Source organism: Lepisosteus oculatus, chromosome 24 (assembly GCF_040954835.1).
Source record: "Lepisosteus oculatus isolate fLepOcu1 chromosome 24, fLepOcu1.hap2, whole genome shotgun sequence".
In the NCBI taxonomy this organism is placed as follows: domain Eukaryota; kingdom Metazoa; phylum Chordata; class Actinopteri; order Semionotiformes; family Lepisosteidae; genus Lepisosteus; species Lepisosteus oculatus.
This window is the reverse complement of record NC_090719.1, coordinates 5,267,525-5,535,601: the sequence shown is the minus strand read 5'-3', so window position 1 is coordinate 5,535,601 and position 268,077 is coordinate 5,267,525. Positions and strand designations below refer to the sequence as shown.

General features: G+C 38.0%; 10 protein-coding genes across 41 annotated transcripts; 4 read left to right on the top strand and 6 right to left on the bottom strand.

Annotated features, from left to right (window-relative positions):
- The first annotated feature begins 34,798 nt into the window (after nt 1-34,798).
- Nucleotides 34,799-47,780, top strand: tor1 (torsin family 1). Of its 2 annotated transcripts, none has more exons than XM_006640635.3 (5): nt 34,799-35,290; nt 39,763-40,028; nt 41,903-42,078; nt 42,503-42,630; nt 44,700-47,780. In XM_006640635.3, the coding sequence occupies exons 1-5, from the start codon at nt 35,092-35,094 to the stop codon at nt 44,942-44,944; spliced, it is 1,014 nt and encodes a 337-aa protein (XP_006640698.3). In that variant the 5' UTR covers nt 34,799-35,091; the 3' UTR covers nt 44,945-47,780. The 2 variants fall into 2 exon arrangements, with proteins under 2 accessions (XP_006640698.3, XP_015222118.1); XM_015366632.2 differs by lacking the exon at nt 34,799-35,290 and adding an exon at nt 35,869-36,145.
- An 843-nt stretch (nt 47,781-48,623) lies between these two features.
- On the bottom strand, nt 48,624-161,846 carry fnbp1b (formin binding protein 1b). Of its 26 annotated transcripts, XM_069183362.1 has the most exons (20): nt 128,393-128,496; nt 124,292-124,407; nt 117,747-117,803; nt 116,795-116,942; nt 104,483-104,545; nt 99,993-100,097; nt 93,457-93,471; nt 84,586-84,714; nt 83,119-83,265; nt 78,304-78,498; nt 76,059-76,241; nt 69,425-69,511; nt 62,957-62,971; nt 62,744-62,779; nt 59,322-59,431; nt 58,872-59,004; nt 57,130-57,254; nt 56,438-56,577; nt 55,989-56,147; nt 48,624-53,065 (listed from the first exon to the last, which is right to left on the bottom strand). In XM_069183362.1, the coding sequence occupies exons 1-20, from the start codon at nt 128,432-128,434 to the stop codon at nt 53,058-53,060; spliced, it is 2,013 nt and encodes a 670-aa protein (XP_069039463.1). In that variant the 5' UTR covers nt 128,435-128,496; the 3' UTR covers nt 48,624-53,057. The 26 variants fall into 26 exon arrangements, with proteins under 26 accessions (XP_069039463.1, XP_015222092.1, XP_015222094.1 ...); XM_015366606.2 differs by lacking the exons at nt 48,624-53,065; nt 128,393-128,496 and adding an exon at nt 161,629-161,846 and having other exon boundaries at nt 53,072-56,147; XM_015366608.2 differs by lacking the exons at nt 48,624-53,065; nt 128,393-128,496 and adding an exon at nt 131,040-131,174 and having other exon boundaries at nt 53,072-56,147.
- A 1,307-nt stretch (nt 161,847-163,153) lies between these two features.
- On the top strand, nt 163,154-169,821 carry rexo4 (REX4 homolog, 3'-5' exonuclease). Its single transcript, XM_006640633.3, has 9 exons — nt 163,154-163,431; nt 163,765-164,116; nt 164,520-164,851; nt 165,769-165,921; nt 166,235-166,428; nt 166,620-166,708; nt 166,914-166,988; nt 167,293-167,367; nt 167,952-169,821. Exons 2-9 carry the CDS (start codon nt 163,889-163,891, stop codon nt 168,114-168,116), a joined length of 1,311 nt encoding a protein of 436 aa, XP_006640696.2. The 5' UTR covers nt 163,154-163,431; nt 163,765-163,888; the 3' UTR covers nt 168,117-169,821.
- LOC102687109 (serine/threonine kinase-like domain-containing protein STKLD1) lies at nt 169,082-178,873 on the bottom strand. 2 transcript variants are annotated; one of them, XM_015366629.2, is made up of 19 exons: nt 178,784-178,873; nt 178,286-178,372; nt 177,879-177,923; nt 177,080-177,154; nt 176,499-176,603; nt 176,142-176,212; nt 175,347-175,462; nt 175,115-175,230; nt 174,493-174,626; nt 173,781-173,911; nt 173,334-173,408; nt 172,449-172,565; nt 171,941-172,081; nt 171,293-171,421; nt 170,755-170,883; nt 170,530-170,658; nt 169,949-170,089; nt 169,633-169,712; nt 169,082-169,175 (listed from the first exon to the last, which is right to left on the bottom strand). In XM_015366629.2, the coding sequence occupies exons 1-19, from the start codon at nt 178,796-178,798 to the stop codon at nt 169,128-169,130; spliced, it is 1,884 nt and encodes a 627-aa protein (XP_015222115.2). In that variant the 5' UTR covers nt 178,799-178,873; the 3' UTR covers nt 169,082-169,127. The 2 variants fall into 2 exon arrangements, with proteins under 2 accessions (XP_015222115.2, XP_069039486.1); XM_069183385.1 differs by lacking the exons at nt 169,082-169,175; nt 169,633-169,712 and having other exon boundaries at nt 170,000-170,172.
- Nucleotides 178,874-182,817: 3,944 nt separating this feature from the next.
- Nucleotides 182,818-192,774, top strand: slc2a6 (solute carrier family 2 member 6). Its single transcript, XM_006640631.3, has 10 exons — nt 182,818-183,019; nt 184,125-184,278; nt 185,275-185,481; nt 185,732-185,831; nt 186,853-187,064; nt 187,477-187,626; nt 188,001-188,109; nt 190,000-190,194; nt 190,679-190,824; nt 191,259-192,774. Exons 1-10 carry the CDS (start codon nt 182,964-182,966, stop codon nt 191,418-191,420), a joined length of 1,491 nt encoding a protein of 496 aa, XP_006640694.2. The 5' UTR covers nt 182,818-182,963; the 3' UTR covers nt 191,421-192,774.
- A 237-nt stretch (nt 192,775-193,011) lies between these two features.
- On the bottom strand, nt 193,012-204,454 carry cacfd1 (calcium channel flower domain containing 1). Its single transcript, XM_006640630.3, has 5 exons — nt 203,768-204,454; nt 199,937-200,009; nt 199,106-199,231; nt 198,543-198,650; nt 193,012-196,427 (listed from the first exon to the last, which is right to left on the bottom strand). The coding sequence occupies exons 1-5, from the start codon at nt 203,877-203,879 to the stop codon at nt 196,337-196,339; spliced, it is 510 nt and encodes a 169-aa protein (XP_006640693.1). The 5' UTR covers nt 203,880-204,454; the 3' UTR covers nt 193,012-196,336.
- Nucleotides 204,455-204,708: 254 nt separating this feature from the next.
- On the bottom strand, nt 204,709-211,910 carry LOC107079846 (uncharacterized). Its single transcript, XM_015366827.2, has 9 exons — nt 211,401-211,910; nt 211,028-211,156; nt 210,110-210,257; nt 209,488-209,621; nt 206,907-207,010; nt 206,629-206,721; nt 206,150-206,390; nt 205,145-205,224; nt 204,709-205,013 (listed from the first exon to the last, which is right to left on the bottom strand). The coding sequence occupies exons 1-9, from the start codon at nt 211,619-211,621 to the stop codon at nt 204,760-204,762; spliced, it is 1,404 nt and encodes a 467-aa protein (XP_015222313.1). The 5' UTR covers nt 211,622-211,910; the 3' UTR covers nt 204,709-204,759.
- Nucleotides 211,911-212,024: 114 nt separating this feature from the next.
- Nucleotides 212,025-226,288, top strand: pmpca (peptidase, mitochondrial processing subunit alpha). 5 transcript variants are annotated; one of them, XM_069183180.1, is made up of 14 exons: nt 212,025-212,152; nt 212,730-212,932; nt 214,293-214,372; nt 214,471-214,553; nt 214,665-214,759; nt 215,316-215,416; nt 216,544-216,807; nt 217,777-217,869; nt 218,117-218,235; nt 218,690-218,780; nt 219,509-219,571; nt 221,170-221,314; nt 222,757-222,882; nt 226,162-226,288. In XM_069183180.1, the coding sequence occupies exons 1-14, from the start codon at nt 212,106-212,108 to the stop codon at nt 226,164-226,166; spliced, it is 1,515 nt and encodes a 504-aa protein (XP_069039281.1). In that variant the 5' UTR covers nt 212,025-212,105; the 3' UTR covers nt 226,167-226,288. The 5 variants fall into 5 exon arrangements, with proteins under 5 accessions (XP_069039281.1, XP_069039280.1, XP_069039279.1 ...); XM_069183179.1 differs by lacking the exon at nt 226,162-226,288 and adding an exon at nt 225,515-225,777; XM_069183178.1 differs by lacking the exon at nt 226,162-226,288 and adding an exon at nt 225,497-225,777.
- A 671-nt stretch (nt 226,289-226,959) lies between these two features.
- inpp5e (inositol polyphosphate-5-phosphatase E) lies at nt 226,960-235,293 on the bottom strand. The gene is made up of 11 exons (XM_006640629.3): nt 235,226-235,293; nt 233,138-234,338; nt 231,873-231,996; nt 231,679-231,776; nt 231,009-231,133; nt 230,492-230,611; nt 230,085-230,192; nt 229,660-229,821; nt 229,226-229,341; nt 228,371-228,507; nt 226,960-228,270 (listed from the first exon to the last, which is right to left on the bottom strand). The coding sequence occupies exons 2-11, from the start codon at nt 233,995-233,997 to the stop codon at nt 228,138-228,140; spliced, it is 1,983 nt and encodes a 660-aa protein (XP_006640692.1). The 5' UTR covers nt 233,998-234,338; nt 235,226-235,293; the 3' UTR covers nt 226,960-228,137.
- A 986-nt stretch (nt 235,294-236,279) lies between these two features.
- sec16a (SEC16 homolog A, endoplasmic reticulum export factor) lies at nt 236,280-267,493 on the bottom strand. Its single transcript, XM_015366748.2, has 33 exons — nt 267,341-267,493; nt 260,769-263,359; nt 259,518-260,054; nt 258,381-258,529; nt 257,442-257,536; nt 257,207-257,348; nt 256,234-256,423; nt 255,579-255,768; nt 255,022-255,164; nt 254,325-254,386; nt 254,019-254,157; nt 253,293-253,535; nt 252,480-252,577; nt 251,923-252,004; nt 251,017-251,134; nt 250,588-250,699; nt 250,375-250,480; nt 249,425-249,565; nt 249,218-249,331; nt 248,215-248,413; nt 247,198-247,476; nt 246,003-246,091; nt 245,722-245,769; nt 245,123-245,296; nt 244,612-244,692; nt 244,326-244,382; nt 243,800-243,920; nt 243,023-243,148; nt 242,239-242,333; nt 241,060-241,131; nt 240,342-240,401; nt 239,282-239,359; nt 236,280-238,449 (listed from the first exon to the last, which is right to left on the bottom strand). Exons 2-33 carry the CDS (start codon nt 263,298-263,300, stop codon nt 238,381-238,383), a joined length of 6,741 nt encoding a protein of 2,246 aa, XP_015222234.2. The 5' UTR covers nt 263,301-263,359; nt 267,341-267,493; the 3' UTR covers nt 236,280-238,380.
- Nucleotides 267,494-268,077: the final 584 nt, after the last annotated feature.

The following is a 268,077-nucleotide window of genomic DNA, read 5'->3' as shown; positions in this document are numbered from 1 at the left end:
TAAAAAATATTTTCTCATAGGAAGGATTTTCTTCCTCTAACTTTATTTTCATTCAAATTGGTTTTAATTAAGAAAGTCATTATGAGTTTGCCAACAGTTGTCTTTTTGAAAAAAATAAATAATTTAGTGTTATTTTAGTTTAAATTGATCAGTTGATTCAATATTTATCTTCAAGATTAATACTCCTAGTATTCAGCATTCAGTTCTTAAACTGCTGTATTGATGAGGTAACTGTGTAAATGTGTGTGTTTAGTCTAAAGGAATTTAAAGTATTAGAATGGGTGTTCAGTTTCAACGCCCCAAAAGCCACTAAATGCCTCTGATGTAACTGAAATAATAATTAAATAACTTGGTCAAATTAATCACTCAGCATTTAGCTCATTTGTACAGTCAGATTTTGTGTCTTTTCTCTCTACGATTTCTGGTGCATGAGAAAAAAGGGGAAACGGTCTTTTTGTTTCATTGTCTTTTGTCACCATGATGGCATTTACAAATTGCTGTGCTAATGAGGTTAATAGGGTAAGTATTCCTCTGTTGTGCTGGGATTGCTTTGGCAAGTCTCTGTGGTTGTGCTTTACTATCTAGCACTGCCTCCTAAGACCTGAGTTGGAGAGGAATTAAGGTATATTTCATTCATTTACAAGCTCAGAAGACTCAAAATGAGCAAGTCTGATGTTTTTAGCATGAAATTAAATTCACATTTCCCGTGTGTGGCTTCCCATGCAGCTGTTTGCGTAGATCTGTGTGTGGCACAGTATTCTGAAATGGTTGGAGTTGCTCAAATGGGGGTCAGATGGGACCAATGGCAGATGAAGCCTCTCAATATTTTGTACTTCCTGTGTACTGTTTGGAAAATGTGTCTGGCGTTATGAAACCATGACCTGTTAGTTTCTTGGTTAGTAGTGTTGTTGCTTTACAGCCATCAGGGTTAAATTCTAATCTTAGATTTCTGTGTGGAGTTGATCTCCTTGGGTTTAATTCCAGGTGGTCCAATTTTCTCCCATAGATGTTCTGGTTAGGCTTCAGTGGTTCTTTTAAAATGTCTCTTTTGGCACTGCAAGGGGCTTACGTGTCTTGAGTCCTGTGCTTCCTGAATATGCTGTGGCCTGCTCTGAACTTCACCAGAATAAGTGTCTTACTTACACTGGACAGCTGACAGCTTTACCATGCTTATCCAATGCATTTACTTTATTAGGCCATTATAACTATTATTATTACTGTTGTTACTATCATGCTTTTGCCCTGATTTAACTGTGCTTTACTTACTCTGCTATTACCTCACTTCACTTTACCACAATAAACTTTTTAAAAAGATGCATCATTTTAATGACTTACATAGAAACATTTTTATCATTGGATTAAAAGTAACTGTTTAATCAACCTTTTCTCACAAAAAGCATTTTGCTTATTCATACAAACAATAATTGCTGACCATTTTTAATATAGTGTAACAGTGCCGTGAGGGTAATATTTACATAAAAATATGGTGTGAAACACTGGATATGTACCATAATGATAAAGCAGAAAAAACGGTATTGTAACACGCAGATAAAATAGATGAGCTTGGTATGGTTTACAGAATAGTATTATCACTATTCCCTTATGCAGATAATGTTAATGCAGAAAGAGGCGATGGGGCATTTGTATTTGTCAGTCCTGTTGTAGACAAACTATTTTTAGTCAACTAAATTCTTCCGATTTGCTCTCAGAGCAATCCATTAAATCCAATATGGAGCCACCCATGAGGCCAAGTGCTGGAAAGCTCTTCTGAAGATGGCAAACAGAATAAGGGTTATCCATTTGTTTCATTTGTCAAGATGTCTTAAGTAAGCCTGTAAAAACAAATTTCTTTCCTCCATCGGCTACCTTTAGTAGATCACATACTAGTGCTGTATTGTTTGAAAACCAAGGCTAACTTTGAAAGCATTCAATATTTCTGACCTGTGATGTGTTTTAAACAACTAAAATCTGAATTCACTCAGGATGCAGAATAGATGAGCATGCTTCTAGGAGTGCTTGTAATAAATCCAGCAAGATAATTAATCATTTTCTAAATTCTCAAACAATATACAGTATGCATAAAAATAAAAAAATAATTGTGAAAAAAAGTTTATACATAGAACATGTTTTAACTGCAGCATACAACATTTACTAAGGTCATTGCATGCTGAGATTTATGAGTATTTAAGGTTACATTTTGTTAATGTGCAGAAAAATGTGCAGTACACTAGTCTGGTCTTCATTGTGTATCAACCATGTTATGTTTTGCACATGAGGATTAGGCAGTATTGAGTGCTACTAGGTGAGATTGGTTATGAAAACAGCAACTGGCATAAGGAGAACATGCATTCCTATACCACACATATGTCCTATGAAGACCTTGGCAATAAATTGTACTGTAGGAACAAACTGTACTGAATAGTACTGAATCTGGAGGAGCAAACTGTTGATTAACTGCCAGGCTCAGCTATTTTGTGGAGTTGTATTTTTTTACAGATGTACTGTATATGGTAACTTTTTATCATATACCTTTGTATCATATACCTGTGCTTAAAGGTTCAGAACCAAGAATGAGAAGGATTTGCTCTTGTTTCTTAAAATGAAGTAGAATCTTCACATCGCCACCAGCACTTAGTTTATTCCTTTACTGTTACAGTGGAGAAGTAGTCAAGAGGGATAAAGTGGTACAACAGCTCGGTTATTGGGTGAGAATAAGTGAGAATTATCTCAAGTAAGATGTTTGGGTGTGGTTTTGCCTTTGTTTTCTTTTCTTTTTAAGGAATGTGATTCTTTTCTCTTTGAAATCAAATCTGGACAGATCCAGTTTAATTTAAAACTCAGTTTCGCAGATTGACAAAAAAAAAGGAGAGAAAAAAGCCCTAGCATTTCCTGTCAGGGAGGAAGCAGGAAGCAAGTGGTGGAGACAGATTCTGGGGCCTGGCTACAAAGAACAATTAAAATCTCACTCGCTGAGGAAACGGATCTGCGTCAAGGGGAACTTGACAGATTTTTGAAAGGGCAGCAGCAATGACCTATTGAGGCACATCTAAATGACCATTCACCAAAGCCTCTACAACAGCACTTTCTACCAAGGGCAGTATTTTTCAGCAAAAACACTTTTTGTATTTTGGAACAATAGTAACACTAGAAAGGTTTCATATCCATAAACAACAGTACTAGCATATGAGGTTGTCAGAGGAAAGAACAGAGCTTATTGTAAATGTTATTGTTTCTGATGCAATGCAATAATGTACACTGGAATGTTGACTACAGGGAAACCTCAAATGCAGTATTTATGTTTTACAGAAGAGAAACATTAGCTTTGTTCTCTGAGGCAAATGCTCCTCATAATAGATCCACTTAGATTGTTCCTATGTCAAAATTGCAACCACTTAAAAAAGAAACAATTCAAACTTTGTTAAATCAGTTGGAAAGTGATGCTTCTCATTATTGCATAACTGTATTGCATTGTGGTGCTACAATAAACTGAAAGTTGTACAGCGTACAATTGTCTTCAAAGCTGTGCACCGGACTGCATATGTCATGAAGGCCTGGACCAGACCATGTGCGAATGACGCCACAGGTGAGGTGTTTGCCTGAAACGACCAACAAACAAGGATCATAGTTTAGCAAGTTATCCTCTGTTGTTATATGGATCTCATTCTCTTTTCTTTCTGGTTTCAGGAATTATTGGTGCTGCAAGAAGGGGAATCATTATAAAATTAAGCAATTTTATATAAGAAAAATATATAATGCACTTTGCAGGTCTGATAAAAAGGCAACACAGGAGCAAGGCAGATAGTGCCACTGTATCACAGATCTTGGGTCCTGGGCGCAGTCTATTCTGCATGTTCCCCCTATGGTTTGCAAGGGCATTCTCTTGGTAATTGTTGTAGCTAATTTATCCCTGTGTGTGTAAATATTCTGCAATGGACCGGCATCCTTGTTAGCCTGTAGTCCCACTTTCTGCCCTATGCCTCTGGGATACACCCTGGATTGCCACAACCCTTACAAGTGAGACATGACTTTCTGATAATGGATGGATGGTTGGGTCACCAGATATACTGTATTTCAAAAGAATGACCTGTATCCTGGCAGTCATGCTAAAGCAGGACAGACTTTTATAACATTTGAGCCTTATCTCCACAATGTGACTAATTTAAATGCTTGAAGATTCAATTCAATTTATTTTGCTGGATAGCACCGTTAAGAAAGATACTGGTAATTTGGGCCTTAAAAAGTGAAAATCGTAGAATATATATGATATATATACAGTTTATATTGCCTTGTTCAGGACCAGAAGAGATTGAGATTATCTCAAAAGGTGTCAGTGAAGATGAATGCCAGATCTGTGTGTGTGTGTTTGTGTGTGTGTGTGTGGTTTAAATGCTTTCTTTAAAACTGTGCAGTGTGAGTCATTAAAGAGGTACATTTTTTTGCAAATTAAAATCATGTTGCAGTTTGTTTCACATGCTTATCCTCTTAGCCTCACCTCTAGCTTTTTCTACCCCTGTAGTGACACTGGGCTCTCGTTACATGCACAATTCCCAAGGACTAATTACCCCTCTTGATAAAAAAATAAAATGTCATGAAATTGGCAACCACCACATCTGTCTTGGTTAGATAAGGAAAGCAAGATGAACCCTTTCGATTTGAAGTCCTAGCTTGCAGGCCATCAGCCTAAATCTAAGGCTCTGACATGATTTCCACCACTGGGAGCCAAACAGGACATCCTGACTCGTATGGCCTGAGCCCTCCTTCCTCTCCGGCAACTACCAGACGCACTCACCAAGGAGACACGTTTCACAAACACTGCAGCCTGTGACAGCCTCCCCTTCTGAACTAGCAGGGCCCCCTGTCCAAGTGGGACCCCTTATCAGTTCTGTTCGGCGGACAAACATAATTATATTTGAAGATCTAATAACTCGAAGCCACCGCACCCAAAAACTCCAACCCTCCAAAACTATCGTTCTCCCTTCTAAGTCAAAAAAACTTACTGTTGATAACAGCTTCTCACTATATTCAATAAGCTATTTTCTTTGAAAAGCTAGAGCTTAGTCTATTTCTTGTTTTCTTTATTATTCTGCTGACTGACAAAATTGTATCTCACTTTACATTTCATAATATAAAATTTAAAACCAGGAATGCAGAATGCCATGTGGATATAACTGAATTTTTCTGTCAGATTTTGATTTAATTAGGGAGGACAAATTCTCTTATGTTGAAGCATGTTTGGCCAAAAAAGATGTTTTCCATATTTTCCTGATGTTGGCCACAACATCGAGTTATTTAAATATATTTAGTTTTATCTTATATTTATCTTAAAACATATAACATAAAATCTGCAAGTTACTAGCTACCATCAGCCTTATTTGTAGCAAAAACTACTCATGTACAATTGAAATGTAAACAAAATCTTTAGAAGGAGTACTATCGAAACTTATTTTACTACACAGTGTATTTAACTGATCCTGATGACAAGATTATAGTTCTGTTTCATTTTTATGTTTAATTAACTAAGCAAAGAAAGAAATATATGTGAAAGCCTATCAATCAAAGTTTATTTATCAAATGCACAACAATACAGCGTGCAGCAGTAGTTGCTGGCAATGAAATGTCCTTAAATGTCTTTACTCCTATGGAGTATTTACTGTTGTAATCAGATTCAGTTTGTTTGGGTTCTCTTTTAGGAATGGTAGTTACACTGCCTTCTACTATTTCTGACACAACCATCAGACTCATGATGTGATTTTGAAAGGTATGTTTAAAAGAAGGGCAATTACATTAAACAAACAAACTGGGTTGTTCTGAAAACTACACTGTCTGGCTCTAAAATGATGGTTAAACTCTCAGTAATCGTCCCCATAACCAGTCAGAAGGCATTATTTTCCAAAATTCTCAGATTTTATCAAAATAAATTATTCAACATTAAACATTTTAGACTTGGTGCAGGCAGGGTGTTGATTTTGTGTGAAATGTTTGCTGTTCCTCTCAAATAAACCATTTTTTTTCCCTCTAAAGTCACAAGAGCACATTGATATTTAAGGTAAAACAATGAACCAGGCCTTCTTCTTTTAGTGAAAATAAACTTGGCATTAAATAAAAAACACAATGAGTTCTGATCAACACAATCCTAAAATTATTCTAACAGCCTGTTATGAACAATTCCTCAAGTACTGTAGCAATCCAGAATGCTTTCTAGCAACCAAAAGATTAACCTTTATTTGTACTTTTACATTTCCTCTGCTTGTGTCCAGTTGAGTTGTTTTCCAACTTATGGAACACTTTTGTAGGAAGGAAATAAAATAGAGCGAGATGAGTTATCTTCTGAGGGTCTTCCGACTTTTCAAGTAGAACATTAATAACCACCCCAGATGTTCCACAATATATGCTCAATTTCCAGAAAACTTTGAGGATTTAACCAGTCAGTAATAAAATCTGTTTCAAGAAACTTAGCCATTCAAAAATTGTTCCCATATTCTCAGAGCTGTCTGTTGAAGAAGACTTGGAGTCACTTGTGATTAGATTTAGTTTCTCTGAGCAGTCTCTAGGTTTTCAGATTACCTTTCATGCACTGTGGTATCCTGATAATGGAAAACTTCACAACCATTAAACCCAACAGATCTGGATAATGTATTTCATTGAATTTGCTCATCTGATGTGGTTCATTCCTGAACTGGCAAAGACTCATAAAGCCATGTGTGGGCAAGTCTGTCTTCTATTAGGTCTTAATGAATGCAGAACTGCCTTGTCAATACTTACAAATTCTTTTTTTTTTCATTCATGGCACTTTCAGCTACTGCACTGAAGGCAGTTACAGAACTGGAACGGCAGAATTTGTAGAGGTTTTTTCGGAACACAAAGCATGAAATACAACATTGGCTTTGCAAATGTGAAAGTCATGCTCAGTTTTACACTCTTAGCACAACACATTTATAGATTCAATAATGTTGATAGAGATAAGTTCCTTGTAGCACCAATAAATAGACAGTAATGTACTGACCAATAGCAAAGGCATGTATATCAACTGACAATTTTTGTTTGTCCTTTTTGACAATTATTCACTATGGGTACTGTAGGTCGAATGGACAAACCAAACAGATGAGTTCATTTTCAAAGGGTTTAATAATCTTGCCAACAAAAGCTCACAGACAATGAAAGGGCTTCAGCCATGACTTAATCTCATGTGCTTTGTGTTAAGACAGCTAAGAATATTCCACTTTTGTGGTGTGATCTGGCACTTACAGATGCAAAATCAGAAGATACAACTGATCTTGAAATTACTTAAAGCTTCAGCACTGTTCTGTCATCCTGTTCATTATGAGTTCTAAAACCACATGCCACTGCTCCAGCACAGATGGTTCAACAAATGGAGAACATGACAGTTAAATGGAAATGGGTGTGTAAGTCCAAAAGGTCTACAGGTTCTAAACAATTCACAAATGGCCCCTCTTCAAAGTCTGTTTTCAGTTCTTCCAGTGCCAATTTCTTCAATAAAGAGTATTGTGTTTCTTATGTGTTGTGCAGGTATGTTTAACTTGTCAAAGGCCATCACCCCAGTGTCCTAATTAAGTGTTTTCCAATCAGATTCCATGGCATTCCATTCCAAGGCAGACTATCATGAACAGTTTAGCCAGGGAATTTCTGGAACAGTCACATGTGAGAAAGATAATGAACTTTTCAAACAACTTAACTATTCTTAGACCCAATCACTTCCCTGCTGTGATCCTTTTTGTTTTTTCTTTAAAGTAGGCTAGTTGTGAAAACTAAGTCTAAGCCTTTTTCCAGACTGGCTTATAACTGAAGCAAGAACTGAACCAAATGTATCTGCATGTGATGGAGGGCAACCTATGACTGTCACAGTTCCTGACAAATCTCCTACCTGCTGGGTGGTGTTCATTCCTCCTCTTCTTAGGTAAAATGCCTTTAATTCAAACCTCAGTCCTTGTCTTATTCTTTGTGCCTTGTAAGACTAATTTTACTAATTAAACTACAGTAGCTTTAAATCTAGATTTTGTCAGCTCTATCTCTACTCTTCCATTTTACCCAGTACAAGCTTTAACAAAAGTTATATCAGTTTACACTAAGTTTTCAAAGTCAAACAATCCCATTTATCTTTAGTCCCAAAATTTTGTGTTGGCTACTTTGGGGATTCTGCGTACTGTTTTTCCTGGTATGATGATGGAGTGTCATTAGGGCTGATTAAGGATTTGATTTAGATTTGTACTTGGTATTACAAAAAAGTAGGGTTTTCATTTCCACTTTAAAGCTGACTAATTCATAAATGAGTATTTGGCCCTACCCTAAATTATGGTTTCCTAGAAAATGGAGCAGTGGTGTGCCTATTAACACAAACAGGTTTGAAGGAGAACTTTGGAAGAATAATTTTACCACCACACATACAAACCTTATGATGAATAAATCTTCCTTGAATTAATAATCTGGATCTATTAGCAAGAAAACAGATTGAACCTTATCCAGGAAAACTTACAAAGATGACGATGATGATGATAAAGTGGTGTAACTTAAATTTACAACAAAAAATCAACAAGGAAAGTGCAATAATAATGCATAACATACTGTACATCAAAGTGAATGCTGCTTGACTGTGGTCAGAATGTATAATGTGGCCTTCATCATGCTTGATGCATCATGCCACACCTGAAGAAGGCTCCATGGCCGAAACGTTGTGTTTTCTTTCTTTTATTTAGCATGGAATAAACCTATTACTTGTTCCTTCATCATGCTTGCTCTGCTTAAGATCTGAACTTAATTTATATCAATACAGAGCCTAACGAATTCCAGAAGTTGGACCTGCAGTGGACATTAGTTGTTGCAATGTACTAGTCTTGCATTGTATACTTTCTCAGTACAATGTTCTAAAATGAGCTACTTACCCTACATAAACTTAAAAATGCAAAAATATTTTTATCACCTTCAGATGTCTTCCTGGATACCCTTTGGGCATTCCTTTGGTGTATCTGGTGGAGAAGGGCTTTAACACCCCACAGGTTTCAGATATTGTGCGTACACATTTTCCTCTCGTCTGTTTACGAGAATGGGGCCTGGCAAAGGAAAACAGAGAGAATTACAGGAAATCTGTTTTTGGAGCTTGTGACTCTTTGTAAACCGTTTCAAAACTGCCCCTTTCAAAGCCACTATCAGTTACATTTGTGCTGTGTGTGTCGGCAAACCAGTTCACAAGTTTTTCATTTTGAATTAACAATAACAAAACTTGAAAATGTAAGCAAAACGGTTTATTTATATCTTTGTTTGGATCTTCTTTTAAATGGAACTTGCAAATAGAACAATGTGTTAATTTTTCCTGGAGAGGTGGGTTTTTACCAGGGCATTGTGGAATACCAGTATAAGGACACCACTGGGTCTTTAATATTCAGAAAGGAGGCTTGGTTGGAGGAGGGTTGGCTCCAGGATGTTTTCACTGTAGGGTGTGGTAGAGCAATTGAAGCATACTCACATACGCTTTGTAAACATTTTCCCCTGCTGCTCTTTATGGGTTAATGTACTTGTTTTGAATTCCTTCTCTCTGACAGGAATTAACATTCCAAGCCTTGAAAATAAAGTCCAGAACAAAAGGAGGAAGTGATGTGTGCGGTCCCCTGCGTTTATCTCACCCCTGCAGTTGCAGGCTGGCTAACTGATTCCACCCCTGTACCCCCTACCTCCTCTCCCTTCTCTCTTGCTCTCTTTTTACACCAATAGGGGAGGAAAACATTCATCTCTGTCCTGGAACTTCCTGCTGCAAACTGATTGATGATAAAAACCTTTATTCTGTTGAAAACTGTAGGGTATACAGCACAGTTGTAGAGAAAAATGGGAGGCTTAAGTTAGGCAGCAGATGTTGTAACTTGTGGCAGTAAAGTTGTCAGAGAAGTTTCCCCATGATGATACAGCAGTGACAAAATGGTAACTGATGGGCAACACTATTATTTACTGGATTTTTTAAAATCTTTATCATATTGTTCAGTTACTTCTTTTGCTATAATGAAAACGTGTTTTTTGAATCATGTGTTCTGAATACATTTAATGAGTGGCTTTGTATCGCTTTACATGGGTTCTTTCAATGGATAAAAGCACTCATATGGATTGCGCGTCTCCCTCTTCAGAACACAAAGAGGTCCACTGAGGCTTCACAGACAATGCTTTACCACTGCAGTAGAGAGGAAGTGCAGAAATCTGAGATTATGAGAATGCTGTATAACAATCAAGGCAGGATACAAACAGTGAAATGGTTAAATACTGTATGGACTTCTTCCAGCTACCCCTCTAAATATACTGTATATATACAAATATAGCTAGAGATGATCAATAGCACAGTTAGCCCGAGTGAATGCTCATTTTAATCTGACAGGGTTTTTCACATTGTCTAATCATTTGCAGCAGGTGTCCTGCACTTGAGGACAAGTGGTGTCCTCCACTTGAGGAGGTATTTTGAGTAACAGCTGTTGTGTTGGGTTTCGAGATAAAAACAATTAAAGATGTCATTTTCCATTGCTTTTTAAGCTTTGTGAACAAAAAAAGCTGTGCTCTTAACTTCAAATATGACAAAATATTGCATTTTAATGTACATTTTTTGAATAATAAGATAAATGAAAGATCACTCTGTATTTGTGTCCTACAGTGTATCAACAGATAAAAGACAAATACTTGTCAGCTGCAGGTTTTCAGCTACGTGACTCCTTTCATCTGAAGAACATGGAAATATCTGATATTATTAAAGCTGTTGAACTTCACAAACTGCTTTGCTTTTCTAGCTAACTTCTCAAACACTGCTTGTTTTTAGATAATATCTGGGATATCTGAAATAGGGTTCTTGAGACTGTTATCACTTTATTTGGTTTTTGGAACATAAGTAGTGTTAATTAGAATTATAAAAAAACATTATTTCTGATACATTACCCACACTCAGCTTTAGATCTTTTAATGAACAAGGAAACAATACCTTGTCAAGGTGCGGATTTAGGAGCTTGTATGAAGAGCTTAAATATTTCCTTTCTAATTTGGCTATATTTATTTCTATTTTTAGAAGAGGACAATGTACGTACATCAACTATGTAAGTACTTGTGCAGTTAATTGTGCAATTTGCCTAAGTATTTCATCTCAGTATGGTAATCACTGATTTAAAGTTCCAGCCTAATGGCACATCGACATTGGAGGTTTTACTGTGGAATGTCATGTGTGTGTGTTTTCCAGCTTATTATGTGAATTACTGGCAAAGTTTGCTATGGCTGAATCATGATCTATGTTAAAATCATCTATTAGTTTGATTTTTTCTAGTACGGCACCTTTTGTATCTTTCTGTTTCTGTGTTGACAGATACAGTGTATCTTATTGCATAAATTGATGTGACGTTTGCAGCAAGGTCAGTGGTGCTTCTGTCCCAGCTGTCCCGGAACACTGTTTCTTTTACATTTATTCCTTCTATTTTTCACAGTGTTGATGCACAAGTAGTGTGGGGATCTAGGACTTTGTACCATCACTGTTGGATGGCTATATTACCAAATCTCCCTAAAGCAGACTTTCCGGCAGACACACCTGTGCTCTTGTTTCAGTATTTTACTGGAATAATAAATTATCCAAGCCAAACCTAGGAAGGGGCTAGCAGATAGGAAATTGTGCTGGAAAAAAATGTTTGCCAAAACTACCAAGCTTTGTCTACAAGGTTTGCGGCTTTGAAAAAATGGGGCTTTCCAGGGTTTTAGAAAAACCTATAAGTGGTGCTGCCATCAGTGGAGCTGTATGTTTATATGATGTTTTGAAGACTTTGCAGTTATTCATATGACTTGGCGTATTGCCTGGGCACTCTGATACCTGACTGTCTAAAGAGAGGGCTGTGAGCATCTTCTTAGACAAAAATCATTTTGTTATGACTATGCAACAAGGGTTTTTCTGCTTTGTAAAAAAGATCCTCAGTTGATTTATTTTAAATAGGATTTAGGAAAACAAAGAAAGTTATTTTCCTTCAACAGGAATAATCAAGTTAGTTTCAGAATGCAAAATTTGTCACCAATTAAATTTCCTGCTGTACTACTGCTGTACTAAGTACAGTATTTTACTTTTGTGCTTCTGACTGTTATTTTTGAAAAGGAAGAGTTAAAATGCATAGGAAGAAGTATATGCTGTTTTGTCATTGTGTGTCCTGTTTTCAGACCCAGTTTCGACCTACCAATATGGAAGATGGACTTTTCAGACTCCTTTTTGCTTTTAGAGGCTTCTTAACATTAGGCAAGAATGGAGGCAGCAGTCTTCCATTAATGAAAAATTAAATACAAAAGGCTTTATGAGCTGGAGAAGGTTAATGACTTGATTGGTATAATCACTGAATCTTATAATGTGCATGTCTAGGCTGGTTCAGTAATCAAAGTTATTTCTAATCATCTGGCTCCACTGCATGAGTTATTTTAACAAATGTTATTTATGAAAACACAAAATTTCATTTTTCCTCTAAATATTTCTAGAAACTATTGTATTCCCTATATGCGATATGATTTGTTCACAGCATTATGCATCTCTACTTGTCCATTAGGTAGAAGATATTTTCACTTAAATTCATTCTCTTAATAATAAGATTACTGGATTGGCTACTTCCCTAAAAAATGATATGATATGAAACACTAAACTTATCATCAGACATGATACAAGATATGAATTACTTACATATTTATTATCAGCATTGTCCTTTATTCCTTATATTTGTTGTGCTTTTAATCTCAAGTAAGTTTCTGAACGACAGTTTTAAATTTGTTTGGGGAAGCTGGGAGGCTTAGGTTCCATTCAGAAATTGTATACCTAAGCACAAATAAAAAAATTATTGATCCCAATATTTTACCTGTCATTTTCTCTAAAACATCCACAACGCACAGCTGAATATTAGCTGTTTCCAATATGCACACTCACATGTTTCAAACACATGACTAGAGTTTAGTTCACAGAGAGCTAAATTAAAATAAAGCTTAAAAAAAATTAGTCATCACCCTTTGGAACATTTGTAATGTAAATTAAACTACAGTTAAACTACAGTCATGGAGCCCTAAAGTAAGAGAGAAAGAAGATATGCCCAGGATCATGAATGACATTACACTGTCACTGTGGATGTCTTTCATATAGTGGTTGTGCATGTCTGTGAAGAGAAACATTCCTTGTTACAAGGTTTGTAAACACTGCTGTTTTACAAATCAAACACTCCCTTATCATTCCCCATTGCAGGTCAGGATATCCATGTCATCATTTTTGCTTCTTCAGTTTTTAGCAGACAGTTACAGCATCAATGTTGTCTGGAGGTTTTTTCAGATAACAGCTAGTGTGAACAGTGCTCCTTTGGTCTGAATTGACATTTTGTTTTTAACAGATCAAGCTTTTAAATTTTTATTTAAGGCTGAGCTGTAATGTAACCTAACCAAAATTTAAGATCCACATGACACATTTTGCAGATCTTCTTCAGCTGCATACATTTAAAAGTCAATTGCAAAAATTGTGTTTTTTGGGGGATTTTATTTTGGTTTGGGTATTCTATTTGACAAAGCGTTTTTTGAGATTCTTTCTATTGAATGTTAAGTAAAGTAAGAATTGAGTGTTGGCATACTGTATAACATATTTCTCCCTCTGAACTACAGTACTTTGTTTTTTTCATCTGGTGTAGCCAAAGATGGGATTTTTTACCAAGATTTTAACTACACTTTTAAATTCTCAACATTTTGAACCACTGCAACTCACTCAGTTTCACATTTCTCTACTCCGTTATTGTCTGCTGTTTTCTGCTGAACCCTCTTTATCCTTTTATTGGACTGTTGTTCTTATGTATTGTTGCTGCATTCCACAGAGTAAAACCTCACAGATGTTTGAGTGTCGATAACACTGTTCTCTCCCCAAGGAGTCTTTCTGTTGAGCTACTAATTGTCTGGCTAATATTTATTTATGTTCCAGAAAGGAGGGGGTTGAAATGTCTAAAGGAGAAAAAATAGGTTATTTAAAAAAATGTATTGAATTTACATTTACTGTCAATCTCATCCCTCACAGGTGTACATCAAAGTATAATGCATTCTGTATCAGTAGATCCTAAATCCCATCTCCTAGCAACAGGCCAGCAGAAGGAAGATGCACAATGGGTTTCAAAAACTTTGCTTTCTGTCTCCTGCTTTCCCTCCACAGTGAAGCTGCTATATCTCCCATGTAAGCAAAGGTGCACGGTTGTTTTAAAACTTATTAAAATACTTATTAATGACATTGACTCTCAGGAAATTGAGAGTTCAGAATATGATTTTTGCATATTAATAGGGTTTGACAGTTATATTGATCATCAAGTGTTCTCAGACTTTAATAAAATGAGTTCCATAAATAGTTGGTAGTTATTTTGCTTCCTGTTGCATTCCTAACAGTCGGCAAGGTCTCATTCATTTGTTTCTCCATTTCTCTGTTCTTGTATGTTTATATGATGTAATGGCTCATCAGCAATGGCAAAGATTCTGCTTTCTAGTCTGTGGAAAATTCACAGAAAATGAGTTGTTATACTTTTTCCTCAGTGGTGTGAGTCCCTGCAGAAGATTGAATTTGAAATGCTTTTTTAGCCACAAGATTTTGTCTAGTTTCCAACTAGTTTTCACAAGCAGTATTCTGGAGGTGAAAAGAGAGGCCTGTCTGGTTTTTCCACAGAAAGAGTGCAGTTGACAGTACTGTACACATGTGGCAGTTCATGTTTCTGTAACCATCTGGACACTTTTTGTACTCAGACAGTCTGAATGTTCTTGTGTACTTTTTTGGATGTATATATTTTAGAGGTATACAAATGATTTTCAAATTGAAAAGCCTGCAGCAGAGATGTCAAGCCAAGTAAACCTGTCCTTTGATCAACATTCGTGAAGGTATTACCATTAAAGAAGAGAGAGAGAGCTGCTGTAATATCTTAAAATATTTTGATTTGCATTTATGTAAGCAGTCTGCCTCCAGGTCTCCATGTCTGTACTACAGTGCTATTATTTCAGCTTGGAGAGACCTTTTGCTAAAAGCTCATATTTGTAATTCCTGTTGGGTGACCTGTATTAACAGGCCTAAGATTGACATTTTACTGAACTATTTCTTGAAATTTCTTCTCTTGCCTCCTCTGTACTACTGTACTAGAATTCTAATGAAAATTCTATAAACAATGTTAGCTTTGTCATTTAATGTGTATTTCCAATTAGAATATAATGCTGTAATGATGTAGGATAATAACCAATTAATGATTAATTTTCATTCTGTATTTTACTTATTGCTAATGTAACATGACGGCCTGTGGCAGACAGAAGCTATTCCCAGGAAGCCCACAAAACTTTTGCCATGTTTTTAATTTTTTTTTTCATTCTGTTTTATTTCTTTATAAATTTTCTTTCTATTTTTATACTTATCACTGGAATTAATACTAATTAGTTTTCGCTATTTCACAATGCTGGCAGGGAGAACAGTCTAATCAGATTTCTGATATCTGTGTTTGAGTATTTCAAGTCATCTGTCATGTAAAGTGAAATTTTTGGCACTAATGTGGTATTTACTATCACCCAAAGCATATCTGTGTAATTTTAATACTCATAAAACTGGTGTCCATCATGATAAAGTCTCCAGGTGTTCTGAAAAATTATACTTTGCAAAATTATTAGTATTTACTGTGTATTCTGCCAGTTTGAAAATGATCTTTTTTTCACTGTTGTCGCTGTGCTTCATTTTATGTTCTCCTACCCACTTTGTCTTATGACCATTAGTAGATATGATTTAATATCATACATCCATCTGATAAATCATCATACATTTCATAATACAGATTGTAGTGAGTTCAATTGGTTTGTCATTTCTCCCATGTCTGCTCTCAATGAGAAAGCTCATGTCTTCTGAGGCAACATTAAATAATCTAAATATGTTTTACAAGTGTCTGAAAATGAACTTCTTGGTACAATGTATAAATATTAGCTACTTTGTAATTAACTTGTGTTGGCATAAAGTCAGGCAGAATTGTGAATCCTTAAATAGATGTTTTTTTTTACTTCAGTTGTTCAGTGAGTTGACATGAATTAGAACTGGTGATTTACAGTATAATGTCATTATTCAAGTCCTTGAAACTTTCAGTCCACTGGTACTGAGTGGTGAAAAAGAGGATTAGTACCACCTAAAAATGTTAATTTAATGTACCTTTGGTTCCTGCAAAACCTTCCATTAGTGTCTATCAAAATTGTTCAAAAAGCAACTTGGTGAACCGCTCTGAGCTGTAGATACAAAACAGATCTATTAAAGAACAGTTTTACATTTTTACTAGAATCCTATAAACAATGCCAGGCAGTAATGGAATTCAAATTGACCTGGCTTTGCTGCTCGTCCGTCTGTTGTTAACCAGGTGACTCAGTAGCTTGGTACTTTTCCAAATGAAAGTTGACAAAAAAGTAAGATTTCTGCTCAGGATTTTGCTTTCTAATTTCAATGCATGGTAGCACTTTCTCCTTATAGTGCTTATGTAAATATATTTTAATAAAGTGGTTCCCCTTCATTTTTCTTAAAACAATCGATATTTTTTTATTACATGTTATATGTTTACCCACCATCTTCTTTGTTGCAGTTTCATATAACACTATTTTTATACGACTGTTGGGAACCGTGTACCCATCTCATTGTTGAAGCTGGCACCTTTGGGTCTTTCTACTGTCCATTGATTATTAAAAATTCATTTACATCTGGGAACAGCAATCCTGAAGTGTATCCCAGAAACACAAGGATTACCCACTGTATGTGATACCCACAAACAAGCATACCGGGACAGTTTAGATCGCCCCTGCTAGCATAAATATCCAGACACCACACAGAAGATGCCCCAGTTCAGAATCACATCCAGGATCCAGGAGCTCTGACCACAATGCGTTCAGTCCACCCTTGGGATCATTAACAAAATATAAACATGGAAGCTGCTTTCTTATGTTCTGTATTTTAGCTCTAAATGTGTTAAGTCTTACTCAAAGACAAAAGCAAGATGTGGTTTCCCTTTTGGACCTGGACGATAGCATATAATATTTATTTTGAGCTAAAAATAATATTCCCAAACAATTTTATTTTGAAAAATAAAGCTCGAGCAATTCCACCTCTGTTACTATAATAGTTTGTTAATCGAGCATTGAACAGTGTGCCAGTTGTAGTTCACACTTCAGTATAGTGCACAGTCAGGGAGACTCGATAAACCCTGGGTGGTCTTATATAAATGTTCTTATTATAGAACATTTTCTTCATCTGTGGGATTTGGTTCAGATCCAGTGATTGAAAGCCATGAATTGAGTTCTAGTGGTCCCAGAAAAGATCCTCTAAAAATCAGATGAACAACATAAAACCACTTTTGCTCATTGCCATGGGCTTCAAATTAGAGAATAGTCATCAATATTAGATGGTCATACAGTATTTGCCTGTACTTGTGGACTTATTGTTGAATTGAAAACAAAACTGTTTTGTAATAAAAATAGGTCATAAATGAAGCAGAGTAAAGTGATTTGGGGTCTGGTAAAATAGTACAGTAGTTTCTGCTGGGAAAGAAGGAAATGACTTGTTAGAATGAGATAATGCTGTTCTTGCCAGAAAAGGAAAGGCTGTTGTTTTGCTTCTAAAGTTAAGGCAGGTCTGTGTTAGATGATGTAATAGTGCAGCTTAAGAAATGCTTTTAGGTATGGTATATTTTGGTAGAATTTCCTTGCAGAGTATAGTACTTGCATCCTCCAAGAATTTCCTTTTCTTTTGTAAAAAAAAGTCCTCACTTCCTTTTCTGCTGTGTAAAATCTGTTGCCACATGTTCATAACAATGCCTATAAACTTACACAGAACACACCCTCTCTTCTTCATTAGTGAACAACAATAATGCTAATGGAAGGCCTAAATCACAGTACTGGACTTTGTTTCGCCCTTCAGGCTCCACTGACATGCATGCTTTTTCTTCAGTCTTTCCTGTTAAAGCAACAGGCTAGTATCAGAGTTCGCTGCTGTGCACTTCCTGTGTCATCCCAGTCTCTTTTACTTTATGACTGCAGTATCCTCAGTTAGATTGAAGTGTTTTCTTTTTGGCTAAAATTGGTTTAATACAATTCACCACCTGGGCAGCAAAGTCCCAAATCTGTAAAAGGAAACAGTCCAGACATGCGAAGATAACATGCTGAGAAGCGATTGTTGCACTATTTTATGAGCTGAGGTTTTACAAACCAGCTTTGAAATGTTCACACGAAGAGCCTCTTGGAGCTCAGGAGTAAACAGGTCAATTCAGTTCTAACTGCAGCATGATAACCTGACTGTATCCAATATTCCAATAGCAAGGGAAAATTCAAAATATTATTTTATAAGTGGTTTTCACAGAAACAGTTTTGTTTTGGTATTACAGTTACATAAGGTACAGTAGTTCACACCTGAAGAAGGCTCCACGGCCAAAACGTTGTGTTCTCTTTCTTCTTTTTTTCAGCATGGAATAAACCTATTACTTGTTCCTAAGGTACAGTAAGTGCACTTATTTGTGGTATTGTTGATGAGTACACATCGTTGTAATGCGGTAGCAAACTGGTACATACAAAACAGCATACAGTACATTATTGTCATTAGTTTTAAAGGATGCACAGCATGTCAAAGCAACTATTGTTAAAAACTCTTTACCAACATTTCAATTACTCTAACCACATGGTAGTAAAGATATAACAGAACTAAAACTAATTTAAGTTGTTGTTCAAACTGAATTCTGAACATCTACAGTACATTATAATTTACTGTGGTATTCTATCAAAATAGCATCTCTTGCTGGAAATACCTCAGTATATAACTAAAAATCTCTATGGTAAGCTATTATGGTTGTTTTTTTCTTGCTTTAACATTTTAATTAAAATGTATGATGGAGATACATCAGAGGTGCTTTTCAGTTTCCACCACCTAATATTTCTTGTTTGTTTACAGGAATCCCAACAGACCCTGACAGTAAAACAAACAATAGGATGTCAGTATGTAGCAGATGGCCCACCTGCACATTTAACATCGCAGGTGAACTGTCTTTTCATGAGAATTAGCTCATGAAAACTGAACAGAGCCTGCTGTGCACCCCAATATAAATATACATGGGCCTAGGGAACAAGTGCTTATAGTATTTCATGTGAAGTTACAGAGGGATAAGTAAATCATTTTAGGATGTGGCAGTGAAGGCAGGTGTTGAATTAATAGAGACTTCCTTCCCAGCAGCTCCATGCATCATCCCTGACTGACGTGCCTTATACTCTGCCTGGCTCTCTTGCCTAATTCCCTATCCTGCTTAAGTATTAAACTAGTAGACATGGTCTTTCGAAATGGATGGTTTTTATCAAAATGGAGCCTAGTGAAAGTGGATAGAGCAGTGTAGAGCTGCAGCTATTGCAAATGTATGGCAGCTGAGGAATAAATTCAAACTATCTGATATATAGACGGAAGTAACACCTTTTTTCCAGCCAGTGTGGACATCTTTCTCATAGAAAGCCTGACCTGTTGAAACAATGGATCAAGGCTGCACGCAATGTGCTACTGTCAGCACATAGGCCTCGCTCCTTTCATGGAGCTCATGATGATTAATCTTGGCTTCTCTTTTCACAGACTGGGGTGGGGGCTGGGGGGAAGCCTCTGCACCATTAGAGAAAGGAACTCTGATAGTAGAGTTTAAGTAAGAAAGACAGAGGGGCATGGATCAAGGCTCCTGTTCTGTTCTTTCAGTTTATGTTTAAAGATAAACAGCAAGATGGGGAAGCGACTGCAACAGCACTGGTACACTGTATGTAGACAGAGGAGCTTTCCTGTTCTCCACTTTGACCTCCGTTTTGACTCTTGCATTGTGACAGTATTTATAATACTGAGTATGTTATGTTTTGTAATCAAAACAAGTCAGGCAAAGGCTCAAACAAACATTGTGTGAAGACAGTAGATTAGCTACACCATAGCTTCACTTCACATTAAGGTTTTGAAGTACAATTTGTTAGTCAGGATAAAATGTACATCAGAACTTCACAGGTTTTTTAGATGTGACTCAAAAATGCATTAAAACTGAAGTCATAGTAGTATACTTAAGTAATAGCGAACATTCCCTAAACTACAGACTTAATTCCCTTTAATATCACATGTAATAGTCATTCACCACCTATCAGCTTAGTAAGTGGAGGTCCCTTTTTCTATTATCTTATTGAAAACGTTCCTCAATGTCCAGTCATTCAAAAGCATACAGCCGTATTTTATTATGGATAACTTGACCTGTGTCCTTACCCCCACTCCCCTATCCAACATAACAAACAGCAGACAGTGGGACTCTCCTTTCCCGAGCGATTCATAAATCACTGTCAAGCACTAAGTGGAGATGCTGGTTATTTATTTTGTGGAAACCCTAGACTTTGTCAGTACAGCCAACACATGCTCTGACCTCTTGGTTAATTCCAAATGCCCTTTGCGTAGAGAGGTGTTTGGAATTTACATCCTTGTGGGATTTGGGAGTTATGGCTATCAAGAGGAGCAATAGGATCTTATTCATGTCCTTACAAAAAAAAGTGTTGATATAAAATGTGGAGACAACAATGAGTCTGGATTTGGGAGGCCCTAGTCTGCTATGTTGTCCAAAGACATTCATGAGGAGTTGTGCTTCCAGGAAGAACAAAGAGGATGCAGGTGGCATGGGAGTTAGCACTGCTGCCTCAGAGCTCCTGGATCTTGGGTTTTCTCCACATTCCCTGGTTTCCTCCTATCTACCACGTGCTGATTAGATTAGTTGTCCCTCTGTGTGCATGCCTTGCAATGGACTCATATCCTAACCAGTATCTAGTCCTGTCTTGAGGCCTACAGTATGCTTATGGGATAGGCTGTGGTTTACCGCAAGCATGACTATGAGTAAGTGGCTTTCTGATAATGGCTCAACACATAGGAAGCACAAAACAAATTATACAGCTCTGTTTGTGTCTCCTGAAACTTTTTCTCTTAGCCAATGCTTAAAAAGTTAGAGACTAAGATTCCTCCAGCGCAGCACAAGTAGTCGCTCACAGCTCAGACATAAATTCATCCGCAGCTTGTGGGCTACTTACTATAAACTACAACTTGACACATGATAAAGAAACTGAGATGCTGAAAGAGCTGATGCCCGTGTCTTGTGTGAGGATCAAAGGATGCAGACTTGCTGTGCTGTTTTCCTCAGCAGGAGGGACCCGGGATCACATTTCTCAGTGGTGTGGACGGGGTCCAGAGACTTGAGCGACTGGAAAACATCTCCAGTCCTGGTGCTCCCTTTTCATTCATTGGAAACAATGTTCCCTGTGGTTTTTGCCCTCAGCTTCAAAAGAAAAGTACTATATCCCCCCATTCTACAAAGCTAAATTCAAATGTTGCAAAATTGGGAATGACTCCACATCTGCCTCATATTCCTTACATCATTTTGTGTTTCTATTTTTGTCATGTTATGGGCAACGTATTATCTGCTGCTAAAAGTTATTTTCCTGGGTCTATCTTGCACTTTTTGTATTGATAATTAGTTTGAAAGGTAATTGTAACGATTAAAGGAATATGAAAAGTATTACTAAGCATTTTCAACTGTCTCCAACAAATGAAAAAGAAATTAACCCCACCTGCTGGTATATTGTATGTATTGCATTCAAAAATAAACAGGCGTGTCATTAATGTTTCTCTGTGTGCAAGAATATGCAAATAACATTAATTACAGCAAAAACAAACACTACTATATGAATAACAGTAGCTAACAGGAGTGAGTTATGCATCACCAGCTGTGCCATTCAGAACGTCGAATTTGAACTTTGTCAGAAGTGACTGTCTAAGTCAGGGCTTTAATTTGATAAAAAAGGCAAATTCAAAGAGTAGTCATGGACGTGACTGATGAATTACAGTGTTGCCCAAACAATATCAACTAACAAAAAAACATTTGCTTATTTGACATGTTTCCAAACATTTACTTTAAATTCACTGGATCACCCAGCCTCCTGTTCTGAAGTTAACATCTTCAGATACCCACCCCCACAGAAAAGAAGATACAACATAAAAAAACATAAACCTCTAAAAAGCAGATCATGAGAGAGAAACATGTACTATAAAACAAAGTGCCAGACAGAAGTCATTGGAATAATAAGAGGATTCATTTCCATGTGTCCTGCCAATCTGAATTTATTCAGAGTTGGTCTCAGCATGTTTCCCCTCCTGAACTGAAGTTTTAGAGATCAGCAGCTTCTTAGGTCATGACTGCTGAAAGAATAAGCAGCTACATTCAGCACTGGGATTAGCGCTCTATTACCTTAATTTAACATGAGGAAGAAGTAAAATAAAGCCCATCGCCCTCTCCAAAAAATAGATGAATGGATGAATGGAGGCCCTTCATTGATCTCAACATATGTATTGGCATTGAAATTAAAAAACATTGCTAACAATATTTTTTTGTTTGTTTTTCTACACTATTGCTAAGCATTTTGTTAAATGATGTGCTAGTACTAAACTGCTTTTTGTTATATTTTTATGTTAATGTCATTAACAATAATGGCAATTTTTACAATGGAAGATACTGGTGGAAGGAAGTGTTGACCTGGCATCATTCAAGAAACAACCTGATGGCACCATTATTTGAGGATACTATTAGAAAATATTATACACCTTCATCATAATTGTAGCGTATTTAAAGGTTCTTCTAATGTGCTGAACTCTTTAAGGGTATACATTGTGGTATGTATTGAGCAGCTTTATTTTAAATTTTTAAAAGCAAGGAAAATGCTTTCTGGGGACTGCTGTTAACATTAACACTGAAGTCATCCCTTGTATGATGGTAAGCTGGTTTTAGCCCTCAGAGCTGCTACGTTGCTGCAAAATAATTAAAACAATCCACAAGTCCAAGCCCAATGAATTTCATATTCATTTTTTCAAATCTGAAACAATGTCCAACAGATGTCCTTTGATGTATCCTGGTAGCCATGAGCGGTTTATTTAAAAGGGGGAAAAGGTCAGGACACTAAGTGCTCAATAGACTCATTGCAAATTCATTGAAAGACTTTCGTTAAACATTCTGGTTCATATTTTCAGGGCTGTTGCATATTTAATATTGATTTAAAAGCCATGTTAAATTTTAAAAACCTAAAGCAGCACACTGCTTACCTGAAGTGTTCAGATGGAGTGAAGATTTTACAAAACTCATTTAAAACACGTGAAAAGCAATACTTGCTTAAACCTGCATTTTAAACTTAGGGGGAAATCAATCCATGAACACTATAGCATGAGAACATCAAATCTTAAAGAATTCTGTTGGGAAAGTCCCATTAAGTCATGTGAAAGGAACATTTCTCTTGAGTCTTGACAGTTTCTCAGCCAACAAACACACTTAGAGTAATTATATTACAAATTCTTATGCAACTTGTAGTGTTCAAATCAAAGGAAGTTTTTTTTATTTCTGGCAAGTAAAAAATGTTGAGTTGTTTCTTTACAAAAGCTTAACACTGTGTTAACCGACTCACGGTTTTAAGCTTGTATGTCTCTGGTTTATACATTTTTACCATGGTATCACTGAGCATTACTGCAATGTACACTAATTTTACTCCTGCAAGGTTTTCAATGGGTCTGTCACCACGTTTACAAACCCTTGACTTCACAGGAATGTTCTTCAACATGAAAGCTAACAATTAGGGAGGTCCTCTTTGTTCCTGTAGTGGGCTCTGTTTAATTTAAGATTAAGGAACCCAGGTCTGTCCAGTATTTGAGCCTGTGGAAAGGCCTGTCTAAAGAATTCAAGTCATGGAAGAGGTGACAATGAGAATCCCATCCTTTCAAATGACAGCTCTGACCTTTCTACCCACACTACTCTACCAAGGATTTATCGTAGAAAAATAGTGGGACAGGGTTTGTAATTTGGTTTTAGTGGCTCCTCTACATTTTATGAAAAAAACAACAGTTAAAAACAGGTGCAGCTCTGAGGTGGCGTGTTTGCGAAATGACAGAATAAAATAGAAAAGGCCATTGATTTAAACCTTATCCACTGAAAGGTCAGTAAACCTTATTTTAAAGCCTAAACCCCTTCCTCAATAACAATAACACTTAGCGATTCATTTACTATGGTAGTCTTAATTTATTTTGTTTGGAACATCAAAGCAATTCTTTTTCAATCAGTTTGTGCCAGAAATTTGCACCACAAGACAAGTAAAAATAAAATCCTGTTGATTTTATTTTCTGGAGAAAAAGTATCTGCATATATGATGGTTATTTAAGGTATTATTTACTTTGTCCTCAGACAAAGTGTGCTTGTATTGTCTTAATATAAAGTTAAAAAATCAAACATTTTAAATCGATTTCTACATTTTGAAAAATTTAATTTTTCTAAATTTGGATTTTTTACTTTTGATATAACCTAAAACCAAAGTTGAAACTATTTGCACAGAACTATTTTTCCAAAATTACTTTGACTGAGGAAATAAAAAAAAATTACCATTCAGCGCTGTTAGAATAGATCTTAAAAGGTATGATACCCTAAAAATGTAGAGATAAATAAATAGGTTTTCAAGTGTACACTCAAGTGGTATGGTGCATCTGTTAAGGATAAAAAGGTTTGTATATACCTTTTTGTAGAATATGAAGGCACAAGGGAGCAAGGCAGCTCATTAGTTCAGTATTATTTTCCTTTGAGATCTGAGATCCTTGATTAGTTTCCCAGAACAACAAGGATGGCAAAGGATAACATGACCATGTGTTTGATAACTATTCCATCCGAATGACATTCAATCACTGCAGCTCACCAGGAGAAAAATTGATTTCCATGGATGGGGCTTGGTTGGTGTTCTTACAATGCTCACGTTTCAGGCAGCATGCTTCAGACATAGTGACAAATTAGTCCACCGCAGTCTTTTGTACAACGCATGTGCCCCTGAGGCAAGCACCAGACTGTCCCTAAATTAATCATGTGAGACAGAGTAGCCATGCTTGCATACACACTGGACATTTGGATCGACCCATCTCAAGACCAAACAGTGTACATGCATAGAAGAGGTTTTTGGCAAATAAACTGCTAACCTGGGTACAAAGGAACAATCATTTGGTGTATAGAATAATAATTCTATGTATAGATACTGTAATTTAAAAACCAGTATAAATTACATTTAATACTTTTTTCTTTTTTATGGCTTTTTCTTTGGTCTTAATATTATGTAGTTAATTTGCTGTGTTACTCGTTTTCTTCCTAGTATTTATTTTTTTCTTATGTGTATTAATTATTTCCGTAGGTTTACATGGTAGTTATATTTAATATATAAACTTAAAAAATATTTTAAAAGTATACATATTCATTGGTGTTTCCCTGGTGTCCAGGCCAAATTTCCCCCTGGCCCCTGGCCTTTACCAGTCATGTCCTGCTTATAATCCCCCATCTCTGAACTGGCTTCATCATTCTTTTCTCCTCCCCACTGAGAGCTGGTGTGTGGGGGCTGTACACGTGCACTCTGGCTGCCGTTGCATCATCCAGGTGGGGCTGTACACTGGTAGTGGTGGAGGGGAGTCCTCATTACCTGTAAAGCACTTTGAGTGGAGTGTCCTCAAAAGTGTTTTATACAGTAAGTGTAAGGATCAGTATATATATATAGTTTATTTATTTTTATTTTCTCACCCGTTGCACTAAACTTATATTGCACTAGTATTTTTGGAACTTCCTTGTACTATATGTCATGCCGCTCTCTTGAAGACAGTGACAGCTCTCCTCTAATTGCCTCATTACTTAAGAGTTCCAGCAGGGGGTCACTGTGAGTCCTGACTCTACCCTTCTCAGTGAGAAAACATGTTCTGAGATGCACTTGTACTGTACATACTTGCAATATGAAAAGAGTAAAACATTTTTGGTGAAATGAATCGACGCAGAGAAACAAAAAAGGTTTTGAATTTCACCAGCCATTGTCAAGACGGTTAAATCTAAGCCATTTTTTCTTGTCTGTAAAGGTAGACTCAATGATATGTACAGTATACTGTTGCAGAACAACAAAGAGAACTTTATAGTCCCCCTGTGCTAACATTATTACTGTAGAGACATTCCCACTAGTCTAAGATACAAAGTACCCTCTCATTACTAAGAAAATAATAGAGCAAAATCTAACAACATAAGAGTACGAAAACCAAGTGGAGTTTGTGCGGTTGCTGGTAATTCATTGGTTAAGGATCTCATTCAGTCGTTTTTTTAAAAGAAACATTGCATCACTGATATGACTAAGTAGTTCATTTCTGGGTGACACAACCTTTAAAAAAATAAGTATTTTCTGTTTTCAGTTTTAAATGCACATCCCCTTTTTTATAAAAGTCCATTGGGTTTACTTTATTAGCATCTTTGAGGATTTTGAACACTTGAATCAAGTCCTACAGTATATCAAAAGATATTCAGTTCTTTTGACCCTTGAGTGTAACATGCTGTATAAACGTAGCATTCACCACCCACTGGTGAAGTATCACAGCTGCCAAAAAACAATGGTTTAGTGTTTCCATTGCAAGATTCTGTATTGAAACAGCAAGAGTCAAACCTTGGTCAGAAAAAAGGAAAGCAACCACATTGCCGCAGGGAGACATTTTCTGCTTTCCTAGGAAAAAAGGGGGATATTTATCCTGTAGCCAACATGCAAAATGTTATTATTGTAACATTTCCGGTGTAGTATCTTTCCATCTAGTCTGTAACAAAAAGACGGTTTTGTTCATTTTGATTTGGTACCCTATCCTCTCCTTTGAACTTATATGAGACAATTTCATCATCATATTACCCTCTGAAGCTCTGACTCCCCCACGATCATGTATTGGATAAAGAAGTTAGAAAATGTGTGGATGGACATCAGAACTTCTCTTAAATAGGAGCAGTCATCATTTTTTTCCAAGCATCACTATGTTACAATATGTAAAATTATGTTTAAAATTAAACTTTAGTACAGAGAGTCGGTATGCAGATAAAAGCAATGTACAGGCGCATCAGCTGATCCCTTAAATATCTTAAAGCCAGAATCACTGGTCATGTAAGATCTTACATCAGATTAAAAAGCTAGAAGGAAACTGAGAAAACACACTTTCTCTGCACTGAGTGGTAGTTGATTATTTTGTGGGTGACAGGGAGGGGAAAATGTTGACCTCACAGAAAAGTTGACAATTTGAAGAGTCAGAGACACCTGAAAATGATACGACATAAAAAAAGATTGATTGGACAAGGGTCTTTATGACTTAGAGGCACTTGCTTAGAATGAATGATAGCCAACAGGTGATGAGATGTAGAGGGTTTTCTACTGAAGGGGGTTGGATTAGGGGTAGTAGAACAGATTTCTGATACTATGGGAGAGGTATTGAGACTTGGAAATTTGAGGGTGTCTGTTTGTTGATAATTTTCCATATGTTGATCATTTTCCATATTCCATTTTAATCTTTTATAATAATAATTAATAATTGCTTACACTTATACAGTGCTTTTCTGGACACTCCACTCAAAGCGCTTTACAGGTAATGGGGACTCCCCTCCACCACCACTAATGTGCAGCATCCACCTGGATGATGCAACGGCAGCCATAGTGCACCAGAACGCTCACCACACATCAGCTATTAGTGGGGAGGAGAGCAGAGTAATGAAGCCAATTCATAGATGGGGATTATTAGGAGGCCATGATTGGTAAGGGCCAATGGGAAATTTGGCCAGGATGCCGGGGTTACACCCCTACTCTTTTCAAGAAATGCCCTGGGATTTTTAATGACCACATAGAGTCAGGACCTCAGTTTTACGTCTCATCCGAAGGACGGCGCCTGTTTACAGTATAGTGTCCCCATTACTATACTGGGGCATTAGGACCCACACAGACCTTTGATAAATTCTCCATTTATCATTCTGCAAGGTATCCCATAGAGAGGTGCTGTGATATTCTCTAGAATGAAATTATAAAAGACAATTAGTCTGTTTTTCTGTTACTTTACCTTTTAAAGTATTACTTAAATAAAAGGTAAATAATACAGTATATACTGTATATGAAATATATTAATTTGAATTGCTGCAAGCTCAGAACTCTTTCCAATCAATTTGAATGAAAGGTCTGCATCAATAACATTATGGAAATACCATTCATATGTGGTCTTATTTTTTGTAATAGAAGTAGTTAAAAGTACGAACCTGTTCTAGCACACACATGGAAATAGTTTTTCTTATTACCATAACATAAAGTAGCTATTATTTATTTCCAGTCATTATTTTTTTCTAAAGCCTTCTACTGGAAAACAGTCACTCCATAACTGTGGTATAAAGTAGTATAATTGTCTTTTTCACAATAATGTGCACTTCTCAGCTTGTGGTTTGTGTTTTGTATTGCCCTCCTGAATAGCAGTGGATGTTGCCAAGTGTGGATGGAAATATGTCGTTTAGTTGTGCAGCTTCAGCTTGCAACAAGTTCATTATAAAAAGGAAGTAAAATCCCCCTTTTCTGTTATCTCTGAAAGCAAGAGTCTCTGTTCCTTTTCAGTGTCTGTGTCCCTCTTTAGCCTGTACCCTTGGAGGGGGAGGGAGAATGTTAGGGCTCCTGCTTTCTTAGCTGAGCCTGTAATTAATACCAGTCAGACTGTATATTTTAAAAATGGCCTTCCAGTCATATGTTTCATAGCTTGAAAAAAGTTCCCTTTGTTTGAATTCTACCCCAGGGGTATCTGAGCTGGCAGATTTATTCATTAACAAAAAGGTCTATTTGCCAGGAGACTTTAGAACTTCAGATCATCTTGCCAAATTTGATTTGCTTATTTTTTTTTCACCTGTCTCAGGTATGATGGAATGCCTCATTTGTAGAGTATCAGGGGACATAGTGCAGCTATATTGTGTAATATTTGAGTTGCTTTACACCTCTGCAGTAAAAAGGTTCATGGCAGGGTCTAACATGTTCAAGCAACAGTTGTGCCTTTTAGTATCTGTAACTTTACACACAGCAGAAAGTATTGAGCAGGAGAAATAGTCTGTTCCAGTGAACATTTAAAGAAAAACAAAACATGTTCTTGGACGTATTGGTCTGCTTTCTCTCTGTAGATCTTTAAATGTGCCAGCATTTTCCTGATGACAACCAATAATTATATCTCACTGGAAATATCAGCTACATGGGAGGCCTGTCCAAACTTTCAGTGAGTTTTAGTTGGTTTTTAATATTTCTTTGAATACTTTCCATGATGACTAAGATGGAAGAGTAATGTCTTCCTTTTATTTCTTACACTTATTATGTCCAGAAGCCTGTTTGAAAAAAAGAAATACTGTCCTGTTATATCGGAATTTGGGCTTTAGACAGCCCAGTACTGCAGTTTGCCTTCTAACCTTTACCCTTTAACTTTCCACAACTGCATAACCCAAATAAATCTTAATTTTGTAAGGATGTTATATTACCCAGCCTTCCCAGTTTCAAGCTCCAGTGAGGAGTGGCACATTGATACTGGGATCTCTTTTGTTTCAGTGTTTCAGTGTGTTTGTGTTTGCTTATTCTCTGTTTCCTATTAGAAACAGAACCTGCAATCTTGTCAATCCTAAGAACAGTCCTAAGAATAGTTGCTGTGCAGTGATTGGCAGTGAGTGTGTCAGATTTGTTTTTATACTGTGTACCAGGGTTCAATATGAAGCATCTCATGGGACAAACTGGTGCAACAGGGCCAGTGGACATCTTTCAAAGCTTCCTTCCTTCATGTGAATACCAGACAGTGATTGAGGGGAAGAAATGGAGAATGTTTGGTTGTCTTTCAGCAATGCCCTGCTTCCCAAAACCAGAAATGTATTTCGTGTAGGCCTAAAAGGAAACAGAATTTCAAAATGATAAAAACAGGGGCAAAGGTAATGGTACTTTTCTGGTTAATACCATATACAGACTTTGTTAACTGCATGTTTCAAGGTACAAAAAAATGCTTTACACCCGTAGAATAGCAGGAAACAGGCTGTCAGTATGAGTTAATAAACCCTTGCTTTGTTGTGGACTTTAGCTTTATTCTACGTTTAACAATTAAAATGCAGAACAGAATTACCCGCAGAAAACTCCTCTTCATTTTGCATATGTTCAATTGCTTTAGGATTCATATTCCTTTGCCAGTGAGACCAAGATAAACAATCCACATTTACATGTAAGGCCATGCGCTTGCTACTTTTCAGTTCTGCAAGTAGAAAAAAATTTTGTTACCATTCCCAGATATAATTCATGGAAAACCTTTGACTCATATACAGTATAATGTCCAGATTCCTTCTATTGGACTTGAATGAGCTTGTTTTATTTTGGCATCTGTCCATGTGGTTCCCCCACTTCAGATCAGCCTGTTTCTACAGAGGATTATCAAGCCTTGTACAACAGTATGTGTTGGAACAGCCTTGGGTCACAGCAGATATAATGAATTAAGTCACTGTTGTGCTAGGTAGGAACATGTGAACTGTATGTGGGGGTGTTCTGTACCGGTGGTATAAGGTAGACCACAGAGCCATAAGCGGTAGTGATTTTTCAAAGTACTTTTGTAAGAGATACAATAAACCTTTTGTTTTATCACATTCCTCTATCACCAACATTTCCAACGGTCACCACACTATTTTTAACAAAATGCTGTTTCTATTGCTATAGCTATTTTTGTGTAATATAAGATGTGCAGGAGTTTTATATTATAACACAAAGTACATGAGGTACAGGTAACATGATCACTGTGTGAGTGTGTCAAGAGAATTATAACTTCAAAATCATGACACACTGAATGCTCTGCACAGACAGGGCACATTTATAAGATTTACAAACCAGAAAAATAAACACAGCATCCACCCGTGATACTCTCTTGGAGAATGCCCCGAATAAAAAGTTAATAAAAATCACAGGCGTGCTGTTTTATCAATTGTAATAAAAAAATAAATAAAGACAAATCTTTCTTCACAATTCAGTTCCAATACTGTACATCTGTGTTTCCTTGTGGTGGTGTACAGTAACAGCCTCACCACAGGTCCTACTGTAATATTCCTGTTTCATGTTTTATTCATCAAACACGAATTTGGTGAGTGAAGAAGCCATTAAACATATCTTCTGCTTCTTGATTTATAACTAACATTCCTCCTGAGAGAGAGGTATCATGAGGAATATGTATTCTCAGGCTATAGAGCCGCTGTAAAGGCTGTTTGTTTTGCTGCTACTTTTACTGAACCTGAAATATACTGTAACTTCTGTAGCTGTTGGTTCGTTTCTGCAGAACTTCTGTTGCAGGAGTCATCAGAGTCATCAGAGACACACTAAATACCTTGGATTTAAATAAAGTGGGCTTCTTTTTCCATTGCATCTTGCCATGTTTTTGTCTGGGAAATTACAAGATTGTGGCTGCATATCTGAATAGCTGCCCATCCTGAGCAATTATAAAGCATCAAAGAACCAGAAAATATAGGCCTGCATTAAATTGTAATGGGCTCTCCTGTGATTTCTAACTTCTGGTAACACCATACATGCATCATTTGAAATAGTTATGTTCATGTTGAAAGAAGTACTTAACTTAATTCCTACATATGTAAATATTTGAAAACCTTCAAGAGTAATACCTGAGGTATTTAGCTGTAACATTCAACACCACTGCAATTAAACAGAATTTAAATGAACTCATTCTTAAAAATAAAACTCTCCTCTGGAACCAAAATTCTATTGATGTTTGACCATTTGTCTTGGATCAAATTGTTCTCAAATATAAACACATGTTGTATATGTAGTGATCACTGAAGTAAGTTTATATTGTTGGGGAGCCTGTGGCTGTGGGACAGAGTATTGTATCTTTACACACAGTAGGTCAGGAGAGTTTTGGAACTGCTGCAGAGAGGAAAACGAAGCCTGGACTGTCTCATTGCCCAACATTCAAACCATAATGTTGTCTTGCGTGTTCTGGGGCACGCGCATCTGTGGTGTGTGTGGTTCATCTCTTACCCAGATTCAACTGGCATCTCTCAGGCATCTCCCAGACCACAAAAGCCACATGTCCACAGGCAAGCTAACAAAATCTGCTGAGCCAAAGGATTTGTCATTGCTGCACAAGCCTTGCCAGTTCCAAACCATAAGGGGTTGATATACTGAACGAGCTCACTTGGCATATAAAGAGTAGTGAAAGTCTAAGCGTTGTCATGTCGGCCAGTTGTGACAGTAGGAAGGGTGGCCTGTGAGACTAGTTAAAGAAGAGGAAGGTGTCCTTTTTAGTTATATAGCTCTTACCTTTGACATACTGTAGATTTGTCGGGCTTCTTGTAGGTTCACCTTGTAGTGTGGATAACAACCACCTCCAACACATGACAGTGTATGCCCCAATACAGATATCCAAGAATGAAAGATAAAGTCTTCAGACCTTCCTTCCAACAGAAGGAGATGGGTGAAGTGGATTCCCATTCATTTGTAAAGAGCATTTGGATCCTCTGGGATGAAAAGTTCTATGAAAATGCTAATAATTCTTAATTAATCGTTTGCTAGAAATGGCACGTATGTGTGGGAGGGGGGAAACCAAGCAGTTCAAGCAGAAAAAAAAATGGTAGGAGGCAGTCCTGGGCTAGCAAATTATTTATGATACAGCACCTCCTACAACTTAATTTATCGTTCAGTGTGACCCTTACCAGGAGTATGCGTCTTTGTGCTAATAGATAATGGATGGATAATGAGTCTTTGATGAAGTGGGGTACAATTGGAGTGTGAATTGAATCCTGCAGGCTGTGATAGTCAGGTTTATTTGTCTTGAGGCTCTGCACATTCTTCTGAACTTACCATTCATCTATTATAGACTGCTTGCTCTGGTCTGCTGGGGGCCAGATGGAATCAATTACAGCTATTTCAGGTCTTATTCCAACATTGTTAACGTGTGCAGAGGATGTAACAGCAGAACACAGGAGAAATGTGACTTGACTTCATGCTTTTTATAACTAACACTCTCCCGCTTTTCATTCATGTAGAAAAAGAAAATGGTACGGTTTTTAAATTATTACATTAAAATCCAGTTTCAGAAAAGAAACACATTGAATGCGTATTAGACTATTAGGATCTTGAAATGCATTTTACTACATTTTTTAAATCTAGATGATTTCCTGTTTTCTTTTATCTTTAGAATGATGAAGATCTACACACACTTATTTTATTGCTTCAAAATGGAAGTACTCTACTTCATATATAGCACAAAAGGTTAATGTTAATTTAGAATGAGATTAAAAACTGAGCATCAATACAGAAATCTGAAAAACAATGTTTGGCTGAAAGCCTTATTTTAATTCCTACTGCCATTTTTGTCTTCTCATTTTAGTTTATTTTTATCATTTTTCTTTACATTCATTTCTATTAACTATTTAAAACAAAACATTTTGGGTTAAAGTCGGTTGAATTGCTTACATCACATATACATGTAGAAATGTAGGGAATACAAATTCCAAATAAAAAAAAACAACGTTCCTAATATTATTTTTAGTATACCATAAAAGCAAAAATAGTTATAATAATTTTAAAGCACATTAATCTTTGACGCTTTAGTGACATCTAGTGTCAATAACAGAATTGGTACTGTCAGTTAAATAATTTGAACCTATAGGAATCACGGGAATGTATAGCTATGTTTCCCAAAAAGCAACGAGAAAACCTAAAAGTGCTATGTCGTGTTTCTATACAATCAATATTATTGTACCGGTTGTCGTTTGCAATAGATGTATTCCTTTTAATGCCTGAGTAAATTCAGTCGTATGAAAGCACATGTTTTTCTTGTGATGTAAGTTAAATTTTGTGGCCGTCAAACTGAAAATTTCGAAGTGTTTTTTTTTTTCGTTTAAACATTGTGATTCTCATGGTAGTGTAGAATGGAAAACTACAGAGTAACCTTGTGACCGTGAACAGTGAAGGCCCAATGTAATTTCAGCTCTCGACCTAAGAGCACATGATTGATAGTCTGTGTGGTGCTTAAATATTATATTAGGTCTGTATTACTACATGTGCCTAATTCAATTTTGTTGTTAGACTTACTGTAAGTATACAAATTTGTAAAAGGTTTCAAATAAGACAACATTTTGATTTTAGTTCTGTCCTTACTAAACTGCATTTTTTCTTAGCTTTGAGTTCATGCAGGCGATAGATTAGCAATGTTTGTCTGGTCATTTATCAGTTTTAAACACTGTGGGTTAAAAGTCACTCAGAATTTGGTAACATCTCTAGGCTGCCAAATAATTTCGTTCTGTAGTAATAGCGGTATAATTCAACCCTGGAGTCGACGTTCATTCTGATGTTCAAAGTTCATTCAGGGCAAAGATGGGATGATGCAAACCAAATGTTTACATTAACCTTGCCATTTCGTTGGTATTATGTTAACATTTTTAAATAAGAAAAAAATATTTCGACGTCTGGATACTAATTTATCAATGTTAACGACAGGTTAATTAAAATGGACAGTATGCTCTGAAGTCTGTTCCCGTTCAATGCTGTTATTTATTGTGTAAAATAGTTGCCCATTTTAATTATTAATTCCGTCTTTTCCGAGATAATGCTAGTCTTCAGTGATTTATGATAAAGGTTGGCTGTTTTAGGTAGAAATTGTAGTTCAACAGTAGCCACACATACATTGCTATGCGTTTTTAATTAAAGCTGATGCAAAGATCTCTTGCCGCAATAACGTGGATGCCGTGTTTTTTTATTTATCTTCATTATCACCATAATAAAAACTAACACGACATACTGTATAATGATACTTTCTCAAAGGATAAGCAGCTCACTTCTGAACATGCACCTTGCCCCTCACCTTTTCCCCTGATAAAGATGGCGTCGACTTCGGGAAATGACGTCATAAAGATTAGTGAGCAGGCAAGCTGTCGATTCACTGAAGAGGATCAAAGATTGTACTGGTATAGTGAACTTATTTCGTGTATGTGAGTTAGAACACTCCAAAAAAAACTGAAAGTCCTGATATTGACAGACCACGTTTTTGGAAAACTGAATATATACTAGAGTAAACTACACGTTTTGTGTTTTAGAAGTAAATGTTTTTATAACCTTAGCACAGTACAGTGACTTCTTCAAGAACTTTTTCCCCCCAAGGAGTTTATTCGGTTTTTGTTGATAAGGAAAGCAACAAGAGAGACAACAATGAAACTTCAGGGTCGAGTTTTTTTTGTCGTTTGGACGTCTTGGAGTGTGATGATGGCAGCAGCGATTGAGCCCATCACTACCAGCATCGCCGTGGGTATGGCGGCAGCCCTCACCGGCTTCCTCGCCACCTACCAGAATGTGCTCTACTACTTTCACGAGTGCTGTAGAGAAGAGTGGATCTCCTTTAAAAGATCTGGTAAGGTATTTTCTATTAGTTCTCAGGTCCTACGGTATTTCTCATTCGTACCTGGTCTTGGTATACAGGTATATTTGTTATAACTACCTGGTTCGGTTTCTATTGATAAGAGTTAAGATGTGCGTCTCCGGCACAAATGTATTCACGTACTGCGATTTCGTTAAGTAACTTTGTACATAAACTGCGTTGAGTTTAGCATTTTTGTTTTTCAAGATCACAAATGCTTTTACAACTCATTATATTCTACTAGGATGTCCTATTTACAAGGACACTATTGTATTACCACAAATAACTTATAATGTGCATACACTGCAACTGATTAACGTTGGGATAATATATTTTTGCGTGTCATGATTTCTGTAAGTTTTTCATTTTATTTTTTACTAGTTTAAGAATCTTTCTTACAGATAACGTGATTATTGCAGTTATTATTTTTAATAGGCAAGTTTATTAGTAAAAGCTGGTGAAATTAGATTTTAGTGATAGGAAACTTTCATGTGCATTGGTGACGGAAGCGTTTGGGGGTTTACCGAACCGCCCTGTCGCACTGAAAGGACGTCATTTGCGGATGTCAGTTAGCTGACAGGCTCTGTTCTCTTTTCCATGCAGGCTTGTTTTTGGCTACACTGGAAAAACTGTTCTTTACACTCTATATCTTTTGTTTAAAATATATCATGAGAAATCTGCGCCAGGGTCTGCTGCTGTTTTTTTATACTTCCTTCGTGTGTATTCATGCATTTGAGCCCATCTCTACCACTTTTATAGTTGGGGGCATAAGTGCATATTTAGGAAGAACAATATACAATTACTTTAATGAAAACTGTAACGACAAATGGATCGCATTTAATTCCACCGGTAAGGCAACACCATTCGTAATTCTAAGTTTCTGGGTTGATTTAGATTTTAATTTAAGAAATAATATCGACAAAGATAGTTTCGATTTCGACGATAGCAAGATGTCGGCGACAGGTAGAATCCGTTAATTATTTTGTTGAATTTCTGTTTTTTTCAGTCACTATACCAGTTTTACCATCTGGTTTGAAGTCTTTTGCATCGCAAAAGACATTAAGAAATTATTGTTTCATGCAATCAAATGTAGTTTATTTTTCATATAATGTCTTGTGATTGGTTTTTGCTTTCTATTTTCATTGAAACTAATTCGCGCTTTTTGTTCTATAAGTAGCTAAAACATTGTAGGAGTCCTGTTGTAAATAACGGAGAATGCAGTTTTTACTGTATACAAAATGCACACACTACTGTGGCACACAAAGATGTATAATACAAAATAAAAAAAATACTTTAGTTTCTGTTTACAGAATAGTCCTACATTCGATTCACTATTTTATCACATATTTAGTGTGATTGTGATTAAAATACTTTAAATATCCATAGTGAGCTGTAAAAAATCTGAATCTTATGTCCTGGTTGGTACCATAGATTCTTTCCATTAAAAGAAAAATGTGGTACATACAGTATAACTGTGTTTGTGCCAACCTGAGGCGGAAAATTAAAATCATACTGTATGTCTCTACTGTAAAAGAAGAAGACCCACCTAATAACACAGACTGTCTATATATGTTTTGTGGTTCTTTTGCTGTCAGAAATAATTTTAAACAGCTTAATTGATTCCTTTGGCAAACCCAATGACAAATGATGCATGTATTCTTTTTAACAAAAGGTTGTTTTAAATTATGCCCCCTGCCTATTTTTTCACCAATCAATTTGTCTCAGTAGGTAAAAGTGTGTTCTATTGTCAGAAGATGTATATGTATAGAGAACCCAAGAATGGGGTTTTCCTAACTCTGTGGTGAATTATCCTGTGAAAGAGTTTGCATAGCTGGTGAGTTAAAGAGCGCACTTGCTGTGACAGGGAGGGGATCAGCTTCTGCTAGTGTCTGATAGGGATTCCAGCGTGCTGTTGGTGTTGTTGTTTTATTAAAGCACCTGATGTGTCCCATGTCTTTTGACTTTGATTCATTGTGTTGGTTTATGGCTACATCTGGTTCCGTCTATTAATAATTTTAGTATTTGTGTAGCACTTTACAGATTTGAGGGAAGTCTCGTCATTCATCCATAACTGAAGCTCAGCTCCAACCTGAGAGATATGTGGCAGGTGTCATGCACAAACAGCCCCACTTCATAGTAGCAGATCAGGCAAAGAAGAAGAGAATTGACTACAGTCGATCAAGATTTTAATTTTGTATTTGTTATAGCCCTTCACAACGGTTTGACACAAAAGCATGTTGTAGAATTATATAGCAGTTGATAACAAATCAACGGTAAGCCATGTGGGCGTGGAGGAGAGGAAAACTAGAACTCCCAGTGTGAGAAAATAAACTTCTGGGCCCTATAGTGCCTCCCCCACCATGCAGAGAGCTTGTGGTATCTTAACTTTGAATACATTTTGGACAATCTCTGTAATAGATTGTCTGGGGTATGCGAAAAGATCATTTCTAATGCAAGAAATTGTAAAGGGTTAATAAAGTAGTTATATATTATATATATAATATCAAGGGCTGGGATTCTGCTGTCCTAGATCTGATGTTGCTGGCCATCGAGACATGTATGCTTAGCGTGAGAACCCAGAACCCAGCGCTGGGATCCTGACAGTGGAAATCTGAAAATGATGAGAAGTGTGTGATGGGGTTTAGGGCCACCGTTAGAAGTAAATAAATTCATGCATCATGCTCTGAACATTGCCCTGTGATAGTATAGGCTAAGAAAAACCAAATGGACTAAACAAATAGGTCTTGAGCCTATGAGGGGCCTTGTAAGTTGTAGATTAAGGTTCAGGTGGGTAGCTGCGTCAGCATGCGTAGGCTGCAAAGGAACAAGTAATAGGTTTATTCCATGCTGAAAAAAAGAAGAAAGAGAACACAACGTTTCGGCCGTGGAGCCTTCTTCAGGTCAAGAAGGTCAATTAGGTTTGATAGGTAAATGTAATAGATTAGGTACTAGAACAATTTGTTGTTTTTGAAGATGTTGATCAGTGTCACCTGAAGAAGGCTCCACGGCCGAAACGTTGTGTTCTCTTTCTTCTTTTTTTCAGCATGGAATAAACCTATTACTTGTTCAGTTGTAGATTAAGCCAACTGTTATTTTGGAGATTCTTAAGACTACTACAGTAAGTACCTGCTGTCCTCAGACCAAAGAGCTCTGCTTGGTGTGTTTGTTGTTAGAAGTTCTTCTAAATATGGTGGGAGTGTGACCTTTTAGTGCTTTGTAGGTCTAAAGGGTTGCTTTAAACTACTGTATGTCCTGTAATGATGTGGGAGCCAGTGTAAAGGTGTTAATACTGGAATTATATGCTTGAGGTTTTTTTAGCAAAGAGATGTGCAGCGACATTATGAATGAACTGAGGTCTGGATATAGCTTTCCAGAATATAGCCCATTATCTTTAATCGTCTTGTCTGCATGTAAGAAATGAATGTGCCAGTTATTCTGTGCTGTTCGTTGAGAGAAATCACTTTATCTTGAAGATGTATTTTTTAGATGGGGGGAAAAAAGCTAATTTATGCATGTTTATGTATAAATCAAATGAGAGTTCTTGATCAAACAATACTCCTAAATTCTGATTTCAGTAAAATTGCACTGTACATTGTTTTATGATGATGTCTCATAGTGGGAGCATGTGTAATGAAAACAATAGGCCTGAAAAGGGAACCTTGTGGGACTCCAGATGTGGGTATAATTTAAAAGAGAGCACAAATCTAGAACAAGAAGTGTAATGTTTCTAAACAATTAATATTTGGTGGCCAAAGGTGTCAAAAGCTGCATTTATCTAGTAGTATAAGGGCAATGCAATTCAGAGATTAAAGGACACTATGCTATGAGCAGCATGAACACGTTTGAGATATCACATGACTTAAGGAAATCATGTAGTTGGTTTGGAACCATTTTCTCTAAGATTTTAGGTAAGACTAGGTGATTAGACATAGTCCTGTAATTTCTTAGTCACGGAAGTTGGAAGATTTTAAGGTATGGTCCTCATTCCCTTACCTACCATAAGAAATACAGGTTTTGCAAGAATTTAGGTAAACTAAAAATGGATAAGCCATAAGGTGAAGGAAGCTTATATTGTGTAGGTTTTCTGTATTTCTGTACCTTATGAGTTATCTTCACCACTACAGTAGTCATCCTCAACAACAAGATGATGGTTTAACGTAGTTGTCTCACATCCCCTTAAGGCCAGATTCAGCATGTTTGAATTTTGAGATCTAATGAGATCAGGCTATACTGTAAGTATTTGGAACCTGGGCTTTAGCATTGAGAGTACAAGATCCTACCGACATGCTCTTATAATTTGAGAAAATTAACCAGGTAGAGTACCTGAAGAGTAATTTGGAAAGTTTCTGCATTTTGTCATTAATTTAAGGTTCTAATTGAGCCCTTTCAGGAAGGAGCATGTCTTATGTTAGCTGTCAAATGTTTCTTGAAATTGAGGATTTTTTTCCTCATTTTTATTCCCCCAGGTCTGGAGGCTGATCTTGAGAAGAAACTGTTCGGCCAGCACGTGGCCTCCAAGGTTATTCTGAAGGCAGTGACAGGCTTCATGAACAACAAAAACCCGAAGAAGCCGTTGGTCCTCTCCCTCCATGGGTGGACTGGGACGGGCAAGAACTTCGTCACGCAGCTGATAGCCGAGAATGTTTACAAGAAAGGCATGGCAAGTGGCTATGTGCACCAGTTTGTCTCCACTGCTCATTTTCCCCACCCCAGTCACGTTGACCAGTATAAGGTAAGTGAGTCGTATGCAACACCTGCTCCACAAAAGTCTAACTTAATAAACCTCTATAGTGTCTGAAATACCATGTTTGAACAGCCTTTTTAGTACACTGCAGTACACTTTGTTCTAAAAATGTTTTTTTTAAGTTACATGATTTACATGTTGGCAGCGCTGTAGTTAGCATCGCTGCCTCACAGTTCTGGGGCCCTGGGTTCAATTCTGGGCTTGGAGTTTTTAATCTGTGTGGAGTTTGTATGTTGTCCCCATTGTGGTGTCTCCGGGGGATAGTTTATGTAAACGAAAGTAGTACTTACACCACACTTTACTGTCCTCCGATCCGTGGCGTTTCTTCCAACAACTGTCTTCCTAATACAGTCCGTAATCCGTTCCCTTAGTCCTGATTCATTCCGAGTTCCAAAAGTTCGTAATAAAGACAATCCGCGATGTATCCTAAACCAGTGTCCGTAATCCAGAACCATAAACCTTTCTCCTTGCAGTCGTTCGTTAGCCCGATCCTTAACATCCACCTCTTTCCACTCTTTTCCTCCAAAACGCATTCACCTTACCGGCTTCCGCCCTGTTCACTGCCTCCGGGCCACTTATATTCCGGTTCCTGATGCGTCTCAGCTGTGTCTCGTTGTTTCTTAAGGTAGACCCTTTCCATCTACTGGTCAGCTGATTCTTTTTGTCCGCCATCTTGCTAAGGTCAATCTCTAGCATTTTCAGTGTTTCGTTTCGGAAATACCTGTTAGAGATGACCCTTCCCCGGGTCCTCTTACACCATGTTCACGTGGGTTCCCTCCTAAGTGCTCCGGTTTGCTTCCACAGTCCGAAGACATACTGGTAGGTTCATTGGCTTCTGGGAAAATTGGCCCCAGTGTGAGTGTGTGTGCGTCTGTGTGAGTGTCCTGTAATGGACTGGCTTCCTGTACAGCGTGCCTGTCTGTCCTGCCTTGTGCACCTTGCTTGCCAGAATAGGCTCTGGCTGCCCCTGCAACCCTGAATTGGATGAAACAGTAAAAAAAAAGGATGGATGGATTTACATGTTACTTTTTCTTTTGTGATTACAATAATCATAAGAAAGGACTGAAAACCAGCTGGAATGTTGCCTTACCTACTGTATGTGTCTTGTCTTTAAAGCTCCTTCTGGTTTAATTGATGGCTTGCCCATCAATTTTAACCCACTTGATGCTCATTAAAGCAACAAGAAACTGCCCGACTAATTTTCCTCAAACACTTAAACTCCATTATGCCAGTGCTTATAGAAACTGTCAGGCTGCCTGATACATCTTGTTTGTATAGTAACCTGTTGAGATGTTACCTTGTATATATTGTGACTCAATAAAGATAAGTGACTTCAAAATGAAGGGCCACTGGGTTCAAGCTTAGCAAACAGGACTTTGACCTAAGTCAGCCTAATGTGGGAGAAGGCAAACTCTTAAACAAACTTGCTCATAAAGACTTATTTTCCATTTAGTTTTTGCACTATTGCCTTTAAGACAGCTGAAATATTTTAATTTAATTCTTCTGGCTACTGAAAATATTCTGGGCTTGATGGTATTCAAAGTAAAACCCCCAAAATAACCCATGTAATGAAAAACCTAAATCCTTCATTTTAGAACTTGAAACTTCGTGGAGTCTGATGGCAACATTCGGTATACTTTTTCTCCAAACAGCAGTACATGAAGGGCTTCAGAATTTTTTTTTGCCTAAAGCTTTTTTTCCCAGCTTTCACTTTGTGAAATGCAAAACTTTAATTAAAATTGCTGTTTATGTTTTGGATTGCTGAAGAAATTATTAATATTTGTTTATCTGACTTTGGTTATGAGACTCAGCTGTTGGACCCTTGCTCATTTGTATCATCTGCATCTTTGCCTTCTGTACAGGTGCAACTACAGCAGTGGATTCGAGGGAATGTGACCAATTGTGCTCGATCCCTGTTCATATTCGATGAAATGGATAAAATGCACCCTGGACTGATTGACAGCATAAAACCATTCCTTGATTACTATGAAAATCTGGATGGTGTATCATATCGCCAGTCTATATTCATCTTTCTCAGGTATATTAGAAGGTTTACTCTATTCACTTTTGGCTTTGTTCTAGTGCACTCAGTATGTACAGTCAGCACCTTTGTTCATAAATTAAGCTACATCAAATAGAAGTCCTTTGAAAGAGTACTACATCCCTCAACACTTAATGCTATGAATGCAAAATATATAGTTACTGTCAAAACAAAGTCTGTCTCCTACCTTGGATTCTTGTTTTCCTACCATATTGGATGTTTTTGTTTTAATGAAAATAACAGTCTAGTCAGGCATAAGTGCCTACAGAAGCTCTTCAGTTTAAATAGTTTTGGTTCATGAAGAGTCATAGAAACATTTCTTGCCTTCTGTGTTTCAAATGAATTTGATGATACTGTCAAGGAGCCTTGACACCAATCAGTTCTCTCCTCTGCTTCTCCCCCCATCTTTCCATTTTTACAGCAATGCTGGTGGCGAAAACATAACGAGAATTGTCCTTGATTTCTGGAAAGATGGGAAGGAGAGAGAAGACATTCAGCTAAAGGATCTGGAGACCCAGGTCTCTCTTGATGTCTTCAACAACAAAAAGAGTACGACACATTTGTTTCTTGTCTTTCCTCTCACTTTCTGCTCTCCTGCCTCTCTTTTGGTTTCTCTGCAAAATTTAGTCGAGATGTGACCTGGGAATGGCAGCATGGAGGTGTGGTTGGGACGCTGGTTCAAATCCCAGGTGGGATTGTTGGTACTCTGTTGGTGTCCCCTTGATCAAGATGTTATCTGTATAGATTGTTACCAGAAACTCTATTGATATAAATATATAGGTAATTGAAACACATGCAAGTTGATGTGGATAAAAGTGTCTGTTAGATAAATTAATAATGTTACATTTTTATCTCATGGTGTTACATTTTGTTTTCTGGCAATCTTGAGGTCACTGATTTTAAGTCACTTTGCAGTGCCAGAAGAGTAACTTGCTTTGACTTCTGATTTCTTGATTTCTGTTTCTCATAAGCTTTTTAAAACTCTTTACATGTGACTTTAAGGATAAAAGTAGAATTCTGTTTTGTATTGAGGATTTTAATAATCTTTGACTGAATTGATTCTGACAGTTTTGACATTTGATTCTGAGATGTGAACAAAAAGGTAGCAGTTGAAAAGAGAACAACTGGCCTGTCCTTTTTGACTGGTTGCTGTCAAACCTCTCGAAGGATCTCTAGAATTTGGAACTTGCAGTGACAGTGTCAGTACTGAAGAGGTGGCTGTTCCAGATCACCATACCCCTTTGTGTAAATACAGTGCCTTTAGAAAGAATTCACCCCCTCACCCCTTTCTTATTTTGTTCCTGTTACACCTCCAAATTTTAACACGTTGAGTCAATACTTTGTACATAGTCCTTTAGCAGCAATTACAGCCACGAGTCTTCTTGGGTATGTCTGTATGAGCTTTTCACATTTAGATTGTGGATTTTTTGCCCATTCTTCAATGCAAATTTGCTCTCACTCTGCAAAATTAGATGGAGAGCATCAGTGGACAGCAATTTTCAGGTCATACCACAAATTTTCAATTGCATTCAAAAGAGCTCTGCAACTCTGTCAGTGTTGTAGCTTGCCTCTCGGTCACTTCTCTGACAATTGATCTTCTTGTCTGGTTATTCAATTTGGTAGGACAGCCTGATCGAAGTATGTGCCAATATGTTTCCATTTTGCTACAATGGACTTCACAGCGCTCCTAGGAAGGTTCAAAGCTTTGCCAATCTTTTTGTAACCTTCTTCAGCTTTTTTCCTCCTAACAACTTCTTATCAAAGTTCCAAGGGCAGCTCCTTGGTCTTCATGACAGCAGGACTGATCTGATCTGCTGTTTTAGTTGAGACCTCACAAAGTCAGTGATATTTATTGTGAAATCAAGCAATTGAACACAGGTGGATTTGAAATGAGCACAGGGTGTACCTTGTTAATGTATTTAGTGTGATCTCTCAAGATAATTGAATACATCAGCCAATTTAGGTTGTTAAAACAAGGGGGGGAATTTTTTTAATATTATTTTTAATATAATTCTGAAGACATCAAAATACTTCATTTCATTTTAACATTTAGATAATTACTTCTACAGGAGGGGAAAAATCACTTTTAAATAAGCTTTAATGTGACTTTGAAACACAATAAATAATCAATGGGGGGTGAGTACTTTCTGAAGGCACTGTATATCCCTTTGATTTTAATGCCTTTAAGCGAACACCCTTAATGTGCTCTTGTCCCCTTATATCCCTGTTTTATTATTAGATGAAAAAGACAAAAGTGATAAACTAATCATGACATTTTGTCTTGTCTGCATATTTTGGTAATTTAACCAAAAAATAAGAATTTATTAATGATACTCTAGTCATAAAACATTAGAAATAGGCAAAGTGATGGTGACATGCACATTAAATACTTATCTTGTTGTACATATAACAGGCTAAGTGGCAGTAAATCCATTATCATCAGTGATATCAGCCTCTTAGAACCTGGATATTGCTGAATTATTTGGCTTTGAAGCCAAATGTGCCCACAAACAGCTAGGAACATCCCAGCACACAAATTCACTCAGCACATGTAGATACAATGGATTTCACATTTGAAGCCTGTCATAATTCCTGCTCTGCCCCCTGTGTTCTTCTAGGTGGATTTTGGCACACCAGCCTCATCGATAAGAACTTGGTGGACTTTTTCATTCCCTTCCTGCCCCTGGAGTACAAACATGTGAGGATGTGTGTGTTAGCGGAGATGAGAGCCCGCGGAATAGAGCCAGATGAGGAAGCAGCCAGCAGTGTTGCCAGTGAAATGAACTATTTCCCCAAAGATGAAAAAGTCTTCTCTGTCAAGGGCTGCAAAACTATTGGAGGAAAGCTAGACTTCTACATCTAGAGGTCTGGAAAAACATCATTGGATTCCACAGGCCTCTAAAACTGCAGGGGAACTGATATCTGACAGTTGGAGTTAAAAAGAAAGAACCTGAAGGCATTGATTATGCCTCCCTGTTCAGTCTCGTAGCTCTCTTAACCCAGTGCTAAGGCTGGGAAGAAGATGGACTTTGGAGACAGTGCATCCAAGTAGTTCCTCTCTGGATTGAAAGACAATTAAGGATGATAAAAACTGCTTCAGTGTCCATTTCTTTCTGTCATATTGAAACAAGTTGTGATTTGATATGACATCTTGGGCAACATGACAGTGATGATGTATATTTTAAGTTCTGTTCAAATTCATTTTTGGAATTAAAACGGGATTTTTTAAAAATGTGAACCAGATTTTTTAAAAACAACATTAGAGGACTGGTTTATAGTGTAAACCCGTTGGTGCCGTCGTATGTATTTTCATAGACAGTGTCATTACAGTTTCATCTTTTTACTTTCAGATTGACATGCCTTTAAACCATGAGCTTATAGCACATGTTTGAACAAAACAGCATTTGTCACATGAAGCTCTTTTATCCAATGTATAATACAAGTCTTTTTAATTGGCTGTATCGTATAGTAGATCATTGTGCCACATAGCCAATGCTAAGTTCTTATTTAATTGAATTGAATTTACCAGTGAATCGGTGTAACATTTTGAGGCCTTCATTAACCGAGGACCTAATTTTTCAAGAGCAATGGTGGGATTTCTTGATTTTGTGATAGAATTTTTAATGAAAAGGGGACTTTTGAGTGGCCCAACCTGGAAAGCCACTTGCTGTAAATGTAGTATAAGCCCAATAGGTCCCACATACAGTATCACTAGTTTGGACCTGGGCTATTTTGTCAGCAAGCTGACAGTTTTGATTCACTAAGCACCGCTGCATAACTGGCTCAGCACATTTGGAGGTTGTTGGGGTTGAATCAGCTAGCTAATCCAGAGACCCCTAAAACTCAACAGCTACTGTATTAGTAAGTTCTAGTGTCATCTATGAGAGATATATCTCATCTACTCCTTCAATTGATGGTGACTATCCTGCAGGGCACTGTGGAGATTGCAGTGGGTTAGATGGTAAACCAGTCCATCGCTGGTGTGCTGGAGACCTTTGGTCTGGTGCAGGATCATTTCAGCGAACTCCACTGTGAAACAGTGATTCCATTTTGGGAAGGTTTTGAATAGAAACACATTTTGCAATTCCCCATTGCAACATCAAAAAGCTGTTCCTGGGACATGCTGGGCTGAGAGATAGAAGACTGAGGCATAGCTCCTCTTGGTGACTTTAAGAATAAACATATGAGAATAGCACTTTAAGATGTAAAATAATTGATTCTTTTCAATGTATCAAAGAAGTTCCAATGGCCAATATTTATATTCCATTACCTGTTCTAGAACTATATTGTGCATACTGCAATTTAGCAGCCCTTTTGAAATTTTCACTGTCAACAAAATTTTTCTGCTACCCCTCAAACAAGTTTATAATACAATCCCAGTTTTGTAGTGTACTGTGGGAAAAGAAAATGAAGTCCGTTGTGTGGCCCTAAAATAAATATTTCTCCAGGGCTTTTTATAATGTCCTGTAATAAGGGTGTCATGGTGGCACAGTGTTGCCTTGCACCTCTAGGGGTCTGGGTCCAATCCCAGAGCTTGGGTGCTCTCTGTGTGTAGTTTGTATGTTCTTCACACATTTGCGTGGGTTTCCTTCAGGTGCTCAGGTTTTCTCCCACAGCCCAAAAACATACTTTAAGGTGAATTGGCTTCTGGGAAAACTGGCCCTGGTGTGTGTGCGCCTTGCAATGAACTAATACCCCAACCAGGATGTATCAGCTTTGTGCCACTTGCTTGCCGGGATAGGCTCCGGTTCCCCCATGACCCTCTACTGGATAAAACGTTTAGGTAATGAATCCTGGAACCTGTAATGGAACTGCTGGGCAGAAGAGTGGTGTAAGCACGCTCTTTTGTAGGAGAGAATGTTGTACTCCGTGGGAGCACAGCACTTTCAAGCACTGAAGCTTTCAATTGTAGTGGTGCAAAAGCTTCCCAAAAAAAGCTCATCATTAGGTAATCTTAATTTTGGAAAGAATGATTTAATATTTTTGGTGTACAAATTATTTTTTTGTTAAAAATGTTTGGAAATGCTTTATTTTGCTTGGCACAAGGGAGCAATTTTGTGTTATTTTAATTGCTTTAAATTAATGTTGTACTAAATTGAGCACTGTTTTCAGAAAGAGAGAGTAAGCTAAGTAATGGCCATCCAAATCCCTGAACCTAATTTTTCTTTTGAACCTTTTTATGGAATAATATCTCCTACAAGAGGCTTAAGAGACCAGCCTTAACACAATTTACTGTACATCTTTTCACTGAAATGTGTAGGAAATGTAATATCTTTGTGTTTTTATAAGATTATGATTATTATGTTAAAAAAACTTAATCACATAATTTAAAACTGATGTGCAATTGGAAATCGAATACTAATACAGTACAGTATATGCCATGCAAAATAACGTTTTCCTTTAAATAAATCTCAAAATGAGGAGAAACATAATTGTTATGGAAGTAATTTAAAATAGTTAACACTCTCATCATGAAATACAAGCAGGTTATAGTGATTAGAAAAAAATATTTTCTGAAAAGAAATCAGTTGGAGCTTTACCTAAAAACGGAGCTTATGATTGTGCAATTTCTAAAGACCTGGGTAAAATCCAGGTCTGATCTTAACTCATGTTTTCATTCGGTCTCTTTGTGCTGTTAAAATGTCCTTTTTTTAATTTGCCAAACATTAAAATATGAGTCTTGTTTTGTAAAAAAAAAAGTTTAAAAGTGTTCACATTTTTATTTGTATGTACCGCACTCTTTACTTGCAGTTTTCTGCTTTTAAATTTTGTCAAATTGACATCCAAAGAGTGAGTCTTGAAGGTAGGGGTGCCAAATTTCAATCTTGGAAAGTCATTGTGCCTACAGGTTTTTAGGCCAGGGCTTTTAACAGCTTATCCCAGCTCTTAATGTGCCGCTGATTTAAAGATATCTATAAAGCCTGTTGGACCAGAGCTGGGCACCATTGTTTAATGGGCACAGGATTTAATATTTTCTTATTTTATCGTGTCCATAAATCAAGAAAATAACTTCTCTGGGCAGAGGTAATTCTTTTACAGTAGTGGGTGCTGTAATTTAAAAATGATTTTGTGCTGCATACTTAATATCTACAGTCCACTTCTCTGTTAACTCTAGTATCCTGAAGTGGGACATGAGTGGGACATGAGAATTTACTTAATATAACACCGTTTCTTCACCTGATGTTGTAAAGAACCCAAATGGATGGACAAAGTGGGTCCCCTATACAGCATGTAAAGTGATGTAAAGTGATTTGAGATCCTTCAGGGTCGAAAGCAGTATATAAATACTAAGAATATTTAGCATGCTTTATTTTCAAGTTTGCATGGATGGACTCTTCATTGGACAAGTTTTAAGCTTGTTAGATGAGTAAGTACTCTAAGACAGTTATTTCCTCACACTTGAATGACACAGTAGTTGATCTCTCTTTAATAATCTCAAATGATTGGTTTAATTTATATATACATAATATTCATCTCTGAGGTACAGTAACTACAACAAAATCGAGATGCATTGGCAGGACTACAGATGAACAGACAAAGACTTGTAAGTGAACAACATTGTTTTTTAATATTTTATTCTCAAATAGATCTCTTATCTTTACCAATACAATGTATGAAAAGCAGAGGGCGCAATTGTAACATGAATAACCAGGCATCTGCTTTTGTCATGAAAATACAGGACACAGCAAGGCAGACCAGATTTTTTTTATATATATATGTACATTTGTGATGATTTTATGTGCTACTTCCTCTGTCACAGAAATTCATGCAGTAAGTGTATTATGCAATAGGAAAAAAAATACAAATGCCACAATTCCAAAACCCAAAGTCAGAAATTTGACTGAAAATGAATTGAAAATGACTGAAAATGAAACAGAAATGAATTCTATTTAGAATAACTGGATACATTTTGAAGCACACTCTAAGATGAAATAGTAAATGTTTCAGGGCTGTACTCTCATTTCGAAAGTATCTTTTGCTTGCCATATCACGCCATCACGATTGAATTCTTCTATCAGGGTCAGGCATGAAGCTGTTTTCTGGACTGCAATTTAAAACTGAGCTAATTCAGGCTGATGGGAAATTCTGGAGCAGTCAGGTGCCTTTCTCAGAAAGGCTCATTTCATTTTTGGAATTTTTTTTTCCACCCCCTTCCTGCTCTGGGAATCATCATTCAAGAAAATGATTTAAGACACATTTTACATTCATAAAAGTACATTAGGGGGACTATGTTTTTTAAATAAAATATCCCCGTTAAATACTTAATATGTGGCACCCGTGTAAATTACAATCTGTATATTTTTAAATGTTTGAAGGATTTAGCAGACTTAATCTAGAAAGTCATAGTAAAATACACGTTGACAGAATTTGATTTTGAATTATTCTGATTATGGTATTATACATATTATGATATACTGTAGGTGTAGTGGCTACTTTTCATTACAGTTGACCATGGAGCAGTCCATTTTAATGTTGCTAAATTCTGAAAACTTCTTGTCTGATTAACTTTTTTTGAGTTCAAATCATTCTTTAGCCCTTGAGTTCCACAAGTTTACGATGATTTGTTTTTGAAAATACACTTGCATGAATTTCTGTAAAATGCCAAAGAGGAGAATAATCATAAAAATTGGCAGGGGACAAATGACAGCCCAGACACAGACACAAAAGATTACACTGCTCCATTGAATTTCATTAGTGGCTTAGAAACTACAGGACTGTAAAATTAACAGCACAGACTGCTTCATTTCATTGTCACAAATTAATGAGATTAAAACAGGAAACAGCTAGAACAACAGAATACTCACTGTAACTGGTGATGATGTTCATATCATGGAAAAAAAAATTCTAAGGTACTAAACTTTCTGTCTCTGTTCCATTTTAAGTTACCCTGCTATAGATGAAATGTACACCTCAAACATACATTAAGAAGAAAACCATTGAGAGATTTAGCCAATTTAGTAAGAAAAGGAAACTCTTTTGACACCTACTCCCCTCACAACTAAGAGACTAGTAAGCATTATGAGTACTTATTTACTTGACAGAAAACATTTTTGTTTGTTTTAATTGGCACAGTTAATGTAAAGTATCCTGTAAAAATAACTTGTGAACTTCAATGCTCGGACACAAAAGCTTACTAAATGTAACAAAAAAACAAAGTGCAAAACCATTCAGAACATTTGGCTGACTTTACAAAACAATGTCTCTTAGCAAAGCAAAACTTATTTTCAACAACCGTACAATTACAGTTAAACCTCTTAAAAATAGATTTTTTTTCAATTTGTTTTTAAACTTTTTATTTATATATATCATCTGATTCTGAAAACATCTCCTGTACATATTAGGATGAGTTACAAACCACAGCAACTTAACTTGAGGTGACCGATCCTTCATCAGCTCAGGTGCTGTTTCAAGTTCTCCTTTCATCATGCATACATTATATCCGAATGTTGTGTAACCTGTTCAAGGCTTTGCCATTGTTTTTCATGCTTGTTTTGTATTTCTAATGCACAGCCATTGGTAGACTACACTGCCAACATCTGGGGCTCCAGCTCCTAGGTAGTGGTCAGAATCTTCATCAGAGACAGATGAGTGCCAAAGTAAATTCAGGCTTTCTCTAAGAGACTGTCTCACTACTGCAAACATACTGTATGTCACGTATTATTATACTACAATAGAACTTCCAAAACTGAACACTTGTTTCCCTAACATTTATAATGCAAGAAACTGTGGACTTGGAAATTTTTCTGTGCAATGTTCATGATAAATGAGTCTCATACGTTTCAGTGCTGTTAAATCTGTTTGATCCAACAATCATAACCCAAAAGCTGTTTGTACTAAATTTCTGTGATGATCCTCATCATTCACTCAAGCTTAGCCATTGCACTGTGCTGATTTAAAATTTTAATTTAATTACCAGACTTTAGGGAATCCTTACTTAAAAAATCATCAGTCTCATCTTTAAGAAGTGTTTTTTTAAACAAACAGGCTTCATATAGCATTAAGACCATTTCAAAATATTCCTATGAAAGTTAAGAGCTGTGTTAATATGAATTCCAAACTTTATTTAATGTTCTTCCAAAATGTATTTTTGGCGAGGGTTTTTGTTTAATAGCGATTGGTGTGATCAGTCTAGAGAGAAGAAAACTGACATTTGTGTAACCCCATAAAATTTAATAAAATCATTATGTGCCACAAAGAACAGAATATATTGACATATACTATTTGTACTGAGCTGACAATAATGTACTGTCCGGCTCCACATTACAAAGGACACATATTTTTTATATATAAAAAAGCTGTGGCACACAGAAGAACCTTAATGGGAGGCTGCTAATCAAATAATTACTGCTGACCACAAACAGCCCAGAAATGCCCAATTTTGCTTTATAATACTCTAATTATGCCTCTTCAGTAGGGAAAGTCTTCAAGGACCAGTTTAACACAACTAGCTATGCAGATAATCACCTTATTTCATAAAAATTATTACACAGATTGCTCATTACTGAAACAGAAAATGATTTCTCTGTGGGTCAGAGCCTGATAGTAAAAAAAAGTATAATGAGGTAACATGGACTTGTTTGTAACACTGTTCATGGAGATTGGCAGTACTTCATTTTTGTTTTCTTAAATAAAATAGGATATTTCTTCTCTATCTATTCAAAAACAAATTGTGATCCTCAAAAACATTTCCTCATCAGCTGGAGGGAAAATGAAAATTCTGGGAGTGCGTAAAATTATTAAATTCAACGTAACACACACGCAGGTGATCATGCGAGATGGGGGGGGTATAACACAAAATGAAAACACAGGCACAATGTAGAAAAAAAAACATCATAAAACATTTAAAACTGTACAGGCAATGGTTAAATTAAAACAGGCCAAAGACTCCAAAACCATTTAGGTTGGCAAAGGCAGGGAGACAGGGCGAGCATGCAAGCTTAGAAAAACGGCGAAATTAGGAATCAAAACACACGGCCTTGTAGCCTGGGTGAGAAGCATGTGGAGTCCTTTACCGGAGGGTGCATCACAGGAGAGAAAGACTGGGGGAAGTCATGAGTGACTCATCTACAGCACACTGCCTACAGGCATAAGAACGTGAGCAGAAAACGGAGTCTGTGTGCTTCCATGTAGCAACACAAGTTCACGTTCAATCCTGTCTTTGGTACAGTATGCCGTGAATTGTGTTCCAGTGCAAGATGTCCAATTCGGGGGTTAACTTTTTTATGCTTGCTTTTCGTGTTTGAGAAAAAAGCATGAGAAAAACAGATGCACAACTGGCTAAAATGTCTTCTTTTTTGCACTTATTGAAGCCACAGAGTGAGAGTAGCACAACATGCTATGAAAAGTAGTTAAATCCCATCCTGCAAAATCTCTTTCTTTCTAAGGCTGTTTGTAGTATAAAATGAAATGTGTTTTCTCCATGCAGTATGTTCATGCTATGCCATTAAAATCATCTGCAGGGAATAGTCCTGCAGGTCCATGTAAAGGCAATGTGAAAGATCTACAGTATGTAAACTTTATAAACCAGGTATGCGGGAAGGTGGCTTGGCTCTGCAGGAATAAAATGGTTTCAAAAGATATGGTTTCTGATCCTGTGGCACACCCTTCTGGTCAAGATCACGTTTTATGTCTTTAGCTAGGAGCCCTGTCAAAAGAGCTGTGAGCATTAGCAAGTGACCACTGCTGACGAAGAAAAGGAAGCCAAGTTAGTATGTCGAGAAGCATGCCTTGCAGCAACAAAAGAAGCAGAATATGAAAATATGATGGTTGATAAATTTGGTTTCTTTACTTTTCTTTCTGCTACCAGAAGGAGCGTTCAATCAATTGCTTTTTTTACTTTTGAGTGGCGAAAATCAACCGCATCCTAACTTGTCCCCTTTTCTGGCGTCTGTTTTCCTGACTAAAAGCATTTTAAGAGGAGGACGGGTTTCTCCAGAAGCAGCTTGCCCTGTGATTCCTGTGCCAGCCCCACACTTTTAGGAATCTGCAATTTAAAACAAAGAAAAACAAAAACACAACACAAATAACAAGAACATGTTAGATAGGATGCAAAAAAAAATTAGATATGGAGGGAAGAAATCACATTCCCCATAAGACAGGCAATGCAATTCTGTGAAATTATAACAGCAATAGCACTGGCCATTCAGTTTTTAACTACAGTATGTACTGTATAAGTATATTTGTTCAGTCCTGATTGTTTTTGGGCTGCAATGGTTATTTTGTCAAAATATATCTTGTGAGTATAAAAGCTGTTTTGCAGCTCTAGTCTGATTTTTAGTTTTATTTCAGTTTTGCAAGGTTAACACAAAAAATAATACAATTCAGACACATTGCTTCAAAAGCAATAACAAAAACCTTTTAGAATGCAACAGAAGCAGCCCATGCACTCGGTAAACTTGGGACGATAATGTCTGACAAACATTTCATTCCTGCCCTGAACGCGTCATATTCCAGGTGACCGATTTGTGCTTAAGGAAAATGAAATGATTGCAAAACTCTCTATTTTGTCGCCATAGTGCAGATGCAGTTATTATTATTAGCACAGTAAACTACATATTGGCAATCTGATAAAAATGGAAATGTTAAGTATAAGTGTGTACTTTTTCATATTGTATTACTATATATGAATCCTCAGTAACCTTAAAAAAGATTAAATATTTTTACACCACAACATTTTACAGCAGATCACACAGTATTTGTCAATCTCATATGCTGCACAGCACTTTAACATATTAATGTGAACAGCAGCTCAGATGGTTTATAGCAGGACTGTATAGTAACCCACTCTGTTTTCATTTACTGTTGGTATGCACCTCTTAAAAATACAAGTGCTTATGGGATTTTTAATTTTCAAATAACATTTCTTCATTCTCTTCCGAAACCAGTTTATAAGTATACTTTCCCTTACGTCATGCTTGTGTCACTAGTATTTTGTTGATTATTTATGGTCATTGTGTATGAGGATGTTAATGAGAATGTTAGGTTTTTGTTGTGGAAATGTTGAAAAGAATGAATTTGTTGATTCCCTGCCCAGCATGAGCAATAGAGCCAATAGTGATATTTTCACTCAAGAAATGTACTGAGTTAGGAGAAAGGGGAAAAGGGTGTTACAATAAGGGCACCTTATATACAACAATTGTTCTTAAAAAGGCAGAAAGAGAATAATATAGTGCTCAGTTTAAAGAACAAATCTGGCATGCATAAATAGTGCTTAGTCAGCCACAAATCGTTTTAGATTGTGAGTTGAATTGTTACACAAATACCATAAAAAACAAAAACTAAAATGTGGAGTTCCTGGTGTTGCCAAAAAAATCGAGACATTGAAATATGTACTGAAACAAAGAACGGTATCTGACAGATACGCATGAAAGCAAGTTGTTTCTCATGCACTTGGTAAATCCTCTTGATGAGATGCATACATTTTTGAAAGATAAATATAAAATAGATTATTTAAAAAAAAGGTTATTTTGCCGAACAGATTTGCACTTTTATTGCAAATATTTGCATAGCAAGGATGTCTTTGCCTGCCACAAATACTATCTGACGTCATTTTTGCAGAAAGTGAGGGATCATGCATTTCAGTTCATTTACCTGTATTTGGCAACTTGGTTAGTTTTCAATCTAATTAGAAAGAAATGTGTTAAAGATTTTGCTTCTTTTCTTCAAATACAATTTATAATTACAGAACTAGAAACTGCAGAACATAGTGTACATACTGTCTGAACATCGAATGATTAACATAGTCACCACATTTTGTAAACTAAGTGCTTTCAAAGTCTTCATTTACCACTAAAAGAAAGTATGGATTGTGTTGTCTGTTTAAATAACCAAAACAGCACTGTGCAAAAACAGCAGTGGAACACTGGAGAGGGGAGAGAGAACAAGCTGTTTTATTTTTTAAATCTCTGTCAGGTATTAGTGTACTCAATTTCTGTTTTTGTGTTTGATTTATGTGGAAGTAAAACCTTTAGCCAATACTACAAGTTAAACAAATAATGTTAAGAGAAGAGAGATTTGTAGGTACTGTAAATGTATCTTTAGAAGAAAGATATGCAGGAAAAACAAAAAAAAAACCCTCTCTGTAACTAAAATACAAATAAAAAGCTTTTTGGCAAGATGCACCAAAAGATTTTTTATTACAACATCTAGCTTTCTTTCCGCCAAACAAACAATTAAGTGATATTTTAACGATGCAGTAACATTTCTGAGAAAGCAATACTAACTGAAATGGTTTCATATCAGTATGACTTGATAATTCAGGAAAACATGCATGTAAGTGTGAAGGAACCACAAACCTGTCCATATTTTAAATATGTACTGTATATACATCTGTTCAATCATTTATGGCACCACTTTGCTATATCGTAAAACATTAAGAACAGCTGATAAAACAGAGCAAACATTGTCCCCCATCAGTTGTGCTTATGGAGGTAACTATCACAGAAGTTAATCAGAAAGCCTTACATGTGGACCAGTATAACCAGCTTTACCACAGGAAAAGGATGTTCTTTTTGTGCTTTTCACTCTCTGGTGGCATTCTCCCACAGTTACCAGCACTTAAGAGCTGAACGCACAACATAAAGAATTATTTTAAAAACACAGACGACGCAATAGTGTGTGCAGAAAACAGTGAAAACCCTTCTTCGCTCCCCCCCACCCCCAACAAATTCCAGTGACCCCACCCCATTCCTCCTACAATGCAGTGATTTGAGAACAAGGACATCTGTACTCACTGAAGAAGGGTTTTAAATTGTCCTGCATTGTAGCACAAGCTCAAAGAGAAGGTGCAGCTGGCATTAGGGCTGCCCTGTTCTGCCACCTGAACTAAGGACTGGCCCTGCTTGGATTGAAGAGATAGCACTTTGGATGCTCTTCATGTGTCTACTGTTAAATGTATGTCATAGCACCTTTGGCATTTGTGTCCAAATAGACCTCAACGTATGACGTAGGCACGTATCCCTCGTCATCCTCGTTCCTTCGCACCCGGGTCCAGCCATCCCCTTTGTCTTCTTCAATTACGTACAGCATCTCCCCTTCTGCCACTGTGATGGTGCCTTCATTGTGTCCTGAGTAAACAGAGAAAGGAGTCTGAATGCGTTCATGAACGGTCCTAATGACGCCCATGTATTCTCAGTCTGATGCAGAAGGAGGGATGAACCAAAGGCCGCTGCACCTGTTTGGAGACCAAGAAGATTCTCAAACACACAAGCCAATCACGTGCTAGGCAGCTCTGTTCTTCACAGCTGAGTGTGTCTTTGGAAAGGCAAACTTAATGGATGCTGAAAATAAAAACAAAACAGAGCTTGCCTTTCCCCCTCCCCGGAGCTTAACAACAGTGACTCGCGAGTTACTGTACCTTCGAATGGGTAAAGGGCTTTGCAGGTGCCGATAGTGGGAAGGGGTTCTTCATCATCAAACTCGTCATCAAACTCTGTATTGGGCACCTTGATCTGAGTCTCGGAACTCTGCTCTTCTGTGTAACTGCCATCCGGGCTGCTCAAGGGAGGAACACATAGAGTAACTATAGCAACGGCTCAGAGTGGTCAGAACAGGGCAGCCTTTGTGAAGGACGAAGGTTTTACTTCCGCTTTCAGAAGCTTAGTTCTATTTGTAAAGTGAATTTTTCCTAGAAGTTCTGTTTAATTAGAAAGTAAATTCTTAATTTGAGATGTATTATTAATCACTGGGGGCCAAGCCCCAATGGATGTGCCACAGTCTCCTAATTTGTTGCACACAAAATCTACATTTTATAAGTTATTACAGTAATTGCTTAGAATTACTGTCCTGATACATTTTTACCAGACATACATTACAGATTAAGAAACATTGATAAAACCTGTTGGACTTTTGCACTCCAAGGAGGAAGACTGCCCTTGAGTCCTGTTTCCTTTATTCAATCATATTAGATAGGCTAATAAACTAAAAATACAATTTGACCTTTTTATTACATTTTCCAATTTGCGTTAGCTTTTGAAACCTTTTACTAGTAATAATTCGGAATCTTTCACCTCCAGCATCTTCCCTCTTTCCAGATGAGCTGTACTGTACCTCTCACGGTCCTGTGCGCAGTTGTTATTGACAGGTGTGCTGTTTTGGGTCTCATACAGTTCACTCTGTCTTCGTGGGGGCTCACTCCTCGTAGGCAGCCTTCCTTCCACCTCTGCCAGCCAGCCCTGGAAAATTACAAGCCATCAGTCAACCAGACTACCACACTACAGGAGCTGAAATTCTGCCATTGTTTCTGGAAGACGCTTGGACTGTTTCAGAGGATACCCCTCAGGTACCGAGGTCAAAGTTAAGAACTGCCTCTTTAAGCTGTCTTGGGAGTATGATTCACACTCCACAGTCCAAAGGCCCCAGAAACATTGAGAAAATTCCTCTAGTCGTGTAAAAAAATATTATATCTTCTCTGATGCTTAGAGTGCTGCTCTTACTGTTTTCTGTACTGCTTTCATCTTGTTCTACAGGAAGTAATAGTAGCCTTATTTATCACAATCATATAAATTTGATCAATTGTCTTATCTGTTGTTTTTGCACTCAAAATAGGTATTTTCTTAATTCTGACTCAAAAACTAAATGGTGGAACTGTTCCTCCCACAAACAAGTTTTGAGCACAAATTATTTTCAATCTTCTACACTCCCTGATGAAATCAGGTGTGCAGGTTAACAACAGGTTAATGAGACTTTTAAGTCAAGCAAGGAAATTGCAAACAAAGTAGGCAGTAGTTCCATTTATGCCTTGAATGAAGTTCCGCTCAGTACATTCTAGTGACACTGATCAATTAAGGTTTTTTTTAATGCTGTGGTTGGATACCAGGACTGGTGATTTTAAATATTGTGAAAACTGAAACCAAAAAGAATTCCTTTCTGATAAGACCAGCTTAATGTGAAGAATTATGTTAATGAAAGAAGACAATTAAATAGAGCACTGTGAATAGAATAAATTGAGTGTGTGAGGTCCCCTATACAAAGCTATGGTGAGCTAATACTCCTATGAAGTATTAACTCTTGAACTAGATATTATTGCTTTTACTGCATAAGGTTTTATTAGTTCATACAAAGTAAAATTGTTTACTTCTTTTAAAATGACTTAATTGTTAATTCAAATAAAAATAATTGGTCAGGATACTGCTACACAGCACCCTGTGATCAGAATCAGCTGGCAGAATTTCATATACACCTTCTGTTCTGTTTAGTTCATTTTGGATACTCCCAATGGGGAAATCCTTTAACTTGTAATCTGTAAAGAATTTAGATAAAATTGAGGTGGGTGAGGGATAAGCATTCAGGCTTTGGCGTTAAAACTAAATATCAGCCAAGATGCAAGATGGAGTTTTTTTCAATATATTGTACAGCTGCTCTTTCTCAAGTGCCAGAAGAATGTCATCCACAGATAACATTCTCTGTGCTCATGCCTTATGCTGTCTCCTTACAGGCAGCAGAATACACATCTGCAGGAATTGGAAATGGTTTCCTATGTTGGGGTAGGACCACGTCTGTTTTCTGTTTTATTTATACAAGCTCTGTCCTCTGAAGGCATTTTCATTCCAAGATACCGCCTGAGTTGCCTTAAATGATCGCTTGCATCTTGGTAGGGCTTAAAGCGAACGCCTTCTGTGAGGTTAGCAAGGAGGTGGGTGAAAAGGGGAAGGAGAATATGAACACAACACAGCTTGATTTTTTCAAGCCTGTTTCTGAGAAGTGCACTCCCTTCAAGTGCAGCTAGATCCTCTTTGTGGCAGCAGCCTCCCACAGTGCTCAAGATGACACGAGCAAACACTGGGACTCACTTCAAATTTCTGCGCCTCCAGTCGCAGCTTTTCAATGTTTTGCGAGATTTCAGCTAATCGCGGGTCAACGCTGGCTGGGTCTCCCATCTGGGGATTCTTTACATAGACGTCTTTCATTTTGGTCAGTGCATCCCTGCCACAGAAAAATAAAATGAAATTCCTGAGATACAAATTCAGTTACTGAACAGGGCAATCTTGATGTCGGTTTTTGTTAAAAACTCAGTTCTCCTAAAATATTTGATTTGATTATAATACTTCTCCTTACAGAAACCTGTAAATACTGAGATAATAAGTTAACAAAATAGATCTTTGTCTTCTCATCGCTATTAAACTCTTACATAGCTGTAAGAGTTCCTTACAGCTATGTAAGCTGTTCCTTTAGAAAGTGTTCTGAAATGAAACAAATAGGCAAGGTAATGAAGAATCCTCTGTAGAAAAATGGGATTTTACTTCTGATCCATCTCTTTCTGTATTTCCTTGTTGAGGTCGTCAATCTTTGCCTGAAGTTTCTTCCTCCTCTGCTCCGGTGGCAAGTGGCTAAAATCTTCCGGCCCAGAGCCCTGGGAAAGGAGAAAATCGCAGTTAGCATCTGCACATTTCCTACCAAACTGGAGAGACTATACACCCATCTACCACCAATAACAGATGCAGTACACCCCTCTTTAAAACAATTTAGCTAAAAACAATTCAAACCCTGTGCCATACAGCCAATTGGACATAAGGTTAAAAATGCATTATTGTCTTGTCAATGCTGAGCTATTACAATGAATAAAGCTCCTGCCATATTTTCAGCTACGGATTTTTGTATTTTAGTCAGTAAATGAAAGGACTTCTCTGTATTACACCAGTATATTTTCTACATAGTTCTAACACCGTTTTTACCCACAGATATACTGTATATAGTTTTTACAACGGTGAAACTGAAATATAATTTCCTCCCACTCCGATCCAGCTTTCGATTACTGCTACTGTACAGCCCTCCAATGGATTTCCCATTGCAGTCACTTTGTCTGTTCCCTGCTGGCCATGGCCAACTACTAACTGCAAAATTTGCAAAATCTGCTGGGACTCAGACAAGCAATAGCCTATCTGTAAGGCTTGCTACAGTAAGTGCATCATTACGCTTGGTTTGCCATTAGGGTACTTCTTTGATTTATTAGCACTTGGACGTTACATCCACCTTCACTGCCTGACACTGACCTTTTCACCTGTCCTGGCACTGCCACAGCAAGGGTATAAAACCTCAGCACTGCATTTACAGTGCATGCCACAAGTAAGGATATTCATAAATAACAGCTCATTAAAGCTGGATCTCAAGGGATGGAAGGCATCCAAGAATGCTCAGCTTCATCTCGGCCCTACTAATTGAGCACTTATTTTTCACAGAAATTATGTTTTAAATCAAGGGGAGACTGCAGCTTTCCCACTGCTGGCCTCTATAAACCTTTTCAATCTCTGGCCTCATCCCTGTGCATTAGCAAAAATGCTATTAGAAGCATTTTCTTTTTTTCTCAGGAGGGTCACCTGTACTTGCACTCAGATTATAATTTACAAATATCCCACAATTAAAAATACAGTGCTGTTTAAAGAGCAGAGTTCTCATTGTGAAATATTAAAATAATCATTTCTGCTGACCAATTGTTAAAAGTATGTTGCATGTTAAAAGTATTAAGTCATTGCAGATCATTTTATTATTATTAACAAACTTGTATATGTCTAAAGACCAGCCTGCGCCCAACCACTGGTACATGATTCACATGTGTGGCAGCTCAACGCTGCACCAGATGGTGGCACTAGTCATCTTTTTTTCCCTGACAGGTACATTTGTATGCTTCATTACAAAGACACCCCACATAATGGGGAAAAGAGCTTCAGACTCAGTCTCTGCTGGGCCACTGGGTTATATATTTTGTTTTTACTTGAGTCAGGAAATAATGTTTAAGAAGAGATTTCTCCCATTTTCCTAGGCAACCTCTTTATTTATTTTATACCACATACTTCATGGCATACTTATTTAAATTAAAAGTGCACAATGGCTCTTTTTCATTTTGAGACACATTTCTGGCACCAGATTCACAAACGTTATCTACATGAAACAGACTGGTTAACCAGGGCTTTAATCTAAATCTCCTGTTCATTTTTCAGTTCAAGATCTCAGCACTGGCCTTAAGAGTTTTGATGTTGCTGCTCAGACTGAAAAGGTTTACAATCAACTCTTTTGCACACTAACAGATCACAGGCCTGCTTATTACAGATGTCACCACACCATCATAAACATGAAGCACCTTACCCCATCTCTCTGCATGAGAACCCAACACCTTAACCAGCCATGCAATTAACATATTATTTAACAGTAAATTAAAGAGAACATTATTTTTAAAACAATTTATTTTTTATTAAATAAAATACATCACACTCATTTCATATCTTACTACTGGTGCTGCATGTTACCTCACTATTTGTAAAATATGTAAGAAAAGGCCTAATGTGACATTAACAGCATGATTTCAAAAATTCAAACTAAGGATGCCATTCATGTCTTACCTGTAGTTTCCCCTAAAAAGCACCCCCTTAAAGCTCTTAATTAAAATTCTGAATTGCACTATTTTAAAAAAATGTCACAATAATTGTTCAATGTAAGGCTCCTCTAAATTAAACAATGCTTTCTTTTACAAACACAAACACTTTGATATGCTTTTTGAGCTTTTAAGTTTAATTTTTAAGTTTTTAATATGTTTAACATTACGTTTTTAAGGATCTTATAAATGCACTTAGATTGTAAACTACAGTAATTACCAAACCCTTTATATGAAACACTACTAAGATATAAATGAATTAGTATGATTTGATTAATTTCACATACAGTACTTGGTTATTGAATAAATAGGTTTAAGAACACATAATGATTGAGATGCTTTAGGATTATTAAACTGTATTAGAGACGTTACAGTATTACTCTTGTACTGTAGGTAAAATCAACAGGGCTCTAAACAGTAATGACACCTGTCAATGCATTTTAGCATGATGCTGCGAAGTCTGTCCACCATATAACAGAGCTAACACAGTGGACAAATTCACAACAATGTCTGACAAATCGATATGCCACCTAACAACAAAGTTTTTTTTTACATTTATATTTTGAAGTAAAAAAAAAGGGAAAATGAACCATTGACCCTGGGCAACCAAGAGCTCAGCACTCTAGCTCAACTTTGAGCAAATCAAATTCCATAATGGTACAATGACTATATGCATTGACAAACTACAATTGAGTGGAATATTAAAAAGCAGAACCTGCTCTTTCCTTCGCTGTTGTCAAAGCGCTGGAGCATTACAATAGCTTCTGAACTCTAATGGAGTGAGCCGAATCAATTTCCTAAATGTAATCTAGAATCAAAAGCAGCCAGAGTGACTCAGAACAGAAAATGTTGGTCCTAGAATAAATTCAGAACCCTGTTAGCCTTTTTTTAGATTAGTAATACTGGCAGTAACTGGCTATGTAACACTTCCTTTGATTAAAAACAAAAAAGGAAAATTAATCTGCTCTCAATAGTTTGTTATGATTGCTACATATGAAAGTTTTCTGTTTTGTTGCTTGGTGTCAACGGAAACATAACAAGCCATTTGGTACCAGGAACTGACTATTTTAAATATTTCTCTACTGCAGGTTGGTCTGAATGGTTCATTTCCTCCTTTGATGAACGACTTGATCTGTTAAACCCCATCCCTATCAGCCTCTCATCATCTGTAGGTTTAGAGCCCTGCTGTAATTTGGAGAAAAGTGAATGTTCATTTTAAAATGGATTTGTTTTTTAATCTTAAATATTAAAAGCAACCAGAAAACAAAAGAGGAGAGATTATATAAGGCTGATCACCTCGATTAGACTCCGGACCTGTGTGTTCAGAGTTATCTGACAGGACAGAGACAAAAAGCAGGACAAACAGAAACGAGACAAAAACACAACAAAAAAGAGACAACAACATGTTTTCACAATTAATTATTGTGTCACAAAAAAACAAAAAAAAACAAAAACACTTAATTATTCTGATTAAAAATGTCAGGATGAGCATGCTATATTCATGCTTACCAGCTTGAGAGAAAGCTTCACGGGAGAAGGAGAGAGTTTTTTTTTAAAAAAAGAGAGAAAGACAAAACAATAAGAAGTCGATATCAGCAGGAAATGAACTTTTCATTTGGTATTCTGGATATGCTCACACGAACTGTTAACAGCTATATTATGGCACGCGCACACTTCATCACAAGGAAAAAAAAACATTCTAAGAGCAGCCCAGCGCAGAACATCACCACATGGAAGGCTTGGGGAAATGGTTTGTTAAATATTGAAATGGCTCATTTGTTCCATTTTCCTAAAATTAAAGAATGTGCACCCTTTGCAGTTTGAAATATTGCAATGATAAACAGGGTTCAGATTAAAACAGTTATCCTACAAAACTAAAAAAGAGTTATATAAATGCAACAACTATGTTTATAGTAATCATAATTATTAGTAAGGAAACAAGGTTAAGAGCTGTAATAATAATACTATTGCATTCATATAGTGATTTTCACCTCAAAGGATCCCAAAGCATCTTGCATGTATAGTACAAGGGGCAGTCCCACTTCATCCACCACTGAAGTGCCTTGTCTACCTGGCTGACACATTACGCGCCAGCAACTCCACCACATAGCCAATCAGGCAGAGTGAGAGCTGTCCTGCTCAATTCAGTTCAGGAGGAAATTTACATTGTGTCTACATTGTGCAAGCCCCAAAGTGTAATTTAGCATGGATAACTACATTCAGGAACAGTGGAATGGGGCCTTTAATAATCAGACTGTTAGTACTTTCAACATCTCATCTGAAGGAGAGCACGTCCTAAAGCACAGTGCTCCCATTTACCACAGTGGGGGAAATTCTGGTCTAAAGTGAAGAGTAACTCCTACACCAGCACCACTTAGAGCTGTAACCTGGTTTTACTTACACGTCTTCCAGATCAGTACTGAACAGGCCAGGCCATGCTTAGCTTCTGAGATTTGATGAGTCAGGATACAACTCAAAAATGTTGCTGTCATGATAGAAGGATTCTAATTTTCTAATTCAGGGGTTGCCAGTTCAAGTCTTTTATAGATTTTCTAGTTCTCGTTAAAGCTCTAGCACTAGGAGAATTTGTTCCAGTCAAGCCAATAATGAGCTGATTTAGTTCAACAGAATTTTCAGACATACAGGTCTTCTGTGGCAGGGATTGGAAAATTCTGATCTACTTTTTCAATTCTGGGCATTCATACTGTTACTAAGCAGAGAACAAAAAGCATTCAGAGGCAAACAAAGCTCTTAGGTGGTATTTAGTGGGAATTAGGGTAAACTTGCTCTTATTTAATTGCAAAGTTTATTCAGATTAGTGGACTCACGTGAAACCAAATACTTACAAATGCTAGTAGCACCTTTGCAATATTTCCAATGCAGTAATAACAGTCCATTTAGTTTTATTTTATAAGTCATCCAGTGAAGTTCAGCGGAGGGCTCATAAGGAAACACCCCCCCTCCCCCCCACCAGACACAGAAGATAACAGCCACTGGGCTAAAACACACACTAGTCAGCCAACAGAGTGGAGAGGTGGAGGGTGTGATAGAGTGAAGAAAAGACATGATATACACACAGACATACAGGCTGATGATACAACAGATCACCACTTCACCTTTCTGCTCATGACACAGCAGGTTGTATGAGGAGCCAACAGGTACAGATAGACTATTGGCAGGAAGACACATAGCAGGTCAGGTCATGACTAGACTGGTCATCCAACCCTTCAATCCAGCCAAAGTACAGCACAGCTATGAAGACTGGGGGGACTATCTGGACCTGGACCGGTCATACTGAAGCAGGCAGCACTCATTCTGCACAAATGCAATTACACGTCTGCACAGATTCCAGCCCCATAAAATGTCCCTAATGCACCTAAACCAGACAATACGTAATGCTTGGCTCATCACTTTGTGCATTTCAGTACACTGAAACCAGAGACTCAACCTGTTAAACTTTTTTTTTCTTTTGTAACATTAAGAAAATGTGGATTGTTATTCACATTACTTGTGTCAGAGAAGTAGATCAATTCCACTCTGTATACAATACTCTATAGAATGCAGGCAAAATCCATAGTGAACTGATTAAACAAAACACACAGATGTGTTTTGACTTGTAAGAATATGGGGAAAACTGAAGCCTTTCTTCCTCAAAGGCTGATGAGCAACTACGGATGGCCATTGCAGGTGACAGATAATTTAGAGGTCTAAACCACTTCCCTTGTACAGATTAACGCGAGTTCTCAGCCACAGTGAGGGTATTTGCGTCTGCCAGAGCAAGAGAGCTACTGCCAAAATTATAAAATAGGTGTAAAATATGTTGAACATCTCTGAAGGCTTATGTATTCTGTATCATGAATATATTCTCACCTACCTGCAAAGCACATTTGGGACAACAAAGGAAGTAAGACTGACTAATTAGAAGCATACATATTTTTGAGATTGGAATGTAGTCCAAAAATAGTTTGAGATTTCATTGTACTGAAATGATTTATGGAAGTAATTCTGTACAGAGATACTTACAGTATAAACCTTTTATGATAGTGTGTACTGTATATACATATAAAACACAGTGCCTTTTTAAAATTAAGTACAATAAATTAATGTGTCAGAGCTGTTTTAAGATACCCTTTGAAATATCAATGAAAAAATCATCAATGCTAATGAATTAAAAAATAACTCCAAAAATAAAAGAGTCATGAAACAAATTTTCTGATGGATTAAACAGTCAAAAATGGAAGAAAAGTTTAAAAATACAGAAAATAAAACTGTAAGACAAGCAAAAAAGATGAAAAACATTATTTAGGGAGTATTTTCCTGGGTAACTGTGTGTGTGTTTCACTGTGTGAAAGTGAGGGAACGTACAGTAGCTGATCAATATATGAAAGTAATAAGAGGTAGTTTCAAAATAGGAAAAAACATGCTGAAACATTTGGCTTTGGCACAAGTTTGTGCTCTGAGAAAAGAAGAGCTGAGCAGTATTGTTCAAACACAAGAGAGATTAAAAAGATGGAAGCTTTAGAAGAAGAAATTCTCAGACAATGTAGACTGGACTTAGTTTCTTGTTGCTTCTGTTTAAATGATTACAGCATATTACTTCCTGCAGTTCTGTACAGGGCTATGAAACGAATATAGCACTGTCATAAAATAACACCATCAATGTGCAGAAGAACCAAAGAGAGTGAGTGTTTTACAGATGCAAAGATCCAAAGGGATTTCTATGTCAGAGCAGTAATCCCTTTAGGTAACTAAATCTGATGTCTGGGGATAAAAAGAAGCAATTTGTGCTTCTATTTATTTAGCGTTTGGAGTGCAAACTGAGACTCGGTCCAGATTCTGCTTTAAGTGATCTTTAAGGCTTTGCGTATACCTGTGAGCTTGCAGTGCTGTCAGTGAACCATGTCAATCCTCCAGCAAGGTGCTGGGCAGCGGTGTGCAAAATGGCAGATACTGTAGCTCTGGCAGTGCATGTCTCAGAGTAAGGTGTCCTACTGTAGGTGCTACAGTGCCTTGCGAAAGTATTCGGCCCCCTTGAACTTTTCAACCTTTTGCCACATTTCAGGCTTCAAACATAAAGATATAATTTTTTTATTTTATGTGAAGAATCACCAACAAGTGGGACACAATTGTGAAGTGGAACGAAATCTATTGGATTTTTGAAACTTTTTTAACTAATAAAAAAATGAAAAGTGGGGCGTGCAAAATTATTCGGCCCCTTTACTTTCAGTGCAGCAAACTCACTCCAGAAGTTCAGCGAGGATCTCTGAATGATCCAATGTTGTCCTAAATGACTGATGGTGATAAATAGAATCCACCTGTGTGTAATCAAGTCTCTGTATAAATGCACCTGCTCTGTGATAGTCTCAAGGTTCTGTTGAAAGCGCAGAGAGCATCATGAAGACCAAGGAACACACCAGGCAGGTCCGTAATACTGTTGTGGAGAAGTTTAAAGCCGGATTCGGATACAAAAAGATTTCCCAAGCTTCAAACATCCCAAGGAGCACTGTGCAAGCGATCATCTTGAAATGGAAGGAGTATCAGACCACTGCAAATCTACCAAGACCTGGCCGTCCCTCTAAACTTTCAGCTCAGACAAGGAGAAGACTGATCAGAGATGCAGCCAAGAGGCCCATGATCACTCTGGATGAACTGCAGAGAACTACAGCTGAGGTGGGAGAGTCTGTCCATAGGACAACAATCAGTCTTACACTGCACAAATCTGGCCTTTATGGAAGAGTGGCAAGAAGAAAGCCATTTCTCAAAGATATCCATAAAAAGTCTCGTCTAAAGTTTGCCACAAGCCACCTGGGAGACACCCCAAACATGTGGAAGAAGGTGCTCTGGTCAGATGAAACCAAAATCGAACTTTTTGGCCACAATGCAAAACGATATGTTTGGCGTAAAAGCAACACAGCTCATCACCCTCAACACACCATCCCCACTGTCAAACATGGTGGTGGCAGCATCATGGTTTGGGCCTGCTTTTCTTCAGCAGGGACAGGGAAGATGGTTAAAATTGAGGGGAAGATGGATGCAGCCAAATACAGGACCATTCTGGATGAAAACCTGTTGGAGTCTGCAAAAGACCTGAAACTGGGACGGAGATTTATCTTCCAACAAGACAATGATCCCAAACATACAGCAAAATCTACAAAGGAATGGTTCACAAATAAACGTATCCAGGTGTTTGAATGGCCAAGTCAAAGTCCAGACCTGAATCCAATCGAGAATCTGTGGAAAGAGCTGAAAACTGCTGTTCACAAACGCTCTCCATCCAACCTCACTGAGCTCGAGCTGTTTTGCAAGGAAGAATGGGCAAGAATTTCAGTCTCTCGATGTGCAAAACTGATAGAGACATACCCCAAGCGACTTGCAGCTGTAATCGCAGCAAAAGGTGGCTCTACAAAGTATTAACGCAAGGGGGCCGAATAATTTTGCACGCCCCACTTTTCATTTTTTTATTAGTTAAAAAAGTTTCAAAAATCCAATAGATTTCATTCCACTTCACAATTGTGTCCCACTTGTTGGTGATTCTTCACATAAAATAAAAAATGTATATCTTTATGTTTGAAGCCTGAAATGTGGCAAAAGGTTGAAAAGTTCAAGGGGGCCGAATACTTTCGCAAGGCACTGTAGGTATGCAGTGTCTTAATAATAAGGATTGATTAATTAAAAACTGGTATTTCCAAATTAAAGGGTGTATAATAAAAAATGCTCATTCCATTTTTAAAAAAGGTAATTTAGCTAGAATAGAAATTCGAACACACTTGAAAAAACTTGCTTTTAAGTATTTTTTTCCATGTTGCTGCTTAATTTGAGATTGAAGTGGTCAAAGTCTTGTATGTCTTGTAAAGCACTACATTTAACAAATTCACAACTTACTGTATGTCTGTGGTGAAATACGTATGCTATGTGGCTACATCTCAGAAGAATGCAATAAAAGACCTAAAACTTTAATGTGTCTCTTCTGAACACAATGCCATGACCAAAGCTCCACAAATGCAGTATAATCGCGCATGATCTACAATGCTGCTCTACAGGCACCTTTAATTTAGGGGAATCAGGAATATGTGCACAAGTTTGAAGAATTATGGATGCCGATTTGCCTGTACAGCTAACAAAGCAGAGTGAATTCCAAAGTGTAAACTGAAATTATAAATCTTCAAATTAAGATAAAAAACATATAGCAAAAACTAAGAACTGTAGGAATTCTTGGCTAAAAAAAACATTTCCAATGGTTACTTGTGACACACTGTGAATTCACCCCATCATGTCAGCTGATCTAGACGTTAAATGCAGGGGCTATTGTCTGTGAAGACATAAGTCTAATCTATTAGCATGTCACAGGTATGAGTTACATAGCCACATGTTTCAATAACACATGAGACACAGAATGAAGCCAGCACATGATCATGTGTTATTGGGCACCCAGAGACACAGACACTAACCCCATTTAAAAAGCCAGCAAAACGTAGTCTGATATAGAATTTCAATGCTAACTGAAGAATGTGGAGCATGCGTAATAACTAACTAAACAATCAACAACCAGCTGTTCTTGTCATAATACAGTACAAAATATTAATTTTTGGTGTTTTAATAGAATAATATATTCAAATTGGAAGACAACAATTTATAATCAAACAAATTATTAAACGTCTTCATTCTACTAGGTAAATACAAAACATTATAGCACCTTCTAGGTAATTTCCTTATAATATGCATCTGTATTATTTATTTACATACTAATGTTTTTATCCATTAATAGATAATTTTTCTAACAGTAATACAGTAAGTTTTTAGAAGCCAAAACATTATGTTTCTTTTTGCTGAGAAAGTAAATTTTGACAGAATTACATCTACTTTATTATATTTATATACATTCCTGGATTAAGACATCTGATTCTGATAACACATTTAAAAAATGCAGTTAGTGACTGTGTAGCACCTGTATGGCCAGCTCACCATACATAGACTTACAACATATTGTCTGGCCTCATACGCGTATGTGGGTCTGCCTAAAGTCCTCTTCATGAGCTCTTTGTGATAAGAGTAAGTTCGACTCTGCTGCGGCATTAGTGAGAAAAAACACATCTTTAGTAATCAAAACAGTGCTACAGCCCTCCACTAGGACACCTCAAAGCTTTCATGATACAGGCTCGAGTTTTTGCCAGTAACTGGCAACACATCACTGTGGGTACAGCAGAGCTGGGATTGGAAATATGTGATACTGTACAATATCTACACCACTGACTTGGTAACATCGGTCTCAGAATGAGGAACAGTGGGTTATTTCAATCCCAGCAGGACTGCAGACCTTCGTAGTTGATACCTGCTGAACCTGACTGAAAGAAACCCAGTTTTCTGTGTTCCACAGAAATGCCTCACAGTCAGGAGCAATGCCTGCAGCTACACAGTGCACATGTGCCACCAATTTCCTCAGGCTCTTGAAAATCCTGTCAGGGTATGCCATACGGGCCATCACTAATGGGGATCTGTCTCGGAATCTGGCTAGTTATGCATCTGATTAGGAAGCTGCACTGTGCACTTTCACTGACACCACTGGATTTTCAGGAAGGAAAATAAAGGCAGGAACCTCAGTTCCTTGCAGGATCTATTCAGAAGCATTAGATGTTGCAGGCCCTAGCTTATTTTAAGACAGTTTATAAACTAGTTTGAGTAGGTGGCTGCATCAGCACACGTAGGCTGCAAAGGAACAGGTAAAGACTTATTCTCATACCTGAAGAAGGCTCCACAGCTGAAATGTTGTGTCTCTTTCCTTTTCCTTTCAACATGCAATAGACCTTTACCTGTTCCTTTGCAGTATCTAAACTAGTATGGTCACAGAATATCTCTCCACTTTGAACCTGGGTGGCTGCAGGAGTTCCAGGTCCATCTTATATTTCTTATAAATTAGGATGTGTAGCTTGCTGAACCATAGACTTCCTGTAATGCATTTAAGCCATACAAATACATTAAGTTATTTGATACCAGTTATTTGGATTGCATTGTGTGCACCAGCTGTTAAATCACCTATAAAAGAAAAAGACACAAGAAAACTAGAAATAAATAATAAAAGTGATCATGCACATTGTGAGCAATGAAAATGAATGAATGGAAAGGAACTTTTCAGTGGGTACAGTTCTGCTTAAAAATAATTTTAATGCATGACTGGAGAGCATGAAATTGAAGTTTAAAATATTAAGACTTCCCACAAACATAACTATACTGCAATGAGTGCACTTTTTGCACTTATTAACTGATGTCCATCTCAAGCTGCTACTCATTTATAACACACATTTGAGTTTTGGGCTGATCAGTTCTTCTTTACAGATCTGCAAAACCAAATACATTTTTCTCAGTTTACTAAATTCAATCAGAACAAGAGGGTGTCTAGTGTAGATTAGAGGAGCCATTTGTCTACAGAATGACAGCGAAGTCATGTCTGTTATCTCTGAGCTGTTCCCTCCCTGGAAACCACTGGATATGGGGAAATGTTGCTTTTCAAACAGCGTCAATCCATGTTAACAAACACCCAAGCAAACCAAAGGTCTTTGTGCACCTTGATAAAAATGAATGGATTGCATTTATATAGCTCTTTTCAGACAAGGCTTTTCCAATTCATCCACCAATGAAATGCAGTACCCGGATAGGTTAGCAGATTGGGTTCAGTACCATTAGCAGATCAGGCGCAGAGATGCGAGAACACTGGCTTCAACATTTTACAAAGGATATTTATAGAGGAGTCCAAGTTGAATTTAGTCAGGACATCAGGTTTAACACCCTTGTTTTCCTGTACAGTGCCACGCGATCTTTAATGACCAAGAACCTCAGTTAAACATCTCATCAGAAGGGCATCATCTCCTACAAACTGTCCCTGATCATCGTACTGAGGCACTGGTTTGGAAATTCTGGTGCTGTCATTAGACACTCTAGGAATAGCTCAAAAGCTACCAAGAATCAGAACAAGAGAATGTCCAGTGTAGATTAGAGGAGCCATTTGTCTACAGAATGACAGCGAAGTCCTGTCTGTTATCTCTGAGCTGCTCCCTCTTGGTCCAGATCTTCCTGTGTTTTCAATGTCAAAGTGTGCTAGGAAAGGCAGAGCAATGCATTTGGGAATGCACAGTAAACTTCTGCTTACTGGTGCTTTAAAATTTTAGTATAAGACGATGTCACAATGTTCCCAGTTGCAACAAAATACGTTGTTCCCTTTAATTTGTCAGATTCTGATTGACAAGATTCCTTAACTTCATTAACGTTGATTGGCAAGATTCCTACATTGTATAAACATTAATTAGTCCTGTATATGTAAGTGATAACTGGAAAATACTAGATATGGGGAAATGTTGCTTTTCAACCAGCGTCAATCCATGTTTATAAACACCCATACTTGATTATGTGCTAAGGAAAATAAAATTAATTACCATCTTGATCCATTTTGGGAATCAAGTGCAATTTCCAGTTCAGATGTCAACCTCCTCCCTTTCTTTAAGTAAACACTGAATGACATATATACAGATCTTTTATTCCAATTTATAACATTACAGTTTTAAGAACTTTGATAAACTTGCTTATTTCTAGAAGGTACCAAAGACAAATGCATGTTCTTTTCTTTTAAAATTCAAGCAAAATAGGGTTTTCCCTTCCTGTTTTTATTATATCATTAGCAGCCTAGTAGGGCATTTCCAGAGAATAGGAACAATAAAGGACACTATACAGCATGTGAAGGGAAGAGGTCCATGTGATGTTCAGGAAAGGCCAACTGATAAGACTGTTTTGTTTTACTGTCACCAACTGGATGACAACAGTGACAACAGAGTGTAAATACAGATAGACAAAGGCCAACAAAGTGTCACCCCCTGACCTTGAATTCACAAATTTTGCCTCTCTGCAAGGGTCATGGTCTTTGTGCACCTTGATAAAAATGAATGGCTTGCATTTATATAGCTCTTTTCAGACAAGGCGTTTCTAATTCATCCACCAATGAAATGCAGTACCCGGATAGGTTAGCAGATTGGGTTTAGTACCATTAGCAGATCGGGCGCAGAGATGCGAGAACACTGGCTTCAACATTTTACAAAGGAAATTTAATGAGGAGTCCAAGTTGAACTTAGTCAGGACATCAGGGTTAACACCCTTGTTTTCGTGTACAGTGCCATGCGATCTTTAATGACCAAGTAGTCAGAACCTCAGTTAAACATCTCATCAGAAGGGCATCATCTCCTACAAACTTTCCCTGTCCAAAATAGTTTGGAAATTCTGGTGCTGATTAGACACTCTAGGAATAGCTCAAAAGCTACCAAGAACACAGTGTTTTCAGGTGTGTGACGTTTATATACTTCCAGGGCAACTTAATATTCTTTTAATGCTCCTATACTATTTACAACACCATCCTCCTCACCCTAGTTTTGTACTACCAGGAAACTTAATTTTACTAAGCTAGGGCCAAGTATGGTTTTAAAGTAATGTTCTGGTTGGTCTCATATATTCACTAAGGTGAATAGATACTGTATGGTACAACCAAAAAAGGACGTAAAGTGTCTCTTCATGGACCATATCTCCATTGTGGATCATATATCTATACTGAACTGACACTGACATACCCCGTGAAGTGACTTTAAATACAGGAAAAACTGGTCCTTCAGACTAGCTTGGATCTTGTGATTATGGGAAATAATAACTTCATTCATTTATCTAGTTCTGAAAAACTTCTGAGAAAACTACACAAAACAGTACTACATAATTATTCTCAATAAAATATAAAATATTCCACATTTTCTTATAGTCATGTAACTGAACAGATTAATCAATGATTACAAATATGAAATCTGCATAATCTATTTCTTCTTTGACACTGTTTTAGGATAAACGTTACTGTTACTGCAACAGTAACGAGCAATGGGTCTGTTGCTTAGATATCTACAAATTAATAAACTGAAGTGTTTTAGAGTGTGAGAAAATATATAGCACAAAGTTAGTATATACTGTACTGTGTATGTTTTTTGGCATTCACAAGCAACATTATTCTGTATTTACCAACTGTAATGGTGAAAAACAGCTGCAATTGCAGCCAAAATAATTCTTCCAGAAATCTAGGTCATTTAGAAGATAGGCATGTTAAAAATGTTGTGCAGTAAGAATACTCAGTTTGTGGTAAACACTATATTTCTTCTTATGTCTGTTATCTTTTAAAACAGGTGATTTAAACCAGCCTGCAGACACAGAAATTCCTTTCCTGAGGTATATTCTATCCCAATGAACTGAATACAGATTTGGAGTAAAATATTTCTGTAGAACAGGGAAAAACATTGTGTTCAACCCCTGTGGATTAACAATTTAAACAACATCTTAAAGCTATCTCAACAGCACTTCAGATACCTTTGACCCCAAGTCTGACTAGATATACTGTTTAAAGGAAATTCAATAAACTGCAGGGGGATGATTGCAACCAGTCAAAATGCTGCTGTACAAATCTAATATGCTTGAGTGGAGTAGCTCAAGCCCACCCTAGGCTCTCTCTGATTCATGAGCGGATAGCTAGAGGTGGTGGGATTGCCAACACCAAGTCAGTGAGTGTGTGAGCGTTCCCCAATGGTCTGTAATGGCCATTTAGTGCTTAGTGCTGACTGTGCTTTGAGCATACATTCAGTGACATACAAACGGTGAAGGATTTGGAGTACCATTGTCTAATTATTCTCTCATTGTAGTCATACAGACAAACCTCAGTCAATGTGATCATATACCAGATTTCAGTAAGATATTTTATGTATATTGTCTCATGAAGCAGAGCTTTCTCTCTGATTCGATTAATCACATGTATTTTTCATGTGCAGCTTAATCAAGTCAAATTAAAGTCCTTCAACACTTCAATTGTAATTGGAGAAGAAAATAAGATAACATATTTTGCTTGTGGAATTTGCTTTTCCTATTAGTCTAGAAATTGAACAAGATGACAGAATATCTGCCAAATACATATTTGATTAGGAAGTTAAATGAATGGGATATTATTTCTGTTAAAAACTATGTACAGTATAATGATTGAAATAATGAATAAACTAGTTAGTGTAAGGGTTAATATTTTTATCATTGATAAAATCAAGGTAGGCAAGAGAAACAGGCAATGCTTAAGTTTATGCGAGAAATCTTTTGTACTAATTGAAGTAAGAATTACGATGTAAATAAATAGCTAAATATATTAAATTATTTGTGTGTTTTGTTGTTAGCATTGTTGTTAGCATTTTCTAATGAAATCTAGGCTTAGGTATGTATTTTTCCTAATGGCTAAATGTTAGTTAATTAACAGGTAAACAGGTATTTAAAGTATACTGTATACACATATTATGTATGTCATAATATCATATATGTATATATATTTCAATATATCTCAAGAAGGACCATTTATAAATTCTCCATTCCTTCTACACTGCAATGACTTGCCACACTATGAGAGTTGAGAGAGGTTTAGACAATATCAGAAACTCCACGGCAGAAAAGAGAAACTGCAACCCACAGTTAGTATTTATATTCTTTAATATGTCAAATTATTCTAGTCCTACAGTTGTATTTCCACATCTCTTTAGAAATGCAATTACTCATAATTATTTATGCTGCTGAACACCGGGCCTCTGTGGGTAGGTTCATAAACTTTGGCAAGACACTGCTTCATTTTTGACAATTTTTTCAACACCTGAAAGACACTCAGTTGTTGATAAATTTCAGGTACAATTTTCATATTTGAGAAACGGTAACTAGTAATAAACCTAACATACACAAGAGGAAAATTTCAGAGAAAATAAATTTGTGTGACTTGTATAAAATGGAGTTCATACAGAAGACAAGACCTATCTCACTGACAGTCACTTTTGATTCCTCAAGTGAGTGATCTCTTATAAATCATCATAAATCTCTTTGTGTAAGGTTTGTCTGCAGATTGAAAGGAAAGAAAAACGTAAATAGGACAAAAAAGACAAACTAGTAAACGTTCCTTAGGAAACGAACACCTACTGCACTATCAAGTTAAGGCCAAGTGATAGATCGCGACTACAGGAGCGTGCAACAGCTAGCCAGAAACAAAGACCAAGAGGGAAAAAGCTGTGTGAACAGAACAACAGTACTGCCACTAAAATCCCGCCGTACATGGCGTTCAACACAATTTGCATGTTGCCAAATTAATTTCCTGCAGTAGGAATGGGAAGCTGTGATACCATTTGGAGTGTATTACAGTGTGTGCAAAAAGAACACTTTTTTTAAATGGTCCCATTAAAGTATCAGCTTTTCTTGTGTATAACAGCCTACCATTTAGCATTCTTCTGATTTGAAAATGTCAAATTTGGTACGAAATAGGTGTGGCCCTTTATAACATCATAGCATTCTGATATAGAGGCCTACTAATTACGCACTCTAGAGAGAGACATGCTGTTGTTTAATTCTAACACTATGAAGAAAAACAGGTGCTGGAGTTTTGCATTAAATCCAGCTGAGACTAGAATGTGACCAAAAAAGGCTTCGTTATAAAAACAGTGAGCTTTTATTTTATTCTCCTGGCGGTACTGCGAGAACTCTTCATACAGCGAGGGAGGGCAGACACAGAGATATCCACAGGACAACTTACCCCGCGCTTTAGGCTCCGGAAGCAGTGCATTTTGGGTTTGGAGGTCATGAACTCGTTGAGGCGGTGGGAGAGGGGCTCCTTTTGCTGCTTGGGAGACTGGGGGCCGTTGGGAACAGCAGAGGGTGAGGCAGAGGCAGGGGGGGGAGGTGGGGGCTGATGTGGGGATGTTAAAAGGGACATAAGCTACGAGTGAGAGATGGAGTCATGGCAGAAGAAGGAACAAAAAAAGGATAAAAGAAACACAAACGAGAAAATAAGGCTCAAAAAGAAACACAGGGGCAAACAACGGAATATCAACCGAATATTTGAGCAATGGGTTTTAGTTTTGGGGTTTTTAATAAAAAAAGGTTAAAAGAAGTTAGAAAACAAAGAATGTGAAAAGCATAAGTATGTTAATGTAAGGCGTTACGATACAAGAAATATGTTGATAGTAAGTCCATGCAGACTTTATGTTTGTTTAATTTTACATGCAAGCTCTCGGACTAGAGATTCATAGACATCTGTGGGTGAGCCACACTGAAATCTCAAGGCAGCTTCAATTAGAGTGCAAGAAAGTCCTGTTTCTCACTGTCCCAAATCAGTTGAAACAGCTTGTACTTTTAATTAACTAACTCCAAATGCAATTAATGAAGCAACATCAGGGAATAAGTGAGGAGGTCCAGAAAGTCTGATTTTGTAGTGCAGGATGTTTTTAGAACATGTCACAGAGGTATTGTAAAAAGTATTTAAACTAAAGAGACGTCTTAAAAAATAAATGAGTTTTTGCATTTAGGAAGTAAAACAAAAACATGCACTGCTCAGTAAATGAATCCTTGGCTACTGTATACAGAGGTGGTGGCTCAGAACTGTGTGAATTAAAAAGATGCCCAGATGATAATACTCTACCTATACATACAGTACCCTAAGGTCTCACATTCTCTTTAATACCAGGGATTAATTAACAGTGTTCAAAACTCTTCATGACTGTTTGCTCCAAATATAAATTAATTACTCCATAATACATTTTTATGCCTACTTCCCTCACTGCAGTCTTGTGCGCAACTCAGGTCACCTTGTATTCTACAGTGGTTTTGGTTCCTTTGCCCAATTCTGTACTATCAGATAATACAATCCCCTTTATTGTTAAGAACTGATTCTGAGCTTGGCTTAGAATAAGTTCTGGGTATCATTCTAATCAAGCCTTCAATGACTTAATGGATTCAATTACTGGCTTAAATGGTCTTAAAAACAAGCGTTTCTGAGACCACAGTCACTGACGAATTTGCTGTAGGAATGGCACTTCAGGATCATGGTTAAAAGAAGTACATTAAGTAAGTACATTAACTAAGACTTAAGAAAACATGGTCATCTATTCTAAACTCACAACAGAAGAGGTTATCTATGTGAATAACCTGCATCTACATGTCTTTCTGGTTACATAAACCAAGTATTAAAGCTTGGGATAAGTGTCTAAACCTTAAGAACCTGCACAGGATATGTGGGAAAAAGTAAGACAACACATTATGTACAGGATGGAACTCCATACTCTACTGTCAATGGCGAAGAGATTTGAAGCCTGCATATTTGTACTGTAATACCACTGGTAAACCATGTTCCCAGAGGTCTCCGAGAGGAAATTAAAGATTTGATCATGTTCTTTGCAGCATTAGGTGCCTTTCGGTTTTTATAATGAATCCGTCAGGACTTCAAATGCACAAAACCCACATTATTGCTAGTTGCCAAACATCAGCTGGAAGTTGTGGGAAGCCCAAACCAGAGAAAAATAAATAATTAAGGGGGGACTGTTATAATGGGCTAAAGTTAGATTCAGCAGAGATGGCGTGTGAAGACCGAAAGGGAAAACAGACGGAACGGAAACAAAATTACCGTAGAACTCAAGAGCAATCGTTGCATTAGTGCATTAGTGTTTCAAGTCCGAAAAATGAACATGGCACGTGGAAAAGAAAAAAAAAGGGAACAAGGATAGGCAGCAATCACAATGGCATAATGTGACAATAAAACAAAAAAAAACAATCACATAGAAAAGAAAAACAACAAATATAAAAACGCCTGCACTCAAACGCAAAACCAGATGAACTGAGAATAAATACCAGAGCCCTGGCAGAGTGAAAACTGCTACAGCAGGATATCATTAAGCTGCAGTTTGGTTCTACCCTAAGCACCTCCCTCGATAATACGTATCCTGGCACTCGCGGGCCTGTCCGGGGAACTGTAGGATGCCTACCGTAGAGGCCGGGGCCCATACCTTGTTCTTCTTCATGAAAGGCCACAGTTTGCCCTTGGCCTTGCTGCTGGGCTTCTCTGGTTTCCCTTCCCCTCGAGAGTTGGACAGGCTGGATTCTGAGACGGTCCGCTTCATTGCCTGGCTGTAGTCTTCAAACTCCACATCTCCCGGGGGCTCAAACCCCGATTTGAAACATTCTATTACCTGCTTAGAATCCTGCAGAACAGAGCCACGCAAGAAAACGTCAGGAGATAAAACGTTTAGGCAGACATCAGTAAGGCATTTTTTTGCAGGACGGCTGCCCTGTTCATTCAAATGCTTTAACAGATGCAATGAAATAATATTTCAATGAATAACCTGTGGACCTACAGGAGAATATGATACTACTCTATTGTGATATACTGGAGAGATTTTTTTAAATAAAAGACATACATTCAAATATATAGACAGCATCTAAATGGACCATGATAAGGAGACAACAAACCACACTGCAGCGAATTTAAGTACAGACAACAGAATTCGAAATGGACAAGTTTCTGTTTTGAGGATTTGAGGAATGGAATTAATATTATTAGAAGTTGTATATACTATATGATATTAACTTAAAAAAATAGGTATAAGGAAGGTAACCCACTTTAACTAACTAAGAAGCTTTAACTATTGCACATTAAAGTTTAAAAAACACCATTTAAACAAAGCAGTCTCTTTAATCAGGAAAATTTAAAGCATTTTGAAAAGCAAGACTGGGGTAGATGAGGGATTAAGGATGGCCGCTTAAAAACAGTTAAAAGAGAAAGAATGACATCATTGGTTTCTTTCTATTTACAGCTTTCCTTGCAGCTGGAATCCAAACATCTGGAAGAGCAGCAGCCCTGGCTCTGCTCCACGGATTGCTGATTCATCCAGCCTGCTCTTGAGTGTTTACACCGCTGGACCAAGCCCTAATCCAGCCCTTCAACAGGAGGTCTACTGCACTGGCAATACAGTGTCATTAACCCCTCTCACAGGACTCTTAAAACCTGTCACCACAGCGTGGCTAACCCAGCCTATTTTTTCATTTTTTTTTCTGGATTTAAGGTACCAATCTTATGTCCTCATGATTACTAACCTCTATTTAGAATTTAGATTTCTTTAGTCCTCAGTCCTTCCTCACCAACTTTCCTTATATTGCTACAGACCAAAATCTACTGTCATAACCAAGAACATCTGACTGAACTCATCAGCATCTTTAAATTTAAACTCTGTCATCTCAAGTGAAAAGGAATGACCTGTCTTAAAGCAATACATAATAATATGACTCTGTCACCAAAGAACACCTCAAATTAACAACTGACACCTCAGTTTAACAATTGTTTCAGGGCCTGAAATAAATACTTCACAGATAACTAAATCTGTTACTGCTCTTGTGAAAATGTTAACAGCAATTTCTTTTTACTGGAAGTAACAGTAAAATAAAGGTACACATCTTGAAAGTTAAAATACAGTTGTAGAAAAGTTTTTTTTTCCATAAAATGTTATTTTGGAAGTGTATCTGTACTGAACACGAGTCAAAAAAATTGATAATATTTTGGATTGTGTGAAAAACATTTAATGAGCTTGTCAGGCACTGCCTCACATTGTGCATCTGTCTCAGGAGCCTTGAACTGTAAACGCATACACGTAGGCAGTTCTGATAGAGGAAATAGACACTTTCTTAGCTAGAACAGAAATCCTCCCACACACAGAGGATTTCTGTGAGTTCTTCTGTGCAAATCTGTGTCAACATCAGGAATCCAACATGAATCTCTTCCAGTTGTAAAAAATATACTTCTATTGTAATGTCAAGGATGAAATCAGTTCAGAATTCAGTTCAATTAAAACAGAAGTAGCAGTAAACTGATACAGGTTAAGGAACCTTATAGAATAATTATAGTGTCTGTTACAGCCGTATTTTTGTCTGTAAAGAACTTGAACTTGAACTTTATTGCCATACAGTATGTAACCGGTACTGGTACAATGGAATTCTTACTTACAGAAGTCCCTCGATTGTAAAACAAGTGTAAAAAACAAAACAAAGTGCAAACAGTGCATCAAGACAATGTACAAACAGACAATAGACAATGTGCAAGTAAACATGTAGACAGTTTGAATGTAAACAATACAGACATGTAAACAATGACTGGAGATGTGCAATAGATAACAAATCATAAAGAGGTAGATGGTGATGGTGTAGGTGTGGTCCGAGGGGGATGGCTAAATGTGTTCGCCAGTCTCACTGCTTGTGGATAGAAGCTATTGAAGAATCTAGTGGTAAGTGTCCGTATGCTCTTATATCTCTTGCCTGAGGGCAGTGGGGTGAAGAGCTCATGCCCAGGGTGGTGACTGTCATCTGTGATGGCCAGAATTCTACCACGGCAGCGGTCCTCATAGAGCTGTTTAATCTCGGTGAGACCGCAGCCGATGATCTTCTGGGCCTTATTGACCATTCTCTGCAATGCCTTTCTTTCTCGCGAAGAGGTGTTGCCATACCACACGGTGATCCCGTTGGTGAGGACGCTCTCGATGGTGCAGCGGTAGAAGTTCACCAACACATGTATTGGCATCCCCCATCGCTTGAGGCACCTCAAGAAATAAAGGCGCTGCTGAGCTTTCTTCATGATAGAGTCACTGTTCACAGTCCAGGTTAGATCTTTAGAGATGTGAATTCCCAAAAACCTAAAGCTGGTGACAGTTTCCACTTCCGTTCCATCAATACTGAGTGGGCTGTGAGTGTATGGCCTGTGTCATCCGAAAGTCCACTATTAGCTCTTTCGTTTTCTTTATGTTCAAGTCCAGGTTATTGCTATGACACCACCTAAGCAGATGTACAACTTCATCCCTGTAAGTGGACTCATCATCATCACTGATCAGTCCTATTGATGTCATCTGCAAACTTAATGATGCGGTTGTTGCTGTGTCTTGCTGTGCAGTCGTGAGTGAATAGGGAGTACAACCTTGGACTCAGACAGCAGCCTTGTGGGGTTCCAGTGCTCAGGGTGAGTGGTGTTGATGTTTTATTGCCTATCCACACCACCTGTGGTCTCTCGATAAGAAAGTCCAGCAGCCAGTTGCAGACAGAGTTGCACAGACCTAATCCCCTGAGCTTTGTCACCAGTTGACTGGGTATGATGGAATTGAATGCTGAACTGTAGACCACAAACAGCATTCTCACATACGAGTTCTTAGTGTCCAGGTGTTCCAAGGCTGTATGCAGAGCCAGGGAGACAGCATCATCCACTGATCTGTTGTTCTGGTAGGCGAACTGCAAGGGGTCCAGGGACTCTGTGATGGAGGAGTTGATGTGTGACAACACCAGCTACTCCAGGCATTTCATCACCACAGATGTTAATGCTACTGGGCGGTAATCATTCAGGCATGTCACTTTTGTCTTTTTGGGGGTTGGAACAATAGTGTTTTTTTAAAGCAGGTGGGGACCATGGACTGTGACAGGGAGGAGTTAAAGATGTCCGTAAACACTGTGGTCAGCTGGGCTGCACATGTACATTTATTGAATGGTATGTAAATGGTAGCTGACATTAAATTGTAAACTAATTTACGATATGAGGTACCAATAGTTACAAATTATTTTTTTTCTGAAATTGAATTATTGCACACCAAGGCCATTTAACTGCATGACCTTTCAAAGTAATTTTGTGTACCTGAACTAAATTCTTTCACCCACAGAAGTGTTTTGCTCAGTTTATGATTCAACATAATGTGACATCACTGGAAGGGTGTAAACACTTTTTTAGGAACTGTATGTCAATTAAATATTTCAAATTACTTAGATGTTAATAGGAATTACAGTATCTTGTCATAATGTTATGCTTCTGGTTTCAAATGAGGACTCTTCATACTTGTTTTTAGTCCAAAAATATACCTCAACAGTTTCACAGATAAGCTCTTGCTGTGAAGCCAAACGGTAAGAGCTTCACACTTCCTCTACAGCGCTTATTTCTAAACCACCAGTGAATATCAACACATTGACAGCTTCCACATGGTGATTATCATATGCACTTTAAAAAAAAAATATGTGTTTGATTTTTGCTTATTGTTCATGGCTTTTGCAATGTCATAAGGGTTTTGGTTAACCTAGTAAAATCAATCCATTATTTACATAACACAGAAGTCCCAAATCATCACCCTTGAGGAGCCTTTATCCACTTAGTTAACTGCTTCTGAAGGTTAGGAATACTTAAATATCAGAGTGAACTCCAGTTCTCAAGGGTTGAGGGTATACAGATTCTCGGCCTAGATCTTGCTCTAACTTGGTCACATCACCCGTTTATTTCATCACAAATAATTTGTTTTCAAACACTTCAGGATAAATGGTTACCTATAAAACCTGCAGGACTGAGGCTCTCCAAGACTGGAGTTGGAAACCCCTGCTTTAAGATACTATTTATTTTATACAAATCTCAAATCAATTCAGGAACAAAAAAATGTTTTTGTAGGTGTACTGTAGGTGTATCCATTAGCAGTAAGACTCTTATCCTAGTAAAGCTCATTGATAAGCTTTAGGACATTCCTGGAATGTGAGGTGTAGGATGAGGCTGATTCCCTCTTCCCTCTGGATAGGACACCAGTCCATTGCAGGGCCACGGAGAAAGAGACAGCTCTGGATTGCTGAATGAAATTAGCCTGCTTGTCTTTGGGACATGGAGATAAAGTGGAACACCACCAAACATGAGCAGAACATGTTCATGCCCACACAGACAGAGACACCAGTGACTAACTTTGCTGATTATGGTTTAAGGTATGATGGATAATTCTTCAAATACTCATCTCTACGGTAAGATTAATGTTAACTGTACTTACAGTTTTTGGCTCAATGGACTCTGCTGCCTTAGTCATGCCATCTAGACATTTGCCCACGATGGGCAGCACTTGACGGTCAACCTCTGCAAAGGTCTTCATTGATTCTCCTACTCTCTCTATCCGCTTCTCCTCCATTTCCTGGATTTTCTGCAAGAGTTCCAGAAAGGAGTCATTTTTCATAGCTGTTCAATCCTAACCCAAATAAATGACAAGAAGATTAAAGGAAAACGTGATGATCACACACTAATCAGACAAAACTGTAAATATAAAAAAAAATAATGACTATTTACTCAGTCAGATACTTAATTTGATTTGATTGTTGTGTCACACTTTGATATGGTGAGTTATGCCCAATAAAAGCAAACTGATATAAGTTATAGCAGTTTAAGTATTCATCTGGCAGGAATTAATAAACATGGATTTCTCATTAAACCCAATTGTTCCTTCCTTGTCTGTGACTCTGAACTATACTTAATTTTTTTCAGAAATGATATAGAAGTATAAAATAGACCACGAAGCGAGAAGAGCACATTTGGTTTACTTGCATCATTCAGATCCTGATCACTAGCTGTCAGTCAGTGATGGAGTGACACTCTGTGGAAAGACATTCCTCTTACTATCAATCCAGCACTTAATTCTATAGTCCCAGTCCATGTGCAGGATTTGAAGTGGTTGTATGGTTTGATTGCTACTTCCATTCTTGGTCAGAATAATTCAAATATTTGTTTCCTAAGATCTATGTGTTTAAGACATTTATTATTTATTTCTCAAAACACAGGCTAGGATAGTGAAGGCTGTAAATGGCTTTTACATGTGAACCCAATATCTTTCTTCTGCACTTTGACGTTTCTCTGAACAAAACAGTTAATGTGTTTGTGAGTCCAACACAACTGTCAAGCCACTTTCACTGACAAATTGTAAATAAACAAAATAAATAAACTCCTTAAACTCATATCGTGCTTTTTGGACACTCTAGTCAATGTGCTTTACAGGTAATGTGCAGCACCCACCTGGATGATGCGACACCCTGACCACATTTCAGGTATCAGTGGGAAGGAGAACAGGATAATGAAGCCAATTTATACAGTAGATGCGGATTATTAGGAGGCCACGGCCTGGGGAATTGGCTTGGACACCAGGTAAACAACCCTGCTGTTCTTGAGAAATGCCCTGGGATTTTTAATGACAGAGAGTCAGGACCTCAGTTTTAAGTCTCATCCAAAGCAGAGTGCCTTACGTATAATGTCCCCATCACTGTAATGAAACATTAGGACCCACAGAGAACGCAGGGTGACCGCCCCCTACTGGTCACACTAACAGCTCTTACAGCAGCAACCTTAGCTTTCCAAAGAGGTCTCCTATCAATGTACTGCCCATGCTCACACCTGCTGAACTTTAGTCAGTTGCTAGTTGTGAGTTGCAGGGTAATACAGCTGCTCGCTATAAGGTAAATGGGGGTCAGCTTACCTGGAAAATATGTGGGATGAGGGTGTAGTAATGCTCATTCTGCTCCTTGTTGAATTTCTGCAGATACACTGAATATTCTCCCTTACTGTCAGCTGCCATCTGGTGTCGTAGCTGGGCCTGCTGCCGAGCCTGCAAAGACAAGCAAAGCGGATTCACCAACACCACAGGGGACAGCACGCCAGGTTTCCAGTAACACATTGCGGATTGCATTTAAACTCTAAAACATCACATAGACATGGGAGCTGGACTAGAAGATAAGATGGGCAGCCATTGTGAAGGATACTCTTCCTTCCAGGCGTAAGCATTCCTCAGTCAGTGCTTTTGATATGAGGGCTAACAAAAATAGGACACACAAGCAAGGAAATGGAAGTCCAATCACTCTTGCCCAAGTTTTGAGACTGCTGGATGATCAAAACAGTAACCTGCACTCTCAACTGACCTACCATCCCAAGTTCCAGCTTGCCTGTGGCTATGCAGGAGGAACTGTTGCTTGTAATCTTTCTTGCAGAAGATGCTGGAACCTAAATTACTTCACTATGACAACGACACTCTACTGTATTGCTATGATCCACCAAAATGCTTTCCTTAACTTACTTTGCTACCACTAAACATTGCATCACTGGTTGTAGAACATGCCCATGGTTGAAAATCAGAGATTAAATGCAGATCAGAAACAGATTTTGGGTTGGGCTCATGCCAAGCATCAAAAAAGATCTTAAAAACTATTTTAGAGTAGTCCCAATCTCAAAGGAATGGAATACATGCTTGCATTGAAATAATAACACAAGGATCAACAGCTTAAAGCAATCATGTTGTGAACTTTGCTATCACAGCTGACGTTGTTTAAATGTCTTCATAAGAAGCATACATAGAAGTAAAACCATCCCCTGGACTAAAACTCTAATACCTGGCTTCACAGTTCTTTGTGTAAGGTGAAGAAGTTCAAAGATTTCCAAGCCTCCCTTCATCAAATGTGTTATAATTAAATCACCTCTTCAGACTACATCTGGCGATATAACTCCTTCTGCCTTGCCACTTAAAAACTCTTTTATTTAGTACTGCAGAACGCAACATTGCCTATATTGAATCTTTGCTTTCCTTTCCAGTATAACTTTTGCATTATTTTATGTTATGTTGTAGTATTCTACCTAATAATGTACTATTATTTTTTCACAGTTTATAATATGCAGCCTCCAAGCACTTTTCAACCAAATTAATCAACGAGGTCTTTATCTGTAATATAAATTCAAAATATAAAGAATCAAGTTAACTGAAGTAAAGCTCAGCTTTACTTTACCTGAGGATAGCTCAGGGGAATTTTTTTCATAGTGTCCAATGTTGAATTAATAATATTTGTTTTTCACCAAGGGAATTTTTGCAAACAGGACAACATGGGTGTTCTCCATAGAAGTAGAGGTTTTAATAAATTCAGAGTCCAGAGTAAGCATCTTACACTGTTTTGTTGATCTTAGTAACAACTGAGTGAAATCAACTGCTAGCACTCCAAAAGAGTTATTATTAATCACAGGTGCATCATATTTTTTAAGCGAATTCCCCTGACTTCAGTTGGTATTTTATAAGACATGACTCAGTTTTAATTGCCTTCATGAAATGAAATTAAAAAATGTATAGTACACCCTGTTCTGGTGATGACAAAAAATAGTTGCTTTCTGTGGACCTTGTGATTCAGGTAAATGTAATTTCTAAAGTGGTCTAAATGTCAGATATAACCCAAAACCTTGAAACTGCATTTGCTTTGATGTTCTGCTGCAATTGCTACTTCTACTTTGTTTTTGCAATCATGACTATTATATTTCATTTTAGCTCCACAGTTTTGCAGAACATGTTCACCTGCGTTGGACTGCAGGAGTTGTTTTCCTTTGGAAGTAGAGCACAAAAAACACATTTAGTTTTAAAGACATAAAATACTTTTGTTCATTCAGGTTTGCAGGTTTGCTTTTATCTGTTAGACAATTATGCTTGTACTTTAGTCTGTAAGCATGTATAGTTTCATGAAAGAGAAGGCTGAGACAAAAAATGAGCAAAGACTAAATGCAAGATGTTGAAACCTATCTCTATATTCTTAAATGCGTTCTTAGTGCTCTTCATTGACAATCTGGAATCTCCCTCTTTTACCTCAGCAAACCGTTGCTGAGGGTCTCAGCTCTTGCACTGCAGAGAAACTTGTCTGGCTTCATGCTTCCAATTCCTCAGTGAGTACGGCATCATCTGTCTCTCATCCATTCACTACTGGCCCCACATCTCCATTGCCTTTGCCTGCCTGAGCTATTAACGAGAACAACATCAAAGGCAGGCTTCTCCTCTTACACAGGGTGAGCCAATCAAATTGGCTGGAGACGGTTACTTCAGAAGCACCATTGCCGTTCTCTAATTCTCTGGATATTTTAAGAGATATTTATGCTGTGGATTAATGTGGATCAATGACCCTTAGCTGGCTTCCTCAGTGGCTGTGCAATGTCTCCCATTGAGAACTGAGGTGGGCTGATTTGTTGTCAGCCACGTTTCTTCGAATCTCTAGATTCCCAAAGGGCTCCATGTTGAGTTCATAACAGGAAGACAGTGAAATATGCCAGACACATGGAGAGCATTTTATTCCCCCTCAGCAATCACGCTGTAACCATACCAAGTTCCACGTAAGACAGTTGAAATAGTTTAAGTCCTAGATACAAGTCCGTGGCACTATGGCAAACCCATTTCTAAAGTTGTTTGTCATAGCGGAAAGGCAGATTGCCACCAGCTGTAGAGTGTCAACCTGCACTGTACTGGAAAGGAGAGCATTTGTTCTTATCTGTTACTTAGTTCCCTGACTCCAGTTTTCATTTGGGCATAATTTCAACAGAATTCATTTACTCTGGCGTGCTATACATAAGGTACCTGTCTTACTCGTCTTCCTACAGTATGTCAATTTAGGCCAAGGGACAATATTTAATTAATGACAGATGAAGCTGTTAGGACTTACTATTCATATATTTATATGTAGTCCTTTGACTATTTTTATGAAATTTCATTTTAATAGCTACAATTTATATAAAATCTTATTGACAAAGAAGAGGTATGATACCGATAAAGAAGAACTGACCCTTATATATGCATCAGAACATCATCCTGAGTACTTCTTTCTTTCAACAGACTGACAAGACATGTTTTGATTGAGGGTTACTGTTTCTTAGTTTGCACTTGAAGTTACCTATAAGTCTCTACCTCTTAGGGATGTTCAGACTTCAGTCAACATAATATTTTACATATGCACTGAAAAAATGCAGCCACAGCCATATTATTTTATGGTCAGCCAGAGTAAGTGTCAAATTTGAAAGTCAAGCTCAGCAGAATGAAAGAGGCAGTTCTGCATTTGCATCTGTCTCAGCAAAATGCGTTGCAGCCAGATCAGTGTTAACTGGCCCCCTCTGTTTTTTTCTATGAGCAATGATAAAGCTGGGCTGGGGGTGTACATTTAGTAACCCCTGCAACAGTGTCACCTTGAACATTATACAGCTGCCTTCCCACCTTGGTCAAGGTCCTCGCTAAAGCGGATATCTTTTTCCATGTTAATATCTCCACTGAGAGTTGTGCAGGGCGGCTGGGGGCGTGCTAAGCATGCACAGACACGTGTCGATGTGAGGCGCTGCAGAATTAATAATGCATAAGCATCATGTGCACCAAGCCTCCCGTATCTTCATCAAGGAATTTGCATCCAAGCGCTTGTTATAGTAATTTCTGAAGGGAGAAGAGAGATCCCATCACCTGGTAACCAGAGAGTTTTCTACATCTTGCCATTGTTAGCTACCCTGCTTACCAAGGTAAACAAAAGGGGAAATACGGGTCAGTGTCTTTTTCATTTTTAATGATTTTCTAATGATTCCAAGGGCTACCTGACTTTGGTTATTCTTGACTTTGGTTATACCTTTGTCTCATTAAGAGCTACGGTACTTTTTATATTTCATTTTGTACAATACATGGGAGTAAATCGAACACTTCCTCAGTGGATATACAGTACAGTACAATTTTCTTACTGATTGGCAACAGTACAGTACAGTATGTGTGAGGGAGCTTAGGGAACTTTCACCCAAAGGCTGTGTGCTGTCCCCACTGCTTTTCACATTATACACTAATAATTCCATAAGCCACTAGACAACTGCTTGATTATTCAATCTGTGAATGATTTTACTTTGGACATTTAAAAGATGATGAAAACAATTACAGACAGGTGATAAAAAATTGTAACTGGTGTCAGGATAATTCACCGTTTTTAAACACAAAACAAAATAAAGGAATTCATTTTCGAAAGAAATGTTCTATTTCTATGATGCCTGTACCTCTTACTGGAACTGATATTAAAATAGTAATTGAATATTAATTCATTAACCTTGGCACTACTACCGATTGTAAATGGACTTGGACTTACAATATGGGAGCAAGGTATTTTAAGGCGCTGCAAAGGTTGTAATTTTTAAGGAAGTTTTAATGTAGAAAGTAAAATGTTTATATAAGAATTTTATTTTATTTAACCTTTTTGTATTTAGATCTGGGTGGTGCACTGTCCTTGCAGAATAAAAACAAGTTGAACAATGTGATCAGGACTGGTGACAAGATTACCAGTGCCTCCTTGGACTCAATAATATGTCTAACAGAGCGACATATTATTAATGTTCCACATACAATCTTAGATGACTCCTCTCGTCCACTCTTTTTACAATATACTCACCTATTATCGATTGTACCTCTGGGATGAGGTACCGGATAAACTGTATAAAGACTGTTATATCTAAATAATTCACTTGTTGAAAAATTGAAAAAAAAGTTTGCAGGTAAGGATCTTATTACTATTATTTTTAGACTCTTCATAATGGGGTAATTAAAGATCTCATGACATCTGCGTTTGTATTTTAAGTATTATCTGCAGGGCCTTGGTTGAATTCCCCTTCATCTTGCACAATCTGGCTGATATAAAAGTCACCCTTTATTCCAATTGAGACGTAATTTCTCCCATCTCTGCCTCATCAAGTGTGCAGTGGGGCTGCATGCATGACCCAGGTTTGTGCTGCACGTCTGTACTGGATTAAGAGGGTTCCTCTGATGTGTTAAGCACTTTGGGATCCTTTGGGATGAAAAGTGTTATATTGCATAAGGAATTATTCATGATTTTCCATTGTCTCTAAGTAACAAAGCAGAATTGTTGAAATGATCAATTCAGAGAACTTATTCATGTAATGATTATTTACAATTCTTATATGCTAGAGATATTTTTACTGCACTGTCACATTTTTCTATCCATTCACTGAGCCTGATGCTTGTTACTGACATTGTGTTATGCTCAGTATTGACCGTTCTGGTTAGCATGAGAAACAGACTTTCAATCAAGTAATTACTATTATTTGCTCACTGTATACTGCTTGGTGCACAATCACCGTACCTACTACGTCATTAATGAGCTCGCACTGAGGGTAACAGTGTATTCATATGGTAGTCCTTCTTCTGCACCCATCTGACCTTACCTGCTCACAGCTCTCTGTGCACAATTACGTTGACTATGGCAATTATTGGTGTGGCCACATGCAAACAATGAAAGCTGCATTCCTTTAGCTCACTGTAACAGTCATGGAAATCATGAAATAATGAAAAAAGCAGGCAATTTATGCAAAGAAACAGAGTAACGATGCAAAGTACCAGGAGATAAACTTTATATTAATCTAGTGAAGCTGGTCTCCATTGTCAACAACTGATCCACTCTCTGACTCTCCTTGTCTTCCAACCCTGTCAGGATTAAATTCAAGACTGGAGTCTGCTCTTTTCAATTTTGTTTTTCAGACAGACTATCTGTGATTTCTCCAGCAGACAGAACAGTTGGCAGGACTGAGCAGAGACGGAGCCAAGAGAGGTGCATTTACAGAACTGCCCAGCAACTGCTTTTTTCTTATCCCACTGAGTGGCGGTGAGTCAGGAAGGTCTATTGCTGTTGAAGTCTAAATCCAATTGAAAATGCACTTTGAATATATAAAGAGGACAAAATAATAGTATGCCATGATGCTCTTTTCCATTCTGCATAATGCCCAATTATGAAGAAGGAGGGTGTAACATTTTCTGCATCACAACACCACAGTTTATTTATTATCTCAGTCTTTGTTCTTTACCTTCTAACATTTCTACAACAGTACACTTATATATGAATTAAAAACAGACATTTATGTGTGTTCAGGCTAATTAAAACCTTATTACATATAAATGCTTGCATACACTGCAGTACCATGTATGGTTGTTGCGCATTGCACATGCCTACCTTGCAGAGGACAATCAAGGATTTCTGGCATCGAGTTAAAAGCAATTGAACTTAACAGCGCACTGGTTCATTAACCTCTGGAGGGAGATAAAACTGAGCAGATGTGTAAGGGATTTGCCAGCAGAATAACTTTGTTAGGCAGCACTCTTAGTAATTGAGCTTGCACACTACATGATTATGCAAAGAGATGGACAATTGTGGTGCCAAGCAAAGTATTATAAGGCATGATAGCAATCAAGCTCAGCTTTGAAGGGAACAAAAGGGTGGACTAAGAACACAGTAAATCCCACATTTCCCTTCTGATAATGGGACTATATCTCATCTGAGCGCCGAATAAAGTCATTGCTTTTGATAATAGTAATGTTTCTGGAAAGCACATATACGGTTGTGCACTATTCCCATAGTTGTTAGTGCTTGAAATATAGTGAAGACATTTTAACATGAGATATCACTTTAATGTTAATTTTTAGAATACCTCCTAAACAGACTTGGAATTTCTGGTAGATCCAAAGGAAAAAAATGAGATAAGGATAGCATGTCACAGTTTGTAAATGCCTAAAGATTTGTTTTACTGAATATGTATGCTTGTGATACATCTCTTTAATATGAATGTTGTGTTATTAATTAAGGCCATAGGGATGGTATTGTACCATCTATCACTGAAAAAAGCCACAGAGGAGAATCTGAAGTATCTGATTACTTTAGATTACTTCCAGGTTACAACCCCAAAATATACTGTTTTGAGAATACCAAGACAACACTATTTCTAGAAAGGATTGAAGATTCATAATATCTCATGTGAGAATTTAAAGACTGAAAACTTTTGCTTGCAAGCACAGGTCAACTTTCATTTCTGCCATTGTTTTTTTAAATACTTCTATCTTGTATGTCAGGAAAACCTGACTACTGCCACTGGAAACATACTTTAAACGTTTTTTTATTGACACAGCTAACATTTTAGCAGATGTCCTTTGAAAGACGATATTGTCATTGGCATGATTCTGCCCAGGACTGTATCTCATTACCACAAAGATGCCTTAAGATCTGTGACCTTCTTATCCAGAACCCTTTGCGTGGTGTCAGATATGTCATTAAAATATTGCAAATGCAGATTATTCTATGCCTTTCAGAGAAAAGCTGTTATCTACACACAAATAAATTTTCCCACTATATAAAGGTTTGGATTATTAGCTAACTACCTTTTAAACTGCAAAATTTAGATAAGAATCAGAGCAAAAGGACAGATGAAGCAATTTCCATTACTTGAAAATGTTATTTCTTGATTATGCCCAACACTCAACTGAAACACTCCGTGACAAACATTTTATCTCAGCTTCTTATATGAATCTCCTGGCACATGTTGCGATGGGCAGCAGACACACACGAATGAGTGCTCAGATCACAATTATAGAGTGATGAAAATAACAAACATGGATGAAAAAAGACAAACACTATAGAAGACTACTCCCAGCAGCACCAGGTAAGATGTGCAACGGTCATACAAAATGTTCCAGTGAGATTTCACTTCGCATGCACAAGCATACAAGAACAGTTAAGAATAAAGACAGACATCCACTACACACAAAGTCATCAGATGTAAAACTATGTATTTCCTAGTTATGAACATTAGATGTTCAAAACTGAGCCACTGCTACCTATTGAATCAATCTATAGTGTTTAAAAACCGAAGTACTGTTAACAGGCCTGGTTGCAATACACAAAGGCCATATAATTCAGGAAACACATCTCAAGAAAGACATAATATACTGTACTGTACATTCAATGTTTCCAAGCATACCTCAATTAAGCTTTATTTTTCAATAAACTATTAATGTTAATGCTTACTTTACAATGAAAAAGTACTGGAATGCATTTTCCCAGTTTTGTAAAATGGAGTCTCTCTTCATTTAGTACATCATTTTACATCTTCTGAATGCTTAAACAGAACAGGGAAATAATTTGAATAGTTTTAATATGGCTTCAGAAACTCCAAAAGAGACTTTGTGCCATTAGTACTCTAGAAGTCAATAACACTAATATTAACTAAAGTACTACTCGTTGTGTTTTTGTTGTCGTTTCTAGCTAGATGGTATTTTGCCACCCCAACATAATTCCAGAAGTGTAAACTAAGTTAAATGTTTTCAAAACCCAATGACAGGAAATAACACAAGGAAGTATATCAGTGGTGCACTGCTTATCAGGCAAGAACCACTGCACTTCTGATTTATGTCCCCTGGACACTTCCTGCAAATGAGATTCAGTAACACTCTTGAGAAGTTCCCCTGGAAAAGATGTATGGAGTGACAAAAAATGACAAACACAAAAAACAGAAAGTACATACATCATTTCACTACATGCCATAAGATTGAGCAAATAAGACACAATAAGACATAAAACATGGGAGGAGCTGTGTAAGTTTATTTTAACTAGGTGTGATTAATACATTACTTTTAGAATCAATCGGTTTCTATTAATGATTTTCTGGAATTCTTCTGCCTAATTAGCTTGTGACTAAAGGTATATGTTTAACATGTATACAGGTCCCCACAAACACGAAAGACGCATAATTAACCTACCTTGTGGGAACATCGCTTCAAGACATGTTAGAAAACAAAAATAATTAAGTTAGCTTTAGGGTAGTGTGTAGTGAAAGCAACAACAGAAAAGGATAAACATTAAGAAAAGGATAAACTATGAATACCCTTTAGGCAGGGTAACAAAATAGTGATTAAAAGAACTGCAATGGTTAGTTTTTCTCATTCATCACATGAATGGGCAAAAAAGGTTATTGATAGAAACACATAAAAGGAAAATTGTCTATGAACACTGTGCTCTCAAAGTAAGGCGTACTGTATGAAGATAAAATGTTCTGTAAAATCCTCTTTATAGATATACAAATTTCAACACTGTTAAGTTCTCTTCGGCATGGTAATAATAAATACACTGCCCTCAGCTGAAGCACAAGAGCTACGAATGTAAATATTCAGTAACCATGTCTGGTTTCAGTTTATCGTTCACAGACGGTAGATTAAAAGAGCAGGCAGACTAAACTGTACTATAAGAATGTGATAATGTGCATTGACGATCTGAAACCTTAAACACTGTACTGAAACCAATGACAAAGAATTAAGCAAAGACAGCTTACTGATAATGAGTTTGTCTAATATTCAAACTTTCTCTCTAACCCTGATGTCTGACTTGTTTCTTTTGAAATTCACAGTCATATCCTTTTGCACATTTGCCTTCTGACATTCTTTATCATAAGGGAGCCATAACAGTGAACAAAAAGATGCTGCATGCATAGCTTTACCATAGTGTTTTTTTTTAAAGAACTATACAGTATATAGCTCAATTTTTATATTCCAATGTAAGATTCAAAAGCCAGAAGGAAGACAATGAGCAAAAACAGTTGTTACTCCTTTCAAATTATTTTAACTGTTTTAACTAAAAAATACAAAGTCGTTCAGTTGTAAAATCATAAAAGCCCTCCGTAAGCTTACCTATCTTCTCCATAAATAGATTATGACATATGATTTAAACAGCATTGACTTAAAAAAATGTTGTACTTAATTTTGTTGGTAAAAAAGAACAGGACATTTATGGATTGGGTACAAAGGTCAGGAAAAGAAAAGTGTTGATTTGTTTGCAGTAATTTAGACTCCATCTGAAAAGCTGTACTGTATCTGTATGTATTACTAATACATTTCTGGCATAACTCAATCAAAATTTCAAAGGCAGCAAAGAAGCATGTCTCTCACCCACACCAGCCAAGGCTAAGAACTATATTGACAGTAAAGAGAATTTCTTCTGAAAGCACAGACGCAGAGAATGTGCACATTGAAAAATCCCTTATCCAGACAATTTAATTTGTACCAACTGCATGAGTAATGAGGGATGCATCTTAAATTCAGCTTTGAGTCATCTCCACCCCACAATGGATGCCTTTTTGAGAATTCAGTGAACTTAATCTGCACTTACAAAGGCAGGCTTCTGGATTCTCTGAGTAAGCCCTGAGAAACACACTGTTTGCTTAAATAAAATAAAACATCCTCAAAAGATTCTGGGGGGCTCAACTACTTATCTCGGCGCATTCTTCTGATTGCTTGTTTCTTCCAACAAATTTCTTAGCCAGTACATCACTAGATCTAAAGCATTAGTTCATCATGACTTATTTATAGATTATTCAAATCTCGTTTGCAAATTTCAATGGAATATCTTCTGCTAGTTCACAATTACAAACTTTAATTATGGGCATACAGGTACAGTACATTACATTATTTGGTTCTGATATGTTTTTATAAAAAATGGTTCTTCATATTCAGCTATTGAATGTCTTTTTTGTTTTAGTTCAGAATAAATATTTGTTGGAGAGGCAGCTGGAGTAAATCAAATCAAGTCAACCAGATCCAAGACTTTTAACTTCAATAAAAGCCAATTCTGATTCATTTTGCAGGACAGACAGAAGATGATAAATATCCACTCAAAGGTCAGGATGATGCTTTACCCACTTTAGTGATGTTTCATCTGTGAAAACACCTGCTGAAAAGGAACTGTTTTCTTCATAAAGCCATTGCCGATCCCTGAATTCCCAGAACAGACATTTACACTTTATTTTTCCTTTCAACAGCTGGAGAGTGAAAGAAAGCTCTAAAACATAAATAAAGACCTTATTCTACAGCCCAGCTAAACAAAGGCAACTTTCCCTACATACACTGCTTTAAAAGTTTTATTTTAATATATTTTATTATAAGACAACAAATCTGACATTCTATTTCCATTATTTAATTTGCTTCAGGAACCCCTCAAAAAACTTTAGTTATCAACCAATATTATTAATTATTTAAATAAAATGAAAAGGGGGAATGATTAGTTTTATTATGTTTGGTTAGACTGGATTATTAAATATCTGCATCAAAAATGTTGCATTTTATAAATATGGGAAATTAGATTTTTTGAAGATCTATTTTGGAAACTAATCTAATTGGATCTAATTGGAAACAAACCTCCATTAGTGTACTTTAATTTGTAGGTATGGGACTATGACTTCCCTATAAATTTAAAATACAATTATAAAGTAAAAGCTACAGTTCTACATTGTGGTTTAATGCAATGCAGACTAATATTTAAATAAAACAATGGATTTTAGTATAAACCTCTCTTGAAACTGACAACCACAGGAAAAGATCTACTTAAATCTAAGGTTTGTTGTCTCAAGAGAAAATTTACTCTGTATGTACTGTAGCATCAGGAAAAAATAACACACGTAAAGCACAAATAAAATAAAATAAATTGACATCCAAACACACTACACATCTTGAAAAAATAACACGTGTGACATTAGGCCTCTAATGTGCCAAACAAAAAAAGCTTTGCAAAACTGCCAAAAATGTATGATTCTACTCCCATGACAAGAACTAACATGCTGTATATACTGTAGCTCCAGTTGTACACTATAAATAAAGATCTCTTTTCATAATGGAGACTTTCTTATCCACAATATCACAATCATACCAACGGTGGCCTTTTTCATTGCCCCTTCTGACCTTACATAAAGAGGTAAATGGTGGGGAAATTGCTGTACTTTAAAATCCAATTTGTGACAGCAATGTCTTCACTCTGGCACACAGATGTTCAGTCTGTCAAAAATTTTAAACATTTGGCCTGCACAAATTCAAGATCAACCAAACCAAAGTCTGCTGTGTGTCTGAAGAACATCAGTGCAACTTGACTCTTGCTGAATTTTCAGGCTTTTCTATGAGCTGTACCTTATGCATGTGTTTTTGAAGTGCTTCACTATGTCTGAATTGAGCCACTGCAAAACCCACAATAATGGAAATCACTTAAGAGGCAGAAAACATAAAGCTGTGTAATTACAGAAGACATATGACAGGGTAAAAAGGCTTTAGTGCCTGAGTGGCAGGCTGACTTTAGACTCCCCCATTTTAAAAAAAGGAAAATCCTTTATGAACAATACTTCCACATGGCATGTTGAGCAAACAGGGAATTATGTTCTCTTGAAGGCCTATTTATTAAGGCAAGGGGCTTTCAGATATAAAAGCAGCCATCAATTTTTATATCCACAGAACAAGACTTCTATTCTGTAGTCTGAAGATGTGTAGCTATCACTTGAGTCACATGGCACTGGGCTGCAGGACAAGGGGAGTTTGGGAGGGGGTGACTATAGAAAGACTGTTATTCATGAGCTTCGAGGATGAGGACAGTCAGCCATGTGTTTATCAACCCTTGCCCCAAGTGATCCCTAAATGTTATTGCACACTCCATGTGCTACGATAACCCTGTTGTAAGTGGACCTTTAAGCCCTGTGTGCTTTCCCTCTGTGATACAAGGCTGAAAATAAACTTCTCCTGTGTCCCGAACAAGAATGTGTGATTGGAAAGAACCACATGCCTTTAAAGCAATGCCACAATTTATTTATATTTAAATGTGCTTCACAAAAGAGGACCTAATCAAATAATACATTTTGGATTCTTTCATGTATGTTATTTTTCTAGGGTGTAACTACATGTAGGTCAATGAACTACAAGAGTCGATTTCACATTCGAATCCTTCACAATTTGTTTTTCCCTTCCAACAGAATTAAAGAGAAATTTGAAAGCATCCAATCATTGGAAATTAGTCATTTAAAAAGAAAACATCATCTACCCATAAAAACTGGTTATTCCATGGGATCTTACAAGGGATTGCCCGACTCTCAGAGCATTGTAATGATTCTTTTTTGAAGGAAGCAAGGGGATAATTTCATATTTCTACCATCTAAAGTTCTAAGGGACTAAAAACAGACAACAAAATTGAGCAAAACTCAGGTCACCACAAACCAGGAATGTTTTAATATAGTAAAGACAAAAGACTACACTTAGATAATCTTAATGTATGTGGTTAAATAGGTTTTTAATTTCAAGAAACAAGAAGATGCCTTCATTCAAAAGATACGACAGAACACCGCACACCTCTGCGATCGGTATTAGAATACCTGTGCACTGCTCTCTCCACAGTTCACTTCTCCACCTGAATGCTATTTTTAATCCAACGCCAGAGAACACTTTGAACAGGCTGCAAATTTGCATTGAATTTCACTTCCAGGTTTACACCAGATTTGTTTATTTAGCCTTAGGGGATTTTTATCATATGTGAGACACAAAGGTAGCTATGTTAAAGATAGCTGTTCTGCATTCAAACGAGGCATTAAGAACAATCTGTGAAAGATGAAGAGAAGCTGCAACTATCCAAATAACTTCTCCAAATAACTGGCATTCTTGCATTAAAAGGAGTCTGTGGTTCATTTTAGCTATAGTATACAGCACCACTGTAAAAGAAAAAGGAGGAATACAATTAGGCAGAAATGAATAGTGCCTCTCACACGAACAATCCTATAATGCAATGCAAGATTATGACCAGAAAATATGAGAGTATGAACACTGAGACTGTGCCACAGATTGAAAACATGGACATCACAGAAGCACGACAATTTACTTGCACACACTTCTCAAAAGGCACATCTTTCCCAATGTGCTTAGGACTGGCTGACCTGATAAGAGTCTTGTACCCGCTGCATAATTAGAAGGAAATCTTCCTACCTTTCAGCTGAGATATAAACAGACAAAAAGTTGAAGCTTCTCTCCATTTAATCAAATACTTCTTCCTTTTCATTGCTTTTCAATATAGGATATCTTCAGACCGTAAATAACAATGTGTGAGGTCCTGGGTTCATTCTCCGGCATCTCCACTCGGACTTAGGCGGCAGTGCGGTGGCACTGTGGCTAAGGATCTGCGCCTGTATCTAGAAGGCTACTGGCTCGTATCCCGTGGTCGGCAGAGGAATCCTACTCAGTTTGGCCCCTGAGCAAGGCCCTTAACCCCAACTGCTCCAGGGGCGCCATATAAACGGCTGACCCTAAGCTTCTCTCCTTGGCTGTGTGTCTCATCGATAGAAAGTTGGGGCATGCGAAAAGATGAATTCCTTATACAATAAGTTGTACAGTATATGGCCTATAAAATGATCTTATCTTATCCTATCTTAACAAGGGAATGTATCTTTTCCTATCTTAACAATGACATCAAGATCCTGGCAGGAAATCTGGCAGGCTGGCACACAACAGAAAATCGTGGTATACAGTCACTATAATGAATGGCCACTGCTAACTTCTTCACGTATAAGTAGGAGGAGGATGATGTTAAGGTCTCATTCAAAGTTGCTAGATTTTTAGAACATCCACTACCACTAGAAGGGAAAGTGAAATTTATATGATTTTGAATTGTATTCTGTGATCATGAAGTCTCTTAAGATAATGTTTGAACGCTCAAATTCATTACAGGACTACACACAACATATACTATTTACCATACCATTCGATTTTTGTTACCAACTGATGACTGTCAGAGGTCCAAAATATCTGAACTCCACGACTGTTACTGTAAATACATGCTGACAAAGTGTAGGGCAGATTAGTACTGACTTGTATTGATTTCTGCCAGTAAAAGGCATCAGTATTTCTAAGCAAAACCCCAATGTACTGTACAGGGTAAAGAGAATAGATTGCAGATCACAGTCACAGTCTAACCCTGATTATTCTAGAGTTGGAGACAGTCAACATAAAGCACTGGGATTGTGTCCTGTGACAGAAACTCCTTTGTGCTACAGGCAAACACTGACTATACTTCCCTAGTCACAAGCCAGTAAATGGATTTTTTGTTTGAGGAATGCTGGATGCTATTAAAATTATTTATCTTAAACAGACTCTTAAACAAAATTTTTAAGCATAATGTGTGCAAATAAACAGCAGTCTTTTAACTTTGTGTGGTGTGTACAAATAGAGCATTCACTATGTAAGACTGCCAGCCCCACAGTTTTGTGTTTCTGATATGATGGCGGTGCCCATGTACCAGTACAAAACACTGCTTTAAGATTTCTACTGCACTGTCACATATAACATCACTACTTTGGTTTCAGAAATTAGAAGTAAAATAGATTAATAAATGCTTTAAAATTTTAAACCTTAAGTAAATAAAAAGGAGTGAAAAAAAATGTAAGGCAGTATTATACGACTCCTCTACTGCTTAACCATCAGACGAGAGCTCTCTGTCAGTGACTCACCTTTTCTACATCTGCCTTTGTCACGTTGATGTCGGCGTCCATTTTCTCAAAGTACTGCTGTGCCCGGTCTGCCTCTTTACAGTCCCTCTCAAATCTCCTTTTACTCTGACAGAGGACAGGGAGAACCAGAACAACACAGCATTAATGAAGGGGGAACCGAATAAAGAAATACAGGAGTGTAAGAAAAGACAATGAGAAGAACAGGCCATTGAGCACTTCAGCACTCATCATTTTTCTTATACACTGACACCCTTTTTACAACATCACACATGAACAGTATGTGAGTGGTTTTCTAGCACAAAAATGAACTGTGGTAAACTGAGCCATGAGGGTCCAGTCCTGAAACCTATCTGAATCTGAATCAACATCTTGATCTAATGTTTCCTACTGTCTTATACATACTGTTCATTACACAGGACATCAATGGTTTGACTCACCTTTAAAGTTAAAAACTACTCAAGAAGATTCCTGGCTTGGCTTGTCTTACTAATGTAAATGGGGTATACAGTAAGTAAGTGTGATTTCAACACATTATCAAGACTAGCTTTTACAGCTCCCAGCATCTCTTTCTCTTCAGCCTGCTCCAGCAATCTATTCCATGTGCTGATAACTGCATGTTTTCTAGTTCATGAACCAGGATGAATGCCAGTTTAGTACAGGTGCAATAAAATGTATAATGTATAAGATCTCAGACCCTCGGCATCAACAAGGTTGGAGACCATTAAAACCGTAGGACAACAATAACATCTGAGTTGGAACAAACTCAGTTATCTGTACTAACTGTATATATTAATTGTAGAAAGAAAACACAACGTTTCAGCCGTGGAGCCTTCTTCAGGTGTGGAGCCTTCTTCAGCCTTCTTCTTTTTTTCAGCATGGAATAAACCTATTACTTGTTCCTTTGCAGCCTACGCATGCTGACACAGCTACAGTACCCACCTGATATGTTAATTGTATATACTTTACATGGAGAAAACAGAAATGTATCACTAATTAAAAAGTAATTTGAAGGACACTTCAAAAACACAAAGATTAGAAGGCATGGCTGTGCTGCATATCACTATTTTGACAGAACCCTGCCACAGTGCAGGAAGGCTAAATGGTAAGTGATAGTTTAAATAAGCCAACATATCACAACTCTTACCAGGACAAGCGCATTAAAGGAGGCTGGCTAGACAGGATAACTGATACAGCTGCTCCAAGCTGTTTGGGATTTCTGGAGTTCTCAATGTAGACACTATTCTTGTCAAAGAGATTAATAAAACTGTTTTAATGTAATTTTACAAAAGGAACACTCCTGGGGGACATTTAATAATTAAAACAGTATCCTGGGGGATATAGTGAACCAGATGTATTTGCATGCTGATTAGAGCTCCTACTCCATGAGAAGAGACAAGGTACCCCTATTAAGGCCTGACAGGGCACTCTGTCAGATGACAGTGCTCTTTTCTTTACCATTACAAAGATTACAGTAAGAAAGGCACAAAAGTCCAGAAATCTGTACTCTCATATAATCAAAGGCAGGGAAACAAACCAGGCACATTAACCTTTACAAATCAAGAAAGTGCATCTTCATCTTTTAAAAAAACAGAAAGAGTGATGGGAATAAGCCAAGAGGTCATTTCTGTATTTGAAGAACATGATGTAAATTCCACAGATCACAAACATTGATTAGGAAAGACCTACATACATTCACACAAACAGTTCACATAATCAAAGAGTGTATGATTTGTGTACAGCACACAGGGATGTTACCTTGCCTAGGATAAAGTTTACAATGCATAGCACTGGTGCCTCACTGCAAATTATTTTATTTCCATTAATTCTGTTAGCCTTCTGAATCGATTTTTTGTTTTTGTCATTTTGCAAAGTCCCGCATTTCTGTTTAACTGATGGAAATCTTATTCCACAGAAAATATGAAATATTTCATGTGGAGATCAGATGATGTGGATGAGAAGACACAAAGAACAGTGTCTGCTCCATGAAAATATATCTTGAACAAACTGTATCTAACCCCTTACTTGCTCACAGTATGAGCTCATTAAAGGTCTTATGTCCCACAGAAACATCAAATGATTTACTTTACCCTTGCAGGGAAACTGAACAGTGAGGAACAGTGCATTCTGAATAGTATAAATGTCCAGAGAACTGAACTCCCACACACCATCCCCTCCACCCCACACACTGCTGATGCTATGGCTGAAATACAAGAACTAATTTTCATGTACAATATATTGGAGATTAGGCTTGGAGGCTGTGATACCAAACCTTTCTGCATTTATGCTAAAGCCAAGTACAGAGCTAGTTCTCTATGGGCATATAGTGAGGCTTAGGTTAAAATACATTAATGAACGTTGATTAAATTCACTACTGTACAAAATCTACTGTATTTATATTCATCAAGGTGGGAACTCCCTGTCAAGTCCTGATCAACTTATCTATTCAACCCCATCAATCTCAACTAATCCAGAAAGATCTCCTCAACCACTTCAAACCACCTCAACCACTTGGGCAGAGCGGTGGCTCTGTGGCTAAAGATCTGCAATGGAAGGTTACTGGTTCAAATCCTGCAACTGGAAGAGGATTCCTACTCCGTTGGGCCCCTGAGCAAGGCCCTTAACCCCAACTGCTTCAAAGGTGCTGTACAATGGCTTACCCTGTGCTCTGACCCCATGCTCTCTCCCTATCTGTGTGTCTGTGTGTCTCATGGAGAGAAAGCTGGGGTATACGAAAAGACAAATTCCTAATGCAATAAATTGTAAAGGGTTAATAAAGTGATGTTATTATTATTATTAAAACCATCACCTTCACAGGTCGAGAAGATGTTGTCTGATGTAGTCTGATGGAGTCGAATGGATGGTTTTTGGTGGGGGAATGATTAGCAAGTCTCGCCTTGATGAATAAGGCTGAGCACAATCTGTTAACTATTTGAACAGTGTGAGTAAATGCATTGAATCCATGCTTGCATGACAGTTAAGGTGCCTCAGCTGTAGCAATGAACATACTGTACACCTTCTTTCCACATTGTCTTCCCAAGCTGATACAATTTGTTAGAGCTCCAATACAGTGCCAGAAAGAGGGACTGTTAAGACCAGAAAAAGAACCAGCTGCCTTCTCAAATCAGCAGGAAGAAGGGTCAGAGCGTCATACAGACAAGCATAACCACAAACAGGAAACACGGCACACCGTCAATCCTCCGGAATCAGCTTGACAGATGCATGTCTGATTTTCAATTTGGAGTGTCTACGGTGCATTAAACAAAGAGCCCATTAGTTGTTATTTTGAAGACCTGGTAATTTAAAATCTAGATTGGAGGGTATCTTCTTCCTAATTTTCATTGGCAGGATTTGGAGTAAAACTCTTCTATCAGTCTGCTTTCTTTGTCTCCAACCTTTTTCAGATGCTTGTAGTTCCTGCAGATATAGTTCAGACTCACTAAGATGAAGCTAGACTTGAAAAATAACCACTTTATTATTGTTGTGGATTTATTTACAATTCTTAAAGTCTTCCTAGGTTTACTGCAGGTTTCACTCAGGCCTTCATGAACATGCAAAGGTCTTACAACATCTTAAGACACATTTAGAAATCACAATACATGCGCGTTATAAACATCAACATTTTTTACAATAATAATAACAACAACTTTGTTATTAATACAGTTCAGTCTAGGAGAGAAGAAACCAAACTTGTTATTCACTAACAATTAACTCACACTGATCAACATCTTCAAAAACAACAAATTGTTCTAGTACCTAATCTATTACATTTACCTATCAAACCTAATTGACCTTCTTGACCTGAAGAAGGCTCCACAGCCGAAACGTTGTGTTTTCTTTCTTCTTTTTTTCAGCATGGAATAAACCTATTGTCTAATTGGCCTATTGTCAGCTAGTGCTTCTTATCATTTTTTCCCGTTAATATAACCATCAAGCTAACTCTACTCTGAAACAAATCTGTCACAATGAACAATTAGCTGAAACAAAATTGCTAGTGAAAATAGTAGAACAATGCAAAATATAAAATGTAAGATGTTTGCATGCCTTACAATACTGGAACTAACATCTTCCATTTATGATAAGTAGTCTAATTATAAATTAATATTTTGGGATTTGACACTCATGCATATGAAGGATATAACCCTTAATGTTTAGTAATATGTAACATTTCAGTTTCAGTGAAAGCCCTACATCCAGCTCCACATAAAGGGACATGCTTTTCCCACGAAAAAAAAACAGACAGAAAACAGCATTCACTGCTGAAGAAAATCCATATTTAAAGTTTCTTTAAAAATGCTTTGGAAGCAGTTTAAAAAAATAATCCTGTTAGGACACTCCTCTTTCATGTTTATTTCAAGTCCTACAGAGTAAGACAGCTGAAACCCATCAATCCAAAATCCTATGTGCCAATTTCATTAGCTATTCTACAACAAATTCATTACAGCTCTCAAGTGAGTGCTTCAGAAAGAGCCCTTTTTATCAAAGAAACTTACCGATTCAAGCTGCTTCCAGGAGTTTTCAATATGTTGCTGCGCCTTGCGTCCATCATGAAAATGCTAAAAAACAAAAAGGGAAAAAAGAATATTAACTAAATGCTCACAATCCCCCTCACTGCCTAAAGGTCAAGTCAGTTCAATCTTCTTTATACTGATGAATTCCCTCTAGAATTTGTCCCTGCAACACACTGGCAGATGATCAATGACAGATGAAGTTCCTCTATTGAAAGATGCATTGAACAACATGAAATCCAGTTATTTGTATCTTCTTTCTACAATTTCTGCTTTCCAGGATCAAGAAGGCAACACATGCCACCAGCTTTACACAAACTATAGTTCTCACTTGAAAGCAGAGCACCACTTCTTAGACTGTAAACATATCATGTCAAGACAATATAAATAAACCCCACATCACAAAACAAAATGCAGGAAATTCATTCATTGTTTAGTACATACCCCCCACCAAAAAGCCTGTGTTTAGTAATGTAAGATTTTTACCAAAATATAAATTGAGCACTTTGGTTTATATGTATAAATCAATTATCTGGCACAGATTATAGACTACAGAGGCCAATCAGAAACAGAAGACATAACGTCATTGTCTAAAATATGAGTTCCTTAGTGTGTGGGTGAGGAAACCAAAATGAGATCAAGCATACCAGCTACATTTCATTATATACTGGATACTGTCATCCACAGTGAATATTGTTTTACATACATTCTATATAAGGGTATCTCCTGAATGATGGAACCATTTCAAGAAATCCAAGCTAGTAGGTCAGAAATTATTACTAATGAGGGGCATCCTTGGATTTGTAAGCAGACACAAGGGATATGGCCTCTGCGTGTCTTAACATGCATGCTATTTTCAAGAAAAAAACAGAAATAAGATTAAATGAGCCCATCTGTCTATCGTGATATAGAATATTGGCTGTCCCAACGCAACGATGATTTCCAAGCTATTATTGATCTAAAGGCACAGAGTCTTTTGTTTGCAGTTCTAACTGTAGACAAGAAAATTGATTTTATTCAGCTGGATAGACACTGAAACAGTCTTGCAAGAAGGAAATGTGGCTAGATTACCGTTTGTTCGTGTAAAACCTGTGATAACATGCTCAAGCGCATTCTTAAGAACGTGAACCTTTCCCCCTTCTCCCTTTTTTGTGTGTGTTCCCTACGTGTTTTGTTTTGCCCTTGTTATCTTCAATTGTTTCAAAATTAACAGAAACAAAATGCAAAAAAAAGTAACATTACTCAATACAACGTCACCTGTGTGTTTGCAAAAGACCTATTAGAAGCATGCCAGTTATTGCAGCTCAGCAAGAATTCTATTTATGCAATACCAGGCTCTCATTTACTGGATCTTGTAATACACCTGTAAAGGAAATATTAGGCCATTCAAAGCTTCCTCTGCTGGCAGCATACAGACAGGCCAAGCTTGTTTGTGACTCACCATCTACTACCATAATGAATAATTGTTTTCCATTCTGCCGATGCAGCAGTACAGTGTTACAGTATATGTGAACCAATGTTTAATTAGAATGGAAGATATGTCATACTCTCTTGTTAGCATGTGTCTTTATTGTTGTAATAAGGGCAGGGCACCAGATCGCACCCTGAAAGCAGGAGCTGTTCCCTTGCTAAGCTGCTGCTCTCAATGTGGGTTCTTCTGCAGTACAGCATTGGAGCTGAAAGCACTGCAGATTGGTAGCCAAGGCAGCTCCCCCGCCAGGCTCACATATTGCACAATGGAAAAGCGCAGCTGCCATTTTTGCCAGATTCACTAAACAAGAGAGGTTTCTTAAGGAGTCACTCCAATCATGTATTTTTAAAAACAATGTAATTACAAAGCAAAAGCTTATTCTGATGGAAAACGTTGCCTGAATCTGCAAGGCAAGTTATTAATTCAAAATAATGAGACATGTCTTACAAGGTACACAAAGGCAAGCCGCTGTTACTGAGGACCTTTTAAGGAAATGTTAACATAGGACAAACCTTTTTCTTTGGATAACAATCTGTTTTTAGTTTGACACATTCCTTTTCATAGATGTTATTATAAGTAACACAATGGGAGAAACAAACAATCCAAAAATAAATTGCATATAAAAATAATTTAAATTAATAGAACAAAACAAAATTGTAACATGTACTGTGAAAGTTGTCAATAACAGCACACATCGTGCTATCCCGTGCTATTCAATATTAAGCTTTTAAAGACTGGAAAAAAGGCTGAATCTGCAAGGAAACAGAGCTGGTCTTCCACTGAATGGGAAGCGCATGCCCTGTAATTTCCATTGGCAGTTGCTAGAGCCAATGGCTTTATTTTGCAGCAATACATTCTTAAATGCACACATGTAGAGCATAATTAGAGGGAACAAAGTCTCCCATTAATTACTGAAATCACATGTTTACTGTAGCATTTTTCTTCACTGTTGTTAAATAATGCTATTTCACCCACAATCTTGGCAGATCAAATCTTTAATGGCAAATACTTAGTATTGTACATTTTTAATTTCTTTTGTAGCAATATTTATTCATGACAGAAGATGAACAACTGTCTTAAATCAAGATCAGACAAAAAACATGAGATGAGCAAGTTAATTTAATCCCATAAAAGCTAACTGGCGAGTATACTGTACATGCACTAAATATGTTTACACTGTAAGAAAGAAGATTTAAGCTACAGTGAGATCCAACAATAGAAAAAATGTTTTTAAGCCCTGCTTATTATTGCACTTTTAAACAGCACACCACATTGTGTGCACAATTAGTTAAGAGGTCAAAAAGAATTTCTCAATGCTTAGAAGAGGAATATGTGACATCACCCTGATAAGCGGAAATACTCAGTTGAAAAAATATTATTCACCATGACAACCTTTACTACGCAAGATTATGCTAAATAAAAACAAATGAATCAGCGAAAAATAAAGGATACGTTTCAGCTGAACTTGAAGTGTAGATGCACTCTTGTAAAACTAAAAAACAGTTTTAAAACAGGTGATAAGAGACACCACCGTCCACACCAACGGAAAAACGTTTCTCAACCATCTTCACACTGAATTTTAGGTCATTAATGTGAACCAACATATAACCATACAACAGAAAAATCTTACATTAACTCAAAATGGAGTATAAACAACAAGGTTATCACATCTTTACTAAACTGACTCTGTTCTTGAAATGTCATGACACCTCTGGACAAAATCCCACAGCACAAACTTGAAATACTTGGAGTAGACCCCTACCAATGCTCCCTGCGCTATTAATAGTGCAAAGAGCTCAAGCTCTAGTGCAAAGGACCTGATATTACAGCGAGCAACAGCTGGGAGCCGATTAAAAACACTGCACCCAAACTACCAGAAAACCAGCTGCTGCAGCAGAGTTAAAAATTAATTTAAATGTACTCTGAATACACAAAATAGTTTTAAAGTTCTATTACTACAGGCACCTGGGAAGTATAAATCACAAAAAAACACAAGCGCTCCCTGATTGATGGTATTGGAAACAAGATTCAGCTGAACATTTCTTATAGAGCTAATAAATAATTCGAAAAAATAAGACATAAAACGTCAATTACGATAATGTACCAGCCAGCGCTGAAATGCTGGCAGCATTCCTGATGTGTGATTACATTTCCGAGGGCACACTGGACATAGTTGTGTTGTTTTCCTTTTTTTGACAAGCCCGTAACAAAAGGACACAATGATAAACTGAAAAGGCGGCCATAAAATCCACATCTATCCAACCTGTCCCACCACAACCAGATGGTGCTGTTAGCGTCACGAATGGGCCCCAGTCTTCAGTGGGGATGCTAATTAGACCCTATGCGGTGCGGTGTAACCCGGGACAAACAGGAGACAGACATCAGGGAAAACACACAAGGGTTTATTCGCAAAGACAGCGCTCAGTGACAACAGGTGCTCCGGTGAATAGGGGAAAACAAGGCATCCAAGTACAAGCGAATCCATGGGGGCAAGTCAGGGCGCAGTCCAATAATCCTAAACCAGGCGATCCATCCAACCAGACAGACACAGGGAAATCAGGAACAGTCCAAGAACATACAGGCTCAGGGGGGGTGATGCCTCTGGCAAGCCCTATGCCCCCAGACGACTCTGGTTCTAGGTGGGCCTCTGGACATCCGTGTCCTAATGCTGAGCCCTGAGTATCAGAAGGTCTAGGCTTATACAGTATATCAACACTGATTCTTAACACCTGGAAATAATACCAGCAATCAAACTAGGACTCTGGAATTTGGAGCGCCCCCTAGGTGAAAGGATGCAAAACCCCAACAGTAAGGTAGTGCATAGCGAATACACTTCCAGATGATATGAACAACCAAAGCACAGAGCAGCAGCCATACTGGCAAAAGGTCAGGTTTACAGATGGGGACTAGGCAGTCTTGCAGTTGTTTTGTTTTTTCAATTACCTAATACATAGCAATGTTTCTCAAACTTCGTGAAACACTTACACTGGGGCCACTCGACAGGAGCTGAACCAACACTCACAGGTTAGTCAGCTGTGAAGTGGTAAATAACCTCTCTGTGACATAACAAAATAAAAAGCAAGTATTAAGCAGAACTGACATTCTGGTTAAAAACAGGCATTTTGGACATCATAGTATTTAGGACCTAGCCACTCATAAAATGCAAATGGGAGTGTACTGTAAATGTAGAAGTATCAAAACATTTTAATTTGCGTACTGTGCTACTGTGACAACTAGAATTATTACAGTATGTATTTTCTTTATTAGTTTCACTGGGTTTCTGCTTTTAAGAAAAAAAACATAGCAGATTTAACCATCTCATCAGCATAACTTGACTCTCAGAGGCACATACTGTATACCTATTATTTGTGAAGTGCTCAGAGACATTCTGTGGGTTGACTTTACTTAGTTTGAAGCAGTTTAGGATTGTGTACTTGTAAGGAGCATTGTGTTAATTTGCATTACTGTATGTCATGCATCTTTTGGTGAAAAAAATTATCTCAGCAAAGGAAATAGTTTGAGTAGATAATTTGTGTTTTGTTTTTAATGGAAGTATTGTAAAGACTGACAGAACCAGTCTCTCACTCAACACAAACCACTTCAGTGCAGACACTGACACAGGAAAAACCTTTCCTCACCAGACTCACACTTGGCTCTGCAAGCAGAGGGAATTTTAATCCTTGCACATGGCATACCAAGACCAGTGTCAGGAAGATCAAAAAAGCAGAATGTATTTATAGTCTTAGCAGAAATTGACAGCGTCATAATGTTGGATTTGCTGTTAACCGAACAACATTTAATCCCAAGAACCCCAGACAAAAATATTAAAGAACATTATGTTTTAAGAAATGAAATCATGAGATGAATTCTCCTTCTTTAAAAAGCATCAGAATTCTGATAAATAAATGTTTGTCCTCTACCACGTTTACTCATTTTCACTGTGTGCTTCCTCTGGATTTAACAGCCTAATTCATGATCTTACAGAGTTCATTCCAGTCCAGCCAGTACAATGAGTTTCCATTTTGATATTCTAGAAGCATGTCTTCCTGGCACTGCTCAGTGCAAAATGCTCTGTTTTAGGATATAAATCCCTTTTTTCAGGCAGCTCACATGATGCTTCCTCACATAATCCTCAGGCTTGACATTACGGCACTCTCTAAAAATTGGCACTAAGAGATCCAATGCATTGCACCTTCTATAGAAGATCTCCCACATAATTTCAACTAAGGATTACAGCACAGGTGTCACAGTGTCCGTTTTCTAGTCTGCTTGTGTGAAATATAAGGAACAAGACAGAATAGAATTACCAGCATAGAGAAACAAAAAAGCACAAACTGAAAGAATTAAGGCTTCTCCAAAAGCACATTTTTCCCAAGGTGAATAAAAAAAAAGTTTAAAAGGATACACACAACATAAAATGTCCCATACATCCTTTTTGGATGTTATTTTTTTCCATCAGTAGTGAAGTTAAGGCATCCAACATAATTTGTGAACTTTTTATAGTTTTGGCATATTAAAATAAAGACAGAGAGACAGAGATAAAAATACAAATAACTTAAAAAATAAATCAAGAAGCATGATTAGAAGCGTGTGTTCCATGAAAATGAGTGAAGGAAACTGATCATATAAACTGATCTGAAACTTTTCATTACTCTGTCAAAAATGCTTGAGTAAGGCTCATTAGTTAAAATACACCTGGGATGTGTAACAGAGATATTGTGAGACAGCTTCTCCTTACACTGAGTGTAAAACAAAGACTTTTGTAACAAATTGCTTTAAGTAACTCAGACATACTGTACGTACACACAGTTCATTTATCTGAAAGGGACTTTGAGAACATCCAGTTCATCCCAATGTACAGTTCGGCATGCATTCTGTATTGCAGATAGCTGACACATGACCTCTCGTTACCAGTAAAACTACATTCACTTTGCCAGGCAGAGCAGCTCACCTTTGGGCCTCCAAATGTCTGTAATGCTGGCATGAGATCTAAGAACAGACATTTGATAACAGCTGGGGATTTTCATTCTCCATTATAGCTGAATAAAGTGGTCTTAATGGAAGGGAATTAATTTAATGGCCCCTATTCCTTCAGATAGCATCTATGAGAGGCAAATCTGTAAATTCAATATGAAGCCTAGGAGTGCATCCTAATCCTTTGTCTGCTGCCCCATTGTTGTCATGTGACAGCAGCAAGTTGCAAATACACTTAGTATGTTATATATCTCATGTAAGACACTCTTTGGTTTTTCAACAGTACAAAAATATTATTTTCATTATAAAAATGCTACAAATTCTGAACTTTAATAAGTAGTACTAATTATAAATCCAGCCTCAGGGAGTCTGTATGGAGTTTGCATGTTCTTCTTGGATTGACATGTTGGCATGAATTTGTGATGGGCACTCTGGATTTCGCTCCTCTGCCAAACACGTGCTGTTGAGGATCGATGGGCTGTTCTGAGTTGTGCCTTGTGTTTCCAGGACAGGTGAAAGGAAACTCTCACCAGGATATGACCAGGGTATGTACAGTATATGTGCCTTCGTGGGGTCAGAAGATCTGCTTTGCAAGTCCTTTATTTGAAATCTGGGGACAGATTTGCAGCCCTCCGACAGTGTCCATCCCATCTTTTTAGAATGTGGAGTTTTATGCAGGAAATATAAAAAAGACAAATATAACAAGCAAGCAAACTTTGCTGCTGGTCTGTACTGGAAACTCCCAGGCATGCAGTAGAGGTCTCTTATAAAACAAAAAACTACCATTGCACCATTGCCAAGGTCTTTGCCCTTTGTGGCTACTTGGCACATGTTACAGTATATTGCTGATTAAATATCTTGCACCATTTCAAGTAAAAAATGTCCAGCAGTTAAGTCTCCATAAAGAGCCTTTATATTTTAGATGGCCTGTTAGCAAATGTTTTTTTTTACCTTAGCTTTATGCTACCCCCCTGACAGTCTCAGCATAAGCTATTAATTATTAAATTAACATCAAAGCGGTGAACAGTCTGTGGCTAGGTTCGACATGCAATGACCTTATCACTCAGCATCACTGTTGTGAAGAAAATTAACCATTGAGAAGCTGAAATTCTTGGAGAAGTATTTTGTGAGGTACCTTTTCTACTATCATCTGAAAGCACAGATCTTAACCACGAGCCTAACCTTTCAGTTGCAGTCAAAAAGCTCAAGATGAGGAATGTTTCAGTTTAGGACATCCAAATGAAAAAGTTCAATATTAAAAATACCATTCTGCCTATCAAGGTTAGAGAAAAATTGTTTTAAAACATTGAATGGTAACTTTGAATTATTCTAGAATTACTCCTTGAATCATATTGTTTTATTCATGGGAGATTTTGAATTAAATATAAATCCCCTCGCTCAATATAAGAAACATTTTAAAACTGAAAAAAGGAATGTGATTATCTACCTTCCTTTTGTTTCATTTTGTACAGTACGTGTGACTGCGGTTTGGAATTAACACCAGTCTGCTGCCACATCCAAGCTGGCATATTCTTCTAAAAATGTAACTCAAAGTGCCCACACGCATCTCACCTCGTGTCAAACACATTTTGTCAGGCACCAAACGCGAACCAGAAGCACTTCTTAGGGATCACACTCGTTGCACAGAGTGTGAAGAGTGAAGAACTGAACTGTGAGCAGAAGTTAGATACTGTACTGCAGGAATATTCAAGTTTGAACTGTGTGATTCTGAGCCAAACAGAACACAAACTAGAGGTCCTACCTGTCAGGGGGAGGAGGAAGGCCTTTGTTGAAAACATATATATATAAGAACTAGTGCACAGGGGAATGTGTAGTAGAACAGACAAGCACAAAAGAGACTAAGTGACTAAAGCATTGGAAATCAACCGCAAAATGTATCTTAAAAATACTTCTCGTATAACAAAGGCACTACATGGCAACATTGAGTAAACACTTAGGCCTACAGCATCCCTTCAAGACATTTGAGGGAACTACTGTAGCACCTTGTTCTATAAAAAAATCATAACTCCTATTAACAATTCAAACTTGTAATATCTGTATCTAAAGTACAGTACAGTAAACACTATTTACAGTGTTTAGCTCTAAAAGTGGAAATAAGAAACAAATATCTAATTTCAGAGATTTACAAACAATTCCATGTGATCTTCTCAAGAAAGGGGAGCTTTTACAGTATGTAAAAGGTTGGCTTCTGGACAGACTAGCCACTGTTTGAGCTACAGATTTCTCCTTGCCTTATCTTGGACTCTCCAGTGCCTGATCTTAATTACCCTCACCCACACAGCAAGTGCCTTTTTCACTCTTTTTTCTTTGAGCTTTCAGTGAGAAAAGAGTTATGGCTCTGGTAGATAGCTGTGCAACGGGAAGCAGGCCTGTACCATTCTGCTGGCTTGCAAGCAGTTTCTTGGATGATGCACTGGAAGGAGGCCAAGCAAACAGGAGAAAAGAACTCAGCAATGATAAAACCAAAGATCATCTCAGGGAAAAAAAAGAGAAGAAAAAATATCTTGGCTATATCCTGTCTGCTTGGTAAGCGACATGTTCTTCTTGGAATAAGATAAAATTAATCTGAACTCCCAAGATATTTTGTTTTTGTGTCAACAGCTGAATGTATTTCTTTTATTTTAATTTTATTTATAATCCATGAAAGCTCCATTTATCATAACTACTAACTAATGCTATTTTATCCAAAGCCTGGCTAATTTATTTTTCAGTTGTGTATAGAAAGCACTTAATACAGGCAATAGTAAAGTGCCCTCAACAGAATAAGCACTTATCTCTTGCTTGACATCCATATAGATTACTAAAACTCCCCTTAACAAATTGAAATCAGGCTTGCTTAAGACTGAATGTGTACCATATAAGAGAAAACAAACACAGCATATGACAAGGATTTGAAGTGAAGTACTTCTCTTCTTCATCCACTTGAATTTCACAGTCTGGGAAAGTACTTCTCAGTCTCAGTATTTCTTCAGTCCAGACATGTCACTTTTGATGATTCATTTATTTCGTTGACAGGCAGCATGGTAGCTGAGCAGAGCACCATTGCTTCATAGCTCTTGGGTCTTTGGTTCAGTTCCAGACTGGCAAATTCTGTCTGGAGACCGCATTTTCTTCCCATATTTGTGTGAGCCTAGGATGCTCCCATTTCCTCCCACCTTCAGTCATCGGCTGACTTGTGTTAAAGTTGTCCCTGGACAATTTATGGACTGACATCCAGGGTGCTGTCCCAGTCCTCACCAGGAAAAGGCAGCTTTGTGATAAGCGATAGCTGCTTTGGTGACATTTTTATCCAAATTGCACAACACATTTTCTCAATATGAACTCCAAGAAAAGACATGTTCAGCGAATTACAGACTATACCAGGAATACACATGCCAGACCATCTCATTGGCAATGCAAATAGACACAAGGTTCTGCTAAATGATACACTAAAGCAGCCTTTTTGTAAACGTAAAACGAAATTATATTCTGTCTTAAGTGGACTACACTTAAAAAACTATGTAATGATTCAGCTATTGATGACTAATGTCCTAGGGCATGTATATTATTTGTTATGCTCAATGACTATAAAGATCCCTTGTGCTACAATCAACTGTGAACAAGCAACATAAGAAAACCTTAAAACAGTGGATTCTATACTTTTTACAACCTGTGGTGTTAAAAAAATTACCAGGGTGACCCATCTGTGTTTTGTTTCTAGGCCCCTTTAAAGCAGTAGCATTCGAAGACCTCGGTAAAGATGTTAAAAAAGTTCAATTAAGTCATTAAGAGTTAAACAAGAATGAAAACCTACAGACACCAGGACTGGACATAGGCCAATCTGATGTAGACAATTAGTGTGGAAATTCCAGCCATGTACTTAATCTGAGTTTGTTGACAAGGCAAGACGTATGACAAGTTCCCAGGTTCAATAACAGCTCTCATTTCTGTAGGCATGCAGATCACTTTGGAAGGCTTTTTTGACACTACTTTTAATGTTCCTCCATTGCTACAGTAGCTTCACTAGGAGAAGATAAGTCTGAAATGCTCAAAAATGTTTGGTTCCCTTAAAGTGGTTTTAGGCTTAGACAAATAACCAGATTCTTTCAGACACTTACCATGTTTCAACTGATGTCCACATGTTTTGCATCTTTATATTTTTGACAGTAATGTAAATAACAGTATATTCCAATACAGGAACTAACTGATATACAGTATGCAGTATCTTGAGTATGGTTAAAAAAAAATCAAATGCAAAAGTTAAAACCACTTCAACAAAAAATCTTCTATTTTCCTCAATATACACGGAAAGAAGACTTCTAATAGACAAGCATTTTAATGTGATATTTGAATATATATATATAACCATATAAAATGTGTATATTTTCAGCAAGCTCTGCATAGTGAAAGCATAGGTCTGTCCCAGTCCTTATATATTGCTATACTAAAAAACAGAGTAAGAGACTTGTATCTTTTAGTGTAGAAAAATGAATTACTAGCATTAGTTTCTATTAGTTTCTAGAATGTAAAGAACCTGGATCACAATACAGAACACTTTAACGACAGTAAAGCTACATCAAGACTTTCACTCTGACACCAGGCAAGTTTGTTGTCTGTTGTACTGTGTATGTCCAGAGAGATCAGCGCAAATAAGAATTCCAATGTACATGTACATATGGCAATGAACTCCTCTACCTCCTCTAAAAGTGGCTTCCTATGGCACTGTAAGACAGAAATCAGTCTACAACCAGCCTTAAAGGAAGGTTTATAGGAAGTATACACATTTTGTAAAATATTCAAGGTCTACTAAGTCTACTATTATGTATATATTCCATATGATAACGGGAATGAATATTATGGTTTGAAGATTTTTAGAGATGACATCAATACCTAACACCTCAGAAGGGAGCTTGCCTTCTTTGTTTTTCTACATTGCATTACTTCCAGTCATTTCCCCCAGACAGAGCCTCCTGCTTTGTGACTGCCAGAAGACTGGATTTTATTGGACACAACAGCTGACCTGGATGCTTAACCCAATTTCTTTACCAGATTAATTGGACAGTGCAATGCTGATTTTTTTTTGGTGAAAATTCTCATAATCTAGTAATTGGAAGTGAAAATGGAAAATCCGCAGCTTCAATGTGAAAATTAACAGGAAGGCATTGTCTGCATGACAAGTTCTTAAAAAACTCTAATTACCTCACAAAAGGCTGCCGTCAAAATTAGCTGCTGATAGAACAAACAGACTCTTATCATGGCGGCTGGGATGACTCAGTTCCCATGAATGATTTTAACAGCTATTTCCGATGACATTGGCACCACTATTACTTGCACAGGAGTCAGGACTGCATAAAATAAAGGTATACAGAGCTCTGACACTATTTTTAAGTCATTAAAAGGCATTTAAGGTTGCCCCCATGCAAAGGAGTAAGTCACAAAGCTTATTTTTCCATTTTCAAGTAAATTGACAAATTAAAGATCACTCTTTAATATGGATCGCTGCGAGTGATACATAATATCAATTACAAAAGTTGGCAGAGATTTCAAAACTTGAGTCTCTCAAAATCTAACACATCACACAATAGGTGCAGCCCACAGATGTATACAGTCTGCTGTATACTTTAGAGCAATGTCTAGTGGCTGAGGTGACTCTAGCATGGCTCTGATACCATGGGTTCCTGAGTGTTGTCTAAGTTTGGTTCCAGTGACGAAGGAAACTGGGCAGCACATTCCCAAGAGAAAAATGGCACTGGTTCCTCTCTCCTGTGCAACTTATAAAGGCTACGCTACTGCAAATACATATTTAGCTTGGCATGGCCTATGTGGAAATATTCAAGGCAAATAAATCTTACCGACTTCCTCTCTTGTTTCAGCTCCTGAATATACCGCGTCAGTTCAGCAATGATCTGTGAGGTTAAGTTCTCTGCGATGACCTCATGCTGCCCGGCATAGTCATTCAGCTCATTCAGGGTAGATAAGAAAGCCCGACATGAAGTGAATCTGTCAGGAGAATGAGAGGGTTTTGTTATGAGTACAATGAAGTGCACAGAGCACAGTGTCCAATTTGTTTTAAGACCCTGTGAAAACTCTTGCAATACTACGAGTTGTCAGGCAGCACAGAGCTTGTTCTGCTACACTACACATGTTGATATTTTCACTGACATTGTCAACATTTTTTTTTATTTACAGGGTTTGTGTTCATTCGCATATGTGAACGTCTTTAACTATCTAAAAGATGTGAGCACAAAGCACTTTAAATACAAATTCCTCACCTTTTAAAAAGTAAATATCACAGCCAAGATACAATGAAATGTGAGCTTTTACCAACTCCCCCTCATACTCACACACATTTTTTAGTGGCTAATACTGTAGGATGCATCTCTCCCAGAGTGACAAAATTAAGTGATTTAGTGGCAGTGTTACTTTAATGATTAATCCCCATACACAAAATAAACCGTTTTTTATTAACAGTTATTTTATTAAGGAGAAAGCAATTAGCAGGAGTCAAACACATCTTAAACAAAACCGCTCACATTAAAAGGTGGGTGATTTATTCCAGTAAAGATGCAAACATCAAAACATATAGTAGTACAGTAACTTAATTTTTATATCACAATATGAGTGACACCGTACTGTAATTTCAATGAGTGTGTAGTAAATTTATCATCATCTTCGTAACCAGGAATTCCTTTGATTTACAATAATTCAGTGTTTTCAGTCAATATGATTTGGTACAATTACCAGGAGAGTTATATTGATAACTTGAGATCTGATATACTGTGAAGGTACAGAATCCTATCTTACTTGTTTTCTTCCTCCTCTCTGGAGTTCTTCTTAGGCTGATACTTCTTTGAAAGATTCCTGTGAAACAACAGCAAAGCGTATTGTTAAGGGGTGTCTAGCATGAAGGGGCGGGTACTGTTGCTGTCCAGTTACTGCGAGACTGGATTATTCAACAGTGTTGCAGTATCAATATAACAGCATCACAGTAGACGGCTGGATCTCAGCCACTGCTCAACCATAACTCAGGACGAAGAGCCTGTAATTATCTTTTCATACCCAAAAGTGACATGCTGTTACTGTATGCAACCGAAATAAACAATAAATAGACACACAGAAGACTGGGGGAAATCAGTGTCACAAGATAGCTAAAAAGCAAAGTCAAACCATCTACAAAATACAAAAATATAAATACAGTACAGGATATTGGTGGCATTCTGCAATGCAATATATGAAACCCTAATCCACTGAATTCTCTTTTGGCACAAGTTAAAAAACAAAAGAATTAAAAGGCATATTTCAAAATCTCAAGGCCTTGAAAATTGCCATTAAAAAAAAAGGTATTCCAACCTGGGAAAGGGTTCTATTAACAAAACCGTGCTAATTAAGGGAATATTACCAGTTCTTCTCTCTTAAGAGTTATGTAGATATTTTCTCTCTTTGTGTCTGAATGAGTACATGAAGAACTTAAGCTGCAGCACCTTGCTTTTAAGGTTAATGGTCTTGTAGATTTAGAAAGTTAAATAGGTTCAATATGACCCCATTTCTCCGTCACACAAATCTTAAGCATCTCTCCAGATTTTTCACTCTTCAGTGTACTCTCTTAGTTTAATATGGGGACATCTACTGAGTGACAAAAGCTAATAATACGTAGTAGCAAGGACTACAACAATTTGAAAAAGAATATCTCTTAGTGCTGACTAGACTGTGGTTATTATCTGTCATAATGCTAAAATCATAGGGTGGGGTTTATCATGCAGACATCTTCACTATGTTCATACCATGCCACTCTCCTTCGGAAATTCAGAAGAGAGGTTTAAAGGAATTCATCCGAACTGATGATCCAAATTATTTAGATTTTAGATCAAAATATTTGTCTTGTATAATCTCACCATGTGAAAGACAAATTCAGTTAAAACCCTGATAGAAAAAAGAGCAATGGTGTCCTGAGAAAATTAAAGACAAACCCTCAAGAGGTGCAATTAGAAAGCCATAACCTTGAGAGTCAATCTATCCAGTACAGAAACAGCTAGACATGGCATCAAAGTGTAGTTCAATGTATTTTCATATTCCCAAAAAATAAATGGAAAAAGAAGATATATCCGATTATTAAGGATCATTCTGGTTGCGTGTTTAGTGTAATCAAGGCGGTAAGAGACAGACTGAGCCCACTGAATCTTTTTAACATACTCGTTCTTCAACACCTGAGCCCTGTGTGCTTTGAATAGGCAAATGCAGCAGTATTGTTTGCCCCCTTTCTCTTCCATAATACTTCCTTTTCTTCTTGTTGTGGAGAATAACACCAATGCTTCAGATCACACCCTCCCTTTGTCAAATTATTTTCTCTGTCAGAGCAACAAGCCATATTTATTTAATATGGCAATGCAATCAAATCAACAGACTCAAAAGCTGAGGCACAGATTGCCCTTTTTATTATCTCCTGTCAATGGTCAGTTGTCAGAACAATTTCCATTAACAACACAATGACATTAGCCATGCTTGTGTTTATGTGCAGTTGTAATTTTTCCCTTTGCCTTTTCCTCTTTTTTTAAGAATGATGTGCTCACTCAGGCACAGCAAGTGGCACATGGTTCAGGTGCCCCAGAGACCACATAGAGCTGATCTTGTTCCTGCTCCACTAAAACCACAGCACAGGGATTCCCTTATCTCTGTCTCTATTTCAACTGGACTGGCCAGACAGGCTCTAAGGTCTGCAGACTTTCACCCAGACAGCCAGTTCAGCACCAGCACTCACTGAATAAAATGCTACAATTCCAAAGTTGATAAAAAAAATGCTTCATGCAGTATATTTCGGTTGCAAAATGCATGCAACTTAACAATGCACAACCTTATAAAATATTTCCATGTTTGCAGAAATCACTGTAATTACTACTTCACCACAACATAACTGCATTCTGGATATCCTGTGGCTTAGTTTAAAAGTTGACTATCCTGAGTATAAATCTGCAGATACGCACCACTCACATGGAGGCACACTACAGTAGAGGTTTAATTACCACCATTTATTCTTTGCTAAGCTTTTACTGTACATGCTTTTTAAATCTTGCTTTTTCACATATCTGGGATTAATCTGAAAATGGCTTGCAGTCTCCCAAATGTGTCAAGAAAATGCACAAATGCTGCTAAAGCTTGTATGTAGGCTGTATTTTTTCACCTTCTGCCAGAAATAGCACTTTAAAAACACCAATTTCTTAACACTAAAAGATTGAAGATTCAGGGCAGTCCTCCAGACTGCACACACACTGGCTGGCCTGTTACTAGGCAGATCAGGATCTCCTTGTTTCATGATCTGTTTTCTGTGCTCTTAGCAACCAGATGTCATGTCTGAATAGGCTATTACGATTTGAAAATATTTAAGCAATAAGACAAAATAGAGTAGGAATTAAGAAGGATTAGGGATTTGGTTTGGTAAGTACGATATGTCTATTATGGTAAGAGTGTTTAATCAACAGTGTTTCAGGGTGTTTGCAGTCTTGGATTGATGATGATACGGTATAACCAGGAAGACTAAGGAAGTTTCTGTAGATCATGAGAGATTGTTTCAGTTGCATTTTTGGCTCAAAGATCATTGCATTGAAAACAAATTTTCTCAAACATAATGTACTTCAAATCAAACAGTCCACTGGAAAATCAGTGAAAATCTAAGAAATGAGCTGACACATAAATGCAAGTTCTTCAGTGTTGAAAGTGTTACATATATTTCAATAAAAAAGCTCTCGTAAACCATGCTTTTGATGTGCTCTCAAACTGGGCAAGTACGAATTACATACAGTATAAGACTCTACATATTCTCTATAAATTGTATGCAAATTACGGAAATACATACTGAACATGAGAAGCTATGAACTGCAATGTGGTAATATATTTGAACTCTCAAATCAGTCAGTCTCAGCTTTAATGCTACATATCACATCACAGAAAAACACAAATCTTGATATCAGCAATTAGCATGTGAACATACAGAAATTTTGAAGAGCAAGAGAACAGGGAAATATTTTGCAGTTGTTTACTGGTCTTTGCAGAAGAGAGGACTCCAATCTCTCCCTTCAGGCAGCTCATCAAAAAACATTATTGTTTCCTAGATCTCTGACAGACAGGCTGCCAGGATTGACTGTAGATGCAGAATGTAGGTCAGTGCTGCGAAGAACACAGACATGTTGCATAGTAACGTATCCTCCTCTTGTTAATGATACTTCCTGTCAAAGCTAATACTTTTGCATTTCTTCGAGCAGGGTTAAAATAAAGCATTTGCCACAGACATGTCTTATGAGACCTTACCTGTGTCATTAAAGAGCATCTGGAGTTTCCGTAGAATTTAGTACATGTCTATCGGTATATATTATAATGAACTATACCCTACACTGAAAAGGAACAAGGAACAAGTTGGTTTATTCCACGCTGAAAAGAAAATAAACCTTCGCTTTGTTCCTTTGTAGCCTACGCGTGCTGATGCAGCTACCTATTTGAACTGCGTTCTGTATTTTCACACTAATTAAAGCTGTTGTATTCATTAAGGTCTCCCCCTTCAACACCTTCCAATACAATCTCACAATGATGCTGTGATAAATATCTTTGCAGCAGAGCAAAAAACAGGATATTCAGCAGAAGGGAATGAAATGGACACCGAATCTAAGATGGGAATACTCTAAGATGGACATACAAGAATCTCTAACCCAATTTCCAGTCCAAATTCACCCCTAAGTAAGTATGTAACAATTTATACACTGGCTGTAAAACATGAGAAAGGTTATAAAAAAAAAGAGACCTTTGGGCCTATCTTGCCAATTTGCTTATTTTTGGCTTACTGTTTTAAAACCTCCGTGTCACATGTCACATCTCTGACTTGGGGTCCTCCTTTATAAAGAAATGGCTCTCTGTCCAGAATGACCCTAATATTCACTTGCATCCCTTGGTCCTTGTGTTGCTGCTGATCTTGAAAAAGTTCTCCCAGTTGAATTGGCCCATGTCAGAGAAAGAAATGGTCATCTGTTCTCCTACATTCTCCTACATACTGTCTTTCTTGTTGTGTAACCATAACCAACTACAATAATCCAAGTAGGCCTGACTAATGTATTCGTTTTATTGTGACTTAATTCATTGTTTTAAGTTCTACGCTCTTAATTATTAAAGTATTATAGTAGCGTTTTTAGTTTTTTAGTATTGGTTAGCTATAATCTAGTCAAATAAAGTGACGAGTCAATAACTCCAAGATCGTTCTCATATACATGTGTTATATTATAAGAAGGTTTAAAAAAACTAAAATATTAATTACGTACTGCCACTGTTACATTATGGTATTTACCAAACTAATTTCTCACCTGGATCCGTAATTCATAAATGTCACTTCTGCAAAGCCTTTTTTAGAAAAAGAGAGAAGACCTACATTTCATAACAGGAGAAATAATGCAGAATGTACTGAAATTTTTAAGTTCTCATAAATCAAACTCCCTGCTTGCTTAAGGCATTACAACTTTTCTTGTCTGCTTGTTCACCAGCCCACCACTCTAATGACCCTATGAAACAAAAGCCTCACAGCATTTTCTCTCATGGCGATTGAGCTATTTGTAACATGAGAAAAGCCGTTCTCATTAGACCTGAGCTTGACTTTAGATTGTAAATATTCCTCCACTCCCACACAGCAACCACCAGCAAATAGTTTTCACTGTCAGTTTGCCCTCAGCACTCTGGAATGTGAGTGGTCAAAAACTGAAAATATTCATTCAGTTCCTACACTCCATCTTTCAATCCATTGAAATAAAGCCATGTATTCCCAGTAAGGATAACAGCCTATCCTGGAAGCACAGGATGCAAGGAAGGACTACACTCCAGACAGTTGCTAGGACTAACATGAAAATTGCAAATACTGTAGAAGATGCTCCTGTCCTGAACTGAACCCAAGTCCTCTGAGGCCTCTGAGGTAGTGGTGGGGACTCCCCTCCACTACCACCAATGTGCAGCCCCACCTGGATGATGGAACGGCAGCCATAGTGCACCAGAACGCTCACCACACATCAGCTGTCAGTGGGGAGGAGAGCAGAGTAATGTAGCCAATTCATAGATGGGGATTATTAGGAGGCCATGATTGGTAAGAGCCAATGGGAAATTTGGCCAGGACACCAGGGTTACACCCCTACTCTTTTTGAGAAATGCCCTGGGATTTTTAATGACCACAGAGAGTCATGACCTCAGTTTTACGTTTCATCCGAAGGACGGCGCCTGTTTACAGTATAGTGTCCCCGCCACTATACTGAGGCATTAGGACCCACATGGACAGCAGGGTGAGTGCCCCCTGCAGGCCCCACTAACACCTCTTCCAGCAGCAACCTTAGTTTTTTCCCAGGAGGTCTCCCATCCAGTTACTGACAGGGCTCACACCTGCTTAGCTTCAGTGGGTTGCCAGTGGCGAGTTGCAGGGTGATAGAAATATCTGTTTTCTAGTTTATCTTGCAGGGTATCTCTAAACTTTGCAATCTTGCTTCCCAATGGGGTGATGAGTACCACCAGAATCTGTATCAGGACCACTGCTCTTCTAAATTTATATCAGTGATTTTGATTCCGGTATAGTTAGCAAACTAGTGAAGTCTGAGGATGATTTGCAATCACTTCTAGAAGGAGCAAAATAAAATTCACACACATTTTGATAAAATACAAGCAAAAACCAATTATAAATACAAAATGAAAAAACACTGAGGTAGAGGAGGATACCTATAAAAAAGACTGAGATGTTTAATTTGAAATTTTTTACATCTTCTACGCAATGTGAGGGAACAATTAAAAAAGAATATGATATATAGTTAGAGGCACAGAACGTAATGAAGGTATTTTTTGTTAAAATTACATTATGCTCCATTAAGACCTCATATGATATGGTCTACGTTTTCGGTCAAGGGCAGACATCTTCACAATGAACAATCAAACATGACCCAGAGGACACAAGTGGAAACTACTGTAGGTGGAAGGACATGTAAAACCAAGAACAGGAGGCACTTATTTATCCAGGGGGTTGTGAGAGAATGGAACAAGCTGCCCAGCCATGTTGTTGAAGCCGATAACCTGGTTCAAGAAATGGCTGTATGAGATCCCTGGATCAATTAGCTACCAACCACCAAATGTATTAAATGGGTCAAATGGCCTTCTCTAAATTTAATGAGTCTGCCCAATTCATGAGGTCTGGTATGAACAGATGCAGAAGATTTACAATTATCAGCAGTGATTAAACACTGTGATTCAGGGTGGAATTTTAGATAATACATACTGTATGTGAATGCTATTGAAGCACACAACTCCTTCAACACACTGAATTAAAAAAGGACAAAAAACATCCTTACCTAATTTGCTTTGCATAATTGATTTCAATTTCTGATCTCTCTTTCACAAATTTGGTGTATCGCTCCACAAACTCGATCCCCCACTGCGTGTGCTTTTCCAAGTTGTCAAACTGGTCCTGTGGAAAAGAAACAGTATGGTAAACTTAAAACTCTACATTGCTGCCTTTCTTCAATGTAACCGCTCCTTCTCTTTAGCTTAGTGGCATCTTTGTCTCGTCAAAACCTCCAGATGTGCCAAATACTTAATTTAATAAAGGCTTCAAGGAAAACATAGATTGGCCTGTAATGCATTACAAATTAATATTGTTTGTCATCTGACTTACAAGTGTTTGCATTTTTTAGATTATCTAGAATCAGTATCTCCTATTCCGATAGGCCAGCTGCTTTTCTCTGAAGTTTAAATTGAACTTAAACATTCCCGATTCCAATGTATTTATTTTGCCTATAAACTCTGCTACAGATTCATTTTTGTGATCAACATTTTGTACCACTTTACAGGAGTTGTCTGCTATAAAATGTTACTCCTTGTAAGAGACAAATCAATAATACTCATTATGATAAGGTTTTTTTTTCACATATTACAATTCTTTTTGTTGAAAAACATTCAGGATTTTGTAAACTGGAAACACTGACAGGTCTTTTCAGATTTCCCACAATTCATTTTTTTCCAAAAAAACATTTGGGAAATAAGAACTGAATTTTAATATTAGATTGGCAAAAAATGTTTTTATAGATTAAAAGGTTTTAGAAAAAGACAATTTTAAGCCTTCCAAAATTCAGCTGTTAAAATTTACTATAGAAGTTTAGTATTTTTGTCCCCTTAACAGTTCCTGCGGTAACAGAATTAGTGCGAAATTGTGCACACCAGTTTGTCTGAAGGTGTTAATTGTCAGTGATAATCCTCAGGGTATTAAGATAGATTTTTTTTTATTTTGTTTTACCAAATTCTGCTCTCGTTCAGACAAAATCCTGTCATTTAGGAGTATACAAATAAAATATACTCATATTTTAAAAACAAAGAGGTAAGATTGCTACAGAATTGTTAATAATGAGGAAAAAAACAATGCAACACCTGTCAACTCTAAAGCACAATCATAAATAAAAAATGTTCAGTAGGTGTTGGCCTGTATAACATTTGTTCACTTTGCCTCCTGGTGTACTTACAGCATAATCAGCTTTACGAGCCATTCAGAGACTGAATTATTCATGTCACTCTATTAAATAAAATGTTGCATCACCTATTCCTCCTAAGCAGGGTTTGTGTGCTCTGTATCCAAATGCAGACCAAATACTTGCCAATAAATTCTTCCTGAAATGTTATATATCGGTTAATAGTGGGTTTAGTCTTGAAATATCACATTTAGGAAGGAGTGAAAACCAGTCTTGTGATTTGAGGAACTGCTTTGATTCCCAGCTAAGTAGTCTGCTAGTGTTTTCTGTTAGTGCTGCTCTGTCTGTATCTTCTATACTCATTAAATTGGGTGAGGCAAATGTCTGTGTACAATCACATTTTTGGCAAATCCAATCCTGGCCTAGAAAATCCTCCATGCCAATATGAGAATTGCTGGCCAAAAATACAACAGAAAATCAAACTCAAGTTATTTTGTTATACAATAAGCAGCTGTAAAAGAGGTTAACAATACTATTTAAAGGGCACACAAAAGTTGTCTTTTTCTCAGGCCATTAATACTACAATTGGACAGCAGTGATGGCAACAGCAGGCAAGATTTATGAAGTAAGTTGACTTCAAACACTTCTTTTTGAATCTTAGAACATGAAAGTACGTATTGCTACATGTATTCGGTGATTTATAATCAGAATACTCCAGAGCACTGGAGAGATACTTATCTTATCACTCTTAACAAGAAAATTCCATCAGGGTGAGGTGTATGACATCTAAAACTTTTGAGATGCATGGATTTTATGAACAGTAAACCCTTCTCCAAGGTGGATTCGTCCAATGCTGATTTCATTACAGACAAAAAAGAAATCAATAACAACAAATATGCTAGAAAAATGTGACTAAGGATCGCAGTGCCAAAATCCATGGTAACGCAGGTACTAAAGTCTTTCCTACACTTCTGCCCCAAGATTAAGACTCTCTCAGTCTTGTGTATTCTGTCACTGCGAGTAGTGTGGTGAAGTCATGACTGACTTTATTCAGCATTTTGTACTTGCTTAGTACCACGACAAAGCAGTATGGCATCAAAACGCAAGGCAAAAAGTGGTCGCATGGAGAAGACAACTTGGTAAGGTTCATCCTCACCATTCAAAGAAAAGACTTACTGTAGTTTATACAAACTGATTGCTTCCCATCCTTGCCAAACTACTTTGAATGCAATCCTTGAAGTAAATGCAAATGTCATATTTATCCTTTTTATTATACTATACAGTATTTAGTCTTATTATTTATTTCATTTCATACACAGTTCAGTACAGATATAGCCATTTATTGCTGTGCAATCATACATGTATGTAGGTGTTAATGGGTGACTTCAGACAGCCTCATTCACGAATCCCTATTCAATACATAAAGTGTTTCGTTTCCCCAACAGAAATTTGTGTCGAATGTGCTGCTTTGGAGCATCTGTACTGGAGATGGGTCTACTGCTTACATTTCACTATTGATTGAAAACACCGACTTCTGCAGAACAGCACCAGGGCTCCATACAATAATTATGGCACACTGTCCAACATATTACCTGCTCTCCAAAAACTGGGCTCTTCTAAATATATAAACTAAATATGTTTTTTAGTTTAATTCCTGGTGTTTTTTTTTCTTGCAGATATCCTGGACTGCTAATGCCATATCTGTATATTCAAGAATGTTTAAGTCACAGATATTTTGGAGCTCATTTAGAGCTTTTTAGCAAGAGACTCGCAGTCTTGAACTGCATTGTAAAAGAACTCAAACTGCACTTGTAAAAGCAGAACAAAATAATCAATGTATTTCTGGTCCAGGAGGAATAGGTAAGCAGTTTACTTTTATCTGGATGTTGTTAACTCATCTTTGAGGACAGGAAACACTGTCTTATTATCAGACGGGAAGTGGTTTGCAGTGATGTGATCTGCAAGTCTAACATTTTCCTTTTAATTTACATTTAGAAAATATGCTTTTTACTGGTGTTATGTATGCAAATTGTGAAGGATAATGATATCACAAAAATGCCTGTACAGTGATATCACTAATGATATCACTAATCATCAAATAATGTAACAAGTGACATATATCAGTCCTAGATGGATACTGGTCCTTGGACAACAAACTGCGATCAGATAGCCTTAAAAACATTTTGCAAAGAGCATAAGGTATTGATCAGTTAAGCATTCAGACAATATTTCTTTTGTCTGGAGAGGTCACCTGAGAACAAGTCAATTACAGTAGACGCAAGGAAGAAACCAGGCACATCCTAAAATAAAAAAAATCGGCATGCTAATTGATTACCATCAAAATGATAAAATGTTATTCACGAGAATTTCACATAACAGGGATCTGTCACAAGGTCCCTGATGACAACAGTTGCCATTATAAATCATGGCACTTGATAAACAACACTAACAACAAAATAAAAACTCCTTTCACAAACCCGACTGCAAGAAACAGGACCGCACAAAAGGTCAACCCCATTGATAAACATAATGATGAAAAAAACTTTTACATCAAATCTTTTGATTATTGTAAAAGATCAATAAAAAGATAATCCACAGCACTTGATGAATATCTAATTTATAGTTTAAGTATAACTAAAATCTGTGACAAAAGAAAGCCAAATTAACTCAGAATCAGGGACAAGTAGACCAGTGATTTAATTCCAAGCTTAGCTTAAAGTAACATTATCCTTCAGCTCACAAGGTTGCATCATGCTAACAATTTTCTGAATCACCTCCTGGTTGATCTCACAAGAGAAATTTAATAAACACATCAATATCAAATTATCTAAAGACACAAACCCTCACTAATAAGCCTCAAAGCCAGAGAGAAGTTCTTTATGGGAGATCAGAATGTAGCTTGACTGATTTTGAGCAGATTTAAAAAAGAACCACAACCACCACCAACAATCTAATATGCAGTTTTTTAAAACACACTGATATCAAATTCACCTTAGTTTGACTCCAACAGGTACCCATCTTTTCTTCAACCATTGCTAAAATCTTCTGCTTTGTCAATCGGACATCTTTAAAGCTACAACAGGACACAAAAACTACCCATTTCCTTCGCTCATAGGAAAAAAACTGGTGCTACTATATGCAAGAGAAAATACAGCAAAAACTATACCGGAAGTGGGTTGAAGATAAACCTGAACAGCACGGCAATATATACTAATGCTCAGAGAATCTACTGCCGAACTCAGTTCAGTCTGACGACTCAAGTTTCTTTCAACTCAGGACATCAGTAGGTGATGAACATTAGTGTGTCTGGTGTTGAAGAAAGCAAATCTCAAAAACGCAGTCATTACTTAACTACAAACTCCTCCTTCTGTTGTGTGTTTTCACCTTTTTACTATTACTGTATGGGTTGAAAGAAACTTCTGTTGAAGTAAAATGGCTGCACAAAAATTCTTATATGAATCATAGAAAAACACCTAAGAAAAAAATAGTATTAATCACTAGATAAGAATATTTGACATTATACATGGTATTTCTTAACCCTAAAATAAAAAAATAAGATTTATCATCATGCCAATTCAAGGACTATAGCTGGGTATAAGTTAAAATGCAACAACCCTTATCTTTGTTCAGAGTCTATGAATAATTTCACATTTTCCATAACCTTTCTACTCTTTACTAGACATACTGAAAATAATTGAATTCCTTTTTATTTCAATTCTTAAATTTTCAAATACAGTATAATGTGCAAGGTGTGAAAAGAAATGGTCTAACTTGTGGATGACCTCTTTTTCATGTAAAATACTGGAGCTAGCCCACTCCAGCAAAAATAACTGAATTAAAGTAAGTTCTGTGGGGAGTAAATCACTGCTACTCCAGTTAAAATCTGACAATACACTGTTACTGTGAAATGCTTCCTTCAGCTTGCTTGCAAAAACCAGAAGCTTATAGAGAAGGATAGTTAGCTAAAATAGCTAGTTAGCTTGGTCATCAAATGGGTTGTCAACCAACCTTTGACAAAATGAAGTGCCATCATTTAGTCCTTTCTGTGGAGGGACAATAGTGTTTGGACAACAGATGTTACTTTGTTAAATCAAGGTCATACTGCATAGTAACTGTCAGTTGCATTGATTAGGTTAATATTTTCATCAATTGCAGAAGTCCCCCTTTCATCAACAGAGATTTGAAATGCTTCATGACGCATTCAAAAGGGGTTTTTGTCAATTAAAACCCCTTCTCCTTCTCCGCCAAAACCACAGCAACAAACTGCATGGCAACAGAAAACACCTTCTAACTGTGTACATTCTAAATGGATTCCCTGGCAACACCCTGAGGCAACAACACCAAAACAAAATGGACCAAGGTTTGTGCACTAGTAGAGACGATGCCAAAATAATATTTTCTCCATAGCACAAAGAACTAGTTTATTGTGTTTATACAAAACATCAGCATATATGGCTTGTTTAAAAGAGACCCTGCTTCTTGTGATACAGCTCCTTTCAGGATGTATGTTTGAAGAAGAAGTGTAACGTCAAAGCTACTTGATTGCAGGATTTTCAAAGCTGCTACTACGGCCATTGGACTCAAAATCCACTTTTACTGAAAGCCAATGGCAAAATGAATTATATCTAAGTGCACTACTTAAAAAGTACTTCTCTTTATATACTGATTCTATCTGATTCCATCCCTTTTCCTTCTAATACAGAATTAACTTGCTGTAAAACAGATAATGAAGCTGACACCAAAAATAAAATTCAGCTGTAATGATGAAGCATGAATCTACATGGGATGCCACCACAGGCCCACTGAGTTTGGAACAGTGATCCCTTACGCAGATAGCCTATTTATGGCACAGATGGCCTGTCAGACTTAGCATTGAGAGGAGCTTGACGTATCTGCTCTTGGCTGGCACTCAGTATTTGTACAACAACAGAGAATGACAAAGGACCACTGGGCTTGAGACAGGAACATTATCTGAGACTCTGTAACCGGCACAGGCAACACCAGAACAGGCAACAGTTTTCTACCCACAGAATATCCACTTCCACGCTCAACAGTTAGTTATGCTTCCATGTAAAGCCATTTAAATAAAAATGAAAATCACTTGTTTCTTTAAGAATGAATATAAACAAATTAAAAAAATTATTTTTTCCCTCTTTTATTCATTTTAAACTGAACAGGCAGACTCACAGAGTAAATAAAACACGATGAACTGGATTCAACTCCTGCTAATTGCACAGTCAAACTGCCCACACACGTAAAGTGCCAGGGGAATGCAAGTGCCAGTTTCCCAGATGCAGAAGCAAGATAACTGCATTAATTTCTTTATTTCTTGCTTTTATTATAAAACAAGCCCCAAGTTTATATCCAAGTTCTTTCCCATTAATAAGTAGATACATACAATAAAGTTGTTGAATCGTGTCCTCAGAGGACCAGAACATCAACAGCTGTTTTGCCCATTAATCTCCTAATATTTTCTTAATGAGTCTTAGTTGATTAAAACACTCAATGGAGGCCACCATATTTGGCATTCCTCTATTCTGTTAAAGAAACAAACATGCACAGAAATATTGAGAAGTGCCAGATTCTCTCCCTTCTCCACAGCCCCTTTTTGTTTTGCCTTTTTTTTCCCCCGTTTTACCCTTTTTTTCCTCCGGAGCATGTTATCCTGAGTTCATCGAATGCTCGTTCCTTTACATCCAGCAGCGTGCAAGTTGCCACGGGCTGCGGTTAAACAGGAGCTCGTTCACCTGCGTCCGATCCCAGCCGAGACTCCTTCCAGTCAGGGAGGGGAGACTTCCAGGGAGGCATGCAGAGGCATTGCATGCAAAGTTCAAAGCTATGACAGGCACCAGGAAAACAAGAGACGAGAGCACAGCAAGAGCCAGAATAGGGTCTTTTATAACACTCCCTCACTGTACAAGCCCACGTTTGGGAGCAGCAGCACAAGGGAAGGGCTGTCCGAGCGCACAGCTACTGCACTGAGCCCTGGTCCTGACCTGTTTGACACACAACCCAGCAGACCACAAACAAGCTGATCTCAAGTCCAAGCTCCCTGGAAATTCACAGAATTTGTCATTAGTGATAAAGGTGAAAAGATATTGCTTACCCACATTTAAGAATTCTGTTTTTTAGAGACATTATTGTGTACAATTTTTTTTAATTTATTTACCATAATTGTGAGTAAAAACAACACGCGAATATCAGCCTTTTTCACTTCTAAATGTGTATTATTTTTATTCTGTATGCAATACTGTACTTACAACAGGAAGTCACCTATTGAAATAGTGGTAGAGGGCACTCACCACAGAGCAGATATTATTTTGGGCATTGCTTCAAATCCTTTATCAGTAAGCATCTTCCTGTTCAGAGACTCCATGTCGTTTTTGTTTTTCACAAAAAAAAACATCCTCTACTGTCTACTGTCAGAGAGCCTTGACCCCTTCCCCCCTTTAATGCAAGCTTAAAAATATCTAGGACAGTCCACACAATGCTGTGCTTGTTTGAAATGACACAGTATAAGCTGAAACTTGTATCTACATAAAAAATGGTCTTGCTCAGTATTCTTTCCTATCAAGACATAGAATCATAATTTTTGCATGTAGGTAGAAAGCACCGTAAATAAGTAAACTATCTACAACCTTGAAACAGTGGAAATTGCACAACATTTTCTCAATAAAGAGTTCTATACAAAAGAAAATTATGTATGCATGAATACAGAATCTAAATGCGTGGATCACAATAAATGCTGTGTGCTTATTTTATTGCATAAGAAATAGTTTCAAGATCAAACACAAGTATAATACACATTGAATTATAAAACGCAGACATATAAACAAGTACAAATATAAGAGAAACATAACCCTAAAAAAAGTCTATGCAGGCCTGGGTCCTAAATGACAAACGTAGGAACAAGCTCTGCAGGTCATAGGGTAACACTTTTTTTGGTTCTACGACATTTTTTTTTTACTGTGGTCAGCATATTTTATTGCGTTTCCTCTTGAGCATTACAATTCGAAAGAAACAAATCACTCTCACATGCTTTCTTCTAAGTCTTGTCTTGAAATCAATATGGTCATCACAGGATGCCCCTTTTTCAATGACTGACACAGTAACCAGGTTTCATCGAATCAATACAAAAGAAAGATATTGACATTAAATATATTGTCTCAGCAACATGTTGGTTACCATATTTAGACAATGCAGCTGCTTTTAATATCAGAGATCTCAAATGTGAATATTTTCTTTAAACAGGTCATTTGCTATAAACAATACTTAACAAACTCATTTGTGGTATCAAGCCTAACCATTCAATACCTATCACCGTTATGCTGCATGTTAGTGTGTAATTGACTGCAAATTTGGCCGACCCACAAAACCTTAATCACTGGCAATCTATGTGATAACACAATTCCACCAACCAACCAGCAAATCAACATAGACTTCATCCTTCTCTTGTGCCCTGATAGCCAAAAACCCTTGCATCAGGAATTATCTGAGCATCAAGATCATGCTGAGTGTTCGAATTCCTGTAGTTATGAACCAAACTGATATTTGGTTGTTGTACAGTATAAGAAATCAAACCCACATATTTTCGCTTAAAATTCTTACCGTGCTATAACATGCAAGAAATGGTTTCTAGTCATCTAGAGCAGGTTTTCCCAACTAGAGGTTCTTGAACCCCTAGGGGTTCATGATGGTACTGCAGGGGGGTTATGAAATTATGATGGAAACGTCAATGTCAAATTATATAGTCCTCTTAATTAATAACAATGTAATAATAAGAATAAGAAAAACAACAGAAGTAATAGTAATATTTTACAAAGTGAATAGAAGCATGTTAAAAGGGTTGCTGTAGCATTTATCTACATTTCTTGAAAAGTTTGATTTAATTGAAATCTCAATGGGGTACTTGAGGCAAATAAATTTGGGTTGAAGGGGTTCAGCTGACAAAAAAGGTTGGGAACCCCTGATCTAGAGCATAAAACAAAAAAAAATATTACTGTAGACAAAAACATTACAAACTGAAACCAATATAAACTGGAAAAATTGAATATTTTCTGTATATTCATCTTCTGCTACATAACAAAATGTAATGTTTTGTTTAACTGTACACAGGCCAAACTTCGCACAGTGAGACAATTTTTCAAACTTCTTCAAAATCACATTAAACAAAGAAGTGCATAGCTCAGTCAGTCTATTTTACAACATGTCTACCACTGCTAGCTGCCCCATATTACCATGGAAACAACATCCACTCTTCTGTAGCCTTTAAAGGCAACAGTACTGTTGAACACACCAGAGTTATTATTTTATTTTAAAGCAAAATAAACCTGTTTGAAATAAAAAGACAAAGAACTCTAAAAAAGAACTGGTGTGTTTTGTTTACATTCAGTGCACCTGCATGACTCCAGGATACAGAAGTCACAGGCATAACACTGGGTTTAGGATGCACACCCACTTCAAACTTCACACCCTTCTGAGCTTCCTAAACCCCCTTCCTCTCTTTGCTGTTTTTTTAAACCTTAATGTCATCTCCTTTTTCCAACAGCGGCCAATCCACCACTCTTTTGAAAAGGTTATTTTTCAGATGTTTCTCTTTAAGGGAGTTTTTTCCATGGGTCACAACTCAGGTCTCAAAAGGTCCGTCGCTCTCTTTCACACACAAAGAAAATAATTCATACTTGTAGCTTGTCAAAACAGCTATTGTTGACTTGCAACGACTATGAACTTTGACTGTCAACATATCAAGCAAAGAAAAATTGGTCTTTAGCTCTTCAAAGTCACATATTTGGCAGCAACATGAAGTTGCTCAAGCAAGGCCTGTCTGAGCCTGGGGAGGCCTCTGAGAACCCAAGCACTCAATCTTGACACATTCAAGGTTAAACCCTCACCTTCACAATGGGGTATCTTTTAAGATCCACCACCTAAAATAGCAGTGATGAAGAGTACATTTTTCCTGGAGTAATTGTGAAAAGGGATTCTGATTAAATAATTAGAAAGTTAGTGTTGAGTTATATAAAATTAAAAAAGCTCAAAATCATTTTATAATGATTATACTGGTTAAACTATTATATTGCTTTCTTCCTTTACACAAAGGGAGTAAAAGTAACCTTTGTGTCAAAGCTAAGTAAAGAACAGTTGTACGGGCTGATAGGGTCGCTCCATAAAAATTCCATAGCATTTCATTTTTTCTTAATGTTGCAATGCAATCTAGTTGCATTGCATGTTTATTGTAAATGTCTTAAAATTGTGTATATGTTCCAAATAGAATAAAACAAACTACAACATAAATTAGTCCTTACGTATTAGGTTCAGGAGTGGAGTTCAAAATACTATATTCTCACAAAATTAGGTTGTAATGACTCTTCTGTGGATTATTTAGAAATAGAACATAATACTTGTAAAAACCCACTCTATTGATCAGACAAAATAATTATAATGTTAATACTGCCCAGGTACCCCAGGAATCAGCTCCAAACCTTTCAGAGAACAATAGCATAACTGTGGCTGTTTCTTCTACAGATTTAAGCCACCTGCATAGTATATGGATTATAACCTAATGCCATCATGTGCTCTGCATACTGTATAAGTATTACAAGGGAACTTGTTATTTACAAACCATAGTATACGACAAAAGGTTTACAAAAACAGAACCAAGTTGGCTTGTTAATTCAAGATGGAAGGCTCTCTCTTGCCAGGGACTGTTGGGACAAATCCATAAGAGATAAGACACAAAGTCTTCAGCTCCAGCCTTGAAGGGCAGGAGTAGAAATGGGCAGGTAAATTACCCAAGTGAAGCCAAGAATGAGCTGCTTAGGCTGCTAAAAAGTGAGTTAAAAGTAAAACCTGCAGATTTAGGCCCTTCGGGACTAGAATTGAAGACTGGTGACCTATAATAACCTTCCTGGTGCTACATTTCAAATGGTGTTTGTGGGAACAATGGAATACATAACAAAAAGGAAAATCCTACTAATGCTGGAATAAAAAAGAGCACCATGGCTAAATGCAACTAATAAGAACATTTTCAAAAAATGACACCTGTTCACTAGAGCTTTGCCACCACACTTGGTGTTGTGTCCTTCATGTAAAAAAGCAAGAAACCCACAAACTATATTGCTATGCAAATGCTTATGGGTGGGAATGCCTACAGACATCTTCCCCTACGCTGTTTTCAATCAAAAGAAAAAAAGTGGAACTGGAAAACAGGAAAAAAAGTAAAACGCCAATACACATGGATTCAACAAATGCGGATTCAAAGTTCTTTCAGCAGTCTGTGGTTGTTTGCTTTCAATGTTGTTTCAACAGGGGGGATACTACTTGCTAAAGAATGGAAAGGCCTGTTTCTTGGGAGAACAGAGCATTTGCACTATCGGTGTCCTCCCTGACATTTCCCTGTATTGTTCCAGAACAGATGACCTCTAGTGCTCACTGCAGTTTTTCACAGACAGACTTGGGCCACACCAAACACAAGCACAGCAGAGCAGAACTAGAACACTGCTAAAACAAAAAAGAGTCGCTAGTCACTGTAGTGACTAATGCAACGTGATGTATGAGTGAATAAGTACAGGTTGTACAGCAGGTATTTAATCGCAGGAATGTTCCAACGTGACCTGCAGGCAGAGCTAACAAGAAAGTTGTAGTTGTCTGCAAAACCGTCTCGAAATCGAGAGCAATATTTCTATTGGATTAAAAGCGATGTATTCACAAGCTTGCTTGTTTACAATGTAATCGTCCTTTTCACATCACCGGAAGTTTTGTTGCCTTGTTCTGAATCACAGAATATGGCACTGTGCATACCTGGAATTTGGTCTATTTTATTATGTAAATTGGAGGTTTTAGAAGTCACCGTGTACATTTTACTTCAATCGTGATTTGAAATGCACTCATCAATGCTGATTCCTTCTTACTCCAAAATATAAAAATGGCGTTGCAGTTCCCCTTTAAAAAATTGAATTTCGACCTAAATTATTATTCCCTAAAAGGCTATACACTGTAGGTATTTTCGCAGTTGAACAATGTACTACAGCTACCGACATGCCAATGCAAAAGGAAAAGAGAACAGCATACAAAATTTCAACAGGAAACGCTGATAACATTTATGAATGAGAGGCAAAGAGGAGAATGAGCAACAATATTAGCACCGGGCTTCAACAGACTTATCATCATCTCCCCTGAAAAGCATAGATTTCCAAGTCACAAACATCCTGAGATGAAGTAAGAAGAGAAAAAAAAATGAACCAGACTAGAACCATAGAACTATGAGCAAACAAGACTGCCTGTTATGAAGGAAGTAAGAAAGAAAGAAACCACATTTTAAATGAAAACATGCATGACAGCTTTACAATCTGACACGGTCAAATCAAAAGACATGTAAGTCCCTCCAGTTTTTTGGCTCTCATGAGATTCAATGAACATTTACCATCCTGTATAGAAACAGATCAACAGATCATACAATCCAGTAAAGTATCTTAAAAAACACCTGACACACACAGTCTTGGGGCACATGCTGCTGAATCAAACACAAACTTCGGGCAAAGTTAAAGAAATAGAGAAAAACTGACTAATTTTGAATTTAAACCAGAAACAAAAGAACTACAGCAGACATCCTATCATCGTAAACCTGAAACAAAGGTCAAGCTGAGGTGATGGGAGCTGGCAGAAACCACTCCAACTCCCTTTTTAATGCTCTTTCTCTCTTTTAAGCTTCAAGCTAGACGTCAGAAGGAAAGTTGCACAACTTGACCACATAATTTCTGCAATGCACATCTATAAAGAAACAAATCATGCACCAACAGAAAAATAGCCATCTTGTGAATATTATGCCATAATTTTGTTGTAGGCAGTAAGAACGTCCTATTTAAATCCCCTACAGATGTGACAATATGAGTATCCACTGATACTTGAGATTAATCACTCAAATAAAACAAGATAAAGCCCATATTAAAATCCCATGACTAAAGTAAGCTCTTCAAAGTGTCTTAATATGGACAAAGTCCTCATCAGTGCAAATGTTGTTCAAATACATTGAGAATGATACAGCTTTTAGTGCTAAAGTTTGCATTAAACAAAACCAGGTTTTAATGGGTTTTAGCATTCCAGAACAAATTGTTGTAGCAATTAAGGCACTGTGCTGATTTTTTAATACATTACTTTTTACAGTAATCACATTAGCATACCCTTAAAAATGAAAGTCTTGTACTCATGAACAATGACCTTTCTGGAGCACAGCTACAACAAGTGAAAATCTTTTGAGAGGTTTGCAATGTGAAACAAAATGAGCTTTGAGTGCTTTATGTTGCACAAGGACTTTCTTTTCTTTAGGAAGCAGACAGAAACCACCAATTTGAAAAGCTCTCTGGGTCTTCCATGGGGTTAGATCCGTCTCAAACATGCACCATTGTGGGCGTTCGGTTTTAAAGAAAAATATTTGCAAGAAATGCTGACCCTGTACCCAACACACAGTGTCTTTGTTTACCAGCAGCCCTGAACAATGTGACTTCACAGAGCTCTTTTAACCCTTGAGCCACAACTGGAAGGAGAAAGATTTCCCAATAAGGAATGCTGTTCTGAAACAAAGTAGCTCAAAGTAGTGTATTTACCATAAATATTTGTCTTTGTGCTTCATGGCATTTATGTACTCATGTCTCTCCTTAAACAAATATGTTTCACAATTGGATAATTAAGTTCAGTTTTTTTTTTAGTGACTGATAATAAACAGCTTCCTTTTGGTGAGAGGATAAGCCTATTACATTCAAGTATTCAGCTTTAGTAAACTAGTTTTTAAAAAGGATAGGAGGTGACAGCAAGCACAATTACAGTATGTGTTACTTGGTTGTAACACGCAGTCCAGAATAACATGTTTCAGGATAAACACCAGAACCAGAGAATTTGGAAATGTTGCAGACACTGCACAAAACATCTTCTAGGTCACATTGCATCTTTACAAAGAATATGTCTTCATCTATTCACATTCTGAGTATAGCATGTCAGCATTATAAGACACTGCTTGAGATAGAATGCTTACAGCAATGTATTCACAAAGCTGAAAATATGAAGCCTGGGGTCTCTGGAGTGACTCAAGCAGTAAAACCTCATACAAAGTATCACTTGAGCCATGGAGTCTAGACACTGCCAGCACTAATCTGTTCCATCTCATTAGCGACTGTGGCCAGGATCCCCAATCAGCGGCGAGCAAGTGGCCGAGCCCTGACAGGACTGGCTTGGCTTAAGTCAGCCTGGGCATCCTTGCTTTCAGCAAGCACTGTCATTTGTCTTGTGCCTGTGAGCTTGCAGTGATGGCAGTGAGAGATGCAGCACTCCTCCAATTGATGACTATACCTCTGCTGTAGGCACTTTAGGACTCACCCTGTGAAAGACAGCTGAATGCTATACAGCATGTGTCTTCAGAGGAAACCAGACACACTCCACACTACTTCTTTGCTGGTACTGTACAGCGGTCATAGTGATAAGAGCAGCTGATCAATAGTTTGTACATCCATAGTGAGGTAGTACAGAAAAGTGATGTTTTTGTTTTTATTTGAAATCGCCAATAAACTGTGTATGATACAAGTTTCCCCTCCATTTTTTAATCGTCAGTTATTTTAATTTTCGGCTTACGGCTACAACTCAGCAGTGCATGGGAAGAGTGACAATGCCGCCCTGTCATTTCATGCTGCATAGTACATGAGAGACAGCCCTACTGGTGTTTTTCCCTGTGCAAGCCTGCAAGATCCCAGTAAGTCACAGTAGCCGCTGTGGACCCTGACCGACTATTACCCAGCCTACTCCACCAACTCATTGCCAATCTTCTCTCTTTTTAAAAACATATCTATAGATAAAGACTGACTGAAAATGAAATACCACAGCAAATGCACAAAAATGCTGATGGTGAGGCTCTAAGTAAAAAATTGACAATTTCCTGTCATTATTTGTCTGACACACCTGTTTAATCTCACCTTTAATTCCAGCCCTACCAAGGCATACACTAGTACAAGCTACACTCCTGCTCCACCCAGTATCCTTTATGTTTTTAAAATAATCTTACGACACAGTGCATGTTACAAGAATATTTTGCATATGGTGTACTGTATAGTCTTGGCTAACACTGCTGAGGTAAAAACTGTTTACTTTGCCACCTAATTATTTCTTTTGGATATCTTTATTTAAGGCCAGATAAGGAATTTTAAAATTTGAGATACAAGTGTTTTTTTTTTTTTCTAATAGCTAATAACACTAAGGACTCTGACATTTAATCGGGAAACAAAAGGTTAGAGTTCCAAAGCTTTGTGAGTAAAATGTGAAGAAGGAGTGTACTTTTCCTTTGCTTTGTGAAAAGGGAAACAGATTGCTTTTTCCCTTTTTTCTGTCAGACCACCACAATGCGGTCAGTACCACTGTAAGGAACCTAAAAGAGGCAGTGAAACACAGGAAAAGCACAACCTTTTCTAAAATATGAAAGGCCCACCTATGGTCGCTTCACTGACCTGACTTCCTTTATCTTTCTAACAGGAACTCAGAACTGAAATATTCTTAAAATGTCTTCCAAACTTAATTAAAAACTTGAATGCTGTGAAACAAAAAGTTGCAGGCTCAACTAATAAAAAGTTAGGTTCTTTAAAATAAATGTACATAGAAAATATACTTCTAAAACTGGGTATGTCCACAAATGTTGCATTTACAAGATCTTTATCTCAGGTGCAGTTCATCAAAGACAGAAACATTTACTCTGAGGTCAATAAGAGACAAGGTCCCATAGCAGAAGCTACAGCAATGGCTATCCAATGAACCATGACTTTTGTTGACAGCAAATCTACAAAATAAACCCAGCCTAAGCAAATTTTAATAAACCTTTTTTGCCAAGTACAGACATTTCAGTGATCAATGAATTATATCCTTAGCTCACAAATAATCTCACATCCCATGTGATGCTTTACACATAGCTGGTGACTTAGTTATTTAAACTGATAAGTAAAAACAAGAGTGGGGGGATAAGTTTCTGCACATGTCGTCTTCAGAGGAATGATGAATTGTAGATACTGGCTGAAAGGGGAGAGCTTAGATGGAGTCATTTCACCCTTGAGAGTCGAAGATTAATTTCAATATCCAATATTTCAGCATCGCTCTGTTCTCAGGCAGGACCAACATGCATTTAGCTCCCCACAAGACTGCATGTTAAAGAGCCCATTGGAGTTAACTGATGGTCAGTTCTAATCTTAGTTTAGTCATTCACAGATGAGGGACCTGTACAGAGAATGTTTCCCGTTTTAAACGGTTGCTGGAAAACACTCTGCTTAATAAGAACACCAATAGTTTAGGAAGTCTCGAGATCTTTGTATCTTGTAAATCCCAAAATACTGTCCAGCACTAATGTGGACTGTGAAAAAAGGTTCATGCGATCCTTTATAAGCAATAAGGGGGAGGAATGCCACCATGATGCTTAAATAACCCATAGTTCTTGAATGTCTGGAAAGCTGATTAGTCATGCGATTGAACTAAGATGTCCAGGGGTTGTACTCGTGTTATACCGAACCACAGTTCTTGTGTCGAAAACACAGGGTAGATTTCAGCAACTTTGTGTTGCTTATCTCTTACATAACATCTTAATTTGCTCACAGAAGCAAACAAAAACAAACGAATGCATGTATGAATACAATGTATGTCATGTATAATACAAGAAAGCTTGCTGAACAAGCATGTCTATAGGCCCGATTTTTGCATATTTTCACATTTAAACTGCAGTTAGAAGACATAAGTAGTAAGGTAGCATTAAAATATTGTTTAATTTGTTTTTAATAATTATTATTAATAATGAATTTGTGTAATATTCTCCCGTTCATTTTTATTTAATTACTGTTCTTTTTTACTCATGATCCCAACCCCTCGTTGCTAAAAGTAATGATCTTCAGTTATAAGTGCAAGTCTTTCAAACACAATTCATAGGTGCATCTGGCAATAGCCAACTCTGTTTATAAATTGGATTGGTTGCTGATTCACAAATTCAGTGAACCTGTAAGTTCAAGTCAAACAACCAAACCAGTCTGTCTTCAAATCCACTGCAGAATGCATTTGGGTTACTTTACATATTAAAAAACAAATGTACCTAGGATATTCAAACTACCTGAATATAAACACACCTGACTCAAAACACACTTCCAAAGGAGAACAGCAAAACGCATTTTTAGTTGCACTTAATATCTCTTATAGTCTATCATATACACAAATTTCTGAACCTAGTCATTTTCATAGAATCAGCTAAAAGGTATATCTAAAAATAATAGGTATATTATTCATGTGACACCATGAAATGACCCCTATGACAGTTTTTTTTTTCAATTTTATTTAGACATGATAACATAGGCTTCATTTTGCGTAGCTCAAGTAACAGTTCACCAATACTCTGTACTACTGTAAGAGTCAAAACATATAAATAGACTATACTCAGTGTGCCAAGGGGAGTGATCAAACTCTGTTTGCAACACACACAATCCCTCTCCCCTAGGGCCTGTGCACACTGCCTGAGTGATCCACAAGGCCAGGGTAACCCAAGTGTCAGAAACAGGAGGAATCTCACCTCCAATGATGCACAGACACACTTATGACTTACTATTCTTGGGCCCTTTGCACATTCTGACTAGCCACTGGCCTGAAAGACAGCATGCCTTTGTGAAAAGAGAGGATAGTGTCTTCTATAATCTATCCCTTTCATTCACACAGCCCAAGAGAAAGACGAAACGTCAAAGTGTCTGGCATTAATATTTTGCTAAGGGGAAAACAGAATTTCAAGTACCTTCAAGCCATTCTTTCATGTATGAGCTCAATAACCAAACCAAAGGTTGTCACCTTTGATCCAAGAATTTGCACTCTGGCAACAATCTTCCTTTAAATGTACCATACAGACATTAACCATGTCCCAGGCAAGAAACTGCATCCTGAAATAAAGACAATATGCATATCATATCCGCCTCATTTTATTATTTGATAGTAATCAAGGTTACATTACATGTAGACTATTTTAACTTCAGGTTTTAGGTTTCACCTGCTCAGCAGTATTGTAAAATAATATTTCTCTTCTCAAAGTATACTGGATACACACTTATTCACATACTGTAGATGGGAAGTACAACAGCCCAGTGCAGCCTAACTTCACCATCAGACCTGGATGCTGTCAGAGAGGAGATTCTTCTTCTGCTTTTGCTGTTCAGTTCAGCTTTCTAAAGGATGCATGGATTTCTCATTTTTATTATGCAGCACTGTCAGTTAGAAAAGCAAACAATTATAACTCTGTAACCCCTGCCATAAAAAAAAACTTGAGGATTAATATTCTTCAGCATTAGTCCTGAGAAATCCAACAATTATTTCCTAGCCTGTGGCACATAGCAAACAAGAAATGGGCTACTCAGCTGACTGACCAAAACCGTAAGGTACAATTTAACCTAGACAAAGGTCTTTTAATTAAAAATGCTAAATCTTCAGCCATAATCAACCCATCTGATGGTTTCACAAGTACCTTAGTCTTAATTCCCAATGTCCAAAGTTTAAGTACAGCTTCATTTACCACATGAAATCAGTTTAAATATTGGTCTGAAACTGGCATAATGGGCTGAGTGCAAGGTGGTCAGATTGTAGGCCGATTAGGCACAATTTTGTTAATGAACCATTCAACAAAGAGCAATGAGACTTGATTTGCAGCATTTTTAGGAGAGAAAAAACAGAAAATTGCTAGAAGTACAATCTCTAGGCACAGTCTAATGGACAGTCTAATAGGAGGAGCTATTCAGAGAGGCTTGATGAGTGCTTAAGATGAGGATTTACTGAAATTGCCTGAAAACCCTTAAGGACCAGAAGAGTATTAACAGCTGGCAAAACTAAATGGACAATGGAACCCAAATGAGTATGAGAGTTTGACAAAGTGATTGCATGTTCCAAAGTGTAGATATTTATAAGCACCATCTAATGTGCACATAAGGTAATTCTTAAAGCTAATCTGATGCATCCAGTTTAATAACAAAAGACTGCATAAGATGAACAATAAAAATGACCTAACTTGCTGTCCAGTTGGTCATCTCTTTTAAAGACAGAAATAAAACAAACACTAAACTCAACTAAACCTGTGGAAGATGGCTTTCAAACAGATAGTTAAAGGCATTTATCCAAACACACTATTACCAAAAAAAATGCTGGTTTCAGTTCTCTGATTTATTGTCCTGTTGCAGACTTAAAGAGTTGAGCTGGCATTCAGATTAGTCTGAAGACAGGAGACAGCCCACTAACTGACCAAGCCAGAGAAGGTGAAGAAATTATGAAAATATACAGAGCAAGCCCAACAGAGATTTGGAATTGGATGCAGTGCAAGACTTCACTTATCTTTGAGATACATTTCTTAAGAAAGAGATCGGTTAGGAAAATCAATATGGAAACAATATTAGAGAAGAGAGTTTATGTTCATCCAATAAAAATCCAGACAGAGATGAAAACCTCAAATGTTGCTATAGATATTTTTTATCAATAGATATGAAAAAAGCATTCCTAAACGTGCTTGACACTATACACAGAAAAATATTTCTAATGTGTCCATTTTATGCACTACAAATAATTACATATAGTGGCCATAAAATACTGCGTTAAATGTTACACTGAATAATCTTTTTAGCAATTGTCCATACCTAAACTCTTTGCTTACTAGTGTTCTAAGACAAATTCTTTCTCAATGAGCAAAGGGAGTTGCAAGTCACTGAAAACGTTTGGCACCAACTGTGAAACTAACACTAAAAGTCATTAATTAGTAACACAGTAAGTAAGGAACTTAACCATTTCATCAGACCATGCTTTGAGCATCACCTAAAGAAGGTGATGCAAAAGACGGGATGATACAACTAAAGACCCCCTTTGGCGGCAAATGTAAGTGATACAGCACATCATGCATCATAATTAATTATCAGCAAAACTTCGGTTGTAGCCAATGTACAGGTGTCTACTTTTTTTTTTTGCAACTACATTTAACAAGCTGCAAAAGTAATTAAGTCCAGATTAAATTACAACATGCCTGAACAAGTGCCTTTTTTAAAAGCCGTCTTTATAATAAAAGGATGCAACATCTTTAAAAGTCATTTAAAGTTAAAGTTACAAGTTAATAAACCCTACTGAGACACATCTAGCCTAGTCTCCAAACCTCTTTTCTGGTCTGCAAAATGAAAATAAACCCTGAGGATGGCCACTTCTGACAACAGCAAGACCGTAAGAGCAAAACAGTACAGGGAGAGTTGGCAGTGTTTCAGCCATTAAAAATAATATAGATTTGGGCTTGCTCTTAATAAACATCTTAGCAAAAGATTTTAGAAAGTAATTGATGAAATTCTCACAGGTTATGCACAGACAGACTACTTTTTTTGTATTACAATGTGAAATTCTAAACTTATTTCCATTTCAAGTGGATATTTTTATCTAGGTAAGCTACTGAAATATTATTTAAGAATGTAAAACATACTGGTTTCCTTTTCAAAGATTTCAGGCAGGCTTATTATCACTCTTTGGTTTGTTCAGTAAAGTGTACGGACGTGATCAAGCTAAACTCGCTCCAGATATCCATTACAAACTTTTAACAACAACATTCTGAACATGGCCAAGCTATTACTTGCAGCAGGCACTCAGAGGAGTAATTAGGGGCATTTAAATGTTAAAGGAAGGAACAGGTTAACGTCCCCTCAGTTATAACACATTATGTTATAGTACGTACTGTACAACTGCACATTATTTATCAGAGATCTTATTCGTGGTAGCAACCCTATGAAATTGTCAATTCGGATTTTGTTGCCCAGGAGTTTGTTGGGCAACTGGCCTTAAGCAAAGACAACCAGATTTTTTTGCCACCCACTTTCCTAACCTAAGACAGCCAGTGTTGCTCTCACTAGCTCAGCCTGAAGCATGTAACTCATCACATCCTCACAACTGACTTCCTGTGTCGTGCATGTTTCCTCTTACATGTCTCCTTCTGACATGCTGTACTTTGTTCAAAAAAGGAGTGGCTTCGGTGACACATTTCCATGCCAAATCAGCGTTTGTATCAGCATTCTTTTTCTTTTCTCCTCGCTTTTGAATTAGACTGAACAAGAAATAAACTTCAAATAGTACTCCAATGAACGAAGTCCTAGGCTGAGCTGTTTGGACAAAATCAGATTTTTGCATGGATGGAAAACTGAACGGCCAGACTCCTATAGGTTTTCAAATTATCTTTAATTAGCAACTGATCAAGGCTTAAAAATTAGAGACTACTTATCAACATAGGTCAGTGAAGAAATTTCAAAATGAGATGTAATGAAAAACACAGGAGCTCAGGGATGAAGCTGCCCAACAGTGACTGAAAGGCTTTAAAACCTAATGTGGCCCCTGCCCTCCAGAGGCTCTGCCCTTAAACATCTTACATTATCTAGGAAAATACAGTATACACAGTACAGGCTTGCCTCTGGCCTTGAATTTGAGGGAAATTTAGTTCTAGGTTTGTCCTTTTTACAGTCTTTAGAAAGCCCTTTTTGCAAACTCTGTCGCAACACTCCCATAGAGGAGTAAGGAAATCGCTGGGAGATTCCAATGACCCCTGAACAGCTCCTAGCTCCAGATTAATGTTTGCCATGCACTGCCTAACACTGTCGGTTAGAGAAGTTGAAAATATTCGACTCAAAAAAGAAAACGTAACAGCTCAATGTTGATTCAATATCACAAATTCTGCTTTTTTCTGTCCAGAAGGAATTCTGCAATACTGAGGGGAGAAAGGAGAAAAAGACGGTGCCTCTTTAAAGCAGTTAGTGTTTTTGTTCATATTCTCTTACGGCTACTGTTAGATTTACCTTTTCTTCCTCACTGCTTCATTTTCTAACTTAACAGCCCATGTGAATGTGGAAGGTTAATGCTGTGCAATTACTTATTAACTTCAAGCATTTGGGAAATAAAAACACCAAACATATAATAAATAGATCTATCCATGAAAAGCCAAAGAAAAGACTTTGCATGTTAAAATTTAACTTCCTGCCACAGCATGGTCTCTGATGGCTTTCATGAGTTTCTTTGGAAGTCTACTGTCAACATCCTTCCTCAGAGGTCAATTTGATTTTACAGGCAAATTCTTCTTTTGTTAGAACCTAACAACTACCGTTCCATAAATACAATTTTTTTGTTCAAAACCACATTTACTAGCTGAGAACTCACATACTATACCATCACGTTTTACTTTAATTTTTCCAAACATACTATAACCTAAGTAAAAATACAGGACTGTTATCATACAAGAAGTAACAGCTTCAGAGACCATTTAGGTCCTTGACTGCAATTGTGAATTTGTCCTGTTGAATGTCACCATTACAGAAGTTCGTTCTTCTTTCAATACTATAAAGCAATAAGGCTAATATTCTAAACTTCACTAGGTTGCTAGGCAACAGTTACAGAAAAGGAAGAATTGTGTGGAATAGTTTTGCAAAAGAGAAGTACCCAGTTCTCATTTCAGTGAGCTTTTGATCCCGATTTCAAGGGGAATATGTTATTTGTTTTCTTTTCAAATGCAGGTAAAACTTAATTAAATGCAACTCATAGCCAACCTTTCCCATACATCAGAAACAATTAAAGCAATTCCAACAGAAGTACCACTAAAAAAAAAGCCTTGTAAATCATCTACTGTACCAAACACTCAAATCATAAAACACAAAGGAAATTAAAAAGAAATATACAGTATTTGTAGTTGATCATTTTTATTTGCCTGGTTTCGTGTTGCCTTGGGTATTAGGCAACCCCTTGGACACTGGGTGGAAAAACCTTTTTGAAAACGTAAAGGTTAAAATTAGCTGTAACAGGGGAGATATGATATAACAGTAACAGTAATATCTGGCGGAGTACAAATTATTTTCAGACTCACTGACATTACACAGCATTTATACAGTAAGCCTGTCTCTTACGAAGCATACCAGGAAAAAATCTCCTCCAAATGAGCCAAAAATGATAGGAGAGATCACAAATGGATATAATGAAAAGAAACAAGACTATCATATGAGTTGTTTTTTTTACTGTGGGGCTATGATACAGGAATAGGTTGTCTACAACATGCAATTTCAAAGACCTTTATGCTAAATCCTATCACGTACAAAAGTAATGGTTGAAAAATATTATGGCTTTCAGAAAGGTCAAAATGAAAAACTAAAAGCTGTCTTCAAATGCAAGGATTTTTTTTTAAAGACATGCATTAAATCTGTTTAATCTTAAAAGACGAGTTTAGAGTAATCACATCCCATTTGAAATTTTAACACCTTTTCAATTCTGCTATTTCTTATTGTGAGGAGTGTCAGACGCCTTTTTCATTTCTGTTGTTCACAAGCCACATCTTCCACATGACCATTTTCCCTAGGCTAGCCCTCAATTCTGTGCCTTCCAGAAGGTTCTTTATTAACAATGCTCGACAATTTTGCATAGGGCTTTTGGAATGATGTACAGTATTGTGTGATACAAAAAGCACTCCCCAACCCAACCAGGATTTGTGAATCAAGCACAATACCAAAATGAGAAAACAGAATTCCCTCAAAGGAAATAAAAATCAGTCATCAATGTACGCTGTGTTAAAAAAGGTTGTTATAAGAAACTTAGTGATTTGATGTGAGTGATTCAATTCAAGGTTTATTATCCCCTGGGAGAAGTGTGTTGTGATGACATAAGCTCTCCTGAACTGGCATCAGCAGAAGTGAAAAAGAGACATCTTTCCACTCCTCCGACCCAGGTTAATAATAATAATAATTAACATAATAATCTAATATTATATAATAATATAACTTATATAATATAATAATTTGGAAATAACTTTCCTAAGGTAAAAATGATTAATGGATTTGATCCTACAATTTCCAGTCTGCACCTTGGTGGCCTCATAATGGTGGAAAGCTAAAAAAAATAATGAAATTAAAAAAACAATTACTAAAACTTGGACAAGTATTATTCCAAAAAACACAGCAAACTAACAAAGAGCTGCAACACAATGTCTCCTACAGTGGATTCCCTCCCTGGGCCCACTGTACATTGAAAAACACTGATGCAAAAACAACTCTGCAGCCTGACCTTCCCTCCCACTCCCTGAGATCCCTGTGGAGCAGCAGGCACTCAGAGGAGTAATTAGGGGCAGACTGCCAGAGCTGGAGGGCACCCATACATCATGAGCAAGCCCCGTGTGAGCACCAATGAGAAAGGCAGCCCTGATAGGGGTCTTGATCTGTCTATTTCCATCTTTCCCTCCTCCCCAGAAACAGCCCTCTTCAGTATTCATGACCTCTGTCCGGACACACTCTGAGAAGGAAACACAGGAGATCATGTTGCCCGAGGAAATCTGATGCACAGCTAACAAACAGTAGTACAAGGAGCTACAAGACGTACAAGAAATAGAATTCTGAACTGAGCTTTACCTGAGCCACAGAAAAAATCAAAAGCATCAGGTATCAACCTAATGCCAGGCATGCAGAGAAATTATTCTTCATAGTGATTTTTTGCTTTGCAGATATAGTTCGCTGTTCACTATAAACATTAGTACCAATTTATTCAGAAAACAAAAGCTTTTGTATAACATAGTTTAAGAATATTCATTTTTGTACAACACATAAGACAGAGGCTTTGCTAAACTTTGTCATAGTTGCTTCTCTATGATAATGGTGCATTCATTACACTGGCAAAACTCAATTCAATTAATTAGGCAGCTGTAAGCATGCGACTTCAATTAAGTACTAATTCAATTTTATCACTCTTGACAATATTATTTATCAACAAGAATCATTCGGACAGAATTACTGGTAACTGTGGCCGTAGAATTCTGAACTGTTTTACCCCTATGTCTGATTCCTTCCTGATGTCGGATTACTCCCTAAAAGAAGTGCAGTGGTTGTAAGAAACAACAATGTTAACTACAAGTAAATTCTTTCCTTTGTTGTGCAAAACCGTAAGCGTGCTATAAAACAAGATTAGCAGATTTAAATACTTCATACTTCAGAAATTTAGTCTCATGTAAAAGACTACCTTTTGCAATATAACTTTTTAAGCATTATTTTCCAGTACCCTCACAATTGAAGATGTGTCCCTAATTTCCCTGGAAATGATGAAAATGTGGGCAAAGTCTGCCGCGGGAGAGAAGTTGGAGAATCTCATTGTGTCGCTATCCGTTGGGCTTGGATCACCGCTGTGCCAGGACGTGCTAACTGTATGTTAGTAAATTCCAATGATACATCCAGCATACATCCAATAATACACAGTGATACATCCTGTAGGTGACCTGAGCTCAGGGCTTTTCACAGCCCCTCAAGAAGGATGATGAAGCAATATTTTCTTTGCTTGCTACCTTCTAGAGTTTCTAGAACTTTTTCATTTCATCATCTAAATTGATCTTCAAAAGGAGCTGGGAAGCAACAGAAATTACTGCTGTGCATGATTTGTAAATATACAGAACACACAGTCTATAAATCAGCTCACCAGTACCCAATTCTAACAAAAAGAAGCTTCTATCTGCTGTGTGACTATTATTGTACAAGAATGCACTTTTAGATTCTGCAGTGGTTTCAAACCCCCGCCTTTCACAGACACTGAACTAAACACCTTGCTTTTTGATTCGATTTCCTGCAATGTCAGGAGAGGTCATTTCATTAGAGGAAGTAGGTGTACAAATAAAAGAGTCAAGAGGCAGACTTCTCTTAAATATCGCCTTTAACATTTAACACTAAGTTAAGTGGGTCTGTCTGAAAAATCCTTCAGATCTGGAGGAGGATGCTTCCCACACCAAATGACCAGGACAGAGAGCCAGCCAAACAGAGGGGAAGGAGCACTGAAAGAAGGATTTAAAAAGGCCATGCTCACCTTCAGTTGCTGGGCTTTCACTAGAGATTCAATTTTTGTTGCATCCATTTCCCTCAAGCATGAAGAACAACAGGCCCTGTGACAAGCAGATTCACAGCTGCTCTCATGCACTGATCACCTCTCCCTCTCCAGTGAAGAAGTGAAACGCTTTCAAAATGAGGTTACAAATTCTTTAAAAAGGGGATGGTAAACACTTACTGTAAGAGGTCACACTTTAACAGTTTAGGATCCTCTGGTGAACGAGTTTAGAGCAGGGATATTAATCCTTTAATTTTAAACATCTGCTAGGACTGCTGACTTGGGCCTTCTTTGTAATGGAGGTGATCAAATGTAACTGTTTGCAGAAGGTGTAACATACTGTTTGTAACTCAAGCAACTCACAAGTTTAGGACACTCACAAAACCAGCAGAACTGTAGCCTCAGATGTCTGTAGATTGGGGTGCGACTGATGCCTCACAGCTCTGGCATCCTGGGTTGTAATTTTTGCTTCCAGACTGGTGTCTTGCTGTGTGGAGTCTGGATGTCCTCATCATGATCACAAAGCTTGACGCTAGATGCTCCAGTTTTCTCCCAGAACTGTGCTGGGAAGATTTGACTGGCCGCCCTGAACTGTCTCTTTCGTCAAGGCTTTGCAATGGACTGACACACTTTACACCAGCAGCTACAACAGCAGCTGTGAGCTCTCAACCCAGTGTGTCCGGCGTGCCGCCCACAAGTCTCACCATTCTGATAATGGCTGGGTGTCGAGCACTTGTCCCCAAAATGAGATATGAAGTAAATAGGTCTCCTAATGTAGACAAACCCCTCAGAATTCTGTAATAACCATTATCAAGTATTCGACTCACAGTACACAGCCTATACAGCTATTAATTGAATGTATACATTCCATATTAAAGCCACAGCAGCTCACTAGGCCACAGCTCATCCTGGTTCCTGTGGCATTAAGCAGACAGAGAGCACATCACTCCCTGCCGAGACATAACTCCAATCCATCGCAGGGTTTACCCACGCCCTGGCAATGCTGGTCCACATTCATACTGGAGAAACTGGGCTGAGGTAACTCTTTCAAGCTACAACAGTAGGTCTGCAGTGGGAACTGGAAACTACAAGCCATGTATTGTGAGACTAGAAACATGTACACTATGCTATGCTTCCCCTACAGAACCTATGGATCGTTACACACTTTTACTGCTTCAAACACCAATATTCTTATTCTTATAAAGTAACCACATACAGGAGACTTAAAATTTGTACTTTGAGAAAAATTACTATAATTGCAGTAGTAGTTTAAATCAGTTTAGGAGACAATGGTGTGTGAACCGGAATAGCTTGTCCGATTACATTAAATAGTACAGTTTTATAAAAAATAATAATAACCAGACATTTCAAACCAAGTGCACATTAGTTGGAACTCAATCTGAAACATCTACTTAAAATTGTACAGGAGCAAAGGCTTCCCTGAACTCCTAATGTGACAGTTTAAAAGTTGAGAGTTGTAAGTAATTTTTTTTTGTTTGCTTTGTCTCTGAGCCCTTAGTAATTCTCACATGGATTGTAATTACAATTGATTTAGCAACTGTCACATGTCACACACTTCACTTTTCCCTTTGATGGCCTGTGTGCAAAGCATGGATCATGCACGAGGCAAAAGAATTTATGACGTAACTTCCATCTCTGTAAAGCCCTTGCGACAGAAAAAAATATGGAAACAACCCTGCCAGCATAACTCACAACTAACCAGTTTTCTTTACTCCACATCACATTAAATTCTTAATTTCCTATTTATCTGTTTAGACAAGGTAACAGGTCTTCTGTCCTGCGGACGTGACAAAGCTTCTTTAACAGGGTTTCAGTATTGCTTTCAAGTTCTTTCTCAGAGATCCTTGCTTTTTTAAAAAGAAGGGAAAGTGTGAAGTTGCACAAATAGTATGTCACTATGTCCGCCATACAGCCACATGTAACTCGTTCCATCACCATAAGGTGCAGTAAGGAGTAGCTTTCTCCAATTACCTCATATGGTCTAGACTGCCCAATATACCTCTTTGACACTGTTGAAAATAGAACACTGAAGTTCAATAGAAATTCAATTCTTGAATACTTTCTAATAACAGGCATTATTACCTCTTACTGTGCATTAGATAGCTGTGTGTCTAAAACACAATTTAATATAGTGCTGAGACTGTACTTGCCCTTAATCTGCAGCTGAGACACTATCAGAGCTGTTTCTGGACTGCAGTCTATACTGTCTTCAGGAGCAGCACTGAACGGTTAACGATCTATGACCAGTCAACATTTCCTCACAGGGCAGATGAGTCCAGACACTACTTGAGGGGGAGGGGGCGTATTTTCGTACAAACCGAACAGGCAGTCATTTTCCTAGTACTGCAAGCCAGATTATTTAACGGCCAGTCCATAAACAGTGCTCGAGAAATAAATGTCCTTTTCCTTTAATGTGCTTAACTTCCGTAACCTGCAAAGTTTAGAACATATGGCAGGAGATGCAGTAGGCTCTCTTGGCATTAGAAGGGTCTGTTTTTTATGAGGAACTTTTACGGGGAACTGTCTAGCAAAATCAGGACCATTTCTGCACCTGGATTTAATCAGAGGGCTGTGTTCAATCCAGAATCTCTGTGGGAAGTTTCTGCAGGTACCTGTATATGGGAATTTTTTCTGATTGAAAAGTGAATTACAAGTCAAAAAAAGAAATTCAGTACAGATTTGCAATGATACATATTAAAATGATATTCTACTCTGCTTAAAACTACATAATCATATGACAGTCACATGAATATAAAATTACGTGCCAATAAAAGTTACAGCAGACTAGTAAGCAACTGCTGCTCTTTCATTAAAGATCCAAACCCTCACAGATTCCTTGTTAACACTTCAGCAAGCTTTCAAATGCTCACTTGTGGCAAACCTTCTGACAAACAAACCATTCAATATCTGTTTCCAAAGTCTGGATTAGAATTGGATTTTACATTTTTTTCTCAATTTCCCCCACAAATAAATGCATGATTAACAGCCACCAAAAACAAAGTTTTAAAGCACTATTTATATGTATTTACACTGTTAGACTATACCAGGCATTCTAACTCCTGCTTCTGGAGAAACACTGCATGATGGTTTACATTCCACTTGAGCTCTAAATCTCCAGTGTTAATTGATGACTTAATTGATCTGCTTACTAGTTTGTTTTTTATTTAACTTGTTTCTTCAGCCCTGAACGTAAAAAATGGCCTAATCCCAGGATACTGTTTCCAACAACTTCAACACAGAATTTTACACAGCTATTCCTCAGCTTGCTGGCTGCCATTTCTGACTAAAGGGCTCTCACAAGCTGATCACATCTTGATGAACAGACACAGGCAGGAATAACAATGTATCAGCCGTATACAAGTAGCAGTTACTTCCTTCTGCAGGGAACCAGTTCGGTATATTTTGGATAACTCACCTGAATAAAGTCAGTTCTGAAAATCAGAAATTAGTACAGAATTTATACCAATTACAAATCCCATTGGACCTTTCAAGCAAATTTACAAATATACCTTAAACAGGAAAGTGGAATCATTAAGATCTCGATGGGAACAAAAACCAGAAGACAGTATTCCGCCACAGGAACACATTTTTTTTTATTTATCCAATAAAATGTGATTAATGAGGTGGTTAATGCCTGAGCTCCAGGGTTTTAAAACCCATCGGCACTAGACTTCTGCACTCTCGATGCTCTTATTCTGTAACAGTTTTGTTACTTTTTGTCCATCACATACATCATTAATCATATGGACTCCTTAACCGCAGGCACGTGCTTCCAAAAGAGGAACCTAAGTCATGGTTTAAATACCAATCCTACTAGTGATACATTTTCTGAAATACAGAACATGCAATAGCCTAAAGACAAATTTATGATTTTGTCATAGTCCTATTTCCACTGATAATGGGAGGGGGGAAATATAAATGAAATAATTATATAATAAAAATTATAATAGCAAGAACATTTCAGTCCTACTTCCACTGCAAAGACAGCAATTTTTCTAAACTTCAATGCACAAATGTCCTGCTGGCCAAGGAGTAGGTTAGTGAAGCAGTTTCTAACCAATTAAAATTAGCCAACTGTAACAGCTACACAGTCCATTCTAAGAAATCTAAATTTATCGCACTAGAATAGTTGACATACTGAACCTCTGAAACCTCTGCTTGAAGTGAGAAACACTTTGCACAGCCTGTGATGAATGAATTGATATCTGCAGTCCACATGAAAGAACGTTTGACTTTTATTAGTTGTAGTACATTGACTCTGATGAGGAAAGTAAAAACTCCTACACCTCCTACAATCTTTTATGAAAATGATTTTTATGTCTGTCTCAATATAGCAGTTCAAACATTGCTCTCCAAAATTACAATGACTTCTTACAAGAAGATAAAAATGGTTATAAACAACAGGAGGCCATCTTGGTTATCTGATCACTAGTGGCGAATTCTATCAGCCATTTCTTGAAGAAATCTCAGCTTCTACAAATGGCTAGGAGAGACTCCTATTCCAGACTCCCACAACCCTCTGTGCAAAGAAGCACCTCCTTTTCCCCAGTCTTACTGCACTTCATTTTAGTATCTAGTCAAACAGTAACTTAGCAGAGGAAGTACACTTTCATCAGAAATTAATCTGAATTTTCTCTCCTGCCTAAAAACACCCTTACTGAGTTTATAAAAATAGTATTCTGAAGGCCTCTCTCTGCTAAGTCCACATTTCCCTCTCACCAAAAGGTTATCTTACTGAAGGAATAACAATGAGCTGACATTTTAAAGGCCGTCTAACATTTTAGTTACTTGAATTATAGTTTAGTAACATACAAACAAAATCCAATACTGGGAACAGATTCTTTTCAGATGCTGCGAGTACTAACATTTTTTATAAACTTATTCTTATATGCAGAGCATAATATATACCACATACCAAGACAATAATATTTAGTCACAGCATAAGTCTTTAAACAGTGTTTACATTGTAAATTTCATATATTAATTCATAATAATCATTCCTTACACCTTCTGGACACTCCACTCAAAATGCTTGAATGGGCACTCCCATCCACCACAACTAATATGTAGGTCCCACCTGGATGATGTGACAGTAAGCAAAGAACGCCAGAGACGCTCACCACACATCATCTGTCAGTGATAAAGAGAGAAGGGTAATGAAGCTACTTCATAGATGGGGATTATAAGCCAGGACAAAAGCGTAAACACCCCTACTATTTTCAAGAAACTCCCTGAGATTTTCAATGAGGACGTAGAGTCAGGACCTTGGTTTTACGCCTCATCTGAAGCATGGCACCTTTTTACAGTATAGTGTTCCCATCACTATACTAGGGCATTAGGACCCACACCGACCGTGAGGTGAGCACCCCGACTGGCCCCACTAACACCTCTTCCAGCGGCAACCTTAGCTTTCCCAGGAGGTCTCCCATTCAGGTACAGTACCCGCTTACCTTCAGCGGGTTGCCAGGTGCGAGTTGCATGGTGACATAACTGCCGTCATAATCAAATGACTTTTCCTACATGCAGCCCTGAGCTTCTTACTAGAATATGATTCCATTAGCATTGTAACTATCATCATCACAATTTACCGACAACACAATCCCACTCATTCGTTCCAACACATAAATCGAGTGTTTCCATTCATTGGAAGTTTCATTTCACATCTCACGACACCTGTTCTGACTTCACAACTCTTGATTGGCCTCTCTTTCTGTCCACTGCTCCCGCCACTCACTCCTCCTCCCTCCCAGCCTTTGTTCTCCCACTACTTTACCTTTGCCTACTGCCTTGTCTCTCTCACACCTGAAGAAGGCTCACGGCAGAAACGTTGTGTTTTCTCTCTTCTTTTTTCCAGCATGGAAAAACCTATTACTTGTTCCTAAATCGAGTGTTGTACAGCTTGGTTTTGTAATGATCACGCTGTTTCTAAAAGACATACAGAGTTAACCAAGTATTTAGCCACTGCAGTTTCACAAGTCTGAATTTGAAGTATGAAACAGCAATAAGCAGAAGGCAAGATGAATCATGGGCCAGGGTTTCCTGTGGGTTTCTGACAGATTAATATGTAAAAGATATTAGAAATACTAACTGAGGACTGAGCAAGGCACCATGTCACTCTCTCCTACACACAGGACTGTGCACAAGAGGAATTCCCCTTCACCCACAGGATGCAAAAATACTTTCAGGGAGAGACCTGGCACCACGTATGAAGTCACCAGAAGTGAAACAGAAGAAACTGTATTAAAATTTACTTAAAGATATCATATTTAAGGTTGTACCATGCAGAAGTGGTGTAAATTTCTTTTCACTTATATACCCACTGAAACATACAATTTGACCAGGGGTGCCCAAACTTTTGCACACAACGGTTTTATCTGTGACATACTGCTGCATGCATGTGGTATAGCAAAGACAAAATTCATTCTTGGGGAAGTGGCCTTACTGTTTCACATGTAGTTTAAAAGGAAACAAACATCATTGGTTCATTAGGGCTTGGGGCCCTCTGCCTGCACTAGAACACTAAGAGATTGCAAAGCCCACTATTTAGTACTTAGTATAACTGACCTACCCAGCAAAGGTAACCACTGTGGCCGAATGGCAAAAAAATAAAGCAGATCTGTGGGCGTACAACACCAGCTATGCCACGCCACGTACAGCTATTTAAAGCCGTGGGTCTCATTTAACACCAGGTGGTGCACAGAAAGCGACTGTGATGGCAGAGCCTCAATACAAAACCGATATGATCTTCCATTGCTGTTTTTATCAAGGACATTCAACAGCGGAAGCACTCCAAATGTTTTTTTAATTGATCTCATGGTTCCAGAATTTTCATTTTTGGGGTCATTTGGCACTTTAATTCTGATTCTAATACTGTTTTATCTTTTCTTGCACCCTGCAAAATAAGTAGCGCTTCTAAAGCATAGTGCCCTGATGCAGACTCTTAATTCTGCATGATTGACATGTGTCATTACAAACATCATGCTTTTACTGGGTGTGGGTTACAGTGTAAGCTAGTACAGTGCTATGTCGTTGTTCTGCTAGAGGAACTCATAATAATAATAAACTTTATTTGATATAGCGCCTTTAAAGGTGGCTGCTCAAAGCGCTTTACAGGATGACAACAACAATAAATAAGAAGAATACACAAGTTAAAACACAATTACAATATATAGAGGAGACCATTGATGGTGGTACTAAGAAAAGCAGAGGGGTGAAGGATGGAACCAGTTAAGTAAAGGCTTTTCTGAAGAAGAGGGTTTTGAGCCTGGATTTGAAGGAGTTTAGAAAAGGTGACTCTCTGATATCCTTGGGGAGAGAGTTCCAGAGCTTGGGGGCATAACAGGAGAAGGCCCTGTCACCCATACAATGTAGACGGGCTTGGGGGACAGTAAGGAGACCAGAATTAGAAGAGTGAAGGTTGAAAGGTGGGGAGTAGGGCGATAAAAGTTCAGACAGGTACTGAGGTGCCAAGCCATGCAGAGCCTTATAGGTGAGTATGAGGTTTTAAAGTCTGCATGGAACTTGACCAGAAGCCAGTGCAAGGACTCCAGGATAGGAGTAATGTGAACACTTGCACTAGACTTGGTCAGGATTCTGGCTGCTGAATTTTGGACATACTGCAGTTTGTTCAGAGTAGATTTAGATACCCCAGCAAGTAGAGCGTTACAGTAGTCAATTCGAGAGAACACAAATGTGTTGATCAGCTTTTCAGCCACAGTTCATGATAGCATAGGGCATAGTCTAGCGATATTTCTAAGGTGAAAAAAAGATGTTTTAACAGTATGCTGCACATGTGGGTCGAATGTTAAGCCGGAATCGAATATAACCCCAAGGTTTTTCAATTTAGATTGAAGCACAAGTACAGAACCATCTACAGATAGGGTTACAGGACTGGCTTTACGAAGTTGATGGGGGGTGCCAATAAGCATGACTTCAGTCTTGTCGCAGTTAAAATGAAGGAAGTTTTCAGTTTCAGGAATTGTCAGTGTTTTAGAATACGTGCCTCTCACAACCAAGTTCTCATTCTGATTAAACTGGCTTCAGATGTACTAACAGATGTACCCGCCTCCTCAAAACCTGTCTCGCTCCAAGACCCTCGTGTGCCAAATGGGCATCATTCCGCTGATGTGCATAGCTGCGATATGGCAGTATCCTGTCACCTACATCCTCACTCATAAAAACAGAGAAACAAATAGAGATTCTGACATCAGGCCTGCCTGCAATTCTTCCACTTACAACCCTCAGAAGTGAACTTCAACAATGTTTATTCAGTCCCTTCTGAAAGCATCGCGGGTGGCTGTATTTTATTCAAATCCAGGTGGGGAAAAGCAATTGAACCTAAAGGGCATCTCGTGAGATGTATTATTAATCACGAGCACTTATTCTCAGCCTCAGATTGAGCTGACTGGTCACAAGAAATTGTCTTAATGACCTACTCAAATGATGTTTGAGTTCAAATGACTCAAAATAATAAATAGGAAAGGATATCCTGTAACCTGCTGCTTTACTAAAAGGAGAAAATGTCTTGTCACAACCAGAGAACATTCAAACAACTAGTGTGCAAAGGAATAGCCTGCATTTAGTAACGATGTGAAGACTTCACAGCGGACAAATTCCTCACTTTTATACCCACAAGTTCCAGCTATCACCGCTAATAAATTCTAACACATTTTTTTCCTCATTAAGACTAGTTCGAACCTTCATCTCAGGTTCAGCATATCTCAGCTATCTGTAATTATTCGTGATTTGTGACGCTGGTGAGAAAAGGGAAGGGCTTTTTCTTATTTTTACCGTACTAAGTCTGTTCAAAAACACTCAACGAAAATAGCAACAGCAGTCCTATAATCTTTACTTGCTGGAGTTCATGGCACAAACCCAGTCCCGACTAACCCTAGAAAGGAACGAACAGTTAAGTTTTATTCAACCAGATAAATTGCGTTGCAAAGAACCTTAAAAATGCTTTTCACGGAATAAAGGTATACCTTCTCTTGTTTGAAAATAGAAGCATTCTTTTCTATTTTATCGAATGTAGAGAATGTAATTCGGTCAATTGGATGTCTTTGCTTTACATGTGCATGATGCTGACCTTAAACACTATAATTCTAATTCACCTCAAATGCTACTATTGCTTGATTTCTTTACTGGATTACAAAAACAGACAGGTCGTTAAGCGGAAATAAGACCGCACTTTAAACTTGATGCGAAGTCAAAGGTTCAAGGTTAGTATCAACCATTTTTAGAAAACAGCTTCCATGTCCCAAACCCGATTTATATCAGTTTAGCACTTTCGTTACTCCTCCTGCACAACCTCAGCTTCACCAGATCGGGCCTGACGACTCGTTTGCAAAAACTTGTGCTCTTCTCCCGCTCTTCCTGTTACCGATACCACGCTAGACATTGCAGCACAAACCGCAGGGCACAGCCTTACTAATGATATCCTTAGTCAGACTGCCCCTAATTCGCTTAATTGAAGGCTAAATAAAGCAATCACGTCAATCAAACCACCGCATATTCATCTGCAAAGCTTTATTTTGTGTTATAAAATGTCAGTTTGTGGATTACGTAATTGAGAAGCCTGCATTTATAATATGAAAAGAAAAACCCAAGAAAACAATGTCATTTTGTGGATTGATAATACAAATCAATGCTTCATAAATATGTAATGCAACGTAAAATATGGCATTGTATTTTCAAGCGAGCAAACAGATCAATTGGGTAAGGCAATTAACATCCAAAAGGAATTAGGTCCAAGTTAACCCAAACGACATTCATTTTTCTTATTTGACTGGTTTGGTCAATTCGTCAGATCACCTCATTGGTTGAAGATCTGATACTTTACCAACTGCTGAATACCAGCTCCAACTATTCATAGCAATTTTCCGTCCTTGCTTAAGGCATGGCGCTTGACGTTATGAAAATTTTCAGCGTTCCTTTCCAAGAAGGTCGATGTGTTTACTCTTTGATCCTACCTCTTGTAAATTCTTGCAAAGACAGAAGGGTGCAAAAATGTCCCATCTTTTGTAACCTGCGATTAAGTGTATAGTCTACCCTTCTACAAGGAATGCAATCAGGACAAAAGCACAAACTCGAAAAAAATAATTTAGCATAATTACCAAGGGATGCGTATTCATGTTAGTCTACGTGCTTTGTTTTCGTACGTACTGTAGTTATATGTAATCTATGTTGTGTAATCTATGTTTCAGCAACCACATTTTTAATAGAACAGAAGTTTGGATCTATTAATATAGCGGCAATAATTTAATGATAGCTACTGTCAAAAATAAGCTCTTATGCTTTAAACAATATAAATAATATTTTATAACTGTACTGTAATGATAATGCTAATTAACCGAGAACTCAAAGTACTGTACGTCTGACATCTAAGCTTGAACATAGTCAAATCAAACCTGCTGAGAAAGACATGGAGCTGTCACGCCCACTCCGTTATTTAAAAATATCAAACTGACTCAACAATCTTTATCGATTTTAAGAGCAGAAGAAAACCCGGGGATTTTGTAATTAAAACGCTTTAGCTATACTGTAGGTTAATGTGTATACAGTATTTTGACTTCAAATGCAGCAGAACGCACGACACACGACTGCAGTGTGTGATTACTAGTAACTACGCAATGTAGACAAATGCCGTGTATTTTTGTTAAACTACGCATAGATCAAATAAAAGATGTTCATTATATTCGAGCACATTCGATTTTTCTTCGTCTCGGTTATTTAATATGGTCAGACTAATCATACACTGTTATGCCTGTACCGTCGGGAAATCCAGATTGCTCTCTCGGTACCTGCAGATGACCATTTGTAAAGATCATTTGGTAAACTGGTGCAAATGAACTTATCCAACTCTGTGGGACAGTCTGCTCTGTCCTACCATGACTTCTTGCAAACACTGTTACTGCACAACATCTCGCAAAGGCGGCATGCTTTTCTTTATGTTTTTTTATCATTTCTAGTTGTATTACCATGGAGATACATTGTATACATTGGAGATTCTATTGTATAAAAAGCACTGTAATGCTTCTGAGAAGGCACAAATCTGCAGAAAAGATTCTCGTCTGTAACCACCGCATTAGCTAGCTAATGCTAATGTTAGCTTTACACATCCGCCACCTTTCAATAACAGCAAAAATAAAACGCGTGTCAGAAGTATAACATTAATGGTATCAGAAAGAGCAGTTAATTTGTCTTCAATTCAGTCTTTTTCCAGTTGTAGATTAAATTCATCCACAAATCATGTAGCCCCATTGCACAATACCGTGAAACCGTTATCTCCACAATACAGCTTAACTAAAATAATGACAAAAAATACCTACCCATAGCTCTGTCCCCCAGCTCATGGTTTCAAGACGATCGTCTCTTTATAATCCACGGTTTCCAAGGGCTTTTCAATAGTTGAGTCAACAGTGAGTTTGATAATGTTTGAGGTCTTTATTCCGCCTATTATATCTTCCTTAACTCACCTCCTCATTCTGTTTCTACAAAATGGCCAGGAACTGCTGCACAGACTAGAGCACCATGCGGGCTCCCGCGCCGTCCAATGACAGCTGCGCGGGGACGCGCACAGAGGGGAAAGTCAAAATAACGTTGAAGCGATGAGGTGTGCTGCAGAAATCGGGGGGTATTCTAATGCTAATCGAAAGCTGATGCTACCCTGTGAGTGTTTTTGCGCGGGCGAAGGACTCAGATGGTTTAAAAAAATATTATTCTAATCACTTTAGTGTTGGGTTCACGAATGCGGAGAAGCTTTTACAACGCAAGGTTTACTTCGGTTAAATGACCTTTTCCTGTTGTTGTATTCAAGCACGCCACTGTCTTGAGTACACATGTGGACGCGAGTGATGCTTGCACCACAGTCGAGAACGCGCGATTTGCCTGCGTCTCACACCTCTTATTTATCAGACAGCCGAAGAGAGCACGCCGCAGAATTAAGACCACCGACCATGGAGACCCGTTGTTCTTTATTTTTCTTCTTGAAACAAAAAAACGGTCATATTTGAAAGATAAATACTTAATGCATATTTATATACAGTACAGCCCTCATTTTCTCTAAAGGATCTACAACGTTTATGCACGTAGAGGCAGAGGAACATAAGAAGAGAAAATGCATTTCCCTTAAAAAAAACTGACAGCTGCAATTGTGTTTTCATTTTGAATAAGTATCAAGTCACAAGTCTTGTATTAAGGAAAAAGTAATAGATTTATTTCATGAGAAGAAAGAAAACACAACGTTTCGGCTGTGGAACCTTCTTCGGGTGACGCGAGTCTTGAATTGAGTCTTGTTTTTTATCAGCCTGTCTGATTCAATGGGCCGTGCAAAATAAATTTAAAATCACGCTTTTAAAATAATTCCAATGATATACCAACGACTGTTGTAACTATTTTCGCTATTCGCTGATCAAAAGCGTGCTAAATACAGTATACATTAAAAACTGAAGCGTACTGTAGTCTTAAGCAGTCTTTGCACGAGTGGAAGGGCGAACAGCGTCATCTATCGACTTGAAGTTACACAGTGAGAAAATCCGTTGACAGATTTGGTCAAACTATTTAGCTCATGCACAAATACGGTCATGCTACCGTTCTCTGTGTTGTTTCCATTTCTAAATACTTGTTGATGCAGTTGTTCGAGTCATGTGTGTTCTTTGGAACAAAACGAAATACAGCAAATTGTTAGGTGTCAAATTTAAAGGTCAGGTCTTCTAGAATGTAATATTAATGCAGATTTGAAAGATTTATTAAAAGCCTACAATCCTACAATTCCACTATCATACATGTACGTTTGTTATTTAAATATAACTATTTTAAGTAGTTATAAAAGTGAGAAATATTTTAGATTAGATGTTTTCCATATTAAGTACTAACATCAATCGTAATTATTCCCAGATCCATGTGTTAAATACAAACCACTGAATTTCTGTGCTCCATACATGCTAAAGAATCACGTTATTCAAATGAGGTTTCTATGAAATCGGAATTAGTTATATTTTTTGCACTTTCGTTTGACCGGACCCGTCATGGTGTGCACAAGGTTTTTGTTTCTAGGGAACACTAATTACCGCCGGACATAGCGGAAGTAGTACAAGCAGCATGGAATTCATATGGGGAGGAATGTTGTGTTGGTAAGTTCGTGTACTGTATATGCGGTAGTTTGAAGTAATCTGAACAGATCAGCTTTAAAATTAAACAAATTTCATCATACAGCAAAGGCGATAACTGTCATTTTAAGTTATAGTTGATTTCATTTCGAAAGTATTTGGCTTCGGTTACATGTGCTTACGCTGCAGTGTACAGACACTGGAACATTTGATATTGCTAATTGTATCTTTGCAAACATCAATAAATGTTTAAGGTAGTTTACTATGCAAAGGCAACGTGATTGTCTCTCAGTTAAATTGGCCATTTTAAAATACCACATGCATTACTAGTTACTTTTGTCTCTTGTATTTTTGAAGTGTAACAGAAGCAGTGGTAAATTAAATATTTGCGGCAAGCAAATCTGGACAGATAATACCTTAATAACCCTGTGTGAGAGACTTCGTTTTGACTTGGAGCTACCTGACAGCAGTCGCGGAAATCATGTCAGGAGTGAAGTTACAGGGTGTTGATAAGGCGGCTGTGACCAAGACCCGTGGACCTAAACCAGAGGAAAAGAAAAACAAACGTCGCCTCAAGGAAAAGAAGTCCAAAAGAAAGGTGGAAAATGGACACTTAAAGAAAAAAAAGAAGGGAGGAGCTAATGTGAATTTCATACTGCCTCCCAAGGATTCTCAGCAGTTTTCATCTAACTGGAAAGCGCTGCAAGAGGTAGGAGAAATATTTCAGGATACTAGTTACAGAAACGTATTTAGTAATCAACTTTGATATTTTTGCAGAGTAATTTGGTTAGTTACATTGTATTTTATGCCTGTATATCCCAGGGTGTTGTAAGTTAATTGCACCAAATGCAGTAATGAATATGAATGGACTTCAGTTGTTTGCCTGTTGTAACTACCTTCCAAGTGACTCTAGTACACAATCCAGAATGTGGCATTTGAAAATGTTTTCAGCTGAATCTAAGACACCTTTATACTGGTAATTAACACTTTCTTTTCGTAATTCCGGCATGTTGACTTGTACAAGCTGGAATTGTATGCAAGCCTGTTCATATTTTCACTTACAAAAGTACATGTGATATTCTGCCTTTTTTCATTTTTGTCCTATGAATTAGCTGCTTAATCAGAAGAAAGAGACAGAAAATCAAGAGGCTGAATCTACTAGAGCACAACAGATATCCAAGAAAGAGACAAAGAAGCCTAAGAAGCACCCTAAAGAGCTTGCAGTTAAAGATCAAGGTAGCGGGGAATCCCAGGATCACCGTGGGAAGCAAATTATAGACTGTCCCTTGCCTTCCACCTCCAAGCTAAATGGGGATGCTGTCCCAACACCCCAGGAGAAAAGGAACAAAGAAAAGAGGAAAAAGGAGCTTGTACCCAAAGAGACAAATGAAAAGGGATGTAAAAAAAGAAAAATTGAGATGTCCACTGAGATCAAACTGAGAGAGTAAGTCAGGGGCCTTAAATAAGAGTGCCTTGATCTTATGTCAAGCAGGTTCAGTTGGTTTAAAGTTTTGGAACATAAAGATGTTTTAGTGTCCACATGAAGTACAGCCAGACAGTCTTGTCATACCATGCCTTGGTTGGTTGGCAAGCTAATTATTACTAGCAAGTGCCTCCATTTTATAATAATAATAATAATAATTGCTTACACTTATATAGCGCTTTTCTGGACACTCCACTCAAAGCGCTTTACAGGTAATGGGGACTCCCCTCCACCACCACCAATGTGCAGCATCCACCTGGATGATGCAACAGCAGCCATAGTGCGCCAGAACGCTCACCACACATCAGCTATCAGTGGGGAGGAGAGCAGAGTTAATGTAGCCAATTCATAGAAGGGGATTATTAGGAGGCCATGATTGGTAAGGGCCAATTGGAAATTTGGCCAGGACACCGGGGTTACACCCCTACTCTTTTCGAGAAGCGCCCTGGGATTTTTAATGACCACAGAGAGTCAGGACCTCGGTTTTACGTCTCATCCGAAGGACGGCGCCTGTTTACAGTATAGTGTCCCCATCACTATACTGGGGCATTAGGACCCACATGGACCACAGGGTGAGCGCCCCCTGCTGGCCCCACTAACACCTCTTCCAGCAGCAACCTTAGTTTTTCCCAGGGAGGTCTCCCATCCCAGTACTGACCAGGCTCACACCTGCTTAGCTTCAGTGGGTTGCCAGTTGTGAGTTGCAGGGTGATATGGCTGCTGGCTTAATTTTGCTTTGCAGGAGATGCTAGCTGAAAGTTGTCTACTATCTGTGAGCAGCTCTTACGATAAAGAGTCAAAAATTCTCTGTTGATGTCAACGTTGTTTCTACATCATTGATTTTGGTGGCTTGAGAAATTTGCTATTTTGATTGGCAGGGAGGATATCTGGTTTGATGATGTTGACCCAGATGACATAGAGGCTGCCATAGGAGCAGATGCGGCGGAGATAGTGAGGAAGAAGCTGGGAATAAAAAAGTCTGAACCCCAGACAGTAGACAGTGTACTGGTGAAGGATTGTGCATTTGAAGGGTAAGTTGACTGAACTTTCTTGTTTTTCTTTTAGTCTTTCTTTGCTGCCTGTAATTATTTTTGGGTGTTTGCCTTTTATGAAATGTAAATTCTAAATCATATAATAAGATCGTGATGCGTAATCTTGAGGACTGAGATTAAGTTTGGTCCATCATCAGTTATACTGTATATATATATTTGTAATGCATGAGTAGTTCTGAAATCAAGAATGTATTGTAAATAGATCTAGTCTTTTGCAGAATATTTCTTTTTTTTTTGGTTACAATGAGAAAGTCTCTACTGAAAGTCAATGATCAACTGTTTGTTTTAATAGGTTAACTAAAACCGTAGCCATGGACTGTGAGATGGTTGGGGTTGGAGAGGATGGCGAAGAGAGCATTGTAGCTCGAGTTTCCCTCGTGAACCAGTATGGCAAATGCATTTATGACAAGTATGTGAAGCCCACAGAGAGGGTGACTGACTACAGAACAGCTGTCAGTGGAATCAGACCCCAGGATATCAAGAATGGTGAGTATTGAATTATTCAGATAAAAGTTGTACAGAACTTCTTCATGTCCACAGAGTTAAGGGCCATTTGAAATCTGGACAAGAAAGTGTACTTTAATATGCAAATTGAATGTCTGCAGGATTAATTGATATTTTAACTTTTACTTTAAATCTGGACTACATTTCCCAACATTGTGCTTCACTTCCCATAGGAGAGGATGTAAAGGTCATACAGAAAGAGGTGTCTGATATTTTACGAGGAAGAATTTTAGTAGGCCATGCTGTGCACAATGATCTCAAGGTAAGGTGCTAATCTATCTTTTTAAAATTCAATTAAAACATTAAAAACACTGGTGTGATTAGTGTATGAAATTGCTTATTTTAAAACAGAATATTATCATAATTCATACATTAGTATTGTTTCTATTGATTTGTGAAGGATATAGTTTAAAGAAAAATGCTGTGGTTTGCAAGAATATACATTTGTTTATGTATTGGTTTTGCAGATTTTGTTTATAGATCACCCAAGGAAGAAAATAAGGGACACTCAGAAATATAAACCTTTTAAGCAAAGGTTAAAGGTAAGACATTTGAGAGACGTTTATATTCAAAAGATACTTATCCTCAAGATTTTAAGAACAGGATTTTTCAGTGTACTCTACCAAGAATTCTCAACTTCATTATTAAATAAAACTTTTTTCCTGCAAAATTACTACGTCATAAGTACATTGGTGTATTAATAGGTATTTTGCTCCTATTAATAAGTGTTTAGCTTCTAGAATCTATATTAGGAAAACTAAATATTTTTCATTTATGCTGAGACATGCGTCTGCAATTATCAAATGAGTCAAAAATGTCATGTTTTCTTCTTTAATATCTAAACAGTGCAGTCGCCCCTCCCTCAGACATCTCTGTGAGAAGATTCTTAATGTAAAAGTCCAACAAGGTGAACATTCTTCGGTAAGGAATATTTGTATACCTTTCAGGCCCAATTGAATCTTTCTGTATTGGAGTTGTATTAATGGATATTTTAACTTTCTTTCTGAGCACCCTGAGCCACCCTTTCAAATGTCTGACCCCAGGCTCTCTCCCTATCTGTGTGTCTGTGTGGAGATCATGGAGAGCAAGCTGGGGTATGCGAAAAGATAATTCCTAATGCAAGAAATTGTAAAGGGTTAATAAAGTAATGTTAAAAAAAATGATAATAAATTGGTATGCAGCAGTACTAACAAATAGTAGCGTTCTTGTGTTTCTTTCCAAATTATTTAGAAACACTGTCCCTCCAAGTGTGGTAATCCTATGACTATTTTTACAGTGTAACATCTTGGTGTTGCTTGCTACAGTGGTGATACCCTTCTAGCCTGTAACTCTAACAGTAGATTCAGTGGCATCTGTTGCCAATCAGCTTCTCAGACTGGTAGCTAATGTAATATTGCTCTCTTTTCTAATGGAATATTCAATACAAAACAATGTGTAGCACTCTGCATATTGTACTCACTCATTGGTTTCTGATTGTTAACTATAGTGTTCTCTGCTCACTGCAGGTTCAAGATGCTCAAGCTGCAATGAGGCTTTACACTTTAGTAAAAAAGCAATGGGAAGCAGAGATCAAATCCAAGTACAAAACCAAAGACGCAGTCCAGAATGAGGACAAAGGCAAACCAAAGGCTGGAACAAATCAGAATAAATTTCACCCTGATGGCCTTTGAGCCAACATCAAAATTGTGCACTATTGCTGGTGCAAAGTTCTGTGTACAATAAAGAAGACCTATGTCTAGTTTTTCGTTAAGGAGAAAGGGAGTCTTTTGCAAGAGCTTGTCAGAAACCACATAAAGAAGAGAGTGTACATCTTTTTAAGAACGTTTGTCTTCAGGCAAGCTCCTAAAATACATATGAGACAAAAGTTACTGAAAGTGGGATTTATCTTTGTAAATCTTGAGACCATGACTGCTGAACTGCTCATCCATTTTACGTGATTTTCTGTGTTTTGGGAGAAGCATTGTGTATTTCCTCCAGAAACTTTTTCAACACCAGAAACATTTATGAGATAGATAGACTTTTATCTACCAAAAGGTTATCCAATGTGCACTTTCATTTGTGCCGCACCTGTATGTGAAAATGTCTTTCAGACAAAATGTTACATTGCTTTCGACATGTTTTTGCAATCACAGTTTTGCTCTAACATGTATTTAATTAAATTGTAGCCATGTAGTTTACACATTTAATGTGCAGTTCACACCACTTCATAGTCTTTAATTGGCATTTGTGTATATTGAGTTATTGACATGATTGTTCATTTCCTGTATTCCTGTTCTGTTAGAGCTAAAGGGGTGACAATTATTTTTTATTTACATGTAAAATGGGTACAGTTTTTCACAGTTATTTATACGATATACAGCTAATTGGTCCTGTTTGTAGTTCAGTAGAATTTAAAATTTTCTGATTATGCTGAACATTTTTTCTGAAAATGAAGACATTTTTGATAGTTTTCAAGCAATTCATTAGAATGAGTTCAATAAGACATTTCACATTGTAGGCTATATACTCAATGACTTCAGCTTTTTCTGCCTAAATAACTTAAGTGATCTGATTTATTGTCTGAGATGTCAAAAGCTTTTGTAGTTTCCCATCTCTGCCTTAATGACAAGCAGAAGAAAACTCTTGCAGAGATGACTGTGGAAATAAATTTAGATTTTATTTCTGCCAGATGCAGATCCACCTCAGTTGTGCATTTTTGAAAGGGCAGATTGTGCAAGTAACAGTATCTCCTGTAAGGAAAATTGAATTCAGTTAATGTTAAATCATGAAGTTTAACACAGGATTAGTGCTCTTTTCTACAAACATTTTTTAGGTTTTATTTAGATCCTCATTGAATGTTTTCATTTAAAAAAATGAAACTGCCAAAATGCCTAGAGCTCAATGATTTGTGATTGACAAAAATGTTTTTAAATTATCTTTATCAAAGACGGGTATTAAAATTACTTATCAAAGAGGCTTTCTACATGCAGTAAAAATGTAATGCTTATTGAGTGATGTTTAGTGATTTATTTGATAACTAATACATTTCTGACTTGTCATCTGTGTTTTCTGTATGTGGAGACGGTTAATTTGTGTTGGTTGACTTCAGCAATATTGCCATTCAAACAGTTATGTTCATTACAGTTTATGTAATGGGAAATTGTTTTATACCTAGATTTATCTTTAAAGCAAAAACTGCAAACTCACCTTATTTGATGCAAACTTGATTTGAATCTTCTGAAGTTCCTCTTTCACATTCTCAGAAACAAACTCTGGTATCACATCATCTAAAAAATATTTTTAAATGATGGTATTGTTTTTAAAAGTTAACATTTTTCAAAATGTGTTGAATATTTTGAGATGGTTCCATAAGTGGAAATAAAGGTATCAATTATTCTTTGTTTACTCTACTTTTTTTACGCTCTTGGATCAATAAAAGTCACATCAGCATCAAATATGCATCATGTACAAAGCAAGAAGTGCTTTGCAGTTTGTGTTTTTAAAATAAGTTGTCAGAGCTCACCATACTGAACCATCTCATTGAGTAGACTGCATATGTTTTCCATCACCTCTGGATCGTCATGGTGATAAAGGCAGATCTCTTTTAGCAGCTGTACTCCACTTCCTCCACTAGGGGCCAGTAGCACTCTGAAGGCTGCCAACTCTTAAGAGAACATGCAAAGTGCACTGTGAAGAAATCTACATTTCAGAAAATGAGACGTTGCTTGTTTTTGTCCCTCCATATCCCTGGAAAATAAGGGAGTTTGTTCTAACAGCAGATGATATTGAGTCACTGAAATACTGTTTTAGCAAGTGATCCATTATCTAAAAAAACATTCAGTTATCAAAATGAGAAAAAGTTGGAGACAGTGTCTTAAACATTCATATTGTCATGGGACTATATTTCTGTTTTGAGTTTATATGAGCCTACCACAAGATCATTGGATCACCATAACAAACTGTTATGCAGGATCATTGCACTATGTTGAACAATACATCGGTTACAGTAATGTTCACACCAAAGAACCAAACTGCTTTCTAAGATGTTATGTCAATGATACTAGTACAAAAGCGAAGAAAAAGTTTTTGCTTCATGCAACATACCTGAACTGCTCACCAGGCTGGCCAGAGCTAAGCTGGCATACTTTATTACCCCCTGTCTTTTGGTGTGGGTCCTGAGGGCATGCATCAGGGTAAGAGCAGTGTCCTCACATTCCTTTTCTCTTAAACTACCTTTCAAAAGAAAGAGTGCATACTAATAGGTAGGGATGAGCTGTAAAGCCAATGTGTATTATACAGTACAATCTCATGCTGGTTAGTCTGCCACACCTCTGAGTGTTAGGGACCAAAGAGCCGCGCACACAGATTCCATCAGCTCCCAGTCATCCAGGTGAGTTTCTCCCACAGTGATAACGGCTTCAAGGGCTCCTGCTGTTGACACATTTCCTGAAGTATGCTCTGGAAAGGGTCGGGGCAGCAGGTAAACAGAACATGCATCCATCCATTCATTTTCTAATTCGCTTTAGAACGTGCAATCAAATCTAAATGACACTTTTGCACCCAAAAGAAATGAAAAACTTGAAGTGACTGATGAAATCAAAATCTGTGATTTTCTTACACATTTCTTGCCCACAAATATCTGGACAACTGATATGCTACAGTATATTTAAGAATATAATTTCTGTTTAATAGATATCCTTTTTTTTAAATGAAAAGATTTTTAGTGCAGCCTTCTTTATAGTAACTATATTGCACTGTAAACACTTTTAAATTCCCAACTTTTCCAAAGAATTAAGCAATAAGGTTTAAAATTTAGAATGCTGTCAATTTAACCACCTTTTAATGAAGATAATGACATTTCTCTTACTGTTCACCAGTAAACCCCAGAGGGCACCACAACAGGACAAGCACACATCTCTGTTTTCAGGGAACATCTTTAATGCCCTCACAATGTCCTGGATACCCCCAGTTCCTCCAATCTTTTCTGTTGATGTCTCTGCAGAGAAACAAAACCCCTTTTACAAAGGATTCGACAATATTGACCACATAATGCAGTGTTGCTCATGTTGTTTTTGAGCAGGATTTTGTGAGGATCCAATAATTTTTCTAATTTGACTTTTGTGAACAGGAATATAAAAGTTTGCAGATCGTAGAGGTTTAAACTCAGCATTTGGATTTAGGACTCCAGGTAATTATAGGCACACGTATTGAACAGACTAAGGAGCTTTTTCACACTAATATTCACATTCTACATGTTGTACACACCTTGGGTGATGTTTGTATCACCTTTTACCTCCTAATTAGGTTTATACCCAGTGAATTTTAAAATTAAAAGTCATTATAGCCTATTTTGAACAACTTCTTTTGGTTTTATAAGAAGTGATTTGATCTTTCTTGTTTTAATATGTTCATTTTTAACAATTTTAAAAAATAAAAAATACTCATACCCAATTTTGTCCTAAGACATTTTTATTCTGAAATATATGTTTTTCTCAGCATGCACATGGATGCTCACCATTCCTTGAGAGAATAAGGACAATCTGAAAGGCTGCAGAGAGCAGCTCCTCATTGGTGGAATGGGCACGGATGGCCTGAATCACAGAACTGGTCACCTCTTCAGTGTATAGGCATGGCTCCTCCAGACTGTGCTCCAGACCTTCAGGCAGAGAACATTGCAATTACAGTGCAACTGGTGAGAGCCACAGGACCCAACCTAAGTGTCTGGTGTCCACAAAAAACCTACAGTAGAAGTGTCCTTTCATGAAGAAATTAGTGAAGATATACAGAGAGGGTGACAGAATTTTTAAAAACCGCGACTAACATCGGCACTTCTGCAGGCAGAGAAAAATGTATCCAAGCACCACCAATTAAAGAAAACAGATATGTGATATTGCATTTTTTATTCTTTTGAAAATTACAAATTGGAGACTTTGGTTTAAAATCTGCTCATAGGGGATGGTTAAACAAAAAGTGGAGTGAAACTTTCTTCACTTTGCATTGGGTTTCAAAGGTTTCTTTTCTACCTGTGATTAACAGCTGGAACAGAACCCGGCAGCCCCTGTTCTGCACCTCCACACTGTCCAGGTGGTTCCCCATGGCCGATAGAACAGTCTGCAGGGCCTGTGGGATTCTGGAAGACACTGACACACACACACACATCAGTCTGCTATGTGGACAGTTAGCAGAGGCATTCTAAACACTGACATTTAAATTAAAAATCAACTAATTTAACACTACTATATGAAGAAACAGCCTTAATTTTGTTATTAGCTCGAGTAATAAGGATCTATCAATATCTATCAATTATGCTCTATTAATATTTCGTTATTATATGCATTAATTATGTATATAGCTAGATACTAGAACAGAACATAATAAAGGTGAAGTTAATATTATCAATAGCATGACTTTGCAAAATGAAATATAAAGTATAGACCTTAATTGCTTTTGAAAGCATGGAACAAGACATTTAAAAGTTTCCTTTGGTTTAACCATCTCTGGCACTGTCACTTGTTCCTGGTCTTGCTAGGGGGGTAACAAGCTCATCCATTTAAAATGTGAAAGCTTTCAGTATGTTGGCTTTTCAGCTTTTTTCTATATTAAATTATTGACAACTGTTGGACAATCGTTTCACATAAAGAATGAGCCAAAGATGTCTGTGTTTATTGTATACGGAATGAGGAAGTCAGCTGAAAAGAGAGATCTTGTTCTAAGATAAAGAGAGTGAGAATAACAAAGTTGGATCAAATGATGACAGAAACCTTCAAGTAAGAACACAAGGATTAAAAGTGAAAGACACTGTATGCTTTGTGTAACCCTCTTTCAGATTCATTTTGAAGCTGTACCAGAAACAGGAAAGATTTTTTGACATTTTCAGAGTTTTTGTCTAACAATTGATAGGTACGCACTGTCTCTCTGCACTGACAGGTATTCCAATCCTGAAAGCTGTCCCTCTTCCACATCACTGAAATTCTGCATAAATTCTGGATAGAAAATAAAAAGAAACTGTTATTGCAAATATAGTCTAGAAAAGGTGTTTAGCAGGATATGTCGCAATGTTTTGAGAAGGCAATCAAAAGGACAAAACTGGAACATTTATTGTGAAAGTAGTACTTTGCAACTCTAATCAGTAATTCCATTAATTCTGAGATCTAAAAAACCCAAAAGAAAGATGGAAGTGTGTTTTAAAAAAGTCTCATTACAGGACATTTAGGATATAGCAGGATATGTTTTGAAAAAGTCTCATTACAGGACATTTAGGATATAGCATTTGGTCTTTGTGAACCTTTATGCATAGAGAACTTACACCCTTTTGCTTCATTTATACACATTTTGTGGAATGAGGATGTTTATACCTAGAACTTTCTCAATTCCCTCTTCACTGGGTGCTCCTGTCAGGCCTGGGGGTAATTTCTTTTTTAGCCCGGACAGAGGGGAACCACACTGCACCAGACACTCCTTTACAAAAGGAGTTCTCGTGAGCTCCCTGTACAAGAGCAACAAAATCATTTTCAGTTTCTTTTTGCAGCGCTGAGTGTTCAGCACCTGACCTGGAGCGCTTTCTCTCAGCTTCCATAAGTGCTGCCTCTGAGAATGAAGTAAATGCCCTATTAGGAGAATGTTTAGACACAAAAATGAAAAGGTTTCAAAATGTACATAATATTTTCAAGATGTAAACATTTAGATGACCATTGCCATTTTTATATATTGCATCAAAACTAGGTGATGTAACTCAATTTAACTAATGTGCTTAATCTTTGATTAAATGTGGTTTAAAGACATTGGGACCAAGCCACAATAAAATTGAAATTATGTACATGTAATGTTGTATGTGTAAGACCTTACAGTCTTTTTGTGCCTTATGCTGTCTGCAGGCTGTAAGAAAGAAATACTATCATACAACATGCACTGGAAAAGGTTATATTAGAGAAACAGCTAGTCATCATAACCCTACTTGTGCATCTCATTAACTAAACACTTGACATTTCAGAATCACATTCAGGAAGTGTCACTGAAATGTTGTTTCAGAAACAAAATTGTTGCTCTTTCCTAAATATGTCTGCTCACCACACAGTGGCCCTAGTCTCTGGGTTCCTTTCTAACATCCTCCTGAGAGAATAGGACAGGTCCGGAAAGGTGATGATGTCTATTGGACTCGAATCCTGCCTGGTCTGCCGGAGAAGGGACAGGGATTCCTCTGCCTGAAGACAGGAAGGAGTCAACAGTAGATCACAAAGCAAACAAAAATGAAAGGGCAGCTTCCTCTCTGTGGTACTGCTGACTAAGAAAAGCAAATGGAAATCAAGCTAAAAGAACTGCAGTTTTTAACTAGGGACGTATAACATGACAGGAAACAACCGTTTTTCACAATTACATTTGTGTTGGATACTTAGAAGGAAATGCAAACTTTAATTAAATTAATACATTGTGGTGCAAGCTTATTGGGGTGGATTCTCAACAGATGTGACAGTATTTCTGATAGAAATGAATCATGCTGAGTCCAGTTCTTCTGGGCTCTAGGCTCCGTGTTCTCTGCAGAGGTAAGATTAAATTCAAGCACTTTTTTCATCCGTCAATCTCCTTTCATTAAAATTGCACTGGTATTATGTGTATACAAACAGTTATAACATTAAATTGAAAGGAACAATCTTGATCTACGTTAAAGGTGGGGAGGGCACTAAACACATACATCCAGCAAGTGACAAGACAGCATTTCCAGCAGGATGCATCCCAGGGACCAGACATCAGACTTCTCACTCCACAATCGCTGTGCTAATGTTTCTGGTGCCATCCAAGACTTTCCATCTATCAGCAGAAGGAATGCAAATGTGAAGTCTTTTGATGGCTGTTTTATTATTACACAACTTCATTTTGAAAATGCCCAAGTAATTTATCTGTCAGATATATGGAATATCACATACTTTCTTTGATTCTTTTCTCCAGCTTCAGTTCATCTCCAGTCACAGTTGGAATACCAAAATCAAAGAGCATGAAGGTCAAGTCCTTTGTCATCAGGATGTTAGAAGGCTTGAGGTTTCTTTAAATGGAGGATCATGGATTTAAGTTTGTATATACTCTTTTAGTGTGCATTCTGATTTCTTTCAAATCACTTACTAAATACAGCTGTGATTTTAAAAGGACATTTTTCCATAACTGAGACTTGGTTTACATTTTCCAAACCACATCTGTAGTGAAGAGATGTTTTAAATTGTATTTGTTTGTAAAAAACACATAATGTTTTTATAAAAACTTTCTATGACCACAGTCTTCACAGCTCCACTTGTTTACTAAATTGAAATATTAAGGTGTCCATGACTATCAAATAACAAACTTAACTTTTTCATTTAAAAATAAAAAATGGAGAGTGAAGAATTTTTGCTGTAGATAATTCAGTGCTGTCCAATGTCTTAAGAAAACAAGAAAAAAAACTAATACTATACAACCTATGAAACTGAATACTACTGAAGGTCATTTAAGAGTCCAGTAAACACAGGCCATATTTTAGTTTACAGAAATGTTTGCACACACTATGGGCACAAACAGCTGGCAAAATATCTTTAGAACAACATTTACTATATATATACTTACTCATCACTTAAGGGTAATTGTGTTGTGGTAATTTTGAATTTATTCAGACCACAAGTGAAAAGGCTGCCTAGTGATGAAATTCCAAATATGAGTCCAGCTTAAACACACCCAACTATGCCACTACTGACCTGTGAATAATGTTCTGTTTGTGCAGATAGGCTAAAGCATCTACCGTGTGTCCCAGCATCCTCCTGATCACCTGCAGAAAATAAAATGAATTTCACTGACAGTGAAACACACACAAAGAGACTGCAAAGGTATGAAGACAATCTCCAAGATGCTAGGGATGCAGGCAGCCTTTAGGATTTACAAGGCACAAAACTTTGCTACATTGTGAGGTCCTTTGACATTAGTAAGCACTTACAGTACATACATATTTTTCAACAATGTTTGATTGCATAGCTATGTATAAAACGTCAGGGAAGCCAAAACAGTTGTTACCAACTACTTCTGTACAGATTTTATGCTGGTGTTCTTAGAATGACCTTTTCCTTGAACACCTCTCCTTTTTCCCTTTGGATTCTGATAGCTGAAGACAAACTCCTCAAGTACGAGCATTCCATGACCAGACACAGCATCACGGAGGAAATCTGAAAACAATTGGAAAAGCATTCAGTAGCACCACATGTGCACCAACAGCTGAAGTATTTTCTTCATTCTGTTTCTCTGTGAAGGAAAATCCTGCTTGTGCCCAATTAAGAGAGTGGTGGTAGTTGCTGCGTCACTGACCCAGGCTGAATGAGGGAAGTACTCCTCACATTTTACCTAATATATTAATGATCATTTCCAAATCCAGAAACCTGAGTCTCTTTATTTAATTCTCTTTAGGACATGTTGGGACTTAAAAGTCCTGGCAGTAAATGAAGTCTGAATTTGGTCTTAAATGAGGAGGATGGGATGGTTTTTAATGAAATATGAATAAACTGCAGACCAGAATTTGTCTCCCAAAACGTCAGATGTGAATAATAGCTGACAATATACAGTACAAGCACTTCTTATTTTTCGTACACTAAAACAAACATTCAGGCTGTACAGAGTTAAATAAAACAACTAAAGCGGTTATTACCTTTCTGTCCCAGGTTATGAAAAGTTCTTTGTATCTGATGACATTGGAATGCTGTAGCTCCAGAAGCCACAGAGCCTGAAAAATCACAAACCACAATAAGGGAGAAGTGTTCATATCCAAAACAACATTAATGAAGTAATCTGACCTGTTCAAATTATGCTTAGAAAAGAGGTCTACTGCTTTGTCTTTCAGTGATTTCAATCTAAAATGTTTTGAATATTTATTAATAGTATTATAAACAAACTTACTTAAACTTAAGACACTTATCAAACCAAATGTATTCTAAATGTATTAGAGGTTTATCAATGCAGAGATTATTTCAGTTTACATACAGTTAAATTGACTAAGAGGACATGACTCCACCTGTATGGTATCTAGTTCATCACAAGGTGACCCCCAACAATCCTGGGAACTGAAGATTGATTGCAGTTAAGTACATGTGTTTGGCCTTCATCTTCAGTGGTTCAGCTCAACATGGGAATTGGGAAACATCTGTCCTACATCTAAAGGATTGCTGGTTTGAAACCTCAGCTGAACTCAGCTCGTGAGTGTGGTTGAGGTTGCGCTAGCAGTGTAGCATCAGCTAGCTTCAGGCTGGGTGTACTTCATGCAAAATGCAATAAAAGCAGTAAAAAAGCACAGGCATCCACATGTTACATCACCACTGTTAGTAACAGTGAAACTCAAGAGTTTTGCATCACTTCATTATTGCACATCAGTGGCTTAAGTGAGGCCATGGGTTTGTTTCAGTGGCGCCTCAAAACAAAGAAATATTACTGTTCTGATTTTACTCACTGACCTCCTTTAGTGCTTGGTTTGCTCGCTCCTCATCAAGACATTCAACCTGGAAAGACGGGTTACAACAGAATTATTAATTTAAAAATTAGATTCCCTATGCACCCCCCCCCTTCTCTCTGAATTAGGCAATTAGGTATTAATTATTAATAATTGGTAATTAGGCATGTCAACTATAACTGGTTCTAAATGAAATACAGTACTGTTGATGTCATCATACACCTTTCCAGTTCTGTGTGTAAGCAATGAAGATGAATGTAATAAAGATACATACAAGCATCTCTTTAGAAACTGGAAAAAATATTCGGGCGTCACTAATGTGATTTTTGAATTTAGTTAGCTTGGTTGATGTTATGCCTTTGGCTAATACAGAGCCTTATCTGATGTGCAGTGTTGTTGGGAAGCGCATACCCTCTTCAAGGTGAAATCCTGCTCGCTCCTTCTGTCGCGCACAAACTGCACAGCTCCGTAAGACCCCGGCTCCATTACATTTAAAATCTATTCAGTTTTCGTGGGGGAAAAAAGACAAAGGCACTATTAAATTCAAGATAAGTGAATTAGGTTACGGAAAGCGAGTTCCACATCTTTTAAGTAACAGAAGAAGAATAAAAAGCATCTAATCAAGATTTGTTAAGTACTTTTCTAATTGCTCATTTAACTAATTAGACTTGTGATGTCCAACGATAAAAAATATCAGACGTTATATCAGATACAAATTATAACAGTGCTTCAGTGCTTTGTTGATCTTTTCACAGGCTGCCTTTAGCTTCGTAATATTACTTTTCTGTATTTTCAGAAATTACGGCGGTTACAATGAGTAGGAAGCCTTCGCCTGTATTAATCCATAGGTCGACGCGAACTGCGGTTACGTTACGTAGTTCTTCATAAAGCTGAAAATTAGAATTTTACCACGTATTTCTCCATGTTGCAGTATTACAGTACTTGCTAAGTGCACAGAAATCTGGCACTGTTGTGTTTCTATCATTGCCTGGAAACCAAACGAAAACTGCAGGTCTCAAAAATTACCTTTTGCGCATGCTCTGTGCATCCGTACAAATTACAACAGGCATTGTTTCTCTCCCGCTGCACTTAAATTGATATTACAATACAAATGAACAAGTAATAGGTTAATTCCATGCTGAAAAAAAGAAGAAAGAGAACACAACGTTTCGGCCGTGGAGCCTTCTTCAGGTGTCAACCTGACACCTTACAATACAAATGTTGTTCAAGACTAGATAAGTTAAATAATTGTTGAAATAATATATTACTGTAATTTATATAATGTATTAATACATTTTACAACTGTTTATTATCTTGGAAATGCGGATAAAACAAAATAATTGTATTGCAATTGTATTGTAGAAATGTGTATTATGTAATTGCTTTTTAGGCAACTTTCAATTTTCCGCACATTTACCTACAATTGAGATTTTGGAGGAAAAACATTTTTTGATGGTAGGTACTTAGTAACACAAATGCAAATGTAAATCAAAGTCTTTTCATTACAATTAACCTAATCACTTGCTGCATGTCAGTTTACGACTTTTTAAGGAGAAATTACCAGTGAGATGAGAGTTAATAGCAGTTTTCAGAGGTTGGCAACATATGGAGCGGCTAGTGAAGACGTGCTCTGGCCCTAAATATGAATATGAAGGGAAAACGTTTTTCATGCTCTACATCAGTGTTAAACTGTGTGCTTAAAAGACTCACCTATGAACACACTGTATAAATGGAATGTTGCATGAGCTTGTTTCGGTGAGTAATATACTTTCACATGCAATGCACGCATTTTAATCTTAATTATTTCCCTCCTGTCAAATAAACGTAAGTATTCAAAAACAAAAAACATGAAGTTCAAGCCCTGTCAAACAATTAAGACAGATGTAAAACCGAAGCTGTGAATCCTGAAAACAGAAACAACTATTACTCAACTACTACTGAAATAGGAAAGTGAGGTTTTATGATGCACACGAGGTCTGGGTGATTACTAATCATCTCAGGACATTTTGGATAAAAGTCCCTTTTAAGCAATTTAGAATGAAATATAACCACAGTGCAGTAACCTCCTTTGCTAAGTAAACTATATTTTAATAGTCTAAACCTTGTATATGTCAAAGAGAGAAAAAGATGGGTGTGGGAAAACAGGTGTAAGTGACTATGTTGTCTTTAAGTTTGCACTGAATGCCAAGTATTTCCCTAAGGGTTGATGTGTTTCTCGTGTTGTTTTTTGAGCTGCCTAACAATGATCAAAGGTTCTCCTAGCTTAGACAGTTATTAATCATCACACAATTCAAAGGTGATGTGGACTTGTGAGAGACAATATGTCAGACTGTGAAGTACAGAGCACCCAGAGTCAGAAGAAACTGGAGGAAACGCCGTTTGCATCACAGCACCTAGGAGAGGACCCAGACACCAGGGAAACAACAGAAGGAAAGCCCCAGGTTCGTCTCCCACCCACCCCACCATCTAAAAACTGGACTTGGAGACAAACAGGGTGTGGAGGTGGGGGGGAGCATGAGGGACCACATTGTAAAGGACAGACAGATGATCTCGTACTACACACGGTTTCATCCCTTCATTTGGTGTGACAGAAGGGGGCACACCAGGTCACTGACCAGAACTTGTTTCAGAGAATATTGCTTCTGGACATTTCCTTTGGGACATTTTTTGTGGTAACTGGGGTCCATGGGTTTCTTATACTCTTCTGTAAGTTTCTAGTAGATAAATTGTGTTATGTAGTCTGTGTGTTGGGTGGGCAGTTACAGAGATTGTTGTGTTATGGGGATACTTTTTTGTGATGGGTAGATAGATAAACTGTAATAAAATGGGATATTATGTAGAACAACTGTTTAGCCTGGTCATTGGGTGCACATGTGGTTCTGGGTTAATGAAAATAACCAGTTGCGATTCAAAATGGTCCTAACACCCTTATAATTACTAGGTGGTGTAGTTGCCTACAAAAGTAATTCTTCCTAGTTCTTACTTTTGCCTCTTTTCAAAATCGTTGTATTTTGTGATGGCATCCTTTCACTTGATTTATCCCTTAGATACAGAATAATAATAAATATTCATTAAAATAACTTGTCTTTATATGTCTCTACACATGCAAAGGAAAATGCCATTTGAATCTTAACGAAGTCAAACCAAGACACAGTGAACAACTTCTGTTTTTCTTTCAAATGTCATTTGAGAAATGATGCAGTGGCAAAAAATTAGCACCTTGGCACAGACATGGTATCAGTCGTGTTTGTTTCTCAGATGTGTCTTTTCCAAAATTCTAAATATTGTATTTTTTTAATTCACCTGTTTTGCAAGGTGAGTAAAGCGACTAGTTCAGCTTGTTGGTTTTTTATGGGTTTTTTTCTAATTCAATAAACTTCAGAATCCTCAACAGTACTTTCTTAGCTTTATCTGAGGTGCAATCTGCATCCTTGAACATGGGAAGATAAAGCACAAAGGAAAAGCTTTATGACCTAAACCAGGTGTGAGCACTTAATTTCTCTTCTACTTATGCAGTACAAATGTCAACGACTTCATACCTAGTTTCACCTGACATTTTTGTGCCAATGTGCATTTCTGAGGTTTGGCACTTTGTCAAATTCTACTTTACTTTTTGTTTCAGAATTATGCCTCAGATATCCAGATGCTGAGTGGTGTGATTGCATGCCTGGGTGTTTCCCAATTTACTTTTCCTCCCAGCCTGGAAGTGAAAGCTTCTTTGTGTTTGTGAAAAAAAAAAGCTGTGTATGAGACCAGTGCATTCTAATGATCAGGGATAGCTGCACATGCTCAACGGGATTTGTTTTCAACTTTTAACCAAGTCATGATAAAGTTTTGGTATGGGTGCCTTCAGGACCCCAGGATGGCCAAGGTGTTAGCCAGATCTGTTAGGGTTTTTGAGAGGATGTTCTGTCTGTCATGGTAAACCATTTGTCCAAAGAGGGTGTTATTGTTACACAGGAGTCAGTTACAGCTCATGATACATACAGTATGTATTGAAAGTCAGGCTAACCAAGCACCATACACAAACACCTTTCTGATCTGCATAGGAGCATCCCATTAATTCAATTTTCCCATGCTCCTTCCAACAGGTTCCTTACTCAGCTCTAACTTTGTAATGCTCTGTAAGCAGTGTGGCATAAGACCAGGGTCATTTTGATAAAACAGTGTGTTGATTAACAGCTTTCATCAATTGCATACCACATGTCCTGGAGACATGCCACCTCAAGCTCTTTTAGTGAATAAATTGTATGAGTGTGTGCCATGTTTACTCAGGACCTTGGAATGGGCTTTGACATGGAACTTGAAACACGTGAGATAAAGAAAGGGAGACAGATGATGCTAAATTAAATTGCATTCCATTCCATACTAACATCTAGGCACTGTAGAGTCCCTAGAAAGCAGGTCTTATTAGAACCGAAGAATACGTTCTTCCCAGTCATTTGAAACACAAACTGTCGAAGAGTCTCTGGGCAGAATAAAATGAGGTACCTGTGTCATATAAACTCTATATGAAAAGATATAAGAAAATGCCCAGATATGTGTTGAACAGAAGGATGAATTGGGGAGTAAAGGCACGCCAACGTGTGTTTTAGAACTTGATCACTCAATCTGTAGGCACATCTGAAACACCAGCGCTTCCTCTGTCAGTCTGCCAGTCGTATCGCAGCACAAATAGGTCCGTGTTACATGAACAAAACAGGTGTCCATTGTATTCTGCCAATTCTCTAAACTAGGTCTACAGGTAAGTGCGCTGCTTTGCTATTTTAGTTAATAAAAACAGTTAATAAATAAGCAGTTGGAGTAAATTCCTGTTCCCTTTGTAACCCGTGGTTTAGTTCACAATGTGTACGTAGTGTAAAACTCCGGGATGTCGAGAGATTGAAGACGAGGCTGGAATACTTTCAGTTCTTAGCAGACCTGCCGTTAATAAGTGACCTCATCCTTCAGGGAAGTCCCCCGTGTGTGCCGTACTGTATATTAGTGTGCTGGCCTGTACTGCTGCCAGTACAGGCCAGCACAGAACTGTTTTGTGTTCATATAGAACAGGGTCCAACCAACATCCCTGGCGAGAAAAACTGATAAAGGAATGACTGACGAAAGGACGCCTCTGATTACAAATGGCAACACCGTAATATACACCAGGTAAGATAAGAATAGTATCCAGAAGAGCAATTAATGCATGTGATTGAAATATATATATATATTGAGTCGAGTTTGTCTTTATATACATTTTAATACGCCTGCTCTGTACTACAGTTTATGATTTTTAATAAACGTTTAGGAACTTGAATTGTTACATTCACAACACGGTTGTTTAATTTGTTCTGTTTTAAGGAATGTACAGTAAACATTCGAGGCGCAGGTATATGTTTTAACAAGGCATACTGTATAAGGTTTAACGTTACATTAGATTTTCTGGATCGAAACAATCCGGCGCTTCTGGAACAAAAATACGGACACAATCCCCCAGAAAACATTAATGTTGCAGTGACATGAGAGAAAAAAAATAGTTGCCCTCTCCAACTGTGCATATTACGCACCAGACTGTGAGTACGGAGAGTTCCGTACGTTTTTCGATTGGTATTAAGCCTATCCTACTCCTTTGGTATTAAAAACGGTTACCTTGTCGAGTTGAGACTGAAGAAAAATAAGAATGATCTGATATCGTAATTTATTGGAGACGCGGAGAACAGTAAAGTAATTTAATGATTGGCTTGTCGATGTTTTCTTTTCTAAGGCATTTTATACATAAAACAGTATGTAAGGACATTGTTAATTCGAATGAAGTTTCCTTTTTTATACTTTTGTGTAGAAAACCTGTTAAGGTTCCCTTTTCCACTGATGGAAGACTTGCGAAGTTACGAGATTTTGCAACCTTTCCAAGCAGTTGCAATCAGTTTCCCACATGTCATTTTGCAATCCATATTCTTCGATGGTGACATTTGACTTTTGTTTTGAAAGTGCATTTTGCATTTTTTTAAACAAATATTTTATTGTTGAAAAAACTGAACTAATCACTGCAATCGTGGTATTTTCAAATAATATATATATTCAAATAATAAATCAGTTTTAATGACTCTTCACTTTTCTGCAATGTAATACAACCAAAATTTGAACATAGTGCCATAGGCCTGCAATTTTATTGTTCATGTGCCAGGTTTCATTTATGTGGCTTTGTCACGTAAGATGCTACAGGTAATGCAACAGAAAGAGGAAAAGAGTGTAGCTTCAGTTTTTATTTCCACAGCAACAAGAGATTGTTTCTCGCTGTTTTCGCGGCTGTTTTGGGGAACTTCAATTCTGGATTCTCCCTGGTTTACGCCTCTTCTGCTATTCCACAACTGACAACCATCGACAACCCCAACCTGAGAATGAACACTCTCATAGCCTCCTGGTTTGGGGTAAATATTTTTTATTATTAACCCAATACAGCAATCATTATAGAAGGCAACTAGCATATAAAACATATAAAGCATATGAAAGACAGCACAAACAAGGGTAACAGGACTAATTTATTGTGTTTTTAATGCCTTTCAGCATTTATTCTGAATCTTCATATGGAGGAGTCATAGTGTTACAAGTTTAATTAATGGATTATTGGCAATAAATGGCCTGCAAAAAAAAACTGGATAATGTTTTTAATTATTTAACAAAAGCCAAATAATTAGACCGTTTGGGCTCCTCTGGAACCGTAAGACCCTGTGTTTCTGGTCCAACCGGACAATCGACATGTCCCACTGCTACAGGAGTATCTGTAGATAATAATAATTAATAATTGCTTACACTTATACAGTATAGCACTTTTCTGGACACTCCACTCAAAGGGCTTTTACAGGTAATGGGGACTCCCCTCCACCACCACCAATGTGCAGCATCCATCTGGATGATCTGACGGCAGCCATAGTGCACCAGAACGCTCACCACACATCAGCTATTAGTGGGGAGGAGAGCAGAGTAATGAAGCCAATTCATAGAGGGGGATTATTAGGAGGCCATGATTGATAAAGGCCAATGGGAAATGTTCCTGGGGTTAACACCCCTACTCTTTTCAAGAAAGACCCCGGGATTTGTAATGACCACAGAGAGTCAGGATCTCGGTTTTACATCTCATCCGAAGGACGGCACCTGTTTACAGTATAGTGTCCCCGTCACTATACTGGGGCATTAGGACTGCAGGGTGAGCGCCCCCCGCTGGCCCCACTAACACCTCTTCCAATAGCAACCTTAGTTTTTCCCAGGAGGTCTCCCATCCAGGTACTGACCAGGCTTACACCTGCTTAGCTTCAGTGGGTTGCCAGTTGTGAGTTGCAGGGTGCTATGGCAGGGGTTATAGACTCCTGTTCTTGTCATCAGAAGTGTGCATTGCTCATGTGGTTCTCCTTACTCTCTCTGCACAGTCTATGTTCACACTGGGAGCTGCGGCAGGGGGCATCAGTGCCATGGTGCTTAATGACAATATAGGGCGGAAGCTGAGCATCATGGTCTCGGCTGTCCCCTCCGCCGTGGGCTACCTCTTGATGGGCAGTGCCCAGGCTGTGTGGATGCTCCTCCTGGGTCGCTTCCTCACAGGATTTGCTGGAGGAATGACAGCAGCTTCCATACCAGTAAGTTACAGCCTGAAAAACATTCACCCTATTGCTCTTAGAGAGAGATCACCTTTCCTAGTGAAGTTTTTCATAAAGTTTACACAAACAAACCCTGTTTTTCATTTGCTGTCTTCAATTAATAACAGTGTTTGTCTGTGCAGCTTAGTTTACATGTAATTGACCGCAACCAGATTGCTGACAGTAGGTTTTCTTTTAAGAAATAAAAAATGCCAAGATGCCAGATTTTTAAAAATGAAATGTCTTTCAGGTGTACGTGTCTGAGATTTCTCACCCCAAAGTGCGCGGCACATTAGGATCTTGTCCCCAGATAACAGCTGTGTTTGGAGCCCTTGCCCTCTATGCTCTTGGTAAGAATGATCAGAAAAGTTTGGTCCTACTGCAACCTGTTCATTTGACTCTTATTTTACTTTAGGTGAAAAGGAAATCTAGCAAGAGGGATGAGAGCTCAAATTGTTGTAGTGACAAATCTTTATGCTGTGCAAAATCAAGCCACATGTTAATTTCTGCACAAGGCACAAGTACTCAGTTTAGGGCTATACAGAAAAAAACACTGGTCCTTGTGACAGAGTGCTTGTTATTTTTTCTTTCTTTCTGAATGTGAAATACTCCAGTACTTCCCCCTACCCTTCTGGTATGTTTGAGAGAGTGTATGTGATACGAATGGAGTGTGAATGAGACTTACCCTTTTGTTGTTTCCCAAAAATCACTGCAGTGGTTTTTTTGGAGTATTGTTTTGTGTTGATCAAGATGGCCACCAGTCACCTTTCCTGTTTGTAGTATCACACAAATGATCTTAAAGGAAAAGGTTACTGGTGAGCCATCTATAAATAACCGATGTAAGGTTAGTTGTTTTCTTTAAGTGAATATATCACAGCTGCATGACTCTTAAAATTTCTAAGTTATTTTGGGATGGTTTGATACTTTATTTTGATCAATTTGCCCATCTCTGTTAACAAAAATGTGAGCGAGTCCCTTGAAGAGGATGGGCTTATAAAAGGGACTGGGGGAGCTCAGTATGAAGGAGGGTGCCTTGGAGGAAAGGTGTGGAGAGTACTCCTGTGAGGGTTTTTTTTTTGTTATCCCAATATTTTGGCAATAAATCCAGTTTTGTTTGCATTTGAAGACTGCTTGTGGGAGTTTCGTTTCTTTTGAGCCAAGCCTGGTCACTTGGCCGGTGACAGTCCTTTGATTTGCAATTAAGATGTTGGCCTTCTGACATTCATGTCTTCATTTAGCTATACCCTAGCTGCCTTGTCAGTATGCTGTAGCTGGTTCATATTAGTGAGAGAAGAAAATCATCATGAAAGCATCTGTTTCCCTACAAAGCCGTTAACTTCACTGTGGCCCTCCTGTGTGTTCCATTGGCAGGGCTGGTGTTGCCCTGGCGCTGGCTGGCTGTTGCAGGGGAGGTGCCCACCCTGATCATGCTGATCCTCCTGTGCTTCATGCCCGACTCTCCTCGATATCTGATTGCTAAGGGCAGGTCGGACCAGGCTCTCAAGTCGCTGGAATGGCTGCGGGGCTCTGGGTCTGACTACATGACGGAATACTACCAGATCGAGGAAAGTGTCAGCCTGCAGGTACTGAAAGATGCTGATTGTCCTGACAGGGAGCTGGTCCGTCAGTTCTGATAATTTCTGGTCAAATATAATACATGTTTATTGTGCATAACAGGTTAGGAGCATCTGGTACAGTTCAATAACTCTATTTCCCTTCTCTCCTTTCTCTCAAACAAAATGTGACAAGCACATCACTTACAATGTCTTACAGATTTCCAGTAGAAAACAAGAGAACTGCAACAAGCATAGCTCGTTTTCAAGATACATTCTGTATGTGGTTTGGGATACAGACTGGATAGGCTAGGGAAAAGTATCGCATCACATTACATCATGACATGCATACAACAAAACTGTATTGTATCGTGGTTTGAAGATTATCACCCAGTCATTAGGTCACTAGTGTCCGGGTTTTGAAATTTGAACTTTCCTGCAGGCAAGAATCACCTGGGCAGAGCTGGGCACACCTTTCTACTACAAACCTATTCTGATCTCTGTGGTGATGAGGTTTCTACAGCAGATGACAGGCATCACTCCAATCCTGGTCTACCTAGAACCCATATTCAACATGAGCAAAGTCATTCTGGTGAGAGACTTGGAACAATGCATTCTCTACTGGAGACAGCAGCTGCAGTGGTGCCTAGAAAAAGTTACACTTAGAGCAATCCTGAAGCAACATTTTTTGAAATATTTGTCATTCTTCTGGTATCACAATATGCATTTTTCCATTTGCGTGAGGTTGTACATAGTTGTATATAACAGTTTCAAAAGTCCAACATAAAACATACTGGAATAAATCAGTGATGATAGAATACAATCACAGTTTACTTACAAAAATCAGTTTTCTCATTGTTTGGGAATTGTTTTGATTCAGACAGGTCTTTTATCCAGTTATGTAAGGGCTTTATAATAAAAATCGTCATACCTCTGAAGAGGGATAAATCCTACTGTTTTTTCCAGCCAGGGCAATATGATGCAACTATTGTGGGAGCTGTACGCTTGGTGTCAGTGCTGATTGCTGCTAGTCTGATGGACAAGGCAGGCCGGAGAATTCTGCTCTTCACATCAGGTAATGTGAGGCACTGCTGTCTATAGAGAATTCTCATTTCTCTTCCACTAACCACTTACCTCAAAGACCTCTACTCATCAAAGTGCATTGACTGTACTCAGTGAACATTTTTAAGTTTATTACACTAGAAATGTAAGCATGTTTATGACCTTTTTACGACATTTTGTATGTCTCCCTACCAATGTGTAAACCTCACCTAGATAATGCGACAGCAGCCAAAGTGCACCAGTACGCTCACCACACATCAGCTCTCAGTGGGGAGGAGAACAGAGTGATGAAGTCAGTTCAGAGATGGGGATTATTTGGAGGCCATGATTGGTAAAAGCCAGGGGAAAATGTTTCTGGGGTTAACACCCTTACTCTTTTTGAGAAACATCCTGGAATTTTTAATGACTACAGAGAGTCAGGACCTCGGTTTTACTCTCAATCTGAAGGAACACAATTACCAGCAGCCATATCACCCTGCAACTCACAACTGGCAACCCACTGAAGCTAAGCAGGTGTGAGCCTGGTCAGTACCTGGATGGGAGACCTCCTGGGAAAAACTAAGGTTGCTGCTGGAAGAGGTGTTAGTGGGGCCAGCAGGGGGCGCTCACCCTGCGGCTCATGTGGGTCCTAATGCCCCAGTGTAGTGACGGGGACACTATACTGTAAACAGGTGCCGTCCTTCGGATGAGACGTAAAACCGAGGTCCTGACTCTCTGTGATCATTAAAAATCCCAGGGTGTTTCTCGAAAAGAGTAAGGGTGTAACCCTGGCATCCTGGCCAAATTTCCCCATCGGCTGTTATCAATCATGGCCTCCTAACAATCCCCCTCTGTGAATTGGCTTCATTACTCTGCTCTCCTCCCCACTGATAGCTGATGTGTGGTGAGCGTTCTGGCGCACTATGGCTGCTGTCGCATCATCCAGGTGGATGCTGCACATTGGTGGTGGTGGAGGGGAGTCCCCATTACCTGTAAAGCGCTTTGAGTGGAGTGTCCAGAAAAAGCGCTATATAAGTGTAAGCAATTATTATTATTATTATTATTATTAACACTGAACTGGAGCATTAGGACCCACACAGACTGCAGGGTGAGCGCCCCCTACTGGTTCTCTTCCTCTTTCAGCAGCAAACTTAGGTGTGGAATCATACACTGTTAAACTTGTTTCTAATTTCAGAAGGTATAAACCAATGAAAAAGAACAGTGAAAAGACAAAATAGAGTGCTGTAGAGAGGTTTTTGTTAATATGTTTGTTCATCAGGTTTAGGTTACAATGCAAGACCAGATATAATATAACAACATTTCCCAAAAGATCACCTCAAACAGAGACACACTGGACCAATTAAAAAAACCCAACAAAATATAATAATTTAATAAAACATAGTAGTTCATAAAATCTATACAAATTTCCACAGAGTTCTGGGCAGTAGCCCCTCAGTCACCTATTCAAGGTGTTATCATTAATGAGAGAAGATGACTTAGGATCTTAATGTTGAGGTGAAATGTTTTTCTGTTTAATTGGAGGTTAAGAGACCACAGTTTGGGAACACCTAACCTTTAACTACATTACCCACAAGAAAGATATCCACTTGCTTCATGACTTATATGAAACAAAACCGCAAGTACATACAGTATGTGGAAAAGAGGAAGCACATTCAGGACTGAAAACACAAGGCATGTCTTAAACAAAGTGTTAGTGGGATCTGAAATAAACACATCCATGCTGTTCATGTTGTCACCTGGGTATCTTCGAGGAATGGCTGAGTAAGATTCCTGCTTCTGTTAGCTTCTAGCTATCAAATGAGAAAGATTGACCAAAAAGCCTTCTTTGTAATCTTTCTCATGCTAATATTCTCATCTTCTTGTCAATAGCTTTTGTATTTGTGATCTTCCCCCTCTTGTTCAGGATTCCTGATGTTCCTCTCCATGCTGGTCCTGTGCCTGTACACTCTATACACGTCCTGCCCAGCCCACAACGTTAACCTCACTGCCATCCCCTCTGGACTCATCGTTGCCCAAGAGCCCGGGAGTCCCCTCCAGATGGCCTCCCCCAATCTCGTCACTCTCATCCCACTCATCGGCACCATGGTCATCATATTCGGTAAAGCTTTTATTCATTAAAACAAACGATGACAATGATGATTAGAATTTGTTGATCATGCTGGTGGTATCATTTAGAAAATGGTGGGGCAAAGACTGATCCTAAATCCAATATTGATCATTAGATAATCTAACCATGCTTTTAAAATATTCAAATAATAGATTGTAGAACAGTAAATTTGCAGGCCTTTGTCAGGCTTATTCCATTAATGTTGAGTGCAGCATCTCTGAGGCAAATATGCTACAGCCTTATCATCTGTGTCATTAAAGGCAAAGTCATCTTGCTTTAAAAAAGCCAACACCTACAGAGACCCAGATTCAGCAGATCTTGTAACCCCATTTTTTAAAGAATTGTATACTAGATGTCAGGATAAGTGTCTTCTTCCTGAAAACATGTTCTGCAGTGGCCGGTGTCAGTGTTAGCATTGTGTGGTTCAGCCTGAAGCATTTGGAAGGTGATTACCTGTTGATTTCCGATCCTCCAGGCTACGCCATGGGCTGGGGTCCCATTACATGGCTGCTGATGTCTGAAATCCTGCCACTGGGGGCTCGAGGGGTGGCATCTGGCCTGTGTGTGGGAGTCAGCTGGATCACGGCTTTTGTCCTGACACAGGTCTTCATGACAGTTGTGGTGAGTTTATCTGTCCCTTCTGTGCCAGGCAACTCTCATAAGTGATGTGATGAGCTTGAAGCTGAACTGACAAAACACTTCTGGTTTTAAGGCACATAAGATCGGATTAAGTAACATTTATTTATGGGCTTCTTGATGTAGAACCTTATGCAAATGTAATCTATGAAGGAGAGCTCTGCCTTCAACACATTAATGAGCATGCCAGGCTCTATGGTGTCTGCTTTGAGCACTAAAAAATAAAGGCGGTCATAAAATAGTCCAATGCATTTTTGTTCTAAAGAGTCTTGTGTGCCAAAAGCATTCAAAATTAAAATAAAATAATTGTCTGTCATATATACTGTATTAGAATTTGCTTGTTGAATATTGTGCAGATCTGAGAAGGATTTAATAACAATAAAGGAATTACATGATCTACCTGTTTTTATGTTCTACAGGAAACCTACGGCCTGTTTGCTCCCTTTGCATTCTTCTGTGTGATAAGTGTGATCAACCTTATTTTCACCGGAGCAGCTGTCCCTGAGACCAGAGGACGCTCCCTTGAAGAGATAGAGAACTATTTCCGGACTGGACGCACATTAAGCATCAACCGCAGATGATGCTAAGACTTTGGGACTTTCTGTGGCTTACTGCCAAAAATACAATTTGCTGCTCAGTAATGTAGGAGAAATCTCCTTTTGTGACCACTCAATGCAGGTGGAGCAACATCACAGTCTAAATCTGTACAGTGCCAATGAGGTTTTGTTGTTGCATCTCTCTATACCTCAAACATCGCAAAGATAAACTTTTAAGATGGCAATGCACTTTGTTTCAGGACTCTACGCATCAGATGGGAAACAGTTTGAAAAATGTCTTTTTTACAAAGAGATTTACTCAATGAATTTAATAAGTCATGCACAATTACAAATCACATGCTGTTGTGTCTTGAAAATTAGAAAACAAAAACAAGCCAGAGCAGTGTTATACAATATATATAGGGATTGGGAGATATATTTGGGCATCTGAAGATTGTAACATTACATGCAAGCTAGTCTTAAAACTTCCTAAAAATTACTGTAAATCCAGAGTGTAGTTCTGTGATAATGACAAATGTTCACCAGGACCTGTAACTCTGTTACAATACAGTTCAGAGTTTTGGAAACAACAAGTACAAAGAGGATGGAGGCAGAAAAAATATTTTTGTCTTATTATTCTTAAATAAAAATCACAGGTGGCTACCACATTCACACTGCAGGTAACAAATGAGGACTGGTACAGTAGATAGGCTCTTCCACCATGCCCACCTGTTCAACATCTGTTACAGGCTCCATGTGAGAAATAATGCGATTGAATAAGTCTATTGCCAAAAAAAACACATATAGGTATTTTTATAAATACAATATATTTTACAATAGATGCCTGACAGATCACAAAAATTGTGTCTTGAGTTTCACCAGCTGCACTGACAACCCTGGCTAATGGCATCCACCAGCTGAAGTGTACACTGCCACTTGAGATATCCCAGTAAAAGTTGGACAGTCACACCACTAGGGTCTTTGGAGCACCAATATTTTTCGTTTTGTCACAGTAATCCCCTAATATCTTTTTTATCTTTTAACAAGTTAAATAATATTACCCTTTCCTCCAATTTCCCTATACATGGAATTTCCAAAGTTTAAAACAGTGCTGTACACTGTATCTTAGTAATTACAATATTTCCACTTGGTCATATGTAGATTACACTATTATACATGTATATGATATACTGTATACTATATTGAGCTATAGGTGTGTAGGTTTCAAGGTGTCATTTATACTAAAAAAGAATGAGATCTATATATAAAAAGGGATGGTATAACCTTTTAAGTCTATAAAGTCTGGTATATTTTCAATTATATAATAATGTCTTGATGATGACCTTTCCATTAATGTTATTCAAATTAAAATAATAGTTTCCTTCACCGCCTGAAATAATTCCTAGTCAGTATGTATTTTAATCAACAAGTAATTTACTATTATATCAAATTTCCGAGGATTAAAAAACTTCTCCAATGTTGCTTTATTGACCTGGCGTCACATAAGTTAAAAACATCATAATTTAAAGCAGTATAAAGGTTATACTACAATGCACATGCACAAGTGAATGCTGAAAAATTAAAGACCGCTCTGGCTGTTTATTTACTTAATGAAAGAATGTACTTTACAAAGTGCCCGTAAAAAGACTGAACTGGCTTTATTTATAACAAATATACAGGAAATTAGAAAAAACAAGCAAAAATGTTTTTAAGATCAAGATCTCCAAAAAAGGGACAAGAAAAGTCAAACAAAGTCACCCTCAAGCGGAGCTTTTGCATCTTTTACAGCAGCAGCAATGTTACCTGGAAAAAACCACAAACTTGATCTTACACGTTAACATTACACGTTACACGTGCAGGAATTATCATGAATCAAACTTCAATAACTGAAGGATGGGAGTTTGAAATATCCTCCTTTGAAAACTAGCTTTCTATACATAAAGGGAGTAGTTGACACATACCTGTATACCCCAGGGACTTCAATTCAGATTAAATTGAGAGTTTTTGAATTTTGAATTTTTTTTTAAATGTGTTATTCATTTTCAAATTCACTGTTTCACTGGAACCAGCAAGCAAATCTAAAATAACGAGAGGAACAGCTATGCTGAAACTGCCCCTTTAACCTTGCTTTAGTAATGCATACATTTACAAGACTGACAGGAATTCTTTGTTGCTTCATCTGAAAGCTACATGAGAAGAACTATTTCCAAAATGCACAGGACAAATTAGGGGCTCAGGGGCAAAGCAGCCACAATTGTAAGAAGAAAAGAGCACAATCCAAAACATGATTTACAATCCTAAATGTTTTTACGTATTTTGAATGATGAATTCATCTTACAGTGCACTGCAAGATTCCAAAACCCTTCTGGGTAATATTTTAATTAAATACATCACACATGTGATGTGCAATTCTTAAATTTACTGATGGATTTGCAACACTTGAATATGTGTTACACATTTGTCCCCATTCCTTTGAAATTCTTTGGAACACTACAGTGCCTCATCTTCTGTACTGGGATACCTCCTGTATTAAATCTGAATATTAACACAGAAGTGTTTGGAACTCTGTCAGCACTCAAGAATAAAACAAAAAAACAAAACTGGTATTTCGTTTTTTTTAGAAGACCCCCCATTATCAGCAGTCAGGAAAAATATATATAAAAATATCCAAACAGCTTAATCAAGGTGTTTACAAACCAAAGGAAAACGTGGCTTCTCTAGGTTAGCTATTAACTATTAAACTATTAAACACATTACAGGGACCTATGCAATGTACACTAGGGATAGTCTTGGTGTACTGACTTCTCAAGAACAATTAAAGATAGATCATTCCTTTTTAAAAATGAGTGGTTTCTGCATCTATCAACATAAGTATTGCTCATTGGAATAAATATGTTTTTTAGCATTAATTACAGATTTATAGCATTATATTTCCAAAATAGATCCTGCAAGATCTATTTTTAAAACACTGTAGTATGTCAGTTTGCTGGTGTATAGTGTCCTTCATACTAGCTGGTGTATGAAGGCAAATATACTGTATTACAAAAGATATATGGTACAAATGTACTTTCTGTAGATGCATAGATTCTCGTCTGTGTGATCAGTTAATTTCTGTAACAAAACCATTCTACCCACAGTTAGAATGCCGTATTATTTTTCTTGTGTACTTAAATGTATGATAACTGGTCTACATGTTTATTGAGGTTTTTGTGCTTTAAAAAAGACACAACACCTTTGTTGCATCACCTTTGATGGGAAGCTGCTTTGGTGAAGTAGAGGGGAAAGAAAGCTAAATTTGGCAAGGAACAGTTCAGATTGTATTAAGGATTTAGCTGAAACCATTAAAAATCAATTAACTCATATAGCATGATACTCATTATTAGTATTACACCCCACTGTATTTTGCCATCCACATTCACTATCTGCAACATACCCAGCTCCCCCAAAATAAAGACAATTACGTTTTGAAATCATACGAGATATCTTTGTATCTGCTCTGCTGTAAAAGATGCCACCATGCACATTTCAGCATCACCAACAATAGGAGACAGAAACATAACACCGCCACCTAAACAAACTAGAAGCTAAACACAGTGCAAACAAAATGAAATCTGGAATGCCAAAGAAAATGTAAAACTATGTGAAAACTTGAGTTATGGCTGGAATCTTAATGTATAAAAGACCATGTTTACCACAGACCAAAGGAACATTCTATCACTGATGAAAATACTATAAATATCAATTACAGTATCTATTTCCATATTAATTTGTATGGTTTTGGAACAAGTCAAAAGCCAAGTCCGGTCTGCACTAATGAGACAGGGTTCCATTTCACAACATGGCAGATTAGCATCTTTAGGGTTATATCATTCCTAGTTTCCTTTAGCTTAACTAAAATATCCTACCTTATACAAACCTTAAAAAACACATGCTTCCATTATGAGTGTGTAGTGTCACACTGAGGTATTTTAAGTATCACTCTGCCTGAAAAATACGGTTTTTCCAGAGAAAAAAAAACTTCACAGTCCCACTTTTGTAACAAAACATGTAACATTTGTTTTATAACATTACAAACAAAACCTGCACCCAGACCCAATTTCATAAGTGATTATTCAGTTAACAGAAAACCGTTTTTTTATTTTAATCAATAAATGTGTTCAGAATCAAATATAGTTTAATTTAATCATGCTTGAACAGTATGCATAAGGAATATTTTTTAAAAGTAGTCAGTCATGTAATAGGTATGTCTCCTACCACAGCAATCATGCATTATATTGTCAGAGAGAAATCAAATGAAATTTCCTTCTGCTTAATTAGTAAAAACAAACTTTCCTTTGAGGAGTTACCCAAAATAGCACCACATTTTGAAACACGAGTTGAATTAAAAAAGCAGTCACAACACAACTAGAATGACTGCTGCTGGGAAATTTTCTTGTTCCTGCAGTGGATGAAATTATTCCTTTTGGGACATCTATTGCCAACAAGATGTGTGATATTCCAAAGGCGTTTATTTATAAAATTGAGCAATCACTGTATTTGTCAACACATTTGGTAATTTCTCATAAAATCAGTAGCTTAAAAACTTGCAAACCCATGTAAAGACAGTCTTAGGACACTGGCCTTTCTAGAAACAAAGAAAATAGCTATTGTCAGAATTGTCCAGCACTGTAAATGATTTTGCCCCATGAAAAAAATCCCTTTTTAAACTTGATTTGGTCTACAGCAGTTTTCGATTGCTTGCTTTTGAAAATTCTTTAAAACTTCAGATGTCAGTACAGATAGAAGATACAGCTTATACATTTTTAAAACCCACAAAGAAAACAGATGTTAAAGCATTATATTAAAATAAGACAGAATATATTAGTATCTAATTCCAGCAGCTTGATAAAAAGGTAAATGGCGGCCCTTGGTTTACTGAATGCAGTATTAAATGTTTAGTGGATGAAGTTGCCATATTAAGGTTATTGTGCTACTCCATCAGTAGTTCCTGTCATTTTTTCCTCATCTCCTTGCTTCTGGTGCTGTAGACGCGCATAACTGACTGCATCTCCCCTGTAAAGAGATGACAAAAACACTGTCAGGAAAAAAAAAACTCGGTGAACCCTTAATCATTTCAATAAATGTGATTTACTACAGTCGTCTGCCGAGTCACGAAGACATAAAGGTTACAAATGAGAGGAGGCCATGATGCACCTTAATAGGTATATGGATTACATTTACAGTTTGTCCACTTTTCAAATTTCAAAGTAGCAGAGAGCAAAATCTAAAAAAATTACTAAAAGCAGTTAATAAGTAGTATAATTTCAAAATGAGAGAGAATTCAGTTTAAAATAGTTGTAGCATCCATCTTTTTTATAGTGTCTTTTGCAACAAATTGCCACAAAGCACTTTACAGAAATATATATAGCAAATGTTTTATGTACAGATAGATTAGGCCTTTGGGCATGGAGGTGAGAAAAACCTGATCAAGGCACTGCAATTCTGAACTTTTTTGCAAGTATAATGCAGTGCTGTTCAAAATGAAAGCACACACAGACGAAAACAGCAGATATTAGGGAATGCTGATTCTGAATTTTGCATGCTCGGTTTGAAAATGTGTGTAGACTGTAAGTGCTGTGTTTTACTGACACAATGTATATTTCTGAGAGTAAGAATACAACTTACCTTAAGTAAAGTAAATAAAACATGCATCTTTAACCTCTGACTCTCATTTTCTGCTGATTTATCTCCAGTCCAACACAGTCTAACTGTTAGCTATTCAGTCATTTAGGTATTAAAAATCAGGTTTGGTATTGGAAAAGACTCATAACATGATAATATTACTGCTGTTGAAATCAGGATTTAGGAACCTGTTACCTGCCTTCAAGGGACCTAATCCAGTGGGGCACCTCAGGCAGGAAAGGAGAAAGGGGAAGAAAAGTGCACTTGCCACAGACTGACAGTATATACACACAAATCCACAGAAATGCTTTGGAAACCAAACGTAAAGGTAGGAGAACGTGAACGGTGTTATACTTTATCAGCTTGAAATGCTACGTGCTTTGTGTGTTAGGTCAATGATTTTAACAGAATAAATTTAGCCTTAAAATGCTATCATGATTATAGAGCTGCATATTATTCATGTTGTCAAAGTATTACATAGCTGATTAGAGATTAGATATTTTTTTCTGTTAGTTATTTAGTCATAGTTTAATTGTTTAAAAAAATGTATAAAGAGAAGCAGGCAGCACTCCAAAAGATCTTGAATTATGACAGTCTACACTGCTCAGATATAATGTATGCTGTTGTCATAGCGATGAACACAGATCCCTTGTGCTATAAGAAGAGAGACAAAAAGAGTGTGTGAACAGCACATGACAGTACAAATGCAGCTCTACGTAAGTGACTAAGAAATTTCCAGTTCTCCTGGAGCTGATGCAGAAATGTCTGCATTTGAAAGTGTTTTTTTTTTCTTTTACACGTAGTGCAATATGCTGTACATCTATTCTTCACATCTCTTAAGGCACAGGGTGTAATAAGTGTTACATAAATGTAACTGTGACACATTTCCAGTTTTTGCAATAAGGGAAAATGCATAGTGTGATATGAAGCAGGGGTTGTAGCATAAGACTACTAACATACTTATCCATTACATATTCCCCTCAGATATTATTTTGTACATGTTAATAAAACAGCAAAAAGTAATAAGAACATTTCAATTTCTACATAATGTTGGGAACAGACACATTTACTCCACTTGACTCCACATTGGATATTCTGTTATATGGATCACTTTGCTTTTTACTAGTTACAAGAGGAATGTGTCCATTTTTTGTTTTAGCATTCATAACAATGCCTAAAAGACTATTCCAAAAATAAGCCTTTCCTACCTACAATTTTTCTGCAAATAGGTTACGTTTTCTAAAGTCCTTTGTTTTTCCAGACTTCTTTTCTAGATTTTTCTAAAACAATTTTAAAAGCACTTTTAAAAGGTTAAACATTGCTTACAGTTTATAAATACAATTCACCAAATACCAACAAAGTTGTATTCCATATGAAGGTGTTAATTGATGTTTTAGGCAATTCATGAGACTACTTTTAATAGTGGGAAAAAGTAAACTCTGCAGAATTTTACAGATACAGGCAAATACAGAATGCAGACAAGTCAAAGAAGAAAAAAATACTTACTTTTTCCCTAGGGATGCCAACCCATACAGGACACCTGTTCCAAAGGCTATTGCATTTCCCAACAGCGTGGTGATGGAAATACTTAGAATTACTGGAAATAATGCCATCCTGCAAGACAAATAAATTTTAGCATTTTATATAATTAGATGATTCCCCACTTTCACAACATCCAAGCATTCCATGCAAAACATTTTCTATCACAAAATGTAATGTGCTTTCAAAACCTTACAACCATACAAAACCTTTTTTTTAGTTCATCATGTTTACATTTAATCAAGTAAATGTATTAATTTATAATCACATGCAATTTCCCTATGTAGAAACATTAATTTAAAGGAATAGAAAACAAGAAAAGCACATTGTATTTATGAACTTTAAGAAAATGTTGAAACTTCTCTATTCTGGGAACAACAGGCTGTGTTTTACTGGTGGCTGTGCAGTGAATGAAAATAAATTAGGGAGGGTGTAAACTCACTTCTGAGCTGCACTCTTAACTGAAGATTTCAAAGCTCCGGTATAAATAAAATCAGATGAAAAGGCTGCCTAAGCCTAGAGATCCTTACCCACAGTAGAAGAAAGCCTTCTGCCAGGGACGAAGTCTGTCAGCTCGGGCAGCTACTGCATTGGCGAACTCAATGAACTGACAGCAGAATGGAGCTTCACATAAAAATAGGACAAAGGCATTTAACCTTGAAGGAGAAAAGGAATAAATGTTTATGTATAAATGTACAGCACTCTATTAATTACATAAAGAGATACATTTCATGTACAGACATGTTCAAAAGTTACGAACTTCCACTTTCTGACAGTGACTGGATCACAGAAATAAAAGTCTATTATCCAGAAACAAAGGAAGTATGACAAATGTGTACTATTTACACAAAAATCTGAATTGTCAAAGTCATTTATTTCTTATTCACATTGCCGGCCCCCTCTGCATCTTGTCATTAATTGGAGGAGTGATGCGTCTCTCTGACAGCATTGTATGTCCACAGGCACCCTGTATCTTTGTTAATCAGAAAGGTGTGAAGGATCAGAAGGGTCACTGGTGCAAGACAAACAGAATGCACTCTGGCTGACAGAATGTACAGCTGCTTTGTAACCAGTCCCAGTTAGCAAACAACACAGCACAGACTCAAGACCATGTTGGGCAACGCCTCTCCATGATGGAAACAAAGTTCCACTGACTTTGCAGACTGTGCTAATCATTAGGATTACAAATCACAACATCTTTCTTTTTAAGAAGGGGTCTCACTCAATTGTGCAAAGTACTTTAAAATGTCAATAAACCTTGGCAATTCAAATAAGCATTGAGCATTACAATATAGCATCAAAACACACTCAGGGCCACAGTGCAATTATCATGTTACCATGGTCAAATCTGAAATACTTACACCATCCACACGCCTGCTGCTATGTTTAAGGGGTTGATCGTAACACAGTTCCAGATTCCTGCAATTGCACATGCTGTCGAGAAATAGTAATGCAAAACATATGGCAAATTAGTCAATACGTTGTGATTCAGCTTAAAAATCAAAAACACTTTCACAATGATTGTCTATTATACTCTTACAATGTACCCTAGAAATATGTGATCTATAAAGCACTGAATGGAAAAACCAAAAAAACTTCAAGTGACAAACCAATGACGTTTTTTTTTAATATGGACATCATAGCTCTGATAAACATCTTTTATCCTCAGTTAAAATTAATAAACAGAGCCAATGTGCACAGGTACAGCCTGGCCACTCAGAAAACACTTGACTTAAACTACTAAATTAAACCCCTCTGATCTGGTACTATGGTAGTGTTTTCTGAAAAGATTCCTGCAGAAGAAAAAACAAATTAAAGTTTTGCTGCGTGTACACAGGCACACATTACCAGAAAATACACTTATTTGTGGGAGGGGCTGAGACAGCCAGGAACCTGGAAAAATTGTGCAAGGTGGGACTAAAGATTGCAGGACTATGGATATGGGACATTTCACAGGCACAAGTGAGAAATACCAATTAATCTAAGCAGCATGTTTTTGGAAAGTGGGAGGAAATGGGAGTGTGTAGAGACATGCAGGTGGAAAAACAAATATTAAGAGGCAGGAGAGAGACTCAAAATAGAGATTACATATCTCAGATGACAGGGTATAGATGGCAGTAGACATGACATAACATATGAGAAGCAAGATCTGACCTTGTATTTAATTCAAAAAAATGGTAAGAATCTGCCATGATTGTACTACTGATCTTACGGACATTTTGTTCCATACATTTTTGTGATGGTAATCACACTCGGTTATTATTATGTGCACAAGAAGACCAGTGGGATGTAGACTGCTCATATTACAGTATGTGCTTCTATGTTAATCTTTAAATAACTCAGGTGTACCACTTCCTTAAAAAAAAAAGAACTAAATTTCTCAATTAAACAAGTGACCATTAAATCAAGTCAGTCAATAATGAATCTGATACTGCTGTAGTTCCTCCAATATCACTGAACATAAAGAGGTAGGATTAGCAAAGCTAGCATTAAGATAATATGTATACAGCAGAATAGATTTTTACTGCAATTTAAACTCAAATATCACCAAAACAAAATGTCAAAATAAGACAGGACAGAATATTCATGACAATCAGAACAACAGAGAGAACTGCAATGCCCATTTCTAATGTGAAGCTTTATTGTTTGTGAATACAGCAGCACATTGAAGTCTAGAGAACTGTAGGTTTGCTGTATGAATATAAATGAAACTGTTTTATTGGCACTGGGACATGTAGGAAGCATGTTATTTTGAATAGAGCATATTTTTCTATACACATGCATGAACACAGAATTCAATTTTGCCTAACCTCCAGAAGAATTGCAGAATTGTTTTTCTAGTTGTACCACAGCATTCACTTATAAATGAGGAAACATCACAAGGCTGTCCTTTCCAGAACTGCTAAATTAATCATACCTGTGCATTCTTGTAAAAATTTAGAAAGCTGTGATCACTCCTTACTATATAATCATTTTTCTTAAGATCATAATAATGCAGGTGTTCCACTGTTCAATTTAGAATTCCAGATCACTGTGGTCAGTTGCCTCTGACAGCTATATTGATATAGAAAAGACATCTGATAGATATAATCAAATATGTTCAACATACATATTAAACAAAATCACAGAAAATGGGAACAAAACAACAGAATGACAAATTAAGATATATTTTCAGTATGAAACATGACACACTGTCAAAATGAAAATATAAGTTTAAAAATGTGTATGTGTATGTGAGACTATGTGTATGTGAGACTCTATGAATTGGCTTCATTACTCTGCTCTCCTCCCCACTAATATGTGGTGAGCGTTCTGGCGCACTATGGCTGCCGTCGCATCATCCAGGTGGATGCTGCACATTGGTCGTGGTGGAGGGGAGTCCCCATTACCTGTAAAGCGCTTTGAGTGGAGTGTCCAGAAAAGTGCTATATAAGTGTAAGCAATTATTATTATTATTATTATTATTAATAATAATAATAATTCTTGCAGCACTTACACATAGACCTGATCTACCTTTGGCCAGATAGCTAAGGTTCCTCCACTGATCCTGTGCAACTGCTGACCAGCAGGGGAAAGTTGTCCAACTGCAGTGTTCAACTGATAATGGTATTGTTGAGTGGGGAGAAAATGCAAGCAACTGCAGTCCTGTGTGATCATGCATTGTCCTGCTGGAAAACTTACCCTTCTGGATTGGTTACAGAAAAGCTGTTGGCTCAAGCACTTTGTCAATTTAAAAGTGAGAGCAATCAAACAGTACAAGTACACAAGTACTGTTGTGTTGAATAGAATCCTCCCCACATCATAGCTCTTTCACTGCCCCATAGGTTTTCTTAAACAATGAATCATCAGCATAATTTACATCCTCACATGTTGTGTTATGTTTGTGAAGGGCAAACCACATTCTTCAGTGAATAAAACATCCCACCATCATCTTCTAAGGAGCCTCCAAGGATGTAGATCATATTCATGCAGATGGTAAACTACAATCATTCTGCTGATGTGTGGGCTCTTTCTTCCAATTCCTAGTGCTGTAGCCACTGGAGACTGAAAATGATTATGCAGATAGGTAAGACAGTAATGAAAGTCCTGGGCTGACGTGGCCTTCCAGGACATAGACTATCTAAGTGCATTCCCTGTTTTTTCAGGGCCAATCTGTTGTCTGTTGAAACAGAACACCTCAATGTCATTAACAGGCTACTTTCACTCCTGCAAACAGAAACCAGGTGATCTTTGTAACGCAAACAAGGAATGGCTGCATATTGTGTTCTTGTGTTGAGCATATTTCTAAGCAGCTTTTTATGCATCACATAATTGAGGTAATTTTAACTCAAAGACACAACAAGAGCACAGCATGCGAACAATACTACTAAATTAACGTCATTATTTAAAACAGAGCTAACTCGTCACACATGTGTCCAATGAATTACTGCTATAAAACAGACTTGTGTTTTAAATGTGCATGAATCTGGAAAATCCTTTTAACATTACAGAGTAACCCTCCCTGTTTGGGTGCACATTAATAACTGCTTCCAGTCTGAGGAACAGTTTGCATTTTCTAATCTGGCTGTTGTAGCAAACCATCCACCTATAGCTAAATGTTCTTTTTGCCAGTAAATCTGTAAAGCAGGGCCGCACGAATTGTAACTACAACTGCACCCAACTGTGTCCGAGACAGGATACAACTGTCTGAAGAAAGTCCTTATACCCAATTAAGAAGTCAATCAAAACATCCATTATCATAGACAAACGATGAAGTCATTTTAAATTGAACACGCTATGTCGTAAACAATGTAACAGGTTTGTCACCACCAGAATGAAATGAATGGATTGTGCAGAAAATGGACTTTGGGCACAGTAAACACACAAAGACATTTCAGGTGCAATGATCTCCACGCACATTCCAAGGGGCGGAGTGCAACATCTTACTCCCTCTAACTGGACTCCGAGGACAGCTTACGGAGCGTTTACATTGTTGAAAATGAAACACGTCTGATGAAACTACGCTTAAGGAGTCTGAACTACAATAAGAAGTGTGGAAAAATAAAGGCATTCTGAAATTCGTTGCATATCAAAGAGAAGAATGGAAACGTCTTCTCTCCAGACTAGTTGTCCCCAGACTGTTGGTTAAAAGTAACAAAGGTGAATCGGCAATGAAACAATCGTTAACACCCTGCTGCATCCGGCTTACTTACAGATTCCTCCCACGACTCCAGCAATTTTGCAGATCCACCGATACCACCAAGACATGCCATCGTCATCGGCGCTGCTGGCGTTGGTAGCGGCTGGCTGCTCCCCGGAGCTCATTTTACCCCAATGAATTATTCAGCGTTGTGCTGTCTGAACAGCTCAGTAACAATGGGTCCCCAGTTTTCGGGCTGGGACGAGCAGATACACCCGCTCAATAATTAAAAGTGATCTTTCGTTTCGTCTTTCAGGAATACGTACAACAAAACCACGTTATCCAAGAAACAAACCTTCCTTGAAAGAAGTGATAAAAGGGTGAATTTTAAGGCATAAACGTATTCCCAGCCAGATAAAAGACAAATAATCTTTAAATAAAACGTCTTTGATATCCACTTTGAAACGGCTTAGTTACAACTACCTTTTCGACTTCTTAAATTTTCTGCCAAATCCAATTTCTTATTTTAAGTTCATTTCAATCAGCTCGGACTGAATTTAACTAAATCTCATATGAAAATTACTATGAATTAATTTAACACACAACGTCTCAATTAGTACTGCGACAGTCCCGTGTATTTCATTCATCATCCGGTATCATTTGAATCCTACATACGTTTCCTTTTGTAACTTTCTCGGTTTTTCTTTACCGATAAAGATCCTTCTGTTTCCACAGCTGTTCGGCTCAACCCGCGATGCATTCTGGGTGGAACAACACTGACGTCACTTGCTTAAAGACACAGCTGTTGTCTTGAACACGTCACTTGTGCAAGTCTACACAGAACAGTAACGAACCATAGCACTTGCAATACATAAACTGGAACTTTGATCTAGTGAAAAAACGGAACTCTTCACTCACGCATCCAAAAGCTTCTGATCATAGTACTGCTGTATCCGATAGAGATACGTTATTGAATGTGGAGATGTGAGAAAATAAGGTATGGACAACATAAGATAACAGCACAACATTTTAATAATCAAAACTCAATCGACAGATGTAAAGCCTTCAAAAGAAAAACATTTCATCAATGTCAGAAAGGTCACTCTGCTCTACAGGGCGGTCTGCTTCCTGGTGCTGGGAAGCATTTCCTTCCGATGCCACCTGGTTGAGTAATGACACAGGAACAGAATGCATCTCCGTTAAAGAATAGCCAGCATCATGTGGACCCCCTCCACCTGCTCCTGGATGAGTTGCACTTGGTTGGAAAGAGATGGAACCACTGAAGGCCAAAGGGTCACCTTCCAGTAACTCTTCCCAATCTGAGTAGAAGACAAATTGTACTAAGTTAAGTTACATGATGATAATCATTCACTAGTACAAGTGAGTATTTTCATTGCATACACACAAATCCTGTGTGTTGACTAAGCAAGCTACAAAATGGAATGCATACCCTGTAACCCAGTATGCTGAACTCCACTGGGACAAGTTGGTGCCGTCAGAGTCTTCTCTTGTGGAAAATGCGGCTGAAGTCTGCAGCAAGTCAAAGTTAGAGCAGAATTCAGCATAAGACTGTTTTAATAGCACACAAGTAGAACAAAAATTGAAAAGGAAAATCTTTACATTGGCAGATTTACTCTTTCGCCTTTGTGACAATTAACTTCCCTTTGCTGTATAATATGTAGGATGTCTACAAGCAGAAAGAAAAAATTGAACAAAATGCGAGCATGTATTCTACAATGTTTTGAAGTATTCATAATCCAATTCCATCCTGTTCATGTGGCAGAATTTGCCCTCAGCACAAGCAGGATTAAAAGGAAACATACAGGAATCAACTGGAGAAATGGTATTTTGACTGATGATTGCTCTAGCCAGTGAAAGTGATAGAAGCCCATCTCGCAGTCCACAAGCCAAGCCTGCACATCCCACTACCGAAAGAGTGGGAGACACTAAACAGGTCAGTTGGATATTTTATCCATTTTCCAAATTGTAATCCAATGCTTGGAAGTAGACACCTGGAGCAGTGAGATGGGCTCACAGAGGCATGATAGACCCTGGGAAGAATTCCAGTCTATATTTAATAGATATATGGCACACTGGTTTTGAATTGATTGTCTCAATCACTTTCCATTAAAACTCACAAATTTGACACCTGAACACAAAAGCCTTCACTTTACTTTGTAGGTTACCTCACAAATCACCAAAATTTATCTTAACTCGTGCTTTTAGAAACCTGCAAGGCTAGAGCTAGAAACGACTTTTTGGCTGTTGCCACCTGAAGACAACTCCAGCTGAAATGTTACATTTATTTTCAGATGGAATTTAGCTTTATCTGTGCCTTTGTAGCCTACGCAAGCTAACAGCTGCCTACTCGAGCACAGAGCCATGTTTGGAGGGAAAAATGAATGCACTGTATTAAATATACAAAAGGTCAATTATGGAGCTTTTTAACTAGTACCTGTAGTTTAATTGTGGAGTACTGAGTAAATCACACAGTGACTGGGCTGCCTGCTGTCCTACTGGCGTTGAAAGGCCGGACCAGGAGAAAGAGCTTTCGGGGTCAGGTAGATGTGAAGTCACTGGGACAGAAGTACTGAAACAAGGTTGTGGAGCCTCATTTCTGTAATCTACGAAAAAGGAGGCATTCTCCCAGGAGGGTACCATGGGAGTAGTCACCTGCTGTGGCCTATTGCAATATCCTGAGAAAAACAAGCAAAACACCACAATGAAATGTTGGAATACCTCAAAGGAGCTGCACTAAAGTATTTTATTGCTTCTTTAATGCACATATTTGAGCAATTAAAAATCTTAAATGAAATGGAAATACTATTACTATGCAATAAAGTTAGATCCATTATTTTGGAATTACTTGTAACTGCTGGAAATAAAAACAAAAAGGACCATTTAGTACAAAGTGTAAAACATTAAAACACCTACCATACTGAAGGTCACCCATTTGAGCTTCAGGCATTTTATGAGATTCTGAAGTCACTTCTAAAAGGCGATTTAGATCAACCATACCCTCCGTCCCTTTAAAATTACATGCAAACAAACGAAAAATAAAAAACAGGGGTAAACCTAGGACTACCATGTCAGATTTTCCAAATAAGCACAACTTTAAAACACCAATCTGATGTGAGGAAACCATAATACCTAGAAAATGGATACATGGCTGTCTTTCAATGTAACAGAAAATAAGGAAAGAACCAGCTTACCTGCATTGTGAAGAACTTCATGATCACTTTTGTCAGATGTTTTCAAACTGCCAGCTTTCTTGCTTTGGTTCATCAAACCAGGATTTGGGCAAGGTTTCCCTTTACTAAAACAGCATCCATTAAAACAGTCTCCAAACTCTTAAAATCATTACCTTTACAAATCAATCATTAAGGACAGCATTTCAAGTTCATTGTCATTATACTCATATACAGGTACAGTATATGGTATAAATGCTATTTAGAGCTCTCAGACGATACGTAGTACAAAAAAACATCAGGCATGTGCAAATGTTCAACAGAATGAAATAGAAGGATAGACATTATGGGGAGTGAGCTTTTTGACCTGTGAGGTAGAGGTAGATTTCAGTGTGAGTTTTTGAAGAAAGAAGGCACTGTGAGGTTCAGATCATAGGTGAGAGGTGAGGTGAGAGTGAGAGAGGCTGGGAGTTTAATAGTTTGATAGTGTGGGGGTAAAAACTGTCTCCGAGTCTGGTAGTCCAAGCCCAAATGCTCCGGTACCATTTTCCAGATGGTAGAGGGTCATACAGTCGGTAGCTGGGATGTGTGTGGTCTTTGATGATGCTTAGAGCTTTCCTCAAGCACCGTCTGTCATAAATATCCTGTATAGATGGGAGGGCAACCCCAGTGATGGACTGGGCAGTTTTCACCACCCGCTGTAGGGCTTTGTGGTCAACAATACTGCAGTTGCCATACCACACTGTAATGCAACCTATCAGTGTGCTTTCTGTAGTGCATCTGTAAAAGTTAGTGAGGATCTGGGGACATATCTTAGCCTTCTTCAACCATCTTAGGAAGTACAGGCGCTGTTGCACTTTCTTGATCAGACAGGTGGCATTGAGAGACCATGTGAGGTCCTCGGTGATATGGACTCCAAGGAATTTAAAGTTACTGACCCTTTCCACTTCAGTCCCGTTGATGTGGATAGGGGCATGTCCGTTTTGCAGTTTCCTGAAATCAACGATCAGCTCCTTGGTTTTGCCGACATTGAGGGTGAAGTTGTCTTCACACCACATTGTAAGGAGATTAACCTCCTACCTATAGGCCCTCTCATCATTGTCTGTGATCAGACCTACAACTGTGTTGTCATCGGCAAACTTGATGATGGGGTTGGTGTTGCGTTTGGCCTTACAGTCATGGGTGTAGAGGGAGTAGAATAATGGACTAGCACACACCCCTCGGGGACCCCAGTGTTCAGAGTAAGTGTGCTGGATGTGGGTTTCCAAGCCTGACAGCCTGAGGTCTGCCTGTCAGAAAGTCCCGAATCCAGTTGCAGAGGGTGGTGTTGAGACCCAGTGCACCAAGTTTCTTGACTAGTTTCTCTGGAATGATAGTGTTAAAAGCTGAGCTTAAGTCGATGAATAGTAGTCTTGCGTAGGTGTTCTTTTTATCCAGATGAGATGGGGCAGTGTGTATGGCAATGGAGATCGCGTCATCTGTGGATCTGTTGGGCCGGTAGGCAAATTGGTATGGGTCCAGTGCGTTTGGGATGGTGTCCTTAATGTGCTTCATGACCAGCCTCTCGAAGCACTTCATGATGACAGGTGTTCGTGCCAGCGGTCGGTAGTCATTAAGACATGTCACTGTGGTTTTCTTCGGTATTGGGATGATGGTGGTCGTCTTGAAGCAGGTGGGGACTACGGCTTGGGCCAGAGACATGTTAAAAAGGTCTGTGAATACACCTGCCAGTTGATTGGCACAGGCTCTGAAGACGTGGCTGGGTATGCCGTCAGGTCCTGCAGCCTTGCGTGTGTTCACTTTTTGCAGAGATCTCCTCACCTCATCTGCAGACAGTGAGAGCAGCTGGTCAGCTGCGGAGAGTGCAGCTCTGATGGCTGGTTCTGCGTTGCTGGCTCCAAACCGAGCATAGAAGGTGTTGAGCTCGTTAGGCAGGGAGGCATCATGAGCAGGTGCACAGATGTTCTTCCTCTTGTAGTCTGTGAGGGCCTGTATACCTTGCCACATGCACCTTGGGTCATTAGTGGTGAAGTGTTCCTCCAATTCCTGTTTGTGTGTGTTTAATACCATTGTTTAGATTGATCCGGGCTGACCTTAGTTCTGATTTATTGCCCGATTTGAATGCTGCATCCCTTGCTTTGATTAGGATGCGAACCTCACTGTTCATCCATGGTTTCTTGTTAGGAAAAGCTCATTTCTTTTGTGAGTGTGACATCGTCAGCACATTTCCTGATGTAGCTAGTGATTGACGATGCATATTCCCGTATGTCGGTGTGTGATCCCCGTGTGGCAGCCTCTTTAAACACACTCACATTTCTAGAATACACACACAATTAAATGCACTGTGAATACTATACGTCACCCTGCATGTAGGGATCTGCAAATACCAGCATTCAGTGGGTGAATGTTTTGTTTGCACATTGCTGTAGTCACAAAAATCTACCGATAGAAGCAATAAGAATTTGGCAATATTTTGACAGAACAGTGATGGGTAGCATCATTAAAATAAAGTATATTAAAAGCCCTTCTCACTAACCAGCTGGGACCAAAGTGAAGGTAAACATATTCTTTGAATAACGAACAAGAGAGGTATTCGATTACTAACCCACTTCTGTTGCTCTTAATACGCTGGGACTTTTGCCTGCTTACTTCTTCACAAATCCTCCTCCTGCATTGTTGTCTCTTTATCTGATGTTCCAGCTGCCATTTTTTGCACAGTTCTTCTGGTGGATACAGCACCTAAGCAAAAGTAAAACAAAGGGGAAGGACATCCTTTGTAACTTAAGCAGCAAACTGGTAAGAACATTCAGGTTATAAAATCACTGATGTTAAGAAACCTGGACCTTATTCAGCTGTTTGACAGAAGCCAGGATAACAACTTCAGTAGGTTGGTAGGGTTTTGAATTTGGAACCATTTGGATTTTGAAAGATTTAACAATGTTCTTTCAGTGTTTAGTTCAACACTGAACAGCTCAAAGAAATTAACCTGCTGTTAGGCTTAGGAATGTATTCCTCAAAGCGATAGCAATGATTTTTTGACACGGTGTCGGTGTAAATTATTGTAGGTTAAATCGGTCCTAGTCTGGTCGAGTCACGGCACAGCAGGTTTTACAGGGAATGTGCTCCTCACTGACAAAGCATTGAAACCGTTTGAATGAAGTCAGAACAAGCTCCGTGGCTAGATCTTCCTTTCGTCAATGGTTGATCTGCTTTGTAATGAGACTTACTGTTCTGTGCTGGTGTGCTGGGAGCAGTTGCTGGATCAGCTCCAGGTAGGCAACAGTCATCTCCAGAATGGTGACCATGTCATTCCGACTGCCACTGAGCTGGGGAAGGAGCTGTCTGAGTTTATTACAGCTGACGGTGATCCGCTTTCTGGGTGAACAATAGAAGTCAATGGCAAAATATACAAAATGTTTTTTTTTTTTAAGATTGTCACCTTCTCATAATTATCAATCAAAAAAAAAGCCTTTGCAAGAAAAAAAAACATTTACACGAGCGTCATCTTTTTTGGAAACACCTGACATATTAAATGTAAAGATTGCAGACAAATATCTCCAAAAGATAGAATTTGGATCTCAGTACATATAGAATACACCATCACTTTATGGTTTAGTCCTACGTTTTAACAATCTACATTCTTTATGGTTTTGGTTAGTGGATGTCCTCATTAGGTCTTCTTATAAAAGGAGAGGCAGAGTTTTCATCCTCAACAAACAACAACAGCTTATATAGCACTTATCTGGACACTATACAGGTTATTGGGATCCCCTCCACCTCCACCAATGTGCGACCCCACCTGGTTAATGCAACAGCAGCCATAGTGTGCCAGTCTACTCACCCCACCCCAGCTCTCAGTGGGGAGGAGAACAGAATGAAGCCAATTTATAGATGGGGATTATTAGGAAGCCATGATTGGTAAAGGGCAGGGGAAAGTTGTCCTAGGATTAACACCCCTACTCTTCTCAAGAAGAGTCCTGTAATTTTTAATGACCGCAGAGAGTCAGGACCTCAGTTTTTCATGTCTCATCTGAAGGACGGCACCTTTTCACAGTATAGTATCCCCCCATCACTATGCTGGGGCATTAGGATCCATACAACCATGAATAACTCCTACAAAACAAACATCCAAAACTCTAACTTACCTACGGTTTCTTTCCATGATAACACAGCCTCTATTGATTTTTGCAGTAGCTTGCCTGTGTTCTTCAAGCATTTTCTTCTGAAACTCATTCAGACCAGTCTCATCATCCAGTTCATCTGTAGACCACAACCTAAATAATTTACATCAAATGTCAATCTTGCTAGACTTACTGCCAAATACCATGTTTAATTCTAGTACAAACAGCAAAAAAAAAAGACGGTTTAAAATTTTAGTTCACATAATGTGTCTCTCTTTAGTGCCAATGTGATGTTTAAGCATTAATCAACTTTAGACATTAATTTCTAATATTGATAACTTCAAAATGTACATCCATACAGGATTGCATGTCAACAGTATTCTATGAGAAAACTCACCCAGTATAAAGTTCATTATCCGTACCAGAACTGGACTCATTTGGTTCTCTGGAACTTTTCTCAACCGATAGAGGCGCGGATAAAAGTTCTTGAGTAGTCGTGTTACTAACAGCAGTTTCAGAAACACATGCTTTATTTTTACTGTTTAACCTACGGCTTGGGTAAATGCTTTCTTGAATTTGGTCATCACAAGTGCTTCCATGTTCGGCAGATGATGACATTTAAATAACGAATTGCAATATCTCTTTATTTTCAAATTTAGTTTTACTATAAAACGTTACTATTCTCCTCACCACATTTTAAAACATTCTTTGTAGATTGTAAATTGGTAGCTAGTGTGCTGAGAAATTTGTTGAATCAAAAGATCAGCTGGTTGTACTTAAGTGCTCGTGATTCACCGTAATTCTTTAACTGTGTCAGAATGCGACGTCAACAGCGTTTTATTCTATAAAAGAAACATCTTCGAGAGAACGATAGGGGTAGAATTCAGTTTAGGGTGCCTTTTTTAAAATTAATTCATTGTATGCATTTATCCCTTTATGCATTTTAAAAAATAAAAAGTACAATCTATTATTCCGAACACCCGGACTCTTAACTAATGTTTGTGTTGTGGTTATAGTTGCTCAGCAACAACCTAAAACGGAAGTGTTCTGCAGAACGGTTTCCGGAAAAAGGATCGCTGAAAGAGGTTATTGTCAATTCAAGATGGCGGCGCACATGGCAAAGCTGAGAACTTGGAGCAGGGTGCCTAGGTAATTATAGACAGTACGATTATTTATTTAATTGTTAAGGTAAAATTAGAGAAATCGATCTGAATTTATTGTACGCTGTGACAGTTTGATTGCGGAAGTTCGGTTATTTTTGTTTGTGTTAATCGTTAGAGAAATGTCTTACTCTCGTGACATTGTGTTTATCCGTCATAATAGCGGTTGTAAAACACCTTTCTACATTAAGAATGACAGAATATCAGTGCTTAAGGGTTGTTATGATTTGATTTCTGTTTTATATATTTCATGACTGATAAATGGTGAAAAGAATGTAATGTCATTGTTTTTAGTCTTTTATTACCATTATCATTTGGTTCACATGGATGGATCCACACATCATAACATACTGTAGCTATTCAGTGACCGTGATATATTTTTAAGTAGAATGAAAATTAAATTGTCTGTTGCACTTTGCTGTTTTTATCATCGAAAGTTTAAAAAAACAACAAATGTTAATAGTGTCAGATTAAAATTCTTAGCCATTGTCTATCTAGCCATATATATGTGTAATTTGAATGTGCAGTAGAATTGTTTTTGAAGTGTCTTATTTGTCTTAATCCAGATTTGGGATTGCGGCCTATAGGAGGTATAGCAGTGGAAGTGGCTACCCAAACATCTCTTTGTCTAGCCCCCTGCCTGGAGTTCCCAAGCCAGTGTTTGCCACTGTGGATGGCCAGGAGAAATATGAAACTAAAATCACAATGCTGGAAAATGGACTCAAAGTGGCTTCACAGAATAAGTTTGGTCAATTCTGCACAGTTGGAAGTAAGCAGAACTTTTTCTGAAATAAAAGTAAATATAGGTTTACTTTTATTGTTGTTATCTAAATAGGTCTAGTCCCCCAAATCACTGGACTCCACACATAGGTCCAGCAAAATGTTATATAGTACCATCTCTCCAACTCTACAAAAGCATACATCCATACCAAACCTGTCACTGATGTGGCTGTCTCTATTCTTTCTAACTGCATCTCTGATATAAAAATTTTGATGACTCAAAATTTCCGTCATCTTAACTGCGACAAGACTGAAGTCATGCTTATTGACACCCCCCATTAACTTTGTAAAGCCAGTCCTGTAACCCTATCTGTAGATGGTTCTGTACTTGAGCTTCAATCTAAATTAAAAAACCCTGGGATTATATTTGATTCTGGCTTATCATTCGACCCACATGTGCAACATTTTGTCAAAACATCTTTTTTTCACCTCAGAAATATCGCTAGACTACACCCTATGCTGTCACTAACTGAAAAGCTAATCAACACATTTGTGTTCTCTCGAATTGGCTACTGTAATGCTCTACTCGCTGGGGTATCTAAATCTACTTTGAATAAACTGCAGTATGTCCAAAATTCAGCAGCCAGAATCCTGACCGGGTCTAGTGCAAATGATCACATTACTCCTATCCTGGAGTCCTTGCACTGGCTTCCGGTCAAATTCCGTTTAGACTTTAAAATCCTCATGCTCACCTATAAGGCTCTGCATGGCTTGGCACCTCAGTACCTGTCTGAACTATTATCGCTCTACTCCCCACCTCGCAACCTTTGCTCTTCTAACTCTGGTCTCCTTACTGTTCCCCAAGCCTGTCTACATTGTATGGGTGACAGGGCCTTCTTGTGTTATGCACCCAAGCTCTGGAACTGTCTCCCCAAGGATATCAGAGAGTCACCTTCTCTAAACTCCTTCACATCCAGGCTCAAAACCTTCTTTAGAAAAGCCTTTACTTAACTGTTCCATTCTTCACCCCTCTTCTTTTCTTAGTAGCACCATCCACGGTCTCCTCTATATATTGTAATTGTGTTTTATCTTGTGTATTCTTTTTATTTATTGTTGTTGTCATTCTGTAAAGCACTTTGTGAAGCCACCTTTAAAGGCGCTATATAAAATAAAGTTTATTATTATTATTATTATTATTATTATTATTATTATTATTATTATAAAGCACATCACTAATAGAAGATAGACACACTTTGTGCAGCAAAAGGAATTCAGGGGATCAAGATAAAAAATGTTAAAATCAATTTTTTTCATTAAATCATTACATTACTGCTTAAGCAGTTTTTTCCTTTTTTGTCTGTGTGCATAGTATTATTTTGAGGATTCATATGTGTTTTTTGCCATTTCAGTTTTGATAAATTCTGGATCCAGACATGAAGCAAAGTATCCAAGCGGAATTTCACATTTTCTTGAGAAGCTAGCATTTTCTGTAAGTTCTGGCATTGTCTCTGTTGATTATTATTAACATTAAGGTTTGATATAAACCTTTACACTTTTTTTATGCATAAATATGCAATGTCATTTAAGTCCACAGCCCAGTATGGAAGCAAGGATGAAATCCTTTTGACTCTGGAAAAGCATGGGGGAATCTGTGACTGCCAGACGTCCAGGTAATAAAACACAAATGTCATGTTTTTTAGTTGTAACCATGAAATGGAGACCTGGCCTTGTGCTTCTTTGTGAAACTTTGTGAAAATGCTTATGTCATGGTCTCCGAACAGAGATACCACGATGTATGCAGTGTCAGCAGAAGTGAAAGGACTGGACACAGTGGTCAGTCTGTTGTCTGACGCGGTACTGCAGCCTAGATTGACAGGTAACCCCAATCATTTACAAACTATCACTTCTTGGGACTAAGAATAAAATATTAATGCTGTTCAATAAAAAAATGTTGACTTCTATCCTAGCAAAAATCACATTTTTTTTAACTAAGTAATTAAAAGTTGGAGCAATTGACAGTTTTTAAAATAAGGTCTATTCATCATGTAATTTATAAGTATGGATCTGGTTGTATAGTGCTTTAATTTTTAAAATACCTAGTAATAAGGCACAAGATAAAATCTAGGTTTAGTTCCCTTTATTAAAAAAAAAAGGTAAGCATGCACTAGTTCAAATGTCTGTACTTCCCTTCTGGGTCATTGGAGATTGTTTACAGAATGGCTTCTTTTCTTGGGTAACTTGACATTTTAGATAGATTTTCTCAGTTTGATGTGTACGATTCTTCTTTAATTTCTAAAAAAGCTCATCAGTGCCTTTTACAGTAGTTACATTTATGTTGTATTCATGTTATTTTGTTTTGTAAAATACTGATCTAAACAGCTGGTAATCTGATAATCTGAAATCTGGTAATCTCCTCTTGCTGTTGCGTTCAGATGATGAAATCGAGATGACCCGGATGGCTGTCCGCTTTGAGCTAGAAGATCTGAACATGAGACCTGATCCCGAGCCCCTGCTGACTGAAATGATACATGCGGTAACTAACTCCTATTTGTGCTCTTTTCGAACAACAGTTTACCACTTGGTAAATGTTAGATCTAAGGTCAAGAGCAATTGTGAAGTACTGTTTTCCACCTAGAAGACCTAGCTAGATATGAGGTGCTTAAGTTATAGGTTATGGATAGCTTCCAAGTTTTTTTTGTGACAATTTTTATTTTTTAATTTTATAAACTTGAAGAAGTGTTCGCCTCTCACCTTTTGAGCTACTTGCCTCCAAATCTGCTTTAATAGACTTCTAAAATAGTTTGACAGCTACAGCAGAAATCCCATTCAATATGGCCTTGAAAACACCAGCAGCAAGCTCTGCTGTCCTCTTCACTGGCATCATAAATCCATAAATATTATTCCAATAATGTCCAAGAAACAGCTTCATCTGTGATATTGAAGTCCTGAAGATGGCAATAAAAAGACCTCAACTAATTCTTTGTTTTACTTTGGAGATCAAACAGATTACACATGTGTGTATGGGCAACCTTGTCCCCAGGGGAAACCATAACGCATATTGCAGAATGGAGAAGTAATTACTGAAAGAAAAATCTTTTAGTGATTACAAGTTCTGGAGAGGGTGTAGACCATCCTAATTAAAAAAAAAATCTGTTAGAATGTGAGTGCCTTTGACTATTCATTTAGAAAAGAGAATGGAGAGCTGCATGTAAGGAGGTTATGATCATGAACAGGTGTTTTTTTTTTTTAGCTCAAAGTCTTAAAAAGTAAGTGAAGGAAAAATTGAAGAAAAGTGTAAGTAGCAGCAGCTCTAGCATTGGGCTTTCATGTGAACAGTCATGGGAACTTGTCTGTCTTCCAAGTTTATAACACTATCTATTTTCAGCCTTCAGTTTCTATACTGCCCGAGTCATTTGCTGATTTATGGCAGATATAGATTACTCCGAGGCAATAAATCAAATCTCAGTTCTAAAATTCACATGCAGGATATGCTTTAGAACTGCAAGCTCCACTAGTGTCACATGGGCATATGGAGAAAGACATCTTCATCTCCAATTACATGCAGATTTATTCTTTCTTGTTAACCAGCAGAAACCTGTTGATTAGAGGAAAGTTAATGAGAACCTCTGTGGTGAATGTTAACTGATGTTCTGTCCCTAGGCTGCTTATAGGGGGAACACAGTGGGCCTACCTCGCTTCTGCCCTGCAGAGAATGTCGAAAGTATCAACAAGACTTTGATTCACGAGTACCTGCGCTGCTACTACGGCCCTGAGCGGATGGTGCTGGCTGGGGTGGGCGTTGAGCATGAGCAGCTGGTGGAGTGTGCCAGGAAGTACCTGCTGGATACGAAGCCAGTGTGGGGCACGGGGAAACCTGGCAGTGTGGACCGTTCTGAGGCACAGTACACGGGGGGCATCATCAAGGTTAGACCACCCACTAAGGTCCGCATAGAGTGTTGAAACTGGAGAATGCCTGGCCTCTGACAATCATTAATGCTTAGCAGATCTGAAAGTGGTCTGTTTCTTAGGCTTTTCAGTTTTGGGTCTGCTAAGTTAAAAAGGCATTGGAATGCTGTGATGCAAGAAGCGTCTTGCTTACAGAGAACAACAGAAAATGTTCGACCTATTTGAATGCAGGGAAATATGAATTATTCATCTGTTTTTTTAACCACTTCTTCCGACTCAGGGTCACGGGGGAGCTGGAGTTTATCCTGGCAAGCAACAGGTTTAAGGCAGGATACACCCTGGAATGGACAGCAGTCCAACACAGGGTGTACACAAACACAGACAGGGCTAATGTTCCCAGACGTCTGTTAACTTATTTTTTTTTTCGACTGTGGGGGGGGAAACCAGAGCACTTGGTGCAACCCACACAAACTTGGGGAGAACATTCAAACTCGACGCAGATCGTGCCACAGGTCTGGAGAACCCAGAGCCCCAGTGCTATGAGGCAACAATTCATACCACTGTGCTGGCCTCAGTTGAATCAGTGAGGGGATTTCCCAATAGGCAGTGCACAATCGGCCGAGCCCCATCAGGGCAAGGGTAGGACTTTCTCGACTTTTCCAGAATAAGCCTGCAAGCTTAAGTTTGAGATCCCCCGCTTGTCAACATTAACTCGCTGGTTAGGAGTGGCTCAATGACTAGAGCCTCCCTCCTCATTCTCTCTGCGCACTACTGTGATTGTTGCCGTTTGCTGAGACATTAAAAACAATTGGGAAGTCCTAAGTAGGGTGTGTGTGAAGAAAATGTTAAAATGAAAAATGTCAACTCGGCATTCAAGTTTTTAAGTTAACAACCCCCAATGTTAATATGAGCAGTTAAGCATGTGGAAGTCGGCATGGTGTGTACTAAATATCCTGTGTTGAGCCTGGGATTCTTTTATCTCTCCAGAATGAGAAAGACATGTCTGATGTCAGCCTGGGTCCCACTCCCATCCCAGAGCTCACACATATCATGATCGGCCTGGAGAGCTGCTCCTTCCTGGTCAGTGATCTTTCAGGGTGTTCTTGTATATAAACATGGTAGAAATCTGCTTATTGTGATGTTCCTTTTTTCCTTCCAGTCATGGTTCCTCATCTTCCCATATAAAAAAAATATCCCATAGACTAAGGAATGTCTGTTACAGTTTCCTTCACCTTAGTTATCTATCTTTAGTTCCTAAAGCAAACTTTTAAGACGAGTGCATGATTGTTGTGTGTGTTTTCTTAGCTGGATTGCTGTTTTTTATCAGGAGGATGACTTCATTCCCTTTGCTGTTCTTAACATGATGATGGGAGGGGGAGGGTCATTTTCAGCGGGCGGTCCTGGGAAAGGCATGTTCACACGACTGTACCTCAATGTCCTGAACAGGTAAGGTTACAGGCTTATTAGCAAGTACTAACCTCTGATGCTGACTTGCATGAAAAACATATGCTTCATTAATGACTTATGCTTTTTGAATGTCTTACAAAGACCTATACTACAATGCATGTAATATTATAAAAGCAGAGTTATTAGCACTATTACTTCATGTGTTTTGTAGTGCACTCAAAGTTTTAATTTTAGAATTACCACTTGTTAAAAAATTACAAAAGCTGTTGTGATGTGACATTTGCATTCACACGGTGAAAAGAAGTTAGATATGTTTTTATTCCCTGTTTCAAGACAACTGCATTGTGACTTCACTACTACAGGGCAGAAACAAGCGGAGCTAGTGTCGTTTCTGTTGCTGATGCTATAGAAATGTGGTATGTGGGTATTTTTTCCAATGTAGTTGCTAAGGTGGTGACAGATTTTAGAACATGTCTGTTGCTTTTAATTGCAGACATCACTGGATGTATAATGCAACATCCTACCACCACAGCTATGAAGACACTGGTTTGCTGTGTATCCATGCTAGTGCAGACCCCAGACAGGTAATACTTCAAACTTATTTATATTTCACTTGTACCTCAAGAAAGCCATAGCATCACTTTGTGTTTTTTAAAGATTTTCTCAACTTTTTTTTGAGGTGAAAACCATTATATACTGAACAGGTGTGTTGGAAATCATCTTGTGAGGCAGTGGTTCTCAGTCCTAGTCTTGGACTTGACTGAGTCTGTTTTGGCTGGTTTTTGTTCAAACTGAGCCCTTAGTTACTAGTGCTAATTTGTTTAGTTTTCTATGTGAGGCTTTCGTTTTGTCTAAAAATGCTTTCATCTCTTAAACGTAATGTGTTTTGAATTAGAGTGAATACTGTGTTAATCAGGACTGACCTCATTCATATGTGTTTTTTGACAACCAACTGGATTTAAGCAGAAGGCAAACACTGTGGGGGTGTCTGATACAGTGTCATTCCCACCTGTGTATGTTCATCATCAATTGATCAAGTGACTTCAAAGAGTTTTATAGAGTTTTATAACTGATCTAGAGATGTGTGTGCTGAAGCTATTAGAAACAATGCAGTTTAACTAAAGCATTTTTTAAACCAAAGAAATCTAAACCAGCAAGCTAATCAGTTCATGCTCCAATGAATGCTGGTGATTAAGTGCCCAATTGGAACAAAAACTAGCAGACACAAAGCCACTCATGTAAGGGACTGATTGCAGTCTAAATTGTTGCAGTCAGATGAATGTGCATTTTAAATTCCGTTATCATTTTGCAGGTGCGGGAAATGGTTGAAATTATAACCAGGGAATTTATCCAGATGGCTGCTACACCTGGAGAGGTAATTCCTCAGGGCCTTCTATACAATAAGAAGGAGGCTTTTCAACATCAACCCACCAACAAGAATCTGGTTCCAAATATTTGGAAGTGAAATCCAACCCATTGCCCTATACAGCAGTGAAGTGTGGGGTGTCCTCACAGACCAGGATTACACTCAATGGAACAAACACCCCATAGAAACTCTGCACATGGAGATTTGTAGAAACATCCTCCATGTGCAGAGCAAAACACCTAACAACACGTACAGGGCCAAACTAGGCCAATACCCACTAATAATAAACATAAAAAAGAGAGTATTAAAGTATTGGCTACACCTAAAAACAGTGACCAAAACACCTACCACCACAAAACCCTGTTGAGCCCAACAAAGAGCTCTCTGAGCCAGCTGGTCCTAAAGCTCACTGGCCCGAGCCACACCAACACCAGCCAGCCTCAGGACAGCACTGCTAGAGCATCACAACTCAGAATCAACCACATCACAGCACAGATCAAATAACAATATCTCACACACTGGGACACACACACAAACACAACATAAACTGGAATGCAACAGAACCCTAAATAGACAATACACACTAGCCGAATATTTGACAAAGATAAGAAATGGCAAAAAGAAACAGACCCTATGGCCACAGCCTGGCAATGGAAACTTGGCGACACAGGTAGACTGGGCTGCCAGTGGGGAGACATAGAGACAGAGGTGCACTTCCTACTGCACTGTGTCAAATATTCTGGGATTAGAGAAACATCCTTCAAATCTAATCCCAGAATTCCCGCACCTGCCAGAATCACAAGAAGTCTCAGTCCTACTGGGAGAGGGAGGAGGGAACTCAGCTGAACTGGCAGCACAGTATGTGATCTCTTGTCAGCCTGAGGAACAGTGAGCCTATCTCCCAATACTTCTCCATATGTCTATATGTAAATATCTTATGATTGTGTCTTTATTGTAAATGTCTGTTGATTTTTGTTTTATGTTAATTGTATTTCTTTTGCTTTGGCAACACCAATTTTACTAATCAGTCATGCCAATAAATAATTCACCTTAGATTTAATTAATTTCTGCAGTAATCAGGTGAACTAATTTAAAGGTGGACTGTGGTACTGTAAATGAAATGAAGAATATTACAAAAAAAACCTCTGGCTAAACGTTATATAACATAACATTACATAACATCACTTTATTAGCCCCATACAATTTCTTGCATTAGGAATTTGTCTTTTTCGCATACCCCAGCTTCTTCTCCAAGAGACACAGACACACAGACAGGGAGAGAAGCTTGGGGTCAGAGCGCAGGGTCAGCCATTGTACAGCGCCCCTGGAGCAGTTGGAGTTAAGGGCCTTGCTCAGGGGCCCAACGGAGTAGGATTCCTCTGCCGGCTGCTGGATTTGAATTGGCAACCTTCCAGTCACAGGCGCAGATCCTGAGCTACAGAGCCACCGCTCCACCGTAGCACAAGAATTGAGTAGCGTGATTTATCTTGTGGAAATTGTGTTTTGACACTTAATTAGCATTTTCTTTTACCAAAATATTTTTTTGGTAGAGATGAAGTTAAGGGATTACGCTCTGTGAGTGGTATTCACAGTGCCCTGTGTTTCAGATGGAGCTGGAGCGAGCCAAGACACAACTGAAGTCCATGCTGATGATGAACTTGGAGTCCCGGCCGGTCATTTTTGAGGATGTGGGCCGGCAGGTCCTGGCCACAGGCAAGAGGAAACTGCCACATGAACTCTGTGAGATGATCAGTAAGTGTGTCCTGGAGGATTTTGTTTTTTCTTTTTATTTCATTTGTAGTTTCTCCCCACACTGCTAATCCAATCATGAGATGATGTCAACCCAAGGATCTGAATTCAAGTGAGCACTTAATCTGGCAAAAAAGTATACTTTAACTTCAGATTCCATGTTTAATAAGCAGCAGCCATATCACCCTGCAACTCACAACTGGCAACCCACTGAAGCTAAGCAGGTGTGAGCCTGGTCAGTACCTGGATGAGAGACCTCCTGGGAAAAACTAAGGTTGCTGCTGGAAGAGGCGTTAGTGGGGCCAGCAGGGGGCGCTCACCCTGTGGCTCATGTGGGTCCTAATGCCCCAGTGTAGTGACGGGGACACTATACTGTAAACAGGCGCCGTCCATCAGATGAGACGTAAAACCGAGGTCTTGACTCTCTGTGGTCATTAAAAATCCCAGGGTGTTTCTCGAAAAGAGTAGGGGTGTAACCCCGGCATCCTGGCCAAATTTCCCCATCGGCTGTTATCAATCATGGCCTCCTAACAATCCCCCCCTGTGAATCGGCTTCATTACTCTGCTCTCCTCCCCACCGATAGCTGATGTGTGGTGAGCGTTCTGGCGCACTATGGCTGCCGTCGCATCATCCAGGTGGATGCTGCACATTGGTGGTGGAGGGGAGTCCCCATTACCTGTAAAGCGCTTTGAGTTGAGTGTCCAGAAAAAGCGCTATATAAGTGTAAGCAATTATTATTATTATTAGTGGCTAAACCAGGTGATGCACACACTGGGCTTTCTAATTCAGAGATAATGGATCCGAATTATATCCCACTGGTTCGAATGTGGGATGTATCATGAGTTGATTGGGAAACAGATTAGCTGATTGGCAGCCAGGATTGTTGAGACCTTGTAGTCGACCAGATTATTCTCGGAATGCAGTGTTATCACTAACAGATACATTAAAGAAGCAGCTGGCTGAGGGCTCCAGAGCCACTTCTAATGGCACTGAATTACAGGCTGACAATAGTTCATACAGTACTACTTCTAATGTGGATTATGTAGTTGACTGTGACCCAGATTCAAAAAGCAACAGCAGAATGTTAACCTGGCTGGGTGCTGCCAGTGTATCCTTTGAAGCTCCTCCAGCTGGCCAGATAGCACTGATGAAGCATGCTTTAGAGGCAGTAAATCACGACTGATTCAACACTTGTTGAAGCTTAATAGTTATTTTTTAATTTTCGGCTTTAAATGTCAATGACATTTAAATTTAAATTCTTAAATTCATTTAGATTCTATGCTTACCATTTCATGAAGTTCCACTAATGTATTTTGCTTCTTTTAAAATTTCCAAATGGTAAATGAGTTTTGACAAGTGTTCTGCTTAGTCTGACGCAAGATGTCTGTAAATTGAGACTATGCTTTAAAGAAAAGGCAATTTTTGTATCCTTTGAATTCTCTAGGTAAAGTTACAGCAAGTGACATCAAAAGGGTGACAACGAAGATGCTGCGCAGTAAACCAGCTGTGGCTGCACTGGGAGACCTGACAGAATTGCCCACACACGAGCACATCCAGGCAGCCTTAACAAGTAAAGACGGGCGATTGCCACGGATATACAGGCTGTTCAGATAGATATCAGCACTGACCGCTTTGTAACATAAACAGAAGTGGGAATTTCCTCCAAAATTACTGTTGAAATGGGGTGTAAATACATTAGCTCCAACTCTTATTTTTTTCTGTAAAACATTTGAAAAACTTTGGAACTTTGTTTGCATTTAGTCTTAAAGGAGCGTCATTACATACGGTTCTAAACCGTGTTTTTACAGTCTTTGGGAAATGGCTTTTCTACTGAAATCTGTTGCAGATATCAACTGAATTAGTATTGACAATTGGGACACCATAGGGAAAAGGGAGACTAGCTTTATCTTCTATGTAAAATGTTTCTTTATGCAGTACTAAGGCATCATAAGTGGTTACTGCCAGGAAAGAATATTTTTGTGGAGAACAGATTGCTGCCAAGGTTTTGGTTTCTGTGGGTATAGATTATAGGTAGGAAAGCTTTAACTTTTGTTCTGGATATCTACACATCAGATCAGATACTTGAAACTTTAAGTCTAAGGAGCTGAGTACAGTAGTGTTCTTAAACAGAATTCCAAATGACAGTTGTCCAAATGACATACTTTCTTCTTGCTCAATCCAAGCTCTGCTTTAGAATTACAAAAGGTATAGAAATAGATTTACTGGTGTCTGTTACAAGCAATAGCAGACATTGTGGGAATCCAGTAGTGCTATTTGATATTTATAATTATATTTTAAAATTTGGGTCAAATAAATTTAATTTGTTTTTCAGAATGATCTAAATTAATGCAATAATTGGTAAGTTGGACAGTGACTAGAAATGTCAAGTACCCTACAAAAGTAAGTGTTGCTATACAAGAACAAAAATTAACACTTTCATTAATCATTAAGTCATCTGTACAACCCTTAATCCTTCTATTACAGAACACAGCACTAATAATATTTTCTATAAATATGACTAATGCTGATTTATATTTGGAGAAAATGTTATGACCTTAGGTTTCTAGTAATGTATGACTAGACTTTACAATGGGAAGAGAACAGTAATTTGAATGCTTTGCAGTTGAGAGTTTACTTGTGACACATGCTGAGCATTTGAAAGCTCTTCTACTTAATTCAGACATGATTAACCTCAGCCCCTGTTACACATATACCTGTACTCCTGTGCAGAAAGACATTTTACAGCTGTGGCATTGCAGAAATAGAGGAGGATTCTGCAAAGTTTTTTCTTAGGGCTCCAATATTCTGAGCAGAACTTTATTTGTGCAACCTATGGAAAGGAGAGAGAGGAAGGTTTTGCCTTTGTCAGACAGATTAAGTGATGAAATGTTGCAGGCCTTTCCTACAGCCTTCTGGGAGGTGAAGTGGGGGCAACTTCCTGCCTTTTGCTCCCCACTTTCTGTAGTGCTTCACATTGTTCTAATTTTCTCACACAGTGCTTTTCCTTCTCTGGGCAGAAACGCAACTCTGTGGTAATCATGATAGATCGAAATTTTCACGTATAAAAAGGAACTTTTGTAGTTGTGTAGGCTCCGGAGAAGCAAATGTTAATCAAAATCAATTAATTTGTCTGAGAAATGTGATTAATTAGCTACTTCATATTAGTTGCTCATATATTTGTATGTTTACTTAGTTGTAAAGATTTTCAAGATTCTGATCAATGTGAATTGTTAAATGCAAAACAATTGCTTAATGACTCAAACTAAGCTACATTAATAACATTGTTATAATAACACAAGACAGCATCAGAGGCCTTTTGGGTAAATTATTGATTGCCTTGCCTCTTGGGCAATCAGAATTACTCAAAATCAGAATTAATTTAACGAAGATTACGGCTATTTGGGATCTTTAAATTCATGCTTTTGCACAAATACCAATTTTCCAGCTAAAGTAACTGAACTGTTGTTAAACGAGACTCGTGCCCTTAGACAATTTTGTTATTATAACTGGTATTATTCTTGCACTTCAGTTATCTTTCATTTGATGTTTTTTCATTATACCACAGCAGTTGAATTTCTTCAGTAGCACGTTTGTTTAGAGAAGGTAATAGTAACCTTGCCTAGGAACATCAATACAGCAGAGATAATTAATTTTATCGATGTACTGTAACAGCTGTTATTTTTACTGTAGCATTTAAAAAGCTACAGTTGTAAAAGCAGGCAAATAAAATGCATGATGTGTTGTTCATTGATAAAAAGATTGTAATACCTCAGTTGTAATATCAGGGCTTTTTTTGGAATGAGAAAATATAAAATACCTACAATATCAGGATATTTGAATTTCCCCAATCCTTGGTAAAATGCTTTGGATACGTTTTTTTTGTAACGTAGATTTTAACAGTTGTATTGTTGTATTTCTATATTTAATTTGATCTTTTTGAGGAAATATTGGATGTTTACCACTACCCTCCATGTAAATATGTGACGTGTGCTGCAGTTCAGAACTTTCCATGACATCTTATATTCAAGCTTTACTGCATTCAAAAGCTGTTTTAGAATGTCAGTTTTAAAGTATTTCACTTCTGTTTCTTATGTAATGTAATTATTAAAGAGTTTATTTTAAAACAGCAGTTATATGAACTTTTTGTGCTAGAAATTGTATAACATTTTTGATATGTATTGTAGGCATTTTTCTTCTAATAGTTAAAGAAGAGCAACACACCTGGGATATTGATGATCCTATCAGGCTCCTAACCTCTAATACAATGATTTGGAACAAAAATCAGAATATCCTGAAACCCTCAAGGAGCAGCATTCCCTCAACTGAACTGAATGACTTTTTCAATGGATCCATTCCCAGGAGTATCAAATTTTTCAAAGACGTGATTTAGTGTAACCTGTAAAAAAATCCAAGACCAGTATTGGAGACCACCCATTTCACAATAAACACATTTGATGTTAATGTATATCATGACTATTTCTGAGAAACATTAAACATACTACATTCATTTAGTAGACAATTATGAAAATATTTCAGTTAATAAAATGATTAGTTCCACATTGCACACCGAGAGCTCAACTGGAACTAAAATACAGTGGGATGTGGAGTAAGAAACCCTGTTTGTACAACAGCAGGGGTCGTGAACCCTGTTCCTGGAAACCATCAGGTTTTATAGGTAATCATTAGATAATTGATTTATAAATCTGTTATAAAACTGATTTTTTTTTAAATGAGCAATGATCTATTCAGCCCAGATCCAATCCAGATTCCCCTTAACTCAACAAAAGTCTTGATTGATTGATTTATAGAATACTTACAAGTGTTTCAAAGTTAAAATTATGTTTTTCAGGCTGACTGATGAAACCAATTGAATTGCAGCTCTCCGGGACCAAGATTTGATATCTTTTCTAGGTAATAAACTGGTTGGGTTACCATTTCCAAACAAGATAAAGGGACCCACTACTTTTGAACATAAATACTGTAGTTCTGCTTGTTTTCTGGATCTCTTGAAACACTAACAGCTAGAGTTTCCTTAATTGAATAATTTAAAATATTAGATTTTAAAGGCTGCTGATGACAGAGCTACAAAACATGCTAGTCTGTGGGCAGGTACTCTTCTACTAGATTATTCCAGTTTCTTCAAAAAACATTAAAAAGTGTGTATAACATATTTGAATTTTATAGACTCAAATATATCAAAAGCAATATTAACACTAGCTACAAGAATTTTGTCATCATCACAAACCTAAACTTTTATGAATGTTGAACACATGGCTTAAAAAAAGGAACCCCTGAGGTAATTTTCTACAAAGTCACAGGCTCTTAGTTACTGTTGATTTAAGAGTATTTACAGATATATCTATTAAAATCCCCCATTTTCACATACATTTCTGTAATTCTACAGGTACAAATAATGACGATGATTAATAGAGCACAAGATCTAAATCACATCAATACACGGCTTCTGTCTTGAGTTCAGAATAATTTGCAGTTAGTGCTACAGTTCAGCAGCCTGTACATTTAATGAGCAGATTGTAGTGCCTTATGCAAGTCAGTGCACGTTCTTTCTTGAAAAAGTCAGGTTATTTTTCCCCCTATCAAAGTACATTGAAGGCAAGCAGCTTAGTCATTTCATCTCAACAATACATTTATAACGGTATACCAGTTTATTAAACCATAGAGGCAATCTTTTTTTAAGACAACCTTTTTGCTTTTGCAGTAATGGCTAATCCTTTCTTCTGAACTGTCACCAGACAATAGACATTTTGGAAAATATCGCCATTTAAATATTGATAATAGTGCACAAGAAATACATAAAACATTAACACAAAGGCATATACAAATTTAGGTCTCGTGGTTTAGTTTGGCAAATTGGTAAATCATTTTTTTTTATCAAAGACACTGTTTTTGCAACTCAAACAACAGCTCCATTCAGTCTGAAATGTGATTATAACCAGTCTAGGACTCGTTTTAAATACTTCTAGGGAGGATTTTAAATCATTCACAGAAGTACAGCTGTATTACTTATTTTTTTGAATTGGGATTGTTCCTACTCCAAAACAATTAAATTATCACTAATATTGCAGTTCTGGAATGATATTAAATTAAACCATTAAAATAAATTACAACAAAATTAAAATTCTTTATAAACCAAATGTATTAACATACTACAAAATTCCTGTAAGGTCTTTCCTGAAAAGCTCAGAGCCTTTCAAAATACACGGAACTGCTCTCCATTTCCACAATTGTTAATGCCACACTGATCTGAGAGAACATGACGAGCTATATTTGCAACCATTAAGCACGTTTTTCAGATGAGAGTAACATTAAGAAACTGTACTGGATCAATAATCTGGACATTTTAGTAAAACTAATTTGGCCAATACCATATAAAAATTCATAATACTGTTGTATAAAAAAAGCTAAAAAGGATACTCATTATATATACAAACTGTACAAACTGAACCCAACAGCTTGTTAAATGCAGTTTTACAAAAACCAAATATGACAATATATCTGTATATACATTTAAAATAAAGTTATAAACTGTAGTTATTAAAGAATATTAAATCCAAAGATTAAATGAAAAATTTAACCTCCTTTAGAGATTAAGGAACAGTATAAAAATAGACCAGTCTCTGCTTTATGTAAAATTTGATTTACAGGACCTGTACTAACATAAGATAACCCAGTTCAGCTCTGCCAAGTGCTGAGGTAAAGAGTGTTTTGACCTCTCCTGGCCCCCTTTTGTACAACTGAAGGAAAAGAGGCATTCTTCATATGAAAGTGCACATTCCACCATGCAGTGTTAGCGTCAGCTTTCACTCAGGAGACAGAGCAGACAACACTGTTCTTCTGATTTTTTAAAGCCTCCTTTCTTTGAAGTTCCCTGGTAATCCTCCTTCTGATACCTTCTAAATAAAGGTTTCTGTCAAACTGACCAGCACCCAAAGGAATGCTACAAAACAAAAAGGGAAATCATTGCATAAGTATACCATAGAGAAACTTGAAGGACTACCTGTATAACCTATAAAACTTGTAACAGGATATATACTTACTTGTCTCTACCTGGCCTCACTTTAACCTGGAAAACAGCATACACAGGTCTGTGATCTGATGTTTTGATTGTAGGGCAGCAGGCATACTTCATAACTTTGATGTCATCTTTCTGTCGACTTCTGTACAAAACTCGATCCTTACAAGTAAAGTAGAGAACAAACTGAGGATGTGAAAAAAATAATGAAGCTGGACATTACAGAATTCATTACATACCTATATTTATTGCATAGCGTGTATTTCATCCTTTTTATCATAATCAGCTGTAGACAAAGCTGTTCTTGGGTAATTTCTTCTAGTAACTATTTAATATATCAAAGTAACAGCAATCTGGAACATCCATCTATCTTCTGACCGCTTCTTCCAATTGAGGATCGAGGGGGAGCCGGACCCTATTCCTGCAATCAATAGGCGCAAGGCAGGGTACACCCTGGACAGGACACAGGCCATTGCAGGGCAGACAGAAACAAATACAGACACGCACATGCTCATGCTATTTTTTCAAGAAGTCAATTAACCTTCCAGTACTTTTCTGGACTGTGGGAGGAAACCCATGCAAACAAGAGGAGTACATACAAACTCCATGCAGATAGCACCCCAGGACTGGAATTGAACCCTGGGCCCAACCACAGCAAAACTGCAATTCGAATCGCCACCATGCCACCCTAAACCAAACTCTGATTACAGAAAATATTTTTATTAAAAATAGTTATTTTATTATCCCCTTCAGACGTTTTTTTAATCAATCTGTTATGTATTAAAATGGGCAAAGTTATATTTTACAAAAGCCCATATTCTATATAATGAATTAAACCTATTGTGCAATCTGAAAAAGACAATGACCACCACTTCCTCACCGTGTATGATGGTGTTCTTTGCTTTGCAGTGCTATCATAAGTGTCACAACCGATGTCAAACTTGTAAGTTGGGAGAAATTGAATAGGTGCCTCTTCAAAACCTTTGAAAATGGAACCTGTAGCAAAAGAAATAGTATAACTATGAGTAGAAACCCTTTTTTTTCCCCTATTTCTGTTTCTCCAATTTAGTGTTTTATTAAAAGCTATGCTTAACTTCATTTTTTTATTGTTTCATAATAATACAATATTTGCAGGATAAGACAGATGTACAGCATGCAACCACAACAAATTTGTTCTTGAACAATTTCCCAAATCATATATTAATATACAAAGTTGCAGGGGAAGGTTTGAATTATACCCTGACTAGAAACTGGTATTTGTCAGTACCTACAATCTGTTTTTTATCCAAAATAATTGGAGAGTATGTAACCCACCGTCTTTCATTTCTTTGGAGAGCTGATCATACTGCAGCAGTCTGCTCATGTCTGAGCCCAGATCCTGTTTCAGTATTGACTCCACACCTGTGCGGTCCTCATTCAGTCGGAAATTGAAGTCCCCAAACCAGAAAACCTCATCAAATCGGGTAGTAACGTCAGCTGGAAAATCACCAAAGAGGAGTTATTTCACTTGGCTTTATTTAAGACAAATAGAGCACTGTATGATCCTGATTAATTCTTCTAAAATATACACGTATCTAAAAAAGATAGAATCTTTAAAAATCTTCTTATAACGGCTTTTTCCAACAGCCCTTCAGGTGTTAGTTAATATTATGTTATTAATATGCAATATATTTGACATGCTGTACAATACATGCCAAACACAATTAACTACTTAACAAACACAGATAAGCAAAACTCACATGAGCTTGACCGGTAAGGGTTTGTATCAGGCAGGTCTCTAGGAAGTGCTAATGCTTCAATGATCTTGTTGTAGTCTAGAATCCTCTCGTATACTTTGGAGTCTCCAGCTGTAATGCATGAAAGGCACTCACCAAGAATAAGGAATGGAAACTGCTTAAACCATATTTAAGTTTAGCTCTGCTGCTATACAATTTGATTACCAAAAAATCATAGTCACTATATACTTAATTAACTAAAAACTGATTGACAGGCCTTTGGACCATAAGGCTTGTTGATGATTCTAACATCACCTAACATACCACAAATCTGCATGCACTTCATTTATGAACAGCTACAAAACATCTTGTCTTTACACCGCACACAATCCTACCAGTGCTGCCTGATAATAAAAGTACATTAAACTTACAGGTGAAGTGGGAGGTGATGAAGAGGAAAGATGTGCCAAAAAATGTAAACCCAATTCCTAATGCTCCTTTGGTTTTGATCTGAGAGATGATGCGAGTTGTTACTGTGGCATGTTCAACTTCTATAGAAAAAGCAAACAGCATTTTTAAGAACCACTGGATAAAATAAAAATGTAAGATGTACACATCATTTGCGCCTTAGATTCCTAGGGGTGGTTAAAAACCATCATTCAGCTCACTCCACTTCAAATGAATTCTCAACACAATCTCTACTATCTACTAAAGTACAAGACTTACTGTATGAGAATCAGCTGGTGAACAATTATACTGCACTAATTTACAACAAACTAATTGAGGAGCTAGCTGTACAGAAGTCTGAGTAAATGGATGAACTGTCCATTCAGAAACTAAAACCTCTAAAAGATCATGCTGTCAGGAAGTTGCTACAGTTGCACAGTGCCATTTCTTTTGGCAGATACACATGTATGCTGAACTGAAACTGACATTTCAAGCCCAGACCTGAACAGAACCAGATGAGATCTCTCCTGATGAAGACAGTGAGGTACAGGACACCATGTGCAGCTGCATACAGCATGACATAATAGGGTCCCAGGGTCTCCTGTAGCCGGATTTCCCATTCCCTCCTGAGAAAATAGAATAAACATTTTCTTTACAAACTGCACCACAATGTGGACAATGAATATCACAAATAACTTCAAAAAAAGGTTTTGCAACACTAAATAAAACTGAGGTAGACATATTATGTCTTTCTGCACAATAAAGCTGTTTTATGACCTTGTTATACCAAACTTTTATATCTTAATTGATCTGTATTAATTTAATTAATATTTCAATTAAATTAGGCAGACAAATGAAAAAATGACAAGAAGAGTAATCCTTGCATATGCTAGCTGATAAAATCTAAAATAGGTTTTACCATTTTTTTCCCAGCAATTAGAAGAAATATTTCTCATATAATTATATCTTCATATTCTGTGGTTCATTCTTCTTAATCTATGCGCTTACTTTGTATGTGAACCTAATGTAATATTTGTAGCCCCGAATGCATTCCATGACTTCACATGATTTAATTGCATAAAATATACAGCACAAATAAAATGCAGGATAGTTTTTACTAAATTGCTGCATAGTAGTTAATTTTGCCTATTGGGTTTCTCTTGCACTGTACCTGTCTGAGCAGCCTTCCTGAACACCAATAAAATAGATGTCTTGGGCAAACTCAGAGTCAGCTGGTAGCAACAGATCATCCAAATTAGCAGGAAGTTCCTAAAGAGCAAAGTTAAAACTGTTAACTCTCCAACCTTTTCCATTTTTAAAGCCGAATGATTCTTGTTATGTCGTCTGTTTTATGTACTAGCTCACCTTTTTTCCTTGCATGTTCCATGTGGCAATGTATATTCCCACTCTCCTATCAGGGAAATAGCGATCCAACTCTTCAGCTCCAAGAAGTGCACCATGACCAAGAACACTGCCTTCCAGAAAGCTCCTGTGACAGAACCGATCAACCACAAGTAGTAAAGCACAGGAAATCTGATATACACTATTATACGCAGGGTACAAGTCATTTATTCAACAAGAATAAGAATAATATTAATTAAAATAACCCCAACACCAACTTAAAACAGAAAACATTAGTTGGTGTATATTTTTACAAGGCCTGTATGATTTGCCATTCAGACGTTGCGCTTATACTAAAACACTAAAAACATTTGATCATAAAAACATACATAATAAAGCAACATTTGTAAAGTGTATGACATAATACATTTATTTATGGTCTTGGAATCCAGAAATTCAGGAAATAGATTTTACTCAGGATTGTCATATAAAAACAGTGTGTTTAGCAACGTAACACACGTACCATACTCCCAGTTTCAGAAAACATTTTTACTGTGTATGAGTAAAACAGTGCTCGTCAACATTCCACTCATTTCCACTCTTGAAAAACGTACCCAAGAATTCACTCCAGTTCTCCACTGACCTCTGTTAGTGGAATTAAAGACAGCTGCTGAACAAGCAGCCTTGATCATCCTCACCCTAATGAGATGTTTCTCTAATCTCATGCTCAGTCCCTGAACTCTCTTTACAGCAGTATTATTTTAGAAACTGCACAATTTATAATAAAATAAAACTGCCTCTGTTAGCAATAGCTACACTAGAACATGAAGTACATTCAGATAGGTGATCCTATTTGCTCCAGTTGTATCAAAAAACTACTTTTAATCTGCACAAACACAGTACTGTTTGACATGATTTATCCTCACATCTGACTAAAATAAACAAAACCAATATAAGTCAGAGATTTCTGACATTCCACATTTCAGACTAATATTTTGAAGATTTTGATTCTATCAAGTCAAATGCCTTGGAATTCAAACTGAGCTAAATGTTTTAATGCTGTAAAGTTTTCCATCCACACAAAACATACTACCCTCACATTCAAGATATTTGACACCAGTACCTAGTTATTGAACATACAGTCTATAAAAAGATAAATCTAATAAACTGAAAATACATTTTGCTCAAAGAAAGCTATTTCAGCAAGTGTACCATAATATATAGCTGCAGTAGTATAAAAAGAAGAGATACTACGACCTACAAAATGATTTAAAAAACCCAAAACATACCTATTCCGTACATCCTTGGGTCGAATGGGATTTAGCACACTGAGTGTAGACTTCATGGAGCTCAATGAAGTGTTGTCTGACACCATACTGTCCAAGAGCCTGTATTCGCTGAGGCTGCTGTGCTGCCTCTCGTATCCCCTCTTTCCTATCACAGCATAATCCACACAATCCTGATCTATCCTATTAGCTGTCCTTAAGGAAGTGGAAGCCATGTTGACTCCTACGGGGGGTAAAGATCCAGGATGTTGCAGAGGTGACAGCTTTGTCTTTGAAGACATGATAATCTGGTGTTGGGTGTCCCCCTTAAGGGGAAGAGTGTGACAGGAGGACCTCTTCCCAGGATCAGAATGGCTGCTGCTTATGTTCCTGGATTTACGGAGCAGGAGCTCTGTGGAGCTATTCTGATCATTGCCCAATGATGCCTGTCTGTCCTGAAGAGCAAAGATGCTGTTCAATAAAGAATGGCCAGATTTTTCATCCTGAAGGGAGTCTGTTGAAGACCCAGTCCCCGTTGGGTCAGTTAGACTGTCCTGGCTGGTTCTGAGCTTTCTCCTTCTCAGTTTCTCTTCATTCGAAGCTCTTGTCCCCAGGCTTGATTGCTCAGAAGGCTTTGGAAGAAGGGGTGGTCTTGGTAAATGTGGCCTCTCTTTTGTCATGACCCCACGGTCCGTCTCATCTGGAGGAAACCTCAAGGTTTCATTCAGATACCTGTCACTCATGTATCCTTCTGCATCTGCGTCCTCTTGCTTGCTATTTTCCTTCCTGCCGAACTCTACCTGATCTTCAGCATTCAGTGTCCCCGAGGGATACACACCATTCAGAGGCTGAGACGAGCTACCATTTTGAAGGTTCATTCTCATCTCCTTAACGTTACAGCTCCAGTTATTGGTAACTCAGTCCTGGAGTTCCTGAGACATTTTTGTGGCTTTACTGGGAAAATGTAACATTGTGGAATATTGCTACTACTTTCCTTAAAGAGAAATTTGGATGTTTGAATGGATACCTGACTGCGAAGTCACTTGAGAAAGGTTCTGAATAATTTACACTCAAGCGTTAATTATTAAGAACTTTTACTTAATGGCGTTGGTGAATGTGAATGCAACTTGTGATCATAGTTTCAATTGTTTTAAGCATCTGCTGGTGGCACTCCTAGTTTCAGCGATATGCAGAGATTTTGTATCAGAAAGATCAAAAGCAACACCTGTTGAAAAAAATCAAAAACATTTAGCACATTTACCATTGTTTCTAATTTCAAAAACTCCTATAAACTGAAAGAACTGAAAGTTCAGCACATATTGATCCACAATGAGCTTACTAGTACTCTAAGTCATGCTGAACGCACGCACACTTCCTTGTTTTCTAAACAGTGTTGCTATAGTGGTGCTTACCACACTTCATTCGTGACAGTGATATGTATTTGAAAGAAATGACAAAAGAGTTTCTGCCTATTTAATACATACTCCGGCACCCTGCCCGTTATGCTTTCTTACACCAATAACTGCTGAACAGGTCCCGCTAAGGCAACTAAACACTAAACTTTTGCTCTACGAATAAGACCACTGACACTGAAAGGCAGGGGGCTAGCAAAGTCTGCGTCAATGTTACGCACAATAAAGACTATTCATAGTAAAGCATAAAAACGTCAGTGTTGTTAGCTGTAGATATATTCATAATTACAATCTGAAAAATTAAGAACTGTTACCAATATTCAAAAAATTCTGCTGCCTTTAAATACTATTGCTAAGCTTGGACTAACAATGCAACAAAAAGATACAAGCATCCCACAATTGCTGTTATGCAGCTTAATAATAACGTTGCCACTTTAGGGGTTTTAGTGAAGATGTATTGAAAACATTGTGTACATGCACATTTTCTTATCTAATAAAATTGTATTGAAGATTTCTAAGTAAACGACTTACGCGAACAAAACTGACATAGTAACGAAAACATCGAACTATTAACCCAAATAAAATTTATCGTTGTTTTCAAAATCTTATAATTCAGTTAGATTCCATGTTTCGTCTTCTAATCCATTCAATTTAAGTGTAATACAACGCATAACTAATTCGTTCGATAAACATGAAATACCTTAGGTTGGCTCACAACACTATGGCAAATTCATCCGCGTACGCTTCCTTAGTAACAGCACCGCTTTGTTACCAACAAGTGAGGCAAACGAGCAAGGGCGATTTTTCCGGCTACATCCGGTAGGTACGGATCCCACAGCGCCTCGTTCCACGTGGAGGACATACAGAAAGTTCCACTTGCACAACAAGCCGATTTTATACTTATTTGCTTGTGTATCTTCGATTTCTGCTGGCAAAAATGTGTGAACTACCGATAAAAGTCTTTGCTATCTCCAATTGAGAAATGCATGTACAAGACCCGGTTAACAACTCTATTTAAAGCCCACTGTATTTTAACACTTCTAAAACTTGGTAGTTAGTATAAGAATAACATTTAGCGTTATTAAAAGTTATGTGAGATTTCCTCGTCTTAATAGATTTCACTTAGATGGATGTTTGAGGATTTATGAGGGCTGATATTCACTGTTGGTCTAGCTACAGTTTATTTTTGCATATCTATAATCTACGGTATGGCATCCCCACTATATGAAAGGCATAGCTTTTTTCCCCACCATTCTTCTTTAAAGTGCCCCCGTAATTCAACTGGTAAAGGATTTTCTCACTCTCCTGCCTGATCTATTGTGCAGTGGGACTGGTGTGACACCCAGGTTTGTGCTGCAAGTCAACTGTGATTTAAGTGGGTCTCCTCCTATATGTAAAGAACTTTGGGATGAAAAACGCTAAATACATGCAACACATTAGTTGAAAGATGAGAAATATTGAACTTTTCAAATTATATTAGTGTTAAGTTTTGCTATTTACATTTTTATCAATAAATCTGTAAATCTGATATAATAAAAAAGTGTTCATTGGTTGAATACAGAAGGATGAACCCAGAGCTCAAACCTTTTGAGTACTTGAATGACACTCATTGTATTTAAACTTCGGGAACAATTTAGAAACTGTTTAAAATGTTTCACGGGGCACAAATGTTGATATGTTAAGGGAAAATTAAGGGGATTATGGGGAAATTGGGTATGTGGAATCATAAAACAATCACACACATTTCAAAGTGCTCCAGAGCTCAAAATATTTTTATTTTTTTTTGTTAAGAATCTTACAGTGTCAAATTCTAACACCTTTAGGAAAAATAAGAGCTCCCTTTCAATGAAGGAAGCCTTCTGAATTAAAAGTTTTCAGCAGTCTACATGGAAATACAGCTTCAGGAACTACATCAAAGCAAGGGCCGGGATACATTAAGAAAGACAGGAGAGAAAAAAAAAATCACAAAGATGGAGAGACTGAGGTCAGAGCAAAATCAGTCTTTTTTCCCCTCAATAATCCTGAAACCATCTTTTCAGATGCCTGAACACTGTGGACTATCTATAGGTTTTAAACTGTGAGATGAGGTTAACTTAGAAACAAGTTAATTGTGTAGCACACTGACTACAGGCCATAAATACAATCTAAATCAGATATACAAATATTTGGAAAGATTTCGGACAGTGAAAAATGGTTTCTCAATGTCAAGTTTTGATGTCAGCTCTCTAAACAGCACTTACCAGTATTTTGTAGGGCCTTTTATTACTTTTAATCATGGTAAAAGTTATTTTAATTAAGACCTTGGTTAATCATAGCATATGTGTAGGGCTAAAAGTTAAATAACATTCCAAACACTCCTTAAGTGGTAAACACCAATAAAGTTTGATCAATCTGCTGTCATGCTGTATCCCCTCCTAAAAATATTTAATCACAACTCCTTGACAGAAAGCTGATATAATATTGCACTTAAAGAAAATCACACTGTTCATTCTCCATTAGATACCTATATTCTTTAACTGTTTAACTGCTTTTTTTACTTACAGCAGATTCTCAAAGAAACTATATAGTGGATTAATAAAAGCAGGCCTTATGTTTTTAAACAGGTTTTATTCACAAGATTTCATTCTAGTCACAGTTTCAGCACTTGGGTTTGAAATAGGGACTTATAGTATCCATTTATCTGTTTTGAAAGGATACAAGACAAAGCTCCTGTGTTGTTCAAACTTGCGTTAACAAGGTTCGATTTTAATTTTTCAACGGCTAAAAATAAAAAAGTTCTTACATTAAAATGCCTTTTGATCCTCACTCAGTTATGGTGAGAAAAAACACCAAATTATTCTGTAGACTGAGGTCTTCACTACCACCACCAAACGTAAGATCTTCATTTCTGTTTCTTCATTGTCTTTCATACTGCCTGTTATTGAGCAGATCAATAAGGAACAGTGACATTCACAATAAATATTTTTATTTTCTCAATGTGATTCTGAATTAAATACTGAAATACATAGATTAAGCTTCCTTTCACAATAACAGAATGAATTTTAGTTCCGAACTATTTAATATTCACACTACAAATCACTGAAATCAATGTTTCTCAAATCTTGGACTGTTGAGCATCATGGATTAGGGAAGTGGAGGAATCAACATCAAAATAAATAATACTTCCAATAAAAGTGGGCTACATTCGGGCTGTTGGGTTTTTCCAAATAGAACTTAGACTGCACCACAGTAGGCAGAATCTCCACTGCTTGTTGAAGGAAAGGTCTCCTTTAGTACAGCAGTTTTTGCCAATCTTACATTTATTCCTTATCAATTCACACCTGGTGTCTAAATAATAGGTCGTATTAAATACCCAGATGAGCAGTTAAGTTCAATGGTTAGCCTACAATGGCACGACTGCTAAAAAAAAGGCACCTTCAATTTCTCCAAACAGCAAGCTTATGTGTTTAAACAAACACAGCATGTGATGATCTAATAAAACCTTTCCAGCCTGGAAGAAGTCACTAGCCTAAGAATCATGACGGAAAATTCACAGAGGCTCACATCATTCTCTTTAGCCCTACTCAGAGCTGCCACCCCCAAATGGGCCAGTACAGCACACTTCATGAGAGCAGGGATATTTCTAAATACAAGCATGAACATTTTCCATGAATTCTGAATGCTAAAAATAAATTAAGAGATGTGATATGACTATTGCTAATGCAATACAGAGTGAATCTGGACAACTGGTAGTGAAATGAAAAATGGTTGTATACTTATATGAGTTTCCCTAATTACATAGCATGAATGAATGTCACGATGCCTTATTGTCTGCCTGTAGCACTACATATGTTTTTCATTTGGTGGGACTGGGCTCTACTTCAGTACTGGGTACTTCCTCTGGCCGAACTTCCCCGTCCTCGCTCCTCCCGAAGGTGCAGTTGGCTACCAAAGAAGCAGATTAAAAAAATAAACATCAGATTCCGGTCACTGGACTGAGCTGAAGTGCACATAGAAAAAATGTGTGACCCTCTTCCTTCAAGAATATACAGAAGTATAGAAATGAGAACCAGCCCTCTGGCTCTCCATACTCATGTGGTTCCTAGAAGGATCTTGTCCAAGTATTGTATCTCAGGAAAAAAAAAAAATCAACATGGGTGGTTTGGTTTCAGACCCCCTCAACCTGGACTGAAACACCTGTCCTCACTTCCACATTTAGTATAATAATCAATGTTTATATATCAATGCCTTCTCCAAATGTACCAAACAACGATTCTTCATGGCAAGCACTGAGTGGAATGAAGTGCCAGTGTATCTGATTGGGACTGTACAAAGAAAACTTTATGAGCACCAAAGCTATAACACGACATAAAAAGTAATCTGTTTGAGATACTTGTCAAATAACTTTGAAACAAGCTGCATACCAGATTTTTTTAAGTCCAGCTTGATTTTGCTAGAATTTTACTTCAAAAAACACCATTTTCAGGTGACTATTTCTGAGTTAGGGTTACAATAAAGATTTGTGAGTGCTATAATGTTAAAAAATATCCACCAATCTGGTGTCCTTGTATGCCAATTTGAAATGAGGTCAATGAAAAAAACTGTAGAAGTGTAACAAGGTATGTAAACCAACAGAGCAAAAAGTTTCCTTGTGAGTTGTAGAATCAGTTCCAGTTCCTGAAAATTACAGATGACATGTCTAGGCTAAGCTACATAGCAGCCAGAAAACAACTGGATGCAAAGTGCTCCTGTCATTAGACATAGAACTGTTCCTTACCTGTGCAAACTGAGAGGGGTTATAGAAAGCCACACCTCCAGCTATCGGACCCTCTTGAACATGTGGTTGATTAGGGGCCTACAAGAGATAGGATGAGTTAACTAGGCTGCTGTTTTTTTTGGAAAAACATGATTTATTCCATGGGTGTTTAAACTATCTAAATCAGTACAGAAGTTCCTAGTCAATAAATTTAAGTTAAATAGATTAATAACATTTTATAAATGGTAGCAGTACAGAACAAAAGCTGTTACGCTTGACTAATTAAAGCCCAAGACTGAACAGCAGACAGATACGTTTCCACTTTTGATTTGAACCTTTTTCTTATCCATGGAATAAATGAAGAGCAGTGTTAGTGACACAGGTGACCTCACCTCATTTGCAGGCGATGAAAACAGGTGTTCTTGACTCTTTCCAGAAGTGAGATTAAACATCTTTTCAGAACATTGCATTAAACTTTTTTTTGTTACTGTAAACCAAATCTATCGTAATGATGACAAACGATGAACATCTGTTTATGGAAAGTGTTTTTGTCTCTCCTTCTGAGCCAGTTGATACTCGTTAATGGCAAAGCATGCAGAGCAGGGGTAGGGTTAAATGGTTATTGGAAGCACAGCGGCTCAGTCTTACAAACAGTGCTGCATTCAGACCAAGGAACAGTGACAGCTCTTTGCCTTCAGCATTGGGATAACTCCAATTGCAAACTGGCAAAGCGCATGACATACAACAAGAAAAGGCGCTGCAAGATTGCATCGTGCTGATGTCCAAAAAAACAAGCATCTGGTTTACAAAATTAGACTAACTTGGTCCACTATACTAATTATAGGACTACCAAATCAATATGAATACAACTGCAAAATATAAGTTTATAAAAATGCAGAATGTTCTAAGATCACATTCTAAGCGAGAAAGAGCAGTTGACTGAAATAATTCAATGAAGGGCTGGCTCTTATTGTCACTGAAGAAAATCGGCTAATGCAATGCTAAAGGCAGAGGCTGCGGACTCTGTGACGCGAGTATGTGCAAAATAAGCGTGCAACAGCGAAATGCCAGCTATAGGTACCTGGTTTAAATGCTGGCTCACTTCACGAGATAAAGAACTCATTGAGCTAGAACGCGAGAGCTACAAAACAGCAAAACAAACATACAAACGAGATGAACCTAAAGAATTCCACATGCATGTCACGGCCAAAAGCCTCTAGTATTGAGAAACAATTTTTCAATTCAATTTCAATTCAGCATTTTTAAATGCCAGGAGAGCAATAAGAGTAATTGTGGTTTAGTAAAAACCACAAAGCATGACACCATTCACATTATTCGTTTTTAATTGGGTTAATATTACACAGTTTTTTATTTTTTTCTAATTCAAATAAAATTATAGGAATGATTCCATTTCAATTTTTTTAGACCTGGCACCTAAACTTTTACCATGCTCCCATTGTTAGTTCAAGTTAATTATCATAGTACTCCCAGATACATTCTCACGCACACCAAGCATTTTTGGCCTCTAAGCAGATTTTATCGATATGTTCTGCAATCACAGTTGATTTACAGTTCTAATTTACAGCAACATCAATCTACATGAATTAACAATTTTAAAAACTCCAGACACACCAATAGTGTAACAAAGGTTAAATGTCTCATGCAAATGAAGTTACTGGATCTATTTTTGAAACCTTTTGCTGGGAAACGCCTGTCAGAATTAGACCCTGTTATGGTGAGGAAATGGGGAGGGTGAGTGGGTAAAAAGACTTGTCTGCAATGTCAGCGGTTATTCCTACCTCCCCTGCCTGTGTTGCGTCTGTATTTGACGTTCCTTCTGTGCTGGGAGTATACAATCCCGGGTTATAAAACTGTAGGAAAAACAAAAATACGTGACCACTAGAATTTGTCACTTTCAAAACACATTTAGCCTTACTTAATCCCTCACTCTAAAGAACTCTTATGTTCTAAAGAGCAGAGGATATTGCCAATGCTTTTTTGGGGAATCCCCTCATATTACTTATTGAACAAATGTGGGATTATCAATGATACAAAATCAGCTTAAAGCTCTACCAATCCTGTCTTTAAGGAGAGTGCGCTCTGATTGGAAGAACAACATGTCTGTTACTAGAAGTTTGCTGGCACCTATCGAGACAAAGTCTTGAGTAAGGCTGAGAAGACCTACAACTGACAAAGACCCAATTTTACCTCAGAACCACTGCAGTAATGCAACTTATACTCATCAAAAGCCTCTATTCTCCCAGATGGAACAGATCTTGACTAGAAACTAGAAACTGTTAATAATCTCTTACTTGAATAGGTCTTTCTGACACATGTTTACCAAAATGTCCAATGCAATTTAAATGACACCTTAAACAATCCTTGCAAGATCTTGCCCAACATGTTGTTTATATCATTACACAATACTTGCTTAATACAATCACTTAGTCATCTGTTTCCTCTACCCTTATCTTTTCTTTTAAATTCTAGCTACAAGTGGAACTTATCAACTTTTTAATTTTATACAGTTCAAGAAAATCTTACAAAAAAGTAAGAAAGCAAGCCAATGAAAGTATATGAAGTAAGCCAATTGACTTTAGGTGCTTCTAAAGAAATGTGTAGAACTAGACTAAAATCAAGAACAGGAAGATGCATGTGTTAGTGATGCAGGTGCTGAACAATTGTTAGAAGCTGTGGCTAGGCTTCGCATACTCCTGCAGAACATCACAGAACATGGAAACTTGTTTATTAAAATAAAAATTAATAAGATTATCTGGGATCCTTCACAAAATGCCTGGATGAACTTTTCCTATCAATTAATTAACTATACTAGCAACATAGATCAAATAGCCTCGCCTCCTCTAGTGGGCAACCCTTCTAATGTTCTTACTTAAAAGCTCCTTTCTATAAGACCTTTAAGAATTGGCAATGGATCTGGAAGCAGCTTTGATGATGTACTCACACACTCTGGGTCATACCTGAGGCTGGGAGCTTGTATCCGAGATGGTCTGCCCTGTGTTCTGCTCCGTTTCTGGTACACTGCCTTCTGTAGGCTGCTGACTGTCTGCAGATGCTGGAAAAAAACATTTCAAGTGATATTTAAAACATATATTGCTTGATAAATATCCAGATTTTCTATTATAATAACAGAACAGCAATTGTACCTGCTTATGTCTTGGGTATACAGTATATTATTTAAGTTCAAATAGGCAGCTGCATTAGCATGAGCAGACTGCAAAGGAAAAAGTAAAGGTTTAATCCATGCTGAAAAAAAAGAGACGGTTTGGCTGTGGAGCCTTCTTCAGGTGTGACACTTTGTGTCTTTTTTTCAGCTTGAAAGAAACCTTTTCTTATTCCTTTGCAGTATATTATTTATAGAATTTGGCTGACGGTTTTATCCAAAATGATTTACATGTGCACGGATTTATACAGCTGTGTATTTTACTAGCACAATTTAAGCAAAACATCTTTCTCAAGGGTACAACAGCAGTGTCTCACCTGGGATTTGAACCCTCAACCTTCCAGTTACAGGTTCAGATCCCTGAGCGCAGTTCCACACTGCTGCCCTTGTGTATGTAAAGGATGAAGGAATAAGACGTCTGGCTTGAGCACAAAATGAGGATGAAAACCACCATTCACTTCCCTTCCCTCTGAACAGACGAAACCTAATGATCTACCTAATTAGCAATAAGGTATTACGGGATTCAACAGATCATGTGAACACAACGCAGTTTTAATTTTCTTTGTTGAATAGGTACAGACCTGAACTTGGTATAAACAGGTTAGTGGGAATGGGCATTGGAGCCAAAGGTGCAAACAGATCTGCAGGGATGGGACTGGGCTTGGGCCCTCCGGGATTCAGAACGTCAACGTACCGGCTCCTGGTTCCTGGAAGACAAACAGAAGCATTGCTTTTCTCAGAAGCCACTTTCAACTCAGTTAAACCTGCTATTTTCACAAACTCTGCACATCTTAGGGATATTACAAAAGAGTTTCCACATATCGCTAAACTTCTCTTTTCCCAACATCTTAACCCTGTGGTCATTAAAAATCCCAGGGCATTTCTCAAAAAAAGTAGGGATGTTAACCTTTGTGTCCTGGCCAAATTTCCCCCTGGCTTTTACCAATCTTGGCCTCCTAATAACCCCATCTATGAACTGGTTTCATCACTCTGTTCTCCTCCCCACGGAGAGCTGGTGTGTGGTGAGCGTTCTGGTGCACTTTAGCTGCCGTCACATTGTCCAGGTGGGGCTGCACCACCTAGTGGTGGTGGGGAGTCCCTATTACCTGCGAATCACTTTAAGAGGAGTGTTCAGAAAAGTGCTATGTAAGTTTAAAGAATCATTAGTTCCCAAGCTTACTAAAAGGAGAGACTGGTTTTAGCCTAATTTACAGAGATCTTCAGTCAACCAGGTTAAAAGATGGATTCCTGCATTTTGAAGATCCACTTAACTGAAAGGATTTGAATTTGAAACAACACGATGACTTTTCAAGCAAAGGCATTGAAACTCAAAGTACTCTGAACAGATATAAACGCACCAGCTTTTCTTGAGAAAATATTGACTGGGGGGGCCCCACTGGGTGGGCCAGCAGTCGCTCCAGGCCTCTGCTGAGGGGTCAATTTTGGAAAGCTTGTGGGAGGAGGGGGAGGAGGCTTGCTCTGGTAAAACAAAAATATTAATGATTTTAGATCATTTCAAAGTCCTTGGCTTTCTCAATTATAATGATTTCTAACGAAGAGTAAAAAAAGGAAATAGTGACTTATTTCAATCCTACTACTGCAAAACAGCATCTGCTGTGGGAAAAAAAATGTACATTTCCTTATTGCAAAGTCATTTTTTTTGCAAACAGCATTGTTTTGACTTCCATATATACCCACTGGAGTTTAAAAGAATTCCATTTGTAACATTAGGACAATAAATGTGTCATGATTCTTAAACCTGGAAGTCATATGGATGTAACTAAGAACCTAACTTTGAACTCAAGTATCCACAAACAAAAAGGAGGCTAAATTATAAGAAAAACAGAACCAATGAACAGAAAAGACAGATAAATTTTACTATACCTCCTCTTCTGGTTCGTCAAGATTAACCCATCGTTTTTTATTCTCATCCCATACAATCTGAAGCAAAATGAAAAATAGGTAAGAAACGTAAGTGTCTACCATGGCCTTAAGATAAACTGAACTTTTAGTAAACATTCAATATGAAACCAATATATCATATCCCAAGATGCATCTTGAGAAAGTAAAATTAATCATGGCATGTTTAGCCATTTCTTATCCAAGGAGAATGACCGATTCAGGACTTTGCATTGGTCCAGTGCAGAAAAACCCCACTCGAATTCATTACCGACTTGTTCTTGTCATCTGGTAGGTAAGCCTCATTCCTCTTGCGGTACAGCCAGTTCAGCCACCCTCCTGCTCCTCCTCCCTGTGTAAACAAGGGTAGATTAGTGAAGTAATGCACCCAACATTATCATCAACATTTTGCACGTCATTCCATGTTCATACATATGGAAACAACAAAGGACTCCATAAAAGGTTTTCACTTTTTCACATTTTTTTCCCATTTTACACTGTAATGACTTAATTAAACGAAAAAGACTGACAAGAATTCACTGCCCTTTCATTGAGGTTAAAAGGCTGCACCAACGAAGGTCAAAGACAACTGAAGAACCACATGTCTCTATAATAGGCCTCTAAAAAAGCCAGGTAAATTGTGATGAAACCAAGATCCATGTATGACAAAGTAATTGATATAGACTAAACATTCAGAATCCATAAGACTTACTAGTAAAAGTGTATGGTCTAAAGCAACCTACTGAAATGTTCTTTGGATGAGACCTGCTGTTTCAACAGACCTTTTTGGGCGAGTCCTTTTTGGTGGCTGTCTTGGAGTCTTCTGATTTGCTCACTGGTTGCTCTGGGATGGATGGAGGGGGAGGGGAGGGCTGCTTCGCTGCTGAATTGCTCCGGTCCCGCCCCACTGAGTTACTGGAGGACTCCGAGGTGGTGCGAGACCTCCTTCCATAACCCTGGGTGCAGATGGGTTAAAAATACATCATTAGATGGTGTTACAATAAACAAAACAGATTTATTGTAGATTGCAAACAAAATGTTAGACAACAGTAACAGCAATTAAAGAGTCACAGAAAAATGAAGAAAAATGCAGGAAAAGCATGAGCTGGCCATATGAAACTGATCAATGCTTATTTTAATAAAGAACAGTTACTGCAGGCATGAGAGAAAAGCATGTTAAATTGTGAGCCATCCAAGGGATTTACTACAATTTTGATCATCTGAATTTATTGTGTTTATTTAATTCATCAATGTCAGAGGAAAACAGTTGCTTCTTAAAGAGAGATGTGCTGGCAGACAGAGAGGAATGGGAAAAACAGGTGGAAAAGTCACTGGAAAAAACAATCAAGTGGTTAAAATAGTCAGCTGGATTAGGTCATACCATGTGCATTGAAGACTGTGAAGTAGATCGAGATCTCCTTCCCGGCCCCTGGTTAGATATAAAGTCGCACAAACTGCTAGTAAATGACAAATTCAAAACAGAACATTTAAACCATCCATTCCGAATTTTTTAACAGGTATCTCACAATTTGATTAGGAAAGGCAAATCAACTGAAGACCATAAGCTCACACATTACATACAACAGATATCAACAGCAAGGTAACATTCCCAAACCGCTTATCCTTGTGAGTCTCAAAGTAAAAATGTACACATTTACTTACCATAATAGCCATGTGGTCATAGAAATCCATTGGTCCTTGAGTGAATGTACTTCTGGATGGAGAGGATGGCTGGGAATTCAAGTGGATGTCTATTTTTTTTAATTAAAAAATAAATTTGTTTCAGGTACTGATGGCAGGATATTTCATTTTAGTTGACCATCAAACCAAGTGTCAAGACTAAAATTTTCATAAGTCACAGTTAAAAAACCTTACATGATCTGAGGATCTGATCATTATATAACTGATTAAATTATCAGCTATGGTTCTCTATTTCACAGGGGTATTTACACTGGTCCTCTAAGTGGTAATGGCCACACGGTAACATCAAACAATGTAACATCAAGCACAATTGGAGAGCAAGAAAACTGTAACTAAGTCCCAACTCCTGAGAAAGGAACTGGAAGTACCGTGTTAATTATATGCTCCGGGTACTTTATGAATTAGAAAGTCATGTTGTATACATCATGATTCATGCCATGGGAAAGCAGCAGGGTGAACTAGTATTTACACCGTAGCCACCCACATCTTGATCACCTGTCATTCAAGTGTGATTTACCATGGTAACATTGTACATTCAATTCACAGGAGGTTGAAGCACCTGAGGTGGAAGTGATGAGTGACTGCCTCCAGGTGGTACAAGACTCCTGTCAATGTAGTTACCATGGTACCTGGTGCTTGAATAACATATGATTGTGATGTGGCTGGCTACCACTGAGTACCATACCATAATTTGCCCTGCAACTGATTCACCACAACGCATATGAAAATATACCTAAGGAGCCTGCTGACAGGTTGACACTGAGTTTTATGAATTCTAATTTTAATACTGTTTTTTTGGAGATGGGAGTTCTGGATGGATAATCTTCTGTTATATGAACAAAATGCAACACATTAAACGTTAATAGAAAGACTGTTGATCTGTGGTTACTAATTTCATATCTTAACAATGCTGCAATATCAGCTTCCAAGACTTCTACAACAGCTTCACATTGACATAGGATTCATTGCTTATAAGGACCAAGATTTCCCTGGCAAATCAGATAAAAGGATGAATAATATTCTTAAAGGTATAGAGATGGATATTTCCTCAGAGAAATACAGTCTTATCCTCACTTCTTGAACCTCAGCACTCAAGAATAACAGCAAACACAAACCAGTATTGATTTTATTCCCATCTTGGGACCTGAGAGCTAACCTGGCTGGTGATTCTGCTGTCGCTCTGGTACAGTGGGTAATGTCTCTGATGGGGGCATTTGTAGTGGCATATGCTGTCCTGGGTACATCTCATGCTGCTCCTGCTGGTTAGGGACCCCATACCCAGGTGTTGGAGGTGGAAACCCTGGGCCCTGCGAGGGAGGGACAGGCCCGGGCACCGGGCACAGGGGAACAGGTGGCACTGGGTAGAACTGGACACCCCCTTCAGCTGGAGGTGGCATTATGGAAGGCATTGTGCCATCAAGGATAGTTGGAGGTGCTGTGAAACGAAAATAAGCATCAAGTAATGGAAGACCTGACAACATTCAGAATTTCCATTCAATCGAAGCTGAAAAGAATCTAGTAGAAGATTTAGGAGTATAAAAGCTCAGGCCTCTACGTTCAAAGAAAGCGTCTACCCCACAATTATAACACTCCTAAACTCCACCTCTTAAATCTGCCTGCCACCACTCACACCTCTGTTTTTACCCTGAACTCAAATACTGCTACTATATGAGTCTTGCACACTGCTGTTATCTGAATGCTGCTTAAAGTTATAGTTCCTGTCTCCAATAATTTGTAGTCATTTGTTGTACCATCTATTATATCACTTCTCACATAAGGAAAACAAACAAGTAAGCATTTCATTGTACTCAGGTACATATGACAAACTTAAACTTGAAATTTCTGCTTAGCTGTGCTCATTAGCTGATACAGGATGGCAGCATGCTTTAAATGTCTAATAGATTGTGCTATCCATATAATATCCACTGAACTAACAATTATAATATCCATGCAAAGTATTCACTACACTACTGGAATAAGCAATATTATCATGCTAGTTTCATGCTAGCATAGAAAAAAATCCTCAGAATGAGGACTGAGTAATTTTATTTTTTCAGAACCCCTGGTCCTATAGAAGTGTGCATTGATGGTTCTTCATGGAAATTAAAGTCTACCAATAGTCAAGAAAAACTAGCAAATCGTCCTTTTGTGGAAGGGGGGTCTGAAACTCTACCTGGTGGCACAAGCTGCACTTGTGATCCTGGATTTGGCATAAAAGATGTTGTAGGGGGGATCTCTGGGGCGGCGCCATTAACATCCTGAGACATTCCCAAGCCATCAGGAGGGCTGGGCTGGTCGAACTCAGAGCTGGGGGTACTAGATGCATATTGCTGGGGGGTGGCTCTGTCCAAGCTGTACATGATTGCACCATCCTGTTAGGAAGGCACAGGAAATTCAAGTTCACCATTCCGTAGCGCAATATTACAAAATCACATAAAATTACATTTTCTAAACGTATACAGACAAAACAGGCAATAGACAAAAGAATACAAATAAATATAAACCTAAATCTTGAAAAAGACAGCTCTAATCTGAATTTAAAGATTAAATATAAAGATTTTAAAGCAATTTCCCTTATTCATTGTAGAATGTATTCACCAGCCCAAGTGCAAAGGCATAGAAATCCCTGTGAGACATTGGTCTTTGTCTGGCCTTGGGACACAAAAAGTCCAGCATGAGAGGACCAAATGATGTGTCACGGAAACTTATAACTGTAATAGGACTTTTATCTCCCACACTGTGCTCCTTGAAACATGCAACCAGTCATATGACACTTGCGGTATAAGCACAAGCTAAGAATTGAACTATTACGAAGAAAATTAGTGAAATCCCACTCAAAGTTATATTCTAGTCCGTAAAATGTCTATTCCCTCTGCCTCCCACTTTGGACCACAGAAATTCATACCTTGTTCCTGTATCAGGATTTTTTTTAAGACAAACATATGGGAGGAGAAAATGTGTTTTTCTGATTAGGTTGAATGTGAATGTTCAGCCCAAAAAAAAACCAGTGAAAATCTGTTTTTGTCCCATTTATTCTCAGACCCGCAACAGAACTAGTTCTAAATTATTACCTCAATCTTCCTATGCATACACCTATAATATAATACCCCTCTTCAAGATTTTTAATTTTCTGAATTTGTAGGGAACAAAAGTTCAATAAGATTCTTTATATATACCTTTATTTGACCATCCAATTGGCGCAACTGAACCAACCAATCAGGCTCTATAAACAGCTCCTGCTCAGGCTTCTCCTTTAGCTGAGGATCAAAGAACCTAATTTTCGCAGACATCTAGATTGAAAACAAAGAAAGAGAAAGAAGTCAGGGTCAATCGGGGATGTTCAAAGGAGACAAATGTGTCCTATATACAAGGTTTACATTTACCTGAATGAGCTGGCTCACAAACATGGGAGAGTAGTAGGATGGGTGACTGAGGACAGTTCTGGATATGACCTCACAATAATGGAAGGCCTGTGCAGACAGCCCCACCTCAGCCAAACGGCAGGCATAAATGAACTTAAAGACCTGGAGAAGGTAACAAAAAAGCATTGCATTCTTAATTTATTTAAAAGGCTATTATACAGCAATTGTTGATCTCTAGACCTTATCATTCTGCACGTCAGTGTACCTCTCCTAAGTTCAGGGGAGAGAAGGCTATGAATGCCCTTGGAAATATGAATTGTCATGTCCTGATCTTGCATCCATGCCATAAGCTTAAGTCACCACAGCTTTGGTGTTGGCAGGAGAATAGATGCAGCTCTCATAGATTCTACTGCAATCTCACAGGCACCTAGCAGACCACAGAGGCTGTTGTAAAGCAAGGACATAACACCCCAGCTAACTCATATCTATCCAATATGATGATGCCATGTCAATTGTGCACCATCATTTTCTGTATCTCAGCCAGAATCAGTTAATGGCAGTTTCAAACAGATCTCAGCCTTTCCTCTAGACAAGATGTCTTTACTGCCTGAGCTTTACAGATGCGATGATTATCTAATTGATCAATTCCTGTCTGAGCTCACTGTTGCACAACAACCCCAGTACAATTTGTCTTACAGGTCATCCTATATCACCTGTCTTTTAATGATATGAAACATTTATCCAATTAAAAAGTTTTTCTCCAACTAAGAGACTACTGGTCTTTAAAGGAAACTGAAGATTCTGATTTTTTTCCCCAAATGATCATTTAATTACTTAATTTAACAGATTTGATCCTAAACTGAGATAAACTGTTCCAAGTCATTATAAAGGGATCATTGCAGGGTTGCCTGTGAAACCTGCTGAATAGCAGGAGATGGATTGGGGATGGATTGGGGGAAATAAGTACATACCTGAAAGTTCGGCAAATAGCAAGGCTGAGAGCCCAAAGACTGCGCATACTCATACGCTTCTGTTCTCTGGATGGCTTCATTGGAGGCAAACCTGAAAAATGGCAAGCTGGGAGGGGTGGAAGAGTAAAACAGTAGTGAAAAAAAGAATCAGAAATGGAAGGTTAAAAACTATTTGTGACCTCTGTAATTATACAATGTTGCTTCATATCTTACCTGTGATTTGCTCCTATCAGAACCATCTTAGTAGACTTCTTGGTGTAAACACCAAGCCCGACCTGGGCCATTATGTAACAGAAATGAGCAGCATCTATCAGCCCTTTTGACGCTGAAATGGCAAAAGGAACTAATGTTAAGACACCAACACTAAAGAAAGAAAATACAAATTAAAAACTTACTGTTTTTTTACATGGGAATGTACACAGAATTAATACTCCTGTAACTAAAGATCTATTTAAAGAAGTTACCTTGGTTAACATGGTTAACACAATCTCGTAAACAAGGACAGCAATTAGGAAGATATAAAAGACCAGTCAGACAGAACAGTATTTTGCAATCAAACATTTCTTTAAAAAAAAAAAACAGATGTCTGTTAAAATGCACCCAAGCTTCTGGAATGAATTATTCGGTTTAATTCAGACTCACCAAGGGTGTCTCCCATAGTAGCAATGGTTCGGGTATCCAGATCCAGGGTGTGGGTGAGATTTGACAGCACCATAGCCAAGTGTGGTCTCCAGTCTCCCCACTTCTCATCTCCACAGCACTGCCACAGATACACAGCTCATAGGTACGGATCAGACACAGAGCCTTTCAGCTCTATAATGACACGAACATCGCTAAAAAACATCACTTCAACAATCGCACTGATTTCATTACCAATGCAAAGTCACTCACCTCTAGGCTATCAACATTAAAGATCATAACTTTGGTGTCTCAAGCTCAGTTTTGAAAACACCTTACCTGAATAGTCTATTAAATAATTTAATTATTTCCTAAAATCAGACATATTAAGAAAAATCCTACATGTAGTTCATACAAGATGATATTTCATTAAAGCTAAGTTACATATAAATCCTCACAGACCTGGTTAGAAGAATTATAATTATGCGGCAACTTAAATACTTGAACTGTGAACACTAGTCCATCCAAGTTTGAGACACCTGTTATTGTTTGAGACACCATAATTAATTGTCCATCTGGGCTTTTAGTTTACATAATGGAACCATTACATGACATAATAATAATATTCAGCTAAACCCTTTGTTTCCAGGTCCTAAACATGTTGGAGGCTGAATTTGAACTATTGCATTTCATATGTAATTGAAGATATTTAATTGCTGGTTAGTTCCAGTCAAGCAACTAGTCAAGAGATTGCTGGAATTAAGACAAGCAGGTGAACTCCTACTTATCAGGAGAAGGGTTGGGAACCCCTGCTGTATCAGATTCTGAATCATAAATCCTGGAGTGATAAGAGAATCAGCACAAATTTCTACCTATTATCTTCATGCAATCGCTACATCTCCCAGCTTCACAACCTCTGTCTTTACTTACGGTGGCTGCAGCTGGCATCCTCCCTGACATGAGCTGATACACTGTCTGCAGAGGGTCATTAATCGGGAGACTGTTTGCAAACCTGCAGAGCGGAGAAAGAAAAAAGTGCAACATCATAACCCACGTGGTATATCGAATTTTGAAAACAACCTTAACTAAAACAAATCACAAAAACAGGATTGTATTTAAGAAAATAAAACAATGAGGGTTGTTCTGTATTTTTTTGCTCATCTTCTTGCCTTTTGATACATTTTGATTCCATATCGCAGCTAAACTTGACAAATGTTTTTTTGTCCCATAGACTGGATAAGTCTTTAATAAAGGACAAGGCAACAAACACAGGCCAAAAAGAAAGCCCATTTTATTGCAGTTTTATCCATTTATCATCAAGGGAATTTCCTGACTCATTTGTTTGTACATTTATTAAACAGTGGCACAAATAATAAAGCAAATCTTTGTTTTAATAGTCTTCATTACATCAAATAACACAGACTGGTAAATTGCTGCCATTTATAGCTTTGAAACCAGGAAAATTATACAAATGAATTGCTCCTTACCTAGTCATAACACGGGCATGTGTTCTGTTGTCCATTTTACTGGCTAACAACAGGGCATGTCCCCATAAGCCATTCTTCATTGCAGACTCCAATGCATCCTGCCCAAAACAGCATGTCAAATTTAATTAGGAACGATTTAGGCGAAATCACTAACTTATCAAAGCAGAAAGATGCAGGCACAGAGTTGAAGATATAAAAACATAAAACAAAAAAAGATTGCTTCTTACATATGATTATATTAATATTTCAAGGCTGCAAAAATGGACTCTCCTGCATAGCTTAAGAAATCAATTTGGGGCATGGCAGAAAAAAGTGACCATCACTGTTCACGTGGGTCAGTTTCCATTAATATTTAGCTCTGAAGAATAAAACATAAAAGCTTGGAAAGGGAATAAGGTGAGGAAAACAAGGAAAAAAGGTGATAATGGGTTAGAGTAAAAAGTAAAAGGTAAAAACTGAACCACCTATCCCTTCATTTTCTGAATGAAAATGTATTCTGCCTTTTTTTTTAAATCTCTGCTCTTTCCCTCTTCCATACACCTGTCGGAAGCACCACAGCTGAAACGTGTTTTTATTCTTTTTAATTGTCAGCACAGTATGAGCCTCCAAACCTGTTCCTTTTCAGATCTCACACCACCACAACATGCCTGGCCTAACTTCAACACAAATAAAGGTTTGCCATTATACCCCCATATCAAGGACTGCAGCCCAAGAGGCCCAGGCAGACCTGAGAAGTGGGTGATGTGCTGCCAGAGGAAAAAGAAATGAAGTGCTGCTGTAAAGGAAGTGAGGAGTAAATGAAATAAAACTTGCCTTCTTCCGCCCAAAGAGAAGCAGCTCTCGGAATCTCTCCGTCTCCTTGCCTGCGTTCTCTGGTACGGTCATGAAGGTGTCGGAAAGCAGAGAGAGCTGCCCCGAGCCCAGCTCCTCCTCGGCGTGCTCCAGGGGCTCGTTATTAAAGTCAATCAGGTTGGCCTCATTAGGAGACTTCCCAGGCAGCCACACCGACTTGTGCTCTCGCAGCAGCAGATCGGCGATATCTGTCCCTACCACAGTCTGAAACACCAACCATTTTGTATCAGCATCAAAAACCAGAGGACTGCTGCATTCCATTTGTAATCTGCTCTTATTTCATATTCTCAAGGGAACCCTAATGTACCACATGAAAGCAGTATATACACGCACAGTGCGGATTCTCAAATCTGTTGTAAACTCAGGCCTAAGTTATATTATAATGCTTATTATAATTTTTTTTATAATAAGCATTCTGATGTTCAAAAGTACTAGACGTTGTGATGCTTGCTAATTTCATGAATCCTATACCTAAGTTGAATCTATGTATTATTCTTTTAAATTTTCAAAAGAAAATCAATGGGGATCACCAACATTTCTCACAACACTGTTACTTTGTTACTGCACTATGCTTGTCATCTGATCCATTCTGCAACCTAAAGTATTTGAGATTTTTTCAGCACACGCCTCTTAATCACATATTTTTACACAACTTCTTCTCCGATTGTGTCATTTTTGAGCACTAACCCCATTCTGCCTACAGAGCAACACAATGAACTCCCAGATGAGGAATGCCGAGTCCTTATCAAGCAGGCTCTCATTTCTCAGGCACTCCATAGCTTTGTTCTGAGCGAACTTGATCACGTCAACTTTATGCGTTTCTTCTCTACAAGACAAAAACAAATCGGCACATGTGGACAGTTTTAAAGATGTCGGTCAGAAGCATGACAAAGATACTTACTGCAATACAGCAAGAGAAATATTTTAGAAGTTTATGTACTTCAGTTCATTAATGAACATGGCAAGTCAATGTGGTATTATAAGAAGACTTACTTTACAAGAGGCCCTGGGAAGGATCTGAGCTCCTCTTGCTCTTGTGAGTCCTGGAGCACAGTCTACAGGAGAGAAACATACAGATCAGCTATTCTATTACACCTCACATACCATCATGGTTAAAAGTTCAAACAGTCCTGTTCTAATGTATTGTTTGTATTCATTGTGTATCTCAGCTTTGTTACTTTAAACCACCTACTAGATGAAACACTTACTTCTCTTTTTCCAAAGGGAAAACGGTTTAACCCAGCATGTGACAAAAGCTAAATAAAACAACAATTAATGAAAAAAGCAATTAAACAACCATGGGCAACCTATGGGGGATGCTGAGCACATAACACAGGACTGTCCAGTCCTGGGTCCTGGCTGGTGTTCAAGCTGCTGCATCTGAAGACCTCGGAGAAGCTGTTAAATTGGCACAGATAAGCCATTAACATTTCATTCCCGAGTTGGAATGAAAACCAGCAGACGCACCGTCCTTCCAGGACCAGGACTGGACTTCCCTGATGTATCAGATAATGAGCACACACACAGGATTAAGTTTTAATATTCAACCAAAGTCTATTGAGATCAGTAAAACTCACATTTTATACTTTGTACTTGTATTGGCGATCCTGCTCGACCTGTGGTTTATTCATTACATCTCCCTGTTGGTATAAAGTCAATCCAGAACTGTATATATACACAAGTGTCATACCTCCATGCTGTGCATCTCCACCAGAGCAGGCTGGCCCTCCGAAGGCAGGTTGGGGAGAATTTTAATGAGCAGACCTCCAGGCCCAAACCTCGCGCACATGTGCGGGACTGTGTACTTCTCCGGAGTCACAGGTCTGGGAGGTGCTGAAGACAGAGACTTTCTCAATCAGCAAGGAATAAAAACAGCTGTTTTGGTCCTTGGGTCCTGAATTACACTTTTTCTGGTATATTTAGCACCATACAATAATTCATGATGCTTGAAGTCCTGTTATATACAAGTCTGATGCTAGACAGAAGAAATTTAGCACTGCCAACTGCAAAATGATCCATGCAGGTGGTGTCTAAGCCCAAACTCCTTACTTGAAGTAAATATACTAAATTTTAGGATTATTTAGTTAAACAAATGGCAAGACAGACTGAATGCCCACAGTCATTTGCCACCTTTAAGTTATGTACTCAGTTCCAAAGTGAGTGTTTTTATATGGCTTAAGTTGGCTTAAATCCAAGTCGCTCCCAATTTTTCCTCATCTAGTGAATAAAGGGAATTCCTAGTCATACCTTGTTCAACAGCAGGCCATCCGCTTTCCACCTGGTATCCCGCTGAGTACTGATAATCCGGATATCCCTGGCTTCCATCCACAGCGTCGGGATACTGGCGGTACGAGTAGTCAGCTTGCAGGGAGGTTGGCTGGCCCGCCTGATCATAACTACCCCCAACAAGGTCCTGCTGGCTTCTGTAAACTTGACTCTGAAAAAGAAAACCCACAGACTACATATTAAAGCGGCAAAGGAGTGGTTCTCAAACATTGTTTTCTATCATTATTAGACTTCAAAAATCCCTCTAAGCACACAAGAATTTATAGAACTACCGCTGTGAAAAAAATTCAGACTTTATAACCGTTTCTGATTCTGAGATTAGAGTCCTTTTAATGTAACCAAACAAAAAAGATCCACAGCAAAAAAAAAAGTAAAGCTTCTATTTTCCAGGGTTTTTTTTGTGTGAAAGAACCTTCACCTACTGTACACTATGTTTTTGCTAACAGAATAAGCCATCAGATATCTAACCTGAGGACGAAAGCAAGGGAAGAGAAATTAAGAGAAATGGCTTTAATAAAAGGAAAGTAGGGATTGCTTTTTGCTGTGGTTCCGCGTTGTGAATCCGTGCGGCCTATCCCGGAGGACGGGAGAAGCCGGGCGGGGACGCGGCGCGTACCTGCTGCGACCGCGAGCTGAAGCTGCTGCGCTGGCTGCGGGAACTGCGCACGCTGTGGGCCGACTGCTCGCTGTGCACGCTGCGCCGGTCGTACTCGTCCCCGTAGGCGTCCCTGGGGCGCACGTACTCGTCGTCGAAGCTGGCGTCGTAGCGAGGGTCGTAGCGCCACCGGTCGTCGTATCCCTCGGGCCTGAGCGAAACAGACGGCACTCTGAATGACCCCGAGTCAGGGTTCGCGCATCGGCACAAATCGACTGGCATCACGACTGAGGTTATGCAAACCAATTTCTGTTATGCAGCTATAAATTTTACTTCTAACTTTATAAATGTTTCACATTCTGGGAGTTTAGTTCTTTCAATTTGATGAAAAAGGGCCACAGTAAAAAAAGGTGCGGTGTTCTTCAGGTGTCAGCAGTTTCCACAGATGAAACGTTGTTCCTTTTCTTCTTTTCAGCATGGAATAAACCTCTACTTGTTCCTTTGCAGCCCACACATGCTGATGCAGCTCCCTACTTGAACTACTTCACCTACCCTGTTATTTCTGATAACAGAACAAGCTATTAAACATTCAATTATGGCCTACCTCTGCTGCCCTTTACAGGACATACAGGGTTGCGTCTGTGGCTCCAGGAGGTCTTTTTAACAAGTGCATTTTTACGGTCACAAAGCAAGTGCCCTCCTATACAATATGGACAAGGCTTTCCCAAACTCTCATTAATTACATTTAAACAAATTCCAAACTTTAGGGAAAAGTAATAGCACTGAAACAATACAACAGCACAGGACCCATCAAAATAAAAGAAGCATGTGAACCTGAAAGCTCACTGTTATTTAATAACAGTGAATAAATAATCGTTCTTATTTAAACGAGGTACTTTATTTATTGACTTTTATCAGTTCATTCGGTATTATCAGTTCGTTGGTGTGTTAAGATGAGAATGACCCACAAATTGCCAATGTTTATCCATTTTACCTCTGTAGATAAGCTTGGCTATAGTAGGGATCTCTCCTCCTGTAAGCCTCTGAATCATAGTTGTACCAGTAGGACTGATCATAGTAGTCTCTGTATCGGGAATCGTAGGAGGCAGGATCATAACGGTCCCATCGACTTCGATCTAAGTAAACATTTAAATGAGAAGTTAGTTACTTTTTAGCAATTTCATAGCAACGGCACCAAAATAACGTAAGGCAGCTTCTTTGAGTCTTACCTCCATAGTCATATTGTTTTTTATAGAAGTCTGCATAATATTCATCATAGGCACTTCGACTAGCCTTCAGATAGTAGTCTTCAGCATAGCCTTGCCTAATGGGGGAAAAAAATCATTTCCAAACTGGTAATCTTTGTATTGCATTGCTCTGTACACAGTGTGAGATTAACAGGAATATATTCATATGTTGTGTAAATACACGGTTTGTCATTCCCTCTGCTTTCTTAACACTTTTAAAGGCTCGCAGATTGCAAATTTCAGGATCAAGGTTCGAATTTTTACATCAAAAGCGAGCCTACATGTTTCCACCTAAATTTATCTATAGATATAAAAACTTAGTTGGAAATGTGGAAGCTCACATTTCCTGTGTACATAATCTGTTAAAATATCTTTACAAAAATGTGAAGTCTTTTTTCAAGATAACAAGCTGTCATAATGAGCTGTGTGTTCTTGGATATGCACAACTCACTTTCCCTCAGAGCAAGACTTCTACAATCAAAAGCTTAACCAATCTCCTGTCCAGTGCAGTAGGCAAAAAACAAAGTAACAAAGTACGATAGTTCAGCGAACACAAATAAACTGAAGTGACCATGACATCTCATAAAATTCTGCTACAGCACACATTTCAAACTGTACTGCGCTACATAGTAGGATTTGGAGCAGCATAATTCAAAGTGACAGGCCCATTTATTCTTTCTTTGAAATAGGTCATCCATGCACAACTAGGCCCAAAGAAGAAACAAAAGGATCCCCTTTCTACAGATGGGTTTACTATCCTATGAGCATAACCATCTGAATGCCTGAAGTACGAAGTACATTTTACATTCATTACCAGAAGATCGTAATAATAATCATGTGTATAATTCAGTACTTTAACAAAATGGTGGTACATACTATTTAAAAAAAAAACGCTTCTCACTGAGAATAAACCACACTAACCTGGAGGACGGCCTGTCTGAGTACTGGCTAGCTCTAGAACTGGGCCGCTCTGGCTGCTCAGGGTACTGGTATCGTTCTCCTTCCCTGTACGCCGGGTTGTAGTTATCATATCTCCCATACCGTGGATCATACCTTCTGTAAGGGTCCTCCTAGGCAGAAACATTCACAACTTCCTTCATTTCAAAGATCAGTGTAAGTCAGTGATGCTATGACACAAAGAGCTGTTTTTTCAAGTCCCAATCATGAGCTCAGCCTGTACAACTTAAATAAAGTCAACTCACCACAACCCATCAAATCTCTCTAAACAAGAACCTATAGTAGCTGCATCATGCCCATTCAATAAGTAATTATCCTAGAAACATCCAAGGATTTTGTTCCCTTAAGCATCAAGGATTACTGTCCTGTTGACACCATTTTCTACACTAATGGCAATACAAAGCAAAAAATGTAAAAAAGAAAAAGTAATAAATAATACAAGAGTCCCTTAATAGTAGTATATAAAATGCCAATCTAATGTCAGAAGGCTGCTTATTCTTTTGTAAGGATAATGGCAACATGACGCCAAGCACCGGAGACCAGGCCATAGCAGGGCATACAAGTACCCTAGGGCAATACAGAATGTCCAATTAACCCAGCTAGCATGTCTTTGTAAGTTGGGCAGAAATCATGGTACCCAAAGAAACAGAAGCAAATCTGGCTATAACAAGAACACGTCATACAGAAAGCACTCCAATCTAGGATTTAACCCAGGACCAAAGGGTTATGAGGAACAGTGCTTCCACATTTACACATGCATACAAGTATTAGTATTAGTAATAGTATTAGTGTAAATGTGGAAGCACTGTTGCCTCATAACTCTTGGGATCCTAGATTGGATTACTATATAGATTGGTATACTATATATACACATTAAACTAGTAATGTGTATATAGTAAAACTGAAAATGCCTTCTACATCATCCAGGTGGATGCAGCACATTGGTGGTGGTGGAAGGGATTCCCATTATCTGTAAAGCACTTTGAGTGGAGTGTCCAGAAAAGTGCTATATAAGTGTAAACAATTAATAATATTAATAATAATAATAATAATACACAATCCTGATCTAACTTGGTTATTTATGGAAGATAGAAACGGTACCTGGTAATATGGCTGGTGAGCCCTGGGATCAGCTGGGGGAGGATAAGGTGGGTAAGGCCTTCCATCCGGATACTCAGGATAGGCACCACCATAATAAGGCCCATAGGGCGGCTGTGGTGGTTGAGAGGGAGGCCCATATCCTGGCTGGGGCGTGTGTGATGATGGGGGATGATGATGGAGATCAGGAGGAGGCTGCTGGGATGTGTTTGGTGGCAATGGCTGAGGAGGGTACATGGATGGTGGCTGTGGTCCTCCCAGGCCAGGAGCATATCCAATAGATGGATTCAGAGCCCCTGATGCTTGCTGGCCTTGTCCGATGAGCTGAGGCTGTGGATACTCATTATTTGGTGCAGGGCACTGACTGGGCTGAGCTGGCAGTGCAGCTTCTTTTCTCAGAAGCCCAGGCTGAGCCTCAGGCTTCTGTGAAGTGTCATCAGCTGGCTGCTGGGTGTTAGTTGGCATTGGAGGGACAGCTGCTGTTGACAGCTGCTGCTGTTCGTGCTGAGCCTTTCCTGTCTGCTGTGCATCTTTGGTTACCTGCAGATAAAACCCTGTTGCATTACTCACTGGTGTGCCTTGCTTTAATGGCACAGGCTGCTGGGAGCCTACCGGAGGAAGATAACTGCTTTGATTAGAAGTTTGATTTGGGGTCATTGGCGGATGGTGCATGGTAAAATCAAGGAGTTCATAATTGGTAGCATTCTGATGCATGCTCTGAGGTTGCGCTTGGGAACTGGTAGCTGGTGCCGAATGCTTTTGACCTACATTTGAATCAGTCCTGGAGATAGTGGAATTTGGAGGTTTACTTGTTAACTCTGAAGCTGAGCTTTCTGCTGTTTGTTTCATATTCTGCCTGTTTTCTGGTGCCAGATTGAGTGGAGAGTGATGCAGTGGTTGAACTGACAAGTTTCCAGGTTGACTACTTATAATTCCAGGGGAATTCATTGAAGATGCATGTGAATTTGGGGGATGATTAGCCAAGGACATGTTCAGTAGGGGGGTTAATTGCACAGGATTTGTACCAGACGTCAGAGGGTTCTGGCTTAAAGGTAAAGCCATGTCATTTGTTCCTAGATTTTGTAAAGCGTCATTCTGGTTTATTTGATTAGCAGAATGAGATGAGGAGAGTGGAGAATTATTTGGAGGAATCACACTGCAGCTTTGAGCTGGTGGGGCAATCAAGATAGGTTGATTCTGGAATGATTCAGCAGCGGGGGAAGCAACTAGCAGGCTGGCATAGCCTAAACTTGCCTGGGAATTTAATGGGTCACCCTCGTTTGCCTTTGGAGGGTTCTCAAGGTTCTCGGAGGATGTCTCTGGCTTCTGTGAAGGGGATGCTTGGTCTGAAGACAGCTGCAGTTGCTGAAATGAATGTTCCAAAGGGCCATCTTCAGGTGGTTGAATAACTTCTGTACTAGGCTGCTTGAATAATCCGTGTACTGGAGGGGCAGCTGGAGCCAACAAGATGTTAGCCCCCAACTCTGGCATCTCATTTTGGGCCCACAGGGTAGTAGCAGGACTCTCACATTTCACTCGTGTACCATGAGCTCTAGAAGATGGTCTCCGTTCAGGAAGAGCAGTCTCTGCCATGGGCTTGCCGATAGGCTGCATGACATTAGTAGGACTGCCTACATGCGACTGTACCACTGATGGGGTGCGGGGTGAGGGAATAAATATGTTTTCCAGGTTGTCCGGTGGCTGTTCGAGATTACCAGGCGATGCATCTGAAATGACCACTCCCTGTGGTGCGTTGTTTTGTGCTCCATTGCTTTTCTCCATGACCATCCTGGCTTGGTCAATCTCAATGGGTTTGACACCCACTCCATGTGATCTGACAGGTTCAAAGGAACTGTTTGCACTGGCTTGAAATATCCCAGTTGGTTTGGGGGGGCTGGGTGTTGGAGGCTGGGAAAGCTGTGTGTGATACATTTTATTCTGGTCAATTACATCTCCTGCAGGAGACGTATCAATCTGCTCAAAATAACCAGCTGAAGTTTCTTCAGTGGGTTTAGCAATCTCCTGCTGTATAAAAGTTCCTACCACTCCCTGTGGCCTTCTGGAACTAGATGCACTGCTGTGACTTATGTTACTATAACTTGAGGAGACACTTTCAGATCGAACAGGATGAGGAATAGAGTCTGGAGTCTCTAGGTTAGGCCCCCCTTCAAAATTATCCCCCAACTGAGAAGCAACACTGCCTTGTCCAAGTCCTGTGACATCACTGACATTGTGAGGCATTTCTGGGATATTAGGTGGTTCATTAGGTAACACTTCCTGATTTGGTACACATTCCAAGTTTTCCACATTGTCAAAGTGTGTCCCGATGTTTTTCTGGGAATCCCTTGCGAAACCACTGTCATTCAAGTATGAGCCTGAAGCATCACCACATGCATGGGCCTTAGAATGAGCAGCCACATCCAAGGCACTTTGGGTAATATCGGTACCCGTCTGCAACTGTGAAGACTGCAGCTGCGTATTTGGAAAACCGGGGTTAAAGAATGCATCCTGGCTCGGCACAAATGAATCTGCATTAGAAATGCCATTGGCAGTCTTACCCTTGCTAACAAGCATTTCTTCATTTTCAACATCATTCCCTTTGAAAAACATTGATAAGGTGCCAGGATCTGATTCATAAGAAACAGGATTACCAGCTGGTAGCTCTCCTGATTGCCCAGGAATAGGTGCCTGTTCGGTATTAGCTGGGTTGGGGAGATTATTCGTTACAATTCCGCCCATCTGATGATAGAAATGCTCTCCGGGAGGTGGGTTAAACCAGGGATCAGGTGATCCAAAATTCTGACTGAAATAACCCTGAGTTGGAAGCTGAGGGTTATAGTGCTCTGGAGCGGGTGGTTTGTTGCTCTCTGCTTTTTCAAGCAACTGCTGTGTTGTGCTGGTTGCTGAGCTTGGAAACAGAGTGGCATTGTGCTGGCTACTCTGGCCTAATTGATCCGAGTAGACATGACTTTGAGGTGGTATCTGTTGAGGTATGTTAGCCGTGGATAAGTCTGGTAGGGGAGCACTAACTGACGGAGATGAATGATCACTGCTTGGCTGGAAATAATTATGAACTGAAGGAGGGCGGCTACCATGATCAGACATCCACTGTGTCGCCAATGGTTGCATGTTCTGAGGTGGAAAGGGCATGGCACTTGGAACTGTAGGCTTGTAAGAGGCAGGCCCTTTATTCAAATCCTGACCATATGGGGGTCTATTCTGCAAGGGGGCTGCAGCAAAGGAAGGGCCTTCAAAGCTGTTGTCTGGGGCACCTTGAGCATGATAAGGTGAATGTTCTCTGGAGTTAAATGGCCCATGGTCTTTTCCAGGAGGAGTCGAGCCTGCAATGCTGTGGACATTGGTGAAATGGCCTGGCAGTGGTGACGGAGCCACGTTACTGTTGGGGGTAAACACATTGACCCCAGGTGGGCCTGATAAGGATGGCAGTGTTGGTACAGATTGAGATCCTTGTGCACTCTCCATTGTCTGTGAAGGTAAGGGCTGATTCTGGACTGGAGCCATCTGATAGAATCCTGAAGGAGGCTGATTTTGCATAGGAAGAGGGCTGCTTTTCATGGGTGCAGGATGGTTTTCCAGAGCCATGGTCTGTGGGGTCTGCCTGCCATAAGCAAACGGGTTGGTCACAGGAGGGATAGGTGCAGCTGCCCCAGACACGGGTGCATTCCCTGGTTTGTAAGTCTTTGTCCTTCGAAATGCATTGGGGACCCCTCCAGTTGGGGGAGGGCCAACAGCCCCTGGAGGTGCAGTTCGAGGAGGAGGCTGCATCGCCTACTTTATTCCAGTTAAAGGCAGCGTTATTCCAGAGTTAAGACGCTCACACTCCACTGTGAAAAGAACACACAACACAAATGCGAGGATAATAAAAGTATGTAATTTAGACTAAATGCTACAAGGAGAGTTTATTGGTTTTAAAAAGGTTCAAGAAGCATACTTCAGTATGGTTTAAAAGAAGATGCTGCGTTAAAACTGTGGCTCTTCGATCGCAGACCACAAGCAACAGTAAAGTAATGTTAAATATTTAATGGATTTTACACAGGACAAGAGCCCATGTGTATATAGGGTGATACTTTGTTTATTCTTACAGAGAGTGATATGAATTAGAGATTATATATCATAATACAATGACATAATGAGATTGGTGATATTATACCAGAAGATTTTTATACCCATATTGCAGCAAGGCAATTGCTTTGAGTTCATTTTTATGCCAACCAAAGGTAACAATTAGTACAGGCTAAAACTATTACAAATCTGTTTTCACAACATCAATATTACATTTAATCCAATAGTATTACACACAGATATCCTCTAGAGCTGGCAAATTAATGACCACAATATATCATTGCTTTCTATTTCAGTGACCTTGTCATGTCTCTTAATGTAGAAAATGTACTTAAGCCTTAAAAAGTCAGAGAAATCATAAAGTAATGGCACAAAGCATATCCTACACCCTACTGTGTATAGTTTTCTGCCTAATTTGGATATTTTCATCTGTCCAGTCAGTTTGTGTCATCAATTTGTGTAGTATCTTTTGGGTGACACGAAACAGCTGCACTCATGATTCCGATAACTATATCTGTACAGACCAGACAAATTGCTGAAAAATTAAATTACTTTTCCTATACCTTTACGCTTTTATGCACTTTATGAATCTGATATTCATGGGAAATTAAGAAAAAGGTCTGTATTAAAATTCACAAATCTTTACAATGGAAGCTATGAAGAACCCTAAATCACAACTTTTTTCATTACATTTTGATGGGACTGTTATTGGGCAGCGGAGCACTTTTAGCAACAGACTGCTCCAGCTCCGGTGTTCAAGGAAACGTTTCCGCAGGTCTTTCCTCCCGGCGGCTATCAGGGTGAATAATGCTGCCCTAGGCTAGGACTGTTAGCCCTTCATTTGCTTGTCTATGGACAGCATGTTGCTCCATTGTACTTTTTTTGGACACTCAATCTGTTTATACCTATGCACATTTTGCATATATTTTATTGTTTTTACAGTGACTAAGATCATATTTTGTACACACCTATGTATTTATTTTATATTTACTCTGTATTACTGTACATATTATAATTTGTATTCTATTCCGATGTCTGTTTTTTTGCTTGTCTTGGGCCAGACTGCTGTAACACATCAATTTCCCTTCAGGATCAATAAAGTCTTATCTATCTATTTTGTACACTTGCCACAGTAGTTCTTCAATATTTTTTAAACTAAAGCCATATTATTATTTAAGATTTACAGCTTTTTAGTTAGGGATTCAGTGATTCCACCAAAAGATCTGTCACACCAGTGTTGACAAAGCCTTGAGTTATTTATTCCCAAGTTGCAAGTTTTACAACTGTCAACTATAAGATGACTGCCCCTTCACTAATAAGAGAGGCTGCAAAACATTAAGAATGGCAAGCGAACTTTCTATTCTTATTTAAATGGATACATTATCACATGGCAAAATGAGTGCTGGATCTTTGAACCCAACAAAAATGCAATGATGACATCATTAATAATTTCTTGAGGAATGTACTGAATATTAATTAAGACAGTTTTTATAGAGACTGGGTTACCAACAATAGACCACGATCCTGTGCAAACAAAGTGACTGCATGAATTACAGTATGTGATCTTCAAGTACTGCATATTTAGGAGGCTGGGATATTCTGTGTGATTAACAGGAACACCTCAACATTAAACTGCACAGTTTAAAAACATATTTAAAAGGGGAAATGCAATGTTTTTTTTATATTTTGAGGTTACAAAATCAGTGCCCTTCAAACCACAATAAAAGTAAAATGTACAGTAACTTGTAGATCCTCCAATTTACATCACAAAATAAAATTTAAAGGTAGACGCAGCATCATATTCTGCGATTTGGAACAAGGCAACAAAACGTCTGGTGACGTGTTGGGGCCCTATTACACTGTGAGCAAGCAGGCTTGTGAATACATCTCTTTTAATCCAAGAGAAATACTGCTCTCGTCTTCAAGATGGTTTTGCTGATAAACTGATTGCAGATTATGTTGGAAAGTTTCTGTGGTGAAATGCCGGCTGCACAACCTGTGCTTAATTTGCACATTACATTAGTTATTACAGTGACTAGGGAGCAGTAGGGGCTGCTTTACGTCACAATTCGTGAGAAATCATGCTCTCGTCTATAGCAAGACCAGGGGTGTGCAACAGCACAGCGACATTTCAGTACTTTTACAAAGTTCACGATTGTGTGCTTATTTCGAAATTTGTTCAATTTGTCTATACCGTCAATGAATTTATTTTATCAAGATTTAATAACAAGCCTGAGAAACTGGGACTGCAGCTCGTCTTTAAATATACTCCAAATATCATAGAGAAAGTGGTTTGTGACTTACAAGATAAAGTGTATATTCTGTACACCTAACCCTTTTGGTTAGTAACTCATTGATCAGAAATCTCATCCAGCCATTTCTTGAAGGAAGCCAGGATATCAGCCTCAGATACATGGATGGTAGGTTCATCCATACTCCCACCACTTGTGACTCATTATACTTCTTTCAGTATATGAAAGAAGTATATGGAACCTTCACAGGAAAATTAATATTATATAGAATCATTTTGGCTTCCACAGCAAAAAATTCAACCACCAGTAACTAGACCTCCTTCGTAGTCCTATAGACATTTGTCTTCGGATTCACTGCACACATATAGATTTCTCCACTGGGTTGTGCGTACACTGTGAAGCAGCTTGCATTTCCTAATAACGGGATGGAATTCCACGTCAGCCTCAGGTGTGCGACGTTTCTGTGGCTAATGTAGTCCTCACAAACAGCGTTTAAAGAGCTGCTTTAGGACTAACTTTCTCACCCTCATCTATTGGCGCCCGTCGGTTGCACTGTTGCTCTAAAATAACTCTCAAAAGCATCATGAGTCAATACAATACAATGTAGACGAATCAGGTTATTTTGCAATGGTTAATTTAGCGATTTGCAATTTTCAATTCTTTACTATCGAACACCACAACAAACACCTATACGTTTTTTTGGTTTCCAAACTCTAAATCCTTATTATTCGTGTGTTACAATATTGTAATACAACTTAATTACTGAAGTCGCACTTGCAGTCAGGGTGCCTATCGGGTTTCTAAGTCGTAGAAACTAAAGTCCAAAGCATAAGGACTCTGTTCCTCACTAGAGCTACAACAAACGCAAAATTTAAGATGTTATCAGACGACACCCGCACAAAAATAAGCAAATAGTGAGAAGCTCTCAAATTAATACTCAAATGTTTTTAAGATCAAACCCGACCTTGCGATCTTAAAAAATAGCGAAAAGGACTATCTTCTCCAGCTTTATTTATTTGACACATTTGGAAGGAACGTTTCAATATCGAATAGGGAACATTTAAATTTTTCAAGCAATTTTATAATTAACACCACTGCGAAACCTGCCGTTAAAAGCGGCGACTCGTAGCAAATCGTTAACATGCTGCTGTCGTGTTTAAAGTCAACAAGCAGAGGATATCGGCGACTCATCACATATGATTAACTGAACGTCTGCAACAGGCAAGTGCCGAACTTTCACGAAGCCCGTTTGTACATCAGACTGGGGAGAGTGAAGATGTCCAACTCGCCGATAATCGATGGTCTGATGCCAAACCAGATCTTTAACAGGATGCGCTGTCAGTTCCTTAAAGCCCCCACTTCTGCCGGGGGGGGGGGGAATAATAACAGATCTTGTGCCTTTTAAAACTAGGGTAATCCCGACCCAGTCCCATTATACAAATCTGAACTCAGTGCTGCACCACACCGCTTGTACATCTCGATCCATCTTACCTCTCAAGAACGAGATCGCCGACCTCCTGGAGACGACAAAGAAACAACACAATTCGGCCAGTAAAGCGGAATTAAATAGGAATTCCTACAAGACTGCAGAACCGTGAGGCAAACACACAGCCGCCATCTTCAACCAGAGCTACATCCTGCTAGGCGACGTGTACCTCTAACGTCACAATCCCAAACACCGTGGCGTCACAGTCGAAGGCCTTGAACCATGTACAATTTGCAGTTAATGTTGTAATTTTGCATAATTGTATTTATTTTGGTTGTTGACAATAAAATCATATGCGTCTAAATGATTTAAAAAGAAATATAATTATTTTTAATAGAAAAGAACGAGGCACGATCCGAGCTCTACCGGAAATGGACGATTTATATCGAACAGTGCGCCCCTAGAGTACATCAACGTGTAATGTTTTTGTAAGAAAAGATGAACTTGCATCTGAACCCGAGATATTAAATTGGACCGAGTCCGTTTTTTTAAAGAAAATAATTGACATAGTGTATACACAACCCTGTTAATATAGTCCAGGGCAATACCGGGCTCAAGACCTTATTTCATGCGATGCGATGGATGCTTATAGTGTGACGAACATCGAAATCTGTTATGAGAAAGCAAGTATGTAATTTATCTGCTAATGAACAAATACATTTTATTATCTACGTTTGCGCAAGGAAATGATATTGTGTTATTTATACAGTAAATACACAATTTTTAAATACAGTATACTAAA

Coding starts and splice junctions, on each gene's coding strand:
- tor1 (XM_006640635.3), top strand. CDS start 35,092: ATGAAACTTCAGGGTCGAGTTTTTTTTGTCGTTTGGACGTCTTGGAGT. Junction 42,079..42,502: donor TCTATATTCATCTTTCTCAG/GTATATTAGAAG, acceptor CCATTTTTACAG/CAATGCTGGTGGCGAAAACA. Junction 42,631..44,699: donor TGTCTTCAACAACAAAAAGA/GTACGACACATT, acceptor GTGTTCTTCTAG/GTGGATTTTGGCACACCAGC.
- fnbp1b (XM_015366602.2), bottom strand. CDS start 128,434: ATGGTTGAAGAAAAGATGGGTACCTGTTGGAGTCAAACTAAG. Junction 83,266..84,585: donor TCATCCCACATATTTTCCAG/GTAAGCTGACCC, acceptor GAACTCTTGCAG/AAAATCCAGGAAATGGAGGA. Junction 69,512..76,058: donor TCCGGAGCCTAAAGCGCGGG/GTAAGTTGTCCT, acceptor CTAATGCCGCAG/CAGAGTCGAACTTACTCTTA.
- rexo4 (XM_006640633.3), top strand. CDS start 163,889: ATGTCAGGAGTGAAGTTACAGGGTGTTGATAAGGCGGCTGTGACCAAG. Junction 164,852..165,768: donor ACTGAGATCAAACTGAGAGA/GTAAGTCAGGGG, acceptor TTTGATTGGCAG/GGAGGATATCTGGTTTGATG. Junction 167,368..167,951: donor AACAAGGTGAACATTCTTCG/GTAAGGAATATT, acceptor TGCTCACTGCAG/GTTCAAGATGCTCAAGCTGC.
- LOC102687109 (XM_015366629.2), bottom strand. Junction 174,627..175,114: donor TGTCTTGTCACTTGCTGGAT/GTATGTGTTTAG, acceptor TCCTGTCTTCAG/GCAGAGGAATCCCTGTCCCT. Junction 169,176..169,632: donor TCAAGTTTGCATCAAATAAG/GTGAGTTTGCAG, acceptor TTTTCCTTACAG/GAGATACTGTTACTTGCACA.
- slc2a6 (XM_006640631.3), top strand. CDS start 182,964: ATGACTGACGAAAGGACGCCTCTGATTACAAATGGCAACACCGTAATA. Junction 188,110..189,999: donor AATTCTGCTCTTCACATCAG/GTAATGTGAGGC, acceptor CCTCTTGTTCAG/GATTCCTGATGTTCCTCTCC. Junction 190,825..191,258: donor AGGTCTTCATGACAGTTGTG/GTGAGTTTATCT, acceptor TATGTTCTACAG/GAAACCTACGGCCTGTTTGC.
- cacfd1 (XM_006640630.3), bottom strand. CDS start 203,879: ATGAGCTCCGGGGAGCAGCCAGCCGCTACCAACGCCAGCAGCGCCGAT. Junction 200,010..203,767: donor TGGAGTCGTGGGAGGAATCT/GTAAGTAAGCCG, acceptor ATTTCTCGACAG/CATGTGCAATTGCAGGAATC. Junction 198,651..199,105: donor AAGGCTTTCTTCTACTGTGG/GTAAGGATCTCT, acceptor TTTGTCTTGCAG/GATGGCATTATTTCCAGTAA.
- LOC107079846 (XM_015366827.2), bottom strand. CDS start 211,621: ATGTCATCATCTGCCGAACATGGAAGCACTTGTGATGACCAAATTCAA. Junction 210,258..211,027: donor ATCATGGAAAGAAACCGTAG/GTAAGTTAGAGT, acceptor TTGTTCACCCAG/AAAGCGGATCACCGTCAGCT. Junction 209,622..210,109: donor CAGCACACCAGCACAGAACA/GTAAGTCTCATT, acceptor ACTTTTGCTTAG/GTGCTGTATCCACCAGAAGA.
- pmpca (XM_069183178.1), top strand. CDS start 212,106: ATGGCGGCGCACATGGCAAAGCTGAGAACTTGGAGCAGGGTGCCTAG. Junction 212,933..214,292: donor TCAATTCTGCACAGTTGGAA/GTAAGCAGAACT, acceptor TTGCCATTTCAG/TTTTGATAAATTCTGGATCC. Junction 216,808..217,776: donor ACACGGGGGGCATCATCAAG/GTTAGACCACCC, acceptor TTATCTCTCCAG/AATGAGAAAGACATGTCTGA.
- inpp5e (XM_006640629.3), bottom strand. CDS start 233,997: ATGAGAATGAACCTTCAAAATGGTAGCTCGTCTCAGCCTCTGAATGGT. Junction 230,193..230,491: donor CATCACCTCCCACTTCACCT/GTAAGTTTAATG, acceptor CATGCATTACAG/CTGGAGACTCCAAAGTATAC. Junction 228,271..228,370: donor GTGAGGCCAGGTAGAGACAA/GTAAGTATATAT, acceptor TTTGTTTTGTAG/CATTCCTTTGGGTGCTGGTC.
- sec16a (XM_015366748.2), bottom strand. CDS start 263,300: ATGCAGCCTCCTCCTCGAACTGCACCTCCAGGGGCTGTTGGCCCTCCC. Junction 257,349..257,441: donor AAAACAATATGACTATGGAG/GTAAGACTCAAA, acceptor ATGTTTACTTAG/ATCGAAGTCGATGGGACCGT. Junction 241,132..242,238: donor ATACAAGCTCCCAGCCTCAG/GTATGACCCAGA, acceptor TTTTTCCTACAG/TTTTATAACCCGGGATTGTA.